Raw genomic sequence first — 213,022 nt, forward strand, 5'->3', positions numbered from 1 at the left:
GCATCCTGTATCCATTCCCATGTCATCAAGTCCTCCCCATCCTTCCTCCCAATGCCCGTCCTCCCTAAGTGCACCAGAAACCTCTGCCCAAGGCTCGGATTCCAAGGGACCTGCTGAAGTCCGAAGCCTTAGGAATAGCAGGACCCAGCTTCTAAGCAATTCCAAGCAAAGCAGGAACGGGCTGATCATCCACAACCCCAGGAGCTAGCAACTCCTTCAAAGGGGTGAGGCGGAGATAGTTATTTTCTGCATGTCCAGCACTGGGCTGAGTGCCTCCACCCTTGTGATCTCATGGAATGGGGACAATCATCTGTTATCCTGAGGCCCAAGAGGTTGATGACTCGCCCAGGGTCACACAGCTTGTGAGTGGGGAGCTGGGGCCTGGACCTGCTTTCTGGGGCTCTCAGAAGGGCCGGATCCCAGGGCAGGGGAAGGAGGCAGAAGGAAGAGGAGCCAAGTGTGGAACAGACCGGGGGGTCGGGGGGACACAGGGGCCAAGGCAGTCAGAATTGGGGAGGAAGAGAAAGGCAAAAACATAGGAGAAAGAGTCACAGAAGGCGGTAGAGCGGAGTGAGGCGAGAAAGAGCGGGGAGGCTTTGGGGGGACACAGAGGAGGGCGACAGGGGACAGCGCCGTGGGTTCTGGAAGGCTGCAGGCCCTGAGGAGCCCGCCTCCGTCTTCCTCAGCAGAGGAAAAGGGACCAGAGAGAGTCCACAGTTTGCTGGAGGTCACCAGGAGCGTCTTGTTGACCCCACAGCTCGAGTTTTTGTGGGCAAGAAATCGGTTTGAGATTAAAAAAACAAAACAAAACACTTAGGTGCTCCAGGGAGTGAGAGGCGAAACTGTTTTTTATTTTTATCTTTTTATTTGTTATTTATTTTTGGCTGTGCTGGGTCTCTGCTGAGGCATGTGGACTCTCTAATTGTGCTGTATGGGCTCAGAGGCCCCACGGCATCATGCAGGATCTCAGCTCCCCAACCGGGGATTGACCTCGTGTCCCCTGCATTGGAAGGCAGACTTTTAACCACTGGACCACCAGGGAAATCCCTGAAACAGTTTTTTAAATTACGTTAATGTTTGAATAGGTAAAGATACACATGGTATGAAATTCAAAAGATAACAAAAGGGGAAATGGTTCTGTTCCCTGTTACCTGATTCTTGGATATTTTTTCTGGAGGAAGTCTAGCAGACAGAAGCACAGGGGCAGATAAACTCTTTTTTTAATTTCACACAGCAAGTAGCACACCAAACACACCATACTTTGGTTGTTTTTCCCCACTAAATCCATGCCCATGCCCATGCATATAGAGCCGTCTTGTTCTTTTTAATGACTGTGTAGTATTCTACTGCTTGGGTAAACTGTGGTAGCTTCACATCCTGAGAGACCTCATTCATTCAAAAAACTGCAGGAAACATTTACGTACAATTTAAAAGATAATTATAAAGCGCACACGTATGTAACCACCATCCAGGTCAAGAAATAAAACACTGTCAGCACTCCAGAAGCTTCCCCCAAATGTCCTGCCTCTCTCTAGAAGGAAGACTATCCTAACTTTTCCAGTAATGATTTCCCTGTTTTCTTTACAGCTTTCCCACTTAAGTAAACATCTCTAACAATATAGTTTTTACCTTAACAGGTTTTAATCTTTATATGAAGAGAATCATGGTGTAAACATTATTGTTGCACGTAGCTGTTGTCCATTTTCATTGCGTATAGCCTTCCATTGTTGCAAAAAGCTATTTAACCAGTCTCTTACTGATGGATATTCAGGTCATTTCCAGTCTTCTGCTATTACAAATAATACTGCAATAGGCAAAATTTGCTCATTTACGCACACGCAAGTATACGTCTAGGATAAATGCCCCAAAGTTGAAATACTGGGTCAAAGAGTAGTGCTTTTTTTTTTTTTTTTTGCAGGAAAGCTAGAGAGGAGTGTCTCCTGGAATAGTTGGGGGACGATGTGAGTGAAAGTTCATTTCCAGGACTGGCGGGATTGCAGTGCTGGCTCCAGGCAGCAGTCCTCACGCCTTTGCCTCTGCTTGTTTCTAAAAAACATCCTTCATCTGTAAAGAACAAAACCCATGTTTCTGCCTTACACGAAAACCATGTAGGAGAAAGGCCTGCTTCTGCAGAAGCAAATGCTCAAAGGGAGAGACACTACAATGTTACAAAGTCTTTCTCTGTATTTAATTTTCCAAGTCTAATCTTGACAGTTAAGAGACTTGACAGTGCCAAGAAAATCACCACAACCAAGTACAGGCTTGAGTCAAAAATCTTTGTGCACCTCCCTGCAGACACTAATAAATAGTATCAGGAATTACCTAAAATAGAAACAAAAAGTCCTTCAATTGTAAGTAATATTGAAAACGCCACAGCTTTCCATCTTAACTCATTGGAAAAGAGACCAGAGAGTTATTTAGATGCTATCAATGCAGGTGCCCAGATAGTTCTTTAATTTTTAAATTTTCATTTTTATTTTTTTTATTGAAGTACACAGAAATTTTTGACTTACCTCTTTTGAAGTCAAAAGAGACATTTTTTTTCAGTTGATATATAAGTGATGTATATAACATTTTATTAGTTTTAGCCTGTGTGCTGCATGCATTTTTAACTCTTAAGTAAATAGGTAGATAAACATGGGCTTCCCAGGTGGCTTAGCAGTAAAGAATCTGCCTGCCAATGCAGGAGACACAGGTTTGATCCCTGAGTTGGGAAGATCCCCGGGAGGAGGAAGGGGCAACCCACTCCAGTATTCTTGCCTGGGAAATCCCATGGACAGAGGAGCCTGGCAGGCTACAGTCCACGGGGTTCTCAAAAGAGCCGGACACGACTGAGCGATTAAACAACGAGACGCATGTAGAGATACTGTCGCATTGTCTCAAGTGAAGGTTCCCCCCACTTATCCTCCCACCAGCAGCCAGTGAGATTGCTGTTCCCACCCTCGCTGGACAAGCGGGCGGCCACGCAGGGCTGGGCCCTGCAGAGAGGGCCAGGCGGTCAGGCAGGCCTGGGTGGTGGGGCGCTGGGTGGCCTTTGCCTGCACTGGGCTGGGCGACTGCTGGGGTAGGCTGGGTGCTATTGCAATCACAAGGCAGGCAGGCAACAGGAAACACGGGGCCCACGTCCTCGACGCTGAGCGCACATGGGGGAGCGTCGTGGCCCCTTCTCTCGCAGGCCCCTCAACCTCAGCCCCAAAGAGCTCCAGACGCCCTCCACCCTTGCGAGCGACTGGTCCCGACGGGACGCGACGGGGCGCATGGGAGGACTCAGGCCTCGCACAGCGAGCTGGGAAAGGTGACCAGAAAGAGCTGAGCCCGTGTACAGAAATGGCCGTCTTGCAACTTCCTCTCATGGTTGAGACACTGGGAGGGCTCCCTGGGCCCCTCCAAGCTCTGAGCTCCGGTCCGAGCGCCGGGCTGGCTCTGGAGTGTGTTAGGACATCTTACAAATATTTGCTCAGGGCCTCCAAGGGTCAGGCGACCAGACAGGCAAAGGCCCCTGTCCTCCGGGGGCTGATTCTGGAGCAGGCGGGGTTGGTGGGGGGGGCAGGGGACACACGGAGCAGGGAGGAGGAGGCAAGCGCAATAGGAAAGGGGATTGCCCAGTTTAGGGCTGCAGCAGTGCGAGGGAGGGGGGCGCATTTGCAGTGTGAAGGGGAGCAGGGCAGGCCTCGTGGAGAAATGGAGCATGGGGTCACTGAACCACCCCTGGGAACAAATGGACGAACCAGCCAAGCAGACACCTGGGAGAAGAGCTCCAGGCGGGCGGACCAGCAAGGGGCCAGTGTGAGCAGAGCCAGGGTGGGAGGGGGAGGAGGTGAGAGGCCTGGGGAGCGGGTGGCGGACGCTGAGGAACATTGAGCATCGTGTGGAATACGGTCCTGACTCCGGGAGAATAGGAGCACCACCGCAAAGTTCATTTTCTCTTTCAGATCTGAAGTTGGGGCTCTTATCATCCCCCCGGGACAGTGGAGGAAACTGAGGCTCAGAAGGGGGTCCATGACTCAGCCAATCGAGAGACAGGCGAGGCTTAAACCAGGTCTACTGGAGACCCGGGTGGTGCCCAGGGCAGGTGCCCATGAAGTGCCAGGGGCCGGGACCAAGGAGACCAGCACCGCTGGCTGAGGCCCTCATCGCCCGGCACTAACTCGCCCCACCTCCCATGACCCTGTGAATCTAGTACCAGTACCGTTTTCAGACAAGGGTCACGGGGTGCAGCTGGCAAGGGGGCTGCCCAAGGACACACAGCTGGCCCAGGGGGTGTGTGCGGGTGGCCCTGGGGCATGTGCTTCCGCGGCTGCCTCCATCTCGAGTTTCTCCTGTGGGTGCTTTCCTACCTAAAAGTGCTCCTTAGCTCTGGCCTGTTCACAGGCTGAAGTCCAAAGCTCTGAGTTCTGTGCCGGAGTCCACCGCCCCCCTCCAACACCCTGGCCAGCCTTTCCCACCCTCCCCCACCCCAAGTGGACCAGCCCTGCCCCCACCTCCAGCCCAAAGACACTACTCAACATTCCCAGAACCTCTTTCTCAATCTCCCACGGCCTTTGCTCACAGTCCCACCCCCTTTTACACTCAAAGGCCTCCTCCATCTTTTTTTTTTTCTCCTCCATCTTTTGACGGCTCCCCTTCTCCAGGCTAAGACGCTCCCTTCCCAGGTCACACCTCCATCTCCCCCCCAACCTCCACCGCCCTGCTGAGTCTCTCCTGGCACTCTGCACCAGCTCCTGCCCACCTCCCCACTCCCTCCCACACTCCCACCGGCTCCCTGGCCCCAGGGGCTAAGCAGCAGAGATCTTCAGAGTGGCCCGATCTCCCATGCCCTGAATCTCAGCTCTCCCCCCACAACCCCCCTCCACACCCTTGTCTCCTGTTGACCAGGCCTTTCAGACGGGGAGCTCACCTCCTGGCCACATCACTCAGCCTCCGGCACCTCAAACCCACCGCCACCCACAGCGACTTCCTCCTGCTCACCACGGGCAGCACCCGCCCTGCTCGCTCAGTGAGGACAGGAGCCACTCTCCCCCACTCTGCAAGGCCCCCCCCTCTTCTGTGGAGCCCCCGACACCATCCTCTCCTATCTAGGCACCCCTGGATCCTTCCCTACCACTGGCTGTGTAGCCCCTTCCCCTCCCCGAAGCTCAGAGGCCTCGATTCTGTAGAGGTGCCAACAAGACTCAGCTGCAGCATGGTCCAGAGGGCAGAAAGAGACAATCTGTGTGAGCCTCTCCCTTGTATACAGTAGGCTTTCAATTAGTGCGCGTTTCCCTCACTGGCCTCCACAATGCTGAGTGACCCTCGTGGAGGTTAGAGTATGGCTCTAGAGACCTTGATTTCAAATCCTATCCCTGCCCTGTGTTTGCCGTGTGGCTGGGGACAAGTCACTTCTCAGAGCCTCGGTATTGTCATCTATAAAGTGGGGGCAACAGCAGGATACACCCCAGGAGGCTAAGAGAATTAGAGACCACACTGGATATGTTTCTATCTGATGCGCACACCCAGCCTCCCTCTGGAGGAGGAAGGCTCGGCCCTGTCTCCAAGGGCTCAGGATCTCTGCGGCCCTCAGTTCCTTGGAAGCTCCCGCCCCCTGGCCTTCCAAAGACTCCTTGGAAAAGCTGAGCAATGTGAGGAGCCAAGAAGCTGTCGGACGAGAGCCTTAAGAGAGCAGCCTCTCGCCCTCCTTTGCCCTGCCTGCCCTTCTCTGCTCCTCCCTGCCTGAGCAACCAGCTCTCAGGAGAAGACTGAGGAGCCCCAGGTCTGGAGTAGGGATGCTGTGGTAGGAAGAGGCTAATCAATACCAAGCTCCTGTCATGGGCCAGTGCGCTAGACGTTAACAACAAAGCGCCGGCACAGGGATCGATTTTAATAGATGAGAAATGGGCCTCAGAGCCAACCCTTATACCGCTTCAGGACGGAAAGCAGAAAGAGCCAGAATCAGGGTCGGACCAGGCTTATCTTACTCCACAGTCTGTGCTCTCAGCCCAAAGCTGCCCCAGCGTGTGTGCTGGGAGCCAGCAGGACAGGGGCCTCTGTGCCCGGTGCGTGAGTGGGACGGTGCTGAGGGGGCCGGTGAGTGAGGCGCTGACTTGATTTCCAGGCTGTGGGATTCCAGGCTAGTCTGAAGCTAGGGGTCCCTGGGCAAGCGCGAGGGGCAAGGAGTAGACAGGCCTGGACCCGGAAGGAGTTAAATGCATAAGGGGCCTGGGTGAATCAGAGGCTCCGCAGGCTGAGATGGAAATTCCCTGTGCATGGCGTGTGGTCACCCAGAAAAGGGAAACGGTGCTTTTCGGAGCAGAGGATGGCGGGGGCTCCAACCCGGGAGCAGATGCCTGCCTGGGTGGGGCTGGCGAGGGCGTCGTGACCAAGGAGGCCTGGCTTCCGGGTGGGAAGAAGGAGGCAAGGAGCCATGAAGCCAGGCCAGGCCTGGTCATTCTGTGGTGTGTCCATGGGCCTTGACAGATGAATAGGAGTTCACCGGGCCCAGAGGAAGAAAGGGCACTTGACTTGAACTGTGGGAAGCACTAGAGCCCAGGCCCAGGGGTGGGACTCAGCATGGAGAGCCCGTCTCCCCGGGCTTTTGTTGGGGACCTCTTTCCCATCCCACCCGAGGGACCCCTCCTTGCCCGGGAACCACCCATCGCCCTCTCCTGGGTCTCCCAGACTCAGTCTCCCTTCCAGAGTCCTCGCATCTTGTCACCCATCTGCCTCCCGCACAGGACTGTGGGCAGGCACCATGTCCTGGCTCCAGAGACAGCTTCTGCCTGCTGTGTTTGAGCACTGACAATCCACGGAAGAGGATTCTGACGTTCAGAGAAGTTAGGCGAAATGCAGCCCGCTGGCTGGGGCTGAGGGGGATGCGGGAGCCAGGGCTCTGCTTCAGCTGGGACTTGGTGGGAGGCATGGAGTGGGGCAGGCAGAGCCTTCTCCTGGGGCCGTGGAGGGGGACCTGGGCCGCTGATGACCAGGTCTGGCAGCTCCAAGGTCCAAGGCCTGCGTCTCCCTCAAGCTTCGGGACAGCCTGGCTTCCTGCCTTGTCCCCGGGGCTGGGAAACTTGTGTCCTCCCTGGGAAGGAGATGGGCGGATGAGATGGAGCCAGGGCCAGTCAGATGGACAGACAAGGGGACTGGGTGTCGGGAAACCCTGACTCCCGGTCCAGACACTTGCCCACTGCGTAGCCTGGGACGCGCGCCTTGCCCTCTGCGTCCCAGCATCCATTTCTGATGGAGACGGTGGGACAGGCTCTATCTGGGGATGAAAAGAACCGACCCGCTCTGCGCCATCATGAGAGAGCTTGTTCATGATTTGAAACAAGTGTTCCTTGTGCTGTCTTCTGCCTCTTCCTAGAACAATCCCCCGCTGCAGCGTGAGCCGTGGTCTCAGGCCCAGCATCCATCTGTCCCAGCTCAACTCTGCCCCGCAAGAGGGCCTGTGACCCACACCAGCCGGATGAGGGGGCTGAAGCCCATCTCACAGACAGTAGATGGCTGGGGCTTCCCACCCAGAAACAAGCCCCCTGGAAGGCCCCGGGTGCCCCCAGGCCCACTGCAGTGCCCCAGATTCCTTGCCCCCACCATCCCCCCCAGAAAAGGTCAAGGAGCTGCTGGAGCGGCTACCCTCGGGCAGGGCCGAGCAGCGTCATGGCGGCCATCAGGGCTGGAGCTTTTCCAGTCACGAAGGGGAACTGAGAACTGTGGGAATGTGCTTTGGGCAGGCCAGAGTGGGCCGGGCCCTGGTGGGAGGGGGCTGCTCCAAGAAGCCCAGGCTCATGGGGTCCTGGGTGGGGGTGAGGAGTTGAAGGGGACCCCCCCACCTCCAACCAAGAGGCTGAAGGGCCGGGGACGGGGTGTGTGGGGGTCACTGTGAGGTCCTGGCAGGTTGTCCAGAGAGAGCTGGCCGGGGCAGTGGGAGGTTGGGGAGCTGTGTGGGGAAGGAAAGAGGAAGCCGTGTGGAGCGGGGGAGGGGGCCGCGGGGGATGGAGTGGGGGCCGGGGGGCCTGGAGCCACTCTGGCCGCAGCCACTTCGCTTCTCCCGGTTTCGGTTTGTAAATAGCTGCTGGCTCCGTGCGGGCGGGATGGGTCCTGCCCCTTCTGTGGCCCGTGTCCAGGCAGGTCCAGGTCTGAGCTGCACAGGCTCCCGCCCTGGGTTTGAGGACCCTCCACCATGGGCATCGAGGCTGGCCCGGCCTTTGGCCTTGATGGGCAGGTTCTGGCGGGCCCAGTTCTGGGCAGCCCCAACCTGTGGTCACTGAGGTAATACAGCTGGGATAGAACTTGATGACTTGGCCAACACTGGGCTTATTTATAACTGGGCCTCCGTGGGCAGAAGAGCAGCTGCGGAGCCGCCAACTCAGCACTTGGGCTGACCCCAGGCACCAAGGCAGGGGACACGATGGCAGCGGCCAGGCCAGCCTCCCAGCCCCTCAGGCTGAGCACCAGGGTCTTGGGATCCTGGAGGCCTCTCTGGCTGGAACCAGTCCTTGGCCGTCCGCGATGGACAGGCCTTGAGACTGAGGAGAAGCCACTCAGGAAGTGGGCCCCTCAGAACCTCCTGGGCCGAGTGGGGTGGCTGAACTCAGTCAGTGGACCGGTCAATTCCCCCAGGGGCACCCAGGCCTCGGCCTTCCTGCAAAGAAATTCTTCCTCCAGACGTCAGATGCTGTCAGCAATCTCCACAAGCAGCCAAGTCATCTGCCCTCCCCTTCTTGCAAGAGCAGCTTGAAAACAAAACAAAACACATTCGGGGAAAAGGCAATGCCAAGTTCCCGACGCCTGGCCCTGGTGGTGGAACCTCCAGGCACCTGATGCCTGGAGAAGGCTCTGGGCCCTCCCGAGGCCCACGTGTCACGCCACACAGGCACCCACCTCCTTGCCAGACAGAGGAGAAGGGCTGGCCCTGCCCCTAGCCCTACTCGTCTTTCTCCTGAGAAAGAATGTGAGGGCGTACCAGACCCTTTCCTAACATTTGTAGGAATACAGAGGATCCGGAGATCTTTCTCCCGCTCGGAATCCTTCCGAGTCAACCTTGTCTGCCACCATTCTAGGTCTGTCCCATCCGCAGCCTGTCTCCCTAACCTGGTGCTGGCCTTTCCCGGCCTCCACACCTCAATTGGAAGTCTGGTTCCCCCAGCAGCTGTGCTCTCCCCTGCCCCTGTCTCTCCAAATCCCTCTCTGTCCAGGCCTACGCCAAGCCCCACCTTGGAGGGTCCCAGTCTCAGGGCCCATCTTGTCCTCAAAGCTGAGGCTCTTGGGATGGAAAATATCAAGGAACGTCAGAATTGGGCCTGAAATGCGTGAGGGATTTTAGACTCTGAGTACCATGATCACCTCACGTGAAAGAGGAAACCAAGGCCTGGGGTGGGTCAGGGATGGCCAGAGGCACTCAGAGAACAAAGGACAGAGCTGGGACCAGAGCTCCCGTCCCTGGACCTCGGACCCTCTGGACCACCTGCTCGGCCTCGGGCAGCCCTGCCTGGCCCCTTCCTCTTGGCAGAAGCTGTTGGGGATGGGAGGCATGGGGGCCCTGGGGTTGGGGGGTAACTCGGGCCATCTACTGCCCGGGTCGGGGCCTGGGGTGCGGGCCCACTCAGGCCCCTCTGGGCAGGGTCGGCGCGCCGCCCTGCCTGGAGCCACCCCGGCTGCAGCTGCCCCTGTTTCCACATCGGCAGCAGCAAGTCCGGCGCCTGAGAAAACAGGAAGCGCCCAGTCACCACAGGAAGCGTGTGTGCGCAGCCTCCCCGCCCCCGGGCCATTGCAAAATGCCAACAGCCCGGTTACCACAGGCACCACACCGCGGCAGCCGGGACGCTCCGCCGCCAGGTCCGCCCCGGGGGCCGGGCCGTCGGACTTCAGCCCTCACCTGCCTGGCCCCGGCCTCGGCCGATGTCCAACGAGGGCAGGGGGGCGGCCTCGAGGAGCCGGAGGCCTGGGCTTCGGGCCTCCCGCCTTCCTCTGGGTGCTCAGCCCCATCCCCCAGAGGCGGCTGAACCAGGCCCCCTCTGGCCATCGAGAAATCAGAATATGGGGTCAGGGGTCACAGAGAAGCCGCCTCTCCGGCCTAAGGGTTAGCGCGGGAGGACTATTTGATGGCCTTCGACCTGACCGGGCTCCATCCGCCAGCCTCCCGAGGCCGCGGCCTCAGAGCCCGCCACCCCCACAGCCCCTGGGAGCTGTCTGCCGTCAACCCCACACCTGCCACACCCTCTCGGCCCGGCCCCAGCCCTTCCCGACCGAGACTGAGCCCGCCCCTGGGGTCCTGCCCCCGGGCCAGCCTTGGGGGGGCCGGGAGCGGGGGTGGGAGACTCTCCTCGTCCACCCTACCTGCGCCGACTCACCTCTCCTTTACGGCTCCCGGCGCCGGGGCTCACCCTTTGGAAGGAGATGGGAGTCCCGCAGGGCCTGCACTGCTCCAGCCCCGCGGACAGCAAGGAAAAGAGAAGAGAGCAGAGCATTTCATGGCTATAATAAATCAAAGGGGGAAGTCGGAGCAGGAGAAATAAGAAACTTCCCTACCCTGGGCACAGGGACCTGCCAGGCGGCAGCCCCCGGCACCCCACGGCTTTCCCTCCTCCTCCCTGCATCCCTGGCGGGGGGGTGGGGGGCCGGATAGGGTGTCTTTTCCCCTAGGCCGAGGTACCCCACCTGCCCGGAGGTCCCCTGGGAACCCTGAAGGCCCAGGCTCAGCACTGGGCCTCAGTTTCCTCCAAATGGGCACGGGGAGATTCAACAAGGCTGTTCCTCTGAGGAGGCAAGGGCTTAGACTGCCCTACATAGACAGCTGAAGATGGGTAGGGACCCTCTGGACAAGGACCCTCAGGGCGTGAAGGGGTGGGGGGCGGGGGGGGGGTGAAGCATCTGAGAAGTCCCAGTGGGACGGCTAGGCTGGGCTGGACAAACGTCTGTGAAAGGAGACGGGAGAGTCAAAGCAAGAGGCCAAGAGGCAGGAGCACGGAGTGGAGGTGGGGAGAGCCCTAGACTGTGACAACAGGCAGGACTGTGACCTCAACTCTGTCCCTGCACTTTCTCAAACCAGACCAGGGGCCCAGGGCCTGGGGTCCACAGGGCAGGCCCCAGATACACGCAGTCACTCAAGACATCACGTCTTCTGGAGTGTCCACGCAGGTAGAAAATGAGAGTAGAAACTGATCTTTTTAAAATTGTGCGTGGGGTGGGGGAGCCCACCTTTTTAACAGGATACAAATCTGTATGAATTTTTAAGACAAGAAGAAGGAATTTCAGAAATACGTTGGCTAGTTTTGGCCCTGTTGTGAGCGACGCCTCCAGCTTCCCCTGCTGTTGGGGTATCTTTACTGGAACCCTCCTGAGAAGGCAGGCTCACTCCCCTTTACTCCAGGGGTCTCTGCTCTCACTCAGAGCAAATGCTTTGGGCCCCACCTGGGCTCCCAGCCCCCAGGGTCTCCCCGCAATATCTCCTGAACAGCTGGCAGCCTAGAGCTCAGAGTCCTAGGAGACAGCAGCAGGGCCCAGGATCCCTCTGCGCCTCTGAGATCACGCTGCTTCACTCACAACCTCGTCGGGCAGATAAGATAAGAAAGTGGCTGTGACTGTTGGAGAGTCCGGGCTGCAGAGCCAGACAGATTGGGGAGCCTGCAGTGTGTGACCCTAGGCAAGTGATCTCGCCTCTTGGAGCCTTGGTTTCCCCACTGGGGAAAGGCCTCACTTGAAAGCTGGTAATGTAGGACAAAGGAGATCATGGTCTGGGGCCTCACGGTGACCGTGTGGCCAGCAGCACACAGCGACCGCCTCCTCCCAGAAGCCCCCACTTCCTCCCTCCTTTCCCTTTCACCTGCCTGAGAACCTCTGCTCCCTGCTCTTCTCTGCACGCCCAGGGCCCCTGACCTCCCTCTGACCTGTCCTGATCTGGGAGAGTACCGGAGCTGGGGTTCCCAGCCCTACCCCAAGGCACTACATCTGTGAGGCGAGGTCCTTGGACGCTCAACTCTTGCCCTGGCAGGACTCCCCACGTCTACTCACACACTTCCTGCCCTCCCAAGATACCACCTTTCATCCCCAGACAGCCACACGGTTTGAACAACGGGTAGTGTTCACCAGGCACTCTGTGCACACCACATCTTGTAATCCTTGCAGTTGAAAGTATTCTTATCCCCATTTCACAGATGAGGAAACTGAGGCTCAGAGAGGAAGAAGGATTGGTGTGAGGTCAGCTGGCTAGAGAAGGGCAGCTCTGAGCTGAGAACTCAGTTCTCTCATCAATTAACCCAGGAGAAATCCTAAGCAAACCGTGAGGTGAAGCAGCACCTCTTTGTTTGGAAGACTTTGAGTCCTTTGGGACGTCACTGTTGCCCAGGCTCATGTGTGCGCCCATGCGAAGTAGCTTCAGTTCAGTTCAGTTGTTCAGTCGTGTCCGACTCTTTGCCACCCCATGAACTATAGCACACCAGGCTCCTCTGTCCATGGGATTCTCCAGGCAAGAGTACTGGAGTGGGTTGCCATGCCTTTCTCCAGGAGATTTTCCAGACCCAAGGAAAGAACCCATGTCTTTCACATCTGCTGCACTGGCAGGCAGGTTCTTGGTTCAGTCATGGCCTATTCCCAGTTCCCCGGCTCTGTCTCCATCCCCAGAGTCTCCTGCTTCTCCTGGTTCAGGCTGCAGTATGCCAGAGTTAGAAAAATTCCAGCCTCAGGTGACCATAAGATCAGAGATTATAAAATCCAGAAAGGTGAGCAGCCTCCTGAATCAAATGCTCCCCTGGCTCCCTGCCCTATGCATGTGCGCCTCGTAGTGGATGGAGCAGGCCCAAGGGGGCAGTGTTCCCCAGTGGTTAGAACCAGGGCCTTGCTGCCACACATTCATGGGGTCTAAATCTCAATTTTACAACCAGAGACACACCACTCCACCCCCCACTGCATAAGTTACAACCCTAATATGGAGAGAAAGATGCCTCTCCTGACCTGGAGATTTCACAGAAGGGAAATTTGCTTCTAAAGGCCAAAGGCTCAGCCCTTCTTCATGCATGGCCTCATTTAAGCCTTGTTACAGCTCTGACGAGTAGGTACTATTATTACTCCCATTTTACAGATGAAGAAACCAAGGCAAAGGAGTCTTCCCAAGGTCACATGGTCCTGCAGAGACTTGAACCTCAGGCCCATGTGACTCCAAGTCAGATGCACTTACCCTGCCCTAGACAGGTCCCCCTTCCTTTTTTTCCTAGGAATTTTCCCTACCACTGCCAGCCCACAAGTCAGAGGCCCTGAGTGGCAAAGTAAACCTCGACTGGCTGGGACTGAAGGGCTGGGCCCTGCCCAGCTGTGGTGCAGTCCCCAAATGCCTGACTGCTCTCACTCTTGGGCTGGGCTGGGCTGGTGGAGGGCCGCCTAAGCATGCAAGGGGTGCGCCCAGCTGCAGCGGGGACTCCTCTAGGCTCCAGCTGTCCTTCCTTGGGCCAACCCTGCAACTATATTGGTGTCCGACCTGCTCCTATAGGAGGGGTGTAAAGTCCTTCCCCGGGGGGTCTGCAGGGTGGGGCCAGGAAACCAAGAAGCTGGACTTGTGCTTCTTGCTTGCTTGGACCCCTTTCAAGGCCGGGGGAGAGGCCTCAGCAAATTTGTATTTGTGATTTTGTAATCTTTTTCTTAAAGAGGGCCCCCAGAGTGTACAAGCATACCCAAACCTAGCTCTGTCCCCGGGGTTGGCGGCAATACAAAGAGCTCCATTCCGCTCCCCACTTGTTTCCTGACGGCCAGCTCTGTGACTTAAGGCAGGCCCCTCAAATCCTCATCTACACAGTGGGGATCAAGCCTGGAGAGTCAGCAAGAACAGGCAGGGCCATGCGAGGAACTCAGGGTACCCCTTCTTTACAAAAGGGCCCAGATCTACAAAGGGATTTCACCAGCCTGCGCCTGTCCCATCCCCAACGGCCCTGGGGTGGGTAACTGGAGTTCCTACCCCCATTTTCCAACGGAGATGACTGAAGTTTGGAACGGAACGTGCAGGCTGGAGCCCCATCCCCCACGGCTGCAGGGGGGGCTGACCATGGCTCCGGGGAGTTGGGACCGGAGGGTGCGGGGGCGGGCTGGGCGGAGGCTGGGGGGAGGAGGCGGCGTCCCGCACTGTCTCACCGCAGGACCGACCTCGGCCCTTATCTGCTCGGGCAGCTTCCGCCCCCCGCCCAGCCCCCGCCGCAGGCCTGGCCCGCGCCTCCGCCTCCCGAGGGCCCGGCCCGGGGCGCCCCTCCCCCGCGGCCGCCCGCCCCCAGGGAGTGCCCGGGCTGCTGCCCAGCGGAGCAGAGAGGGGCCCGGCCCCCAGGTGAGCAGCCGGAAGTGATAAACAACTCCTGGGAGGGGGCATCATCGCGAGGAGGCCCTCCCTGGGGCAGCACATCCACCCCCACCCCGACGGGGGCTCCCCATCCGGGCCCCCTCGACCAAATACGGGAGGGCTACCGAGGTCCCTTAACGCCCCAGGGAGCAGGAGAGGCAGTGGCGTTGGTCTGCAAGGTGTTCTGAGGGACAGGAGCCCACCACACACACACCACACACGCGCCCGCGTGCACACACGCACGCACGCACACTCGCATCCCTGGCACAGGTGTGGGAGGGAAGAGAGACGTGGAGACACCTTAGAGAAAGTGAAATGCAAGCCACAAACTGGAGGAGACGTCTGCCTGTCTGCCAGGTCCAACTCGTGAAGGATAAACATCAAAAATACATAAAGGACTGTTGCAAATCCATGGAGAAAAAAATAAAACAAACAACAAAAAACAACCCTCGTCATGCAACAGAAAAACAGATATAAGACATGAACTGGCCTTTTTATAAAAGAAACACTTTTGTCCAATCGACATCTAAGGGATGCTCAAGCTCATTGGCAATGAGAGAAATGCAAATAAAGACCACAATAAGATGCTATTTTACACCATGTGAAGGGCAAAAATGAACGAGACTGACAGCACCAAACGTTGGAGAAGAGGTGGGGCCACGGGATCTCCAGTGCATTAGTCAGAGTGCAACTCCAGACAACCTCTGGGGAAAACAATCTGGCCTTATCTTGTAAAGCCCAGCAGATCCCCCTCCAGGCTAAAATCAAGAGAAACTTTGGCATGTGCTCCAAGAGACAGGGAACATTCAAAGCCGCACTGTCCTGAATAGCAAAAATCTAGGAAATATGCCAAATGCCCATTGACAAAGAGAATGGGTACATTACAGAGGACTCATTCACACAGTGGCACATGGCTCAGCAGTGCAAGAAAACAAGCTTCTCCCAATATTGTGAATCAATCTTAGTACCCATGAAACTGTTAATTGCTCAGTCCTGTCCGACGCTTTGTGACCCCATAGCCTGCCAGGCTCCTCTGTCCGTGGAATTCTCCAGGCAAGAATACTAGGGTAGGTAGCCATTCCCTTCTCCAGGGGATCTTCCCAACCCAGGGACTGAAGCCGGGTCTCCTGCATTGCAGGCAGATTCTGTACTGTCTGAGCCACCCAGGAAGCCCCTCGTACCCATATGGTTGAGGGAAAAAGCCAGTTCCCAGATACTTCCTATGAAGTTCAAAACCAAGCCAAACCATGTCTCTACAGCAGATGATGTGGGTCCCTTCCTTCTGCTACTTTTATTATTAGGAAATGATGTGATTACCCACCCAAAAGACTCAAGAGTAATACTGAGAATTGACCAGAACCAGTAAGAAAATGTGGTTGGCTTACCAGTTATCAAAGGAGTGCATAAAAATCATTTGCCTTCCTGTGCACTACATTTAAAATGTAACATGAAATACATTCTTTTAACTACCTGCAAAATGTAAAGTATTTAAAAGTAAGCTTATCAAAGCAGGAGGAGAAGGGGATAACACAGGATGAGATGGTGGGATGGCATCACCAACTTGATGGACATGAGTTTGAGCAAGCTCCAGGAGATGGTGAAGGACAGCGTGCTGCAGTCCGTGGGGCTGCAAAGAGCTGGACACGACTGAGCAACTGAAATGAACTGAAGTTTATTAAGAGTTAGGCAGGACCTATATGAGAACAACTTTAAAAAAAAAAAAAAACAAAATTCTGAATAATGTAAAAGAAAACAGCTCTTTTTCTTATTAAAAAAAAAAAAAGAAGCAGATTGGACAGAATATTGTATTGCCTGTCATGTTTATTTATTTTTTCTTTTTTTTCATGTTTATTAAAAATAAGGAAAGAATTGTTAAAACTCAGGTTCCCCCAAGAAGGAAGCAGAGATATGGGATTTGAACGGGGTAACACGCAAGGAAATCTATGAATAAACGTGAATTAAATGGGGTGATTCAGGAGACTCCGCCTCCCAATGCTGGGACTGTGGGTTCAATCCCTGGTCGGGAAACTGAGATCCTCTACGCCTGAACTAAGGTCCTACTTGCCACAACTAAGACCTGGCACCGCCAAATAAATAAATATATATATATATTTAAAAATACATAAATAAAAGAGAGCCCTGCAAAGTCTCAGAACACAGTGTGTAGCGCACAGGAATTTTATCCCATTCTGTGCTCCTGAGGCAGGAGAGGGGGAAAGGGAGACATTAAATTGATTTGGACAGACTTCTCCTCAGGGTTATTGGCAAGAGCTTGTATTTCTTTCCAGAAGCCCACAGTGGGGCGAGGCTGAGGAGGGTGGTGGGTGGAGAAGCCCTGTGTATTCAGGGGACAGGTCTCCGGGCTCCAAAGACACGACCACTGACGGCCTGGACAGACCCAGAAGGCTTCAGAGAGGCGGCGGCCTTGTAAACAGGCTGGATTCCAATCGACAGAGACCAGAGACAGTGGAAGGGGCTGGAAGGGGCTGGAAGGGGAAGGCCAAGCCAGGCCTGCCGGGGTGGGATATAGGCACACGGGGGCAGTAAAGGCAGGGAGGCCACACCGAAAGGAGTGAGGCAGGGCTGCACTCCGCCGGGGAGGGAGGGAGCCTACCCACAGGGAGCGCCATCAGTGGAGTCACTGGGGCACTGCCAGCCAGGCTTGGAGATTCAGAGGAGACAGCTCCCCAGAAACTCACGGGGAGCTAAGGCTGCCCTGGGAAGAGCAAGTTGAGACAGTTAGGGTCGCAGGTTCCAGAAGGGCACGTCCAGTGTGGAGAGGCAGAGCCGGAGGCCATGGTAAGAGCAGCGGGGCCCCAGGTGAGCCCTGGGCTCCACCTCACCCCACCCTGGGCCCTTCTCCAAGCGACTGCTGCCTCCCTGCAGGCCCCCACGGAAAGCCCAGAGAAGGCCGGCTCTCTCACAGAGGCCACGCTCTGGAAGCAGAAGGAAGGTGTCCGGCCTCGGGCCTCCAGCCTGGACTGCCAAAGGAGGAGAGGGTTGGCGGGGCCTGGGCAGTGCCGGCCATCGCCCGATGAGGAGCAGCCCCACCTTCCAGAAGTAAGGGGGCTGAGGCTGCTGAGAAAGGCCCCCCGGTAAAGGTAGCAGAGCCAGGAACAATGTGTTAGTCAGACCCTGGGCAACTCAGTGAAATCAGAGAAATTGGTCTGCGCCACCCCCACCCCTACCCCGAGTGCCAGATGTCTCCCAACCACAAAGAAAGCAGTGTCCAGGCTCACCTTGCCCTGCTGGAGTGTGCCGGCCCAGTGCCGTGACCCAGGCAGTCCCTGAAGCCTCCAAACCGATTGATAAATGTGTTGGAAGCCATTCATCTGTGCTCAGCAAGGAGAGGAGGGCATGGGCCCCACCCTGTGTCATCCTCTGTTCATTACTGTAATACCTTCTTTTTTATATATGTATGTTTTTAAAATTTTTCTCTTTTTAAAATTTAATTAATTTGGCTGTGCCTCGTCTTACTTGCAGCACACAGGATCTTTGATCTTCATTGTGGCCTGCAGGATTCTTTTTTTTAAAACACTTTTATTTATTTACTTATTGGCTGTCCTGGGTCTTCGTTCCTGCATGGGGGTTTTCTCTAGTTGAGGCCAGCGGGGGCTACTCTCTAGCTGCAGTTCATTGTCGTGGCGTCTCTTCTTGTGGAGCACAGGCTCAAGGCGCCCACGGGCTTCAGTATTTGTGGGGTGTGGGCTCGGTAGTTGTGGATCCCGGACTCCACAGCACAGGCACCGGGGCTTAGCTGCTCCACTGCATGTGGAATCTTTCTGGATCAGGGATCGAACCTGTGTCTCCTGCATTGACAGGTAGATTCTTTACCACTGAACCACCAGGGAAGCCCCAGCATGCAGATCTTTAGCTGTGGCATGCGAACTCTTAGCTACAGCCTGTGGGCTTAGTTCCCCGACCAGGGATCAAACCCATGCCCCCTGCATTGGAAGCGTGGGTCTCAACCCACTGCCTGGGAAGATGTGATTTTCTCTAGTTTTTATTTAGACTTCCCTGGTAGCTCAGACAGTAAAGCGTCTGTCTACAATGTGGGAGACCCGGGTTCAAGCCCTAGGTTGGGAAGATCCCCTGGAGAAGGAAATGGCAACCTACTCCAGGACTATTGCCTGGAAAATCCCATGGACAGAGGAGCCTCACAATTATACATGGGCTTATATATATATATATCTCAATACCTTTAATCATCCTCCTTGTCATGAGTTTAAACTAGTGGATATATTTAAAGATATTTCTACATTTCTCTTTTCTTACTCATCCACATCCAGAAACCCCTGGCAGATCTAACTCAACATTTTTAACAGCCACACTTTGGTTCCCCCACTGAACTCTACCTGGGCTCTTCTGGCTCATGACCATTTTCCAGTCTCATCCCAACCCCCAATACATTAGGGAGTCTAATGATGGAAATTCCGGCCCGAGTGAGAGAAAAGGGCAGAGAGAAGGCAGCATGTGGTGTTTCTAGCCGGGTCTTGCCCATCCCCTTACTGGCGGCCAGCAGTCCTCAGCTCCTAGTGGCGGGAATGCTGACTGTGTTATTGTGAAATCATTTGTATATTGTGAAGTGCTTTGCATGTGATGGAGTGATTTGCATAGGGCAATGGGGAGGGCATCTTAGAGATCCCAAAGCAGCATCCCTGAGTGTCCTCCTCCCTTTACAAAGTAAGTTGGGGCTTCCACTTCAGAACTCAGGAAGCGGAACAGGAGGGCGCCCCAGCAGAACTAAGGGCCTGGTGGATGAGGCAGACAGGACTTTCAGAGGAAAGCTGATCCGCTGTGTAGTTGGGGGTCTAGGAAGGGCGAACGTGGGCGAGTGCCGTAGAACAGGGCAACTGGTGTAGGTGTAGCACGTGACAGCCCTGTGCTGTCGGAGCCCTGGTAACAGAGTGACACATGACGGATGAGGACCCGCCGCAGGAGCAGATGAGGGTCAGAGGCTCGGAGACTCCCACCCCGGACACAGTCTCTACCCAAGGGGGCACCCAAGCGCCCCTTTCCTGGTATTATATGGTCCTGGCAGATTCCCCAAGAAGAATGCAAAAGTGGAAATGCCAAACCAGATTCCCATGATCCTGCAAGTGAGAGGTGCTCTCACATGCTCTGGGTCCAGGGACACCCAGGTTTGAATCGGGCTTCTGCCATCTGTGCCACCCTGCGCTAACAGTCCCCACCTTAACGGGACAGACCCGAGGATTCAGTGAAGACAGTACGAACAGAGTGAATGGCACGTCATCGACGTTCAGTTAAACTGCAATTATAATAATAATTATGCTAGTTTGCTGCCCTCGTCTAAAGTGACGGAAGCACAGAGTCTCTGCTCCCCAAGGTTTGAAGTTTACCGGGCAGCAACGTCGGGCCACCGTGCATTGGACTCCAAAGGGTTACAAGCCCTGGAGACAAAAGGCTTGAGGTTCCCAGTGAAAAACCAAAGCATAAAAATAATTCGATGAGTAAGAATAAAATTCCCTCTTCTGAGGTTCCCGGGGCTAGGCCCCTCCCTGTGGCAGGAACTTCCCCTTTCCCTGGCTCATGGAGGAGCCAGGCCCGGCTGACTCAGAGCAGGAGCGCGGCAGCCGTCCCCCGCCCTGCACACCCGGACCCCGGCCCGGGGCGGCGCCGTCCTGCGGCCGAGCGCGCCCCCGTGCGGCCGCGGCCAGCACCGCCGCCCGAGAGAGGAAGCGGCGGCCGGGCCCCGCAAGCCCAAGTGCCCCGGCCGCTCGCGGTCCCCGCGGGGGCCGCTGCCTCCTCTCTCGCGCAGCCAGGCCGAGCCGGGCGCCCACGGGGCTCCCACTTCCGCCCGACGCTCCCCGCCGCTGTCCCCGGTCCGGCCCGAGCGGAAGTGCGCCAGCCTCCTGGGTCCCCCATAGCCTCGAGGCGGAAGCGCGCCCCTTTACCGCCGCTCCCCCCGCGACCCCGCGGCGCGCGGCGCGCCGGGTTCCGGACAGGTCCCGTGTGACGTGGCCGCGCGCTGGGGGCGGCTCCGGGCCCGGGTGGAGGGGGGCGCCGGGCCGGGCGGGGCAGAGCCGGGGCGGGGCGCGGTGCCGCAGCTGGATGGCCGGGGCCGCCCGGAGCGCCGCCGCCGCCGCACGGTGAGTGACCGCCCGACGCCCGGGGCCCGAGTCCCGGACAGGGCGGACTCTGCCGATCCCCTTGTCCAGGTCAGACCTGGGCCTCTCGCCCGGGAGTTAAAACTTCCTTGGGCTCTTCTCCTCTGTCTCCCCACGCGTCGTCCCCATCTCTCCCCGCTCCGCATCCGTCTTTGGCTCTCCCCCTCTTCACTCTGCCGCTCTTGCTTCCCCCGTTCTCTCTTCTCTCTGACTCTCTTCGGTAGCCCTGTCTCCTGTTCCACACCTGGGGCCCCCTCACCTCTAACCGTGACCCGCCTCTGCCTCCCAAGCCCGGCCCAAGCCCGGCCTCCTGGCCGCAGTCCCGCCTTTGGTCCCCAGTGGAGCCCAGTGGGTTTCATCAGGGTCCCGTTAAGGCCTGGAGATCCCAGACCCTAGCGTCTCTTCCAGCTGCTTTCCCTTCCTCCCATCTCCATGAGGAGATGAGGAAACTGAGGCAAAGACATCACCGGCTCAAGGTCACAGACGGCCTGAGGCTGGGAAGACCACATTTAAACCTCACGCCCGAGTTTCCAGGTTGAACTTCCCTCTTGGTTGACTCACATCCAGATCCTGTGATCTGCTCGCTGGGTACACTCCGGCTGCCCCTTAACACGAGGAGGGCTCTCTGTATCTTCACCATGCCAGGCAGGCTCACCCAACGGGCAAATTCATCTCACCCTCACGACCAAGTGAGGGAGGCCATACTGATCTTCCTCGGAAGAGGAGGAGACTAAGGGCTCAGAGAAGGGCTTTAGGGACTTGTCCGCAGTCAGGCGAGGAGGGCACGGCAGCCCACTCCAGTATTCTTGCCTGGAGAATCCCCATGGACAGAGGAGCCTGGCAGGCTACAGTCCACGGGGCCGCAGAGAGTTGACAGGGCTGAGCGACTGAGCACACAGCACCGCAAGCCCAGCAGCTTTAAGCGTGGAGCACAAGGTTAAGGGTGGGTCTTGGATGCCCGTGCCCCGTGCATCTGGGAGGCCTCTCGTCACTGAAGGAGCCTCTCTCTTCGGTCTCACCTCACCTCCTGCCTGTCTCCGGGCCCCGGGGTATTAGACTCATTTCCTAGGAAGAAGCCCTGATGGTCTTGACCTAGCCCAGCTGCTTGGCTTCCGCCACCTGCGCTTCCTAAGCTCGTCCCGTCAAGCTAGACAATGCTGCCGCCGGCCACGCTTCTGGGGGTATCCTCACTAGGGCGCATCCTGGCAGTCAGGCTTTCTCCCTTGGCAGCCAGACACCCTGATGGGGCGGGCCTGCCGGTGGCTGAAGGGAACTCAGCCAGCGCCTCACCCTGTCATTAAGGAAAGTTTAGCCCTAGGCGGACAGGCTGACACAAAGTCTGGAACTGGCTCCCAAGGAAAAAAAAAAGTGTGGTCCTTGGAAGTGGGGTGTGGAGGAGCAGAGCCCCATTGCTCCGTGCACCCCTCACAGGGGTCCTTGGAGGCCCTGGGGGAGGCAGGCAGGAGGGCGGGTGCCGTGGCCGCAGGGAGCGCGGGGAGGGTCCAGGTGCCACGTTTTCTAAGCAGGTGCGCGGCCAAGGGTGGCCGCTCACGCAAGCGGCCTTTGTGTGTTTTTTCAGCACGTGGCATGCCTGGATGTCCCTGCCCCGGCATCGGCATGGCGGGACAGAGGCTCCTCTTCCTTGCGGCTCTTGCCCTGGAGCTCCTGGGAGGGGCTGGGGGCTCCCAGCAGGCCCTCCGGAGCCGGGGGGTGGCAGCGGCCTGTCGCCTGGACAGTAAGGAGAGCGAGTCCTGGGGGGCCCTGCTGAGTGGAGAGAGGCTGGAGACGTGGATCTGCTCCCTCCTGGGCTCACTCATGGTGGGGCTCAGTGGGGTCTTCCCACTGCTTGTCATTCCCTTGGAGATGGGGACCACGTTGCGCTCAGAAGGTAAATGATCACCTCTCCGGCACCCAGGGGGCAGCAGGTGACCCGGGGACGACAGGTGACCCAGGGGCGGCAGGTGACCGGGGAACCATGCCGCTGCCCTTCGTGGGAGAGCCGGGTCTCGTCCCAGGCGGCAGCATGTCTGAGGTAGAGGGCTGGACCGAGTACAGTTCTTCCCCGCGGTCCAGTGAGCCGGGGTGCGCCAGCTTATTTGTTCATCCATTTGTGCACCTGTTTATTCTGAAAGATGAACATCAGCGAACGTTCACTGCGAAGCAAGAGGCAAGGCTGGAAATAGGACGCCAGGCTGCCTGGGGTTCAAAGCCTGGCTGTGCCACTTGGGGTAGTATTGCGTGAGTTCCTTAACTTGGCTCTGCCTCAAGGTCCCAACCTTAAAAACGGGGATAATAACAGTATAAACTTCATAGATGTTTTTGTGACGATTAAATGAACTAATATCAGTAAAGCGATTGGAAGAGTGCCCAGCCACTGAAAAGCCTGGGGGATATCGTCCACCCTGGCTTCCAGACCTGGGAGGGGGGCGTTCTTGAACACAAGTGGACCTGCCTCCCCTGAGTGTCACCTTGTACCGTATTTAGCGAGTGAGGAGTGGGTTTGGGATCTTACTGAGACGTGAGGTGGTGGTACTGGTGGGGCAGGTGGGATGATGCAGGAGAAGACGGTTGCTATTCAGCCCGTCTTGATGTTATACCTCTGGGGTAATACATGAAATGCTGTATGCAGACCTGATGAGCAGTGGGACTAGGTGTCACCTCTGGCCAGAGTTTCCTTGCTGTCTCAACCATGCTTAGGCGTGGACTGTGCAGGCTTACGTCCTGGGCTCCAACCACAGCGAGGCTGGCTTCATGTGGCAGGTGGTGCCACGGTGACCCCTACAAGGGTAGGGGTGGTGGGCCCAACACACCACATAAATTAAGCAGTTAACTTGAAAAAAAAAGACTGTCCACCGCTGGGAAGGGGCTCCATGTTCACCAGCCAGTGCCCCGTAAAAAGCGCCACCTCTTGCTTCAGCCCCACTTCAGCGTGCAAAAGGGTACTCAGACCCAGAGCCCCCAGGGCGGCCTTCCCTGGAACATGGAGAGGCTGGCAGCCCGCCTCCTCTGGGGAGGGCACCCGGGAGGTGGGCGCAGGCATGGCAGAGGGCTTTCCTTGGCTTCCTCTTCCTGCCGTGTGCGTGTGTCCACAGTGACGTTCTGTGGTGAAAGAGAAACAGGACCAGATGGGGAGCCCTAAAGATGCAGGTGGCTGTCGCCCCCAGCCAGGACAACGCCATGGAAGTTCTGGACCAGCCCTGGGAATCTCTGAAGCGAGGGTCCCCCGGGGACTTGTGCTGCCTGCCAGGCTTAGGAACCATTCATTCAGCAGATGGACATGCACACAGCCGTGCCGGGCCCTGGGCTGAGGGCTGGCACCGCAGCTGTGAACACAGCCCTCTTCAGGCCCGGCGCTCCTGACCTTCTCATGGCATCCCTGCGGGGTCAGCCTAGGGAGGACTTGGATTGTTAGCTCCATTTTACAAATGGGGACGCACGGGCACAAAGGAGTTCTTCTAGGAGCCCAAGGTCGCACAGCATGGAAGCAGTAGCTACCCTGGGATCATACGCCCACCACCAAGCCACCTTTTCCCTCTGGGCCTCAGTTTGTCTACTGAACGAAGGGCCCCTTTAGGGCACTTCCAACTCTGGGTATTCTAAGTCTGCACAGGTTGTCAGATCTCTGCCACTTCGCTGAGAGTATCAGTGGCCGAGAAGAGAAAAACTCCTCTTTAATAAGCATTTCTTACACATGTTGTCATTTAATTTCATCAAGATCACTCACTGTCAGATAGATACAATTGTCCCCAGTTTACAGATGATGAGACTGAGCCCTGGAAGTAGTCTGCCCAGACTTACCAGCTGCTGGCTTTGGGGGCTGGGGCTTGTCCACTCTCTTAGCCCTGGAGCAGTAGTGGCTCCACGCGTGCCCTGCAGGACGTGGTGAATTCCTGCTGAACACCAGCCCCTGGAGGGGCTGGAGGCTGGGGGCCCGGGGAGGCCAGCAGCCCACGTCCAGCCGTCCAGAGACTTGCAGTCTGGTTGGGATCACACCAGGAGCCCAGTAAGCTGGGTGGGGAAGGGGTCAGGCCAGGGACTCTGGCCTCTGTTCCCAGGTCCCACATCTCTGCCTTGTAGCTGGGGCACGGCGCTTGAAACAGCTGCTCAGCTTTGCCTTGGGGGGACTTCTGGGCAACGTGTTTCTCCACCTGCTCCCCGAGGCGTGGGCCTACACGAACAGCGCCAGCTCTGGTGAGTGAGGCCACAGGCTGGGGGGGCCAGGAGGGTGGTGGGCAGTGGGTGGAGCTGGTGCCCAGGCCCAGGAATGACCTAGGCCGTGCCCACTCTGAAGAATGACTGGGAGAGGGGTTCCTGGACCTCTGTCACGGTCCCAGTGCCCCCGTTCCAATTGGGGGAGGGGGGCCCACCCCGGATCTGTGGCCCTGGCTTGTCAGTGCTGCCCCCTGCAGGTGGTGAGAGGCAGAGCCTGCAGCAGCAACAGCAGCTGGGACTGTGGGTCATTGCTGGCTTCCTGACCTTCCTGGTGTTGGAGAAGTTGTTCTTCGACAGCAAAGGGAAGGAGGAGACCAGCCAGGTGAGCCCCAAACTCCAGAGCCTACACAGGTCAGCCTTCATTCTGTGGTGGTACTAGGGCCTGGAGGCCCAGGTTTTGAGTCAGTTCAGTTCAGTTCAGTCCCTCAGTCGTGTCCAACTCTTCGCGACCCCATGGACTGCAGCATGCCAGGCCTCCCTGTCCATCACCAACTCCCGGAGTTTACTCAGACCCATGTCCATTGAGTTGGTGATGCCATCCAGCCATCTCATCTGTTGTCCCCTTCTCCTCCCGCCCTCAGTCTTTCCCAGTATCAGGGTCTTTTCCAGTGAGTCAGTTCTTCACATCAGGTGGCCAAAGTATTGGAGTTTCAGCATCAGCCCTTCCAGTGAATATTCAGGTTTTGAGTCAAGCCCTAAAAAGAGTCTCTCGGCCCTTTCCTGGGAGCTCTGGGAGGTTGGGCCAGCTTGTCTGGAAGGATCCGGGCCCAGCCCCTGCCATGACTTGTCTCCATGGATAATGGTGACAGCAGTGTGGAAAGCAGAGGGCTTGCTGGGTCTGGGGTCACCCGGCTGGTTGAGCAGCGAAGTCCAGCCGGATAAAAGCGGTGTCCCCTGTCTCCCTCCCTTTGTTTACCCTGGCCGAGTGGGGGGCATCTAATGTCACCTCTCCCCCCTTCTCCTGGCCCTAGGCCCCCAGCAAAGACCCCGCAGCTGCTGCCGCGCTCAATGGAGGCCACTATCTGGCCCAGCCGGCTGCAGAGCCCGGCCCGAGCGCCGTGGTCCGGAACATCAAAGTGAGTGGCCCGCTCGGGCCCTGCCCCCCACAGCCGCCCCACCCCGAGTAGCCGGCCTGGCTCAGGCCCACCTGCCTGGCTCAGCCCAACCCTGTCCCTCCTCACCCAGGTCAGTGGCTATCTCAACCTGCTGGCCAACACCATAGACAACTTCACCCACGGGCTGGCCGTGGCCGCCAGCTTCCTAGTGAGCAAGAAGGTGAGTGAGGCTGGGGTGGGGGCGGGGGCGCAGGCCATCGCGACAGGCATGCAGGGCCCACATTGACCAGGAGGCCCTGCCTCCAGTCACTTCCTCCACGCTCCCTGCACCCAGCACCTTACCCCAGCCTCCTTACTGCGAACACTCCTCGGGACCACGGGCCTCAGCCAAGCTGCTAGACTCAGCCCCTTCCTGCTTCTACGTGCCTCTCCCCACTCCTGCTCCCTCTGCCTCTGTGCTTGGGCCCCGAGGTCTGTCTGCCCTTGAACTGGCCCACCTTGTCCCCCTCTGGTGGCTTCCTCCTCCCTGCTGCCTCTGCTTGGAGTGTTCTTTCTACCACTCTCATCCTTCAGGCCTCCGTTCCAAAAGCACTTTCTCAAAGACGCCTCTGCTGACCCCTCATCTGTCAGGCCCCTCGTGTCCCATGGCCCCTGTCAAGGCGTGTGGTCACACGGCTCTTTCTGTGTTTACTCAGTCCTTGCCTCTCCCCCCCAGACTGGGAGCTTCTTGAGGGCGGATTCCTGGTCTGTTTTATTCGCTGCTGTATTTCTAGTAGCCAAACAGTGTCCAGCCAGGGCACCCAGAGCAGATACTGGTAGGATGAGCGGACAGCTGGGTACCCTCAACAAAGACCCCCACACACACTCCCCTCCCTGCAGATCGGGCTCCTGACCACCATGGCCATCCTCCTGCATGAGATCCCCCATGAGGTGAGTGCCACAGGGTCCCCATGATCAGCCATGTGGGTGTGCAGCTGGTGGGGGGTACTTTGGTTGGGACTGCCCAGCAATGGTTGGCTTGGGGGGCTGCACCAGAGACCTGGGGCTACTCAGCCTACTCAGACTACAGCCACCATTGCAGCCATGCTCCAGCCTCCTCAGGACTGGGGGCCCAGCAGAGGGGTTGTGGGCCGAGGGTCCCAGCGATGGGGCTGCTGCTGGGGGCTCGGTGCACCCATCCACACCTGAGATGCTCAGGGCGTCTGGCCCCACCGGGGCCCAGAGTGATCGTCTGGACCTCCCCTCAGGTGGGCGACTTTGCCATCTTGCTCCGGGCCGGCTTTGACCGATGGAGCGCAGCCAAGCTGCAGCTCTCGACGGCACTGGGGGGCCTGCTGGGCGCCTGCTTCGCCATCTGTGCGCAATCCCCCAAGGGAGTAGGTACGGGCGTGGGGGTGGTGGCGGTCCGCAGAGGGGCCCTGGCCGAAGGGCACGGCCGCCCTGACCCGGGTATCCGAGCCCGGCTCTGCTCGGGTCCACCCCGCGGGATGGGGGGTGGTCGGTACACGTGGCCGCCCAGCCCCCCCCAGCCAGTCAGGGCTCCTCCCCCTGCTACAGAGGAGACGGTGGCCTGGATCCTGCCCTTCACCTCCGGTGGCTTTCTCTACATCGCCCTGGTGAACGTGCTGCCCGATCTCTTGGAGGAAGACGACCCGTGGTGAGCTGCCCGCCGGCACTGCCATTGGCAGGCCCCTGCCCGCTGCCCGTCGGCCCATGCGGCCCCCTGAGCCCCGGCCCTCTCGCCCGCAGGCGCTCCCTGCAGCAGGTGCTTCTGCTTTGTGCGGGCATCGTGGTGATGGTGCTGTTCTCGGTCTTCGTGGAGTGACTGTCTCGGCGCCCCACTCCTGCACAGCAATAAGAGACTCGGATTCACTCTGTGACCATGTGTGTGTATGAGTGAATATGCGTGTGTCAGAGAGCGAGTGCACCTCCAACCCAACAAGAGGGTGGTGTGTGTGTGTGTGATGTGCACATGTGACCAGAGGTGTGTGCGAGGCCGACACTGTGATCCCTGACGCCCGGGCCCGCCCACTGGTCTTCTCCCCCTGCCACCCTGGGGGCTTGCACCACCGGAGTCAGCAGTAAGGCACGGGAGTGGCGGTCCCGAGCAGAGGCCTCTGTGCGTGATGCTGGGAAGAGTGAGCCGCCCAAGGAGCCAGGCCTGCAGCGAGCCCCAAAGCTGTCCCCGCCGAGGCCTCCGTGGCCCTGGGCCTTGGGGGTAAGCCCCTGGGGGCGTGCACCCGGCTCCGAGCAGCCAGGGACCAAGGCTGGGGCACCTTTTCTCGGCCGTGGCCTGGTCCTCCCTTCACCAGCTCTGAGGCCAAAGAGAGGAGAGGCGGGTGCTTCGCCCCCGGCTCCACTCAGCGCTGCCGGCCCTACTGCACCCAGCGCGGAGCTGGGAGATGCTTTCTAAGACCTTTTCCCCGTCAGCCCTGGGCCGGCTCCTGTCCCCCCCACCGCTGCGAATGCTCCCTGGCAGTGCCGGCAGCTCTTGCCACCTCCAGCTGCCAAACGGCAGCCAGCAGGGCAGCGAGCGGCCCTGGGCCAGTGTCCTCCCCGTCCGCTCGGGTGCTCCTGCCAGCCCGGGGTCCGGAAGACACTCTGGGGGCAGGAAGACAGGAAACGGTGGCCGCCTGCCCCCGACGCGGGCCCCCTTCCCCAGCCACCGCGGGTGGGGCTGGGCGGGGGCGGTGAGGGCTCCACGTTGTCAGCACTCAGGAATGTGCTCTGGGAGAATGCTGAAGCCATAATCCCCAGCTATTTCCCTTGGCCGACACCCAGGTACTCAGCTGGCCCGCTCCACAGCCAGGCTCCAGCCTCGTGGGGAGGAGTCGCCGTCAGGAGGGGCTGATCGATTTTATAGCAGTTTTGCTGTGGTTCCGTTTGTATCTGTAAATAACTTGTATAGATGAGATGCAAATAAATATACACGAACTGGCTGCCTCTGTTCTGCACACGAAAGCCGGGCACCCCGTGTCCCCGCCAGGTTGGCTGTTCTGCGCACCCCGGCTCTTGCAGGTTGCCCAGCCTGTCATCCCTGCCTTCTAGCCCTTCTGCTCCTCTGCACTCTTTTGAGCTGCTTCTCAGAACAGGGTATAAACATTCCACGTTTCCCTGGCTTGTTCTGCTGTTAGCTTTTTATGTCAATAAAACAAGCCTGGTTCTAGGCCATTATAGCCCACGTCACCCCCAAGGCTGGTGTCCTCGCAGACCTGCGAACCAAGGGCTTCTTCCCAGCCTGGCCTGAGTAACTTCACCACGGGAGGGAGCTCCACCCACAAAGTCGTCTCCAGGTTTGGCCTCCATGAAATTATTTTTTGTTAAAAAGGAAAAATGAAATCTTTATTCTAAACCACACCCTCGCCTCCAGTGAACAGGCTGAGTAAAGCCAGCATCAGGCATGGGAAGGAGCTGCTTCCTGGGAGAAGGGGGACAGGGAGCGGTGGGCCCAGGCCTGATGAACAGAGGAAGCCAGGGCTGTTCCCCAGCGCCCCCAGCCCTCAGCAGGCATAGGGCATAGATGCACTCAGCTCGCCGAGGGAGGCAGCCAGGTCCCATTTACAGATGGGGGCTCCGAGGTCAGGGATAAGAAGCCTGTGGCCTCACTCAGGTGGGGATGCCCAGGAGAGGGACAGAGCTCTATCAGAGGCTGTGCTGGGGCTCCTCTGGAATGCGGTGGGGGGGGGGGGGGGGCGGGCAGTGGAAGTCAGTGGGACTGATCACCAAGGAGTGTGCAGTGAGGGTACCCCCTGACCCAGGCTGGCGGCCTGGAGGCAGTGGGAGAGGGAGGGGCCTCCAGACTGGCCAGCAGTCAGTAGTTCTGGGATTGTGGGCACGGCCCCTCAGAGAGGATGGGAAGAGGGTAGGGGGCTCTTGCCAGGGGGCAAGTGAGAGCCGATGGGGGTTCTTGAAGGGTTGCTGTTTTAACAGGCCGTTTGTGGGGGTGGGGGGATGGCCAAACCTGCTGACGACAACACAGTAGGCTTTATGCTCACCCCTAGGTTTGAATCCTGGCTATGCCGTCTAAGAGTTGCATGGTCTTGGCCCAGCTGCTCAGATGCATCCATAAAACAGGGCTGCCCTACTGGTGGCTGAGATTAACTAGATACAATTAAGCATAAGATCCGCAAAACATGTGGTCCCCGCCGAGCCCTCAGCCAGCGGTGAACCACCCGGTCAGCTTTCAGGCAGCAGAGCTGAAAGGGTGGCAGGCAGATGACCAGCAGATGTGGGGCGTCACAGGGACGGGGCGGGGGGCTGGACCAGGGGTGGGAGAGGACACCGGGTGAGCAGGGTCAGGCCTAGAAGGGCTCTCACCGGATCTTGCTTGAAGCTCATTTTTCAGCGGGAGGAAATGGGCCAATAGCGAACCAGGACGTGGAAACAAATAGAAGGCTTGGCAGCCAGGAACCAGGGAGCCAAGGCCCAGAGCCTGGCTTTACCAGGAAGCAAGGTCGAGGGCCAGAGCACCAAGATTCAAAAGGAAGGGAAACACTGGTTTGGCTTCTGTGTAGGCCCCTCAGGCAAACTGCAGGTTAACAAGAATTTTCAGAAGCTCAGACTGAGAGGCGGGGTAGGGAGTGTGCAGTCAGAGGGGTCTGGAGGCCAGAAGACCCCAGGGAGCAGCTGGGGCGCACACCCATCCCTGCCAGGGGGCCCCGCCCTGACAACTGGTCTGAGGCCCATGGCTTGCTTGGGTTTCTAGCAGCAGCACCTAGGGAAGGGCCTCCGGCATACACCCCGACTCCTCTACCCAAGGCCCCAGGAAGGTGAGACAGACAGGCAGCAGGAATGGGAAGCATCCTTTATTGCGCGTGTCCGCCAGCAGGAGGCCCCTAGGCGTAGTACTGCAGGTTGGCCTTCTTCTTGGCCTGTACCTCCAGGATGCCCTCCATGTAGTCCTCGTGGGTGAGCTCCGTGGCGCCTCTGCGCAGTGCGATCATGCCCTGCGCCCAGACAGACGGACAGGCTCTGGGTTCCTCCTCACGCCCCAGCTCCCCAGACAGGCTCTGGGTCCCTCCCCACGCCCCAGCCCTCAGACAGAGACACAGGCTCTCAGGTCCCTCCCTACGCCCCAGCCCCCAGACAAGAGATACAGGCTCTTAGGTCCCTCCCCACGCCCCAGCCCCCAGACGGAGATACAGGCTCTCAGGTCCCTCCCCACACCCCAGGACAGGCTCTGGGTCCCTCCCCACGCCCCAGCCCCCAGACAGAGACACAGGCTCTGGGTCCCTCCCCACACCCCAGAACAGATAGGCTCTCTGGCCCCTCCCCACGCCCTGGTCCAGCTCCCGGAGGCCTCCACCTTCTCAGCCCCTCCCTCGGCCGCCTCCACCAGCCTGAGCAGGGAGGTGGTGTGAAGCGCCCACCCTCTGCAGCCCGCACTCACCGCCTCCACACACACTGCCTTGCACTGGGCCCCGTTGAAGTCATCCGTACAGCGGGCCAGTTCCTCGTAGTTCACGTCAGGACTGTGGGGAGGTAGGGCGAGACTCAGTGACTGAGGGGAGGGGCCAGGAAGAGCAGCTATCCCCCACACGCTCCCTCAGGCAGTGAGGTCGACTCGCCCGGATCACGGAAGAGTCCCTTCCCCACTGGGCCTCGTCCCTCCGTCCCTCTGCACAGGGCAGGGGGGAGGCAGGAGGCAGGGAGGTCAGAGTAGGTTAGACCAAGTCATTTCTAGTGTCTCCAGCCTTCGAGATGCACCTGGACCCCAGGATCCAGTCTGGGGGGAGCAGAAGGTTGTGCAGACAGAAGACAGCCGTCTGCCTGTCTCAGGCGGGCGGGCCCTGTACTGGCACAGTGCTGTGGCGACTCACCTCCTGCGCCAAGCATTGCACTGGACATTATCACAACCCCGGGAGGTTGCAGCCCTCACCCCCAAGTCCCAGGAAGAAAACCAAGGCTTATGCCACCTGCAGACGGGCACACAGATCTGAACCAGGTCTGCCTGGCCCCTGGCAGCATTCCCCTGGGCCAGGCTGGGCTGTGTTCACCTGCTAGGGCAGAGGAGGCCAGGAAACGGCCCGGGCTGGCACGCCTTCCGATCCCGGGGCAGGGGGTGTGTGTGCAGGTGAACGCTAAGGATCCTGGGCCCCAGTAAGGTTCTGTGTCAGGTCAGGCACCTGAGAGAAAGGGAGGCCGCTGCGGGGACAGTGCTGTGTGAATGGGAGGTGGAGGGAGAGGGGAAGCCCGGGCAGGCTCAGTACGAAGAGGACTGGGATGGCTCTGCTGCCCCTGAGGTCTCAGCGCCTCGCTCGTGACTTTACGCACCTGACGTTCATCTTCCGGGAGTGGATCTGCATGATTCTGGCCCGGGCCTCCTCGTTGGGCATGGGGAACTCGATCTTGCGGTCCAGGCGGCCTGAGCGGAGCAGGGCAGGATCCAGGATGTCTACTCTGTTGGTGGCTGCGATGACCTGAGAAGGAGACGCGGCCGCTTGAATGAGGAGGGAGCTTCAGAGACAGGTGACAGGCATGGCCACGACCGGCAAGGAGGCAGCCCGGGTCAGGTGAGACGGCACCGGATATTCAAAACCGCCTCTAATTCTAACTCGAGCTGCGCCAGTGAGACAACAGAAGACCCCTGACCTCTCAGCGCCCCTTCCTCCCCTGTGAAGACAACACCCACCTTCACTTGGGTGTTGGGCTGGAAGCCGTCCAGCTGGTTTAGCAGCTCCAGCATCGTCCTCTGCACCTCCCGGTCCCCGGCCTTCTCACTGTCGAAGCTGGGCCCCGAAGGAGACACTGGTGAGGCCACAGCTCGGGGGACGCCCTCCCCTGCTCCTCCAGAAGCCCAACCCAACCCATCCCGGGGCGGAGAGGAGTCCCGCTCAGCCTGGGGGCCCCCAGCCCAGGGACAGCACAGAAATGGTGTCAGATGTGAGAGCTCCTGGGCTCAGGTGCCGAACTGAGGACAGAACAGTGAGCAAAACCCGCTGCCTGGCCTGTGCCCCCGATGAAGGTGCCATCACAAACTGAACTAAAACTCAGAAGAAATAGAGAGATCTGGCCCAGACTTGGCATGGAACAGGGGGCCCAGGCAGCTGTCCCCGAGGAAATATCCCTCAGGCTGAGATCTGAGGGCTGAAAACACATCACTGGGCAACCGACCAGCAGAGATCAGGGGAAAAGGAAAAGCACATTCCAGAAAGAAAAGAGCAGGTAGCAAATCTCTGCCAACGAGCGGGCCTGCAAACCGAGGGGCCGCCTGGAGGAAGCCAGGGCGGGGGGGGGTGGGGTGGGGAGGTGAGGGCAGGGACAGGGTGAGGCTGGAGGGGAGCTGGGGCACCAACACAGGGCCCCACAGGCCGTGGCAAGCCCAGCATTTATGCCACGGAACAGTGGGGAGGCGCGGAAGGGGAAAGCAGGCTCTGTCTGCATGAGGAGCTGGCGGAGCCAGTCAGTGAAACTTTGAGAGGAACCTGCTGGCAACTGTGAGGAGAAAGGATGGTGGGGGAAAAGAAATGAAGCAGGGAGGCTAGTCAGAAGAGCACTAAGAAGTCCAAGCACATGGAGAGCGCCGCCAGCATCCCAGGGCGAGCAGGCAGCAGGGTGGAAGAGCAGGGTTCCAGACCCAACCTGGTGGGACCCCGCACCCCTCACCGCTTGGTGCCGATGGCGTCCAGCTCATCTATGAAGATGATGGACGGCGCTTTCTCCTTGGCCAGCGCAAAGGCGTCCCGGACTAGCTTGGCACCATCCCCAATGAACATCTGCACCAGCTGGGGGCCGGCCAGCTTCAGGAAGGTGGCCTGGGGTGGAGGGTGACAGAATCAGGCCAAAGGCGCAACAAGAGGCCCCTTCGATTCAAGCCCACCCAGCTGAGTCTCAGCTCCCACCCATCTCCCCCCATCCTTCCCAAGGCACTCACCTTGGTCTGCGCAGCACAGGCCCTGGCCAGCAGGGTCTTCCCTGTACCTGGAGGCCCGTACATCAGCACGCCCTTTGGGGGCTGGATCCCTAAGTTCTCAAACTTCTCCTTGTGGTTCATTGGCAGGACAATGGCCTCCACTAGCTGCCAGGAAGAAGACCTGGGTGAGGACAGTGAACCCTGTGGGCTCCCACAGCCTAACCCTCTCTGTAGCCCTCCCACTCAACTCGGGGCCACCGCCGTCTCCTTGCCCCACATCCAGAGGACACAGAACGCTCACTGCCACCAAGGCTGCCGGTGGACTCCCGGAACAGCAGGACAGAGCAGAAGGACGGGTTAAGAACAGGAGCCTGAGCTCCAGTCCTGGCTCTGGCCCTAACCATCTGAGATCCCAAGCAAGCCATTCAGACCCTCCAGAGCTCAGTCTTCTAAACTGTTTTATGGCCTCTTCCCTGCCTCCCTAGAGTGCTGCAAGGATAAGAGGCATGGGAGGAAAAGTGCTCTGGTCACTGAAGCAGAGAGACACAAAAGGCTGGTGAGGTGCCGGGCTTCCCTCACCTCCTGAATCTGCTTATCCAGGCCCCCGATGTCACTGTACTGCTCCGTGGGCCTCTCGTCCACCTCCATGGCCTTCACCCGCGAGTCGTACTCGGTGGGCAGGGTCTCCAGGATCAGATAGGAGTCTTTGTTCACACCCTGGGGACACAGCATGGAAACCTCAGCTCTGTCCCAGCTCAAGGTCTACCTAAGTGACTGGGGGACAGGTGTCCATAGGGTGAAAGGAGAGCCACAGGACCGGGCAACACAAGAATCAAAGGGCAGGCAGCTCCGCAAATGTTCAGGACCCACAGTGACCGGGCCGGGGCCAGGGGCTCGGCTCAGCAGTGGGAGAAACCTCGCTGGAAAAGGCCCGCCTGGGCTCAGGGACACCACTCACCACCAAGTCTCCCGGCTTCAGCTTTTCGGCATCCACCAAGCCAATCACAGGCAGGAAGTAGGTCTGCAGAAGGATTCCAGGTGCAGCCTCAGTCACTGCCCTCAGGTAGGCCCCCGAGTCCTGTCCCACATCCCCCTCTCATGCTCTGCAGCTCCTCCTGCTGTGCCAGCCTCACATCCCCCTCTCATGCTCTGCAGCTCCTCCTGCTGTGCCAGCCTCACCTGCCGCGTAGAGGTTTTGATCACTGCGCACTTGCCCTTCCTTTGGGAGTCTAGATCAATGTTTGCACCATCTTCCTCTTGGTCGTTAGGATCAACATCTAGAAGCTGGGAAAGAAAGAAGCTCAGATTTGCTCAGCCCCCCTGTACTCTGCAGAGCCCAGAACTTCTGGGGCCTAGACAACCTCAGCACTCCCAGGGCTCGCCATCCCTACCTCACTCCTCAGCCTAGCCCCAAGCCCAGCAAAGGTGCGGTTAATAAATCAGAAGATTTAGCGTGATCTCTGCTCAGAGCTCATCTACCCCCTGAGGAAAAATACCCAGTAGAAAAAGAAACACGAAGCTTCCGATGCCTTTTCAGGCCTGTATATTCCCCTAAAAACTTACAGCGGGGAGGAGAACCTAAGAGGTTTAGATCCTACATGCAATTTAGGCCTCAAAAGGCCCACCCACTCTTTCCCCAATGGCAGGCTGTCTCCAAGCCCCACTGACCCCTCTTCCCCTCCACATACACACACACCTCGATGACGTTGGAGACCAGATACGGCAGCGTCTTGTTCACTTTGATTTTCTCGCTGTTCTCTTTGATCTTGTCCTTCATGGCCTGGAGTTCGTGGGTGACTCGCAACACTTCGCTCTTCATGATCTGGGATGAGGGTGAATGGAAGGAAACATTCAGCCTTACCTTAGCTTATCTGAGGGCCACTTAATTGGAGCACCTTATCCAGGCAGCCGGAGGAACCCTCCTGCACCCCTTCACTCAGCTCGAAGCTCTCTGAATGCTCAGCCTAACTGTGTCCACAACCAGCAGGAAACCTCCTGTGGAAACAGGAGGCCTGTCGGGAGACCTCCAGGGGAAGCAGTTGTAGTCGAGGGAAAAGAGCCAGACTTTGAGTTGAGCAAATACGGGTTTCAGGTTCTGCCTTTCCTTACAGGCTCCATACCTCACCACAGTAAAACACAAAACAAAACAACAAAAACCCTCTTTTAGCCTCAGTTTGCTCATCTGTAAAATGGGGGTTTCTTAAAAGACAGACTCTCAAGAGGAATACTGAAAAGCCTGGGAACGGCAGTCAGACCATTCCTTCTCTCAAGCCTGGTCTCCCACCACCCTGGCCCTCTCCCCCTCCCTTTTAAAACTTCGTTTTCTTTTCTCTTTTTCTGGTCTGAGGAGGAAACCGCGGCCCCCACACCTCTCCGAGGGAGGCTGGGGACGACGTGAGAGCACCAGGGCCTGCCCTGTGTGTGGGGACGCGGGCAGGGAGAGGGGGCTTCACTGCCCACCTTGATTTCACTGTCCAGCAGCCGTGTGCGCTGGATGATCTCTTCTGTGGACATCTTGAGAACTTCCTCCCCGATTCCATCTTGCTGCGAAAAGAATAATTTTTTTTCCCTTAAATTCAAGGCAGTTAACTCAGCACTGTGAGTTAGCCAACTCTGCCTCAATTGACCCACTATGCGCCAAAAAACCCAGAATGCAGTCGCGACCGCATACCAAGCGGCCCCAATCCCGGGACCGGGCTCGACCTTGACCCCCGCAGCCACCGCCTCCCCTCCCGCCAGCGGGGTCTCCCCGTGGCCCGAGCTCCAGCACCGCCAGCGCGCACCTCCGCTTCGTCCCACACAGTCGCCATCTTCTCCTGCCGAGTCACCGGACTCTCGAGTTTCGGCAGCAGATTCACCATTCGGAGGAGCAGCCTGAAGATTACACCGGGCGGCAGCCGCAGGGAGAGATCAATATTACCTCTCTTTACGTCTGCTCTTGACTAGTGAGACTCCGTCAACAAGTCCTGACTCTTGAAAAAAATTAGCTTGGGCCGCGTTGCGGCGGCGAATCTGCTTCTCGGATTCAAAAGCTGAAGCGCAGGCCACAGGACCCGCCCCCGCGGCTGCTGAAAAGTTCCCGCCCTCGTCCTGTTAGTGCCACAGCGAGAGGAGGATGCGCCACTGGCTGGAACGCCCAGAGGGGCGGGACCTGGGGCGGAAAAGAAATAGAAAGCGGAGGGAGAAACGACCCAGGGTCCTTGGGAAATGTAGTCCTAATCAGGCTGCTCACAGGCTGCTCCTCCATCCTAAAGGAGGCAGGTCAGGTGGTCTGGTATTCCCATTTCTTTCAGAATTTTCCACAGTTTATTGTGATCCACACAGTCAAAGGCTTTGGCATAGTCAATAAAGCAGAAATAGATGTTTTTCTGGAACTCTCTTGCTTTTTCAATGATCCAGCCTAGACATTTTATTACAAAAACAGAGACATTACTTTGCCAACAAAGGTCCATCTAGTCAAAGCTATGGTTTTTCCAGTGGTCATGTATGGATGTGAGAGTTGGACTATAAAGAAAGCTGAGTGCTGAAGAATTGATGCTTTTGAACTGTGGTGTTGGAGGAGACTCTTGAGAGTCCCTTGGACTCCAAGGAGATCCACCCAGTCCATCCTAAAGGAAATCAGTTCTGAATACTCTTTGGAAGGACTGATACTGAAGCTGAAGCTCCAATACTTTGGCCACCTGATTCGAAGAGCTGACTCATTTGAAAAGACCCTGATGCTGGGAAAGATTGAAGGCAGGAGGAGAAGGGTGAGATGGTTGGATAGCATCACCTACTCAATGGACATGAGTTTGAATAAACTCCGGAAGTTGGTGATGGACAGGGAGACCTGGCGTGCCGCAGTCCATGGGGTTGCAAAGAGTCAGACACGACTGAGCGACTGAACTGAACTGAACAGGGTCTTGTGCCTGTTGGCTTTCAGACTACAATGTACACCGGCAGCTCCATGGGACCTCAGGCCTTCTGATGAAGACTGAAACTAAACCAGCAACATTCCTGGGTTTCCAGTTTGCCGGTTTACCCTACCCGCCATGGAGGTTACCCACCTCTGTAATTGTATGAGCCGATTTCCTCATAATAAATCTCTTTACATACATATATGTCTCCTATGGGATCTGTTCCCCTGGGGACCCCTACTAAAATACTTCTTAAAATCTGTTATTTTGAAAACTGCGAAATACATTAAAAAATTGCAAGAATGGACAATGAATACCTATGTATCTTTCACCTAGAGTCACGAATTGATTTGCATTTTCTTTTGCTGTCTGTTTTTCTGAACCATTTCAAAGTACATTGCAGACATCATGTTACTTCACCTCTAATATTTCAACTTGTGTCTCCTAAGAGTAAAGACATTCTAATAATGGAACTCCAATACATTATAGCATAGTATATTGTCATACCTATAGAATTTAATATTGAGGCAATAAAATCTAATATACAGTCCATATTAAAATTTCTTCAATTATCTCCATAGCATGCCTTAGAGCCTTAAAAAAAAAAATCCAACATCAAGTCAAAAATCACACATGGCAGTCAGTTGTCAGGTCTCTACAGTCTCCTTCAGTTTAGAACAGTCTCCCGATCTTTTTTGGTCTTTCATGACATAGACATTTTTGAAGCATCCTGGCCAGTTGTCTTGTGTACTCTGTTCTCAACACAGCAACCAAGGGAATTATTTTAAAGCCTCGTTAGATCATGTCACTCCTCTGCTCAAAACCCTGCAGCAGCTGTGAGACTTAGAGTAAAAGCCAAGGTCCCTGAAACAGCCTCCCAGGTCCTGCAGGGGATTTTGTGCTTACGTGCTAAGTCGCTTCAGTTGTGTCCAAACTCTGTGCAACCCTATGAACTGTGGCCCGCCAGGCCCCTCTGCCCACGGGATTCTCCAGGCAAGAATACTGGAGTGGGGCGCCATGTCCTCCTCCGGGGACCTTCCCAACCCAGGAATTGCACCCACATCTCTTACATCTCCTGCATCGGCAGGTGGGTCACAGCACCGCTTTTTTCCTCCCCGACAATTTTCTCCAGGACCTTGACTCCCACTCCTTTCCTCTCTGCTCACAGTTACACGGCTCCTTGTTGCTTGGAGATCAGGCCAGGCCAACTCCTACCTTGGACTCTGTTCTGCTGTCCTGAAATGTTCTTTCCAGGATATTTTCTTGCTTCACTCCCTTACCTTTGCTCCTTCAAGTCTTTGCTTAAATGCCTCCTTCTCATCCAGACCCACTGGCACAGCCTTTAATGTTTCAGCCTGCACCTCCTGGGCCTTTTCTGCTCCCACGCTCCTCAACCGCTTACCCTGTGCTATTCTTTTTTAAAAAAATTATATATTTTTATTTTTAAAATCTAAAACCTAAAGAAAAGTTGAAAATACAGTGTAAATAATTTTTTTCTTGCATCTTTTGAGAGAATATTATTGGTTAAATACCACATCACCTTATATACTTTGGTGGGAATTTCCTACAAACAAGGACATTTTCCTACTCAAGCACAATACAACTTCAGTACCAGTAGGTTAACCTTGATGTGTTTCTACCATCTAACCCTTAGCCTCCATTCAAATTTCATCACTTGTCCCAGTAATGTTCTTCACAGCGTTAAAGGACAGACTGCATTCAGACTTGGATTCAGTCCAGAATCAAGATCAGAATCAAGCATTGTATTTAGTTGTAGGGCTTTAGTTTCTTTCAGTCTGGGATTGTTTCTCAGTTTTTCCCTGGCTTCATGACCTTGACACTTTTGAAGATTACAGTTACTTTGTAGAATATTTCTTTCCAAAAATAAAAAAATCTGGCATTAACAGTCTGTTAAAAAATTAATCAATGTATGTATTCTTTAGGCGTGGCAGGTCTTCATTGTTACGGGCTTTCTCTAGTTTCAGTGAGCGGGGGCTGCTCTCTAGTTGCATGGGCTTCTCTTTGCAGTCTCCTGTTGCAGGGAACAGGCTCTAGGGCTCCCGGGCTTCAGTAGCTGCAGTAGGTGGGCTCAGCAGTCCTGGTGCGGGGGCTTTAGTTGCTTCCATGAGATGTGGAATCTTCCAGTGCAGGGATCGAGTCCGTGTCCCCTGCATTGGCAGGTGGGTTCTTATCCACTGGACGGCAAAGGAAGTCCTGCAGGGTATTTCTGTTTGTGTTTACCTGGCGTGTCTGCTTGATTACATTCACGTGACTCATCTTTGCAGGAGCCTCACAGAAGAGACGCTGAGTTTCTCACTCCGTTCATGCGGGTAGCAGCTGATTTCATTTTGTTTCATTACTGGAGATGTCGATCTCACTCAGTGATTAATCTGGTTCTACAAACCTTCTCCGTGGTGAGGGTTTCCCCTTGAAATTAACAAGTATTTTGTGAGGAAGTACTTTGAAACTATGCAAATATCCCATTCTTTTTTTATTAAGATTTTAATTTGTTCATTTATTAACATCAGTATGGATTTTTGTTTAATTAATCATTACTATGCACTGAATTTTGTATCCCTGCCTCCAAATTCATAACGTTGAAGCTCTAACCCTCAATGTGACGTATTTGGAGATGGGATGTTTGGTGGCTCAGACGGTAAAGCGTCTGTCTACAATGTGAGAGACCTGGGTTCGATCCCTGGGTTGGGAAGATTCCCTGGAGAAGGAAATGGCAACCCACTCCAGTACTCTTGCCTTGAAAATCCCACGGACGGAGGAGCTTGGTGCAGGCTACTATCCATGGGATCACAAAGAGTCGGGCACGACTGAGCGACTTCACTTCCTTTAGGGTTCGATTAGATCATGAGAGTGGGACCCTCATGATGGGATTAAAGAGAGGGAGATCTTGCTCTCTCCTCTCTACATATAAGCACAGAGAAAACGCCATGCAAGGACACTGAGAAAGGGCTGTCTGCAAGCCAGGAAGAGGGGCCTCACCAGGGACCAACCCTGCGGGCACCTTGATTTTGCACTTCCAATCTCCAAAACTGCGAGGAAATACATTTTGATTATTTTACCCACCTGGTGTGTGGTATTGTGTTATGGCAGCCTGAGCTGACTAGAACAGTCTTTTTTTTTTTAGAGAGGGGACGTATGTATACCTATGGCTGATTCATGTTGATGTATGGCAGAAACCAACACAATATTGTAAAGCAATTATCCTTCAATTAAAAATAAATAACATTTATTCTGTTTGTTTATTGGCTGCCCCGGGTCTTCATTGCTGTATGAGGGCTTTCTCTAGTTGCAGAGACTGGGGCTCCTCTCCTGTACTCTCTTGTAGAGCGCAGGCTCAGCAGTTTTGATGAAGCGACCTAGTCGCCCTGTGGCATGTGGCATGTGGAATCTCCCTGGACCAGGAATCGAACCCGTGTCCCCTGCATTGGCAGGCAGATTCTTATCCACTGGACCACCAGGGGAGTCCTCTGACAGACTTTCTATGTGGCTGGTGTGCTGTGTGTGCTCTGTACTGCATCCTCCTGCCCACCCCTACGTGTCAGCACTTAAAGGTGCTGCTCTCCAGCAGGATCTTGCCTCCAGCTCCCACTGCAGCCCGAGGAGCCAGGAGGGTGGTGGAGGCGCTCGTCCACGTGTGCAGAGAGACAGGGGTGTCTGAGGAAGCCGGCTGCTCTCCCCCACCCTTGGGCAGACCGTGGGCAGGGAAAGTCCGAATCACCAGGACGAGGTACAAACGGTTTTATTTTTCTAGAAAGAGCAAAGTCCAGAGAGGCAGGGGGGAGGGCAGCTGGGCCTGGCGGAGCCGCGGTGGGCAGGCCCTGGGCCCTGACTGAGGCCGCAGGAGGCCCCCCCCGCGCCGGCCCCTGCCCCAGGAGTAAACAGGCGTGGCGGGGGGCTCAGCTGGTCGGGGCCCTCCAGCGTGATGGCAGAGAAGGAGCAGGGGAGGTGAGGTGAAGTCCACGACCTGCTGGGTCACACGAAGCCAGGCTTCATGGACGAGCGGCGGCAGTTGGGGCAGCTTCGTGTCCCGTTGTTCTGCAGGCACCTTGCGGGGGGGTTGGTGCAAAGGGCACTGTCGGCTTGGCCGGCCTGGCTGCCCACCCTGGACCAGCTCCCTCTTCCCCTCCCCGCGGCAGGCAGCCCTGCAGGCCCTGTGCCTGGGGAGGCCTGCAGGCCAGAGCCTGGGCCAGGGGTCAGGCGTGGGTGGCGGAGGCACCTGTGGCCCTGGTCACCGCTCCCCCATAACCTTCGAGAGTTCTCTCTCTGTGGTCTCTTTGGGGAGAAAAACACGGCCGCCGGGAGGGTTTGATGAGTGATTAGACAGAAAACTCTTAGAACAGGCACCCAGGAGGCCCCAAAAGCACCGCCTAAGTGTGATTAGCCCCAGGGAGCCCCCAGGGCCCAACGGCAGGGCGCTCACCTGAGGTGGAAGATGTGGGAGCAGGGCAGGGCCTGCAGACGGCTGTTCTTCTCGCCGATGGACTCGCCGCACAGGCCGCAGTAGAGCTCGGCCTCCTCCACGCACTCGTGGAAGCGCACGACGTGGGCGCGCAGCTCCCGCTGCAGCCCTTTGCTGCGGTAGATGCCCTCGCTCAGGCAGTGCAGCTTCAGCTGGCCCAGCTGCAGCGGGGGCGGACGAGACCAGGTCAGTGCCGGTGAGCAGCGGCCCCCAGACGCCATCTGTCCGCCCGGGGCCACAGGCTGCTCAGTACACGGGGGCCCTGTCCTGCCGCGCTCCTGCCTTGCTGAGGGCCCTAGGAAAAACATCTGGCCCTCTCCGGGCCTTAGCTTCCCTTCATGCAGAATGAGGGGGTTGGCGAAATCAGTGATCCTTACTCCTAGAAGCGACTGGGGACCTCATGTTTTTGAAGGATTTTTATTGACCGGATCTGCTGCCTCGATGCCCTACTCGTTAATTTGCTTTCCTGTTTCTGTTCATTGCATACCCACAGCAGCTCATCGACATTTCTGATGATATTTGGGTAAGCCAGAGCAGCTGTTGTCCAGCCAAGGCAGGTGTATTTGGCATTTTGACAGGACTGTGCCCTGATCTCTGAGAAAGGCGCATCTTCTAGAAGACTCTGAGGCTATTTTCAAAAGGTTTGGATAGGATGATGAAATTTGAAGAGGCTGCATAGACTGTGGGAAGAACACAGGCTGTGGAGTTAACACAGGTCAGTTACCAGGTGTGGGACCTTGAACACCTCTCTGAGCCTCACTTTCCTCATCTGTAAAAGGCGGCTCGCTGTACCCACCTTGCAGGAAGCCAGTGAGTCCTGGAACCCACAGCTAGAAGAGCCCTGGGGTGCCCACCTCCCTCTCAGTGGCAGAGTCTTAATGACCATCAAGAAACCTCTGACGGGGGGCTTCCCTGATGGCGCAGTGGTGAAGAATTGGCTTGCCTATGCAGGGGGCGCAGGTTCGATCCCTGATCCAGGAACATCCCACGTGCCACGGAGCAACTAAGCCTGTGCGCCACTCGTACTGAGCACGTGCTCCAGAGCCCGGGAGGCCACAGCTTCTGAAGCCCAGGTGCCCTGGGGCCTGTGCTCCACAAGGGAAGCCACCTGGGCAGGGAGAGGCCTGTGCACCGCAACCAGAGAAAGCCCAAGCAGCAGTGGAGACCCAGCGCAGCCAGAAAGAAAGAAACTTTCCAAAAAGAGAGAAAGAAACCACTGAGGAATTCTGATGTCCCCTGAGCTACAGAACTCTCACCCTGCCCGCACCCCCCAAGTGCTCTCTGAGTGGAGGAGAAACAGCCAGGGTCAGGGAGTGACTAGGGGCATCTCCTGGAGATCAGGAAGGACTCAGGGCATGAGCAGGCTGGTGGGAGGGTCTCCCCATCCACCCTAGATCCCACCTTGGGCTCTTGACTCCAGACCCAGCAGACGGAATCAGGTCTGACCTTGTTCCCCACCTCCTCGGCCAGGTCCTGGGCTCTCTCAATGGCATCCAGGGCCTGGAAGGGGAGATAGGGCAGGGCTGCAGGCAGGGCTGTCGGACAGAGACCTTGCCTTGTAGGGAAGGAAGGGCAGGGAGGGACGGGGCTGGGGAGAGAAAGAGACTGGGGTACACTGGCCTGAGCTGCCTCAGTTTACTTGGATACAGAATGGGAAGAACACTCCTATCTCACAGGGGGTTATGAAATCGGGCTCTGTCGCTCAGTCGTGTCCGACCCTTTGCAACCCATTGTTGCCCGCCAGATTCCTCTGCCTGTGAAATTTTCCAGGCAAGAATACTGCCCTGGGTTTCCTACTCCATGTGAAATCATAGGAGGTAGTTCAAGCGTCTGAGTTCCAATGCCAGGTCTGGCCCTTTACGAGCTGGGTGATTGGCAAGTCACGCCCTGCTCTGAGCCTGGAAAGTGACCTGGGATGCCCTGGCCTCACAGATGTGGGGTGAGGCTGATACTGGACAAAGGGTCTGAAAGAGCCCAGTCGGGAAGCAGACCCACACACCCTTGGCTGACCTGTGGGAGCGCTGGGGAGAGCTGGCCGCAGGACAGGGATCCCCCTCACCTTGTCCAGCGCCTTCCTGGCCACCCAGCACTTGGCCACGCCCAGCAACACCTGCACCTGCCCCAGGCGGTTCCCGATCTCGGTCATGATGCTCATGGCGGAGTCGTACCTGGGGAAGGCTGTCTGCGCAGCCGGGTTGGGGGTTGGGATCAGGCCCGGCCTGGCCCGCACCGCCGCCCCCTGCGTCCCGGTGACCTCACCTGCAGGTCCCCACGGCTCCGGTGGATGTCAGCAAAGCAGAGCAGGCAGAGAGCCTGCAGCGGACGGTCCCCGTGCTGCAGCGCGATCTTCATAGACTCCTGTGACGGAGCCGGACCCTCAGGCCTGCGCGTCTGCCCCCCACCCTAGAGGCATCCTCACCCCGTGGGCCCCTCAGACACCCTCGGAGCCCGGTACCCCTTTCCTGGTGCTGAGTCCCCGTGTACCGAACCCCTGAGGATTGACAGCCCTGGAGACTGAGGCTCTGAGAGCGGAAGTGGCTTGACCGAGGTCACCAGGTTATTAAGTGGCAAAGCTGGGATTCCTACCTAGGTCGGTGGAACTCCAGACTGGCTCGCTTCCAACTTACAAATGTCCCACAGAGTGGGTATTGGGCCGGGGGACAAAGGAAAGCCCCCTCCGTTGAGAACAGACTATAAGGGAATGAGATTTGGGGCAGATGGGGTAAGGGGAGCAAGCACATCCTCCAGGGGCTCAGCCATAGAGAGGGGGGCAGGAGCCAGACTTGGGGGGCCTCAGCGGACTGGGTAGGCAGGAGGAAGCCCCGGGCCCGGGCCCCGCCCACACCGCCGTGCTCCGCCCACCCGCCGGCGCTGCGCCCACCTCACAGCACTCCATGGCGCTGCCCAGGTGGCCCAGCAGGCGGTACGCTACAGCCATGTGATACTGGCTCATCGCCCGGTACTTGAGGCTCCAGCCTTTGCCATAGTCGTTGACGAGCTCTGCAGCCTTGCAGGGGAAGAACAGGGCCTTCTCGTAGTCCTGCAGGGGACAAAGGGAGGGGCCGGGATGGGAGTGCGCATGCTGAGTGGCGGGAGCTGCCCCTAAGTGGAGCGCTCCACTGCATGCTCGTTCATTCATTCATTCACTTATTCTGGTGTCCAGGAAAACCGTGATTCACGCAGAGGGAACAGCCCTGCAAAGGGGTGGGCTCATGAACGTAAGGGTTTTCATCTGGTTTGCCGACGTTTGCCAAGAGCCTAGCACAGTTCCTGGCTCAGAAAGTATTTGCTGAATGAATGAATGAGAATCAGAAGCAAGAAAGGCAACTGGCTTCTCTCAGCCAGTCCCGGTTGGGCCCCTGGCCTTCAGAGATGCACAGAAGGGTGGTGGTGGGGCTGTCAGAGCCCACCCTGACCCCCCGCTGGAGTTTGCCTCCTGGCGGCCTGTCATCACTGAAGGCTGGATGACGGATTGCCAGCAGAGTCAGCTCCGAGAACATAGGACAGACTGACTGAGGCAAAGAAATCATCCTCTCCCCCTTCCCTTCTCCTCAGACTTCTAAATGTCTTCTCAACCTGCCAGTTATGAGCACATGACCTCACCATACACTCCGTTAGGAAACAGAAGGAAATCGGAGACGCGCTCCCTCTCTCGCCTTCTCGGTCAAACCCAGCGGCCCTGACTCCACACTGCCTCACTCCTGCTCCTCCCTGCTCCGTCAAATTAAATAAACCCCCTCCAGGCGGGCTCTGGAACCCCTCCCCAGTCTCTCTACTGAGTCATCCCATCACCATAAAAACACCATCTGGCATTTCTTACCTCACGTGAAAAGCAAAAATTAAAATCAAACAACCACCTTTGACTTCACGTCCCATTCAACTACAACCCCGATTCTCTCTTCTTTTTTGTAGAAAACCTACTTGAATTTTTATTTGATATCGAACAAGCTAATATGACCCAAAGAAAACTCTCGGTAACCCCAATATAAACCTGTTTCTAATAAACTTGGTATGTACTATGTACTTTTTAATTCGAAGCCATGTAAATGTTTTACAGACTTAAAAATAGGAAATTTAATTTAAAAAAACCTAAGATTGGAAAATGGAAACAAGGGACTTCCCTGCTGGTCCAGTGGTTAACTCAGCTCCCAATGCAGGGGGCCCAGGTTCGATCCCTGGTCAGGGAACTAGATCCCACGTGCTACAACTAAGACCTGGTGCAGCCAAATAAATGAATAAATATTTTTAAAAAATGGAAACAAATAACCTTAAGTGTATATTATTATAAAATTACAATTAATTTTAAGTATAATTAATATATAATTAATCATATAATAATTATAATATATTATTATATATTTAATTATATAATATATAATTATATATAATAGATAATGTATAATTTTAATTATAATATATAATTATATTATATTATAGTATTATATAATTATAATAATATAATATATTAATGTATTATATATAATTATATATTATATATTAACATATATTTATATAATGTATGTTTATTATATTAAATATATTATATTTATATAATGTATATTTACATAATTATATATATGTTAATATATAATATAATATATATTATATTTTATAGCATATATTATATCATATTATAATTATATTATATTGTATTGTATATATAATAATTATAATGTATATAATATAATTTAATATAATTATAACTATAGATATATTATAAATACAATGTAATATAGTTATATTATGTTATAATATAAATATAATTTAATTATAATATGATTGTAATTATAATATAACCATAATATATAATTAAATATGCCATGATTATAATATAAATATAATATTATATAACTATAATATAAATATAATATATTACTCTTATAATAATATAGTATGGATGTGAGAGTAGGACTGTGAAGAAAGCTGAGCACCGAAGAATTGATGTTTTTCAACTGTGGTGTTGGAGAACTCTTGAGAGTCCCTTGGACTGCAAGGAGATCCAACCAGTCCATTCTAAAGGAAATCAGTCCTACGTGTTCATTGGAAGGACTGATGCTAAAGCTGAAACTCCAATACTTTGGCCACCTCATGCGAAGAGTTGACTCATTGGAAAAAACTCTGATGCTGGGAGGGATTGGGGGGCAGGAGGGGAAGGGGATGACAGAGGATGAGATGGCTGGATGGCATCACCGACTCGATGGACATGAGTTTGAGTGAACTCCAGGAGTTGGTGATGGACAGGGAGGCCTGGCATGCTGCAATTCATCGGGTAGCAAAGAGTCAGACATGACTGAGCAACTAAACTGAACTGAATAATATAATTATCATAATATATAATATAATTATAATTATAATATAAATATAAGAATACAATATATGATTATATAAATATAATTATAAATAGAATATACAATATAATTATAATATAATATAAACATTATATATAATATTGTAATATAATTATAAATATAATATATAATTAAATATAAAATTATATGAATATAATTTTATACATTATAATTATAATATATAACATAATTATATATAATTTATAATATAATTATAATATAATATATAATTATAATTGTCATATATAATATAATCATATCATATATCATATATTATATTATAATAATTATATATTACATATTATATTATAATAATATATTATAAGAATTATAATATAATTATATTAAGTATTATATATTATATTATATATATGCTGCTGCTGCTGCTAAGTCGCTTCAGTTGTGTCCAACTCTGTGCGACCCCATAGATGGCAGCCCACCAGGCTCCCCTTGTCCCTGGGATTCTCCAGGCAAGAACACTGGAGTGGGTTGCCATTTCCTTCTCCAATGTGTAAAAGTGAAAAGTGAAAGGGAAGTCGCTCAGTCGTGTCTGACTCTTAGCGAGCCCATGGACTGCAGCCTACCAGGCTCTTCCGTCCATGGGATTTTCCAGGCAAGAGTACTCGAGTGGGGTGCCATTGCCTTCTCCGTATTATATATATATTATGTATTAATTGTATCATATATTATATATATCTGTATAATTATTTAGATTTATATATATATTTATATTATATATTATATATATTCTACACATTATTATATAATTATATTACAATATAATAATTATTAGATAATTATTACATATGATTTAAATATAATTTAAAATTATAATATAATTATAATTAATTAAAATATAATTAAGGTATATTATAATATATTATGATGGTTTCATAATTGCCATAATATATTATATAACCTCTTATTAATAGAACCATACAGAACAAGTGTTACTTCAAATGACCTTAACATACACTTGAACAGTTCAACCATAGTGGGATATATTATAAAGACAAAAGAACAGCAGAGAAGTCTTAAACTTCATTTGTCTTTTTTTTTTTCAGCAATAGTGGTATATTGTGTTTTGAAATTATTTTGTGTACTTTGTAAGATAAAGTAAATATTTAATTATGTTTTTAGAAACCAAGATTTTCAGCCTAAGAGAAAAAAAGAATCAAGTATGAAATAAAGAAAATCCTGAAACATTAAGCTTGAGTTGAAGATTTCAGTATGAAGTCCAGTTGTCCTCGAAACCGAGGAGATTTAGTAGCAATAACAAGCCAGTGGCAATGAGCATCCTGAGAGCCCACATCCGGGCTTTACCAGTCTGGAGCAGGAAATATAGTGGGCCCTCAGTACCCAAGGGTTCCACATCCAATCAAAGCTTGAAAATATTAGGGGAAAAAAATCCAGAAAGTTCCAAAAAAGCAAAGCTTGAAGTTGCCAGGCACCTGACTATGAACCTAGCACTTACAGTGTATTAGGTTTTAAAAATAATCTGGGCTTCCTCGGTGTCTCAGTCTAAAAGAATCCGCCTACCAATGATGCAGTTTCAGTCCCTGGGTGGCAAAGATCCCCTGGAGAAGGAAATGGCAATCCACTCCAGTCTTCTTGCCTGGAGAATCCCATGGACAGAGGAGCCTGGCAGGCTACAGTCCGTGGGCCTGTCGACTTAGCGACTAAAACAACAACAAGAGATGATTTAAAGAATATAGGAGGGGGGACTTCCCTGGTGGGCCAGTGGGTAAGATTCTAGACTCCCAACGCAGGGTGTCCGGGTCTGATCCCTAGGCAGGGAACTAGATCCCATGTGCCACAGCTAAGACCCACTGCAGCCATATATGTAGGTTCTATGAAAATACTACACCATATTATATAGAGGCTTGAGCATTCCTGGATTTTGGTGTCCTTGGGGATCCTGAAACAAATCCCCTGAGAATACCAAGGGCCGATTCTACACAATACCATGGGACAGGCTATTGTGCCAGAAAACAAGAATGCTTTCTTTCAAAGAACTAAAGGAAGTCTCGTCAAAAGGACATAGGGGTCATGCTGAAGAGAATTCCCCTGACTAAAATTAAGATAACGTGAGTATCAAAAGCAACAATGATTGCAAATGACTGAAGACTACTGAATATTTTTTTAACTCCAAGATTTCATGATGAAATACCAAAAAGAGGAAGCAAAACAAGTGTGATCGTTGGAGTCAACTATCACATCAGCTCGTTATCCTGAAACATGGCAATTAAAGGAGAGGGACAAAGGATTTATCTACCTTTCCTTTAGGAACTGCTTTTCAGAGCAATCAGCTAGCTTTAATTAATTTATAGGAAAATCCCAGCTAACAATTGCAGAAGGCATCATAGAACGTGGAAGTCACCGTTTCGTGAGAGTTGACAGAACTGATTCAGGCAACAGACGCCAAAAAATGCTCAAACCATTATGGAGAACACTGCTGCTGAGCTGAATATTCACCAAGTGTCACCCCACAAAGTAAGCTGCTGGTCCTGCAAGGAAGAAGGCAAAGCTGAAAGCAATGGGATCGGGCGGTTACTTGCTCGGACGTCAATATGGTGTCTCATGAAGCACGCAGACCTGCTTGTGCAGGTTCTCACCAGAAATGAACGACCTACGGGACTTCCCTGGTGATCCGGCGGTTAAGACTTCCCCTTCCGACGCAGGGGGTGCAGCTTCAACCCTTGGTCGGGCAGCTAAGATCCCATGTGCTTTGTGGCCGAAAAACCAAAACATAAACAATATTGTAACGAATTCAATAAAGGCTCCACATTAAAAAAAAAAAATTTAAAAATGCGTGACCTAGATCTTACCAAGTCATTTTTAAAATTCTCGTTCATAGAGAGTAATGGAGACAAAGAAACAGCTTATGTGACTCCTTGAGGAAGCAATGAGACAATGAGATGGAATATAAATTAATTTGGCTTCTTCAGTAAATCATGGAGAATAAAGAGTAGTGTATTAACTTTCTATTGAAAGTGACATAATAATCACTGCAGTGTGTGGTTCTTGCTTGTGTTCCAGTTCAAACAAGCTGAGCGTTAAGGCGTATTTTCAGGATAAACAGAGAAATTTAAGAGATCATTGTTCACCATGGTGTGTGTGAGAATAGTATTGTGATTATATAATAAAGTGTCCTTATATCAGAAAATAGTCTCCTTATTCTCAGAAATGCTTACTGAACTACTTTGTGGTAAAATTTCGTGACGTCTATAATTTTTTTAAAAAACTATTTATCTGGCTGCTCCAGGTCTTTACTTGCGGCATACGGGATCCAGTTCCCTGACCAGGGATTGAACCCCAGCTCCCTGCACTGGGAGCGTAGAGTCTTAGCCACTGAACCACCAAGGAAGTCCCATAATGTATGGGATATAATGTGATATAATTTTATATCATAAGACTTCAGTGAAAAATATGTTAAGTCAAACATGGCAAAATGTTAATAATTGTTAAATATAAGTAGCCAGTATATGGTGATTCATTATATCATCCTCTATGCATTCCTGTATGGTTAATTTTCTTCATAATAAAAAAAGGTTTTAAAACACCCCTATCTCTCTCCAATCCTATTTGATCTCACAGAATGGCTTCCCCAGATGTCTTATTGCTGCAAACAAAATCCTCAAATGAAGGATGATCCATCAATCCATGGATGACTCTCATTTCCTCACACCCAACTGCTTTCCCAGGTGGGGCTAGTGGTAAAGAACCCACCTACCCATGCAGAAAACTTAAGAGATGTGGGTTCGAACCCTGGGTTGGGAAGATCCCCTGGAGAAGAGAATGGCAACCCACTCCTGTATTCTTGCCTGGAGAATTCCATGGACAGAGGAACCTGGTGGGCTACAGTCCATGGGGTCTCAAAGAGTCAGACATGACTGAGCGACCCACACTTTCACACTTTGACTTTCGCAAGGTTTATTAGGCATTATTATGTGCCAGGGGCTGACATGCCCCGAGGGCCGAGCACAGCCTGGATGTCTGCAGGACGGAGAGCAAAGGCTCAGGGCCAGAAGCCTGAGGTCATTGGCTCCATCAGTTTCTTCTCCCTTCTATCTCCCTTTCCCCTAACCCCCCGGATCCCACCACCTCCTACCTCTCACATACCTGCAACAGCCACACTGGCCTCCACCCTTCCTGGAATACTCAAGGTAAGCTCCCCCAAAAGCAGAGCTGTGCTTCCACCATTCCCTTTTTCATTCTTTCGCCAGATTTCTGCATGGCTCACCCTCTCTTCTCCAAGTCATCAGACATCACCCCTACCACCCTGTTTGAACTTGCAACACCCCCTCCTCAGCCCTTCCAACCCCCTTTCCCTGCTCCCCTTTTTCCTAAGCACTTTCCACCATGCTGTATACTTGGCTTTGCTGATTATATTTATTCACCTTCCTCCCCCAGCTAGAAAGCAAGCTTCGTGAGCCCAGGCACTTGGCTGTTATTTTCACTGCTGTATCCTGACCAACAGTGCCTGGCATACAATAGATGCTCAGTACATGTTTGATGAATGAATCCTTACGACCGTGTTATAAGGCGGGTTCCATTCGCCCTCATTTCATAGGCTTGGAGAGAAGTGACTTGCCTAAGATCCCACAGCAAACACAGCAAAGTACAGGTTTAAGGCCTGTCCTCACACAGGAGCTTCCCACTCCCCCAGGAAGTCAGGCAGACTGAAGCTTGAATTTTGACTCTGCCATGCCTGGCCACATCTCTGCACGCTAGGCCACCTCACTTGCGTCTGACTCTGCGACCCAGTGGACTGTGGCTCATCAGCCTCCTCTGTCCATGGGATTCTCCAGGCAAGAAGACTGGAGTGGGTTGCCATTCCCTCCTCCAGGGGAATCTTCCTGACCCAGGGATCGAACCTGCATCTCTTATGTCTCCTGCATTGACAGGTGGGTCTTTACCACTAGTGCCATCTGGGAAGCCCGGCCATGTCTGTTCCTCCCGGCCAAGTCTTTCTCTTCTCAGACTCCCATCTGCCTCGTCCCTACTGATATGGGAGGACTGAACCCAGTGATGCAACAGGGAGCACGGCTCCTCGGAGGCTCTCCGGGAGCTGGGACCTCCACCACCCTCCCCCGGGGGCCCCGGGGCGCACCTTGACCTGAGCATAGAAGCTGCCCAGGCTGCAGCAGACGCGGCACTCGAGCATGGCGTCGTCGTTGTTGTGGGCATAGCGCAGGGCCTTCTCGAAGCTCTCCAGGGCCTTCTGGAAGAGACTGAGGCCCAGGAAGGCGTTGCCCATGCTCAGGCTGACCTGGCCTCCAAGCTGGGCGGCTGCCCTGGTGCCGGGCAGCCCAAGGCAGGTCTTGCAGTAGGAGATGGTCTTGTGGAACTCACACAGCTTCTCGTTGCTGCGCGCCAGGTTCAGGTAGCTCTCCAGGAGGAAGTTGGCGTCCTCCAGCTCCCGGGCGGTGTCGATCTGGACCACAGCGAACTGCCCAGCGTGGGGGTGGGCCGGGGCGCTCAGTCTCCGCCCTTCCAAGCCCCCCACCCCCCAGCCCAGAGCCTCAGACCCAGAGCGCCCACCCCTAGCCTCAGATATGCGCTGGGCTCCCCAGCCAGACTGGAAGCTGCAACCCGGGAGCCTTCACCTCCCAAATCCAGACCCCCCGCTTTCAACTTCATCCCGAAACTGGTCTGCAGTCTCCACCACCTGCCCAGGCCCCCAGCCTCGAACCTGGAGCCAGTGCCCCCCTCCCCAGGCTTAGACTCAGAACCCCACAGGAGAGGACTGGAACCTCGACTCTGAGACCTGGCCTTGAGTGCCTCACACTGCGAGGCTGAGAACCTCAGACACCAAAGTTCAAGGCCACGGGCCCAAATCCAAAGCCAAGACAGAGCATCCAAGAGCCAGGGCCTGAGATGCGGAGGATTCAGAGCCTCAGGCCCTGACCGCCAGCCTGGGGGATACGGGCGAGTCTGAGGAGGCGGAAGGGGGCCGGGAAGCCTGGGAGAACCCCGCTGGGCCCCACCTGCCCAGCCTGGCCGCGCTCCCACCTTGAGCATCTCCTTGTAGCGGCCCATCTCTGAGTGGGCCGTGACGAGGCAGCCGAGCACACGGAAGCGCCCCACGAGGTCTGAGCTCTTCTCCAGGACCTTCATCCACAACTGCAGCGCCTTCTCCGTCTGGTTAGACTGGTACAGCTGGAGCCCCTTCTCGATCTGCTGCTTTGTCTGGTCCTGCCCCATCCTCCCAGAGACCCCCGGTGGCCCCGCGCCTCTAGGCTCTCATGGGACCACCCCCCCACCCCTGGTGCCCGCTGCCCACCCAGCCCCGAGCAGGCGCAGGGCCCGAACAGAGAGCGGGCACCACCCCGGGAACAAAGCCGGTCCGGGTCCTGTGCGCAGCTGTCCCTGCCAGTTGAGGCCACGTGGCCGCCAAGGAATGTCAGCAACAAGGTCACGCGGGCCCCCGCCGCCCCCGCCCCCAAGCTGGGAGGAAGGTGCCCGCCCCCTCCTGCCCCGGGCACCCCCTCGGGCATCTCTTTAGCACCTCTGACCCTGGCGCCCCGAGCCCCCCTGGCAGGGCAGGCTCTCCCTGCAGCCTGAGAGTTGGAGTAAGCAGGGATAAAGCTGGGCACATGGGCGGCAGGAAGGCTGGAGTGGATGCCCAGCTCTGAGCCCTCCTCTGCCGCCACATCACCATCCCCAGAGCCACCCTCCCCGGCTCTGCTTCTGTGAGTGACTGGCCACTGAAGCCACATACCTGCGCACAGGCCCACCCCATCCCAATGAGTCCTAACCTACAGCTCAGCCCAGCCAACAAGTTGCTCACCTCTCTGGGCCTCAGTTCCCTCATCTGTAAAATGGAACTGTCATAAGCTAATAAACCCTCACCTATGATGGGTAACAGCGGGACCCTGGACCAGGCTGCCAACTTTCGAATGCTGCCTTTGCCGTTTATTAGTTCTACGGGCAGCATGCCTTTGGGCAGGAGAGCAATGGTTTCCACTTCACTGGACTGTTGGAACCATACGCTTTAGGAGCTGGCTGGGACTTGGAACAGTGCCTGACACACGGGAAACACCACGTGACCATAAGCAAGAGGTTATCTCAAGCAGCATTCGTCTGCTCCATGGCAAATTGTCCACAAGGAATAGAAATTGGTTTTTGAAGGTTTAAAAAAATATCCAGTTCCAGGGACGCACAGTTCTGAGCTTTAGTCCACTGTGGCTCTCTTTGCCTGGCAAAGCAATAAAGCTATTCTTTTCTACTTCACCTCAAAAAAACAAAAACAAACAAAAGATATACAATTCCAATCCCAGTTTGAAAGAGTCCCTTATAATGAGCTTGAATGCCAGACACCATGGAGAAGGGCAAGGTCTTACAGAGGGAGAGGGCAGACCCGTGAAGGCTCCTGGGGTTGCGAGAGGGCTCTGCCAAAATTACCAGCTCGTCTCACTGCATCTTTCTCTTCCCGATCTGCAAACCAGGCTCCTTCCCGCCCCAGGGCAAAGTTGTCCTTTCAGAGTGGACAGTGGCTTTTAGCATATGAGCATCCCTCATTTTATTGCAGTTCCCAGATGCTTGTCTTTGACAAACGGGAGGTTTGCGGCAACTCAGCATTGAGCAAGTCTATTGGCACCATTTTTCCAAGAGCATAAGCTCACTTCGTGTCTCTATGCTGCATTTGGCAGTTCGTCTAGTCAAGGCTATGGTTTTTCCTGTGGTCATGTATGCATGTGAGAGTTGGACTGTGAAGAAAGCTGAGCGCCAAAGAATTGATGCTTTTGAACTGTGGTGTTGGAGAAGACTCTTGAGAGTCCCTTGGACTGCAAGGAGATCCAACCAGTCCATTCTGAAGGAGATCAGCCCTGGGATTTCTTTGGAAGGAATGATGCTAAAGCTGGCCACCTCATGCGAAGAGTTGACTCATTGGAAAAGACTCTGATGCTGGGAGGGATTGGGGGCAGGAGGAGAAGGGGACGACAGAGGATGAGATGGCTGGATGGCATCACTGACTCGATGGACGTGAGTCTGAGTGAACTCCGGGAGTTGGTGACGCACAGGGAGGCCTGGTGTGCTGCAATTCATGGGGTCGCAAAGAGTCGGACACGACTGAGCGACTGATCTGATCTGATAGTATTTGGAGCTCTTTCATTATGTTTCTTATGGTGACATGTAATCAGTTTTCTTGGCTTAACATCTTTTTGTTTCATTTTGTTTTGTTAACCTTTTGGCCATATCGCGTGTGGGACACGTGGGATCTTAGTTCACCGACCGGAGACTGAAGCTGAGCCCACTGCGTTAGGAGCATGGAGTCTTAACCACTGGACCACCAGGGATGTCCTGTAATCAGCGATCTTTGATGTTGATGGTTAGCATTTTCAGCAATAAAGTATTTTTCAGTTTAGGACTGAATATTGTTTTTGTAGGCATAATGCTATTGCACACTTAATAGACTACAATATAGCATGGACATAACTTTTGTATGCAATGGGAAACCAAAGTACTCGTGTGACGTTTTATGGTGATGTTCGTTTTATTGTGGTGGTCTGGAACCAGACCCGCAGTATCTCTGAGGCACGCCTCTATGCACAAAGTCGAGCATTGATCTACCACTAACACCATAAGATTTTCATCACCCTGGAAAGAAGCCCTGTGCTCATTAGCAGTCACCCCTGCTCATATCGATATTGACTGCAGACCTCAGAATGTGACCTATTTGGAGACACCATCTCTTTTTGGCCATACTGCCTGGCTTGTGGGAGTTTCGTTCCCTGACTAGGGACTGATCCTGGGCCCTCAGGAGTGAGAGCTCAGAGTCCTAATCACGGGGCTGCCAGGAATTCACCTTTAAAGAGGTAAAACGAGGTCACTAGAGAGGGCCCTGATCCCATAAGACTAGCGTTGTAAGAAGAGATTAGGACATAGACACACAGAGGGGGAGAAAGAGGGCCATTGACAAGCCAAGGAGAGGGGCCTCAGAGTGAAACTAACTCTTTTGACACCTGCTCTCTGACTTCCGGCCTCCAGATGTGAGACAATACATTTCTGTTGTTTAAGCACCCCCCATCTGTGCCCAGCGTTAACGGCAGCCTGAGCAAACGGACACACCCTGCAAACACAACCTACTCTCTGTGGACCCGTCTGCTCTGGACATCTCATGTAAATGGACTCGCACAACATGCGGCCCCTCGTGACTGGCTTCTTTCAGCACAATGTTTTCAATATTGTAGCGTGAATCGTACTTCATTCCTTTTTTTGGCTGAATGGTACTCTAGGGCTTCCCTCGTGGCTCAGCTGGTCAAGAACCCGCCTGCAATGCGGGAGACCTGGGTTCGATCCCTGGGTTGGGAAGATCCCCTGGAGAAGGGAAAGGCTACCCACTCCAGTATTCTGGCCTGGAGAATCCCATGGACTGTACAGTCCCTGGGGTCGCAAAGAGTGGGACACGGCTGAGCGCCTTTCTCTTTCAGTATTCATTGTGCATTTATGCCATTTTGCTTATCCATTCCTTAGTTAATGGCCTTTGGGTCGTTTCCCTTTCCGATTATGAATAATGATGCTTTAAACATCCATGTACAAGTTTTCGTATCTCTTGAGTATATACCTAGGAGTGGAATCGCTGGGCCATAGGTAGCTCTGTGTTCACCTTGTGAGGAATCCGACTGCCTCAGGGCCTTTGCCCCTCACGGTCCCTTTTCTCCTCCCTACTTTGAAGTTCTGCCCAGTTAAGGCCCATTTGGGATGGACCAGCTTACGATACTCATGGAGAATTAAATTCCATTCTGATACAAGATGTATCTCTATAATTTTATATTCATTGATGAGGGTATTGGCTTAGTATCTGTTTGCCCCTCTCAAATGTGTGGGCAGGAACTTTATCTCATTTTTCACTGACCTGTCTCCAGAGCAAAACCTGGCATACAGTGGCCACTCAATAAATATGTTAAATGAATGAATGGGAGGAATGAAAGCTTAATTTTGAAATTTAAAGTAGCTGCTCCAGGCTTACAGCTAACCTGCCATGCCTCCTTAATCCTGGGGAAGCTGAGCAGAGGCAGAGATCACTGCCTCCTGTTTGCTGCAAGCAGAACAGGTCCAGAGTGGGACAGTCTGGGCATCGGGGGGGTGGGCGGCATGCCCCAGGGTCATACGTCGAGGGGACAGAGGAATAGGCCCTTGGGACTAGATAAAGACATTGGGCTGTTCCAGGGGAAGTGCTTTTTTTTTAATTTAAATTCAATTTTCCAATTTATTTAATTGGTCAGTCATGTCAGAATCCTTGTGACCCGGACTTTAGCCTGCCAGGCTGCTCTTTCCATGGGATTCTCCAAGCAAGAATACTGGAGTGGGGTAGCCATTGCCTTCTTGCGGGGATCTTCCCAACCCAGGGACCAAAGCTGGGTCTCCCACATAACAGGCAGATTCTTTACCGTCTGAGCCACCAAGGAAGTGCATTTAATGAATTAGTTGTTTATTTTGGGCCGTGCTGGGTCTTGGTTGCCGCGCTTGGGCTTTCTCTAGTGGCGCGGCGGGGGCTGCTCTTCACTGCGGTGGGCGGGCTTCTCCGTGCCGTGGCTTCTCTTGTTGAACAGCGCGGGCTCTAGGTGCACGGGCTTAGTTGCTCTGATGTCCCCTGCCCTGGTGGGAGGTTTCTTAGTCGCTGGACCACTGGAAGTCCTGGGGGACGTGCTCTCGAACCTGGTGCACAGGAAGCTGGGCAAAGGGGGAGAGCTGGGAGCCACTGGCACAGTACTGTCTTGGGACAGGTGGGTCCTGGGGACCCACAGCGGGGAAGGAAGCTGGACCCACAGGGAAAGTGCTGAAGAGCCAGCAGGTTCTCTGCCATTTGTGGTTGAGATACAGTCCAGCTCCGAGTCTGCCTTGAGTCTTTGGCAGGAAGTAGATGGGCACTCTGCCTCAGCATCCCAGAGGAATCTGGAACCATAGACTTCCAGGTACCTGGGAACTCAAATGATCTCAAAACCTGACCGAGTTTTCTCTGCCCCCGAGTGAGCCATTTGCTGACTTCTGAACATAGTTAGGTCAGGGTCATGCTCCTTTCGGAGAAAGCATGTATGAGGCACGCCTGTATGCACAAAGTTGAGCATTGATCTAGCACTAACACCAGAAGATTTTCATCACCCTGGAAAGAAGCCCTGTGCTCATTAGCAGTCACCCCTGCTCATATGCGATACTGACTGCAGACCTCAGAATGTGACCTATTTGGAGACACCATCTCTTTTTGGCCATACTGCCTGGCTTGTGGGAGTTTCGTTCCCTGACCAGGGACTAAGCCCACTCCAGTACTCTTGTCTGGAAAATCCCATGGACAGAGGAGCCTGGTAGGCTGCAGTCCGTGGGGTCGCTAAGAGTCGGACACGACTGAGCAACTTCACTTTCACTTTTCACTTTCATGCGTCGGAGAAGGAAATGGCAACCCACTCCAGTGTGCTTGCCTGGAGAATCCCAGGGACGGGGGAGCCTGGTGGGCTGCCGTCTATGGGGTCACAGAGTCGTACACGACTGAAGCGACTTAGCAGCAGCAGCATGCTCCTTTAGGGTAAGGGGGTGGTTTTTGTACTAGCATCCGCTCGGCCCCTGGCAAAGTGAGAGGAGACCAAAAGGAGGCTTACATTGCCCGAGCTGAGCACTTCTTCCAGCTTACAGATAACTGGGTGGCACCCAAGGGTGAAGTGACCTGCCCAAGGCCACACCTTGACCTCAAGACAGAGCAGGCAGTGGATCCCAAGCAGTGTGGCTCCAGGAGAGAGGGAGAAAAGTGAAGGCGATGTAGATAGCCATATTCAGGAAGCTTAGTGATTTTCGCAACACACCAAGCCCACTGGGAACCCTGTCCAGGCTCTGACCTGGTTGGGCAGGAGAAATGCACACAAAGAAGGCCAAGGAGGGACTTCCTGGTGGTCCAGGGTCTAAGACTCTGAGCTCGCAATGCAGGGGGACCGAGTTCAATCCCTGGTTGGGAATTAGATCCTACAGGTCGTAACTGAAGATCCCTCATGCCACAATGAATATCAAAGATCCTGCATTCAGCAACTAAGACCCAGAAGCCAAATAAATAAAAAGTAAGTATTTTTAAAAATTGCTCTTTAAAAAAAAAGGCTAAGGAGAGGGTGAACGGAATCAAGCCTTACTCACAAAGCCCAGCAACAAAGGCTGACCCAGGAGAGCAAGTCACAGAATGAGTCTTTTCCTGGGTCACTTACCCTCACAGGGTGATGGGACAGCAAGGGCCTGGGGGTTTGTTGTTCCAAGTGCCTGCTGTGTTGGGTACCAGCTACATGGCCTACATTTTAGTGCCCTGGTTGATAATCGAAAGTAGAAAATGAAATTTGGGCCTGAAGTGGGGCTCACAATCTGGCCTGCTGAAGATTCCCATATAAGGTGGCTACATTTGCTATCTGGGAGAGTTCATGTAAGAATCAGCACTTCCTGCTTCTCCTGAAGACAGGAAGCTCAAGTGATCCCTGGGCTTGTGAGTCCACAGTCAACGGGTCAAAGGGTCACTGTCTGGGCTCAAGGGGTTGGTGTCTGAAGGCAAGAAACCAACAATATCCCCCTTCACCCGCTGCCCCCACCTCCTGCCGTTCCTGCCTCGACACTGAAGCCAAGCGTCACTTACGATCTTCGATCGGCCTCCTCTTGCAAGCTTGAACCACCGGCTTGGCCCCTGCAGGCCCCTGACTTTAGAGCCCCTGCACAAGCGTAACTGGAGGTGACATCCCAGGCCCCTTCTGCCATGATTACTCGTATCCTTGAGATGTCTGTCCCTCTCAACAAACTTCGTTTTCCTATTTGTGAATGGGGATTTACCTTTCTGGGAAGGTTTCTGTGAAAACCAAACAAGATGATAAAGGAAGAATTTGGCTTTGAAAACAAGACGTGGCACAAACAGCCCTCTAAAGGACCCCCTGAACTTCGCTTGAATTGGCTCTTCAGTTAACAATAGTGAACAATTTAGAGATAACCTGCATTCAATAGGAAAGTCATTGAGAAACCATGAAATGCTATGAAGCCTCTAAAAGTGAAAATCGTAGATGCCAGATGGAAGGGTGCCCGTGAAACAGTAACTGAAAAAAAATGCAGACAGCAGAACATTCTGTACATTAAGGCATGAGCTCATTTTTATTAACAAAAATTACATATGCACACATCTTTGTATAGAGAGAAATTCTGGAAGCGTACTTCCCCCATCTGTTTGACAGTCATCAATGAGCTATGGGACAGCGATGTGCGCATGCTCAGTCGCGTCCGACTCTTTGCAACCCCATGGACTGTAGCCCTTCAGGCTCCTCTGTCCATGGGATTCTCCAGACGAGAATACTGGAGTGGGTTGCCATTTCCTTCTCCAGGGCATCTCCCCCACCCAGGGATCGAACTCACGTGTCTGAAGTCTCCTGCATTGGCAGACAGGTTCTTTACCACTGGAGCCACCTGGGACTTGGGTCTCATTTGGTGGAAGAGGCTCCTAAACACACATAAGCTTTTCCCACCACACACTAAACCTTCTTCTATATACAATTTGCATTTAAAACAATAACCAAAAAACCCTCAACCATTATAACCTTTAAAAAGGCCACTGTGTCATGTTCGCCCCAGGCTCAGGGCACTCTTTCCACTGCAGGGATGACTAGGTTGGTGACACTCTCCAGGCTGGTGGGCCACACACAGGTTCCCCTCTGCCAAGGGCCTTCCTTGGCTGCCAAAGGGGCTCTCCAGCAGCAGAGGGGCCCAGGGAACAGGCGGCACACCAATCTCCTCAAGGAGCAGGAAGCTGTATTAGCAGCACTCCTGCCAAGGGTCTCTAAGGGACCTAGTTGTCATTCATTTCACGGCCACTGGGGGCCTGCAGAGAACTCGGGTACTGGCTGGAAGCTAGTGGCTTATAAGCGGGTGTGAAATGTTCCTCCCTTTTTTCTGGAGTGGATGGATTTCTAAATAAAAATCTAACGTAACACAATCTTGGGGAAAAAGCACATCCGGAAGCTCTTGACAGAAGCAACTGTCACCTTTGCATATTTGTTTGTTCATGTTGGATATTTACTTGTTCATTAAATGTCTCCTGGACGCTTATTATCTACCAGACCCTAGGGCCCCAGTGAGACTTCCCATGTGGCTCAGTGGTAAAGAGTCTGCCTGCAATGCAGGAGGCCCGGGTTTGGTCCCTGGGTCAAGAAGGTGCCCTGGAGAAGGAAATGGCAACCCACTCCAGTATTCTTGCCTTGGAAACCCCACGGACAGAGGAGCCCGGCGGGCTACAGTCCAAGGGGTTCCAAGTCGGACCCGACTGAGCGACCAACGGTGGAACAGGGCTCCAGTGAAGAACGCCACTTCACACTGTCCCTGCCTTCATGAAGCTCCATTCTAAAGGTGGGATTTATTTATTTTTAAAAAGATACGTCTTTACCTGGCTGTGCCACGCCTTAGTCGCAGCGTGTGGACTCTTCTGTTGTGGAGTGAGAACTCCTGGTTGCGGCATGGGGGATCTAGAACCCTGACCAGGAAGCAAACCTGGGCCCCCTGCATTGGGAGCAGGGAGTCTTCACCAGGGAAGTCCAGAAAGGAAGTCTTCATTCTTAATTAATAGCTCTATTGGCTAACAGGTAATCATAGTGGACGATGCAGGCAGGGCAGGTCTAAAAGACTCCGGGTCAGGCAGGTCACTCAGCAGGTAGCAGGAGGAGCTGGGAGAAGTGGAAGGGACTGGGCACTGCAGAAACAGCAGGAGACGAGCTCAGAAGGGCAGGAGCAGGCGGTCCCAGGCTAGTGTGGAAAGGAAAAGATGCCTCAGAAATTAGGCTAAGTGAAGGCCAAACACGAAAGGGATGTGCCGCATGACTGCATTTATGACAAATCCAGGAGATCCAATCAGTCCATCCAAAAGGAAATCAGTCCTGAATATTCATTGGAAGGAGTGATGCTGAAGCTCAAACTCCCAATACTTTGGCCAGCTGATGAGAACTGACTCATTGGAAAAGAGCCTGATGCTGGGAAAGATTGAAGGCAGGAAGAGAAGGGGACAACAGAGGATGAGATGGTTGGATGGCATCACCGACTCAATGGACATGAGCTGGAGTGGACTCCAGGAGTTAGTGATGGACAGGGAGGCCTGGCGTGCTGCAGTCCACGGGGTCGCAGAGTCAGACACGACTGAGCGACTGAACAGAACAGAACAGAACTGAACTGAGGGGCTGGAAATGGGAATGGGGGGCGGTGGGGGGGGGGGCGGAAGGCGAGTGATGGCTAAGGAGTACAGGCTTTCTTTCTATGGTGATGAAAATGTTCTAAAATTAGGTTATGGTGATGGCGCAGAATGCTCAAAATCAGACCTGGCTGCTTTAGTGGGCAGACTCTACAGCGTGTGAATTCCATCTCAGTAAGGCAGTTCAAACACACTCAAAACCACAGGCGGCTTCAGGTCACTGGAGCCTTCATGGGGGCGTGGGGATGGAAGTGGGGGCTGAGGTCCTATGGATTTGGCTGGAGTGTCAGGCGAGGGCTTCCTGGCCAAAACGTATTCATTTTCCCATCCCCAGATCTGACTGTGATTTAGAAGAACAAGAGCCCTTTCTATAGCTGGAGCCTGTGCCAGTAAAGAGAAAGTCAACGTATGCAAAAGAAATCGAACGCCAGATGGTGGTGGTGGTGGGCTGGAAAGGGCTCCTGAGGAAGAGCTTGAAAAACGCAGAAGGTGCAAGAGAAAGCCGCGTTACGGTCCCTCATGGAAGGGCAATGTCATCACACATTAGTTTGACATTCCCAGAGGTGAAGGGACAAACCTGCGTTTTCATTTCCTTCCTGATGGCTCATCTTCATCCGGGACTGAGATGCTCAGGTGAGCACAGTATGTGATGTTCCTGGGAGATTTAGGGAGGTCGTGTGCTGACCGAGAAAGCCAGTAAGCTGGGAACTAGGAGTGTGGCAAAAATTAGGTGCCTGAGGAATCTATTAAAAAAAATAATAAAAATAACTGAATGGGAGTTTTAAAAAAAATATTAACAGTTTAAGTAAGATACAGATATATGATTATAGAGATGCACAAGCCTAAAATTTTTTGAGGTTAAAAACAGTACACCTTTGACATAATCCCTTTCTGGTAAATTTTAAAAAGAAACAACAGCCTTTATGTATGATGTTAAACTGGAAGATGTTCCAGTTGTACATTTTATTTTTATGTCAAGTTGTCTCAGGAATACAGGAATCCAAACGCAAAGACTTAAAAAGAGATCTACCACCTCATTCTTTACCGTGAGTCACAGAGCATCTGGGTCAGGCGGGAGACAGCTTCAGGTTCAACCAAGTGCCTTCTAATTTCAGAGGCAACAGGCCCCAGAGAGTCCATGGGCAAGCCTGACTCTTCACCCTGGTCCAAATTCCGGAAGTGTGAAACACAGATCCTTTGAGAAGGTGCCGTGTGGCCGTTTTCTGTGTCCGATGATCATGTAGCCTCAGGTGTTTTTTATTTTGGCTGAGCAGCATGTGGGGTGTTAGTTCCCTGACCAGGGATCGAACCTGTGCCGCCCGTCTTAACCACGGGACTGCCAGGTAAATCCCCTGGTGTGTTATTTTAAAACATACAACTAGGGCATCGAACTTGTGACTTCACAAATACCAATGGCCCAAAGGAAGGTGAAGTTACAAAAGGTGCGTTTCGAGCCGACTTAAAACATTAAGTGGCGATGGTCGCACCACACTGTGAATGTCCTCAATGTCACTGAACTGTTTACCCAAAAATGGTTAGAATAGAATTATTTAACTTTTACCACAATGCAAAAAAAAAAATTTAAACATGAGGTCAAGATGAGGTTAAGTAACAGTCCATCCTAAAGGAGATCCGTCCTGGGTGTTCACTGAAGGACTGATGTTGAAGCTGAAACTCCCAATCCTTCGGCCATCTGATGCGAAGAGCTGACTCATTGGAAAAGACCCTGATGCTGGGAAAGATTGAGGGCAGGAGGAGGAGGGGACGACAGAGGATGAGATGGTTGGATGGCATCACTGACTCAATGGACATGGTTTTGGGTGGACTCCGGCAGTTGGTGATAGACAGGGAGGCCTGGCGTGCTGCGGTTCATGGGGTGGCAAAGAGTCGGATGCAACTGAACTGAACTGATCTAAAGAAAGAACTGTGTGGTAGCAATGACATTTAGGAAGCACCCCAGTATTCACGGGAAGTGGCGCCTTGCAGGAGCATGCTGGCCAACAATTTGGAGACCGAGTTACTAGTGAATCCCTTAAAGTGACTGAGAGTCACTTTGAGGACAAAGCTGAGATAAATGCACCACTGAGGGAGTCAGAGGGATATAGGGGCCGTCCCCTTGAGCCTAGAGGTCAGCAGGCCGATCACACGTGAGGAGTCTGCACAGGTAAGCACAACACACTCAGTCGCTTTTACGGCGTTACTTCTCCTCAGGGGTGAGGGCCTGCAAGTCAGGCAGACCTGGTTTGACTCCGGTGCACACCACTTCCCAGAAACAACTCGGCGTCTCCTTTTTTTTTAGTATGATCCCAGTTCTATTTCTAAAATGTGCATATGGACAAAAAGACTCAATGAAATACGGCAGTACTTTGGACACGGGGGAACGGGGTCGTTGGGAAAGGCGGTCTTGCTGTGCGGCCGCCGTCACTTCCACCTTCAGTCTCCGAGACCTTCGCAGAGACTCAACAGCGCTGCTACGTCGGGAGAGAGCGTCCGGAGGGTCCTAACCTCTGCGGCCCATGGGAAGATTTTCCCACTTTCGGGGGAAAACAAGTGGAGGTTGCTAGCTATGAACTTTGTACGCTGGATCTGGATTTGCTGCGCCTTTATAGTAAGACACTCACGACCTAAAATATAATCTGAGAGGGAACTCCCTGTGGCCCAGTGGTTAGGACTCTGGGCTTTCACCACCGAGGGCCTGGGGTTCAACTTCTGGTTGCGGAAGTCAAACTCCAAAAGCTGTGCAGTGTGGCTGGGGCCGGGTGGGGAATTCAGGAGACAGATACGAAGGGGAGCATTTTAAGAGGTGCAATCTCTTTGAAAAAAGAATCAAACTCTTGAACTCAACATACTAGATGTCTGTAAATAAACTTTAGTTATCTTTTTTGCAGAGGGCAAGATTAACGCTCCCCTGCCCTGGACACAATTTCTTTTTCTTCAGTTAAGTATTTTTCTTACTTTTATTTATTTTGGGGGCTATGCTATGTGGCACGCAGGATCAAACCCATGCCCCCTGCAGTGGAAGCATGGAGTCTTAACCAGTGGACCACCAGAGAAGCCCACAACCCAATTTCTTTTAACCTCAGTTTGCTCATCCGCTAAGTGGGGATGGAAACAGTAGGTCCCCCAGGGGCTATGACGACGAGCGCATTCAGTGTGTCGTGTTCCCTGCAGCACTAGGATGGCGGTCAGTGAACACGAGCTGGGTCAATGACTGCATAAACACTTCGTGGGCTAGCACCCAGTACAACCCACTCTGGAAAACGCTACTCCAGGCCCACCCCACACAGAGCCCATCTGATGAGAAGGCTGAGGCCTGGCCCGCCTACCGGCCACAGCTGCTCGTGGGCCCCTGCACAGGCGCCAGCCTCTCGAGGACGGGCCTCCCAGGGGCGTGAGGCTGAAAGCGGTAGGAAGGGGCAGACAGACTCATGCCTCAGCCAGGGGGCCTGAGCTTCCCAGCCGAGGGGCTGACTGCATCTGCAGTTCACAGAGGTAGGAGGGGAAGCCTCGGTATGGGCCTCACTCGGAAAGTGATCTAGAATTACTGAGTAGTGAACCCAAGAAACCCTAGAAATGTGACCTCGTCCTAAGGTCAGAAAGAGGGGAAAAGGAGCCCATGCACTTTGGTCCGGAGTGAGGAAGCCCCAACGCGCGGCACCTCGGTGCTCGCTGGCTGCCTCCCTGGGGACAGGAACCCCGCAGCCAAGGAAGGGACTTGCACTCACAGGTCTGGGCCAGTCCTGCAGGGTGGCGGCCACTACTGGCGATGGAAGAAGCACAGAAATGAAGGCTGCCAAAAAGTTGTGTAAGTGCCTCCTGGTTAGTGGGTCCGTTGAGAAGAACGCAGGATCCATACAGAAGGCACTTTTCTGGAAGAAATCCTGTTCTTTCAGGAGTCTGGGGTGGTCCCACTGGATACTAACAGGTACATCAACGTGAAACCATACTAGAGTGCCCACCCCTTCCCTCAGGAAGGCCAATCCCTCTGCTCCAAAGGCCACCCCCGCCCCAACAATCAGTAACACAGAAGACAACGGCAGTTCTTCTCAAACAGTTTAATAGCAAATAAACAAAGGAAGGTACCACACTTGGCAGATACAAAATGACTTTTTGTCCGTGTGTCTGTGCAATTAAAACAGATTTAGGTTCCCCATTGGGACAAAAGGAAAAACACACAGAAAAGGAAGATTTCCTTTTAAACACATACTCCCTTGCTCCAAACTTGTAACAATTTTTTTTTTTCTTTTTTAATCCACTACACAAACTCTGTGATCAGGTCAGAAAAGCGACAGGGGCTCTTCTTGCCTTTTTTTTTTTTTTAAACCATTAAAGTAAAATCCATAATTTTCTACATAGTACAACACAAGTTCACACAAAAAAGACATTTTCTTTTGCAAATCAAAACAGGAAAGAAAGGAAAAGCTCAAACAAGGTAAAGAAAAAGCATTTCTACGGCTGAATCACGACTTTGAGTTGATTGAATCCCGTTGTTGCTGCAGAACAGACTGTGCGTTTGGTCATAGTGGCAATTTTTTCTCTTCACATTGTGAAATCACTTTACATTGTTTTCTAGTAGAAAAGGCAAAAAACTGTACAAAACCCCTAGTGTTAAATACAACGTTTGTACCAATAAAAAACTCACACAGGTTTGTCTCCAAAATGTAAAGTTTCTTTTTTTTTTTCTTTTTAAATTATTCACAAAAAGCAGCTGGAAATCAGAAAGGCAGCTGCCGCTCCAGGGTCTCAAATCCATTAAAACCACCACAAAACAATTAAAACAATCAGAGAGAGAAAAAGGAAAAGGAAACAGCGTCCAACATTTGGCATTTGGTTTTATCCACAGGTTTTCCCAGAGCTCCTCTTGGAATTGAAAGCAAAATATATTGGCAAACATGGGTTCTGAATACACAGGAAGGGGAGCCTTGGCGCCTTCTGCCCACAGAGGCCGCTCTGTGCAGTCAGACTGTGGGGTGCGCGGCGGTCTCGCTCAGGCTGGGGGTTCCTGGCCTCCTTCCATCCACTCACCCCTCTGAAGAAATGAAGCAGCCTACCATCCACTGGGCCTCCACCTGGCCACCCTCTCCTCTGGGTAAGGGGCGCCCCGAGCTAACACTAGGCTGCCTGCCCGGTCCCGGGGCAGAGACGCTGCCGAGACCCTTCCTCATCACCTGCAGCGAGGATGATGCGGACAGTGCTTCGACCTGCCCCGCCCCGCCCTGCCCCCGGCTCCCCTCTCCACCCGTCCCTGGACAGCCCTACTTCCCAGCTCGCTCGCCCACCAGCCGCTCAGGCCTGGGTGGAAGCTATCCCAAACACCGCCCCCTGCAACCTCTGACCTCCACAGACCCACCCCGCGACCTCACGTCTCCTCTGGCCTCGCCCTTCACCATGCACCTTCTCACTCAAATCCCTGCAGACCCTGAGGCTGGATGGTGCCCCAAGAGAGGAGGGCAGGCTCCCCTCAGGGAACCAAGGACCGGGGCTTGCCTGGCACCCGGGGACAGTAGCTATTTGGCTCTTCACCCAATTTAAAAAAATAAACACAAAAAACCGCCCCAACCCCAACCCCAGCAGCTAAGCAAGAGCAGAGCTGCAGTGAAGAGCCAGAGTGGGGCGGCGGGGCCCGGGGCTGCACAGCAGCGCGGGCAGGGGCATGCCGCCCAGCGCAGGCACGGCCGCCGGAGTGGCTCAGGGCACTCTCCGCCTCTGGGGCCGAGGAATGCCTGGGGCCCCTAGCGCACTCAGCCTCCTGCTGCCCACAGCCACCCTTGGGGTGCTCTCTCTGCTCCTGTGCCTCTCTGGACCCCCTTCCCACCCGTCTCTGAGCAGAGCAGCCGGCCCCCGGAGGCCCCCCAAGGCCTGGAGGCCGTGTGAGGAGACAGTCTAAATGCACAGGCAAACGCTCTAAGGGCAAGAGAGGAGAAAGTTGCCACTTCAAAACAAAACAATACAACCTTGGGAAAAAAAAAAAAATCAACCCCACAACAATTTAAAACAGCTTCTTTGAAACCCTTTTAAATCGGTCAGTTTTTGCACAAACTATAGGAAACAGAGAGGTGAAGGTGATATATACGGAGGTGTGAAGAAACAGCAGGAAACATGCAAACTCGGTTTTTCTGGGCATAATCTTAGTAGGAAAGGAAAAAATTCAAAACAAAAACACAAAAACAATACAAAAACAGAAAAAAAAAATTTGAAGCATCACATTTTGCTGTGGAGACTGCAGGAACAGGCCTGGGGGCGGGCACGGCGGGGCTGGGGGCGGGGGCCCCGCAGACTCCCCGCAAGGGGACTCCAGGGCAGAGCCACAGGTGGCGGGGGCTGCCTGGGGCCCAAGCTGCAGCTGGTGGTCAAAAAGGAAAAAGGGCTCAGGGGTTTTCTGCAGTTGAGAACTCAGAAAAAAGAAAAATAGGAACACATGCGGTCTCCTCAAGCCCTACAAACTGTATCAGCAAAATGTGCTCAGGAGCCTCAAAGGTTTTAGTGACATCTTTTATTTCATTGTTTACTCCAAAGTTGTCTTTAAAACTAAACACACCGAGAAACAAAGCCTAGAAGCGGACTGGCTGTGTTCACAGAAATACAAACACCACGCGGTATGTGCTAGTAGGGCTGCTCTGAAGACAATTACAAAGAATTGGAATCACAAAATCAAGTGGTTATCTTATGAAGTTCTAGAAAAATAGATTTTTTTATATTCAAATGCAAGTTTAAATATTTCCCCTTCAGCAGTCGTTCTAGCAAAACCAATTTGGCAGCACAAAAGAAAAAAAAAAGGAAAGAAAAAAGAAAAAACAAAGAAAGAAACAAACATAATAAAAATACACATCAGCATCAAAGGTCAACACAAGGTCAAAGGTGAGAGTTCAAGCATCAGAGAAGCTGAAGAGACAGGGATTTGGACGATGTACTTGACGCCACATCGACATGCTTTAGGCACAACGATGAACAAACGGCAGGAATCTAGAAAAAAAACAAACCAGAAAGAGGGAGACCCACTGAGTTACACAGAGCAATACATCCAAACAGAGAGAGAGAGAACAGGACACTCACTGTGTGCAGCCCTGAAATGAGGCGGCGGGCAGGGAGGCTGGGCGGTGACGGGACTCTCGCACATGCTAACAACGGACACGGGGAAGTCAAAAAGGACACGGAGGACACCGAGAAAACATCCAACTGCCAGAGACACAGGGGACCTAAGGCTTGGATTTCCCCAGAAGCGCCCAAATGCATCGGAAAAAGCAGCTCTCGGGCGGGGCAGAGCCTCAGCCTCCCGAGTGTCACGAGTGTCACTCCTGGTCGAGTGGTCGAGACTCAGGGAGACAGCTGGAGCTGCTGGCTTGGGGGCGAGGGGACCAGAATTCTTTGGGGGAGAGGGCCAGAATTTCTCCCCCTTCCTATGGGGATGGCCCTCTGTTGCCAGAAATCCAAGCTCTTAGCTTCCACGAGGGCCCTGGCCACCCCTGTGGGACCCAGGAGACAGTGTCTGGCTGCATTCAAGGCAAATCAATTTCATGATGAAACCCAAGGAAGAAACGAAACTACAGCAGAAAACACACTTATGTAAGTGAGAACCCCACACAACAGAAAAGGATCGCTTAAGACTTGACTGCGAGTTTCCCCTCTCCGAGCTGAACCCTTTACACCGTGAGACTTGTAGGGGAGCAGCTTCTCCACAACACCGTCTCTGGCCGGGGGAGAGCTGTGCTCGAGGGCAGCACTGCTGTGGGGTGCGCGGGGCTGGGGACAAGACCAACAGAGAGGCGCCCGTGCGCAGCCGAGGAAAGCACGGCAGGTACGAAACCTCGGGGTCTGGTATCAGAGGCAGGCTGACTACACCTTTAACTCTCATGCCAATAGCGAAGGGATCCCAGAGCCCAGGACAAATAGGTATGCGAATAACAGTGAAATGGGGGAGGAGGGAGAGAAAGGGACAAAGGTGGGCGCAGAGCAGAGTTCCGGGCTTTGGAAAACCCCACGCGGGCCAAGGAGGAAGACAGAACAGAAGGTGAGACCGGCAGCAACCTGGGGAGCACAGCTCTCTCCTCCGCCAATTCACAGCGTTAACGCCTCCCCCTCGGCAGATTAGCTGGGCTGCAGACGGCCACAAAGTCAGTAGTTTCAATCATACACAGCACCCTGTGTGTACAACAATCACATTCTGGATTCTACAAAATCCTGGCCTTTTCCAGAGATATAATTTAGGTAATAAATATTCTCCACCCCGGAGCTGTATAAAACTTCTATAAAAATAGAAACGACATTCTTGGTTCCAGCCGGTTGGGATTCAGAACAGCGCCTCCCCAACCTAGCATTTTTTTCTTTTTTTTTTGTTTTCTTTTTTCTTTTTTATTTTTATTTTTTGCATTTATTTAAAAAATCCCATCATGACCCTGGAAGCCTTTGGAACAGTTTTATCCTTGAAACACAGGACACATTTCTCCCAGTGCGCGGAATTCAAGTTTACGTGGTTCAGCTTAAGAAGTATGTTTCATGTTTCTTAGAGGACAACAGACCCAAGTTATCACTATGAGAAGGGAACAGCTGTCCCAGCTTCAGTGGGGTAATCCACCACCACCAACTACCCGCACAACAGCAAGATGGTCAACGCTCGTCTGAGGCCCGAGGACAGCATGACAAGGAGAGCGTCCCCGTCGGACTGACAGCAAAGCAACCCCTGTGATCTCGCCTCTGCCGCTAGGGGGCAGGGCTGACGTCTGTGAGGCTGAGGAGCCCAGGGACTTGGTCCCTGGCCTTGGCTACGGGTCACATCCTAACAGGGCCACATTCCCCACTACCAGCGCTTCTTGGAGCAGCGGCAGAGCCCGGAGGCTGTGTGGGTCACAGGCAAGAGTGAGACCTGTGGGAGGCAGCAGGGAGCTGACTGTAAGCACGAGGACAGAAGTGAACGCGGTGACACTGAGGTAAATGAACACTAACCCACACGGAGGCTGTAAACGTCCTGCCGCCTCCTCTGTCACCAGGAGCAGAGCACGGGGCTGCAGGGGTCAGAAGAGGGGCCTGCCTCCATCCAGACGCCACGCCTGGGCCTCCTCAACCAAGGAGGCAACCGCGGATTGCTTAATCCTTTTAAGTACTGGGTGCTGGCCACCGGGAAATGCAGGACCAGCTTGAAGGGACCCTAGGATTCGGGTACACTGAGAAGCAGGCTCCTCCTCCCCCAGCGCGACAGCTTTTGATCGCTCTGCTCAGGAGAGGTGCTCCCTTCTGCCAGATACCATAAGCCCTTCTTGGATCTACCCTCAAGAGAAAACTGTGGCTAGGGATGGAAGTGACATTCCTTGCTGTGGTCAATTACCAAAAAGGAAACCCGATGGTATCTTCCGGAGAGGTCTTCTTTAAAGGGACCTGGTAGACATGGGCCACGGTCTAACAGTCTGGTGTTAAAATAAACCAAACAGGACCTCTGCCTGGCTTCTTCCTCCTAAGAGCCACCAGCCAGGAAGGAAGGGCCAATCCAACACCAATGGCTGGCTGGGTAACGGATGACAAATCCCTACTTTTTGCATGTTAGGCTAATTTAATAGGTACATTATTTCCAGAGACTTGTTACCCCCTTCTTAGGTAAGAGGGGCAGAAATCCTAGATGAGAATCTAAAAAAATAGCTGGCAAGAACGCAGATTTTCCAGTGAAGGCGGCTATGGAGGAGTTTCAGCCTCCAGCTCCCAGGGCTGCCGGGTTTCAAGTCACTCTCCCTCTCCAAAGCCAACCCCACCTGCTCCGCCCCCCAAAAGCTCTTGGGTATCAGTTCTCACGTCACCCACTCTCGTGCTCAGGAACATTCTGGGGGTCCACTTTTGTCTAACTTCGTCCTCTTTCTTGGGATAGTTTGGGGCAAATTCTGATCCTCTTTCTTAATGTTTCCCCATTTCCCCTCCTCCCCCAGGGCAGTTTGATGTTGGTCCTTCTCAACACACACTGGTTACAAACACAGCAAACTTTTAAATAAAGGAGAAAAAAAAAAAAAAAAACAACTCAGGATATGGCACCTAAACTCCAAAGTAAAACACTGGAAACCAAAGCACAAACTTGTCCTCTGTACGAAGCGAAATTCCCACAGAAGGCAGTAGCTGAGTCTTCAGGGCAAGCTGTGCCTGCGAGAGTGGCAGGGATCAGGGTCCAGGGCTGTCAGCACACAGCCTTAGGGCTTCGAATCATTAAGGGTGCTCCTCCCCCACTTACCAGAAGACCCTCTCACTCCAGTCTCAGAGGGGAGCACGCTCAGTAGGGTTTGCTGTCGTTCTTCGAACGTTTGAGCTGCACTTTAAGCCGCTTCATGCCGATCTGAAAGCCGTTCATGGACTGGATGGCAGCTTGAGCCGAGACAGGATTGTCATAACTTACAAAACCTGTGGGTCCAAGCAGAAACCCAGTGAGGGGCGTGAAGAGGCAAGGACAGCCTTAGTCCTCCTTATGCAACAGAATCCTTACATGAGCTGAGTCTCAATTTTTCTCAGCAGGAAGAAGACTTCTTGAAATTACATCACATGAAACAAATCAGGTTCCTAACAGTATCAGCTGACATCTACACAGTATCCTAAAGTATTTTTTGGCCAAGCCATTTTCCATACATTATTTTTACCTCTGGAGCGACAGTGTGGGTACAAATCACCATTCCCACCAGAGAAATGAAAAAATAAACTGAGGCTCAAAACGAGGTAATGTAATCTACTCAAAGCAAAGTTCAACTACAGCTACGCAAAGTCAAACTCAGCTCTTCCTGCTATCAATCAGCCCCTCTCTTTCTCGCTCACTGGTAAAACACTGAACCCTCCCCACACCAGAAAAAACACCAACGTACCGAAACACTTGCTCAGGTTTGTCTGCTTGTCTATAAAAACCTTGGCAGACACGACATTCCCAAAGGGCATGAACATCTGCAGCAGGTCCTGGTCTCCGAACTCCTGGGGCAGGTGGTAGATGAACAGGTTGGCTCCTTCTGGACCTGCAAAATTCCCACTGACTGAAACGGCATCAGGGTCAAGCACGCCGTCCCCCGCACCAACGAGTCCCATTTCCACCCATGTTGAAACTCTCAGCATCCCCAAAACACAGAAACGTGTCTGGGGAACTAAAAAGATTCACCAAACACAAAGCAGGGAGCTGAAGGGCAATCACTGAAACAGGTTCCTGCCCTCTTTCCTGTTCTACCGACAGAGGGCAGAATTTGACCCTGTGGAAGGGTGGCATGCTGGGACAGTAGCAGGCAGATTTGCATTTGGAGCAAAAAAAAACAGTAGAAAGAGATTTTAAGTAAAATGGGTTTCAAAAGAGTGCCTAGAAACTAGAGGGCCAGCAAAGAGGTCAATAGTTGCCAGAGGCAGGTGGGGCAGGGACTGACTAGAGAGAGACATGAGGGAATTTCTAGGGGTCGTGGAGATATTCTGCATCTGTGGTGGCAGGAACGTGACTACATGTGCTCATCAGAGCTCAAAGAGCGATATTCACCAAAGGGTGAATTTTACCATAAGTAAATTGTGCCTCAGTAAAAATGTATTTTTTAAAATACATGCCTATGATAAATAACCGGGCTTCCCTGATAGCTCAGTTGGTAAAGAATCCACCTGCAATGCAGGAGACCCCGATATGATTCCTGGGTTGGAAGATCTGCTGGAGAAGGGATAGGCTACCCACTCCAGTATTCTCGGGCTTCCCTTGTGACTCAGCTGGTAAAAAATCTGCCTGCAATGTGGGAGACCTGGGTTCGATCCTTGGATTGGGAAGATCCCCTAGAGAAGGGAAAGACTACCCACTCCAGTATTCTGGCCTGGAGAATTCCATGGACTGTATCGTCCATGGAGTCACAAAGAGCTGGACACGACTGAGTGACTTTCACTATATATGATAAATAACCAAAGCTCAAAAACAGAATATGTTTTCCTCTTCAACTCAAGGACTTCCCAACCAAAGAAAAGCTTTAAAAAGTATTTTTACTTGAGTATAATTGATATACAATGTGGTGTTAGTTTCTGCTGTGCAGCTAAGTGAATCAGTTACATATATACACACATATATCCACTCTTTTTTTAGATTCTTTTCCCATACAGGTCATCAGAGCACTGAGCAGAGCTCCCTGTGCTACACAATGGTCCTTACTAATCTGTTTATGTATCTCAGTGTGTGTATGTCAATCCCAATCTCACTATTTACCCCTCCCTCACCATTTCTCCCCCTTGTAAACATAAGTTTGTTTTCTACATCTGTGACTCCTCCTGTTTTGTAAATAAGTTCACCTGTAGCATTTTTTAAAGACTCTACATGTAAACAACGTCATGTTTCTCTCTCTGTCTCACTTCACTTGGCACGATGTCTCTAGGGTCCATCCCTGCTGCCGCAAAGGGCACCACTTCTTTCTCTTTAACGTCTGGGCAACAGCCGTTATATATACGCACCACACATTCAAACAAGTTTTACTACCACGGCAGTCCAGGCAGCCTCCAGCCGCCCTGGCCTCCCTGCTGTCGTCAGATACGACGGCACACGCTGCCTCATGGTCTCTGCGCTTGCTGCCCCTCCGCCCCATTCCTTTTCTTCCTTGAGATACACACACTGCTCGCTTCTTCCTTCCCTAAGGTCTGCGCTTAAACGTCAGTTTGGAGAAACCTCTCTCTATGTAAAACGCTATCTTCCTGGCACTCTCTACTCCGCTTTCCTGTGCGTCATTCTTCAGAGCACCAGGGGAACACCTCACGCTTCTGCTCACCGTCTGTCTCCAGGGCTCCAAGAGCTCCCTGTCAACACAGCCCAGGGCAGGTAGTAAATGTCCAGCTCAGAGTAGGGGAGGGCGCGCTGCACCGGGGCTCCTTGGGGCTAAAGCCAGAGAGGATGCCTGGCTTTTCCTACATAAACGCTTAGATTTCGCCAGCTCCTGGCTATGAAAACTCGTCAAATAAGAGCACAGAGATGTCGGCAGGATTTTCTACTCAAACAAACCACTTTTAGGCCTATTTCTGCTCACAAAGCCTCTCCTGAATTTAATACCGTTTGTGTCAAAGCACACCCTGCCGCCCGCATCGGCCCACAGGCTGTACTGTCTCAACGTCCCTCAGTTTTTCCTTAATAAGGAAAAGCACAGATGAGACCGTGAGGAAACGGCCAAGTGACAGTCAAAGGGGACACCCAGACAGAAGACATCCCCTAGCAGACTTCTAAGAAGGAAGACTTCCTCTCAAAAACAGACTGCCAAATGGTTTCAGACACAGGGAGGCCAGTATGCTTCCTCACCCGAAAGCTGCAGCCCCACTCGAGGAGGGCGTACAGAGGTTCTGAGACGAGCCACAGCCAGAACACATTCCAGTGCAGACCAGTTTCTCAGTCTACCCTTGACAACGCCAAAGAGCAGGGCTGGCCTCACCACCTGAACGGCTCTCCCGGGCTTTGCCTGCCTTTCAGCGCTGGCGCAGAGGGCGTGCCCACTCTGCCCTGACTCCAGTCTCCCCGCACTCACCTTCCTTCTGGCTCCCAGCAGCACCGATACTCTGCTGTGCCAGCAGGTTCTGGTTGTACAGGGTGGGGAGCGCCGCGGCGGCGTACTGCTGGATCCCCGAGTAGGCCTGAGTGAGGGCCTCCATGGTGCTCCCGGTGCCGTTGGAAAGGCCGCTGCTGCCCAGGCCGCCGTTTAACGCGGCCATCCCTGGTGGGGGTGGGTGGGGGAAGAGGAGCGACAAATTGGGAAGACTCAACCGATGTGAAAACAAAACCCAAAGTAACCCTGTCATCTCCTCCTCAGCTTCTCCCTGAGAAGGAACAGCCATCTGATGGGTCAGGTTTTAGGACAGTCACCAGGGCCCATGGCTAACGGGGACGTTTTAAACAGCCACACCCAGAGGCAGCTCATCCTCCAACCTGCGCAAGAAGCACCACCACTGACACGTGACCTGCCCCACCTTTCTCTTAAGAACTGGAATGCGGCAGAACAACAGTCCCAGGACTGGGGACTAAAACGAGTGCACACACCGTATGACAGGTGTGGGCAAATCCTATCGTCAAGATAGCCGCTAACGCTTACTGAGCGTGTGCTACGTGTCAGATGCCATACCAAGTGATGTGCTCAGCACTTCACTGTATTCTCATTTAACTTGACAATCCTCAGAGAACTCTAGTCCCACTTCACAGATGAGAAAATGCCCTTAGAAAAGTGGTCTTAAGGTACAGTTAACGGACAGGGTCAGGTCTGACTCAAAATCCCACGGTCATTTCTAACTTCACTGAGCCACTCCCATCATTCTCTCTACGTGTCCCTACCAGAGTAGTTTAAAATGTGCTACCTGCACAGAGTGACTGGAGGACTTCCAGGGACTGGCCCTCACCTGCCAAAGAGCTGACGTTGAGGCCTGCTGTTGCTCCAGCTAATGTCTGCAGGGCTCCAAGGGAGGCGATGGGGTTGACGGAGCTGCTGCTGCTGGAGCTCGGTGAGGACCCTGCTGTCAGACACCCACCAGTTAAACTCAAACCAAAACTTGCCTTCCCGTGTCAACAGGAGCCAAAGCACAAGCTGTGTCACCCAACTCTTCATTCTCTTTATAGGGAGGCTTTCGGTTACCAAGTCCCCCACCCTCCGCTCGCCCCAGTGAATGATTCTGGTAACAACATGTTCTTGCAGGACACACAAGTGATGATTACAACAAACTGAAGACTATGAGAGCTCTCTTAATTCAGAAGACATTTGAGACTTTCCTGTTCATGATCTGACCCCTTTGGAAATGGGCGTTAACTATTCTCCAGAATGACAGAATCCTCACGTGGGATTCTGCCCAAGGCCCACAGGGGCCCCCAGCCCCATCACACGCTTACCTGAACTGGTGAGCACGCTGAGGGGACTGCTGGACGTGGTGAGAGCACTGGTGCCACTTGGGGTGCTCTGAGCTGCACTAGCCGCAGCAGCCAGTGCAGCCAGGTTCTGTAACTGCACTGCATTTAACCCTGCAACATCCAAAGCAAGCCATCAGCCAGCAGATAAGAGTGCCCTACATCCACTCTGGCAATGACCGTGCAGACTGGCAGGAGGCTCATCCCAAAGTGGAAATGTTCTAGGTATAAGCCTTGCAGGCAATACTACAGAGCTCCAAAAAGACTCAGATACCATTCAACTCATTAAGAAACTTGACACTTCCTCAGATAAGACATGTCTAATACAATAGCAGGCCAGCCCAAGTGAGTGAGCATTAATAAATGGATGGGCAATTAGGAAATCAGAAAAAAAGGGGTGGATTCTGTGGTCTACCATGGAGACAGGCAGACTGAAGAGAACAATGGCAAAGCCCGAGGCAGAGGATCAATCTGTATCTGAGCCTTCACTGATGCTTTACAGGGGATCTGTTCTCTGCAATGGAGGAGAACCAAGTAGAAAATGTAGCAGAGACCCAGAAGACCATGGAGGGATGACACGTGAAAACTGCAACAGCAGAGAGAACAAAGAAAAAAACACCACCTAATCATCAGAAAAACAAGAGAAAACAAACTCTGAGAAGACCTCCAAGTGGAACCTAGCAACACTGGCAAAAGGAGAGCAAAAAATCTGAGCTGCACCAACAACGTGTGGCAAGCGATTTACTAGACAATGGAAAGGCAGATGGGTAGAGTGGAGAATTAACGAGACTACAGAGGCTACAGCACAGATTTACAATCTGGCAACTTTCTGAAAACACAGCAACCTTTGAGTCCCTGGGACAAAAAATGAATCCATCAGACTTCCCCAGTGGCACGCTGCACCTCGCCTAGGGTGGAGCCCTTCCTCAGATGCACCTGCCTAGCCGTACCCCACTGCCGGAGGGGCGGGGCTGGGCGGCTCTGGAGCGGCCCTGTCCCTGCCTCAGGTTTGTCTGTGGAGCAGTCTTTGTTAACAACTCGGCCATCTGTCAGTTAAGTTTCTGGTGTGTGTTAACACCAAAAACAGTAATTACCTGAGGAAACAACATGTATCAGACACTAACTTCCGAGGTTCTAGCAGCTGCAGGGCAAGCCACACACACAGAAGCCATCTTAGACTTTTCTTCTGAGAATCACTGGAAAAGTCACTTTATTGTGGAAATAATTCCTGCAATTTTCTCCTTATCAAAGTGGCTGCAGACAGTCTGCAGGTACTAACAGCTCTTCTTACTAGAGACTTAAAGGGGTGGGGAGCAGACAACTACAGAGCAATATGACATCAGTAACTAAACGAGCCGCCTTTGAGAGAGGAGGTATGAATCCCAGGATGTTCATCTTATGTCAGGTTTATGTAATGAGTGGTAATTTTTTTTTTTCCTGCACAAACAGTAGAAAACTCTCAAGACTACCGTTAGCTGCGTCTGTTGGCTTGGCTGCTGCCGCTCCTCCGCACCAGTGAAACACTTACCTCCCATCGGGTGGAGGCTGCTCAGGGTGTTGAGGTTCCCAGAGGAGGCAGTCTGCTGAAGGAGCTGCAAATAAAGCTAGACATTACACCAAAAAACAGAACAAGAGTGAGAGTGAGGGCTGGTTCTGCATCTGGGATAACTCTACAGCACAGCAAAGCGAGAGTGCAGAGGCCCCCAGAGAGAAGAAAGTCGAAGACGAGAACCCAAGCCAACACAACAGAAACACGAGGCTTATGACAGCACAGGACAGCACAACACAGCTAAAGCCCTGGCCCAGAGGACAGCTGTGTAAGCCGAGTCCTAAGCCAGGCCCGAGTCCCTGGCAACACAGCACAGCAGCAGAGGACAGCGGGGAGGGGAGAACTGAGCTCAGCTCAGGCAGCCATGCAGCCCACTTCAGGAGTGTCTGCAGACGAGTGACTGCCGTGTCTAATTTCTCTCCCAAATCCTCCTTGGTCAGGTCCACACACCTTATTTTATAGGCTGTTCCCATCTGGAGACCTAATTTCTACTTTAGCCGACTACTTAAAATACCAAACGGGACCATTTCAGGCTCTTTCTTGGAGTATCCTTTACCACCCATGATGAACTTGTGACTGGATCAACCTTGTCGTGATTAGAATACTACGCATTCATCTAGCCCCATTCATCTCACCGTTGCAGATGACCAAATGATGGCTCAGTCTGCATTCATCCACAGAACATTCTCTTTCAGTGAGTGTTGCATAACAAATAAAACGAAAGGACCTATCCATAAGCTATGAATCTCCACAGCCTTACCCTGTACCTAGCAAGCTGCAACCTTGATCTAAGCAACCTGCTGAAACCTTTTGTTCCATTCCAGCCCAATCATTGAATGGCTGGTATTCTTGTTTCTGGATCCTTTGTTCAGTCTGTTATCCATTCCTAGAAACATCTGACCTGGCTCCTCTGTCATCATGAATGTCTCTAGTCTACAGGCATTTCACGGAAGTTCACAAACTTCCAGAAGTAGAATGAAAAAATGTACACACGTGGAGTTTTATCAGCTTCTCAAAGGGCTCCACAGCCTGGAAGATTAAGAACTACTGCTCTAGTTTCAAGGCGACACATTCTAGTGCACCCTAATCAATGACGGCGTGCTATCACTTACGCAGCCCATCAGCTCTCACACGTCTTTACTTCTGTCTCCTTAAATATCCTGGCCAATGAGCTCAGGCCCAACTAGGGACTGTACATACTACTTGGCACTTTACTTCCTCCCTAAATGAGACCAGCTCTGAGAGCGGGGATCATGTTTAACTGAAACAAGGAGGCCATAGCGCTCAACATATACCGTCATGTGCCTGCTAGATATGGCAATACAACAAAAAGGTGAGTCTTCCCTAAAAGAAGGCTCCAAACGCTCTAAGAAAAGCAAGCACCCATCATGGAGATAATTTTCAAAGCATTACCATTCTGGCAGAAGACTAGAATCTCTGAATTTTCTCAACTTAAAAGCAATGTCCTAGCACCAAGGAACAATTTAATCTGCAGAAATAGAACCACCACCTAGGCTTTCTGATTTCAGAGAAATACCAGCAAGGATAAACTTGGATTTCTTCTAATATTTTAGAAACATGGAAACCAGAGGGCATCAAATTAGCCAAAACCTGGCACCGAGGGCAGAAACCACTGCCTTTCTTCCGTTTCACATAGAACAATACTTAGGGGAGGAGGACGGGACGACTGCACCTCTGTGTGTGTCCTTAGACCGTCCATGCTCATCTAGTGCTTTCCCCATTTGTTTTCCTTCTTTGGTAGCTTCACAGACGACTTGTTCTTTCTGACTCAAAGATGAGACAGTTTTAAGTGTCTTGTGCCATCTGTGATTCTTTTGAGGGTTAAAGCAGTGATAATCCCCTGTAATATACACTGCAGACCTAATAAATCTAACAAATTAGAGCCTGCTTTTGGATTATATGACTCAAACTCGACAAGAGAGAATTCAAATGAAAGGAAATCTATTTACCAGTGAACTCAAATAGACACCTGTAATACTCATTTAATAATGTCCATGTTAATCTCTTGACCTCCCGCCAATGGGAAAATCCACTGTCATACTCTTCATGGGAGGCTCAGGAAGGCTTTTATTGATGGTCTCTACATCTACTAGAGAAAGAGATGGAGAAAGATACTTGGTAGCTAAGAATTCTGCAGGAGTTTTTTTTCTCGGGGGCAGGGACACATGTTTCTAAATCTTTGTTTTAGGAAATTAGTATATTAGTATCTTGAGCAGAAGCTCAAGATATTACCAATGATGTGTGACGACAGCGAGCGAGCCAGTGCACACGCAAGGCTAACGTGACAAAGAATATCGTGTTGCCTGAATTTTTATGTAAAACTTGGATATGCTAAAAGTTCTGAGTGCTACTATATATGTTAGCTAGGGACAGCAGAAGAACAGCTGGGAGCTTGCACAGCCTGCAGAAAGCACACCACAAAGACTCACTGCTAAATACTGGGGTCCGAGAGTATTTAGACCAGCAAGGTTTCCCCACACAGAGGCTGCGCTGATTTGCTGCATCTGCTGCTGGAGCTGCTGGGCCATTCTCTTCTGTTCTTTGTCCTTCTGTGTATCAGCAAATTTTACCACCATGGGGGAGGAGCAACCCTACGAAAACACCAAAATCAAAGGGTCAAATTCCTCATTCTGGTGCAGGGAAACCCTCCTTTCCAGTGCCGTACAGGCTGCATTCTCATTTTATTCAGTGCCAAATGATTCTCCTCTTTGATAGACAAACAAGTGGCAAAAGGTAATTTAAAAGGGTTAACTAGTTGCAAAATGCTAATTTTAAAGAAAGCACCAGTGTTTCAGATGTTTGGCTTGCTTAACTTTTAGGGCTTCCCAGGTGGCAATTAGTGGTAAAGAAGCCACCTGCCAATGCAGGAGAACTGAGACACCCGGGTTCGATCCCTGGGTCGGGAAGATCCCCTGGAGGAAGAAACAGCACCCCACTCCAGTATTCTTGGCTGGAGAATCCCATGGACTTAGAGAAGCCTGGTGGGACAGTCCATGGGGTTGCAAAGTGTCAGACATGACGAAAGTGACTTAGCACACAGCAACTTTCAGGGCAATCAGCGCTCTGCACGCTACCGGGCTTTGGTGCTCAACGGTCCTAGCACTCTCATGCTAAGAACCGCCCCTTTCGTCCATCTGCCCCCTACCTCCATGGTCTGTGCTTGGTGCATTGCCTTGATAGCTGTCTGTGCCATGGCTCTTGTTGTAAAAGTCACAAACGCACAACCTGGTGAGAGAAGAGTCAATAGCTCATCCATTCGTTTAATGATTTATCTGACCGACACTTACTGAGCACCTTCTATGCGCCCAAGTGGCATGCTAACAATACAGACGTGATTCTGCCTTTAGGAGTTCATGATCTAGTGGGGAAGATGATGTATTACAACAAGGCGATACACGCGTCAGGGAGAAATCAGGGAAGCACAAATAGGAGAGAAAGTGTTTGAGAGATAAAGGAGGAGTCACATTCTCTAGTTTCTCTCGTGAAAGGCGTGTTTCCACTTTGGCATAGAATCTCTCCAAGGACAGAAACAGAGACTTTTAATGCACGACCTTAAGTGCAGAATGCACATTCCTTGGGGGAATTGGGATCAACTGACAGGAATCATGGCGGGACCTAGAAATACAACACCATACTCAACCCTCTCCATCTTGGCAGTATCATTCATGGTGGCTGGAGATCACTGGTTTCCACTGATCCAATTAAAAAGAACTCCAAATTTAAGATGAGTACTTTTAAAGGTGCTAAAGGTACTTTTAAAAGTTAAAAGTATACCCACCTCGGCTCAACCCATCAGGTCCCCTCAGTATCCGGCATTCTTCAATCTGTCCAAACGAAGAGAACATGACTCGGATGTCATTTTCAGTGCACTTCTTGGATATCATACCGATAAACAGCTTCCTGTCTTCCACTGCTGAGAGAGTAAACACAAATGCTTCGCTGTTACTGCAAGAGGGGGCACAGCAGAGCACTGTGCCTTCCAGCCTATTGCACTGACTTTAAGATGCATTTTGTTTCATAATTTAGCACCTACTCTTATAAATCATAATTGGAAGCACTTAGATGAAATATAGTAGCTTCAGGATCTTATGAAAGTTACTTAACCATTCTGTGCCTGTTTCCTCGTGTGATTAATAGAGAAAACTTAGTTTACCTCAGAGGCTGCTGTAGGTATTAAACACCAAGTGCTCAGCATCCTGCCTCGCACTTGGCCAAGTCTGCTCTCACTAGCAATGCTGCTGGACCGAAGGAGGAGTTCTCTCACTTAACTGATATGACAAAAGCAGCAGAACACACATTCAGTGAATGGAACTGTCCACCTTCACATTTTGGTTATTTTCTTGAGGACTAAGCTTTTCTTCCTAATTTTTTAGGGAGGGAATTCCTTCAGTTCCCCTCCTTCCTCTGGTTGATAAGAAACTATGAAGATCAAAGGCATTCCAGTTCACTCTCAGATGTTCTTGTAATGTTTCCCTGTCAACTCTATCTCATCTATTTACCGTGCTTATTTTAAAGAACAAGTCAGATGACAGATTACTTACAGCACTGAATCACTATCTTCCACCAGACACAAAACTTAACTAAAAATGCATTAATTCTGAGTAAGTAATAGATCAACTGAAACCATGAAACTCCTAGGTGAGTTGGGCTTGGTAAACTCCTTTACATGAGTCTTGGCAATGTTTTTTTTTGGATTTGACACCAAAAGCAAAGCAACAAAAGCAAAAACAAAAAAGAAAAAAAGCAAGTGGTGTTACATCAAATGAAAAACCTTTTGCATAGCAAAAAACAAACAAAAAGCCATCAAGAAGCAACCTACTGAACAGGAGAAAGTATTTGCAAATCATGTATCTGATAAGGAGTTAATATGTAAAATGTATAAAGAACTTAAAGAACTCAATAGTAAAAGAAAAACAACTTGATTTAAAAACGGGCAGCTTCCCTGGTGGTCCAGTGGTTAAGATTCCATACTTCCAGTGCATGGCCAACAGAGACGTACAAGATGCTCAGTATCACTAATCATCAGGGAAAGGGAAATCAAAGCCACAACGAGGTATTATCTCATATGTTAGAACAGTTATTATCAAAAAGACAAAAAAGAACAAGTGTTGGTGAGGATGTGGAGAAAAGGGAACCCTCGTGCACTGCTGGCAGGATCTATATGGTACAGCCACTGCGCAAAACAGTACGCAATTCTTCAGAAAATTAAAATTCGTGCTACATATCACCCAGCGACTCCACTCCTGGGTATTTACCTGATGAACACGGAAACACTTACTTGAAAAGATCTATGTACACCCATGCTTATCCAGCAAAGGTATAGAAGCAACCTAAGTATCCATCAACAGATGAAGGGATACAGAAAAAGGGGTATTTTACGCACACATGATTGTTCTTCAGCCATGAAACATGAAATCTGGACATATGTGACAACATGAATGGACTGTGAGGGCATTCTGTTAAGTGAATTAAGTCACAGAAAGATAAATACTGTATTGCTCTCATTTAAATATGAGTATTTCAAACAAAAAAACAACTGAGCTCATGGAGAACAGACTGGTGCTTGTCAGGGGCAAGGGAAAGGAGGAGGCAAAACGGGGAAAGGAGGCCGAGAAGTATTGATAAGCTTATTACACATAAACTTCCAGTTTTAAAATAAGTCACGAGGATGTATGGTGACTACAGTTTACTGCACTGCACGTCTCAATGTTGTCCAGAAAGTAGATCTTTAAAGTTCTCATCACAAGAAGGATAATTTTGGTAACTATGTATGGTGACAGATAACTAGACTTACTGCAGTGTCATTTCACAATACATACAAACACTGAATCATCATGCTGTACAACTGAAACTAACACAATACATGCCAATTATACCTCAACAGAAGAGTAATTAGTGCACAATACAATCAAATGCCATGAGAACAGCAACTACACCAGCGGAAACCGTGGAAGGGGAGGGCCGCTCACGTGCTTGCTTACCGTTGTTCTTCTCGCTGTCGGCAGGCTTCATCTGTATAGGATGATGCATCTACAAGGGAAGACACGTGCCTGTTACGATCGCACACTGAAGGCACTCAGAAACATAAACGAGGACTCCAAAGGAGACACCACAACTGAGCTTTAAGAGGTGGCTCTGGGGACCACCCTGGTGATCCAGCGGCTAAGAATCCACCTTGCAATGCAGGGGACGTGGGTTCGACTGCTGATCAGGGAACTAAGATCCCACATGCCTTGGAGCAACTAACCCCATGCGCCACAACCAGAGTCCATACGCTGCAGTGACGCAACCAACCGAGACCCAGCGCGCCAAGGAAAGGAAGGACTGTCTCTGAACTCACGCCTGCCTCATTATCTCTCCTCAACAGAATCTCAAAATAGAATGTGAGTCAACAAGTCAAAATTCTTTTGGCTGAGAATTACTTTCACTCTATCTTCTTTGAAACATTCCCTTTATTCCTCCTTTGCATCAGTTCCTGTGGCAGTCACCCCTTTCCCCCCACAGGTGTGTTCCAGGCGCCAAAGCCACCACGGTTCCACTTACTAGTAGGAATTCCTTACCCCTGGGAGGACCTTCATGTTGTGAAGAGCGTTCTGAGCTTCTAATGCAGCTTTTCGGGTGTAAAATGTAACAAAACAGCACCCTGCAATAAACAATACTCAATGAAACCAAACCAGCCCTTTGAAAGCAGATGATTTCTGAGAGCACTCCCTCCTCCAGGGATACATTGAAAGTCAAAAACCAGGGCTGGGTTTATTCAAATGGGTGGGTGGGTGGGGAGAGGGGAGGGAGGGAGATGGAGAAAATCTAACAAGGAAGGGGAAAAAAAAAAAAAAGATTTTCTACCATTTTCTTTACTGCTATCGTCACCTGGTTTTATTCTTTAGCTGCTCCTATAACTTCTCTGGAAAGAAGGCTGTCCTTACAAAGGTCACAGAATCACGGCATTCAACCCGCCCTCCACGCAGCACCAGGCGGTGCGCTGGGCAGGAAGACTCAGCCGTGCCCTCTTACAGCTTGTGGTCTACAACTCTTGCTTTCTCAGACCAAGCCTTACACTGCAGCCAATTTCTACCATATGCCTTAAACATAATCATCATTTATTAAATTATAAAATGACTTAAGAGCAAGGATCTCTTAGTATCTATTTCTTAGACTCTTGGTTCTCATCAAACATAATTATGTGTCCAACAGCACTTGACTGAGGAGACCTTGAGACTCTCTGCTCTGTATCTTTACTGGGGATTGGAGGGCATAAGTATGTTTTGTAAATCTTAGGCCCGCAGTCCCATAAGATATGATATAGATTTCTTTTAAAATCACCCTGCAATTAAGATTTTAAATTACTGTATATTACATTGACAGTCATTTTCAGAAACTATAATACCTTTTACTTTGGTTAACTATGTCACAAACAGAAAATACTTCCTCGGCTCTAGACCCTTTGCTATTAAGCTGGTGTCAAGCATGACAATCACGCGTGCTTACATCTGTACTACAGAACAGCTTCCATAGAAAATTACTCTGAAATGGGTTATCTGGGAAAACAAGTGTGTATCTGCATGTGTCTAGGGCCAAAGCTAACACCTCGTCTACTATCGTCCTATAAACCCTCTCCTCTGCCGGGTTTTCTGGAGGCAGCTTGCCTTCCTTCCCCTGTTCATTTTGTAGGCCATAACAAACAGGTGATCTATAAACAAGCCCCTCCTAGTTGCTAAGCCATCCCAGAAGGCCTGTGTAACACCAACAAAAACCCACGAGTACCTGGACAGTCTTTCTCTTTTCACTTACCCTAGCTAAAATACTAAAAAACCACCTACGTGGTTGGTTTACTTCAACTTTATTTCTGTCATTCCACTACCAAGATCAAATGAGACACTCACATGAGTCTGTTACAGATCTTGAAAATGACAGCCCAAGATCCAACTTGCAAATTATCCTCATGATGTCACTCATGAGGATTTTATTTTATTTTTAAGCCATTAAACATGTTTGGACTGGGAGATATAGCTGCAACAAAAAGACAGTCACATCCCTGCCCCCAATACCCCGGCCATGACCACAAGAGCATTCTGGCAATGAGAGAGAGCATGCGCCTGACTGCAAATACACATAAATTCAAAGCCCTTCCTTACCTTTGCTCTGTGGAGGGTTTTGGCTCCTATCCCTTAGGACATTGATTTCATAGACAGCACCATACTGTTCAAACAGTTCCCTCAAGTCCTTCTCAGACCAGGTCCTTGGAACCTGGCCCACAAACATCTTGATAGCATCAAGATCCGGTTGATCTGGGTGGTCCAGGGTGCCGTTCATTTTCTTTGAGCTGCGTAAAATAAAACTTCTATTATGTATTCATGTTGTTTCTAAGAGAAACTTCTTTTCTTTAAAAGTCTCAACTACTTCCTTAAGAAGTAAGGAGAAAAAAACCTACTTCTTTTCACTACTTACATTCAATTTACCAGAGTTCCCCAGCCATCCCTCACTATGCCTGCCACCCCTCACTATGCCTGCCACCCCTTCCATCTGATCCCAAACTAAAGGCACCAATCTGAGTAGGACACCCCGGGCTTTAACTACGGAAATGAATGTCGGTCATTCCTTGTCTAGCTAGAGAAGTCTCAGAAGAACTTAAGAGGTAAAGTTCTTAAAGAAAGCTTTAATCATTTTTAAGTAGAAACTTTATAAAACTTCATAAAATGTCCACGAAATCAGGATTCTCAATCTACACAATGATGGGTGAAAAGTCTTCTCTCAGTAGATGTCAGAACAGAAGCACAGACTTCCAAGGCCTAAGAACTGACTGGAACATTAATCTTTGGTTGTTGCTGTCTCATGCATAATCCTGGTACTCTTGAGTGAGGCCCTCCAATCAAAACAAAATAAAACCTCTTAAACTTTCACAAATGATTGTTATATAAACAATGATGTCATCATTCTGGGGTCTTTTGTTTCTAAGTAATCCAATTTGCTGCTATTTCTCCAAGATTTTACCAGTTAATTCCCTTACCAACTCTGTTATAATGTCCACATATTCCTCCAATCTGATCACACCAGATCTGTAACACTCCTATTTAAATGCCTTCATTCCTACCCCTGCCACTGTCAAGAACCATGGGGGAAACTCTTACACTATTAAATATTTCCACTCAGAATGAATCAAAGTCCTTCTCCTACCTCCTTTTCACAATCTTATTCTGAGCATTTACCCAAACTAGTAACAACTGAAATTCTAAATAGCACGTTTAACTTTTGTTAGTGTTTGCTAAATCCAGAAATTACATCATCATGTTCAAATGTGTCTTTCTTTCATGTATTCTTCCTAATGTTCAACCTCAAATAAAACGCCACTTTTCTTTAAAAGAAAAACAGTAAGTTTTGTCACCCAGAGAAGGCAATGGCACCCCACTCCAGTAGTCTTGCCTGGAGAATCCCATGGATGGAGGAGCCTGGTGGGCTGCACTCCATGGGGTTGCTAGGAGTCGGACACAACGGAGCAACTTCACTTTCACGCATTAGAGAAGACAATGGCAACCCACTCCAGTGTTCTCGCCTGGAGAATCCCAGGGACGGGGGGAGCCTGGTAGGCTGCCATCTACGGGGTCGCACAGAGTCGGACACGACTTCAGCGACTTAGCAGCAGAATGTTTTGACCATAAAGAAGCAGACAGCTATTTCTGAAAAGAGGCAGGAGCTCATTAGTTTGTATTACATCGGAGGCTCTCAGTTTGTCCCTTCCTTCCCTATTTGTGTACCACTTCTAAATTTTCTACATTGCTTTTTAGTGCAAAAGCATAAATGTAGTCAATCTATATGCTTTGTGATTTATCCAAAAGTTCAGTGGAGATTCAGCATTCCAGACAAGTGCCTTTCCTTTTTCTCTTTTCTCTCCAAATCCCGCTCATTTCTTTATGTCCACCTACTGCCTGAATCACCCTTTCCCTGAGTATACCTATTCAAGAACCAGAAGACTCCCCCAAGAACTTTGGGCAATCTTTAAACTTAACCATCAGAAACTTTTACAGGAATCACACTCCATAATTTTACATATGGTTAACTGAATATTAAAAAGATATGCAAAATGTAAGCCTTTACCTCATTATTTTGTTTTTCTATGAAATTATCTTATTGTATCTTACAAGCTGGGTGGAGGGAGGGATGGGACATGGTCCTTCACCAGTTTGAGAAGCACTTCTAGAGCACAGCAAATGATCAGGCTGCGCTCAAGATGCAGTGGACATCATTCAACTGGAGTTATGCACTGACTGATTTCTGCCTCCAATTACTACTGAGCTCTTCTTTATACAGCACAAGCACAGTGTTAGACGTGGTGTGGTAGTGGTGCTTTAGTCGCTAAGTCGTGTCTGACTTTTGCAACCCCATGGACTGGGAACCTACCAGACTCCTCTGTCCATGGGATTCTCCAGGCAAGAACACTGGGGTGGGTTGCCATTTCCTTCTCCAGGGGATCTTTTCAACCCAGGGATCAAACCCAGGTCTCCTGCATTGCTGGCAGATTCTTTACCGACTAAGCGAGCTACAAGGGAAGCTCAAGATGTGGTATTCATCAGTGAAAAAGGAAAACATGGGGTATTTCTTTGGAGCACATGAAGACACAATTAGAAAGTTAAGTGCCAGTATCAGCTAGAGATAAAAAAGAGAAAAGCAACCACATATGTCTGTAGTAAGCAGTCAAACTTCATCATCAACTGTTATTGTGTCTCAAGAGATGATCAACAATGCTCTTCCATTCTCAACGTTCCACACATACTTCTAGTCCTTAGAAGTAACCACTACATAAAAAAGTCACCTGGGGACAAGACTCCCAGTGTGACATGCCAAGGATCCCACAATATCCAGGTATGGCATTTACTTTGCACATCACCTAATACATTCTCAAATTTGTGTCTCACCTGCCCATTGATGGAGAGCTCCTCAGAGTCAGTAATCATAAATTAAACATATTACATTCATTCAAGAATCAATGAATTCAACAAACCCCCTGGAGAAGTATCTATAACGTCCCTGTCATTCCTAAGAGGCAGGTCAGTGGAAATTCCTTCTTATCTTCTGTGGAAGTACTGCCAGTCAGTGAAGTATTGACGGGAGTGGGGTGGAAGAGAGGAAAAGCAGGCCTGCGGCAGCAGAAGAAGGGAAACAAGAAGGCAGCCAGTATTTCAGGAAAGAGGCATGGTATCCGCTTCTTTTTATGTTTCTGGCTGTGGCAGCAACTGGCAACTCATTAAGATGAGAAACTAGGAGGCATCAGGACAAGAGGCTGTCTGGTCTACCTGATTCCCGATGGAACCCGGCACAGGAAAGGGAAACAACCAATCTGGAAGAGACGGGTGGGGAACTGAAGAGCTGCATCGCCAAAGTACACTTCCATTCAAAACTCTTGACCCCCGTCTTCACCTTTTCCTATCAAAACTTCCCAGCTCAGAGGGCAGAGTTAATGTTCTATTCCACTTTTTTTTTTCCATCCCTTGGCCCCCGATGACTAGACCAGGAGGTGGATCTTAACCCAACAAGACTGATTTACTGGCTGGCTAGAAACCTATGACTGTGACCTACGCTTAAAACAGAAACATAGGCCCGGCTAATCAAGACCCTCTATAGCTACCCCGAGCAAGACAACAGCCACTAGCCACATGTGCCCACTTAATTTTAAAAATCCAGTTTCTCAATTGGCACTAGCCACATGTGACTCGTGTTGACTACACAGGATATCAGAGACAGAGATTTTTTTTGGGGGGGAGGGGGGACATGCCACGTGGCTTGCAGGATCTTAGTTCCCTGACCAGGGATTGAACCCAGGGTCTCAGGAGTCAAAGCCTGGAGTCCTAAGTACTGGACAAGCAGGGACTACTCAGAAGAACATTTCTAACATCACAGGAAGTTCTGCTGCCCAGGACTGCTCTACAGAACCTAGAACCCACTGACAAAGACAGGCAGTCAGTGATGAAGTTGCAAGAGGAAAAGCTGCAACTCAGGATAGCTTGAGCTAAGCTAAGATGAAAGGGCAGCGGCAAGAGAGAGCAGCAGTCATGCTGCAATACAGCTGAAGCTTGAAAACATTAAGGTAAGTAAAAGAAGCCAATCACAAAAAGTGACATATTGTGTGATTCTACATCTGTGAAATGAATAGGCAAACCTATGGAGACAGAAAGTAAGTTAGTGGTTGCCTGGGAATGGGAATTAGAGGTGGGGAGAAAGGGAGGGAATGCTCACTAAAGGGTACAGGATTTCTTTTGGGAGTGATGAAAATGTTGTTATTAGACAGTGATAATAACCACAGAACTTTATGGATATAGTGAAAAATAAATAAAAAGATCAGTGATACTGTGCACTTTAAAAGGGTAAACTTTGTGTTAGTTGTATTTACACGGGTGGGGGACGGGTGGTGTCAAGACATCCTGGGAGGGCAATGGCAAAGCCAAGCCACGATGCAGCCAAAGCCATCCAGGAGATGAGCAGCAGGAGCGCAGGCAGACAGCCGGGCGTGTGCCCGGGTCAAAAAGCTGGTGTTTGCGAGTCTTTGAGGAAAAAGACTGAAATACTAGCTTGAGTGGAATCTGTTCCTTGTAGCCAAATAAGCTGGCAAATACTACCTTCACAGCTGTTCAAAAATAATTTCCAAAATCTTTAATTACCCAGTTTTCCCCCCTCTCCCCTTCTTATTACCTGTTGACCTACATTTGTTCATTATACAAGCAGAATAATTTCACATACTTACTAATCCCTCTACCTCCCCAGCAGGCATAAACACTTGCTGCATCCCAATCTCCAGACACCACCGACCCCGAACTGGTCCTCAGGCTCACGATGAGCACAGAGAACATCAAGATGAAGAGGACCCAGAAACACCGGCCTAAATTACTTACCAGCTGTTCTCTAGGGGAACGAGACTAGGTACACAGAACTCAAGGGACATCCAGGGACAGGCATAAAGATCTGAGAATCAGAGAAGCATACCAGTGCCCCCTTAACCAACAGGGAAGCTGAGAGGTCAGGGCTGAGAGATGACCCCAGCCTAGAGAACACCTCTGTCCCAGGGCGCAAGCCAAGCGCTCCTCAGCTTCCCCTGTTCCTCTGTTATACAGAGTAAGTATCGGCAACACCTCTTACCATAAACAAGAAAGGGAGCTAGGGAGTGGGTCCCCTCAGCCTTTCCACAGCTCCTCCAGCAATTTTTGTCTGCTGTAATTTGAAATAGTGGAACAGATAGATTGCGAGGTCATATTCCCAGGCAGTATCACTTCAGAGAGAACACTAGTGGTATCGAGCCTACTGCTAAAGCAGTATGAGTGAAAAGAAGAGCTGAGAAGCCAAGAGGTGACAAGCACCCGCCATTCTCCAGAACTTTCCTCTTTCTACTCTGTGGCTTGGGTGTGTGGTGCCCCTGGGAGTGGGCCAGAGGACTTGCAGTCATGAGAAGAGTTGATGATAACTGCTTAATGACACCTGAGGAAGCCAAGTCCAGCAGGCAAAAAATAAAGTGGCTACCATCAAACTTGCACTTTAGGCCCAAGGTTGATACCAACTGTCCTCAGTTAAGTCAGTCATAGCCTCTCTCAGCTGGGTTTCTCATCTGTAAAAGAGGGGCAATAGCCTATGCCCAATTAACCTCACGAAGTTTTTGTGAAGATGGATGATTAAACAAAAGCAAAAGCCCTTGGAAAAAAATAATAATGTTAGCAGAGTACTCCCTGATTACTCCTACTCAGAATGAGCACTGTACTAAGTCCATTAGTTTTCACACTTCAGCGTACATAAAAACCACATGGGACACTATTAAAACAGATTCTTGGTGTGCCCATTCTAGCATGAGAATTATCTGCGCATGGGTCCAGAACCTGCATTTTTAATTCCAGGTGACTTTTACAGAGTGGTCCATGATCCAGATTTCATGGGATACTGAATTAGGCCGACCTAGTAAAAGATGAGAAAACAGGCTGAGGAAAAATACTGTATCGAAGGACTGAACACTAGGCAATGGTAATGCACAGACAATGAAAGACAATTTGGGCCACAAAGTCCTAATTCTAGGGATCATCTATCTGGTATGTGGTAATATTTTTATTATATATTAAGTTTTTATGATGGCATTCACTGTGATTTCACCTGTAATCTATTGCTAAACTTTTAACAGTAAAGAGAACTCTCATAAAAAGACACTACTAAATTATCATTATTTTGGAGACTACAGAGAAGGCACAGGATCCATTTCAAGTGAGCAAGCCAACTCTGTTTGAGGCCCCCAAAACTATCCCACAAAGAACTGTTGAGAATCTGCTATCACCACACTTGTTACACCAAATCCCAAGGCAGATCTGCACATGGAGGCCTAATGTCAAAGACTTGCACTACCCCCGGGATCTAGGGAGTATTCTACCATTTAATGTTCTTGGCTTTGAATGACTTAAGTCTCTTTCAATTAGGTTCCAAGGTACTCTGAAGCCTGGTGAAAGTAACTGAAACCAAGGGTTAGAAGTGTGTTCTTTAACACAGAGCCCTGGACTCAGGCCCCCAAGGTACAACTCAGAGCCAGGGGGCCTTTCAGTTGCATACAGCGGTGAACAATGACGCAAAAGGATCAGGCTTCTCACTTTTTACGTTCAAAATTTATTTAGGCAATTTGCCAATCAAGATTGTTTGTTTGCCCCCTTGGGGTGGGGCACATCTGATGTCCCCAAAATCACAAAGTGTGCGGCATGTTCAATCAGTTGGGAGGAGGGAGGGTCAAGATTCAGGGTTAGTTTACACAGCAATACAATATTCTGTATACACTACTAAATACACCCTAGCTACCAGTCTGTGATATCAGTCTAAAAATTTGATCATTAGAAATAAAACATACAAATAAATAAATAGCTTCCCAAAAGATTATCTGAAATTGTATACCCAACCCAAAGCAATAAATCTAAGGTTTAAAAAAATACCTTAGAATCTATCAGATGGGAAAACTACATTAATGGAATTAAGAGCCCAGCACACATGAGCTGATGTTGCTGGTCATATATCAAATGCATCCTTATGTACAAAACTTAGTTACAACTACAGGAAGTCAGCAGTAATGAGAGAATCAGACTACAATAGAAAATAACAATAGTGTGGACTTTGGCTTCCTCACCCAATTTTTTTCTTTCCTCTTTTATCAAGTAACAAAGAAAACAGCCCAAGTCCTCTACTTATGATAAATATTAGACAACAAAAATACTTACACGGGACTGGAATTCAAAGAGCAATGATCCACCATCATTTCTGGAAGGAAATCCAACTTAAACGCAGCCATCACCTCACTCTCCCCTTCAGAAGCCAATGATATTAACTTGCTGCACTTGTCTGATCCACAAATATACACAGCTTTAGCTTCCTGGGCCCCACAAAAAACACAAAGTGGAAACAGGAGCTCAGGGACGCCAGCAGTGAGTGCCACAGAAGCAGGCAGGACTGGGGAAGGGGCAGGGAGCAGGGGATTAAACGGGGGATGTGAGCATGTGGAGGGAGGCTCAGCCCCGCACACAATGGAAGTGCTGATGCGCCGGGCGGGTTTTGTGCGATTTTCCCTGGCGAAGCAGTACTAAGTGCACTGTCAGATAAATAGTGTCAGACCCATGAGGAGAGCAGCGGCTAACAGAGCAGAAGAAACACAAACTTGCTTCACATCTTCCAAACTCCTCCCTGCCGAGCCGTTTCTGAGGACCCCCCCAAGCTTGAAACTACCTGAGTACAAGGAAGGGGGGCGCGGTTCTCGTCATGTAGTCTGAAAACGTTTTAGAAACAAATGGGTGGTTAGCTTTGGTCTGAACTTATTTTCCATGCACCAAAGACAGCAATGAACGCACTGTCTGGGTGCCAAACTAACCTCAGAAGAGTCAATTTAAGGAGGAATGGTTCAGACCACCCATCAGAAGCAGGCCAGAGGCGAGCTGGCTGAAGAACTGGCCACCAGAAACATACTGCTCTTATATTAATTAATATTACCACCTGCGCTGGACCAACTTTGTTTTCTTGATGATCTTTATCGTAGTGAAGGGCTGTAAAAATTGCTGTTCCACTGGCATTCATTTAGGGAGCATAAGGCAAAACTTCTTTAGGAACTCTGAATCTTAATTTGTCACAAAATTTAAAAAACAAAAAATAAAAATAGTATATTCTGCCTCTTGACAGAGTACTAAGAAACACTGTTTATTCAGTATTTTGACCTTTCTAGAGAAACAAAAAACAAAAGAAAAACAAACAAAAGCCACCACAGTGATAATCATGAAGAAGACCTGGGGCCTACCAGGGACAAAGGCTCAAATACTTAGAGGAGGAGAGAGGAGTGCAGACCCCGTCTATTCACTGTCTGCCCTCTTTTAAACTGCTCCTAAAACCAAGATTAATGAATGTGCACATAAAAATTCTATTATGGGTGAGCAGCAGAGATGGATACACTCAGCAGTCAAGGCAGATGTGGCACTCTCATTCTCAGTTTAGCTCCACATCCCTCCAAGCAACAAACGGTGGCATTTCAGTGTTTAGGCAGTGACTCTAAAACTATCTCTGAAGGCTCCAAATTTCACAGGGCTTCTTTCCGTTTTTACCACTAGGGCTGCCTTACCTCAAAGGTTTCACTTCACTCAAGCTCAGATCACAATACAGGGAACTTTGAAAAAAAGAAGTTACGTAAAGAGGTAAACAAATGAACTAAAGATACAGACTGACGTTAAAACAAAACTAATGAAAGGCAGTTATGTCACAGCACAGGTCTGTCTAACAAAGGCTGGCACCTGTCTACATCTAACTGAGAAAGGTAGAAACTGTGTCTCCAGACATAACCACCCAAAATTTAGAACTAAAATAGCAGGTAGCTGCTCTTTCCGTTCTGTCAGAGACCCTGGCCCATCCGATCCCCTACAGAGACAGAAGTGACAGGAGCTCTCTGCCACCCTATTAACAGAGGAAGCAGAAGCAGGCTGCCAGTGAGGAGACTGCAACCGGCACCCAGGGTACAGAGCTCACCCCAGCTGGGGCTGGCTGAGCGACCGGCCTGTCGGGTCCCCGTTTCTAAGAGCACTGGAGCTGGTCACACGCCTCTTCCTACAGAGAAGCACCTGACTAAGGAGTGACTGTGTGAGGTCGGTTAATCAATTAGATTTTCTAGTTCCAGGACTCCTTTAAAAATGAATCAAGTTTTCAGGAAGTCCACTGGTTGCTATGCTTTTATTATTCACCAAAAATGCATGACTCCTAACTACATCTCTATTTTAATCAGAATCACAACTGTAACAAGAGTAACTGCCCAGTGTATGAAAGGATGTGTACTCCTCAGAGTAATTTTTACCGAGTCAAAGGCTGTAATATTTTAAAATTCATTTTATGATGGATAAGGCTGCAATGTTTTAAAAACCTACAAGGTGGAAATTTTATTACATGGGGGGAGGGGGAATTCTCTTTAAGCAGGTCACAAGAATTATCTCGGTATAATTAAATTCAACATGCTTGTAGGAAAAGAAAGAACAGAAATTAATCACAAGTCACTCCATTTTAGAAAAGGGTTACAAAGTGACAATAAAAACAATTATGGAAATACAAAAATGCAGCTGTTAGAGGGAAATTAAAAAGGAGAATTAAAAGTTATTCATAGCAAACTATCCGTAAGCAGTTGTTTAAAAGTTCTTAATCAGAAACACAGTCTAGGCCTAAAACCCAGGGTCCGCTGCAACAGAAGGCCCTAACCTTCCCTCAGTCTCTCTAACCACATCTGTGAATTTACACTCATGGTTTCCTCTTCTTCCCTGGTTGGCTGTCTCAGTTTTCTTTGCCTTGAATATTCTCTTTTTTCCTAAGGGCAATAATTCAAGGCTTGATTATGTGAGGGTAGGAACAATCGGTCTGTTATCTGTTATAACAAAAGAACCCAAATCATTAAAAATGATCAGAGGATAAGATATTCGGGTTTTCCCAGGTGGCTCGGTGGTAAAGAATCCACTTGCAAATGCAGGAGACGCAGGCAGAAGACATGGGTTCGATCCCTGGGTCGGGAAGGTCCCCTGGAGAAGGGAATGGCAACCCACCCCACTATTCCTGCCTGGAGAATCCCATAGACAGAGGAGCCTGGCGAGCTGCAGTCCATGGGGTCGTAAAGAGTCGGACACAGCACGCACACACGCGGGCACACACACACACACACACACACCATCTCTCCTAGGAAGCCTTCCTGAATCCCTTAGGTGCCCTGCCCTGTGTTCCTATAGGACCCTGTGGATGCTACCAGAGGATCTGGGACACCCTCGAAAGAGCAGCGCACCCTGCATTTAGAGCATCAGAAGGGAATAAACAGCTTAAAAACCAGATTAGAAGACAGAAATGCTAGAATCACAGCATTTGGTTTGTCAAAAGAAAGAGCAAAGTATAGTTAAGCAAAAAAGCCCACGTGGAACGTGCAAATGTCAGGCTGTCGATCTTGACTGATGTAACCAGGGAGTTCAATGACAGGTGAAGGGATTTTATACTTCCATCTCAATAATCTAAATGTGTTTTAAAAGGCAAAAATGTGAAGTCTGGTTATATGAGCATAGAGAAAATGAGAGCCTACTACTAAATTATAAAAGAGAGCCTATGTCTATCATTAGTCTATTTAAGGAAAAGTGCAAAAATCCAGGGAAAAGTCATAACCTAACAGTGAAGTGGACTGGATATCCCCTCAGAAGCAACGAACTGATACTACTTGAAAATAACCAACCAGAACAACTTAAAATTTAGCCTAAAATCTTTCTGGACTTGAATTTCATTTCTAAAGTTTAGTACCTCTAATATAATTAGTGGGGCTCCTAAAACTCCCCAGCTAGTACTTTGCATATGCAAAAATACACTGACCTGAATTGCTAATTATCTCTGTGACATCTCACTTTGTGGGAGACTTTCTGCAAACATGTGAGAGTTGAGCATATCTTAAAACAGAAAACCTTTGTTGAGTTTCCATGAGACGATGAAAAAATTCTGAAGAGGGGGATGGGGGGTTAAAGAAGGAATAGAAGTATTGTTTAAAAAAAAAAAAAAAGTTCTATTCCAAATCTAAAATCACAGTAAGACCAAAAGCACTAAGTTTAGTAACTGTTATGTCTAAGACTGTTTGCCTGTAAAATTATTATATATGGTACACTAAAAAGATAGGACAAGACTGAAGGGAGGAAGATTTACTTTTGAAATCTGAAAGTGTTCCATCTCCTCTCCCTGTCTTTAATCACCTATCTCCTCCCCAGTCAGCGTCAAAGTCCGAGCAGAAAGACATTCTTCTGTGCTCAGTTCTTTCAGCAAAAGTGTCAGCTCAGAGACATCCACGGAGTTTCTGGGACACACCTGACCAAATAAATCATCCTGTCAAACTGTGACCACCCTTTAAATCAGGTCATATTTTCAGGTCCCCAACTAGTTCTGGAATTTAAGTATAATTGTTAGTTGATAACAATATACTGTAGGTTGAAGCTTTATTTAGGTTCCAATGCTGATTTAAATATCAGTATGTTGAACAAATTCCAGTTCCAAGAGGGTTGTATCATCTTTGTGAAATTCACTGAGTTTTATCTTCATCTTTGCTCTAGTTTACTTAGGGTCTTCCAATAAGCCACCATGGCTCAGGCGGTAAAGCGTCTGCCTGCAACGCAGAAGACCCAGGTTCGACCCCTCAGTCGAGAAGACTTCACTTCACTGAGCGACTTTACTTTTTCACCTTTAGGGTCTTCCAACTATGAAGTGGCTCAGATGGTAAGGAATCGGCCTGCAATGCAGGAGATCCAGGTTCAATCTCTGGGTCAAGAAGATCCCCTGGAGATGGGAATGGCAATCCACTCCAGTATTCTTGCTGGAGAATTCCATGGACAGGGACAGAGGAGCCTGGCAGGTTACAGATGGTGGGGTTGCAAAGAATCGGACAGCATTGAGCAACGAATCCTTTTCCAACTATGAGGCAGAAAGGGGAAAGGAAGCCAGCCAGGCAGCTGCTGTGTGCAGATACACACACACACATACGTGCCCTCCCTCTCTCCCTGTGCCTTCTCCACCCCCCGCCCAGCTCCAACTATTTGAACTACGCAGCAGCTAGTTCAAATGGGAGATAAGCCTGCATTGGTAAACAGCTAAGGAGAAAGTTGGGAAGGAGAAAAAAAAAAAATCTAGCTTCCCAGGAATAGGAAATTTAATCTCAAAATGTAGGAAAAAGCCATCACCTTTCTGGAGGCAATTTTTTCACATCTGCAAAACAGGCCTCATGCAAGAAGGAAGGTTAAAAAGATAACCAGAGCACAACCATCCAGCAGTTAGCCCATACCTGTAGCTTTCCACCTCCCTCTCTGGACTAGTGTCTTCACTCTAAAAAACCAAGGAAAGAAAAATAAGTGGACCATGCCTATATTTCTCATAATTCCAGATACACAGCTTCTTTTCAAACAAAAGCCCCTTTGTCACCGAGACTGAAGATAAACAAACTCTCCCTCTCCCAATTTTAAAGTACACAATACACAATTACATTAACACCTCAAAGCTAATTTAAGAACACCATCAAGTTAAAAAACAGAGAACTAAACTATTAAAAGGTTTATTAAAAAGATGCTTACCCCAAAATGTCACCACAAATAGCAAATCAATGTCTAGAATTTATGAGATTGAACTACAGCACATCTAGGTCACCAAAACAATCCTTTTTAGCATCTGCTCTTGGGTGGGAAACTACCACAAAGCTAAAGGCTGTGTAATCCTTTTAGCAGTTAAGAGTGAGTCGCTGAGTCGAGTCAGACTCTTTGCGACCCCATGGGTATACAGTCCATGGAATTCTCCAGGCCAGAATACTGGAGTGGGAAGCCTTTCCCTCCTCCAGGGGATCTGCCCAACCCAGGGATCGAACCCAGGTCTCTTGCATTGCAGGAGGATTCTTTCCCAGCTGAGCCACAAGGCAAGCCCTGAGCAGTTAAAGAGCGTATTATTGATGTGAAGAAGCCATGCTATTTCCCCAAAGCGATCTGCCTGAGGGCTGGTGCTAGGCATAAAACTCTTCAAAAGTAACCCGAAGTTCCTGCCTTGTAAATGCATACTGAGGGCCCCAGGATGGTGGTAAACCACTGAAACCAAGAAAACCAATCGGAAGATGGGGAAGTTAACTGAAGGTAAAAGCAAACAGGAACCAAAACACCAATCTATTTCATTTCTAAACATATGGAACAATCTTTTAAGTAAAGACTGCTTCTATAAAAGTTGCCCAAATTCCTACAAAAGTCCATCTACAACTCCTGCCAGCTGAAGTTCTGTCTGGCCCCGGCTACAGAGAACTGCAGAAAGTCACCAAGTCTACACTGGAAAGTGTCAAGAATTCTGAAAGACAAAGCCAGAACCAGAACTCACCATGAGACACTGCACTCTACCTACCCTCTTTGAACTCAAAGACATTTCTTGCTGCTGCTGCTGCTAAGTCACTTCAGTCGTGTCCGACTCGGTGCGACCCCATAGACGGCAGCCCATCAGGCTCCCCCGTCCCTGGGATTCTCCAGGCAAGAACACTGGAGTGGGTTGCCATTTCCTTCTCCAATGCATGCAAGTGAAAAGTGAAAGGGAAGTCGCTCAGTCGTGTCCGACGCTCAGCGACCCCACAGACTGCAGCCTTCCAGGCTCCTCCGTCCATGGGATTTTCCAGGCAAGAGTACTGGAGTGGGCTGCCATTGCCTTCTCCGAGACATTTCTTGAGGCATAAAATGGGTGCATGAATACTTAACTGACGCTTCATACAGACCTAACCAGTCTCCAATTTTGCTAATGAAGTAATGATGCTTCCAACCATCTTAATGCCAAGTTTACACTAAGACACACACAAAAAACCTAAAAGCACTCTCCTGGACCTGCCTATATCATCAAAAGTTATTAAGAGGAAAGGAACTTACTATTTCTAAGTTCATAACACCTCATTCAATCCTGTATCATTATGGCCATTCCAAGATGGGGACTACTCTCGGAATTCAGAAGCTAAAGTAATCTACTAAATCCATGAGCAATTCTAATTTCAGAGCCCACAGTCTCTCTCTCTCAGAAATAGAGAAACCATCCAGGCCACACAAACTTGTATAGGGACAGTGTGTCTGTCTTGAGCTTGCTCTGGAGTGCCTGTTAAGACAGTAGAGAACAAGTTAGATGTCTGCTTGTCAGTTTTATTCTGGAAGAAATAAAGACCAAGGAGTCATGTCTCCTGATATATTGCATGGAAGAGCTGAGAAACACTAGTGCTGTGTGACCCTGTGAGACCAGACTCATACTGCATGCTGGCTGGGGAGCCTCCAGGACACAAAGAGCTAAATGCAGGCTGGGGTTGTTAAGGAGGAGCAACTACGTTAAAGTAGGAAGGACACACGTCAAGGCCCCAGCGAACATGGCAGCCCTGCGGGGACTAAGAACACCCTGAGTGCACAGCCAAGAGAAAAGGAAAATGGAATTATTTATTTAAAACACACATAAGTAGGAGATTAATCATCCTACTAAGTCACCCAAAGACTTTTTAAAGAAAACTTAAGCGCACAAAAAAAGGACACACTGCCTTCCTTCACACAGGCCCCCGGCACTTGGAGGAGGACGGTGGGCAGACTGACACACAAGGAGGCGTCCTTAGAAGCTGTCATCCAGCTTTACTTTTCTTACATTCTGTTGCCTTGTCCGTAAAAAACAAACGCTTTGGGGAGCGAGGAGAGCTATGTGGAAATTAAAAGCTTTAGGCGTGAGGGATTTTTTTTAACTGATATTCTTTTTCTTTCTTTCTTTCTTTTAGGATTTATGCGCTTATCTGGCTGTGCCGGGTCTTAGTTGTGGCACGCGAACTCCTAGTGGAATCTAGTTTCCCTACCAGGGATCGAACTCGGGCCCTTGCACTGGAGCACGGAGTCCCGGCCATTTGACCACCAGAAAAGCCCCTACGTTTGGATTTTCTACATCTTTCATTTATGTAGGGAACCAAACAAAATGCACTGCAAGCTGTGAGGAAGCCTGAACTGCCTTTGCTCTATGCTTCCCTGAGGCTCCACCAAGTCTGTTTCCATTAACATTATCTTCATATTCTCAATCACCATGTGCAGAGGCACAGAAGTAGTCTCAAAGAGTGGTAAAATAGAAGAGTCAAGGCAGAAAAGGAGCACCAAAAAGGTAGGTGGGGTTGGGGTGAGGGGGCAACAGACAAGGATGGGGGCAAGACGGCACTGAGGGAAATGAGCAGGACTGTCTGCTTGCGATACTCACATGTTCAAAGCACGACCTGCTTGAAGAATTAAAATTATACTTTGCAGGTCGATGGTACAGAGGACTCTGAAAGGCAAAGTACTTATCCCACAACACACAATCTGGAAAGCATTTATATTTGGTTTTGGAATAGATCTTGGAACATTTTTATATGATCTTGACATGTTTCAAGGATGCAAGAGTGAATGAACAGTATCTCCTCTCACAAGAATATCTGATAAGAAAGGTCTCAGATCTCCTACACACCTCCCATAGTGTAGGCAAGGTAATGAATCAGAGTTTTCTGCTGGCCTGTATGTTGAAGACCAAAACACAGTCCTTCAAAGGAAGACAGAAAGTCAACTGACTGAATCTCCATCAACAGCTCTTACACCGTGTGCACTGAGGCAGACTCCAGATACAGAGGCTGGTACCAGGCTCAGTGATGCTCAGACCTGCAAGAGGCCTAAACCCATGACTCCAGCCTCGCGAGCAAGTCCTCTTAACAATACCTGGACATGATTAATATGTTAATAATACAGCAGGGAGCTAAAGAAGAACGGAACAATGATCCAGATGAGCGGTTTTTGAAATGTTTTTAAATGAAGTGTTTTTCCCATAAACATAAAGGTGAAGCTGTTCAGGCGGAAGACAGACAGAGGCAAGGCAGACCCTACCTGTTTGCCTATTCTGGCCTCAGGGTAACCCGAGGTCTCCTGGGAAATTTGACAACAGGCCTGGATAATTCAAAACAATAGATAATTCACCAATTTTATGTCCAGCTTTGAGATGAATAGTTTCTTGAACAGATTTTTCTCTTTGAATCTAACAGGTTATCACAAATCAAGGAATTTAAGATGCCATCAATGGCAGTAAGTGTGTGCATCCTCAAACCGATGGGATTTGTATTTAAAATCTGTACACCAGAAAGTAGGGAGAAATCTCCAGTAATGTACAAGAGGCTACAATGACAAAAGTTAACACCTTCTGAGTATTTACTGTACACCATGTGCTGCTTTTTGGTCCTTTATATACTTAATCCTCCTGCCTATTCTATCTCTATTTACAGACAAGACGAGGCACAAAGGAACGAAGTAACTCAAGACCACATGAACCCAGGCAATGACGGAGCTGGATGGAATATAAAGAGCAGTAGTTGGACCCTTGAGTGAAAGAAAGCCTGACAGATACACTGAAGCACATGGTAAATTTTCTCCTCCAAGTCCCATCTTTTCCAGAGCCTCTCCTTCACTCTAGCTGTCTATAAGGAAGATCCTGTGCAGAAACCACAGAAAAGACTGCTTAAACGCTGAGCTCCCAAAAGCCAAATCTGACCATTTTTCTAAGGCAAATCTTGTAAGTAGGTAAATGTCCGAAGTCTCAACAGTCCTGACAGATTTGGCTGGGGTTAGTGAAAACTTCCTGTTACTCAGGAGACATGTGACTCTGATCAAGTTCATTAACATCTCTTAAGGGTCGGTCTCACCGGTAAAAGAGAACTGAACTTTACCCCCCCCCCCAAAAAGGAACCAAATGGATGCCCAGAATACAACCAAGTCACTATACAAATCTCTAACTGGAAGAGAAACAAATAATAGGAATGACTTACGAAAATTGTGCTCCTTTAAAAAATGTCTGTTACTTTTTAGATTGCATGCAATGCCCTCATGTCTGTCTTTCTCCTCCTGTTATGTGGCTGGTTCAATAAGAACGTTGGGCTTACTGCTTTGGAAAACTGCATGTTCTTCCACTCCCATACCCTAAAAAGCCAAATAGCCAGATAAAAGGATCAACTCTGGAAGCTGTCCTACCTAACCAAGCTCTTCCTGATGCAAAAGTCCACCAGGGATTACTGCTAAATCCAGCGGGGTTTGCCTGGATTGGCCGCTCTGTTTTCCTCAGGAACCTGTAGCAGGGGAATGGCAGTTGCCACCAGATCCTAATCCAGGATCTTAGGCACACATACCACAAGTAATAGTGAGTAGAATCTAATTCAATGATCTGAGCATTCAATGAAATAAAATGTGTAAAAGAACTCAGCAACAAATAGGTGGACGCAAGACTGAGAAACTAACCACTGTTTCGCTCATCTGTAAAATAGAGGCGATTAGGTAAATTAAACAGATGCACTTGAAACACCAGATAAATCCCCTCTGTCACTCTCCTCATTCCCAGAGCATCTCCTTCCGCAAAGTAAACGGTTTCATGTTAAACAGCTTGGGTCCTGCACTATATCAGACCTAGATCCTACTTGTCTTGGTCCGCAGGGGTAAACTCGACACTTTCTCTGTGGGGTGCATAAAAACCATTTACCCGCCTTATGACACTTGCTCTGTGGCTACTATTTCCATGATTCAGACTCAAGTTTGGGGTTTCTGATTCTTTACTGACTGAGTCATCTGTGTGTGTCCTCTCCTTGACCCTAGGAGAGAAGTTTATAAACAGATCTCAACCTCATCTCCTTCACCACTGGCCAGTATGCTCATCTCTTCTTTAGAGGCAACAACTTTTCTCCAGCTTAAAAAAAAAAAAATATGGTAAAAAACACATACACAGGGACTTTACAATGCAGAGGGGCGTGGGCTCAACCCCTGGTCAGGAAACAAAGATCCCACATGCCGCAAGGTACAGCAGGGTCAAACAAAACAAACAATTTACCATCTAACCATTTTTGAGTACACAGTTCAGTAGTGTTAACACTATTATGCAATATAGCAACACTTTTTATTTAAAAAAACATGATAGTTATAAACATTTTCTTGTGAGCAGCGCATATTTAAGAATTAAGAGTCAGAGCTGGTATAAAGCCTGACTTTGCCAACATCATCTGTATGTAGAAATCAATAAATATAACACCTATTTGACAAAGCCAACATAATGATTAAATCTTCTGAAACTGTTACAAAAAGTGGTCCACAAAATAGAACGGTGCAAAAAAAAAAAAAGTTAAATGGTGGCGAGCTGGGCTATTCTTCCTTTCCCTGATCTGCCGTCTCATCTCCTGTTGGGTCGCATGATCTTTTCACATGATTACATACACATGGAAACAAGAGTTCACCTCCATTCCATTTTGGAGGTGCTCTGGTGAGGCAGACAGGAAATGCAAAATACGTTAAAAAAAAAAACACCTCTTCATACTTCCTCCCCAAATACCTCTGCTGCTGCTGCTGCTGCTGCTAAGTCGCTTCAGTCGTGTCCGACTCTGTGTGACCCCATAGACGGCAGCCCACCAGGCTCCCCTGTCCCTGGGATTCTCCAGGCAAGAACACTGGAGTGGGCTGCCATTTCCTTCTCCCCAAATACCTCTCTCTCTAAGTAATTCTCAAATCCCCATTAAGTACTCCGCTCTCCTCCCCACCCAGCTCTCTCTCTGGTGGGGGCTGGGGGGGGGTGGGGGGCAGTGAATAAGAACCTCATTCTGCCTTCAGCTCCTCAGTTTCCCTGGCAGCACTGTCAGTCCCGGCCAACAAAACTGCCTGGTGGTGCAGCAGCATTTACATATGGTGGCGAAGCTTACGTGTAGCTTCCTCTGGGCAGAACTGCTACCTCTTCTATGCGTCTTTCTAGTTTGAACCCAGTGTTCCAGTGAACAATGTTAAATATTTGCCTAGTGGCTTCTTCACCATCTGAGCCACCAGGGAAGCCTCCAAAGACACAGCAGTCCGAGGCAGCGCAGGGTCCCCACTGTGTGGAAGTGGGGGCACTAGGGAGAGAGGGCCTCGGGGACTGAGCCACTGCCGGAGCACCTAATCGCGGGGCTCAGCCATTCTCCTGTCCCGGAACCCTCACGTATCCTCTGCTGAAATCTGGCATGTTCGGAGACCGTCAGTTCCGCCTTGGTTTCCCTGCCCTGCCATAAGGCCAAATCTGCCTCATCTAGTGAGTCATTACTGCTCCGCTCTCCAACTGCATTCTGACTTCAGCCCACTCGTGCAGCTCAGGAGGGCTGTGCCATATGTTAGTGCCATGTAGACAGAATGTGACTGGGTTTTTTTCCCTAAAACACTGTCAGAGTTACTTTTTAAATTACCTTATAATCTTGATATCTCTGAAGAGTCATTTCTGTAATACACAACCTTCTGGAGATGACTTTATAATTATTCTTCTGAGTGCTCAAAAGAGATTCTTCAGCATTTTTAGTCCCATATTCCAGATGAGGGAACTAAAGTGAAGATACCAGATTGAGTGACGCAGGTTCCACAGCCAGCCAGTAAAATTTGTACTTTCTGGAGTCACGGGGCTTTATTTGGTAAAATACACCCGTTTGTAAAATGCGCTTTTTTTGCGGGGGGAGGGGGCACAATCAAAATATTAGTTTGCTTTTATTTTCTGAGGTGATTATTAAACTTTAGGTACAGCAACTACTTGGAATTTTTTTTTTTTTTTTAAACTACTTGGAATTTATTGGCTGATTCTTGTGACTGGTCTCATGACATCCACCTGAGTAGGTGAAAGAGAAAAGGACTGAATGAGAGATGGACCACAAATGTTCTTCTAAGGCAGAGATCACAAATGGGTGAAACTAACATTTTGAGAGTAAAAGAAATATATCTGGCTTACAGATTTAGCTACCATCACCACGTTCCCTAGAAATTTTTAAAAAGGAGGGGCTAAAAATAAATAAATAAAATAAAAAATAAAAAGGAGGGGTTACTCCTGCCTACTCTAGGCAACATGGCTCTTCTCCAGCAATAATGGTTGCTGGTTTTGATAGTTCAGCTTATCTCAGGACGGTCTCTTTAAATCTTCCCTTTCAGGTCATATGCTCTTCATTCCAGTAATTGTTTGGGCTAGTGGTTTGACTGCCACTGCATTAAGATCTTTCTACTCTGATAAGCAACAAGGTCCTACTGTATACAGCACAGGGAAGCTATAATCAATACCCTGTGATAAACCATACAGAAAAAAAATGAAGAATATATATATATATATATATATATATATATATCACTTTGCTGCACAGCAGAAATCAGCACAACACTGTAAATCAAATATACTTTAATAAAAATTCTTAAAAATCTTTCTAGTCTTCAATAGACATCACTTGCAAAATATAAAAAATGATCTTAAGTATGTGTATCAATATTGACAACTATATATGCACTTTGAATCCAGCAACTCCAGTTCCAGAAACACAGCCTCCAAATAAACTCATACTTGACATACACAAAAGGCCATTCGTAAGGACACTGTTTATAACAGCAAAAAAGAGAGACACATACGCCTATCAGCTGGATCCTGGTGAAATAAACTCGAGTATAGACACAACACCTCTGTAGCTATTGAAGAGAAGAAGGTAGCTCCAGCGTAGCACTAAGTACTGACCAGGAGGGTGTGTTTGGACAGGAAGGGCCTGGGAACTCCTCCGTGTCCACTGGCACTTTCACCGCCAGGACCCGGGTTCAATCCCTGGAACTAAGAACCCACAAGCAGCACAGTTTGACGAAAAAAAAAAATAAATAAATAGAATAGAGTATCTCTGGAAAGATAAAGAAAAAATTACTAACAAGGTTGCAGAAATAGAATACTGACTGAATTGCTCACATGTGGATACGTTTTATCTATTTTACAGAAATTTTTTTTTTTTTAAAGAAAACTCTTGGAAGTTATGAAAGACAAAGTAAAGAAAAATCCTAACTCAATCTGTTACAAACCAAGCATTTTGTTTTTCTACTTTTTTTCCTGCATTCCAGACCTGTGTGGAAACAGCCAGGGTCCAGGTGAACCAGCAGTGTACCTACCACGTGTGAGCTGAGGGATTACACATGTGGAGTTATTCCAGCAACTTAACCGACTGCAAACCTTACAGCCGGCCTATTTACAGAGTCTGGAGCTATCTTCAATCACTCAGCTGTATATATATGTGTACATTTCTTCAATCAATCCTTCCTGCCAGGCAGAGTGCAACATTAGCTGGATTCCAGTAAGGAAGGCTAGGGACAGGGTGAGATAATATGTCAAAACAAGTTCTATAAATACAGCTTTTGGCCTAGTATCTCAAAAAGGAATCAAAACAGCTTCAAGCTTAAATAGAAAAATCCTACAGTCCTGCAGGAGGAGAAGACGGGAGGAGAAGGGGATGAGATGGTTGGATGGCATCACCAACTTGATGGACATGAGTTCGAGCAAGCTCCAGAAGTTGGAGGACAGGGAAGCCTAGCATGCTGCAGTCCATGGGGTCACAGAGAGTCGGACACGACTGAGGGGCTGAACTGAACAGTCCTGCCGTACCTTACCTTAAGTCTCTAGAGAACAAGCGAGGCCAGGGATCTGGAATCCTGCTTCTCACACTGTATCTTGTCTCCCTCTTCCTAATCTCAGGAGGTTAAGATCAAATTTGAGGTATCACTGAAGTCAGCGTCTTCCTATCTCTTCCCTTATCTTACCCCCACGCTACCAAATACATCAACAGTCTCTCACTGAGCTCACTTCAACTCTTAGGCAAACACGGCCAATATGCATCACATTCAACGGTCCTTCCACAGTACCTAGCGTCTAACTTCTGCCATCTCCAAAATCCCTGACCAAGCAGCCAGGAACCCTGCCTGCACCATCTGCCCCAACCTCAACCTCAGCACATGGCGCTCACGCAGGACTCCTCCATATGGCCTTGTCTCAGGAGGCGTGTCCTCTTCTGCTGGAAAGCAGGAAACTCTACTCAACCTCTTTCTGTTAAGGTCATAATTCTACAAAACCAGAAACCACTTCATTCCGTGCAGATGCTCCCTGAAATACAAAAATTATACCTTTGCTTCAGCCAATCAGGGCATGTGTTTAGCATGGCTTGACTCATCCCAAAGGATGTGCAGCCCCAGGGCAAATTCTAAATATCTTTAATACTGTCACTTTTTTAAAAAGTGACTTCAATTTTCATGCTTTCATCACTCTCGAACTGCGCTCCTAACAATTATCATGCTTTCATCACTCTCAAACTGTGCTCCTAAAAGTGCTTCTCACATTTAAACACCCATTTATATGATCTCTGTCACCTCCTTCAAATCACTTCTAAAAAAATCCCACTGTTCCACAAAATTAAACTTGTCAGTGCTTTGATTTCATTTTTACAAAAACAAGCTCCTTATAAAATGGGAGAGCTATCCATCAAAAAATGCACATAGAGAACATCTAACTCTCGAAGCAGAGGGGGTACAAAAAAGGCCCAATCCTTGTCCTTGTTCAGAAGACAAGATTACACAAACAACAGACTCCGGACAGCATATACATAAGGGAAAAGCATATATGGTCAGGAGAAATCTGTCATCCATTCAAGAGAGACAAGCACCACAGGAGAGCGGGAGAGCGGGTTCTTCCGCTGCTGTCTAAACCAAACTTCTGTGCTAGTTAATCCCACTGTCTAAGATTAGAATAACATTTTTGCTACCCTCTGCCGAAATTACTCTGCCTACCAATAATTCTACCATCATCATTTCTTTTGAATGTATATTAACCTGTTACCATCACATAGATTACAGCTAATGGAGCAGGCAAAATTTGCCAGGCTTCGCTCCCCAACGAAGGCATCTCTTAAAGACGGGTAGTGTAGGGCCCCAGAGTTAAAGCAGCTAAAATTAACTCTGCTTTCAGTATCTTCAACACACAGTCTGGCACTAGCAGAGATAAATTACTAATCTGGGGTATGCTTTGCAGGCTCACCACTTTACTTGCCTTCCAGCTTTTTATCATCAATAAATGAATTAGTTGACAGTGACCTGCAAAACCAAAGTCATATATTATAGTCATTTTTAGAAGGAAATTTTAAAATGAAACGGGTTAGATGATTCATGATTCAAAAATCTCCAAATAAAATTCAGAATGTTTATAAAATTAATAGTCAAATGTTGACTACAAGCCAGTAACACACCCGACCCTCAGACTCTGGAGTCCCACCACTGTTTCTAGTCCCAGTGTGGACCTTACTAGCCATGTTTAGCTTTGGGTAAATTGCTTAACTTTTTTATACCTGTTACCTCATCTGGCAAATGGTCACAGCAACTGTATCTACTTTAGAAGATGTTTGTTTGAATTTAAAAATCCATGTATATAAAGCATTTAGACCCGTGCCTGGCACACACAGGGTACTCCTGCTATCAGGATCACCCCAGGCACTGAGCTGGCACCTATGCAGGACAGGATTGCTTCTCTTCAAAATTGAGTACCTGAGATATTTTTCTATTATTTTTCAAATTCCTTTTCTACTGAGTTTATTACAGACTATTGAACAGAGTTCCCTGTGCTATACAGTAGATCCCTGTGGTTATCTGCTTTAGATACAGCAGTGTGCGGATGTCAACCCCAGCAAAATGGAGTACCTAAGATTATACAGAAACACCTATTAGAGAGAGGGAGGGATGGAGATACGAAGGCAGTGACTGGCAGACAAATCTTCAACTGTGTCTGTTAAGAGTCCAGTGTAAGTGTAACTTTCATTACAAAAGACTGAACCACTTGTTCTAAGAGCACTTATTTATTTATAAACATTTATTTATTACCCGCATTATACCAAAAAGGGTTTATGGAAGCATACAATGAAAAAATACCAACTAATAAAACGAGACCAGGGAAATTATAAAAGTTTTTAAAAGATCAAGAACAAAGGAAAAGCTGAAATAAGAGATGTGCTAAATCACGGTGTCCTTTACTGAGATTAAGCTCTAAAATCTGAGAGCTGCCACTGATTTAATCTCCAGGGACAGCCCCTACAGAGACTATACAGTGACTCACGGTATAAATGAGAAAACATTAGTAGAAAGATGACATGAGACAGGGACTAAGAGTTGCCAAGGAGAAGGTGAAGTCAACTTAATGACACACGCAACAGAATTTTAGAAAGTCATTAAGTAATGAGACCCATGAGAGACTTAGTACCAGGTCCTGGCCCTACACCAATACACACCCCTGCAGCCAACAACGGACAAGTCACAGGCAAACAAGTCACCAGACGACAGACTCAGGGACAGACTCCTGAGTGATCGAAAGGCAGACTGCATCAGTAAATAGTCACACGGAGCTCTGCAACCATACTACACAGCCACAGGAGAAGCTGCCTCAGTGAATGCATTTCTCCAGCATTTAAAGGCCTTTACCTTCCTCACCAGCCAGTTACAAATATGTGCAGCGAAGTGTCTCATCCCTACTCAGCTGACAAGTTCTATTCCCAACCTTGCATGCTTATGACTCACGGCGGGTTGGGGGAGGGGAGTAAAAGGCAAGTGTAAAACAAAGAAACCAACTTGAATTTAGACTTGAGTTGATCAAGAATGAGGCATGTATTTCTGTCTAATTAGAATACCTTACAACAAAGCAAGAGAGTACTCCTTAAATATATAACAAACCCAAAACTCTTTGAAATAATCTGAACTCTTGTCTACATGTCATGTCCTTAAATAGACATGACACCAAAAAAACATCATGAGCCTTCTGTAAGGCCAAACCAGACAAAGCCTTCTGAAACGGTGCGAACAGCATCGTCACTGTGAAGCCCAGAGAAGCGGGGCATTTCCCAGTTCCTTTTCCAGGAAAAGGTCAAAGGAAGAGGCTTAGCCCCTACTTATAAAAGTGCAAGTGTTACTCGCTCAGTTGTGTCCAACTCTTTGTGACCCCATGGACTGCTGCCCCACAGGCTCCTCTGACCATGGGATTCTTCAGGCAAGAATACTGGAGTGGGTAGGCATTCCCTTCTCCAGGGGATCTTCTGGACCCAGGGATCGAACCCGGGTCTCCCGCACTGCAGGCAGATTCTTTACAGTCTGAGACACAGGGGAGCCCCTCTTACAAAAAGATGTGTATGAGATCATTTCATAAGGAGGTAGATGTCTCAGCCTTTTTTACTCAATTCTTCTATCAGGAAATTCACGTGCCAGGAAAGGAAATTCACTTTCACCCCAAAGAACTGGGCTTTGTGACTAGTGAAAAACAACAGGGAAAAAACGCTACAACTTTAATGAGAAAAGTTTCTAAGAGAACAAAGTCACCTCTGACACTATGTTCATCAGTCTGGCATCCTCTCCCTAATATATTCTGTTAAATAATACAAATCTTTCCTCCTCACCCCACCCCCAAGATTCTGAAACATTCTTTACCATGTATAACTGACAAAACAAGGCAAACAGGTCACCTCTTTAATCTGAAACCTCAGTCCCCGACAGAAATGCACACAGACAGACGCATGCAGGTAAGAGACAAACTGCGAGCCGGGGCCGGGCCCTGAGCCGGCCCAAGCCAGGATGGGCTGCCCCTGTGCTGCGGTACAAATATAGAAAGCTGAAAAGTGGAGCAGCAGCTACAGCAGAACAGATCCTGCGCCGTGCTCAGGGAGGGAGGAGCAGGGACCTGAACAGCTTTATCCATACATGGTTGCTGAAAGGGGGCCACCAGTGAAAGCCCAATTATCTCACACACATGCATTGTGTTCACATGCTCCAGACAAAAAACAGAGGCAACACAGGCTGCTACTTGAAGAAAGGTTTGAGATTCTATTTCAGCCAAGGAACCTCCCAATAATTTCAGTCACTTATACATCAAGAATCCCTCTGCCACGGGAGACAGAAAAGACACTGTGAGCACTTTAGTTGGTCAACGTCTTACCAGGTCGACAGCAGCCACCACAAGGTTTAATTCATCATTTAAATTCTGGAATTTAACATGCAAAAAAGGTTATTCTGCATCTGTGTGAAGGCCCCTTGGCTGGTGTCTTCAGAATGAAAGTCTCATTCCAACTCTCAAACTAGTTTTGGGTCTCTTGTTCTCTTCTGATTTACAAGTTAAAATAAATCCTGATATAACTTTTACAATGTATAACTTTTAAAATGTATTTCCCAGGATGCTGGCTTATATAATCAGACGTCAAATGTTTATGTTCTAAAAATTATTCTGCTTGGAACAACTCATTCACATTCATCTCAATGTAAAGTATATATGAAAAGCTTCATTTGTGGCCAGAGTGAACGCTCCACAGATAAGAAATGCATGGTTTGAAGAAAAAAAGGGCGGGGGGTTGGGGGGCAGAAAAGGAAAGAAATGCATTGTTCATGGCCTCAAAAGATTCTGTACTTTAGCTGTCAATGAATCAACCAATATTTAGTGTGCATTTTAATATCTTTGATGACAAAACACTTGCTAAGTCACCCAGTCATGAAGGGGAGCTCTGGAGAAGACAGCATTGCCTAGCTCCTCTCTGTCACTGAAATACCTGCTTTATGCGTGCGCACAATCCTCCAGCTTATGGGACATAAGAACTCAAACATACTGGGTAGCACCCCAGCAAACTGCTTTCCCTAAAACTAAAAAAATGAAAACCCTTAAAATTAATTGGTCCACTGTAATTATTTACTTTACTGTATTTCATAAGCAAACTAACCATTTGAAATCTTCTCTGTAAAAAAAAAAAAAAAAAGGAAATCTTCTCTGTGCCTTTTGTACATAATTCAGTACTGACGAGCAAAAGGCCCAATCACAGATAAACCGATCTCTCAATCCCACCTCCTAGATCTCCTAGTGCAAGGCAGAGCCTTGTCCATACCGTTTGATGTGCTTGAAAAAGAGCACAGCAGGATTCCAGTAGTAGAGGCATTCCAGGCATGTCCCACAAAACACAGATGTGCAAGTGTTCAACATTTTATTAAAAATCTCTGAGCTGTGTCGGTGGCTTATACATTTAATTTATTCTGACCGGGCCTGTTACAGCAACTTTGATTTCCCAAAGCAACTTTGATTTCCCAAAACGTAGCATACTATGGACTGATACACTACTTTCTGGATGACATCATAGCTTTAATTATCCATTAAGATTACTTATGTAAAAATAAACACAATGCAAAACATCACAACTATATATACCAAAGGTGATTAAAGTATAACCACAAAATCAACATGGCTATACACACCTATAGTTTGGCCTTTGCCAAGTCATTTCTTTCCTGATACCCACATCCTCAGGTGAAAAATGGCACTGGGCCAGATCAGCAGTCCGTGTTTAGGGTCCACAGACCTACAGAATTCCCGGGTATTTCACAGATTCCATAAACTTCACCATACTATGCACAAAATTTTACATATATATGCAAAAAAATTTATGTACTTAAATTGTATTTGTAGGGAAATAGTTCCATAGCTTTTTACCAGATTATCAAAGGGGGTCTATGATGCAAAACAGGTTTAAGAATCAAAGAGCAAACAATATATAGTTTGTTACATCTAACATCCTGTCATCTCCTCTTCTACTTCCTAGTCCAAAAAGGAGAGAATCTTCATGACTAAACCTAGTCAAGAATAAACAAGTCACCCTGGCCAAGAAATTATTCAAAATAATATATTCCAATTCAAGCGGAATCTGAACTGTATGACAGACTAACATCATACTTCTTTTTTAAAAATTCTCAAGCTACTGTAAATCAGCCGTACCTCAATTACTAAAAAAAAAGAAGTCTAGTACAACAATTGGTTCAGGAAAAAAAATTTTTTTTTCCCCCTAAGAAAATTTTACCACCACAGCTTATCACAGGAGGCTTACACGAGAGTGGAATTCGGTAGATGTGCTTAGGGTTGTCCCACCAGACAGGTCCTCTCTTACCACGTATACTGTTTTTTCTAAGAAGGCAAGGCTTCCAGTTTCCTACTGCTAATTCTATCCTGTAGCAAAGTAACAGGAGACAGTCAGAGAAAAAACTAGAGCATGGAAGATTGGAATAAAGGAGACTGATAATAGAGAAACAAAGAAGCTACCCATCCTGTCAGCAAGAGGTGATACCTGAGAATAGACACTGACTAATATCTCAATTTGTAAAAAGTGTATTAGATCAAAGAAAAAGCTAGCCTACCTCTAAGACAATAAAAGAAAAAAAATGTGTCTGTTACTGAACCATTTAAGCCTGAGATTTTTAGGTTCTCATGGCAACCAAAGTCATCACACTGCACATACTGTATATAAAGAACATATTTAGAGGCTTAACTAGTAAACTCAAAATGTGACATATGTGCAATGTGGGCGACAACATTATTCTGGGAACTTTAACTTTAAAATCTTCCAACTTTTATTTTGCAGGCTCAAAGATGATATAATAGAGTCAACTATGTAGAAGGTGCAAGCTCAAGAAAGAGGTACAAAGAACATAAATAGAAGCAGAGAGATGAAAGACAAGAGAAACCAGGCTATCACAAAGTTCCTGAACATGGCTCCTCCCCCACTGTGAATCAACCTGTACACGGAGGCTTAAAAAACAAGACTGCTAGCAAGGACATATATATCAAGATAGCATTGGGGATAGGCTTTAACATGGGCCCAGTCAAAAGAGGACACGGCCACAGAGCAGACCACTTGGTGAAGCGGCACTGACTGCGAGGCAGCCAGGAGAGACTGGCCACCTCTCTCTCTCTCTAGGAGCTCGTGGAATACGGCTGTTTAGAATTAAGTAACGTCAGAGCCAGGAGGATGGCCGTGGGCAATGGGAGCAGAGATCAGGGCCAGACCTTAGGAAGAAGGGAGCAAGGGAGACAGCAGCCTCTCATGTCACACCATTTCTCACTAAGGAACCAAGTAAAGATGCAACATCTAGTTTTCTCATCTAGTAGATGACCCGTGGGAGGGACACCCTCATCTGTTTGCCCACAGGAATGCCATACATTTCTCTGCAAAGACCTGAAGGTGCTATGAATGCTACCTACCTTAAAACCATTACTTCCATGCCACTTCTGTTAGGGTTAAATTACTCCTACTTTTTAACAAGAAAACAGATAAAAACAGCTTAGGTAAGGTACACAAACAATATCTTGTCAGAGCAGTTCACAGATAAGCCCATTTTCCCCCTTAACCCAAGGTAAGAACTTCTAAAATGAGACACTGAACTTACATGACTGATTAACAATTAAAAATTTACTACCACATGAAAAGGAGTGGTTATAAAAATAAATTATTTCATTCTTTTTATGAGTCTGAGCCTCTAAAAGCAACAAAAGCAAAGGAAAACGGCACGGAATTCGGGGCGTGATTCAAAGTCCCGCCCTGACCTACTACTTGATAGCTGGATGCCCCAAATACGCTACCCTCCTCCCTGAGGTTCCCAAGGCGAGCTCTCGTCTACAACATGGCACAGGTGCAGCCATCTCCCCCACCCCTCCAATCCTTCTCTTCCTCTCCTCCCTCCTCTCATTCCCCACCTCCCACCCAAACACGAGGTCCAACAGCTAGTCTGTACCACGACACTGTAGTCCAGCATACTTTCTTATCAAGAAAAACTGTATGATGAACTTTTACGTAAAAACTCACAGGTTGAATTAAGAACCAGAACCAACAAAAATAATATGTTTTGGAGTAAATGAGGGAAAAGGGCACTGGGTTGAAGCTGGGACTAGATACGTCTCTCAGAGCCAGGTCGCACCTACTAATGACTAAAGTATTTGATTACCTTAATTATCTTGGCTGCATAACCAAGAGGTGCTGGTGGTCATGAAATTCCAGAATATTAAAAACTCAGCCACATTTTCATTATAGCACTCTCTACTGTGTTGAAGTCAAGACAGCAAAAGACTGCCAACAGCATTTTCACTTTAATTTTCTGGTAAGACAAAAAGAAAAATTAACACTGGAGCCAAATTCTCCATTTTTAGACATGCTAAATTCTTCGAGGAAAAAATATCCATGGTTATAAGAAACTGAAATCATTTTTGTGTACTTTATTAGAAAATATGCATTTATGCTTTGCTTAAAAGGTATTTAAAAAAACAAAACCTCAGGCTAATAATCTTAAATGTTTACCTGTTACTACCCTTCCAGTAGTTAGGAAAGAAGAAAAGTGAAATAAAAGCTGAAGCACTTACTGATGGGACATTAAATGACTGGCATATTGAGCAACAATGATCCAGAAAACAGACCTAAAAAAATCCTTTTTTGGTACATGCAATTAATAATTACCAAAATAATGTTGGTTTTGAGTCCAAAACTCACTTCTGTGTAAATGAATCTACTCCAAACAATGACAGTAATGGTCACAAATGTACCACAAAAAAAACCCCACAAAACACCTTGCCTATTTAGCTCTTGATTTTGCTTTTAAAATACTTTGAGGCCTCTTTTGAGGCCTTCTGAGAACAGCAGAACTCTTCAGCTCACCATCATTTCATCTTATTAATAAGCACATTATAAAATACTTTAAGCTGAATATAGCATTTATCATCTCTTCCCTCCCAGCTGTTAAAGGACTAGCTTGTTCCAAATATGGCATTAGTCTTTTCCAAGTTCTACGATTTAGGCACGACATAATTCTTCAACAAATTATTCTGTCTTGTCATGACTGACAAGATGACTTAAGTGGAGATAAACAGGCTAATGAAAACCATTCAGGTCTGATTTTCAATTGCTATTTTGTAAGGGAGAAAAACAAAGCTTATAGCTTTAAAATGGGAAAGCCATGTAAAACTATCTTCTCTTCAAAGTCAGGAAGTGGGGCTTTCGCTGACTGGACAGGTAAACCCCAGCTGAGGAAAGAGGCAGAGGCCACCTGCTCAGGATGCTGTAGGAGGGATTCCTCTACTGGGTGGAAGACTTCCCTGCATGCCCTCTAAGGTCTTTTCCTAACCTCAGAAACTGAGACTTGGTTTTTGAAAAGTAGAAGCAAAGCAAATGTGATGTGTAGGCAGAGACAGCAGAACAGCGCTGGAAAATTAGAAGCCATGGGTTGGAACCCTGCTTCCACTTCTATGTGAACTTAAATAAGGCATTTCACTTTCCTCTTTGCAAAATGAGAGGCTGAGAGAAGAAAATGAAGATCCTAACATTCTGAGCCTACGGCTTCCTCCTATGCCTGCCTCGGCCACCCACCACCTTCCCACTACTGCACCTTACCATAATTAGGCAGCTTTTTAAAGCATCTAATTAATGGAACACAGAAATTAAAACCTTTAACTTTCTATTTCTGGCTTGTTGCAAATGTGCAACAGCATTTTACCAAGGAGTAGTTAATGCCACACAGTTCTTGATATACTGGCTTTTCTTGAACTCCAGTGACAGTTACAGTGACAAGTTGTAAGCAAGGAGGTTGTTACCATGGGGACCCATTAGGATTTCCGGGGGTGGATCCGGCAGGCTTTTCCCCCTTTTGGTCAGAGCATTTTTTGATGGTCTGGATCTAGCAATTTAGAAAGCCTCATCTAATTTTTCTTCGGCAAGGTGCCTTTAAGAAATATAGCAGGTCTAAAAGGGTTATTTTTAAGTAGTTTGCCAATCCCATCACCACAATCTGTAATCCAGATTAATTCAGTAGTTTGCAAGCTTTAAAAAGAAACCAGTGGCGGGGGGGGGGGGGGGGGGGTCCTTCCCTGATGGCTCAGTGGTAAAGAATCAGCCTATCAGTGCAGGAGACACAGGTTCAATCCCTGATCTGGGAAGATCCCACATGCCACGAGGCGTCTAAGTCCACGCACCACAACCACCAAGCATGTGCTCCAGAGCCCAGGAGCCCAAGAGCTTTGAGTCTAGAGCCCCAGCTCTAGATGGGAGATGCCACCAGTGAGAAGCCCATGCACTGCAACGAAGACAGAGCACAGCCAAAAATGAACACACATTTTTTAAAAAAAGACTTGTAAATGTATCCAGAGGCTATTAAAAAAGGCATGATATAAACAATAACGATAAAATAAACACTGGTGTCTTTCTGTGATCATTTCCCATGTAGTATACAATTCTGACAAAATGTTAACTGTTTTAATGACACTCTTATGAGTTACATATATTCAAGTTTTAATCTCTCTATTCATACGAGCAAATAAACACAAGCCCACTGAAGTCTCAATGACCTGTGTATGCTGTCATTTCTTTCCAGATCACCACACCACATGAACTGTATTTAGTATTTCCCCATCAAGACTTCAAAGTTCTCCAAATCAAGATTGTTCTCAAGAAATCTCAGCTTCCCTACACGATTATGTCAGAAATACATCACACAAAATAATTATAAAAATAAAACTTATTATAAAATAAATCACACTGATCAGACCAGAACAGAGTTTAAATTGCAGGTCTGCCTCCAAAACTGCTGTGTATGGACAAAGGGAGATGAACTGTCACTCCCAGCTAAACGTGTGTTGGGGCTCAGGTTCCCCCGAGACCCATTCTATTAGAAGATACCTTAAGAAAGAAGATCATTTACAAGGGTAATCTGTGGATCTGGTTTGATCAGAGAAGTGGAGCCATCAGAATTCAGAATAAAACATTTCTCTATGTCTTACTGAGCCCAAAGCAAAGTTACACCAGACAAATTAACATTAATAAAAAGGAGCACTTGATTTCACAGTAATAGTCTGAAACTTCACCTGCCCGAGGCCCGAGGCACAGTTATCCCGAGAGCCACAAGGCACTTGGAACAAAACTGAAGACGTGTCTCTGTACTCACAAAAATCTTTCCTTGATCTCACACTAATAATTACTGAAAAACCTAAATATAAACACCACTAAGATAAAATGTGTTGAAACAGAATTCATAACCTAAAAAACAAATTACAAATTTACAAGTCTAAAGAGAAAAAAAAAAGACCTAAGCAGACAGGCTACACTGTCAACCAAGAGTAAACAACAGGCATGAAGACATCCCATAGGAACGATCCATCTGGTTTTCATACATTTACTCACCTAAGCTTTCCTGTGGCAGGTCCAAAAGGGTTATTTTTAAGCAGTTTCCCAACCCTATCTCCACAATCTATAACCCAAATTATTTCAGTAAAGAAGTTTGCAAGCAAAAAAAAAAAAAAAAAAAAAGACTTGTATCAGGCTATTCAAGAAACATGGCATACGATACAAACAATAAGGCAACAGGAAACATGGTGTCTTTCCATGATCATGTCCCATAAACTTTAAATAGGAAGAGCGAAGGACAAGCCCAAAGCATAGTCCTGACACATTAGTTTACTATCAGACATCCAGAAACAAAAAGAGACTCAGGTCACAGGACTTGAGAAGAGGCAAACTCTTGGGTGCTTTATTTGTTTTTACTACTGGTTTACAATTTCCCTGATTTTATTTTTAAATGCATGTCTTGGCCCAGAAAAGCAAGAGAGCATAGACTGCCAACAGTATCAGATTCTCCTTTTCTTATTTTCTGGAGCTACAGAAAACAGAGCCAGAATCCGGGTTGTCAAGGAGCCTTCTGATTCTGTCCAGGCAGTATACGGTGTGAGGTGTTAAGATACACAAAGGCTTCTATAGTATAAATCTCAGCCAACTTAATGTTCTTTCAATGCAAAGTGGCTTATATTTTTCCCCCCAGAAAACTCTCTGGAGCTTTAAGGTACTGACAATTTTCAAAAGACAATGATTTAAAGAAATGGATCACAGAATTTCAGTCTTAAAAGTTTTCTTCCTATTTCTAATCCTTAGTACTGAACTGTGTCAAACATTAAATTGTCATTCGATATACAGTATTTCAGCATTTATCGATTACCTACTTTGTGCAAGGGCCCCTATACCAGTAAGCACTCTGGACTGTAAAAATGTAAGCGTCTTCTATGAACAGCACTTGGTTCAATACTATACACATGCTACAGCACAATACGAAGGCATAGCATTATTTAGGTTGTATTCTCGACAATTTGGGCTTCAAAGTAAAATAATGACTTTCAGCTTTTCCTACCCTGCACATCTATATACCTTCCTGGCTGTATACAAATCCACATTTCTTTTTAACTCCTGTTTTAATAGTATAGAGGACTGTTACATTTCTCTGGTGTAAAGTCTTTCAACTTAACAGAAACCAAATGATCGCAGAAGAAAAAGAAATCAAATTAGAAGCATTAAACTGTCTTTCTCAGAGCTTCCCTCTCCCCCTCATTAACATTGCTCAAACAGAAGAACGCCACTGTGATGCTCCCATTACAGACCATTCATGAAGTTCCCAACTGAGCTGAGACCGGCAGACTCCATCAACTGGGCACACAGCCACTCACCATTCCCCTTTGTTTAGAGTCTCAACTGCCGTTCAACCCACGTTATTGTGTTCCACTCAAGTCCATCAACTTTCTTAAAAGAGAAAACAATCAGGAAACAAGCAAATGTATTATTTAACCAGAAAATGAAGAAAGGATCTAATTCATATGCCTCACAAAAAACTCTTTAAAAATGATGGCTCACTTTATATTTCCTATCTTAAATAGCAGTATTACTTTATTACCAGTCTTACATGCCTAAAAAGACCCAGTTGTAAACAAATAATCATTAGAAACTTGTTTTTAAAGAAAGCCCAAGCCCTCAATCTTGAGCTGGCAAAGCACCAGAGAGAAGCACTCTGCGCCAGAAGGGACAACACAAGTGCATGTCCACACTACACAGGTGGAGAAGAAAAAACCCCAAGCAGCCTGGGGGGGCGGGGGGCGGGGCTTGGAGGGGAAAGGGCAATATTCCAAAGAGCATGATCCTAGGTTTGACTATCCTAAAATTCAAATGACTTTAAGAAATATTAGGCAGAGCTCTGTGGTAAGCATCTTAGTCAAAGCTCTTTTGGTTGTAATTAAGGAGAATTTCCTCCAAACTAGCTTAAGCAAAAAAGGCACTAACTGAAAAGACAGGACCCAAAGGCAGGAAGTGTAACAGGGCCATACCTGGAGCCTTTACACACCCAGGCTCCTGTTCCGCAGTCTGTCTCCTGTCTCCAGTCTGTCTCTCCAGGGCTGTACCTCTCCTCAGTGCTTCCTTCTGGATAAATCTACTTACTTCTCCCTCCCTGTACTGGCCTTCGCTGCTTCCACAGATATACGCCTGTCTCTCTCCAGGGCCATCTCTCTCATCAGTGCTTCCTTCTGCATAAATCTTAGCCCCACCCCCGACCCCCCCACCCCGCCCCGTACTGGCCTCCCTGCTTTCACAGATACAAGCCTGAATTTGGCAGTACCCTGGCATCTGCTTATCTGTTTCAAGTTCTCTGAATTCAGGTGGACCTGTTTGTTCCCTGAAGGCATGAGTCTCAGTTCCAGTCTCAAATTCCTAGGAGAAACTGATTTGCCCAGCTTAGGTAAGTGCCTGCCTGCGGTCCAGTGAACTGTTAAAAGAAGAGCTGGGTCACAGAGTGTAGCCAGGGTAGGGACTGCATGCCTGACTCCTCAGAAGGTGTGTAATACACTAAACAAGCAATAAGGCAGTCTGCATCCTCAAAAAAAAAAAACAAACAAACTTATAATCTCACTGAAAAAATATATGAATACTAAATAATATCCTATGACACACTCTAGAATGAACGGACAGGAACAGCTCCATGACAAGGAACAAGGATCAGCTGTGCACTAAACGAAAGACGGAAATAGAACCAAGTTCAGGGAAGGGCTGAGGAGCACCAAACGCAGCGCCTGCTCCTCTCACTCTGGCCATATAGCTAAGAATTAGGAACCTAAGGAATAGTCTTTTACCACATAAATATCTTCTGTGAAATATCCTAGTTGAAAGCGTGCTGTAAGGTTTAACAAAACAGTGCTGTTTCAAAGTGCAGTAGTAACCCGCTAGCTGACGAATGTGGGTTATACATTTCCAAGGTGCCTGTCACCACCCTGACTTCCTTTCACTCCCTGGACCCCCTAAGATTCTTGCCCAGGCAGCCAACAGGACAGCACAGGTGTCTCAATAGTAATATCCCACCCAACCCAGCATGGTTAACACACAGACAACTCAGGCTAAGCTGGGTGCTAGTAGTGTGGGGGGAGGGGACTGGAACAGAAAAGAATGTTTCCCACATACAAAAGCTATAAGCACAAAAAAACTGAAAAAAGCCTAAATTATTTGTACAAAACAGAAACTAGCAAAAACTTAACAGATGTCCAAAAAATACTGGGTTAAAAAAGACAGTCTACTCACAGTAGACTATTAGTTACCCTACAGTATCACCAAAATATCACACATTCCCACATGCCAGAGCTTGCTTCAATCTCACAAGAAACAAAAAGGTACAAAGAACAATGAGAAAGTGGTGACAGTTTCTAATTTACTGATTCCTTTGCTGAAGAGTAACAATGCTATGTAAATGAAAACCACAGACCTATCAAAATTAAACGTCTAACACTAAAATCCAACAGCTTTAGAACCAAAAAACTTCATTTTGTATAATCCCCAAACTAAAGACATTTCCCAATCTGGGAATAAAATTTCAATGGAGTTTCAATGTGGGGGGGGAAGTGATATTTAACTCCATTTTTTCAAAGCTGAACACAGCCATGGAGATCAGAAAAAGCTAGCGAACAATTCTTTCTAAAGCCACACTTCTAACCTACAAACACATCCCAAAAGAGGCATGTTAAAATCAATTAATTGAGATCCACTAGATCTCACTGCCGCCTCCAAACCAGAACTCACCATCCCTCTTCATATTTTCTGCCACATTTTCTAAGTGAAGTAAAAGAAAAATCAAAATGTTACAACTCAAATGCTGTTCTAAAAGTGAGTCCATTTCTTGTAAAGTGGGGGAAAGGTCAGCTGATTGAGGGTTACATCAGAACTTCACAAAGTTCTAAGAATTAAAATGCTTTAAAATTATTTAACGTAAGATACTTTATACTCAGTCTCCCCAAACTAGACTTTCTCATCTCTTGAGCATACAGTCTAATTTTAATGTAACTTTTATGAAATCCATGTTCTCTGCATGAAAATTTAAAAACAATGGCAAGTATGAAGAAAAGAAAAACTGCTCATGTCCCAATGCCCAGAAAAAACTTTGGTATTTATCCTTCTAGCCTGTGAGGTAACATTTTTGAAGAATTAAAGATTTCCTTAGCAGAAAGAATGTGTTAAGTTAATGTGGAGTTCATGGATATAAAACATTCTTGAAAAGCTTTACAGGTCTGGAACTCAAAGAAGTTAAAAATAAATTTATGCTCACGGCTTCCACAGTGTAGCAAGTTAAACAGTAACTACAGAGCACGGGAATTCCCTGGCGGGCCAGCGGGCCAGCGTTTAAGGCTCAGTGTTTCCACTTCAGTGGGCCCAGGTTCGATCCCCGGTTGGGCAACTGCAACTAAAATCCCACAAGCTGCAAGATGCAACCCCCAGGAAACCCAAACAAACTACACAACAGCTCTGTTGATTAACTGTTAGGAAACCAGTACTTTAAGGAGACTCCAACTGCCGATGTCAAGGCAAGGACAAGTTACAATTACAAAGATCTCATCAAGAAAACCTTCTTCAGTAAATTACAAAGCTCAGATAAGGATTCTTGATACAATAGTTTACTAAGCAAATAGCTACAACCAATTAACTCTATCATCTCTTCCTTCAGTCGCTCAGTTGTGTCTGACTCCTTGTGACCCCATGGTGTTCAACACACCAGGCTTCTGTTCTTCACCATCTCCCAGAGCTTGCGCAAACTCGTCCATCGAGTCGGTGATGCCATCCAACCATCTCACCCTCTGTCATTACAACTCTAAATATTAGCGTCCACCCTCTCTACAAGCCTAAAACTACTTATCTATAACCAGGTGTCCCTAGGGCAAACCCAGTAATACACTCATTTGTATTTTTCAGTTTTCTATGAACACAGCAGACTCCCTATTAGCAAACTCCATGTGAAGTACACAAAGGAAAGATGACAGGAGACCACCCTACCCAAGCATTCCACAGGGAACCACGAGCTGAAAGCTTCTACAGGAGAGGACACTCTTCCTAGCCAAACAATCTTATCCCTAAGCCACAATGAACAAAGCAAAGTGCACAACAGAACATACCTAAGCGGGGAGAGGAAAGGAACACTGGCAGTGGCTGCTGTCTATGCACCGCACACCGAGTCATCCTCTCTGTGTCTTTTATTTGGCTTAACTGCATTACTGACCAATGCATAAGCAGTAGGCCCATTTTTACAGATGAAAAAAGGAAACAGCATTATCAGCACTGTACCAGGCACTACTCAGCGCCTTGCTTCAGTTATCTCAATCAATCCTCACATTACACTCCAGGTGATGTCCATTTTAAAGATGGCGGGGGGGGGGGGGGGGGGGGGGGGGCCGCGGAGCCCAGAAATGTTACAGTCACACAGTGATATTACCAATTTAAGGCCCAGAGCTGGAGGTGTCAAACCTACCCCTGCCAGGCTCTGCTCATAAACCCTATTCAAGTCACATCATTCTTTCCAACCACAGATTTCAAACCAATTTTAAAAACTCAAAAATCCTAGAATCAACTCTCAATTATGAGATTAATTCTCTACGTTTTGTTAAAAAATTTCTTGTTTTGGAATACAGTCAATATTTGCTAACTATAAATGGGGTAAAACCTTTAAAAATTGTGAATCACTATGTCGTACATCTGAAACATATAATACTGTAAATCAACCATACCTCAATTAAAAAATTAGTATAAAAATTTTGTTTGTATTTTATTTGCTCTTTGAACATTTCAGCAGGCCATGGCACCTCTAGGAAGAGGTGTGCAGGTAAATACAAGATTGTATTAATAGCAATCAATTAGCAGAATTTGTAAGTTCTGCTAAGAAGGCCTACATATAAAGTTAATTCTTATTTCAAACATATAGTGAAATACTTGAACTTCCATGATACAGTCTACTTTTAACTATTACCAAAAATAATCAAGAATCAAAGAATAGTTCTGAACAAAAAAATGGTTCATATTGTTTGAAAGAGAGGAATATAAGGGGCTTTCCTGGTGGTTAAGTCATTAAGAATCCGCTTTGCAATGAATGGGATACCCATTTGATCCCTCGACCAGGAAGATCCCACATGCTTCAGAGCAACTAAGCCCAGGCACCACAATTAGTGGGTGCTCTGGAGCCCAAGAGCCAAAACTGTTAAAACCTGTGTGCCCAAGAGACCATGCTCGGCCACTGGGAAAGCCACCGCAACAAGATGCCCACACACCAGAATTAGAGAGTAGCCCTTGCTCTCTCCAACTAGACAGCTTGAGCACAGCAACTATGACCCTAAATAAATCATTAAAAAAAAAAAAGAGGTATATAAATTCCTCGCTAACACTACAATAAAATCCCATCCATCAAGTACTGGGAAGCCCGTAATACCTCTTTAGGACAACAGAGTTGACCAAATAAAACTTCCAGTTCATCTCATGTCCCAAGAATTAATATTAATCATGCTCCTTTTGTTAGTGGAGAGGAAGAAAAATGAAGTTGGAGGCTACATCCAAAAAGCAAAGAGGAAAAGTAGACAGTCAAGCAGCTCAAAATCAGTTATGAACCTCCAAATAAATAAGGAAAAGCTCACCTTAAGAAGAAAGTGAGAATACTCTGAACATACAGAAACAGACTCGGAGGCTTATGATAACCTTCAGAAGGCTCTTATCCTTAAAGTATTCATTATTAATTCTAAGTAGGCCATTAAATGCCAGGTTTATAGACTTTACCTCTACACAATATGGAATATCTGGATATCAGTCCACTCCTGTAACAAAGAGCACTCATATAACAGTTTCACAGCAATAGCAGAAATTTGCCGTTTCTTTCTCTTCATGCGATACTTTTTCTGTACATATAAATCACAAATTAGAAATGATGCTGATAACTGTGATCTGGGTTACTGTTACATACTTTTAAGCACACTGATATGTTTCAATTTTTTCAAAGATCTGAGGGAATCTGTGGACATCCCCCTGTAATTGGCAATTCCCATGAAGAGAAAGCATTCTAACCAAATCAAGAGCCTTTATGCAGCACTAAGAGAGGGCAAGATACCAAGATGAAGGAGACGTCCCTGACTTCAATCAGCAGAGGACTTCAACCACAGAAAGTCCTAATACCTGCTACACATGGACGAACCTTGAAAACTGTGCTACATGAAATAAGCCAGACACAAAAGGGTAAGTATTGCACGATTCCAATTACATGAAGTATCCAGAACAGGTAAATTCACAGGGACAGACAGTAGACCAGAGGTTACCAGGAGCTAGGAGGAGGGAGCAATGGATGGTTATTACTTAATGGTTACAGATTTTCTGCTTGGGTTGAAGAAAACACTGGAAACAGGCAGAGACGACGACTGCACAACTCCGTGAATGTACTTAAGGCCACTGCACTGCACTCTTGAAACGGGGAGAGCTCCCGAGTGGCCCAGTGGCGAGCATTTCGGGCTTTCACTGTTGTGGTCCCTGTTCAACTGCTCTTCAGGGAACTGAGATCCTGCAAGCCAAGTGGCACGGAGCAGCCAAAAAAAAAAGGTTAAAATGACCTCAACCTAAACCTATAAAACTCGTAGAAGAAAACAGGGGATAAGCTTCAGGGCACTGGACTGGGCAGTGGTTTCTTGGATGAGACACCAAAAGCACAGGCTACAAGAGCAAAAACAAATGAGACTCCATCAAAGGACACAAGAGGATGAAAAGGCAAGGGGGAAAGTGTGTGTGAATCGTACACGTCTCTTAAGGGCTGATATTCAGAGTGAATGAAGAACTGCACCTCAACACCACCAAATGTTTTTAGTTTTTTAAATGGCGTTTCTGCAAAGTTGATACAGAAATGGTCAACAAGCATATGAAAAGATGTTGATCGTTAGTCAGAAATGCAAATCAAAACCACAGGGAGTCCTCACACCCGTCAGGATGACTACGGCCAGAGAAGAACCCTGGCAGTCCAGTGGTGAGGACTCTGTGCTTCAGCAGGGGGGCAGGGTTCAGGCTCCGGGGGAGGACTAGGATCCTGCATGCCCCATGGTGTGGCCAAAGAAGAAGAAAACAAATGCTAGGGAGCATAGGGAGATATACGGACTCTTGTGCACTGTTTGTGGGATGGTGAAACGGTGCAATAATTGTGGAAAACGGTATGGAGGCTCCTCAAAAAACTAAACACAGAACCACTGTATGATTCAGCCAATTCACTTCTGAGTATTATCCGGAAGAACTGAAAGAAGGATCTCAAAGAGATATCTGCACATCCATATTCACAGCAGCACTAATCATAATGGCCCAAAGATGGAAACAACTTGTCTTCATTGACAAATAAATGGACAAAATGTGGCATATTCATATAACAGGTTATTCAGCCTTTAAAAGGGAAGAAATCCTGCCATGTGCTACAACACGGATAAGCCTTAAAGATACTCTAGTAAGTGAAAGAACCCAGTCACAAATAGCCAAATACTATATGATTCTACTTATAAATCGAAAAGTCGTCAAATTCATAGAAGTAGTAAGCAGAATGGCAGTTATGAAAGGCTGGGGTGAGGAGAAGAGGAAGAAAATGGGAGTTGTTTAACGGATATATAGTTTCAGATTTAGAACATGAAAAAGTTCTGGAGATCTATTTTCCATTAATATGAATGTACTTAATGCTAGGGGCTTCCCTGATGGCTCAGTGGTAAACAACTCTCCTCTCTGCAGAAGACATGGGTTCGATCCCTGGGTTGGGAAGATCCCCTAGAGGAGGAATTGGCAACAACCCACCCCAGTTCTCGTGCCTGGGAAATCTCACGGACAGAGGAGCCTGACGGGCTATAGTCCATCTGGTTGCAAAGAGTCAGACACCACTTGGCAATAACAAGTTAATGCTACAAAACTGTACATTCAAAAATAATGAGGACGGTAACTTTCAGGTTATGTGCTTTATGCCACATTAAAAAAAATGATTAAAATGGCAAAACTGTATTATATTTTATCACAATTTCTTTAAATAATGTAATATACTAAAACTACGAAATTGTATAGTATGTGAGTATCTCAATAAAGCTGTTAAAAAAAAAAAAAAGCAGAGGAAACAGAGTTTAACCAAATTCTATCATTTGCTGGTTTAAGAAAAGAGAGCAATTTGTTGGAAGTATCCAGATCCTGGAGCTCAGAGAGGATCCTATGCTTCCGCTTCCTCCAACTTCTTCACCCCAGCCTCCATATGACAGCCCTTTTCTTGCCCCCTCCAAGGCACATCACCACCACCTTCTAACCTCCCAGTTCCTTATTATGTATTATGTCTGACCTCACAGGAAAGTTAAGTTAAAGAAGCTACAGTGGCAGTCATAGGAAAGGGCACAGAATTCAAGACTCAGATTCTACGTTCAGCAGCAGAGCCAAAATATTAAAAAAAAAAAAAAATCACACAGTAGACATACAATAAATGTCAGGTCTCTGCCCTTCCTCTCCTCTCCTTCCAGCCCAGCATGTCTAAAAGAGCAAATGCTCAGCTCCCGTGCTCGGATAGCCTCTGGCCTAACTCACATGTGCTGGAGCTATAAAACACAGAATCATTTAATACGTAGTTGTTAATGCCTATCACCTATTATTAAATCCTGAAAACACATCACAAAACTATTAACTAGGATAAGCCTATTTTGATAAAATAATAAACTTTTCTACTGCATATAAAAAAAGATGGTAAGATGAAGACTAAGTATTACCAACCACCTCCGAGCGGTGGAACTAAGGGTGAAGCGCTCCCTTTCTGGCACATCTGCGTTTTTAATGATGCATCTGGAACTTCTGCAATAAGAAATGTAACTCTCAGAAGAAGAAATCATTCTGGCTTAAAATTTCACTGTCTGCCTCCGATACCATATTACTGCGCTGAAGCTGAACTGGTACCATGTGAAACAGTCATGATTCCCTACATTTTACAGATGAGAATGAACTGAGGCTCAAAGCAGAGACGTGGTCAAGGCTGTAAGGCTAGTAACAGAGCGGGGATGCCAATTAAGGCCTTCCAACTTCAAGCCTTTCCGGTCCACCACATCTCAAAGAGCACTCTGCATTACTGCTCATTATATATATATATATATGAAAATGTATATATTTAATCTATGTTTAAATAGCACCTAAGAGCAGGTGCTACAGAATCTTGGGCAAGTAACCTGGAAGCTGAGCCTCAGTTTCCTCATCTGAAAAGTGAAGTGGTTGGAAAAGCTATTCTATCTCACCAGCTCATCTAGCCTCACCAGTGAATGGATTTTAAGTCTAGATACCAACTGAGGAGAAGAAAACCCCGTGGGCAAAAATGAATGAATAGTTGGAAAGAAGCTGAGGCCTGTGCTCTGGGTCAAGGGCCATTTTTCAATGGAAAGAGGCTGTGGACAGTCAAGAGCAAAGAGCCCGCTGGGGAAACTCAACTTCCTGGCTGAAGCAACAGCTGAAAGCTCCGGCTTTGCTTCCCTACCAGCAATGCTTCAATCTTAGCTAACTTAAGAGGAGAAACCGCAGATTTATAAGTAAAGTTAGAAGAATGTAACAACACAGCTGTAGGGGAGGGACCTGGAGCAATAGTTTATGCACGCTATGGCAACTGGATTATTTTCCAAGTGGACTCGTGAATATTAAAGTGGAAGAATCTTTGGTGGTTCTCAGAGACGACCCTTCCTCAGCGAGAATTTCAGGAGAAACTGAAACTTGGCAATACCCATCGGAGAGATGTCACACTTGTGGAAAAGGTGAGAGAATCCAACTAAAGCCTCTTCAACCTACAGAGCATCAAAGAAAGCGAAAAGACCTTTATTAAGGGTGAAGTTCTTGCAAAGGATTCATCGGGTGTCTGTAACCTCTTATACTGCAAGCTAATTTATAAAGCACTCAAAGCTGTCTGACACTACTGGGCAGCATTCTCACTCGAAGGTAATAAAAGTACAGCATTAACTTTGCTCGCCAGAAAAAGAAAAAAAAAGATTCCATTTTGCTAAAGCAGCCTCCTCCGACCAAAACCCTACCACCTGCCCCTCCACTACGGGGATGAGCCTAAACCAAGGAGAAGCTGCTTCGAGCCTGGACAACCGGCCTCGAGAATTAAAACAACATCCTGCCCCGAGAACCGCAACCGAAGACGCCAGAAGCTTCAATTCCAAAAGCAGGTCCTTTAGAGAAGGAAGAAAGCTCCCGGCCGTGCTCTCGGCGCTCCCGGGTGCGAGAATTCAGCCCAGCTACTAGGCCATGACTGGGTGAGCACCTGACGTGGGGGGAGGGTGAGCCAAGGCCCTAGCGGATCTGGGGCGAGGAAGTGGGGGCTCCCGAAGCTTCAGAGAAGAAGCGCGGCCCTCCAGAGGCGGGGGTCCTGGGGACACCCCACCCCTACCCCAAGGATAAGGACCGAGAAGAACACGTGGGGCGACAGGAGCAGGGAAGGGGTGTCCCGAGCAAGCAGCCTGGGTCTTGCACGGCGGCCGGAAAAAAGGAGGACGGAGCTACCCCCGGGGCAGGGAACCGAGCCCTCGGAGCCCCGAGGGAGAAGGCAAAGGGCGCGGGCAGAGGGGCAAGGCCACGAGGAGGGCGGGTCTCCCAGGGCGCCGGGGCACGCGCCGGGACCCGGGCAGCGGAGGACCCCGACACCCGGGAAGACACCGCGGACCTGCCTCCGGGGGCCGCGGGGAAGCCGGAGCGGCCGCGCCCGGAGGGGCCCTGGTGACCCCGCGGGGCCGCCCGGACCGGACCCGCCCCGCGGCGCCTCCCTCCTGCCCCTTCCCTCCCACCCGCGCGGCCCGTTATCCCACGGCCGCCGCACTCACCAGCGGCTGCACCTCAGCCTGCCGCCGCCTCAGCTGCTGCCTGCGCCTCCGCAGCCGCCGCCGCCTCGCTGCTGAGGCCGAGTCCCGGGGGAGCCGCCGCGTCCCGCCGCCGCCGCCGCTGCCGCCAGAGCAGAACACCCCAAAATGGCGGCACTTCCGGCGCCTACCACCGGCGGGGAGGGCCGACGCGGAGGGGGAGGGCGGCTCGGGGGAACGTACCACCGCGGTGCCGCCCGCAGCGCTGAGCCGAGCGGGGCTCGGCGCAGGGGCGGGCCGAGCGCCCGGCGCTGCAGCGCCCCCTCGGGCTGGGGAGTGGAGAAGCAGCCGCGCGGGGGCCCTGGGGGCCTCGGGTAGAACCCTCGACCCGGGGAGCGGCGAGGGCAAGTCTCTTTGTCTCGTTACTCCGCTGGAGGGAAGACGCGGGGAAGACACCCGGCCTGAAAACTTGGAAGTTCTCGGCTCTGCGCCCCTCACCCACAAGAGTTCTGGACGAACTGGCGGGCGCCAACCTCTGCTTGGCGCTGAATATGCGCATAATAAAATACTTGATGAATGAATGGGTGAGTGAATGGGATGGTGCTTGGCCAGCGCTGGGCACCCGACACACCCTCCTTTCTAACCCAGCCGATAAGCAACGGGATCCGGCCCTTCCTTGTCTGCTGAGACGTGGACTGTAAGTGTATTGCAAGCTTTCAGAGTTAAACGAAAGCCCTCTGGCGGGATGAGCAGCTGGGTGAACTCACAACCTTGCAAAAATCCTTGGAGCGCCAGGAAGCTCATAAAAGTTCTACTAAAAGACTGATTTTTCCAGCCCTAACCTGCTTCTCCCAGTGAAAAAAAAAATTTTTTTTTCCGTAACAAAGGCTAGGTTCTTGAAGACCTCCTTCAGACTGACCCAGAAATCCCAAGATCTAGGTAGAATGCAAATAGTTCGTTTGTTTGTTTAAAAGGTCAACGTCATTTATTCCCACAAGTTCTACATCTTGTGGGACAGTAAAATGCAGAGAAAGAAAGAAAACTTAGTTCTGAGACCTTTTGGCCCCAACAACATGCAAATAACTCATGGGTTTGCAAATGATTTCTCTGTAACATCTGGCTTCTCAGAGCAATAACTCTTCTACCCACAAATACTGATTATACCCTACCTTACCACAAAAAAAATAAGTGGACTCCCAAGCAGAGGCCTCAAGGGTTTTCCCATGTGTTGGAAGCACCTCTTTCCTCTCTTAGGAAGGAAAAAAAATAGTCACAGTGTTTCTAGTACCATATAGATCTAAACAATTAACCCTTAAATTGTACACTATCAGATTTCCTAGTTGTGTAGTTTATCATTTTATATACATTTATAATGCTGATATTCAAACCAGTCGATCCCTGAATAGTCATTGAAAGGACCGATGCTGAAGCCGAAACTCCAGTACTTTGGCCACCGGATGCGAAGAGCTGACTTATTGGAAAAGACTGATGCTGGGAAAGACTGAAGGCAGGAGAAAGCATAACAGAGGATGAGATGGTTGGGTGGCATCACCAACTCAACAGACGTGAGTTTGAGCAAACTCAGGGAGATAGTGAGGGACAGGGAAGCCTGGCGTGCTGCAGTCCATGGGGTTGCAAAGAGTCGGACAGGACTTAGTGAACAACAAATAATGTTGATATATGATCTTGTTCTTGTTAATAGTTTTGTGTGTAATTTACTGAAAACATCTTCCATTTATAGACCATTACAGCTTATAGAAGGTTGTCATATATTGTTGTTCTTCAGTCAGTCATATGCTGCTAAGTCATTTCAGTGGTGTCCAACTCTGTGCGACCCCATAGACGGCAGCCCACCAGGCTCCGCTGTCCCTGGGATTCTCCAGGCAAGAACACTGGAGTGGGTTGCCATTTCCTTCTCCAATGCATGAAAGTGAAAAGAGAAAGTGAAGTCTCAGTCATGTCCGACTCTTCACGATCCCATGAACTGCAGCCTACCAGGCTCCTCCGTCCATGGGATTTTCCAGGCAAGAGTACTGGAGTGGGGTGCCATTGCCTTCTCCCTCCATGGACTGAAGCACGCCAGGCCTTCCTGTCCATCACCAACTCCCAGAGTTTGCCCAAACTTAATGCTGGCAAAGAAGGAGGGCAGGAGGAGAAAGGGAGGACAGAGGATGAGATGGCTGGATGGCATCACCGACTCAATGGACATGAGTTTGGGTAAACTCTATGAGTTGGTGATGGACAGGGAGGCCTGGTGTGCTGTGATTCATGGGGTCACAAAGAGTCGGACACGACTAGGCGACTGAACTGAACTGAATGTCCATTGAGTCGGTGACGCCATCCAACCATCTCATCCTCTGTCGTCCCCTTCTCCTCCCGCCTTCAATCTTTCCCACCATCAGGGTCTATTCAAATGAGTCAGCTCTTTGCATCAGGTGGCCAAAGTATTGGAATTTCAGCTTCAATATCAGTCCTTCCAATGAACACTCAGGACTGATCTCCTTTTGGATGGACTGGTTGGAGCTCCTTGCAGTCCAGGGGACTCTCAAGAGTCTTCTCCAAAACCACACTTCAAAAGCATCAATTCTTCAGTGATCAGCTTTCTTTATATTCCAACTGTCACATCCATACATGATTACTGGAAAAACCATAATCTTAACTAGACGGACCTTTGTTGGCAAAGTAATGTCTCTGCTTTTTAATACGCTGTCTAGGTTGGGCATAACTTTTCTTCCAAGGAGTAAGCGTCTTTTAATTTCATGGCTGCAATCACCATCTGCAGTGATTTTGGAGCCCCCCAAAATAAAATCTGCCACTGTTTCCACTGTTTCTCCATCTATTTGCCATGAAGTGATGGGACCGGATGCCATGATCTTTGTTTTCTGAATGTTGAGCTTTAAGCCTACTTTTTCACTCTCCTCTTTCACTTTCATCAAGAGGCTCTTTAGTTCTTCACTTTCTGCCATAAGGGTGGTGTCATCTGCATATCTGAGGTTATTGATATTTCTCCCGGCAATCTTGATTCCAGCTTGTGCTTCTTCCAGCCCAGCGTTTCTCATGATGTACTCTGCATATAAGTTAAATAGGCAGGGTGACAATATGCAGCCTTGATGTATTCCTTTTCCTATTTGGAACCAGTCTGTTGTTCCATGTCCAGTTCTAACTGTTGCTTCCTGACCTGCATACAGATTTCTCAGGAGGCACGTCAGATGGTCTGGTATTCCTATCTCTTTCAGAATTTTCCACAGTTTATTGTGATCCACACAGTCAAAGGCTTTGGCATAGTCAATAAAGCAAAAATAGATGTTTGTCTGGAACTCTCTCGCTTTTTCGATGATCCAATGGATGTTGGCAATTTGATCTCTGGTTCCTCTGCCTTTTCTAAAACCAGCTTGAACATCTGGAAGTTCATGGTTCATGTATTATTGAAGCCTGGCTTGGAGAATTTTGAGCATTACTTTACTGGCGTGTGAGATGAGTGCAACTGTGTGGTAGTTTGAGCATTCTTTGGCATTGCCTTTCTTTGGGATTGGAATGAAAACTGACCTTTTCCAGTCCTGTGGCCACTGCTGAGTTTTCCAAATTTGCTGACATATTGAGTGCAGCACTTTCACAGCATCATCTTTTAGGACTTGAAATAGCTCAACTGGAATTCCATCACCTCCACTAGCTTTGTTTGTAGTGATGCTTCCTAAAGCCCACTTGATCACATTCCAGGATGTCTGGCTCTAGGTCAGTGATCACACCATCGTGATTATCTGGGTCGTGAAGATCATTTTTGTACAGCTCTTCTGTGTATTCTTGCCACTTCTTCTTAATATCTTCTGCTTCTGTTTGGTCCATACCATTTCTGTCCTTTATTGAACCCATCATTGCATGAAATATTCCCTTGATATCTCTAATTTTCTTCAAGAGATCTCTAGTCTTTCCCATTCTATTGTTTTCCTCTATTTCTTTGCACTAATTACTAAGGAAGGCTTTCTTATCTCTCCTTGCTATTCTTTGGAACTCTGCATTCAAATGGGTATATCTTTCCTTTTCTCCTTTGCCTTTCACTTCTCTTCTTTTCACAGCTATTTGTAAGGCCTCCTCAGACAGCCATTTTGCTTTTTTGCATTTCTTTTCCATGGAGATGTCTTGCTCCCTGTCTCCTATACAATGTCATGAACCTCTGCCCATAGTTCATCAGGCACTCTGTCTATCAGATCTAGTCCCTTAAATCTATTTCTCACTTACACTGTATAATCATAAGGGATTTGATTTAGGTCATACCTGAATGGTCTAGTGGTTTTCCCTACTTTCTTCAATTTAAGTCTGAATTTTGCAATAAGGAGTTCATGATCTGAGCCACAGTCAGCTCCCAGTCTTGTTTTGCTGACTGTATAGAGCTTCTCCATCTTTAGCTGCAAAGAATATAATCAATCTGATTTTGGTGTTGGCCATCTGGTGATGTCCATGTGTAGAGTCCTCTCTTGTGTTGTTGGAAGCGGGTGTTTGCTATGGCCAGTGTGTTCTCTTGGCAAAACTCTATTAGCCTTTGTCCTGCTTCATTCTGTACTCCAAGGCCAAATTTGCCTGTTACTCCAGGTGTTTCTTGACTTCCTACTTTTTCATTCCAGTGCCCTATAATGAAAAGGACATCTTTTTTGGGTGTTAATTCTAGAAGGTCTTGTAGGTCTTCAACTTCAGTTTCTTCAGCATTACTGGTCAGGGCATAGACTTGGATTACCGTGATATTGAATGGTTTGCGTTGGAAACAAACAGAGATCATTCTGTCGTTTTTGAGATTGCATCCAAGTACTGCATTTTGAACTCTTGTTGACTATGATGGCTACTCCATTTCTTCTAAGGGATTCCTGCCCACAGTAGTAGATATAATCGTCATCTGAGTTAAATTCACCCATTCCAGTCCATTTTAGTTCGCTGATTCCTAGAATGTTGATGTTGACTCTTGCCATCTCCTGTTTGACCATTTCCAATTTGCCTCAATTCATGGACCTAACACTACAGGTTCCTATGCAATGTTGCTCTTTAAAGCATCGGACCTTGCTTCTATCACCAGTCACATCCATAGCTGGGTATTGTTTTTGCTTTGGCTCCATCCCTTCATTCTTTCTGGAGTTATTTCTCCACTGATCTCCAGCAGCATACTGGGCACCCACCGACCTGGGGAGTTCCTCTTTCAGGGTCCTATCTTCTTGCCTTTTCACACTATTCATGGGGTTCTCAAGGCGAGAGTACTGAAGTGGTTTGCCATTCCCTTCTCCAGTGGACCACATTTTGTCAGAACTCTCCACCACGGGTGGCCCCACAGGGCATGGCTCATAGTTTCATTGAGTTAGACAAGGCTGTGGTCCATGTGATTAGATTGGTTAGTTTTCTGTGACTGTGGTTTTCAGTCTGTCTGCCTTCTGATGGAAGAGGATAAGAGGCTTATGGAAGCTTCCTGATGGGAAAGACTGACTGAGGGAGAAACTGGATCTTATTCTGATGGGCGGGGCCATGCTCAGTAAATCTTTAATCCAATTTTCTGTTGATGGGTGTAGCTGTGGTGTTCCCTCTCTGCTATTTATCTGGAGCCGGGAGCTGGCTAAGCATGTCCGAGGGCACTAAGGCTGTCACCAAGTATACCAGCTCCAAGTAAATATAATATGCCTAGCCGCTGTTAACGGAGAAGGCAATGGCACCCCACTCCAGTACTCCTGCCTGGAAAATCCCATGGATGGAGGGCCTGGTGGGCTGTAGTCCATGGGGTCGCTAAGGGTCGGACACAACTGAGCGACTTCACTTTCACCAAACTATGGTGGAGGTAAAGAAGATAATGGCGACCTCCTTCAAAAGATCCTATGCATGCACTGCTACACTCAGTGCCCCCAACCCTGCAGCAGGCCACCGCCAGAGACTCCCGGACACCCACAGGCAAGTCCGGGTCAGTCTCCTGTGGCGTCGCTGCTCTTTCTCCTGGGTCCTGGTGCACAAGGTTCTGTTGTGCCCTCCAAGAGTCTATTTCCCAGTCCTGTGTAAGTTCTGGCAGCTCTATGGTGGGGTTAATGGCGACCTCCTCTAAGAGGGCTTTTTCCCATACACAAGTGTGCTGCACCCAAAGCCCCTGTCCCTGCGGCAGTCCACCGCCAGCCCGCACCTCCGCAGGAGATGCTCAAACACAGTTCTGTGCCAGCCTCTGTGTGCATAGGGTTTGTTTGAGCTCTCTGAGCATCTCTGGTGGTGTCTGAGGTGGCGCTGCTCCACCATAGTTTGGCTCCAGGAAAATAGCAGGGAGGGAACACAGCTCCACCCCTCAACAGAAAATTGGATTGAGGATTTACTGAGCATGGCCCCGCCCATCAGAACAAGACCCAGTTTCCCCTCAGTCAGCCCTGCACCCTATCCTGAGCTAAATGGGAGCGGCGGCCACACCTGTCCTGCTAACCTCTTCTCTCTCTGGTTCTCAAAGTGTCCAGCTGGATAGATAGTTCTGGACGGGCAACCAGAAACTTTCCCCTTCTATCTGCCTCCGGACGTACGGCCAGTCCTTGCCAGACGCTAGTGCCACTCTTGAATCTAATTACCACTAAGCCCAGAGTTGGGCGGAAGAACAGTTACATGAGGACTACAGATTCAGCTTCAAAGGGCTTCACAATGAATACAAAAACACTCAGTAGTCCAAATGCAAAAAAAAGCCTGCTGTGAGGTAAACAAGGATGAAAATTGCCATTTAATTTTTTGCCTTCCAAATGGATGAAGATTTGTTTTTAAAAATGTTAATGAGGGTTCGGGGAAGCAAGCCTTTTTCCACGTGCTGGTGGGAGTAAAATTCAGATAGTCTGGAGGAATCTGAAGGTTTACATATCTTTCTAGGAGCATTTCTTGAGAAAATAATCAGGATAAGAGCAGAGATGGATCATAACATTGTTGGAATTGCATAAAATTTGACACAAAAACAGAGTGATAAAGTATGATATATCCATAGCCTAGAATATTATATATATATATATATATGCTTTTTCAAATAATTGTGAGCAAATGTTCATGACACATAGTGAATGAAACAGGTGATAGGACTTCCCTGGTAGTCCAGTGGTTAAGAACCTGCCTTGCAATGCAGGGGACTTGGGTTCAATCCCTAGTCAGGGAACTAGGAATCCCACCTGCTGCGGAGCAACTAAGCCTGAGTGTGTATCACAACTAGCGATGCCACGACTAGGGAGTCCATTCACGGCAATGAAAATTCTGGCAGGATGCAACGAAATCTTGGGTTCCACAACTAAGATCCAACACAATCAAACAAATAAATAAAACAGGTGACAAATTAATAGGTACAGTAAGATCCCATTTTTGTTAAACAGCATGCTTGTTGAGAGAAAGAGATAAAACCCAGAAAGAGGGCTTCTCTGGTGGTCTAATTATTAAGAAAGTGAAAGTGAAGTCGCTCAGTTGTGCTGACTCTTTGTGACCCCATGGACTGTAGCCTACCAGGCTCCTCTGTCCATGGGATTTTCCAGGCAAGAATACTGGAGTGGGGTGCCATTTCCTTCTCCAGGGGATCTTCTCAACCCAGGGACTGAACCCGGGCCTCCCTCATTATAGACAGACACTTTACCATCTGAGCTATCAGGGAAGTTATTAAGAACCACCTGCCAATGCAGGGAACATGGGTTCGATCCCGGGAAGATCCCACATGCCTTGGAGCAGTTAAGCCTGTGAGCTGAACCTACTGAGCCTAAGTGTTCCAACTACTGACTTGAAGCCAAAAATAAATTTTTTTAAAAAAAGGATGATCATACAAGTGAGGAATAGGAGGCTTGGTTAAATATTTTAATAAATATTTTTTCTGTTTTTTTTTTAATTAAGATTTATTTATTTTTTTTATTGTCCTGGGTCTTTCTTGTTGGCGAATGGGCTTTCTCTAGTTTCCTCGAGGGAGGGCTACTCATTGCAGTGGCTTCTCTTCTTGTGCAGCTTGGGCTCACCAGCACTCCATATCAGTTGCCCAGAGGCATGTGGAATCTTCCCAGACCAGGGATCAAACCAGCGTCCCCTCCATTGGCATGTGGATTTTTCAACCACTCTGCTACCAGGGAAGCCCCTTTCAAGTCCTTTAATTTAGTGGAGTGATATTTTATTGTGGTTTAATTTTTTTTTCCCCTAATGGCTACTTTACATACATAATTCTTATTGACCATTTGGATATTTGTGTGTGTGTGAATCGCCTATTCAATCTTTTTTCTCTCTTTTCTCTCTTTTTTTTTTTCTTGTTTTGGTTTGGAGGCGTTCTTTACATATTTTGAATACAAGTTTCTTGTCAAATATATGGGCTTCCCAGGTGGCTCAGTGGCAAACAATCGGCCTGTGATGTAGATGCAGGAGACCTGGGTTTGATCCCTGGGTTGGGAAGATCCCCTGGAGAAGGGAGAGGCTACCCAATCCAGTATTCTGGCCTGGAGAATTCCATGGACTGTATGGTCCATGGGGTCGCAAAGAGTCGGACAGGACTGAGCGACTTTCACTTTCACTAAACTCAAGGAACAAAGGTTTGTCTAGTCAAGGCTATGGTTTTTCCTGTCGTCATGTATGGATGTGAGAGTTGGACTGTGAAGAAGGATGAGCACCGAAGAATTGATGCTTTTGAACTGTGGTGTTGGAGAAGACTCCTGAGAGTCCCTTGGACTGCAAGGAGATCCAACCAGTCCATTCTGAAGGAGATCAGCCCTGGGATTTCTTTGGAAGGAATGATGCTAAAGCTGGAAACTCCAGTACTTTGGCCACCTCATGCGAAGAGTTGACTCGTTGGAAAAGACTCTGATGCTGGGAGGGATTGGGGGCAGGAGGAGAAGGGGACGACAGAGGATGAGATGGCTGGATGGCATCACTGACTCGATGGATGTGAGTCTGAGTGAACTCTGGGAGTTGGTGATGGACAGGGAGGCCTGGCGTGCAGCGATTCATGGGGTCACAAAGAGTCGGACAGGACTGAGCAACTGATCTGATCTGAAACTCAAGGAGTTAAATGACCTTGTACCCCATGACATGGGCAGTTTTACTCCCAGTACAAGTGAATACTTATTCCCACCCCCCCCCAAAAAATGGTTTGTAGTACCTTTATTAATAATAGCCCAAACTGGAAATGATAGATAAATAAATTATGGAATATACTTACAACAGGCTATTTATATAGCAATGAAAAGCAACAAACTACAACTGTATATAACAATATGGATGAACTGCACAGACATAAAATGGAGCAAAACAAGTCATAAGAAAAGAGCATATGTTGTATGAGTTTATTCAACTGAAATTTGAATATGGGCGAAAAAAAGAAAAAAAGTCAGAATAGAGATTATCTTTGCTAGGGAAAGAGCATTGGCTATTGATTGGAGGGAGCTCCAGGGAGTTTTCTGGAGTATTGGAATGTTTTATGTCTTATTCTGGGTGGAGTTTACATGGGTGTGTAGATATGTAAAATTTATCAAGCCATACACTTAGAATCTGTACAGGTTCTGTGGCCAGGGAGAGTAACAACAAACAACCCTTTAGCCAGACCTGCAAAAGAAAGAAACATGCAGTGCATAGGAAGCATAGAATAGTGACAAAGGTAAGATGTTCAAACTTAACTCGTGAATAATTAAGGGATTCTCATTAAAACAGTGTGTACTTTTTTTTACTGTCAGAATGGGAAACTAATTTTTTTAGAAAACTTCTTGGCCACACCGCAGGGCATGTAGGAATCTTAAGTTTCCAAACAAGGACCAAACCCAAATCCCCTGCCATAGAAACTCAGAGTCTTGACCACTGGACTGCCAGGGAAGTCCTCTAAATTAAATAATTAAATTTAGAAGGTTGTTAAAATTGTGAAAAAACATACAACAGGTACTCAATGTATACAGATATAGTGATGTTAGAAGAAAATTTAACAGTAGTTATTACAATTAAAAATAGTCTCTCAGGCTTCCCTGGTGGCTCAGTGGTAAAGAATTCCCCTGCAGGGAAAACAGATTCAGTCCTTGATCCAGGAAGATCCCACATGCCTCGGGACAAGTAAGTCCAGGCTTCCACTACTGAGCCAGAGTTCTAGAGCCTGTGAGCAGCAAGAGAAAGCACTGCAATGAGAAGCCTGAGCACCGCAAGGAGAGAATAGCCCCACTTGCTTCAACTGGAGACGGCTTGTGCACTGCAATGAGGACCCATCGGTTCAGTTCAGTCGCTCAATCATGTCCGACTCTTTGCCATTGCCAACTTCCAGAGCTTACTCAAACTCATGTCCACTGAGTCACTGATGCCATCCACCCATCTCATCTTCTGTCGTCCGCTTCTCCTCCTGCCTTCAATCTTTCCCAGCATCAGGGTCTTTTCCAATGAGTCAGTTCTTCGCATCAGGTGGCCAAAGTATTGGTGTTTCAGCTTCAGAATCAGTCCTTCCAATGAATATTCAGGACTGATTTCCTTTGGGATGGAATGGTTGGACCTCCTTGCAGTCCAAGGGACTCTCAAGAGTGTTCTCCAACACCACAGCCATAAATATTGAAAAAGAAAAAGAAAATTTCAATATAGCTTTTTGCCCAAGCTAATTAAGGGCTGGGATTCACAACCCAAGGGATGAATGGATAAACAAAATGTGACCAGGCTTCTCTGTCCATGGGATTCTCCGGGCAAGAATACTGGAGTGGGTTGCTGTGCCCTCCTCCAGGGGAACTTCCCGACCCAGGGATCAAACCCGAACCTGTATTTCTTAAGTCTCCTGCATTGGCAGGCAGGCTCTTTACCACAAGTGCCACCTGGGAAGCCTATATATATGTATATATATGTATGTGTATATATATGTATGAGTACTATTCAGCATTGAAAAGGAAGGAAATTTTGACACCTGCTGCAGCATAGATGAAACTTGAGGGAAATAAGCCTGTCACAAAAGGACAAATGCTATATGATTCTACTTATATGAGGTACCTAGAGTACTCAGGGTCATACATAGAGACAGAAGCTACAGCGGTGTTTACCAAGAGCTGAGGGGAGGGAGACATGGCGAGTTTGTTCAATGGGTATGGAGTTTCAGTTTGGGAAGATGAGAAAAGTTCTGGAAATGGATGGTGGTGATGGCTTAACAACAATGTGAAAATACTTAATGAACTGTACACTTAAAAATGGTTTAAATGGCGTATTTTATAGTATGTATATTTGGTATAGTAAAAAGAAAAAAAAAGTTGGACTTCACATTGCAACCGAGTAATGCGTTCTTGCCTGGATAGTCCCAGGGACAGGGCAGCCTGGTGGGCTTCCGTCTATGGGGTCGCACAGAGATGGGCACGGCTGAAGTGACTTAGCAGCAGCAGCAATGCACATACATTAGGATAGGTTAAGCTGTTGCAACAATTAGACCTAAAATAAATAGCTGAAACAAATTAGAAATTTATTTCTCTCTCCCTTAACAGATGAGAGCAGATATTCCCAGTTAGTGGGAGGATGAAGATAGGTGGTTTCTACTCTAAGTAGTTCTTAGTGACCCAGATTAATGAGGACTCTGCCACCTGTAACTGGTTCCTGGCATGGTGATTCTAGCCATCACCATTGCTATTTCATCTCACAAGAAGAGAGAGAGGGTATGGGAGAGGTTTGTGGAGGATTTATGGACCAGATCCGCTGGTCCTCGTCCTTGCGTACATTACTGGTGCTCACATCCCATTGGAGATAGAACTGAGTCCTATATCACTTCCCATTCTAAGGGACATTGGGCATATGACTGCTCAGACATTGTAAAAAAAAGTGAATAAAGTATTTTGGGGACTTCCCTGGAGGTACAGTGGTTAAGAGTCTGGGTTCCCAATGTAGTGGGCATGGGTTAATCCCTAGCCAGGTGAGATCTCAAATGCTACATCGCTCAGCCAAAAAAAAAAAAAGAATTTTGGTGGACAGTTCCTAAAAAGGAAAAAAAAAACAATCACTGGGGGATATGCATATAAGAGTGGTTTTCTCTGGAGCTGAGATTGCAACAGACATTTACTTTTTATACTATGTAATTTTGAAGTGCTTGCATTTTTTATAATAAGCATGTATTACTATTATAATCAGAAAATAAAAAGCAAATCCAGGGTGGAGAGAATAACAACAAAAAAAATATTTGACTACGTAAAAGGTGAAACTACTTACTGATACATTCTTCATTAATAAAAATGGAAACCAATCTAAATTTCCATCACAGGAGAATGGGGAGGTAAATGATGGTATAATCATATAATGGATTATTAGAGAGCAGGAAAATTTAATGAATAGCACCTACACACAACAATGCAGTTGAATCTTTAATGAAAAAGTCATACAAGATTATCTGCTGTACCTATCATTTTCATTAAGCCACATTGATGTGCTAAAAACCCTATTTAAAATTTTTAGTTTGAAAATACTTTTTAAAAAATTAGGCAGGAGGGCATCATGAACCCCCAAAGAACATCATTCTGGGGCTTCCCTGGCGGCTCAGTGGTAAAGAATCCGCCTGCTGATGCAGGAGACATGTGTTCGATCCCTGGTCCGGAAGGATCCCACGTGCCTAGAAGCAAGTAGGCCCGTGTGTCACAACCACTGAGAGTGTGCTCTAGAGCTAGGCAGCCGCAGCTGCTGAAGCCCCTAGAGCCCACGCTCTGCAACAGGAGAAGCCTGCACACCACAGCTGGAGAGTAACCCCCACCGACCACAACCAGAGAAAAGCCCGGGCAGCAGAGAAGACCCAGAACAGCCCAAAATAAACATAAACTAATAAAATTGTAAAGAATGTTACTCTGACTCAACAATGGTTCATATTTTGCCATATTTGTCTAATCCGTCTTTTTTCCTTGGTGCAGTCTTTTGAGGCAAGTCCCACACGTGTCATCTATTTCTACTCACTTCCGTAAGCATGTAGTCAATATATTTAGAGACCATTTTCTTACATTGTAACAATGCCATGATGACATTAACAAGTTAGCAGTCATTTCTTTGGTATTATTTCAGTCCATAATCAATTGTCTCGTCATTTCGAAAAATGACTTTTAATAGCTGATTCATTTGAATTAGGATCTAAATGGCTTAAGTGTTTACTTCTGGTTGTCTTGCCTCTAGGACTCCTAATCTGAGGTAGCTGCTCTCTCATTCTTTTTTTTTTTTTAATTTTCATTGGAGTATAGTTGATTTACAAACATATTATTTTCAGGTATACAGCAAAGTGAATCCGTTATACTCCCCTCTCCCCCTTTTTTTCAAGTTTTTGACTTGTTGAAGAAACTGCGTCAGCTGTTCCTGCCAAGTGTCCCAAATTCTGGATTTGTCTGTTGCTCCCCTATGATTACATCACTTACCCTTCTACCACCTAGGGCTTCCCTGATAGCTCAGTTGGTCAAGAATCTGCCTGCAATGCAGGAGACCCTGGTTCGATTCCTGGGTAGGGAAGATCTGCTGGAGAAGGGATAGGCTACCCACTCCAGTGCTTCACTTGTGGCTCAGCTGGTAAAGAATCTGCCTGCAATTCGGGAGACCTGGGTTAGATCCCTGAGTTGGGAAGATTCCGCTGGAGAAGGGAAAGGCTACTTAGTCCAGTATTCTGGCCTGGAGAAGTCCATGGACTGTAGAGACCATGGCGTCAGAGTCAGACAGGACTGAGCAACTTTCACTTTCACTTTTCTATCACCTGTGTGTGTGTGTGTGTGTGTGTGTGCGCGCGCGCGCGCGCGCGTGCGCTCTCAGTCATGTCTGACTCTTTGTGATCCCATGGACTATGGCCCACCAGGCTCCTCTGTCCATGGAATTTTCCAGGCAAGAACACTGGAGTCGAGGGGATCTTTCTGATCCTGGGATCAAAGGAGCGTCTTTTGGGTCTCCTGCATTGTGGGCAGATTCTTCACCACTGTGCAACCTGGGAAGGCCTTATCACCTACATCTCCTATAAATGAACTTTAGCCCTAGAGGCCTGGTAAAAGTCAGGCTTGACTTTTTTGAGGTTGGTGGTGTGAGCATCACACTGCATTACATCTGGAAATGTGATGTTCAGGTAGGTTGTCCTGATTTCAGCAATGCAGAGATGTATCTGTGGTTCAGGTAAATCAGCCTGATCCGTCCATGGTAAAGTTTCGTATCATCACCTTATCTCATGCTTTTATACATTGGTGACCATTGACAGTATCAATTATTTCACTAGAAATTGCAAAATGCTGTCTTTCTAATCCTGTCTTTCCTTCCACATTTATTGGCTAAAATGCACAATCCTGAGTTTCTAATTTCATTATTCCTTCCATATGCATTTACAGGAAGTCTGCTGTAAATAACTTTCCCTCACCAACTGGAGGTATTTGGTTACCCCAAAATATAGTTCATACAGGAAAGGCAAGAGAGAACAGAAATCTTCACTGATATTGTCCACTGACATATCCTAAGTATTGGAATATTGTTTGGAATATATAGGACACTCAATAAATATTTTTTAATTGAATGGGAATCCATATATTGGAATATGATGTACATCTGAAAAGAATGAAGAAAATGTACATCTATCTCTATTGACATAATACTTACAAATAATGTTGAGTGTAAAAAGCGGGAAATAGAACAATAGGTATAGGATGAGTCAATTTTTATAAAATATATATAGTCTCAATGTAGCAAAAAGGATTAGTGGATGAATGTGATAAAACAAACAATAAAATGCTAATTGTTGAGTTTGGATAGTGATTATATGAATTTTCCCTGTTGAATCTATTTAATTTTTTATTATGAAAAGGTTCATCACAAAATGTTAGAAAAAGATATGCATGTAAAAATCTGTATTTCTGAAGAGTGGGTTTGGGGGTAAGGATGAAACTTTTCAGGTTATATACTTTATATAGAGCAAAACTTGTAAACTATCTTTTGACACAGTAATTCCACTTTTAGGAACCTATCCTAATATAGTAATTCTAAATATAAAAAAAAGTAGAAAAAAATTTCATGTTGAAAATGTTTTATAATACAAATGTGGAATTATTCTGAATATCTAAGAATAGAATGATCACATTATGGTATAGTAATTAGGTTCGTTATAAATGATAAAAATAATGTAGTAATATTGAAAGTGCTTATGCGGACTTCCCTGGTGGCTCAGTGCTTGACTCTGGGCTTCCACTGCAGTGAGGCGTGGGCTCCATCTCTGGTCAAGGAAATAAGACCCCACACACCCCATGGCAGCAGCCAAAACGAACGAACGAACGAACAAACACAGTGACACAAAGTTTCACCAAAATGACACCGCTGATTTTTTAAATGGTGTACGTAAATCACATAGCACTATTATATGACTCCAAAATTCCGTGCTTGGATAGAAAAACGTGTATACAGAAACAGAAAGTAAACGAATGAGTACCAAGGCCTGGTGTGTTGAGGGAAAACACGGAGTGAAGATTCTAATGGGCATAGGGTTTCTTTGGGAGATGATGAAAGTATTCTACAATTGATTGTGGTGATGGTTGTACAACTGCAAATATACTAAAAGCCATTGAACTGTACACTTTAAATGCATAAATTGTATGGTATGTGAATTATATCTCAATAAAACTGTTATAAAAAATTTAATGATAACACATGAAAAGAAAGTTGGAAGAAAAAAATGTGTTTGAGGTGGTAGGATTACGGGTGATTAAATTCTGCTTTCCTGTATGTTCCAGTTGTTTTATTCATATGTGTCATTTGTAGTAGGAGATAAGCTGTTTTAAAAAGCACAAGATGTGGAGAAGGAAATGCCGACCCACTCCAGTATTCTTGCCTGGAGAATGCCATGGACGGAGAAGCCTGGTGGGCTACAGTCCACAGGTCGCAAAGAGTGGGACACGACTGAGCGAGGAAAAAAAGCACAAGATGTACTTTTCAGAGTGCTATTTAACTATAAATAATCAGTGTGACAACTATTCCTCTTGCTTACTTGTAGGTTGTAGGTTTTATGTTTATCATAATATATATATTTTTTAAACCTCTATTTATTTAATTTTTGGTCTAGCCTATGCAAGGCTGTGGGATCTTATTTCCCTGACAGGGATGGAACTGGCGCTCCTTGCCCTGGGAGCACAGAGTCTTAACCACTAGATCGCCAGAAAAGTACCTACGATAATATTTTTAATATTAATATATTTTCATAAATAGAGCAGATATCACTTATATCTATTTTTCATTTGAAAAGACCCTGATGCTGGGAATGATTGAAGGCGGGAGGAGAAGGGGACGACAGAGGATGAGATGGTTGGATGGCATCACCGACTCAATGGACATGAGTTTGAGTAAATTCCGGGAGTTGGGGATGGACAGGGAGGCCTGGCGGCCTGCAGTCCATGGGGTCGCAAAGAGTCGAACACGACTGAGCGACTGAACTCAACTGATATCTATTTTTCACTATGTACATATACACACACACACACATACTTACTGCAGTTTAGTTAGGAGGCGGGAGCCAGGACTTCAGGCAGATGTGGGGATGTGGTGGGAAGGGCCGGACGAACCCAGGTCCCCTATTTGATCAGGCCCCTCTCCTTACTATCCCTTCGGCTCTGAGCTCTGGACTCCCTGGCAGAGAGCCTCTTCCCGGTCCTGTCCCGCCCTTCGGTGGGGTCACCGTCCCCTCGGTCTGGCCGGTGGTTGGCGAAGGTGCCCCAGGCTCACTGGCCGGGGTCACAGTTCCACCCGCAGGGGTCAGGGCCCCCCACCCCCCGCTGGAGTCACAGCCCCTCCCTCGGGAGGCGGGGGCTCACTAGCCACAGGCCGGGCTCACAGTTCCCCACACGCGGTAGACTCACAACCTCGGGTCCACGGGACGGGCCCTCCCTCGGCCCGGGGCCCCCTTTCCCGCCCGGGAAGCCCGGGTCCCTCCCCCTGGCGGCCGGCGGCCCCTCCTCCCGAGCCATGGTGTGGGTCCCGGGGGCCCCCGGCGGTCCCGGCGACTCCCCGGGGGCCGGGCCCGAGGTCGCGACGCTCGAGAGGCCCGCGCCGGCCGGGTCGTCCTCACTGGGGGCCGCGGCCGCCTCGCCGCCCCCCTGGCCCGGCCCGCGGTCGCCCGCTTCCTGCCCGGCGGTGGGCGGGTCGCCGCTGCGCCGCGCCGGCTGGGCAGGGATGGCGGCCGGCACGTTGCTGGAGGCCGGTCTGGCCCGGGTGCTCTACTACCCGACGCTGCTCTACACTGTGTTCCGCGGGAAGATGCCCGGCCGGGCGCACCGCGACTGGTACCACCGCATCGATTCCACCGTGCTGCTGGGCGCGCTGCCGCTGCGGAGCATGACGCGCCGGGTGAGCCGGGCCGGGCCGGGCCGCGGCAGGGCCTGCGAGCCCGGCGAGCGCCGCCCGGGCCTCGGCCGCCCGCCCCTTTCTGAGCCCCCTCTTTGCCTCGGCAGCTGGTCCAGGACGAGAACGTGCGCGGGGTGATCACCATGAACGAGGAGTATGAGACGAGGTTCCTGTGCAACTCCTCCAAGGTGAGGCTCCGGGGCCCGGCGCCCCACCCGCCACCCCTCTACCACTCCGGGGTCTGGGCGAGCCCGGAGGAGGTTGTGGGGAGGCTGTGCTGTAGGTGACCTTGCCCCAGACACGGGCGTCCCAGGCTTTTTTTTTTTTTTTTTTTGCCTCTGAGGAGCTGGTCTTGCGGCTGAATGGGGGTAGAATCTAATTTGTGAATTAGAAATTGATGTGAAAGGTATTTCACAGTAGAGTTGCCCAACTTTGATTACTCCTTTCTGCACACGTATATTCTCGGTTTGGTAACTCACATCAGTAACCAAACTTGAAAGGCAACGTTTCTTTTTTGGCTACGCCTTGCGGCCTGTGGGATATTAGTTCCCCAATCAGGGATCAAACCTGCGACCCCTGCAGCTGGAAGAGCAGAGTCCTAACCATTGGACCACGAGGGAAGTCCTGAAAGGCAACTTTTCTCTGCCTTGCTTTCATTCGTTCAACACTTAATGAGCACTAAGTATGGATCCGTCACTGTTAGATATTCAAGACGAAGGCCCTATAAACTGTAAAAAGGAAAGCTACCCCCAATCTCTGATAACTGTATCATAAAACTCTTTGTAAAAACTGCATAGAATTCATTTGGTTTTTATTCGAGGGAATTTCATTTATATGTTAGAGATGATAGTGGAACTCCAAAGCATGGTCATAAATGAAGTTCAAGCCTAAAACCTAGTTTTCATTAGATGTGAGTGGTTTTTTAGTGGAACTCTTCATGATGGTTATTAGGTGTTGCCCTGTCTTTCTAGTGTTTGACTTCTATTAGCACTGCACAATTATCTTCCCTGTTTACGGTACTGATAGAGCCTAATGAACACGCAGTTATTTCAAACCATAGATCTTTTTTGAAATCTAAAAAAATAATTGTGACTCACATTTAAAATCTATTGATCAGTGATGGCATACATTTTTAAAGAACAGATAGCAATTCCTTGGATTTCCCACAGAACTTTGCCACAGAATCTCAGAAGTTAGTAGCCAAAATGTGTTATTAGCCTCAGTGTGGTCGGTCCTGTGGAGCAAGCCACAGAAAGTGCTTGGTCTCTGGGTGTGAGGCATCAAGATCTGCTATCTTCTCTCACTAGCCTAGAGAAAATAAATCTCCAAGGCAATGGTTCTGATGTTTTAATATGGCTAAGCATTATCTAGTGGTAGTGGTGTTAGTCACTCAGTCATGCCCAACTCTTTGCAATCTCGTGGACTATAGCCCACCGGGCTCCTCTGTCCATGGAATTCTCCAGGCAAGAAGACTGGAGTTGTTTGCTGTTTCCTTCAGGGGATTTTCCTGACGGGGGATTGAACCCGGGTCTCCTGCATTGCCACCTGATGCGAAGAACTGACTCATTGGAAAAGACCTGATGCTGGGAAAGACTAAAGGCAAGAGGAGGAGGGGATGACAGAGGATGAGATGGTTGGATGGCATCACTGACTAGATGGACATAAGTTTGAGCAAGCTCCGGGAGTTGGTGATGGACAGGGAAGCCTGGTGTTCTGCAGTCCATGGGGTCACAAAGAGACACGACTGAGCGACTGAACTGAACTGACTGACTCCTGTATTGCAGCAGATTCATTACCCTCTGAGCCCCAGGGAAGCATTATCCGGCTGTCTGTTAAGACAGCACATTCCTAGGTACAACCCCTAAGAGCTTCTGACTCAGGAACTTTAAATCACGGCCTAAGAACGTGACTATCTGATCTGATCTGATCTGATCTGATGTAGCAGGCTCCCCAAGTGTTTGATGTAATTGATGTGTAAACACACACTGCCAGATTTAGCTGTTTTTGGTTAATTTCGTTAGCTGTATAATATGTTGACCTTCATTCAGAGTCATGTGTCTGATTTGCTAAAGAGATTAATAACAAAAAGTCTACCTCAAGTCTTAAGGCAAAAAATAAAAAAGTTACCCAGTTTGCCAGAGGCCTTATTTCTTCTGTTGATTCTTTTCTTCCTTCTAAGCAAAAACAAAAGTAGGTACGTTATTTTAATTTTAAAATAACTTATTTTCTACCACGTACCCCTCTCCAAAAAAGTGGTAAAAAAGAGAATACTCACGGGCAGAGAAATAGAAGGCCTTGCAAAACGTAGTAGTCGAACCCTGCAGCTGGGTCACTGCACAAACACCAAGGCCATGCAAAACCTGTTCACGCAGCTTTCGTCGAAGAAGTTTATACAGTTTGTGTTTTGTCGCTAAAGATTCAAATACTAAGAACGCTGTAAATCTTGGACATAATTCTAACTCAGAAGCATTGCTGTTGTTTGATGAAAGACCATGTAAGTCAGTCATCTTAAAGACATTTCTGAAAGAAGTTTCTTTTTAGGCCAACAGTATACCGCGTATATTACCATACACCGTGAACCTTCCTTGTTGCTTTGCTGCCTCACGGGACTCCCTCTTCCTGCCACTCACATCAGGCGTTTTTCATTTTCTTTTCTGTGCTGGCGGACCTGGCCCCAGGAGTGGGAGAAAGCAGGAGTGGAGCAGTTGCGGCTCAGCACGGTAGACATGACTGGGGTCCCAACCCTGGCTAACCTCCAGAAGGGAGTCCAGTTTACCATCAGGCACCAGTCGCTAGGCCATTCTGTCTATGTGCACTGTAAGGCCGGGCGCTCCAGGAGCGCCACTATGGTGGCCGCGTATCTCATTCAGGTAGGTGCCCTCTTCTCCCCCATTGTTTCTAAAAGCAATCTGATTTTTATTTTATTATTTTTAAATTTTTATCTTTTGGTTGCACTGGGCCCTCACTGCCGACTGCAGGCTTTCTCCAGTTGCTGTGAGCGGGGGCTACTCTTCCATGGAGGTGCACATGTTTCTCACTGTGGCGGCTTCTTTTTTATTGCCGAGTACAGGCACTGGACGCTGTACACTGTACTTGGGTTTCACAGGTGGCACTAGTGGTAAAGAACCCACCTGCCAGTGCAGGAGACATTAAGAGACCTGGGTTCGATCCCTGGGTCGGGAAGATCCCGTGGAGAAGGGCATGGCAACCCACTCCAGTATTCTTGCCTGGAGAATCCCATGGTCAGAGGAGCGTGGCAGGCTACAGTCCATGGGGTCGCAAAGAGTCGGACACGACTGAAGCGACTTAGTCCGCAGGCACAGGCACTAGGGTCCAGGGGCTTCGGTAGTTGTAGCTCCCGGGCTCTAGAGCGCAGGCTCGATAGCTGTGGCTCTTGGGCTTAGTTGCTCTGCATCACGTGGAATCTTCCCGAACTAGGGATCAAACCCATGTCCCCAGCATTGTCAGGTGGATTCTAAACCACTGTACCCCCAAGGAAGTCTCTCTTTATTTTGGCTGTGCTGGGTCTACATTGTAGTTCACGAGCTTCTCTTGTTGCAGGGTGGGCTTAGCTGCCCTGCAGCATGTGGGATCTTAGTTCCCCAACTGGGAGCGCATCCACATTGCCTACATTGGAAGGTGGATTCTTTACCACTGGGCCACCAGGGAATGGACTGGTCCCCTGTACAGCAGCTCTCCAATCTACTGGCGGACCTTGCTGGAAGGAGTCGCGTTCCCAATCTTAGGCCATTGGGAGGTGGAAAACATCTGAAATTTGCAGACAGGCTGCAACTTGCCACCTGTGTGACCTTAGGCAAAAGTGGGTGACCCTCTCCAATGCTCAATTTCTCAAACTAAATGTGTTACAAAACTCAAATAAGAACTATGTCAAACACTGACCTGGAGCAGGCAAAGAATGGAATTGCAAAGGATGTTAATACAAGCGAAAGGCTAGAAACATTTGTTATAAACGGTCCGTCAGGAAATACAGTGCTGTAGAGAACAGTGCTGATCATGGCTCTAGAGGACTCACATCTTGTTAAGTATTTCAGAGCACAGTCCTGGTTATTAGTTTCTAGAAACAGTGGCTCCAGCAGAATTTTGCCTATCAGTTTGATGATTGACAGCGGAGATGCTTTTAAAAACATTTAGAAGCCAGCACTCTCTAGTCCATCATTTCCTGTTACACACCCCAGCTCATTTTTCTTACCTGTGAGGCCCCTGAAGAGCCCTGACTAATTTAGATAGTTTAAGGTAAAAGGAAATGTAAAGATAAACGGCCTGGCCTTGTGGTACTGTGGCCTGGTGAATATATGATTTAACGGCCTGGCCTTGTGTTACTGTGGCCTGGTGAATATATGATTTAACGGCCTGGCCTTGTGGTACTGTGGCCTGGTGAATATATGATTTAACGGCCTGGCCTTGTGGTACTGTGGCCTGGTGAATATATGATTTAACAATACTAAAGCTTTGGTCATTAGGAGTCTGTTTTGCTGGAAACTGGCTGTCAGGAGATATTTTGGGCCAAGTGAGAATTGAACCAGCAGACTAAAAATCTACTTTCTTGGTTCTGTTGCGTTCTGAACAAATAAGTATCTTGAGGACATGAAGATAGCCCTCCTCGAAAAATTTTAAAAGTACTCTTCTAGCCACAGTGACAAGTTATGACATCAATTGTGTACTCTTTCCAGGAAACTCTTGTAACCAACAGCCTAGCTCAGAGAGGGTATTTAGTAGGCCTAGGCCCGCGTGAATTTAGGACCTCAGCTTCATGTGTTCAACCTCCTAATTTTCCAGGGTTTGGCAGAACAAGAATTAGGTAGAAAGACTGACTTGTGTCTCCTCAACCCACCAGCCTGCTGCACAGAATTGTGGGACTGGCTGGCTGAGGGGCTAAAGTGTTCTCCCACTTGTAATATGTGGCTCATGGTTTCTGTTTCTGTTTTTAAAGAAATACTGAGAGCCCTTGAGCACCGGTTATCAGGTCAAGGACCCCTTAACACCTGCTCCTTCCTTTGTCTGACTTCCCAACCCTGCACTTCAGGTGTACCACTGGACTCCAGAGGAGGCCATAAGAGCCATCACCAAGATCCGGTCCCACATCTACATCAGACCTGGCCAGCTAGAAGTTCTCAAAGAGTTCCACAAGGTGACCACTGCAGGGGCGGCCAAGACGGAGATTCATCACACACCCCTGACATGACACAGGTGGATCAGGAAGAATGCAACACAGCACTGCTTCCTACAGAATGAAAGTGCTTAACAGGACCAAGGGGGCTTAAGCCCAGACTTGACATAAGGAAATGTGCTAAGTGGGGGTTAATTTTGCTCCCTTTGTCTTGTTTCATTTTCCTGAAATAACGCTGTTGTGTGGCTAGATTTCGTGTGGCTTCTGTTCACGGGGCATGGGGAAATGGGACCAGGCTGAGGGTTTATAAGATCAAAGAAGCCTGTCGTGCACCTGATGTTGTGCCTAATACTTAGCCCCGTAACTCAAAGACGTTTAACACTAGGAGAAGGGCAGAGAAATATGCAGCCCCGGCTCTTTCCCACCGTCGGAACGCTAACCCACTGGCCTTCCGTGGCTGTCCTCGGGTTGGCGCAGTCCTGTGTGTAGCAAAGGAAGCGCGGGATTCGGTCAGTGTTGCGACTTAGAAGTGTGTGGGGATGTAGTCAGTTCCCCTCAGGAAGTCACCCCTTGAGAATTCAAAACACACACATATCCCTTCAAAAACTTTTATTTGTGTGAACAGTTCCTAGCTCTTGATTTATCTTAGAGCTTTTAAAAGAGTAGTGACCTTATATATTTGAGTTTGAAAAAAGTTTCTGCTATTAACCAGAAATAATCCTTTCTACTTCTTTCTGGCTTACTCCTTGGAATAAGCCAAAAATAAAACCAAAGTGTACATATTCTGACGGAGAGATGAAAAACAATGGACGGCACATCCTGAATTCTAGGGTAGACTCTTGCTGGTGAAGGACACCTTCGGTTTAGTCCATTTTTTCCAAGCAACACCTGAAGGAGAACTCTAACACCTAATTCTTTGTGGGAAAATGACCAACGAGCCACTTTGCAGGCTACAAAAAAAAAAAAAAAAAAAAACGGAGACTGGGCATCTTTCCTTCTGTCCCAGGATCAGGGGTGCTTCTATTTAACATTGATCAGGTAGAGAGGGGAGGCTGTGCCTAGGGGTGGAGAAGAGGCTGGCTCTAAGCCATCTGTAGTGAGTGAGGCTCAAGATTACAAGGGGGTGGCGAACAGGCTGGCCTACTCTCAGTTCTAGCAGCCGGTGAGCAGCAGCAGTCTAAAAAGCCCCAGACAGAACTCTCTTTTAGGAGTTCAGGGAAGGGCTGTGGCGCTGCTTTTCTAACATGTATCAGAAAGTAACATAATACCCCAGTTGGGGGGCCTCGGGGGACTTTTGAGTTTGGATGGGGAGGTGCTGGAAGGAGGGAGGGCAAACGCCAGCCGCTCCTGCCCTCAACAGCCTTAGGCCAACACGAACTGCAAATTGGTCAGCAGCACCTTAATGCCTCTGGTGACAGTTACAGCTGAAGTGGCAGGGTCAAGCTTGTAGGTGTTGGCATCCCCTTTTTTATATGGGTCCCGGAAAACATAGATGCTCCCGTTACAGCTGGCGATCTTCCAGAGCGACGGGGCAGAGCTCCAGGCCTCGGAAGGCAAAGCCGGGTGAAGCTGTCTAGCAGGGGGTTGTAGCACACCAGGGAGTCCCCCTCGGCCACGATGAACACCAGGTCCTTATGCACAGCCGCGTGCATGCGGCCCGCGAAGGGCAGCACGTAGGGCTTCACGTGGCACTTGTCTGTCTCTGTGTCAAAGCACTGGATGAGTCGGGACGGTTTGGTAAAGAAGTCCAGGTCATTCTCCTCCCCCCCCAGTAAGTAGATGATCCCGTTGAGGTTGGCACCAGCGGCCCCTGACACAGCCACCTCCAGCTGGGTGGTCTCAGTCCAGACATTATCACCCACCCGATAATAGATGACTGCGTTGGAGAGGGTGTCCTGCAGCGTCTTGCCACCCAGGGAATATATGGCGTCCTTCCCTGGCACAGACACCAGGGTGTGCTGGAGTCGGTCTCGGGGCAAAGGTGCACACCACTCCCAGTCCACGGTGGCGTTGTTGCACTTCCACATGCGCCGCGGGATGGACCCTCCCACCACGTACAAGTCTCCGCCATGCTTGCAGGCTGCTGTGATCTGGTGGCACAGGCTGTTTTGGCCACTTACACTGATGGAGTCATCTTCCGCACAGTGTAAGGACACAGCCAACGAGTGGGTACGAGAGGACTCTTTCCCGATCAGGTAAATGTGTACATTCTCCCCAATTTCCTATTGGCGAAATTAAAGTTATAAATGGTGTCTATCAGCTCGAGGCTAAAGGCGCAGCTGAGACGCACACCCTTGCGTCCTGGGCCACACCCTGGATCCTGCTCTGACCCACCCCTTCTAGCTACCGTGTGTCACCCTGACTCTCCTCTGACCACTGTCTTTCAGACACCTTATGTTGGGAGAGAAAACCTGTTACACTCATCCTCCCAGCTTTCTTTGTAACTATGACGAGTTGGTGCTTTGGTCATTAATGCAATGATGAAAGTAGTTCTCTCAAGGAGCTTTGGAGCCCAGAGGCTGCTGGCTTCTAGGCTCATATACATATCCTCCACCCCAGCTCTTATCAGCTTTAAGCCAGAGACTTACTTGCCAGCCATCAAAGAGGCCAAGCTGATAGATGGCTGGAATGCATGGATAGTATGGTGTCCCAACCCTAAAGAAATCTGCCTTACCTTCAAGCTAGTCCTGAGTGACTCTGAAAAAGCCTCTCTTTCTTCTTTATTAAAATTGATCCAGGCTTCTATTGCCTCTGTTGGGTTCTGGGAACATGGAACTCCATCTGCAAGAGTCAGAGGAAAGGTATGGTCAATGGCAGTCTGAGGATCAACAAGGGAAATTTAGAGTCAGTGGCTTCAAAAATGTGAATCTCTTTGTTAGACTACCACCATGTATATATATGTATGTGTGTGTATGAAAAATTAACCTAAAATTACCCTGTTTTTTTCCTTAATCAAAATGGATGACTTGATATTCTCCTATTTGCCATGGAAGCAATCTACTAGGCTACAAAGCTCACACTTGAAGTACAGTTATACCTCACTTGCAGGGTTAGCACTGTTTCCTAAAAGTTGGCCAGTCACTTGAGAAGCTTCTTATTTAGGTGTCTGACTCTTTGCAACCCTATGGACTGTAGTCCGCCAGGCTCCTCTGTCCACGGGATTTTCCAGGCAAGAATACTGGAGTGGGTTGCCATTTCCTACTCCAGGGGATATTCCCAGCTCAGGGATCAAATCCACGTCTCTTGCGTCTCCTGCATTGGTAGGTGGATTTTTTTTTTTTTTTAACCACTGTGCCACCTGGGAAGCCCCTAACTATCTTGACTCACTGTCAGTTTACTCAGGTAACCAGTCCCACAAACACGTGCCAAGTATAGAAGAGAACACTGATGCACAAGAAAGGTTAGAATATAAATGCAGGTAGCTCCTCACTACCTTTCGTGGCTAAGTGCAGCTTTTTTTTTAATTCGATATTTGCATATAATGTGGAACGCTGCTTTGGTTTCCTAAGCTCTTCCTCTGGAAGGGCCTGTCTCTGACATTAACTACTAAATGTCAACTCAAGCTCTCTCTCAGAAGATATCTAAGTAAACTCTTATCAAGAATAATAATGTAAACTAGCACCAGGAGTCTGAGGGTACCCTTGTCCTAAAGGAGAACTTTCAGCGGACGTCACACACCCATGCAGCTAGGCATGACGTTCCCTCTCCCTCTGCTTACCCGAGATGATATCGGTGAGTAGATGGTGGGGCAAGTGAAGAAATTCCTCTGTGCTCTGCAGCTGGGCCAGGTGGGCCTTGGCACAGTGCTTGGCAGCGGTGTAGAGCTCAGGATCACTGTGTCGATCTGCCAGCCACATCACCTGCAGGCAGTTGCCCACCTGCACTGTGCGGGCCAGAAACCGAGAACATTCCTCAAAGAGAGACGTCAGCTGATACATGTCTGACACCTCATAAATCTCCTGCAGCTCCTCCGCTCGGAGTTTCACGGTCCCGTGGTAGATATAATCAACCAGGAGCTGGAAGACAGACTCGCTGACATCCTGCAGTACAATCACCCGGTTGTGGGCCTCCTTCAGGTTGGAAGTGAACATGGACCGGAAGAAGCAGCTCTGAGCCGAGAGGACCAATCGGTGGAGCTGAAACTCCCGCCCTTCCACGGAGATGGTGACATCAGCAAAGAGCTCTTCCTCCAAACACAGTTTCATGATGCCCTGGGCCACACGGCCTGAGTGTGACCTATCTTTGAAAGTGTAGTTCACAAAGTAGTTCTCATCCATGGATGCTCCAGGTTCCTCTGGTGATTCCATGGTGGTAGCCAACTTCTCTCTCTGCCAGCTGTCTGTAAAACAACACCACCTTGAGTAACTGAAGAAAGCCACAGTCTATGAATCTAACTGTCCAATTCAGGGAGAGAGAAGGGAAAAGGGAGGAGGGCACCGTCAACCCAGATTAGCCTTAGTCCTGGCCCTGCTAATGACAACTCTGATGATCCCCCTGAACCAAAGCTGGGCTCACTCTCTCACAGTGACATCACATACCTAATAAAATCAAGATTTCCTACGCGAGGTATTTCCCTGAGAAAACACAGAGAACCCCTTTTCCATGATGTAACAAGAGGCTTGGTATTCAGGTCAACATATGAGAGCAAGGGACTGGAGGAAGCCTGTCATTTTAAAAAGTCCAACCAAATAAGCCCTGGACGTAAAACGTGTGGAGGCTCCAGGCAGCAGAACCCGACAAGAAGACCCCTACGTCCTTGCAGCCAGGCTCCTCTTCCCTGGCGCAGGGAATCCAGACCTTACAATATGAGATTCAGCCTGGGACATCTCTCAGCTCCCCATCTGCTCTTTTCTGAGCCTCTCCCTGGCACTTCCCTGCTCGCCCTAATGACTCCCCAAGGCTTCGTCCAGAACGCGAGACGGAGCTCGATCCTTCTCCGGCAAGGGGCCAGAGGCGGCCCATCGCCACGTGCAGTGTCCCCGCTCCACCTGGAGTCGCCCGGGAAACGGTCGCCAGGGAAACCGTTCTTCTCTTCCCCTCCCCCTAGCCTGGCCCGCCGGCCCTCAGCAAAAGCTTAGCTCAGGGAGCGGGGGAGGGGTGTGGAATGTGGAACCCAGACCTCTCGTCCCTTCTTCTCCTCTCATCCGACTGGTTCTTTAGGATCCTTGCCTTCTCTCCAGCCTCTGTCACACCAAGCTAGGGCGGCATTCGCCTCACGGTCTCCCCACCTGCGGGCTTTGCTTTCTCACCTGCCTTCCCTCCTTTCATTCCGAAGCCCGGAACCTGGAACCTCTGCTTCTGGCCCCGCGTCCGCCCGGAAGAACGTCTGATGCACACTTCCGCTTCCGGTCCGTGCCCTTGGGGGGTCCGTGTCCTACGGGCCTGGCCTCGGAGGGGGGGGGGGGGCCTGGTGTACATCCGGGAAACATGGCGGCGGCGGTGGCGGCGGCGGCTCGGGGTTGTTGGCAGAGGCTCGTGGGGTCCGCGGCGCCGGCCAGAGGTGACCAGTGGGCAGCCGGCTGAGGCCCGGGGCAGGAGCGGCGACGCGCCCAGCGGAGGGAGTCCCTCAGGCCTCATCCTGCGCCTCAGTGTCTCTGTCTTCCCATGCAGTGGCCGGGAGACCCTCGGTGCTGTTGCTGCCCGTGAGGCGGGAAAGCTCTGCGGCCGACACGCGCCGTGAGTATGTGCGAGACCGGGCCCTTCTCGGGACTGCAGGCGGGGCCGCGTTCATTCCCTTTGTCAGATGCTTGCTTTGCCCTTGTCCTGGCCCGTCCTTCTCTGCGTCCTCCCGGCAAGCCTTTGCTTGTCCTTGGAGAGCTGACTGCACGCGTCCTTCTTGTGTCCTTGGGCCTGTTACGGCCCTGTTGCCGCTTGTCCATTTCTGTCTCTCTGTCTTGATTAAACTGTAAGCTCTTTAAAATGAGGAGCATAAACTCTGGGCCTCTGAGCCCTGTTATAATAGTAGCTCATGTGAATTGAGTGCTTATTGTATGCCAGGCACCTTGCTAAGCGATTAATGAATGATCATAGTTCCCACAACAATCTTACGAGGTAGATAGTATTATGCTCTTATACGGTAGAGTAGGAAACAGTTCAGAGAGGTTGACCAGGATCACAGCACTAGTAAGTGATAAAGCAGACCTGCCTGCTGCCAAAGGCGCAGAAAACAATTACTCTGCAGCCTATGATTTGTAGTCGCTCCAGTGATTTAGTGTGGCACGAATGAGCGTATGGAGATAAGTTCCAGTCAACATAAGCCGCCTGAGAATCAGGAGACCTGATATTTCCCCCTTTCTGGGCCTCAGTTTCCTGGTCTGTGCCAAAAAAAAAAAAGGTTTCAACTACATAATCTGTGAGGACTTTTCAGCCCTGAAGTTCTTAGTTTGAGAACCTACTATGAGCCAGATGTTAAGGAGATACAGAGAATCATAAAAGCTCTAGTTCTCACACTGAAAGAGCTCCTAGTGTGGTAAGAGAACTGAGACCCATGCTGCTTTAGCAGAATTGCAGGCATTGAAAAGGAAGAACTGTGGAGTAGTTTTAAGAAGAAGCAAACACCCCAGCTGTAATAATAGGTGAGTCTTTATGGATCGTGCAGGTAGCATTTCCCCAGCGTTTTCATCACTTCCTGTTCCGTGGAAGAGGAACTTTCTATCTTCACCTTTCTCAGAGTTCTACAGGGAGTCCTGACTGGGGAACAGCGTGCCTCACAAGCTCAAGAGACTAAGCAGGGCTCACTCTGCAGGGCTGCCTGCTGCCTTCTACTTTCCTTTTCAAAATACGCCTTCTCGTTCCAGCCACTGTCAGACCACGGAATGCTGTGGCCCACAAGCAGCTCTCAGCTTTTGGAGAGTATGTGGCTGAAATCCTGCCCAAATATGTCCAGCAAGTTCAGGTAATATTCACTACCGGTGTTTGGATTTGGATCAAGAAAGAGCCATGTTCTCAGGGCATGTGGGAGTGGGCAGCCTGGAATCAAAAGTACAGACTCCTGCATCCCAACTTGGTCTTCTCTCTCTGCCTTAAACCAGGAGATTCCAACTGAAGTTGTCTGCTCCGTCTGTAGCTTTGTTCCCTCTCCTCTCCTGTTCTGTGTCGTCAGGTGTCTTGCTTCAATGAGTTAGAGATCTGTATCCATCCTGATGGGGTCATCCCAGTGCTGACTTTCCTCAGGGATCACAGCAATGCACAATTCAAATCCTTGGCTGACTTGACGGCGGTGGACATCCCCACCCGGCAGAACCGTTTTGAGGTCAGTCAGGAGATTTGAGGTTTGGAGCATGAAGGAGGGAAGGGGACAGAACAGTTTCAGGGTGACAGTTGCCTGTGGGAACCGTAGCCGCCTTAGTTTCAGTTCAGGTCAAACAAATACAACACGGCAGTTAACGGGGGGTCTCTGAATCAGGGAGACCTTCAGTTTTAGTTGTAGCTTTGCCATTAATAAGCCGTGTGACTTCAAACATTTTGTTTGGTCTCTCTGAACTTTAGTTTTTCTTATGTGCGAAATAAGTATTTTTAAAAAGTGTGAAACCACCCTACCTCACAGGGTGGTTGTGAGTATTCACTGAGATAGTTCAGGTAGGTTGCTGGCACACAGTACATTCTCAGTACATTTAGCTGTTGTTGTTTACTCGTCACCTACTCTTTTTGCCAGATCCTGGGATCGAAAGAGAAGTAACACCCAATACCTGCTGCCCTCCAGAAGTCCCCCACACTCTAGTGAGGGAGAAGGACACGGAGAACAGTGTACTGTTGGGGGAGGGAATAGCAGCCCGCTCCAGTGCTCTTGCCTGGGAAACCCCACAGACAGAGGAGCCTGGGGAGCTGCAGTCTCACGGGGCCGCAAGGGTCAGACATGACCGAGCAACTAAACCACCGCCATAAAGTAGATAGAGTGACCGTTACTTACACTCCAGAAAAGCCTATGAAAACAAAACAGATTCAACATATTGATATGTATTTTTTTACAGTTTACTGTAATCACATAATTCATGGGATGTTGTAAGGACACAGGAGGAGCACTTAGCCCACTCTAGAAGGCTTTTATGAAGGGAGAGAGAGAGTTTGTGCTGACTCTTGATGATAATTTGGAGAGCAGGTATTAGTCCCACGGAGGGTGGGGTGGCGGGGAGGAGTTGGGAGACGTCCAGTAGTGTGAGCAGAGATAAGCATGCTGACAGGCTGAGCTAGTGGTGCTTAGGCGTCTGTAAGGAGTTGTGAGTCTTGGAGCATCTTGGGGTTTTGAGCTTCAGGACAGAAGGCAGGTTCACAAGGTGGAACTTTATCCCCTCATTATGGTCCCACTCAAGGACTTCTGTCCCAGACCCCTCAGCCTGTGGTCATCTTGGTCCTCCGGCTCCCTCCATTCTCCCTAGATCGTTTACAACCTGCTCTCTCTGCGCTTCAACTCGCGGATCCGTGTGAAGACCTATACGGACGAGCTAACGCCCATTGAGTCTTCTGTGCCTGTGTACAAGGCCGCCAACTGGTATGAGAGGGAGGTGAGTTTCCGCACGTGGTGGCCCCGCACCTGGCCCAGGTGCGAAACGGACCGGGTTCAGTGGATGCAGTGCAGCCCTCGCCTCTGTGACGGCCAGTCGCCTCTTTCTTCTAGATCTGGGACATGTTCGGAGTCTTCTTTGCTAACCACCCTGATCTAAGAAGAATCCTAACAGACTATGGCTTTGAGGGACATCCTTTCCGGAAAGACTTCCCCCTGTCTGGCTATGTTGAGGTAGGAGCCTTGGAAGTATGAGAGGGAGGGACTGGTAGGGATGCTGGGCAGGAATTATGGCCAGTGGATCGTGGTAGGTTAAGAGCATCAATGCTGCACTCTATCGGAGCTCCACTCTTGACAGTTTTCTTATATGCAAAATGGGAACAAGAGTAGCACCTAACAATAGTAGATTTGTAGTAAACTAATTGATGTGTTTAAAACCGGTGTATTGTAAATGCCCAACTGTTGTCACCCGTTGTTTTAATGGCTTTAATGGTCATTTTAATGACCAAGGCAGATTTTAGGACACAGTTTGTCACCAGGGTCTGAAAGTGGAGTGTCTCTTTACCCTGCCTGGATCTCTTGAGAAGGCAAGACACTAAATCTTCAGCCCTTGAATTCAGTGCTTTACTCGCCACTGCAGCGTGTTGCAGCTCATTAGCAGGAAGGTGGTTTATTGTATATAGACATACATGGTTTCGTAGCAAAGTAACTTTAGAAATGTTGAGGTAGTGGCAATCCAGCCCTTTCTCTTCAGTACCCAGATGCTTCTGTTTTCTTAATGTTTAGCATGGTCCCATTTGCAGCAGCTGATTGTCCTCGCCTTATCCGACTGTTGATTTTCCAGTAACAGAAAAAGTCGTGCCAAGTTTACTACCTTGCATCTTGGCAGTGATAATGCCAAGGCCACCAGGCCTGAACTTAAGTGCTTGTCAGCTTAGGTTTATTCTTTTCAGCCACTGACTTGCTCCCTCATCCTGGGCAAATGCTTACCATCAACTTATAGGGTGTGTGGAGGGAATTCCCTGGCGGTCCAGTGGTTAGGCTTCCATGCTTTCACTGCCATGGGCCCGGGTTTGATCCCTGGTCAGAGAACGAAGGTCTCACCAAAAGGAGTATGTGGATAGGTGGGCAAGGTTCGTTCTGGTGGAAGAAGAGCTCAGAGCACAGGATGTAGGGTAACGGGCTGGGAAGCCTGCCTGGGTGATGGCAGAGCTTGAGGTAGAGGCCGTTTTAGATGGTGGTTGGATTGTGACCTAATGGGTAACACAGAGGAGGATGGAGACTTAAAAGAGGCTGGGACAGGAGTCCAGGGCAGAGGAGTAAGGGGGCTGAGGAAAGCTTTGGGAAAGTGGGCCTTTAGTGGCTGTCACAGGCTTTCCTCAATGCTCAAGCCTGCCTTTTTCTTCTCCAGTTACGCTATGACGATGAGGTGAAGCGGGTGGTGGCCGAGCCGGTGGAGTTGGCTCAAGAGTTCCGCAAGTTTGATCTGAACAGCCCGTGGGAGGCTTTCCCTGCCTATCGCCAGCCCCCCGAGAGTCTCAAGCTTGAAGCCGGAGACACGAAACCTGAAGCCAAGTAGTTTCAGGGAAGGCATGTGGATCCTAGAAAGCACCTTACCTATAATTGAGTGTCCTGTAAATAAAATCCTACTAGACTCACCACTTTCTGCGTGCTTACCATAAGTAGAAGTGAAGCTTGGACTCAGGAGAGGAGAGAGGTGCAGGCTGGGGTTTTGCTGACTCCCTTAAAGAGACTTCCAAACCGGGAATCTATTTCGATGGGGCTAAATACTGCAGTTGCGGACAGGCTTAACTTGCACGCCTAGATATACTTCTGAGAGATCCTGGAACTGAAATGGAAAGTTCTCACAGTTCACAGGGCTTAGGACGGGTGTGGGGTGGAGTCTCGGCCACTGCTGGAGAAAGCCCTTTATCTCGTGGCAGCTGATGGGTCCAGAGAGCCTGTGAAAATAGGGCAACCCTCACCCACCCTCATCCTGTTTAAGCCACAAGGTTCCCAGAACCAGGACGAGCTGCAGCCCATTCTGAACCTTGTGTCCTGCACCCTGACAGCGCATCAGGCCTGGGCTAAGGGAATCTTCCTGGAGTCTGGTCTGAGCTGAGAATGTTGTAAACAAGCAAAGGAGGGTCCCAGTCAGGCCAAAGACAATCAGGAGCTGCTGATCTGTCTCCAGGAAACAAGTACTCCCCATTCCAGCCAGTCTGGGGTCTGTTCAGCCAGTGGCTGAGTGCCTGAGGGGGAAGAGTTCTCTGCCTGTCCAGGGGCCACTCAGCCAGCCCACCAGGCAGCTGGAAGATCAGGCTTTGTGGCTGTTCTTGGCTACTGAGGGGCTTCCTGGAGGCTGGGCCAGGCTGTACTGGGCCAGACTGAGTGTCAGTCTAGAGCCAGTTGCAGTGTTTTGGGGGTGAGGACAGATAGTAAGGCAGTCTTACTGCCTGGGGTCTCGCCTACCTCTTTGGGAGGGCCAAGCCTGAGCTGTTTGCTACCAAATGCCTTTTTCTATTAACTAAGCATCCCGCCCATCTGGGCAGGAATAGGCTTAGGGCCTGACAAACTGGGAGCCAGGCTCCTACTGCCAACAACCAGATTCCACATTTCTCTGGGATGGAAAGAGCCCCTAGGAAGCCAGAGCCAGCCCCTCCCTGTTGAGCTCTGAAGACCGACACGCAACGCAGGGAGCAGCTGGAGCAGCCTAGTGGAAAGTTGGAGCCCCAGTGTGTGCCAGGCAGATGGAGGTGCAGAGAGACGCCGTGAAGAGTAAGACTCAGAGGGCCTGGTGGGGCATGGCCGGGACAATGCAGTTCCTGGCTTGGCTGACAGTAGCCATTTGCCTCCTCCCCGGGGTGACTACAACCTACCACCATGCAGGTACCCGGGCCTTAGGGTGGGGTGGAGGGAGCTAAGGAAGGCTGCTGGCTGACAGCAGTCACACTTGGTCCTATCTGAGTCCAGCAGGGCTTAGGAACTGTGGGTGTGATAGCTGCTAGGCTGCCCTGTGCTGCAGAGTGGGGGACGGAATGATGTGGGCCTCACTCAGAACCAGAAAGGTCCAGGTGAAGTGAGGGTGGTTCGCCCTCGGTGCTCTCAACGAGCCTTGGGCTTCTTCTGGCTGATGTGCAAAGCAGGACCTCCTGAACTGCCCTGGGCTTAGGGCAGACATTCCAAGGGTTAGGCAGCACCGCAGAGAGATGCGGAAGCTGCGGCAGGCATCCTGCTTTGCCTGGCCTCCTGTCTTGTAGTCACTTACTGAGGAGCGGGAAAGGACTAGGTCCTTCTCAAAGGGGTCTTCACCTTTGGGGAGGGTCACTGGCACTGTTTCAGGTCACGCTGTCCCCAGATGATGATAGGGAGGGGTAATGGGAAGGGAAGTGTCTTGTGACTCGTTGGGCTGGAGCTCTTGGCCAGGGGAACTGTAGAAGTTCGAGGAGGAGTCATGGACATTTGCCGAGATGGTATCTGGGTTTGGGATGACGCCTGGGAGAGTGAATGTCTATGTGCATGTGTGTAGGGGGAGGTGGACATGGGGTGGCATTCCTCTTCTTTTGTAGATAGAAGAACTTCTGGGCACCCCTACCAGGCAGCTCAGGGGCAGTCTGGGGATGCTGGGTGTTCCGGGTGGAGCTTGGCAGGGCCCTGACTCCTCTCTGCTGCCCCAGGGCAGCCCATGGACAGCACCAGCGTGGGAGGTGGCCCGAAGGAGCCAGAGGCCCCGGAAGTGATGTTCGAGGTCTTTCCTCCAGCCTGGGAATGTGGGGGTGGGAGTACCAGTGGTCCCCGAGCTCAGGGTCGGGAAGGGGGATGCCTCAAGCTGGGGCTGCTGGGGGAGGGGGCAGCCCAGCATGGGTCCTACTGCCTGCTTGTGGCCCCCGGCACACTACTGCTCGCTGACCTGCTCCCTAGGCCCCAGCCTGCCCCTTACGTGGCTCCCCTTGCAGCTGCTGTGGGCGGGGCTGGAGCTGGATATCGTGGGGCAGCTGCACCTCCAGGACGAGGAACTGGCATCCACACGTCCAGGCCGCCGGCTCAGGCTCCTCCTGCAGCACCAGGTGCCCAGGGACTTGGAGGGCGCTGAGCAGCGGCTGCAGCAGCTCCAGGACCTGCGGAAGGGACCTCCTCTTAGCCCTTGGGACTTTGAACATCTGCTCCTCACAGGCGTGTCCTGTGTCTACCGGCTCCATGTGGCTAGCGAGGCCGAGGAGAGAGGCCGCTGGGCCCAGGTCTTCACCCTCCTGGCACAGGAAACACTCTGGGACCTGTGCAAGGGCTTCTGCCCCCAGGGCCAGCCCCCTTCTCTAGGGCTCTGGGCCTCCATCGTTGACTCCTTCCCCTAACCCTCCCCTTTTGCTTGCCATCCCTCTTTCCTCCTCTCCCCCCATCCCCAACCTGAGCCAGACCCACCTTTGGCAGGGGCTTCCATCTGGCACCGGGTTCTTCCCACTGTGTTCGGGTCTCTGGGCTTGCCTTGTATAACTGGACCCCAGTCTACCCCTCCCCCATCTTCTTCCTCGGGCCCAGGTTCTGGGTTCCAGACGGGCAGGCACAGACCTAAGGGCAGGACTTGCAGGCAGTGTGTGTGTGTGTTTGAAAAGTGTGTTTAAGAGATGCTGAAAAGGAAGCTCCCAAGTAAGGCCAGGTCAGACCCTCCAACTCCTACCCCGGCAGCCCAGGTAACTTCTAAGTGCCCAGTCTTATGTAGATACCTCTTTTAAACCCAACCGAGGCTCTGGGGGTCCCTAAGTTGCCCAAGTATCCTATCTGGGCTAGGAGAATAGACTGGACATTTTTAGTTCAGTCTGTTGGAAGAATGAGGGGAAGCAGGTGGAGGAACATTATCTTTTGGGGGCAGGGAAGTGAGAAATCTTTTTGGTCCATCTCAGCAAGGCTCAGAGAAGGGGATGAGGTTGGGAGGAGATTGAGGCTGGCTGGAGTGTTTCTGATCCTGTGTAGCTCATCCCATAAAATGTTCTGTTCTGGCCTCCTGGAGCCCTGTGTCGTTCTGTGTCAGATAACAAACCCCCCTCCCCATCCTGGGAAGGCAGGAATCAGGGCAACCAGATACCAGCTGCCTTTCCCATTCACCACCGCCCATACCGGGAGCCAGAATGTACCGTTTCCTTGAATCCCATACACCCAGTGAGGCCGCGGGGTGTTGTCCCTTGCCACAAAAAAGGAACTAGATGGGCCCTAAAAATCACATCGGAGTTCAACGGGGAAGAGCTACAGGGACCGACTAAAGACGGACATGGAGGGGAGACCCACGCGGAGTTAGACAAGAAGGGTCCAATCAAATTCTCACCTCCTCGCTCGCCCAGGGAGAATCCTGCCCTCGGCCTGCCGACCCGCACCGGGGTGGTCCCTCTTCTCCCGCCCCGCCCCAAGACAACAGCGTCGCAGTAAGGACAAAGCGCAGGACCCTGGCAGACAGGAGCCGGCGCAGGCCCACTTTATTGGCAGAGTTCGCCACGCGCGGCGGGCCGTCATGCTCGCGCCGGCGGGGCGTTCGGGCCGCGGGTCCGGCCTCGGCATGCACGCCCCCGACCCCACCCCACCCCACCCCACCCCACCCCACCCCGAGCGGCTCTCCGGGTTGGGGTTCAGAGCTCGGGCGGCCCGAGGCCCGGCGGGCCGGCGGGCGGGAGGTCGGGGTACACCAGGAAGCCGGAGAAGGTGATGTACTTGCCGTGGTTGCTGTAGGCGCCGTAGCCGTCGCGGTCGTGGCTGAGCAGCCAGACGGCGTCGCCACGCCGCAGCGCCAGCATCACGCTCTGGCTCTGCATCTCGCGGCGCCGCGACGCGCCGTCGTCGTAGATCATGGCCTGCACCTCGTCGCGGTTCTTCATCAGCTTCACCGACAGCGTCTTGCGCGGCAGCTTGCCCAGCGTGAAGGAGAAGAAGTAGGCGCCGGGCAGGCGGCAGCGGAACACGCCGGCCGCCGCGTCGAAGTCGCCGCCGATGTTGACCAGCTCGGTGTCGAAGGCCAGCGGCCGGTGGCGCGGCCCGGGGCCCGCGTCCGAGCCCACCAGGCTGCGCGTGCGCGCCGCCGAGAAGGCCGAGCGCGGCTCCGCGGGCGCGGGCGGCCCCCCGCGCGCGGGCGCGTCGGCGTCGGCGTACACCAGGTAGCCGCTGAAGGTGGCGCCCGGCGCGCCCAGCGCGTAGCGCGGGGCGCCGTGTAGCCGCAGCCACACCGAGTCGCCGTAGTCGAGCTGCAGCATGGCGCTCTGGCTGGCGGCGCGGCGCGTGCCCGGCCGCCGCTGCTCGTCGAAGGCCAGCGCCTGCACCTCGTCGCGGTTGCGCACCAGCATCACGGACAGGCTCTTGTGCGGCGCCTTGCCCGCCGTGAAGGAGAAGAAGTAGGCGCCCGGCACGCGGCAGCGGAACTGGCCGGTGGCCGGGTCGAAGTCGCCCCCGACGTTCACGTACACCTTGTCGAAGGTCACCGCCATCTCCGACGTGCCCTCCAGCGGGGTGGTGCGCGCCGCCGAGAAGGCCGAGCGCAGCTCCGCGGACCCCGGGGCCGGTCCCGGAGCCCCGTAGGCCGCCGGGCTCAGCAGGCCCAGCAGCAGTAGCAGCATGGCGCCTGGGACGGGAGGCACGAGAGGGAGGGAGATGAGGGTTTTGGCGGGGCGGCCGGGGGCCGGGTCCCCCTGCACAGCCCCGCCTTGGCCCACAAATCGGACTTCTGGTTTTCTACACACCGAGACTGGCTCAGAGGTTCTCAAAAGTTAAGTGGGCCTCGGTGTCACCTGGAGGGCCTGTTAAAACACATTGTTGGCATGCACCCCTGCCTCGCCTGGGATGTGCTGTGCTTAGTCACTCAGTCGTGTCCGTCTCTTTGTGACCCCATGAACAGTAGCCCACCAGGCTCTTCTGTTCATTGGATTCTCCAGGCAAGAATACTGGAGTGGGTTGCCATTTCCTTCTCCACTTGTCTAGGATGAGGCCTGAGAATTTCCATTGCTCACAGGTTCCCAGGTAATGCAGAGATGCTGCTCGTCCAGGGACCACAGTTTGTGAACAATCAGATCAGTGACTTTTTTTTTCGTTTTTTTGTAACCAAACCCCTTTGTGTGAAATTTCGCAGACAGATACCAGTGGAAAAGCTCAGGTTCAAGGGTCCTAATGCCCTGTCTGCTGCGCTTGCCACGTGCCCTCCTCCTTGACACCCAGGAGCCCTGGAAACACAGAAGGTGGTCAGGACGCCGTGGGGTTATCTTCAGCTTCCAGTTGGCTACATTTTCCTGGTCTGTTCCATGGCCCTTAGCATGCCCCTCACTCAGGCACTGGCTGTCTGTACTGGCATCCTCCTTGATGGCTGCTGTTTAAACCTCCATCTTGGCAGGAAATAGCTGCTCCCTGACCTGACTCATTGAAAAGACCCTGATGCTGGGAAAGATTGAAGGCAGGAGGAGAAGGGGACGACAGAGGATGAGATGGGTGGATGGCATCACCGACTCAAAGTATATGAGTTTGAGTAAGCTCCGGGAGTTGGTGATGGACAAGGAGGCCTGGCATGCTGCAGTCCATGGGGTCGCAAAGAGTTGGACAAGACTGAGCGACTGAGCTGAACTGACCCCTTTCCTGGCCTCTGACCCAGTCAAGGGTCAGCTCCCACACTGGACCTCCAGAATCACCAGGGGCCCTTCTTGGGCTGAAGAGGTCAGAACAGTTGGGTTTTGAGGTAGTTCCCTCCCTCCACAAAATCAGAGTAAGAAGAAAGAGGGACTCTTTCCTCTGGGCTTGGGGGTTGGTCCCTGAGGGGAAAGAGAGAGCCAGGGGCTGCTAGGGATACAGTGGGAGAGCGGTTCCAGCAGGCTTCGCCAGGTCTGTGAGGTCAGCAGCTCGGTTCCTCGGTAGGAGCAGCGGGGTGTACAAGACTGGCAGCTAAACCTGGGCTCAGGTCCTGGCGCTGCTCCTCTACATGCTGTGAAACCTTAGGCAAGTTCCTGAATGTCTCCAGGCATGGCCCCTTCTGTTTAAACTGGGGGAGGATATCCGCCTAACTAGCTTACTGAGGATGATCTGAGATAGCAGGTGTGAGTACCTCTGTTGGATGGCAGTGCAGTCGATTTTGGGAGAAAACTGATCTGATCAAGTGTTTTTGTTTTTTTTTAACCTAATTTTTAAAAATTATATTGGAGTATAGTTGATGATCAGGTTCTTGACATAAGGGGTTAGAGTTCAGTAACCCTTACCCCTGGAAGCTTGGTGAAGGCACTACTTGACTCAGGATTACCTCCTGGAAGATAGGGAGATGCTTCCTCCATAATGCTTCCTAGTAGGGCACTGGCTTTGGGGACTGAATTCCCTGAAGCCCTGAAGTGGAGGCAAAGTGGGAAAGAAAATGAGCTGGCAACAGCCTAGGATGTGGGCTTCACAGGAAATGCCCGGGGAGCGTGTGTGCCTTTGTGTCGCTTAGAGATGCTGGGGGCCTGCCAAGAAGGAGTGCCAGGAGCAGGCGTACAGATGCGCTGCACTCAACAAGGACGTTCACCTGAAGGCAGGTGGGCGCTGGAGTGCGGCCCGCATCCTATTTGCCCAACTGTGTGGAACTGCTGCAGCTGGGCAAAGTGCGCCTTTTTCTGCTTCTCATAAGAAAGACCCCCAAGTCCCTAGCCCAGCTGAACACTCTCCTTCCAGAGACAGTACCTTTTCTCATTCTTACGAAGGTGCCCCTTGGGCTAGCCAGTCGCTTGTTGAGGGCAGCGGTGGGGGGAGTGGGGGGGTCCCTGCAGCAGTGAAGATTGCATCTCACAGTACTCATCACAATCCCTTTCCCAGGGCACTTCTTTCACCCATCTGGGTGTCACAGCTAACCTGCAAGACGGGTGGGCCCTCTCCCATTTTACAGGGGAGAAAGCTGAGGTCCAACCAGGGGAAGCGTTTTGGCCCAAGGTCACCCATGGAGCCCTGAGGCAAGCCTTGAATGGACGTCTTTTGGCTCCAAATTCAGTGTGCTTTCCTCTCCACCACCTTTCCTTTCTAAACGTAGACATGTCCAGCCAACCTGTTAGCTGCCTCAGTTTCCCTTTTTGCAAAAATAGGAGGGGAGAGAAGTGGACTGAGTCTTGGGATCTAGGGCGAAGGGGGAAGAAAGCAAAACCAACCCCAAAAACTAACGTTTTTGTCTCCTGGGAATATGGGAGCATCGCAACTCTTCCTGACCGTGCGGCTCTCCTAGCAGGTCTTGCCCCGGGAGCATCTGCCCACTGGACCGTTGGTAATCTCCCTTCTGCGCCTGGTGCACCCTGCCAGTGCCAGAGGGTCCTCCTGTGTGTTTGGTACCCGGCACTGCCCATTTCTCAGATCCCTAGGTCCCCATCCTTCCCTAAGCCCCCTTCCTGGAGCAGGTCAGAGGTGAGAGGGTGTCAGGTGGGCGTCACAGCTCCAGGGAAGGAAATGGCTGTTCCTGGCTTCGTGCAGGTGAGGCTCAAAACAATCATCTTCAAAGAGAAAAAAAATCTAGGACACGGTGCGCTGGACAGAGCCCCGGAACCGACCGTGGAGATGCAGCCATGCCAGGCTAAGGGGATTCCAGAGACCCTCCCAGCGAACCCCACTCCCCAGTCACCCCCTCCCTCAAGCTCTGCCCAAAGCGCCCTCTCCACCTACCTTGAAAGCCCCTCGGGCTCCCAAGAAGATGAGTCCCCCTTTCACGGAAGAAGCCAATTAATCCTTTCTCATTAAAAAAAGGGAAAAAAATCCCTCAGAAAATGGTACCTTAGACCCTCTCTCCCCCAGACCCTCCTTCATCCATCCTTTAGGATGAAAAGCCCTTGAGCCTCTTTCATGGAAGAAGCTCCCAGATCCTCCTTTCAGGGGAAAAAAAAAAAAGGATTCAATTCCCGGCCCCCGCTTCCCGTCAAGGAGAAAGCCTGGCTCCCCGCGCCCCAGAGCAGCCCTCACCTGGCTGGGGGCGGCGGTCGGTCGGGTTCGCTCCGCGCCCGCGATCCGGCTCCGGGCTGCGGGCGGGCGCCGGGCTGCGCACTGGCCGCCCGCGCTGCGGCGGGGCCGGGCCTGGCGCGGGCGGCGGCGCCGGGGGCGGGCGGGGCGCGGGGACCCCGGGGTGGGTGGGCGCGGGGCGGCGAGGGAAAGAGGACTGCTGAAGCGCGAGCCGCCGGGCCCGCGCGGGGAGAGGCGGGCAGGGGGAGAGAGGGAGGGGCGCGCCGAGCGCCGGGGCCCAGGGGCACCGCACAGAGGCCCCCCGCGCGGGCCGCGCGAGCGCCGGCCTCGTCCTCCTCCGTGACCTCCCTCGGGCTTCAGCCTCTGGGTGTGCAGAGCAGGCATCAGGAATCCAAGTTAGCAGATGGGGAAACTGAGGCAGAGGCCGATCCCCCACCCCCACCCCCGCCCCCAGTCCCGGGGTGGCTCGGGGCTGTCTAGAGACCCAGCCTCCTCCCTGGTTGGAGGAGAGGGGGCTGGAGCGGGGCGCGGAGACTGGACTAGCCTCGGGGCTGCAAGGGCAGCGGGAGGGGAGAGCGAGTTCGGTGGGGACAGATGTCCAGGCTCAAGGGAGGGGAGAGGGTCTTCGAGAAGAGGAGGATAAATGGGTCAGTGCTGCCAGGAAAGGAGGGGCTTACAGTGACCGCGTTTTCTTCCTCCCCTCCAAATCGGAAAAGGCCATGGTTGGTTAGGAAGGAAGGAGGAAGACCAAACTCCCAGGCATCAGAGGGTCAGCCTGGGGGGCGTCCCCGGGGAGGGGGGGTGACGCAGGAGGGGTGTCCTTGCAGAATTGCCTTGTGGCGGGAAGGCTGCGTTCACAGCATCTGCAAGGAGGGAAGGGGTTGAGAAAGGCGATGGGAGGCCTCAAGGGGCCTGTGTGCAGAGGGACACTGACACCCGGCCTAGCTGGGCCCGGTGGGCAGGACCCAGCAGGACCCCCGGGCTGGGATCAACTGCCGTCCCACCGCGGCATTCACCGGGGCCCTTCCACAGCTTCCACCCTGGACTCTGACCCCACCTCCGGGAGGCTGCAGTCCTCTCCTGAAGGCTGTGCTGGGCACGCACTGGCTGAATGGATGGTCGTGAAGAGCCCCACTCCCAGCTGCCAGAAGCAGGAGCCCTCGGACTCAGGAGGCCCAAGTTCTAGTCCTGGCTCTGCCCCAGCCCCTCTGTGACCCCCTGCGCTCTGGAGCTCTCCTGCAACTCTCAGAACCTACACAACCCAGTTAATCTAACATGGGTTAGTCCTCATGAAGGTGTTGACAGTGATGAACTCATTAAATATTCTTCAGGTGTTGAGGGAAAGATGAAGTGAATGGATATGTACCTGAACAGAAAGGAATGGATGGAGGCATATCTGGCTGGGCATGGGGTATTCGGGGGAACACAGGATGAAGCCCCTGTCTAGCCCTTCCGGACCATCCTTTGTCTCCTCACCAGCCTGTAAAGGTCGAGGAGGGGTGTGGGAAGAGGCTTAGGCGGGCTGGGGAAGACCGGAAGCCGATCTGGGGCAGCCACAACCCTTCTTAGGGCATCAGTGCCTCTTTTGAACCAGGAGGTTGAGGTTGCCATCATGAAGGTGCGCTTTGAAGGTGATTCCGATAGAGGACTGGGAAGAAGGCAGGACTCTAGAGGCAGAACAGTTAAGCCCAGTGGGGCTCTGTCTCAGGCTGAAAGCCATTTGACACTCCCTGGGTCCCCCAAAACGTTCAACCAGAGCAGTTAGGGTGCGGGGTGGAGACAGGCGGCTGAGGCAGATGGCAGCAGGGCTTGCGTCAAGGGATGGGATCGGGCCACTGGCAAGGAGATACTGAGGAGGAGGGTGCCATGTGCTAGCGGGCTTCTGGGGGTGGGGGCGCCCCGGAGGGGGCAGCAGGGTTCAGAGCAAACAGCTCCAGGGCTCAGTTGTAGTTCCTGCCTGCTCCAGCTCTGTCCTGGAACAAGTTGGAGCAACAGTATTAATTTTTATAGCAAGCTCCTTTCACTGTGTGTTGCACATGCTACCGGCGCCCCCTCTCAAGCCCCCAGGTCTACGTGGAGGTCATCTGCCGGCAGCTCCTGAGCTTGCTGTGTCTCTCCTGAGGCATTCCCAGCTATGGAGGCAAGGGTGGGGCAGGCTGCAAGTGGAAAATTAACACCTCCAGGGTAACCCTCAACAAGGAGGGTCCAGAGTTAGTGAATAAATCCTCTAGCTTTCAGTCCCCCTGAAAGCAGGACAATCCTCAGTTCCCAGGCGTGTTCGTCTCAGACTCCAGCAGAATGGACCAAAACCATGGGGAAAACCTGCTTACCCCTGTGGGCTTGGCTTGCTTTCCTCTCTTGCCTCACTTTCCCACTTGCGCACCCTGCTGTGGGATCACCTCGTAAATAAACTGCTGCTGCTAAGTCGCTTCAGTCGTGTCCGACTCTGTGCAACCCCATAGACAGCAGCCCACCAGGCTCCCCCGTCCCTGGGATTCTCCAGGCAAGAACACTGGAGTGGGTTGCCATTTCCTTCTCCAATGCATGCAAGTGAAAACTGAATGTGAAGTCGCTCAGTCGTGTCTGACTCCTAGCGACCCCATGGACTGCAGCCTACCAGGCTCCTCCATCTATGGGATTTTCCAGGCAAGAGTACTGGAGTGGGGTGCCATTGCCTTCTCCCCTAAATAAACTACTTGTATCCAAATCTCTCAGGGTCAACTTTTGGGGGATCTCAAATAGACAATGAACCATAACTGTGTTACGTGCTTTTTCATTTCACCCATTGTCTTATTTAATTCCTATTTATTTATGGCTGTGCTGTGAGGGATGTGGGATCTTAGTTCCCCAACCAGGAATGAAACCCATCCCCTGCAATGGAAGCACAGAGTCTTAACCACTGGATTGCCGGCGAAGTGCCCTTATTTAATTTCTTAACATCCTCTGAAGTAGATGTCACGAACCCAATTTTACAAAGGAAGAGTAAAAAAGTTAATGCACAGAGAGGATTCAAACTCAGGTCGATCTAGCTCCAAAACCCAGTCATTGACCACTATCCTCTGTAGCCTAATTCTTTGATCCTCTCTGGGCCTTACTTTTTCATCTGTACAATGAGGAATGAGCCCTCGAGTTTGAAGGGAGGCAACGTACCCAGTGGCTCCTGCAGCTAGGCCTTGTCAGTGAGATGTAAGCAGAAATTATCAGGAAGGGCTTCCCTGGTGGTCCAGTGGTTAAGACTGTGAGCTTCCATTGCAAGGGGGTGTGGATTCGATACCCAGTGGGGGAACGAAGATCCCCCATGCCTTATGGCTTGGCCAAAACAACAACAACAAAAATTATTAGGAGACAAAGTGGTTTAAAGGGACTGACTAGGCCCACTCTTTTTGCCCTCCCTCTTCCCTTTTCCTGGAACGTATGCATGAAGGCTGGAGCTCCAGTTGCCACGCTGGGCCAGGAGACAACAATGAAATTTTCTGAAACAGTGTCAAATAGGGTACTCAGGAGGAAGCTGAGATGAATAGGATGTAGAGATTCTGCTCTCAAGGAGCTGATCATTTAGGGAGAGCGGCAGGATTTGGGTGTAAAGAACCACAATAGGTAAAAAGAGATCAGCACCAGGAGAGAGGTGCAGAAATTCCTCCTGGGGGAATCAGGGCGGTGTCACAGAAGTTATTTCTAAATGATGGTGAGGATTTTACATAGCGCTGATAGAGGAGTAAGGGAGTGGGATCCAGTTTAAGTTAAAAGTTTGAGCAAAGGCATGGAGGTAGCATACATGCGCCAGTGTGTGGCTAGTTGAAGGGGGAAGGGTTCGTGAAGGAGACGAGGCAGATAAGGTGTATGGGGCTTAAATGCTGAGCTAAGGAGCTCGGTTCAACCTGCAGCAGGAGGGAAGAGTGCCCAGAGCAGTATTTTAAGATTATTCCAGCCACAGAGTGAAAGGCAGGAGACAGAAGAGGCAGGGAGATCTATAAGAATCTAATAAAAGTGTCCAATCTGAACTATACAGGGTTAGTAAGAAAAGAAAAGAAAGGGAATAAACAGATGGAAGAGAGACTGAGAAGAGTTGCAGAGACAGAGGGCACACAGGCACACAAGCTCAGAATTTAATTAGCTTCTTGGTTTGCCGATGGATTACAGGGGAATTAGCAGAGCTCAGAGTCGAGGGACCTTGCTGGGAGTTGAGGGGAAGCTAATGAGAAAGGCAACAACAAGCCCCAGGGAGAAACGAAAGGGGAGGGATCATTAGCCAAGCAGAGAAGCTGGCAGGAGAAACAGATGTCAGGGCGCTGAGTCCCTGCCTCCCTGGGAGATTTCAGCCTTCCGGGGGGAGCAGACGTTCAGAGCGCCTGGGCTGGGCTCCTGGCCCCATGGCGCCTGGTTCCAATCCCTCTGAGCACTTGGTAAACAGCCGGGAATGGGGGAAGTTGGGAGTGGCTGTGAGGAGCAAGTTCCTAACTCTCCGTTGGCCCTTTTCCCAGAAGCAGATCCCTAGGTCCTTCTGCAGATGGGGAGGTCGAGGCCTGCTCCTGACTAGACATGGCAAATTGCATTTTCCAAAGACAGCTGTGACTCCCACCCTGCCCTTCTTGCACTGGACCACGCCACTACCCTCCAAGAGGAGGACTTGGGCTCACCTGTGAAAGGTGATGCTGCTTCTCTCTGGTGCTCGCTCTCTTGAAATTCACACTTGGAATCCAGCCATCATGATGTGAGAAAGCCCAGGCTGCATGGAAAGGCTGTGTGTAGATGTGGTGGCCAACAGCCCGAGGCAGGACCAGTTATCTAATTTGCAGGGTCCAGGGCAAAATGGAAAGACAGGGCTTTTTGTTCAAAAATTAAGAATTGAGGAGGTGAGAACCGCCTTACACCAAGCATAGAGGCCACATGTGGGACTCTGTGCAGTGGTATAAGGCACCCTGTGAAGCTGGGCCTGACCCCAGCTGAGGTTCCAGCATCCGCTGTTTGCGGTACGACTCCGGAAGCCTCCAAGATGACTCGGGGCGCAGGTACTGTCTGATGGCAACTGCGAAAGAACTCCAAGCGGGACCCACCCGGCTGACCCAGTGCACTTCCAGATCCACTAGGGTTCTGTTTTAAAGAACTGACTGTTTTAAACCAGAAACTTTTGAGTTACTGCACAGCCTTAGATAGTTGGAAGGCTGGGGGAACTAGAACGTGTCACAGTTGGACTGAAGAGGCAGTACAGTGACTGAGTCTCCCCGCGAACCCAGACTCGTCATCTGAGCTGCTGTTTCAGGTCCTTCTTGGCCCACGCTGGCAGAGGGGATTGGAGGCACAGGTCACTCCACACCCTCCCGAGGGCCCTCTCACTGTGGAAGACGTTGGAGCCATTTTGAGTAGAGTTCTCTGTTTCTTGAGGTTAAAAACACTCCAACTTTTACAAGTTATTTCCTCTCCCCGGGTCTTGGTTTCTGTGGATGAACACTGAGCAGACTTCATAATTTAGGGCTTGTGAGTCTCTGGAGGGAAAACACGGAGGACCTGGTGACTAGAAGGTGAGGGACAAGTAGAGAAACTGGAAGAGTCAAAAGCGTTTACTCCGCCTCTTTCGCTGGCATCTGGGAGGACAAGAAGGGAAGAGTTCAGCCTGGGTCAGACGATGACTGGTTCCACTTTGGGCACTGAGATCACACTACCTTTGGGGGCTGGAAAATTGGGGGGGTGGGTACTTACATAGTGTCATCAATTAGGTAGAGAATATAACTATGCAGCAATTGACTGGATGAACACCAAAACAGTTAGTTATTTATGGTGGGTTCAGGGACATTTTACTCTGTAAAATGTTTTCTATCTCCCAAATTTTCTACAATGAATATTTAGTCCTTTCATTTGAAAAGTAATTTAAAATATCAAGAAAAACTTTAATTTCTTTCAAATTTTCCAAATAAATATTGGAATACATATTATAAATACATACTTACATTATATATTATATATATTATACATATATATTATAAATACATATGTATATGTACTGGAAGACAAATACATATTATACAAGTGGGAGTTTAGAGAAAACACGTGATTTAATAAACTGTAGGGCAATGACTAGGTAGCCACCTAGAAAGCTCTAAGTTGGATCCATACATCATATATACATACATGTGTGCATGCTCAGTCAAGTTTGAAGTATGACATAAAATCCACAATTCATTAAAAAAAATTTAAGCTTTTTACTACAGCTTAAAAGGAAAAACATATTAACATAGCAAACTGCCAGAAGCAAAGTCAAGACAAACTATAAACTGGAAAATATATTTGTAATTCATAGCACAAAGAGCAAATTTCTTTAATATATAAGAGCTCTAAGAAAAGACGACTCAGTAGGAAAGTGGGTAAAGGGTATAAACAGTTAATAAAAAAGAAAATACAAGTAACTCAGAATAAGATGCCATCCTTTTTTTACCTCTCACGTTATCTAAGATCAATAGGTTCATAACATATTCTGTTGGTGAGGAGGTAGAGAAACATTCATACCCTTTTAGTGGGATGGTCAACCAGTACCGCTGGATAACTGGACATTATCTACCAAAGTTTAAAATATGCATGCCCTTCAACTCTTTGATTCTACTTCCTGAAAAGCTGTTACTCTGATATATACCCACATCTGAAATGACATGTTATTCACTGCAGCATTGTTTGCAATAACAATAGAGGACCCATCCAATAAATTCTGAGACACAGAATACTAATAACTCTGTTTATAGAAGAATGAGGACTCATTTTGCATACTGATATGAAATAATCTCTAAGATTTACTGGTAAGTGGAAAAAACAAGGTATACGTTTGTTTTGAGGCAAACGGTATGTAGCTGAAATGAAGTTTGGCCAAGCTGTGGTCATCTGGTCTTTAAAGATGCTTTGTGCATCGCCTCCACAAGTCATGGATTATAGCAGCTGCGTTCTGCATGTGCCGTTTCTCTCCCTCACATTCGCTCCCCTGTCTAAAACATTATTGTTCAACTCTTGGCTGGCTTTTTGTTTTTGGCTTTCTACATGAGTCTTGCATCTCCTTTATGTCTTAGCTTGAATATCACCAAATGAGACAATATTTCCTAACAACTGTCTATAACCCAGTCCTAATCGCATCAACCCTAAAAAAAATAAAATAAAATAAAGCAAACAACTTGCTATTTTCTGTTTATTTGTGGCATTTATCATTTCTAACATATCTTTCATCTATACACTCTAGAATATGACTTCCATATTAAATATTTGTTGAATGAATGCTGGTTAAGTCTTTTGCTCCAAAATCCTCATGTGTATTGTTTGAAAATTTTATTTTGTTGCTGTCGTGTAAAATCTGAACTCCAGTACAGGCTAGACTACTCATCAGGCTTCTTTTTCCATAAGTCTGCTCCGGCTGTACTTGGCCCTCAAAGTCATACCTTGTTATAAATGGAGAGGACAGTTTCATGGAAGGAAATAATTGTACCTCCTTTGCTTTCCCAATAAGATGACCTCTTTTCTCCTGTGACTCAAATTTCCTAAAACTTTATTTTTTTTAATCCAGAATTCCATTTTTCCACTGATGCTTTCCTGAAAGAGTTCCCCTGAGTTTCCACTTAAACAAGAAGAAGAGTTTAGGACCAACCCATTGCAATATATTGGAAAAATCTGTTAAATCCTATGCATTTTGTATTCAAGACTTAGTTGAGAATTGCTTTAAGTTCAGGTCTCCATGCTGCAAGTGTTATAGCTATACTGTTAGTTATTATAATAACTTTTTTGGTAATTCTAATGTATAAAGTAATAGTTTATTAGGTGAGAGAGATCTTTATGACCATTTCTGAGTATACATTGGGTCTGTATCTTTGAGTAATGAATCAAACAGGTTAATGAATTATGAAATAAATATTGTTTTAAGGAAATAAAGAGTGTACAGTATACTACCATTTCCTTTTTTTTTTAAGTATGCATTTGCTTTTTTTGTGCATAAAATACCTCTGAGAGAATCTTCTAGAAACCATTAATAGCAGTTGCCTCCAGGCAAGAGGAATGGTTATGGGAGAAAGACATACTTTTCACTGTTCCACCCTTTTGTACCTAAAATTTAAAAAGGCAGGGAGAATCAGTATCTTTTTAAGCAGCTGCTGGGTTCCTGCTGGCTCCTATTCAACCTGAGTCAGCTGAAAGCCCTCAGCCTTTTTCATATGTACCATCAAGCCAAACTGCCTTCATCCTTAGCTAGCGCAGCTGAGTTTTTAAAAATACATAAAAACGCAGGTCTTTCCACTTCTTTCAGATTCACCCGGTTAGTTTCAGCCCACTGTTTTAAGATATTTTAGGGTCTTGATTCTGACATCCAAGTATTAGCTTTTCCTCCCCATAGTGGTGCCATCTGCATTTCCAGTGTGACAGACACGATTAACCACTGAGCTGACCAAATGCAGAATCCAGAAGCATGAACTTTAAGGCTTCTCCTCGGATTTGCATCCCTTGAATAAGCAACCTGAGGGGAGCAGCACAGGGGTTAGATGGGCTAGAAGCCCACCAGATGGGCGATCTAGGAGTAGCCACTGTTTTCCTGGTTGTCTCGACTGAAAGACGTTTGATGTCTAACTGGAAACAGCGTACAGTATGTCCAAGGAAATATCCCTAGTGGCTTTCCAAATAAATAACAACACACTGGATTTCTGTTGGTAATATCTTGTTTTTAGTGAAGGTACCAATTCTTTTCATTTCTTGTCGTTCAGTCACTAAGTCGTGTCCGACTCTTTAGGACCCCATGGACTATAGCAAGTCAGGCTTTTTTGTCCTCCACTATCTCCCAGAGATTGCTCAAACTCATGTCCATTGAGTCAGTGATGCCATCTAACCAGGTCATCCTCTGCTACCCTCTTCTCCTTTTGCCTTCAGTCTTTCCCAGCATTAGGGTCTTTTCCAATGAGTCAGCTCTTCACATCAGGAGGCCAAAGTATTGGAGCTTCAACTTCAGCATCAAGCCTTCCAATGAACATTCAGGGTTGATTTCCTTTAGGACTGACTGGTTTGATCTCCTTGCAGTCCAAGGGACTCTCGAGAGTCTTCTCCAGAACCACAACCCACAATTCAATTCTCTGGTGCTCAGTCTTCTTCATGGTCCAACTCTCACATCCATACATGACTACTGGAAAAACCATAGCTTTGACTCTAAGGACCTTTGTCAGCAAAGTGATGTCTCTGCTTTTTAATATATGTCTAGGTTTGTCATAGGTTTTCTTCCAAGGAGCGTCTTTTAATTTCATGGCTGCAGTCACCAGTCTGCAGTGATTTTGGACCCCAAGGAAATAGTCTGTCACTGTTTCCATTTTTTCCCCATTTATTTGTCATGAAGTGATGGGTCTGGATGCCATGATCTTAGTTTTTTGAATGTTGAGTTTTAAGCCAGCTTTTTCACTCTTTTTCATCTTCATCAAGAGGCTCTTTAGTTCCTCTTCACTTTCTGCCACTTTCTTTTTCTAGGTGTTCTCAAACCCAATTTAATTATATAAACCCAGTTCATTATATTCTAGAATAAGTTTGGGGATTCACCTGAAGCGTACCCACCTAGAGTTTCCAGAATCTACCTTTTCCTCTTTTGTAACACCAGGACATTCACAGCCATCAGGCACTGGGGGCCCTTTCCTTTCTGCACGGCTTTCTCACGCACACTGGCAAGGACTCCAGGATCTTCTCTGCAAAGTTTAACACCTTGGGATTTGCAACTCATTTTATTATTTTTTATTTTTGGCTGCACCGTGCAGTATGTGGGATCTTAGTTCCCCGAACAGGGAATTGAACCTGTGCCCCCCGCATTGGGAGTGCGAAGTCCAAGCCACTGGACCACCAGGAACGTCTTGCAACTTATTTAAATGGGTGCCTGGGTTTACTTACTGTCTTTTCTCTGGAGTTTCAGTTTCCTCTATCCCACATTTTCTTGCCTCACTCCAGTTTAGAAATGCTCTTCTTCTATGAAGAGTGAAGAAAATCGGGGTTGAGTATCCTACTTTCCAACAACTGCTAACCTGACATGTCATCCACACCTTCTCCGAATGTAACCAAGAACATCTTTTACTATCTGAACTCTTTCAAGTCTCAGCTTATCCAGGACTTCAACCTTCCTCCTCTTACATCTGCCTTTGGATTTGTGAGCCTGTCAGGGAGCTCTCTGCACAGCTCTGCTGGTTTCTTTGGGTTTCCCCCTTTTCCTGTCCGAGGATTTTCTGCAGATCAAAGTGTTAGTCATTCAGTTGTGTCCGACTCTTTTCAACTCCACGGACTGGAGCCTGCCAAGCTCCTCTGTCCATGGGATTCTCCAGGCAAGAATACTGGAGTGGGTGGCCATGCCCTCCTCCAGGGGATCTTCCCCACCCCAGGGACTGAACCTGGATCTCCTGCATTGCCGGCAGATTCTTTATCACCTGAGCCATCAGAGAAGATAGGCTGTCCTCATTTTCTGTTTCAGAGCCTCCTCTCTCTCTGGTGCCACATTCCCATTTAAATCTCTGAACGTGAGATAGTAAGTTTTCTCTCATTTATTTTCCTAGGACTCTATTATTCATTGTCTCGCCCAGTCATCCCACAGCCAACACGCCTCTCCTTCTTCCTTCACCTGTCTGTGGACCCCGTGTCACCGACAGCACCAGGCGGTTCTCTCCCACAGTCAGAGATCAGGCTGGCAGAGCCGCTCCCTGGTAGGAGCGTCCTCCCACTGGGAGAGGCACTGGTTGCTGATGCTCGTCAAGGGCGGCTCAGCAGGGAGCTGTGCGGGACTGTGGCTGCCAGCCCCCATCCTGGGGCTGGGCAGGCGAAAGTGGACTCCTGAGGGCTGGTAGTTCCAAGCGCTCACCTGTCAGTCTCACCTAGAGGCTTCTCCGGGGCTGGCATTCTGCATGGAAAACACGCAGGATTCGGAGTCAAGCTTATCCAGATCTGAATTCTAGCTCTGTCCCTTCCCAGCAAATTGTATCTCTGAGTTTCCATTTTTTCTCACTTGAAAAATGGGGATATTACGGAGTTGATGGGGTGACTGAGTAACTATACACTCACACACACACACACACATACCCCTGTGCATAAGTTTTCGGTATCCATCAACCCCTGTGCTGACCTCAGGCTCCTGGTTTTCACAGCGTACATTCTTGGTGGACTGTGCTGCTGCCTTCCCCTTTCTGGCCGAGCTGGGTCTTCCGGACACCCTGCAGTGTATGTCTGTGCCTGGTGAACCTTCCTGTGATGAGCCAGGCCCCTGTGACCCTTAGACCCTTGAATCTGCAGATACGCAGGGCCAACTCCTTATGCATTCAGTGAGGCTGACTCAGCTCTGGCCAGTAGAGTACTCCATCCCTGAGACATACTGAATGGAACGGTTTACAGATGGAACTTCCCTAAGAGATTTTTATTCTGAAATTACAAGCTCTATGAGCACGTGAGTGAAGCTGCTATTTATCATCTAGTTGCCTAGTGGAGTCAGGGAAACCAGGCTGAGGTGGGCTGGAGGGATGTGGCCTGTGGGAGTCCTGAGGCCTTTGTTTGCATCAACAGGTTAACCTGGCCATTTTTGTTGCTTGAGCCAATAAATTTCTTTCCTTTTTTTTGGCTGCACTGTGAGCTGTGTGGGATCTTAGTTCCCTGACCAAAGACTGAAACTGCACTCCTTGCATTGGACTCAAGGCATCTTAACCACTGGACTGCCGGGGAAGTATCTAAATCCCATCTCTTAATTAAGCCAGTTTGTTGGGCTTGAGTATGCAACCATGATATACAATGATATATATATATATATATATATATATATATATCTACATGGTTATAAAATCACAAGTTCTCTCTCATCATTTCATTTTTACCTCCTTGTTTAAATCGGTTTCCTTATTTTTATGTAGAAAAATAGAACTCAGTATATGTGCATGACATATTAGAAATTCTCCAGGTTCGCAGGCCCAGATCTGGATCCTGGTTTTGTCATTCATCAGTCTTGGGCAAATCGGTTAAACCTGAACTTCACTTTTCTATCAATAAAATGGGATTGTTTTTTGTTTATATGGCTGTTTTATGGGTTGAAGCTAATGGATACATCAGCAGATGATGTAGTAGGCCACCAATTAATGCTCTACTATTAGGTGGTAAATAGGGCTTCCCTGATGGCTTCCCTCAGTGGTAAAGAACCTACCTGCCAATACAGGAGACACAGGTTCAAACCCTATGTTGGGAAGATCCCCTGGAGTAGGAAATGGCAACCCACTCCAGTATTCTTGCCTGGAGAATTCCACGGACAGAGGAGCCTGGTGGGCTACAATCCATGGATTCACAGAAGAGTCGAACCCAACTTAGTGACTAAACCACCTCCACCACCTTATACTATCTTGACAGCTTTTACTCTGTATGGTTGTCTATAGGAGCACCTCTTTCCAGGCGACACCTCTTAACCACCATGGTTTCCAAGTTGATCATGGCCTTGACCAAGGACAGTGCAGAAAGTTTTGGGAAAAGATGAAAGATGAGGAGGTGGACAGGAATTTGAAAGCTCAAATGGTGGAGGAGATGGAATTAGCCTTTTTAAAAAACATTTGCCACCGCAGAATTCTACACCCACTTTCTATTTATAAATATCCTTGTCTCCCGGCTTTGCTCCTCCTGCGGAAGACTCCAGCGGAAGAGAACAGATACAAAGAGCAGCTGGGAGCAGGTACAGACGCGCAGAGCAGAGGAGGCTGGAGAATCGCCTGCCTGACGTGGGTCAGGTGCATGAATTTACGGATTCTGGGGCAGGACGTCTCAGGAAACTTACATCAGAAGGTGATTTGTCCCTTGCCAAAAGCCTGCGCTGGCAGAGGAAAGGGGCAGCCATCCTCCGTAACTGGATCCCGCCACAGAGCCCCTGCTTTACTGCCCCCTGTCCTGCGCTGGTGGCGGGAAGACAAGATCGAAGGCCACCACGACAGCTGAGCAGAGATGACGCACCAAGGCGGTGGGGACAAAGGGAGGACGACAAACTCAAGAGGCACCTGAGAGTCCAGCCCCGACTTCTGAGAAGAGGGAGGGGTAGACAGGACTCGGGGTCATCTCTGGGCTTTCAGCCTGGGAAACAGGGTGATCCGCAAGTGCGGAATAAAGTGTGAGAACGCGAGCAGCAGCGCAGGCTCGGGGAGGTGGGCTGAGATGTCACCGAATCTGAAGATCCTGAGTAAGCATTTATTGAGGACTGTGTGTTAGGGACTGTCCTGGGTGCTTGCAATAGCGCAGAAAAACAGCGCTGAAGAAATGTGAGGACTGTCAGTGGAGATGCAATTCCACTTTCCCTCAGCCTGCCACCTTCACTAGTGCTGTGACTTTGCCCGCGTCATCTGCACTGGTACAGTGTCACCTTACCTTCTAGTTCTTAAATAACCACGACAGCGACCACATTCCAGTTACTGTGACACTGGACTCAAGTTTATGCTCCAGTAAGAGGAGTATTCGGAGAAGGCAATGGCACCCCACTCCAGTACTCTTGCCTGGAAAATCCCATGGACGGAGGAGCCTGGTGGGCTGCAGTCCATGGGGTCGCTAAGAGTCGGACACGACTGAGCGACTTCACTTTCACTTTTCACTTTCATGCATTGGAGATGGAAATGGCAACCCACTCCAGTATTCTTGCCTGGAGAATCCCAGGGACGGGGGAGCCTGGTGGGCTGCCGTCTACAGGGTCACACAGAGTTGGACACGACTGAAGCGACTTAGCAGCAAGAGGAGTATTACCCTCATTTTAGAGATGAAGAGCCTGAACCTTAATACAATTAAATAACTAGTCCCAGGTCACAGGGCTGCTAAGTGACAGAGGTGGGAATTGCTCCCCTCCTGCCGACCTGCCCTTAGAGAACTAGCTCAAAGTCCATTCCTCCATGAAGTCTTCCCGGAGTCCCCCCAACTGTATGTGAGCTTTTCCTCTTGTGGATCCCAGGGAGCTTGGTTTCAACTGGCACATTCTGCCTGTCCAACAGGCATCACTGCAAGTATACCAGGGTTTGCTTTTTTTTCTTTGGCCTCAAAGAAAAAAAATGCAGGGTGGGGCCTTAGTTCCCCAACCAGGGATCAAACCCATGTTCCCTGCACTGGAAGCGTGGAGTTTTAACCACTGGACTGGCAGGGCACTCCCAGGCCTTGGTTTTTCACACATGGTTCTATTTAATCCTCCCCACTTCCTTAGTTCTGATGCTCTCGTCAGACTCCGTCCTTTCCTCAGTGCACAGGCAGGCCCAGGGGCCATGGAGATGCAGTACCTCCCCACTGCCCCCGTGGCAGGGCTTCTCGCGCTGAGTGGCTGAGGGTTGTGTATAAACTCTAAGTGCGGTCCCCTCGGGAGCAAGGGTCTGAGATGCTGGACTGCAGGAGGTGGGGAGCTGTCTGACGTGAGGCGCGGCTGTCGTTGCATTTTCACCTCCTTTTTCGCTTCCAGCCAGAGGACACTCACCAGTCTTTGGGGTGCCAGCAAGGCAGGGCTGCAGACAGGATGGAAAGTCAGTAGGCACACTTCTGCTTCTTGTCCTTATCTCACCTCTAGCTCTTCGTACTACTCAGTTTGGAAATAAAAACTGCAAAGCCTAATAGATTTTTCCGTGGAAATGTGGCATTACCAGGGAACAGTCCATTCTTCTGGCTGCCCGAGGGAGGCAAAAATTAGTGCTAGAAAAGGTTCTCTCACCCCAGGCAGCTTCTTGGATTTTGCATGGGGCGGGTTTATTTCCTTACTTACTCTCCCTCGGGTAGTTGGTGCGTCTTCAAAAACTCTTCCAGGTCACATTTTTCTTTCTCCCCCTTTTCCAAAGCACTGTCTTCAGCCATTTTTGGTGTGTGGTACTAATCTGAATCTACTTGGAAACATGCTTTTTTGGGGTGGTAGTAAGTTGGTTCCAGAACAACTGTGGTTTTTAATACAAGATTTGACTAATTGATCCCAGACAGGAGACTGGGGCCCCGGCTGCAGAGGAATCCACTTATGAGACCGAGGCAAAAGGGCTTTTCAACATTTCCTCTCATGACAATGTGTTTGGAAGACCTGCCTTCCCAAGACAGCGTGGGAAGGCAGTGAACAGAGGAGGAAGCTGACTCATATGGACAAAGTTGGTTGGAAGGGAAACAGTTGCTTTAGAAAACTAATTGCTGCTACTAGCCAAGATATTCTTCTGCAAAGATTTCTTTTTTTTTGGGCTGGGGGGGCACTGGTGGCAAAAGGATCTTTCATTTGAAACTTTCTCTCTAGGACAAAAATCAGAGTTCAAGACTCTAATTCTCTCAAGTCTGATGAGACAATAAAATGAGGGATCAAGAGAGGGAGAAAAAATGAGATGTCACATATGACATCCTTAACCCTAAAAAAAAAAAAAATCTCTCTAGAGGAGTGAGACACCCATCTTTGTCTACTTTCAAAAACAAACTCCAGAGCAATTCTCTAGCAGCCCAGTGATCAGAACTCTGTGCTCTCACTGCCAAGGGCGCAGGTTTGATCCTTGGTTGGGGAACTAAGATCCCAGAGCTGCATGGCTCCACTGAAACTAAAAAGAAAACAAAACAAAACAAAACCACCCAAAAGTCCAAAGATACAAATTACTATGGCACCTAGGGAGGCAGCACGAATGAACCCATCCAATAGGCAAGTATGTTTCAGAAGAATCCACTGAGGGAATTCCTTGGTGGTCTGGTGGTTATGAGTCCATGCTTTCACTGCTGAGAGTCCAGGTTTCATTTCTAGTTACAGAACTAAGATCCCATGAGCCAAGGCAAAAAAAAAAAAAAAAAAGAATCCAGTGAGGAGCTGACATGTAAATAAATCACTTTCAAAAACTGTTAGCCTTCAAATGGGGAGTAGATGTACTGGACTGATGTGCTCATAGGAATAAAGCCTTCCCATACAGTAAGTGTCCCATCTGTATAAATCCCAATAGCCTAGAAAAGTAACGGTGATCATTTCTATCTTCAGTTGCTTCACCTATTTATCATTCTGCAGAGGCAAAAGACCAGGTCTCTTCTAATCGAAGACCGTTTTACACTATCCTGCAGAAGGCTCTTTTCTTTGGTCCACTGATTTGACTACAAGGGAGGGCACCTGTCCTCAGATGGATGGACCCCTTACCATTCGGTTGACTGGCTACTTTCTCTCAGCATTTCATTGCTCCTAGGAAGCAGCAAACATGCCTTGGAATGTGACTCGGGTTTGAACTTGGCTCTGAAACATACTAGCTATATAATTCTGAATGAGTTACTTGAGTCTCATTTTCTTTATTTCTAAAGTGGAGACACCTACTGTACCAAAGATTATGAGAAGTCAAGCTTCCATGGCAGGCGGTACAGTCACTACCATTGTTCTCCTCGCTTGCCACGTGTCTGCCACGCACGGCACCTTAAACTGACCAACTTCACGCACTCTCACTTCACCAGCTACACTTTTCCCATAAAGCCCAGGGAGGCTGTTTCAGTGGGCCTGTTTTAAAGGGATCAATATAATTTTTTCCCACAGATTTTCAGATCAGAGAGAAGCGATGCTGCTGCTGTGTAAGCCCTGAACTCAGTGTGTGGTGTAGTTTCTCTTCTGTCTGTTTAGTTGGCAATATCATTACAAGCCTTGGGGGAGGAAGAGTTTGAAGGCAAAGATCTTGTCCAGCTGAGAGGACTTAAGAGAGACTTCACAAAGAGATGACCCTAGAACTGAATTTTACCATATAGGGAACACTTCAAGGGGGAGAGGGAAGGAGGACATTTCTAGAGGAGGAAATCACAGCAAAACTACAGTATGTTTAGGTAACATGAGAAGCTGGGATCCAGGACTAGGTTTAAAGTTTCTTTCATCCTAAAGTTGTCTGTATAGCCTGGTACTTTTACAAGCACCCAAGTCCCAGGAAACTCCACATTCTCTCCTTCAGTCAAGCTTCAGTGACCAGCACACTCCCCAGAGGGAATACTTCCTGGCAACTTAGCTCAGCCCTGCCAAGCCAAACCACCTGTACCAGTTTCACAAGTACAGCCCACAAGATAACGCTTATCTGGGTTTACATGATTTACATTATGAGTCACTTCATTTTTTGTGTGTCTCTTAAAAGTACCTACATACCTGCATTTACCAGCCCCAGAATAAACTTCTGAGTATGTTAATGGCTTATAAAATTTCATGGAGGACCACAAATGTAGTCCTCTTGCCTGAAAAATCCCATGGACAGAGGAGCCTGGAGGGGCTACAGTCCACAGGGGTCACAGAGAGTTGGACGCAACCGAACAATAAGCACAGGTGTAGTACCCTTATGGGACCGACAGCCTGGATGCAGTGAGCTGGATCGGCCAGTGTGCTGACTAATCCCAGGCCTTGGTGAAATTTTTCCACAGCCCAACTTTCAAAGGCAAAACCGGAGCCTTGGCGCCCTCTGGTGGCAGACTGGTTCTCATAGTCAGACAGGCTCCCCAACTAGGCAGGCGTGTGTGAAGACAGAAGCCACAGGTCATAAACATGGCAGTTTCCTAGATCATCTTTACTTGAAGATTTTTTTTGGGGAAAAAAAAAGTAGGTAATGCAAAACATTTTTATATTAAAACAAATGCAGATAATATTGAATATAAAATTTACATTGCTTTTTGAGACAAAGAGACATCAAAGACATTTCAAGGTAAGCTACTCACGAGCTTCAGGCTATATACTCTTAAACTCGGCGTGTGGGGGCGAGGAGAGGAGACCCTGCATGCTCAGTCTAACACTGTGGGTGCTGCTGCTTTGACGGGAAGTAGCAAATTCTTCTGAGAAACAGCAAATGACGCGTTTACTCATTTGGCAACAACCCAGTGGATTATAAGTAAAACCAAATGCTTTCTCATTTTAAGAGCATTTTAACCTGCTTGGAAAAGGCCTGAGTAAAATAAGAGCTTTATGTTTGAGTGGATATTTATTTCCTTCTAAAATGATTTTTCCCCTACTATGAATGTTAACATGCCTAACTGAGGGTATGACATGCGAGCTGGTCAGTAGTCTAAGAACCCTATGGATGTAAGTCTGCACCATCAGACGTGAGGTTACAAGTATACCTTCCAAGGGTGTCATGAGGAATGGAAAACAAACTGCTCACCTTCTGCAAGGACAAAATGCGAACAAAACAAAAACCGAAGAACAAGAGATTACATGCAGTTAGAACTGTATAATGATGTAATTTAGGGACTGGCAAGGCTAATGCTACAGTATTTGCTTTTCATACTTCATATGACAATAAGAACCTCTGTGAGGGGTGAAAAAGGAGACATTACACTTCCTTTCCAAATCCTGCTTTTTCTCTGTAACTGTCCTTTTTTCTTGTTGTTGGCAACACAATTTCTTGCTTTGCAATAACAGCGTGCAGATTTTCTAGGGTAGGTTAGGCGTGTATTGTCCTTTCTGTGAGGTATGAGAGCCAGGGTTAGTTGAATGTGCTAAGAAGAATATGCTGGGAGGCAGGTTCCAGTGGATGCCGCTGAGTTTTAAGGTCTACCGAAGAAAAGGTAGTTTATGACTTCCCGTATCATTTGCCTTATTCATTTTCTTAACTTTTGCATTTTCTTTCTTCATGGGACTGTACTCTCTTCATTTTACAAAACCTTAAATTGAGACTCAAATTGCATGACAACTTGCCGGTACCTTTAGGTAAATGCAACTTCTGAAGTAAAATAACCTGGGGTTAAAATGTCCCATTTCAGGGGGGAGTATCAGTGGTAAATCATGTGCTGGGAAAAAGAACAAAAAAGGCAGACACCAAACACCTCCATTTTCCCAAGATTAAATGATTATTAAAAAAAGCGCGCCACACTGTATAGAAATCAACATTCTCTCCCATAATTCTGTGCGTCTGGGACTATAGAAATGTCACTGTCCCTGCCCCACATCTTCAAATCAACATTCTCAGGTCACAACAGTAGGTCTTCCCAAAGGGGACCTTCCGGAAAAACAAGCTATTTCCTCGGCTCATATTTCCCTGAAAGAAAAATAAAATAAATACAAATAAAGTCTAGTGTGAAAATGAGGTCAGCTAGTCCAAAGCAGCAAAGACATCCAACTGGACGTATTTCTGAGAAACGAAATGATGAAAATGACCAGACTGTCTATCACCATCACAGTGCAGATGTCGCTGCGCTATGGGGCAGCGACGTGTCATCTCCGACGCAAGCTGAGCCTCTGTGGAACTACCTACCATTTGACACGTGGATAAAGGCAAGTATTTTATTTAGACAGATGTTCCCAGTCCAGATTCTGGCTCTGCTATGTGCTAGTTAGCTGGGCTATCAAGTGTGTTAACTCATACCAAGTGTCGTGAACAGTCCTAACACGTAGCAAGCGCCAGCTTTTATTTGTATTTTGTTTTTTGGCTGCACGCATGTGGAATCTTAGTTCCCTGATCAGGGTTGGAGCTCGTGCCCCTTGCAGTAAAAGTGCGGAGTCAACCTCTGGACCACTGAGGAAGTCCCCATGTCAGCTTTTATTTGTTTTGAACCGAACGGTCAGATCTCTAGGGAGTACTTATAAAATCTTATAATTAAAGTAGTCATGTTGTGAGTTTAATTGAGCAGACTTAAGTGAGACAGCCTGTTCGTAGATCCTGCTCTCCCAAATACAAGCTGTGTGATTGTGGGTTATGCAATTGGCATTATTTAACTGTTCAAAGTCCCAGTTTCTTCATATGTGAGGCGGAACAGTAAAGTACAGTATCTCTCCTCACAAGGTTACTTTGAGGGTTGCATGAGCTGAAACATGGAGAACTCTTAGCATGATGCCTCGTATACAGTGAATGATCAATTAACATTTGCTGTTGTCTTAAGCACTTAAAGGTTCAACTGTAAAGTGTCTGATACCCTAATAATTTTCTGTTTGGTTTCTTTCTATAGCAGAGTTGAATGTTCACATTAGGTCTGTCTGGCAACCATCCAAGTGTCCTGGCCTGGGTTCACAGAGGGGCTTGTTGGGTCCACTGAGCAAAAGCCCCCCAGCTTAGGCCTCTGCATTCCGAGTTCAGGCTGGGAAGCCTGAGCCCCGTGAACAAAGGCCTTTCTCATCGGTGTCTCCAGCGCTCTAATAGCGTGCAACAAAGAGCTTCCTCATAGGCCTTCCTCCACAGTCCTCTACAAAGTGTTTCCCACTCAAAAACAGCTTTCAACTGATGGCCACTCTAAGCGATTCCATGTTAAATTTAGCGCTCAGCCACTCATTATTTTGGTTCCTATTAAAGCTCTGCCTAGACTGATCAAGAATTTTTGGTTGGAGATGACCTACCCCATAGCAAAAGCAAACAATACACCGGAATCTGGACACCGCATGGACTAACGTGACTGCAGAAGAGAGCAGTTCTGCTGACACCACTGTGACAATGTTGTAAACAAACAACTATTGCTCAGCTTCTCTAAATATATTAGAAAATACATTTCAGAATATATTCTGACAAGTTACAAGAAGATGAGGTTGGAAAAAGTAATCTGAAATCCAGGGTATCATTTTAATAACCAGAATAACTGACTGCCCAGACCTTATTTGTAATTTGAATGTAACCACTCAAACGGGTTCCAGATCACATCCAGGAATTCTTCCTTCTTTACCTCTCCTGATGATTTCTAAGCAGCATATTTTACAGCTATGCCAGAGCGACATATGGACCACTGAAAAGGATACATTTAACTGGTAACTAAAGGATAACCTATAAGAATTAACCTGGGATCCCAGAAACTTTTAAGAAAACAAGCAAAAAAACCCCACAAAATACGAAGAGGGGAGAAGGAGAGAGGGAGGGAGGAAGAGAGAGAGAATGAGAGAGAAGTACCTCTTTCTGTAGCATGCACCAGCAATCTATCCAAGAAGAATATATTGGGGCATAGGGAGGGCATCCACCAGCAAGCCTGAAATAGAAAAAGGGATTAGTTACCGAAGTCAATATTTATAAAACATTCTCTCAAGAGCTCAATAGATCTTGGTCAAAATATTCTGCCTGGAAGGTTCCCTGAGAAGCAATTTTAGCGGTTCTATAGAAACAAATTCTGTTGGCACAGGGGAAAGACTGAGCATCCAAAACAGACCCCACTTTCTTACATTTAGGTTTTGAATCAACACATAAAGAGAAACTTTAGTTATGTATTTTCTAAAACATCTAGGTTTTAATTAGTGGACAAATGAAATTCTAGAACATAGTAATTATATGACTAAAGAGCTGAGAAAGGGAATTTAAAACTATGTGGTGTTCAAAAGACTCCAAATATAACAATGGATAGCGGTGTGAAACTGTGGTGACTACACGCTCTTACTCAGGCATAACTCCCGCCCACGTCTTCTCTGAAAGTGAAAGTTAGGCACTTAGTGGTGTCTGACTCTTTGTGACCCCATGGACTACAGTCCACCAGGCTCCTCTATCCATGGAATTCTCCAGGTAAGAATACTGGAATGGGTTCCATTTCCTTCTCTAGGGGATCTTCTCGACCCAGGGATCAAACCCAGGTCTCCAGCATTATGGGCAGATGCTTTACCGACTGAGCCATCAGGGAAGCCACTCACTTCTCTAAAAAAACTGCAAATAACAACAACACACTTAACTCATCCTTCAAGCCTGCTCTGGGCTACAATGCAGCAGCCGATCCGCAAATCACAGAACAAACACAATATGGTAACTGCTCACAACTCTCCATAGCTATCACCTGGATACCTTGTCTGAAAACAGTGACATGTCTAATGGTGTGCTGTGACGGGTACCCTAGTGGAACAGAATTAAATCACGAGGTTAAAACTTCTGTCCAACCTGGCAGTCACCTGGCATCTGGAAATCAATGGTGTCCATCCCCACCCTCGGCCCTCCTTCCCAATCAATACATGAAAGGTCAAGAAACTTTTCATTTTCAACCAAATTTTCTACTTTTCTAACTTCAAAACACTTTTTCCATGAAGCCCTGATGCAAAACAGGTACAGGTTGTCATTCAATCCCTAACATACCTTTCATAATGTTCGTAAGAGAGGATAAGGATTAATATAAAGCAAAGATGTGAGAGTGATCATTATTCCACTATTTTCAGAAAAGAACCTAGACTACTGACAAGTACATACTATTTATAAGTACTTAAGGAATATTATTTGTGCCCTTCTCTATTTCAAAACAGGCTATGAAGAGACTGCTTATAATACAAACTGATGGCACTGCTGGCGCATGGGGCAGACGGGAAAAATCAGGAAATCTACTCATAGCATCACCTGTGCTCATCCTCGCCAAATTCTACCAGGACTGCTCTGCCTGTCAGGCATACAGGCAGCCAATTACTAGGATAAGAAATGCAAGGCACTTACCCACAGTTGTTGACAGCCATAAGATTAGAGACAAGCACAAAGGGATAGGTCAACATACTGGCAAAAAACTGTAAGGAGGAAAAAGCAGCTCAGTTATTAAGTCATGCCTGGCCTCTCTCATGTCCCTCCTTCTCAGCCTTAGCCCTAGTGCCGCTATGCTCAAATGTGCCATACTGCTTTTGCCTTCTCTGTATCCCCGGTCAAGACTAAAGTACACATTCTGGAGTCTGGAGATGTTTCTCCCCTTACCCTGCAACCTTTTCACCAAAGGTCAGAAGACTTCTCTTATTCTGTGACTGAGCCTCATTCACATACAACTGAACTTCAACATTTAAAACTAAGTACAATAAGCATTTCAAAACAGCCCTGAAAAAACAAGAGAACACAAACATCTTTCCAAAGACAATGGAAGCTACTCCAAAAGTCAGCCACTGCAAGACTCCACGTAAGTAAAGAGACTGAAGCCTTCAGTATTCGTCCAGCAGGACACAGGAGGGGGCAGGGGCAGATGTGTGTTGGCAAACGCCCGCTGACCCCTCTGGAAGTTGACCAGCACCAAACCACGGGAGTTTGTTACTTCTGCCACTGTGATGCAGGGACTCTGGGTTGTTCCTACCTCTGACCAAAAAACAATAATGACACATTCCAAATTTCAAAGAAAACAAAACTACTCCTCAAAGGTTAAGAGGATGTTTATTTATTTATTTTAAATTTTATTTATTTATTTGGCTGCTCTGGGTCTTAGTTGTAGCATGTGGGATCTAGCTCCCCGACCAGGGATCGAACCTGGGCCCCCTGCACTGGGAGCTCAGAGTCTTAGCCACTGGACCACCAGGGAAGTCCCAAGAGGATGTTTAAAAACTTACTCCTGTGACAGCTTGGGAATAGCTCTTCATTTCATTCATGGTGGAAACCTATAACAGGAAGAAAGCCTTTATTAGAACGAGTGAGAAAATTAAGCTGGTATTAATAGCTAATTGTCCTCCCCGTATCAAAACAGTCTATTTTTGAATTCAAGTTCTTTGACAACCTGAAAATTAATTTACAGGATGAAAACATAAAAGACTGGCTAGGAGCATAAAAAGGCAGTGGTCAAAATGATCACCTTGACTCAACATTAACAGGCAAGTTCATATAAGACTAGGATGGCTTCCAGGAACTAATATAATGGCCTCAGGATTTCAAAAGCACCAGGAAGCGAGACTGGAAATCTTTGCCCGGGTCCTAGAAATACAACCCCCGGAAACCACGTTGATGGTACTCTTAGGGCCAAGTCACTCCTTCTGTATACACCCAGCTGTATCCCAGATGCTGTGGGGAAGATCAGTCTCTACTCAAGTAACCAAGCACATGGATTTCTGGTCCTACCTCTGGCCTGGGTGTGTTCTCGTTTCCACCATGCTATGGAACTCTCTTGGGTTCAAAGAGGTCTACAGCTGCTGAGGCTGCAGAAACATGACTTTTAGGGAAAGCTGATTCTCAAACCCCCGGCCCAGGCTGAAGTTTCCAGAAAGCCCAATGTAAGAGTCCCCTGAGCACTTCCAATTAGATGAAACCCCTGAATATACGATAGAACTGTCCTGCTTCATGGTGTCCTCTAACATTAGGCATCAACAAAGAAGCAATCTCCTTGCAGACGCTTAGGCTCACCCTGCCAAACCCTTTCCAGGTGCCTCTCTCTGAGGTAAGCAGCGTAGATCATTCCATTACCCTCTGAAAATCTGACCGTTAATATTTAGCTATATAATGGTGAGTCTCATATCACCAACTGCCATCTTACTGTAAAGCTAACCTAGCTGCCAGGCGGGGACCGTGCAGTCAGCACCAGCACATCTCATCAGGAGCCCAACCTACCCCACTATCCAGAGCGTAGGTATTGACGAGGTAGGCCAGCGAGTTACAAAGCCACAAGGAGATGATGTCACCGAGCAGGCGAGGGATAAGGCCCCTGCGTGAGGAAGCAACAAAGACAAGAGCCAAGAGGTGTGATCATTTGGAAAGTAATTCACTCATTTATATTTACTTATATAAGTCATACAAGAATTCATTTATCCTTCAATTAAAAAATAAACAAATAAAGATTTTAAAACATTCTAGAGAACTGAAAGGAACCGAATACCAGAACGTAACCAGTTCATTCTAATTAACACAATTGTTCTTGAAGCTAATCTCTAATGACTTGTATTCTCATTTTTAAAGTGAGAATTTTAAAGGCTACATCCCTCTGAGCTATGGCCAATGGCTCAACTTATTATTAATAACTATAATCAGGGAGGCAAATAATTTGCCTACTTCAGAGAAGAGACTTAACTATGATTATTGTTAGACTACTTGATATACAAATTTGGCCATGCAAAAGATGAGAAAATGACAAAGTGAAAACGGCCCAAACGTGGACACAGGTGAGAGGCATCAGAAGACACATTTCCAGGGCCTAGGTACGCTAGGTGAGGCCGTGTGGAGCACCGGGACAAAGGTTACCTCAGACTGAAGACCAAGGATTAAATGCCATTCTACCACTTATCAGCAAATGAACTTCCCAGAGCATCAGTTTTGTTTTTGTTAATCTCTAAAATGAGAATAATAGCTATCTTGTCTATTTCCCAGAATATTTATGATACTCAAACAAAAATCAACGATGTGGAAACACTGAAAATCAAAAAGGACCATTTAGCTAATAATGCAGTTTTTGTCATTAACAGAACTAAGGTAGTAGCCTAAGTTCTTCTAAAGTAAATTCAAGGGAATGAACACAGTGCACATACTCTGAGGATAAGAAAGACACCCATTAGATACCTCTCCATTTTTCCAAAATGAACTTTCCTCATTTCATCAACTATATAGCAACTGAGAACTTATTATGACAGTAGAGACTTGGAATGAATTTATTACTTAAAAAAACCCTCTCCTTTCAACCATTTCAGATGTGCAGAGCAAAAGTTTGGGATCTCTTACAAGAGCATTTAAGTCAGAGGGGCCAAAACAGAGTTTAACATGAAATAAACCAAAAGAGTACATTTTCCCTGAGGCTGAAACAAGGAGTCATGTCCTCATTCTCATTAAAGTGTCCTTCTCACACAAAAATCACATCCACAAATCAGTAATTTACTCACGCAAAAAATCCTAGGATGCCCTCTTCCCGATAGATTGTTGCTATGGAGTCACAAAGTCCACTAGGTTTAGAAGGAGGAAAGGTAAAGTACATTCAGATTACAAGGTTCAACCGCCACTTTGGACAAGGTTATACCCCCACCCACCTCCCCTTTCTACCTCCCGCATTCCGCAAAGACAGATGAATTCAGAAACAGAAGGGGAGATACTGCTTATGGCAGAAAGTGAAAGATACCCTTATGGCAGAAAGTGAAGAGGAACTAAAAAGCCTCTTGATGAAAGTGAAAGAGGAGAGTGAAAAAGTTGGCTTAAAGCTCAACATTCAGAAAACGAAGATCATGGCATCTGGTCCCATCACTTCATGGAAATAGATGGGGAAACAGTGGAAACAGTGTCAGACTTTATTTTTGGGGCTCCAAAATCACTGCAAATGGTAATTGCAGCCATGAAATTAAAAGACGCTTACTCCTTGGAAGGAAAGTTATGACCAACCTAGATAGCATATTCAAAAGCAGAGACATTACTTTGCCAACAAAGGTCCGTCTAGTCAAGGCTATGGTTTTTCCTGTGGTCATGTATGGATGTGAGAGTTGGACTGTGAAGAAGGCCGAACACCGAAGAATTGATGCTTTTGAACTGTAGTGTTGAAGAGGACTCTTGAGGGTCCCTTGGACTGCAAGGAGATCCAACCAGTCCATTCTAAAGGAGATCAGTCCTAAGTGTTCTTTGGAAGGAATGATGCTGAAGCTGAAACTCCAGTACTTTGGCCACCTCATGCGAAGAGTTGACTCACTGGAAAAGACTCTGATGCTGGGAGGGATTGGAGGCAGGAGGAGAAGGGGACGACAGAGGATGAGATGGCTGGATGGCATCACTGACTCGATGGACGTGAGTCTCAGTGAATTCCAGGAGTTGGTGATGGACAGGGAGGCCTGGCGTGCTGCGATTCATGGGGTCGCAAAGAGTCGGACACGACTGAGCGACTGAATTGAACTGAACTGAAGGGTATAGTCACATGGGTATAGTCACATTCAGGATGAATTCTGGCTTCAGTGGTTGTGTGTGTCTGTGTAGGTCAAATGATATAAGATATATGCATTTGCTTTGCAAGCTCTAAGGCATCACAGACATGTAAAGTATTTGGCATTAACAGATCTCCTTGAAGACTTGAAAAGAGAAACACTTACCAGTACTTGGATTCTCTGCCAATGAATTGTACCATAGATCTCAGAGTGATCACTAAAGAATACAGAGGAAAGATTTTTAACCTACCTCCAGGTAAATTTTAATAGCCCTGAAAAAAAGTTTTGCCCACCTAAAGACACTTTTGGTATCTGGATAAATTGGATAAAAACCAAAACAAGCAAACCAAAAACACACAGGCAAGGCACTTTAGTGAACTCTCATGTCAACCTATGGAAGTAGACAGGAGAGATCATGATACAGAGAGAGATAAAGAGTCGAATTTCAGTTGTTCACTGCAGACCTACCGTGGAAGGGATGTGTGATGAGGGTAGCAGCAGAACGAGCCATCATCTCCCGAGTTGTCTAGAAACAATCAGCACACACACTTGTGAAATCTGAATAAATGACATTTAAATTCCTGCACGAAGTCACTTTCTTACTGAAGAGTAAGAAAGTGGGTGACATAGCACTCCTGAGTCAGGATGAGCAGCCCGAATAGGATGCAATATGATACAATATCATTCTGGCACAGCTTTCACTCAGGGATTTCAACGTTATGTCTCAAAACTTCTCTGTAAAGCAGATTTCTATTATCATCTCAAAGAAAAACAAAAGCAAAGAAACAGGTAAAGGGACTTTCCTGGCGGTCTGTGCTTGAAATGCAGGAGGTGTGGTAGCCTAGCTGGGATAAAACTATGAGGACTGTATTTAGATTATTAACTGGATCTCTCATTGTGAGTGATTTCAGAGACTCTGATATCTGCACTAGGCAAATGTCAGGCTCTATTTAATCTACACCAACAGCTTGAGGACAGCAGAACAACTTTGGTTTGGTTTTTTAACCACAACCCTATAACTAACTGTGCAGTATCCTGGAGCTCCTATATTTATCCCAGTTTATCTTTCTTATCCAGGATTCTGTAAAGAGGTTAGTAAAAAAAATTCAACCATAACACCTGGAGGTAGGCTGTAAATACAGAAGGTCTGTCGTTCATTTTTGCACTTAGTTAAGAGATCCCTCACCTCCACTCTATTGGTAGTTCTAAGAGCCACAGGATGAACTCAAGGAAGTTCAGAAAATATAAGACACATATTAATTAATACACGTATCTCTGTGTTCCTTGCTCAGTCACTACTCAGTTGTGTTTGACTCTTTGTGACCCCAAGGACTGTAGCCCAGCAGGCTCCTCTGTCCATGGGATTTCCCAGGCAAGAATACTGGAGTGGGTTGCCATTTCCTTCTCCAGAGGATCTTTCCGACCCAGGGATCGAACCCAAATCTCTTGAGACTCCAGCACTGGCAGATGGATTCTCTACCACTGTGCCATCCAGAAAGCCACAATATTATGTTTTTGAAGGCAGCTTTTACTGAAAATCATGACCTTACTATAGACAATTAGATAATATCAAGACTAAGAAATAAAAAAGAGTATTATTAAGTTAGGCGTGCAACCAACTCCAATGGCAGAAGACAGGGGTGGGAAATGAATGATGAGGGCATTTCAAAGTCAGAATAATGTTGTAAAAGCATTTCTAGATATATAACGTCCAACACATGCAGGGCCTCGGCTACTATATGTTAATACTGTTGGGCCAGAGATTTTCAACTCTAAGAAGTTTCAATAGAAACCTCTTCAACATTAAAGAGGAAATGAGTGGGAAAAATATGTTTCCTTGAAATGCATCAATTCCAAACAGCAAGCAATGCATTCTTCTTTCTATTCTGCATGCAGTAAAGCCCGTATTAAATCGAAGGTTTAATTTCCCTTGGAACACTGAACATACAGGCCTGATGATCCTGATTCCATAACTGCCACTCCACTCTGATTTAGAGAGATCATAATCATCTCACCTCTTTGATAACCCGGTCAAAGGAAGATGAGACTTCTTTCTGTACATTTCCAGATCCTGACTCCTGGAAATCAAAATAAAAGATCGCTATTGTGATGGTTTTCAACAGAACTGGTCAAACCGGTGGCCACCCTGTATAAAAACATTGTCCACGATGAAAGGAAAGCTGACTGCTTGTCCCTCTTCCTAAAGAGGACAACGAGCAGCAGCGGCTTGCGGGGAAAACGGGCTCAAGCGTACACACTGGCTTCAACATACCTCAGCCTTGTCACACTCCTGGTAATGCTACAAAGGAAGAGAAAGGAAGAGGATGATTAGGTCTATCATAGTGTCACTGAGACAGGACATAAAAGGAAAACCCTATTGATTGGCAGAAATTAAAATGGTTGCTTTTTGGGGGGTGGGTGGGGCTATAAATTTCCCATTAACTTCTATTTCTAATTAACACTTGGAAATATTAACATTAACAAGTGTCTTTAAGATGATCCTGTTGCTAAGTTTAACATACTGATTGGGCAACTCACAAAAACTCATATCTAGAAAGAAAAAGGAGGGACTTCCCAGGTGGTCCAGTTGTTAAGACCTGGGTCCTGATCAGGTCTTAGATCCTCCCGCTCCAACTAAGAGCTCGCACGCTGCAAGTAAAAGATCTCACAGGCCGCAACTAAGACCAGGTGCAGCCAAATAAATTAAATATTAAAAAAGAAGAAAAAGGAAAACAAAACAAAACTCCAAGAGCGTTATTTACTAAACACACACTAACAAAATAAACCGGTAAAAACAATGCTTCCCAGGTGGCGCTGGTAGTAAGGAACCTGCCTGTCAGTTCAGGACACGTAAGAGACACAGTTTGCTCCCTGAGTCAGGAAGATCCACTGGAGGAGGGCACGGCAACCCACCCCCAATGTTCTTATCTGGAGAATCCCAGGGACAGGGGTGTCTGACAGGCTACAGTCCATGTGGTCGCAAAGAATCAGACACAAGTGAAATAACTTCGTACATACTCAGAGGACTAAGGCCACAGAAAAAGCCTCAGGACTTTTTCACGGGAAAACTCAGGTCCACTACCAAATTAGGGCAAGATGCTTTCCTTCCCTACAAAGAACAGAGAATTGGTACTAAGCCTGAATAGCTAAACCTGCCTCTCTTTTCCTTTTGAATTTGACTGTTTCTGAGCCAAACAAGAAAGAAGATGCTTTCTTAATTCTGGCAAAGATACATGAAACTGCCAGAGCTTAGGCTGCATTGGAAGAGAAAATATTATTTGTGGGATATTTCAGAAATAGAAGATGGGCTAGGTGAAATATAAGAACCAGACAACTGACTTCCCAGACATAGTGAGGTTTAAAAAATAGACAACACTTGTCTTTTGCAAAAAGAACTGCGTTTCTTAAAAAGAAAATCAGAGGGAAGAGGACAAACATCACAAAGTGAAATGATGGTTTTTGGCCAAATTCCAGATCTTTGGCCAGAAATTAATTCTAACAGTTTCAGGCATCTTTAAAAATTCTCACTAATTTCTAGGCTTTGGTTTTCACTGATAATAAAATTTTCAACAGTCTCTTCTACATTATCCTGAACAGATTTCAATTTAATTCTTGTTCAGATATACAGAACTCAAGTTCCAAAGAATAGCAAGAAAAGATAAGAAAGCCTTCCACAGCGATCAATGCAAATAAATAGAGGAAAACAACACAATGGGAAAGACCAGACATCTCTTCAAGAAAATTAGAGATACCAAGGGAACATTTCATGCAAAGATGGGCTCGATAAAGGACAGAAATGGTATGGACCTAACAGAAGCAGAAGATATTAAGAAGAGGTGGCAAGAATACACAGAAGAACTGTACAAAAAAGATCTTCATGACCCAGATAATCACAATGGTATGATCACTCACCTAGAGCCAGACATCCTGGAATGCAAAGTCAAGAGAGACTTAGGAAGCATCACTACAAACAAAGCTAGTGGAGGTGGATGGAATTACAGCTGAGCTATTTCAATTCCTAAAAGATAATGCTGTGAAAGGGCTGCACTCAATATGCCAGCAAATTTGGAAAACTCAGCAGTGGCCACAGGACTGGAAAAGGTCAGTTTCCATTCCAATCCCAAAGAAAGGCAATGCCAAAGAATGCTCAAACTACCACACAATTGCACTCATCTCACATGCTAGTAAAGTAATGCTCAAAATTCTCCAAGCCAGGCTTCAGCAATATGTGAACCATGAACTTCCAGATGTTCAAGCTGGATTTAGAAAAGGCAGAGGAACCAGAGATCAAATTGCCAACATCCACTGGATCATCGAAAAAGCAAGAGAGTACCAGAAAAACATCTATTTCTGCTTGATTGACTATGCCAAAGCCTTTGACTGTGTGGATCACAATAAACTGTGGAGAATTCTTCAAGAGATGGGAATACCAGACCACCTGACCTGCCTCTTGAGAAACCTATATGCAGGTCAGGAAGCAACAGTTAGAACTGGACATGGAACAACAGACTGGTTCCAAATAGGAAAAGAAGTATGTCAAGGCTGTATATTGTCACCCTGCTTATTTAACTTAAATGCAGAGTACATCATGAGAAACGCTGAGCTGGAAGAAGCACAAGCTGGAATCAAGATTGCCGGGAGAAATATTAATAACCTCAGATATGCAGATACCACCACCCTTATGGCAGAAAGTGAAGAGGAACTAAAATTTCTCTCAATGAAAGTGAAAGCGGAGACTGAAAAAGTTGGCCTAAAGCTCAACATTCAGAAAACGAAGATCATGGCATCTGGTCCCATCACTTCATGGGAAATAGATGGGGAAACAGTGTCAGGCTTTATTTTTTTGGACTCCAAAATCACTGCAGATGGTGACTGCAGCCATGAAATTAAAAGACGCTTACTCCTTAGAAGGAAAGTTATGACCAATCTAGATAGCATATTCAAAAGCAGAGACATTACTTTGCCAACAAAGGTCTGTCTAGTCAAGGCTATAGTTTCTCCAGTGGTCATGTATGGATGTGAGAGTTGGACTCTGAAGTAAGCTGAGTGCCAAAAAATTGATGCTTTTGAACTGTGGTGTTGGAGAAGACTCTTGAGAGTCCCTTGGACTGCAAGGAGATCCAACCAGTTCATCGTGAAGATCAGCGCTGGGATTTCTATGGAGGGAATGATGCTGAAGCTGAAACTCCAGTACTTTGGCCACCTCATGTGAACAGTTGACTCACTGGAAAAGACTCTGATGCTGGGAGGGATTGGGGGCAGGAGGAGAAGGGGACAATAGAGGATGAGATGGCTGGATGGCATCACTGACTCAATGGACGCGAGTCTGAGTGAACTCCGGGAGTTGGTGATGGACAGGGAGGCCTGGCATGCTGCGATTCATGGGGTCGCAAGGAGTTGGACACGACTGAGTGACTGAACTGAACTGAACAAAGTCTAAAACAGTCTTGTCAATCCTAAATTGGTCTTTCTTCTTGACTGTGTAAACTGCTTTTGATTCTAAGTGTAGTACCAAGACCCTGTTCTATTTCACTTGGCTACATGTGAACACATATTCCAGGTACCTGGCTACCTCAAGTTTGTCTTACTTTTCCTTTACATAAAGGAACTTGAGTAATTCAAGAGTAATTACAAGAGTAATTTCACTCTTGCTCTAAAACTACACATTAACCTCTTTGAACTAGATGACAACTGTTTTCCTACATGAAAACTTCCCTGGAGGTCCAGTGGTGACGACTCTGAGCTTCCACTGCAAGAGGCATGCATTTTTCCTGGTTGGAGAACTATGATTCCACATGGTGTCTGCAGCATAGATTGAAAAAAAATCTAAACCTCACTTGGTGTGGCTGGAAAATAGAGTAGTAATCCAGGCCCCAAAATATCAGCCCATTAACACTCCATCATTCTGACCCACGTCAAAGTCACTCAGCTGTGTCCAACTCTTTGCGACCCCATGGACTATGCAGTGCATGGAATTCTCCAGGCCAGAATAATGGAATACCATTTTGGGTGACCCTGACCCAAGGGCCACCCAAAATAGTGGCTCATCAGTCCACAGGCATGATGACAAGAGTAAGTATAATGAATAACAAAACAGCTTCCACAAGAGGAACTGACTGGAAAACCTCTGCAAATCAACTCAACAAAGTCTGAAGAGGATTTAAAACCTAAGCTAATCAGATCATGAAACTGCAACCAAATCATGATGTGCTCATCAAATGATAACACATTTTTACCCAGTAGAACTGGGGCACTGTAAAAGCTACTTTAAAAAGTGCCTGGAGGACTGCACCGAGTAGTGCTTGAAATAAACGGTTTGCAAACATTGGGAATGTAACACATTGGATATATAGATTGAAAATACTACATAGATTGGGTTAGCAAATACTGCTACACTTTTAAGAACTAGAGCACAGAAGGTAATATAGCTTTGGCGCCAGTGGGAGACGGAATAATGAACAAGAAAACCTATAAGTTTTATATTCTCAACCCTACTCATACTGAACAACCTTCCCACGAACTGTTCTAAATGGTACAGAATTTGTACATGTAACACCTCCACAAATATACCAAGAGGCAATTCTGCTGACCTACACTGTAGCTGGCGCAACTGAGAGACAAGTACAGTCAAAGTATCTAAAGTTAAAAGAAGACAGCAAAGCAGAAGGATAACCATGAAAAAGATGTAACTGTGATGTTTTTAAAAACACTTTATGAGACAACTCAAACACAGAATAATTAAGGAAACGACTCATTACCTCTGTATCACCTACCAAGCTTAAACAGATGTTAACATTTTGACCTTTCTGCTTAAAATTTCTTGCCTTTGTAAAATAAACCAGCACAGATACAGCTGAAGTTCCACGCTTCATTTCCTTCCCTCTTCTCAAAAGTACCCATCAGCCCGTATAGTCAATGCACACACGTGGGTGAGGTTTTCTTAAAAAACAAACATTCAGATTTACGCAGTATAACACAAAAAGAAAGAGTGCACAGAATACAAACGCACAGTGCAACAAAGAATTAAATGGCAAATATCCACACAGCCATGATCCAGATCAGGGAAGATCATTTCCATTACCCTCGCATCCCATGCCTGGTCTCCCTTCCTCTTCCCATAAATAAACACTATCCTGACTTTAACGTTTATCTTAAGTTAAAAAAAAAAAAAAAAGTTTGTCACAGAAAATATTTTACTAGGAGTAACACTAGGAATAAGAGGAAAATAAAATCAGAAATGTATGTTTTAACCAGCTTCCTTCGTCTTTTGAAGAAATAAGATGAGTTATGCATGAATGCTTAGTCTTTAAGTCAAGTTCGACTGCAACCCCTTGGACTGTAGCCTGCCAGACTTCTCTGTCAATGGGATTTTCCAGGCAAGAATACTGGAGCAGGTTGCCATTTCCTTCTCCAGAGGATCTTCCCAACACAGGGATTGAACCTGAGGCTCCTGTCCCATCTCCCCCATTGCAGGCGTATTCTTTACTAGTGAAGGAAGCCCCAAGTAAGCTATTGAGGAGCTCAAATAAGTGCACTTAATTTCTGCTCAGAACACCTGGTCCAGAGGAAGCTTGTGTAGATCCAAATCAATTACTTCATCTTAGACAAATTCTCTTTGCTTCCCAGGAAAGAATTAACAACGAGTATTTCAAGTGCATATTTTTCAAGAGGAAGAAAAGCCATGGATATAAATATATCTTCGCGATTGCTCTTAATCAGTAGGACAAACTGTTGTTAAAAGGTAATCTAAATCTATGGAAAGATGGATTTTCTTATTACCTGTAGAACTTTACCATGGACCACAGTTCCAAGGACGCCTGAACACAGTCTTGGAGTTAAGCCTGTGAACAATCCACGCTTCCCATCAATGCTCGCGATGTGCTGAGCTAAGAACACAAACCAGAGATTCACATCCTAGCTGAAAGAAATGGTCACACAGAAATTTCAAGAAAACATGCTTTCTATATATTTTTTTCAGTGACTCCTGCCTATCACATTTGCCAATGTCATCCAATTCTAAATAAATCAAAAGACACTCACCATAACAAAAGAGACCAGGAAGTTGACAGACTTGCCGCCCAAAAATATTTCGTCCTACTGTTGGAGCAAGAGGCTCATATCCCACCTTTGAAAATAAGAGGATATATCAATACTAGGCAACATTCCCAGGAATCCCTGGGTTGCAAGGTCTTGAATAAAGAACAAATTTAGAGTTATAATTTTTAACACAAGTTAAAATGCCGTGTGTTTTCCAAGACAGGAACGAAGTTATCACCCCTGTCCATTTTTTTTTTGGGGGGGGGTCTTGTTTTATCTTAAATTCTGGCACGCGGTTAAGACTGGTTTCAATGAACTCCAAGTTTTCTTTCGGTTCACATTCTACAAAAAAAAAAAAAAAAACATGTAGCTGAGATAGACTAGTATTAAACTGAAAACAGAATTAGGGAATTTTTGTGTTAAGAAAGCTACAGTTTACTGAGGATGCTCAAAAGTATTTTCTAAAGAAAATCTATGGAGAAGGAAATGGCAACCCACTCCAGTACTCTTGCCTGGAGAATCCCATGGAGGGAGGAGCCTGGTAGGCTACAGTCCATGGGGTCGCAAAGAGTCGGACACGACTGAGCGACTTCACTCACTCACAGCCAAATACATGAAGTAAATAAATAAGTATTTAAAAAAATAAAGAAAATCTAGCATTTTTTTTTAAATATTTGGACAAAGTGAGATGACTAAGCCAGTGTCAACTTCATATTTGGCTAACAAGACAAACCATTCACAGGCAAACGCAGATACAGCTTGATAATTCATTTGGGAAACAATTATAAGCTAAATGTATTAAAGGAGCAGACAGTCATGAAAAATCTAATGAAGGCCATTTTAGAGTTAATTTCATCATTTTATCTCTGCAATATATTCAGAGTCTTTAGTGCCAAAGAGATCCTTGAGTGAATGAATGCTGTTGGACATGGTCTTGACTCTCTATTGCTGTGATTCTCAACCTATTCAACTCAAGAACTCCGGAAAGGCTCACAGTGCAACTATTTTTAAAACTGAGTATTTGGGAATTTCACCAAAACCCCTGAGACACTTGGCAACACAAGGATGTTGTGCAATCAGGATTAAGGAGTTTCTGAGGCAACAGTTCTGATTGTCACTAGAAAACCTTGCCTCCTGGATAATGACTAGGTAATGGGCTTATACCAGATTTATGGCAAAATGCTTCCATCTCAGATATTATCCAGCTAAAAACATGCCAATTCTGTTTTAGAGATATCAGAGTACATTTCAAAGATTTGTTCTTTTTGTATTTTTTGGCCACGTTATGCAGCTTAGTTCCCTGATCAGGGGCTGAACCTCGGCCCTTGGTAGTGAAAGCGTGGACCTCCAGAGAATTCCCTTTGTTCTTAATTTAAAAAAATATTTATTTACTTGGCTGTGCCAGGTCTTAGTAGTAGCACTCGGCAATCTTTGTTGTGGCATGCGGGATCTAGCTCCCTGATCAAGGATTCCCCCAAGGGGGGATGGGTGGGGGTCTCCAAGACTTAGCCACTGGACACCAGGGAAGTCCCCCCACTGTTCTTAAATAACTCATTTTACAATAGTTTTTTATTTATAGGTTCTGAATCCACATGGGTCAACTCAGCAACATGTTGTATGAATGAGTATCATAAACTCAAAAGTAAGAAATGGGGCCTTCCCTAATGTCATGCCTATTTTTGACAGAAAGGTGGATGGTGGGGACAGGGCTTCTATCCTTGATACCATGCATGATGTAATGACCTCAACACTCAACAAAAGTTTCAAAAATTAAAGACCTGTCCAGGGAAATTTAGAAAGGCAATTGAAAACACTCCTCAGTTAAAACCTGGCATACCTGCCTATGAATAGAAAATACCCCTTAAGAATTATTTCACAGAAGATTAGAAACTAATCCATATACTTAAAACTCTCTAACAAAACTTGGGCTGAACTGATGTCTAGCTCTGACAGGTGGGATTTTCACTGTCATGAGCCACATGGGCTGCTGCTGGAGAGCCTCAGTGCGTCCTTCCGAAATTTGACTCAGCAATCACTTCTGAATGAGCTCCTTGTGTTTCTCTGGGTATCTGGTGCTAAAATCTCGAAACAGAAAAGCAGCAATAACAGCAGCCAAAAAAAAAAAAGAAGAAGAAAAAGAGGAAACAAAAGCTAATAAAACGTGGGCTCCCCTTAAATCTCAAATTTGTCTTTAACAGATTTCACATCTTGCGTTTGGGGCGGGGGACAAGAGAAGAACGCTCATTTCAGAGGAGCGGAGAGGGGAAAGGTTGGGAAGTCCTTGGCGGCGCCCAGCCAGGATCGACCTCGTGGAAGAGAAAACAAAGTTCAGGGGAGCCACCGGGCAGAGCAGGGCAGGGCAGGGCGGCAGTTGGGCTACCGGGAAAGGAGCGGGCCTCACGGCTCGGCTGAAGGCGAGACCTCGGGAAGGCCCACGGGCAGTGGGAGGTCCGCGGACGACGGGAGTAGTCCCTGCAGGGAAGGAAGGGGCGAGCAGCAAAGAAGGAGCAGCAGCATCCCAGGAGACTGAAGGCCCGGAAGGCTGGAGCCGGTCCTCAGGCGCCCTGGGCAGCGGCCACCGAACAGGGTGCCGAACGGGGGAGGGAATGGCGACGACTCGTACCTGGATGAGCACCTTCACGTACATGAGCGGCTGGGACAGGATGGTGAGACCGGAGCCCAGGAGCACCTGACTGGCCGCGTCCGCCATGATGGCACCCGCGGACGGACAGACAGACCGAGCCACCAAGCGACCGAGCCGGTCCCGGGTCACGTGCCAGGGCCGCCGGCTTCACTGGCCCGCCCGCGGCGCGCGCGCACGCACGCTCCGGAGCGCGCCTCCCGGCTCAGTCCCCGACTACCGCCCCGCCCTCAGAAACGGCAGGCGCTCGCGAGCCGGCGCAGACGTCGGGGCGGGGCTTACGGGCCCGGGCGCACGCGTCAGGTGCTGGGATTCCCCCGCCCTCCGCTAGGAACGGGCCACTTCTCCTGCGCTTGCGCAGGCAGAGAGCTTCCGGGTGGGGAAGAATGGGCGTGGCAATAGGGCCTGACACTTGTCAGCCAAGGCAAGGTCAGAGGAATAAAAGGAATTGTAACAGGATTCTTTGATGTTCTTGCCTCTGAACTTGAGCTTTTGGGATCACCAATGTAAGGTCCAAAGAATATTCAGCGTCAGAATCATAAATAATCTCAGTTCAGTTCAGTCGCTCAGTCGCGTCCGACTCTTTGCGACCCCATGGACTGCAGCACGCCAGGCCTCCCTGTCCATCACCAACTCCCAGAGTTTACGCAAACTCATGTCCATCGCGTCGGTGATGCCATCCAACCATCTCATCCTCTGTCGTCCCCTTCTCCTCCTGCCTTTAATCTTTCCCAGCATCAGGGTCTTTTCCAATGAGTCAGTTCTTTGCATCAGGTGGCCAAAGTATTGGAGTTTCAGTTTCCGCATCAATCCTTCCAATCAATATTCAGGACTGGTTTCCTTTAGGATGGACTGGTTGGATCTCCTTGCTTCAGTCCAAGGGACTCTCAAGAGTCTTTTTCAACATCACAGTTCAAAAGCATCAATTCTTCGGAGCTCAGCTTTCTTTATAGTCCAACTATAAATAAACAATCTAATGACCGGCAAAACCTAGATGAGTTTGAATATTGAACCCATCAGGGGGTTGTTATTCATGCACTCATTCATTCTCCTCGGAAACACCTTCTCTGACCTCTATTTAAATTTACCCCCCCCCCTTTATTCCTACCACAGCGTCTTGTAATACTTATAATTATCTGGAATTTATCTTTTAATCTCCTCCACCAGAATATAGACCCCCAGTGAGTTCAGGAGCCAGGACAGTTTTTGATCCTTGTCTAGTCAGTGAAGGACACATATGAGATGCTCAATAAATACTTATTGGATAAATGAACAGTTACTAAAGTGACTACCAGGCCACAGGTTGTTAGGGGCAAAAAAAAAAAAAAAGCATTGTCCTCGACCTTTCAGTCCCAGCTCATACTTTCTAAATCAAACACCACTTAGAACCTGGCACAGAGAAAGAAGAGGAGACTTTCATTTCAGTCCTGGCTCTCCTTTGTATCAAAATGATTTGTAAATGACATGGAACAACAGACTGGTTCCGAATAGGAAAAGGAGTTCGTCAAGGCTGTATATTGTCACCCTGTTTATTTAACTTATATGCAGAGTACATCATGAGAAATGCTGGGCTGGAAGAAACACAAGCTGGAATCAAGATTGCCGGGAGAAATATCAATAACCTCAGATATGCAGATGACACCACCCTTGTGGCAGAAACTGAAGAGGAACTAAAAAGCCTCTTGATGAAAGTGGAAGTGGAGAGTGAAAAAGTTGGCTTAAAGCTCAACATTCAAAAACGAAGATCATGGCATCTGGTCCCACCACTTCATTGGAAATAGATGGGGAAACAGTGGAAACAGTGTCAGACTTTATTTTTCTGGGCTCCAAAATCACTACAGATGGTGACTGCAGCCATGAAATTAAAAGATGCTTACTCCTTGGAAGGAAAGTTGTGACCAACCTAGATAGCATATTCAAAAGCAGAGACATTACTTTGCCAACAAAGGTCCATCTAGTCAAGGCTATGGTTTTTCCAGTGGTCATGTATGGATGTGAGAGTTGGACTGTGAAGAAGGCTGAGCGCCGAAGAATTGATGCTTTTGAACTGTGGTGTTGGAGAAGACTCTTGAGAGTGGTGTTGGAGAAGACTCTTAAGAGTCCCTTGGACTGCAAGGAGATCCAACCAGTCCATTCTGAAGGAGATCAGCCCTGGGATTTCTTTGGAAGGAATGATGCTAAAGCTGAAACTCCAGTACTTTGGCCACTTCATGTGAAGAGTTGACTCATTGGAAAAGACTCTGATACTGGGAGGGATTGGGGGCAGGAGGAGAAGGGGACGACAGAGGATGAGATGGCTGGATGGCATCACCGACTCGATGGACGTGAGTTTGAGTGAACTCCGAGAGTTGGTGATAGACAGGGAGGCCTGGCGTGCTGCGATTCATGGGGTCGCAAAGAGTCGGACACGACTGAGCGACTGATCTGATCTGATCTGATTTTTAATTTTTGTATCTAAATCTAAAACTACTACCTGCCTCTCAGGATTATTATGGAGCCTTAAATGAAATTGTGCATAGGATAAGATTTTTAAAAACTGTATGTTGAAATCCAAATGTTAGTTTTAATTAATATTGTTCTGTACTCAGCATGGTGCTAGGGAGGCAGTTTACAGAGTGGGAGGGAGAATGGACTTGGAAATCTATGGTCCAAATTTCACCTCTACCAATTATTAACTCTGTGACCTTAGGCTGATCACAAGATGTCTTTGAACCTTAGAAAAATGAGTATAGTACTGTCTACTTCATTCCGTTGCTGTGAGAATTGAATGAAATGATATGCCTACACAACTTGGCACATGAAAATATAATATCAAATTGTAACTTTTTGAGTTATAACGCACAAGTTGATTCTAATTAAATCCAGAAACTGTTTCAACATCAAAACGATTGATGTTTAACACTGTCTAACCAGAGGATGTTTGATGTCTAACCATAGAGACCATTTAGCAAGAGGACTTTTTTTTTCTGATTTATTTGAAGTATAGTACAATATTATATGTTACAAATGTACAACATAGTGATTCACAACTTTTAAAGGTTGTACTTTCTGGTTTCCCTGGTAGCTCAGCTGGTAAAGAATCTGCCTGCAATGTGGGAGACATGGGTTCGATCCCTGGCTTGGGAAGATCCCCTGGAGAAGGGAATGGCAACCCACTCCAGTGTTCTTGCCTGGAGAATTCCATGGACAGAGGAGCCTGGACCATGGGGTCGAGAAGAGTTGGACATGACTGAGCAACTGTCACTTTTCACTTTCATACTTTATTTGTATGAATAGTTATTGGGCTGGCCAAGCTTTTTGGCCAGCCCAATATTATAAAATATTGGCTATATTCCCTGAGTTGTACAATATATCCTTATAGTTTACTTTTTTATACGTAAAAGTTTGTACCTCTTAGTCCCCTACCCCTGCTTTGCCCCTCCCCCATCGAGTGGCGTCTTCATTCATGGATTTGTGCATTAGTGGTGCTAAGAATGCACGTTTGCCTTAATGATGTCTGTGGGCACTAGGACGTACAGAGCCTCTTGCAAGAGCGTGTGGTTGAGTGGGGGTGTTGCAGGCTGCTGCACCATGTTCTCCAACGGTGTAGGGTAGAACCCAACCATGAAATTTTGGGAAGAACCTGTAGAGAGGGAACTAAAGTCAGTGGCATAAATAAGAGAAGTGCAAAAGTATAGGG

General features: G+C 48.3%; 11 protein-coding genes across 42 annotated transcripts; 4 read left to right on the top strand and 7 right to left on the bottom strand.

Moving 5' to 3' along the window:
- Nucleotides 1–5,797: 5,797 nt before the first annotated feature.
- LOC132342368 (uncharacterized) lies at nucleotides 5,798–14,070 on the bottom strand. Its single transcript, XM_059875170.1, has 3 exons — nucleotides 13,919–14,070; nucleotides 10,326–10,449; nucleotides 5,798–7,057 (listed from the first exon to the last, which is right to left on the bottom strand). The coding sequence occupies exons 1-3, from the start codon at nucleotides 14,005–14,007 to the stop codon at nucleotides 6,542–6,544; spliced, it is 729 nt and encodes a 242-aa protein (XP_059731153.1). The 5' UTR covers nucleotides 14,008–14,070; the 3' UTR covers nucleotides 5,798–6,541.
- Nucleotides 14,071–20,330: 6,260 nt separating this feature from the next.
- On the top strand, nucleotides 20,331–28,624 carry SLC39A13 (solute carrier family 39 member 13). Of its 3 annotated transcripts, none has more exons than XM_005216506.5 (10): nucleotides 20,331–20,400; nucleotides 21,998–22,306; nucleotides 24,496–24,609; nucleotides 24,828–24,952; nucleotides 25,602–25,706; nucleotides 25,816–25,905; nucleotides 26,565–26,615; nucleotides 26,933–27,065; nucleotides 27,243–27,342; nucleotides 27,435–28,624. In XM_005216506.5, exons 2-10 carry the CDS (start codon nucleotides 22,006–22,008, stop codon nucleotides 27,508–27,510), a joined length of 1,095 nt encoding a protein of 364 aa, XP_005216563.1. In that variant the 5' UTR covers nucleotides 20,331–20,400; nucleotides 21,998–22,005; the 3' UTR covers nucleotides 27,511–28,624. The 3 variants fall into 3 exon arrangements, with proteins under 3 accessions (XP_005216563.1, XP_005216565.1, NP_001091601.1); XM_005216508.5 differs by having other exon boundaries at nucleotides 26,933–27,061; NM_001098132.1 differs by having other exon boundaries at nucleotides 20,354–20,400; nucleotides 26,933–27,342.
- Nucleotides 28,625–30,470: 1,846 nt separating this feature from the next.
- PSMC3 (proteasome 26S subunit, ATPase 3) lies at nucleotides 30,471–36,583 on the bottom strand. Its single transcript, NM_001192184.2, has 12 exons — nucleotides 36,321–36,583; nucleotides 35,998–36,081; nucleotides 35,234–35,359; nucleotides 34,717–34,821; nucleotides 34,496–34,558; nucleotides 34,117–34,254; nucleotides 33,559–33,702; nucleotides 33,291–33,439; nucleotides 32,317–32,413; nucleotides 31,959–32,104; nucleotides 31,075–31,156; nucleotides 30,471–30,631 (listed from the first exon to the last, which is right to left on the bottom strand). The coding sequence occupies exons 1-12, from the start codon at nucleotides 36,396–36,398 to the stop codon at nucleotides 30,521–30,523; spliced, it is 1,323 nt and encodes a 440-aa protein (NP_001179113.2). The 5' UTR covers nucleotides 36,399–36,583; the 3' UTR covers nucleotides 30,471–30,520.
- Nucleotides 36,584–41,172: 4,589 nt separating this feature from the next.
- On the bottom strand, nucleotides 41,173–53,598 carry RAPSN (receptor associated protein of the synapse). 2 transcript variants are annotated; one of them, NM_001191421.1, is given in 8 exon segments: nucleotides 41,173–41,496; nucleotides 41,872–42,071; nucleotides 43,357–43,410; nucleotides 43,970–44,092; nucleotides 44,170–44,268; nucleotides 44,792–44,950; nucleotides 52,372–52,710; nucleotides 53,274–53,465. In NM_001191421.1, coding segments are annotated over 8 exon segments (1,239 nt in total). In that variant the 3' UTR covers nucleotides 41,173–41,423.
- A 6,789-nt stretch (nucleotides 53,599–60,387) lies between these two features.
- CELF1 (CUGBP Elav-like family member 1) lies at nucleotides 60,388–148,098 on the bottom strand. Of its 24 annotated transcripts, none has more exons than XM_024975477.2 (17): nucleotides 131,463–131,611; nucleotides 116,474–116,623; nucleotides 99,157–99,197; nucleotides 94,067–94,218; nucleotides 86,981–87,168; nucleotides 85,406–85,488; nucleotides 84,827–84,875; nucleotides 82,624–82,758; nucleotides 81,991–82,070; nucleotides 81,275–81,436; nucleotides 78,804–78,879; nucleotides 77,261–77,389; nucleotides 76,777–76,890; nucleotides 75,915–76,100; nucleotides 73,269–73,412; nucleotides 72,650–72,816; nucleotides 66,486–72,561 (listed from the first exon to the last, which is right to left on the bottom strand). In XM_024975477.2, the coding sequence occupies exons 4-16, from the start codon at nucleotides 94,135–94,137 to the stop codon at nucleotides 72,689–72,691; spliced, it is 1,545 nt and encodes a 514-aa protein (XP_024831245.1). In that variant the 5' UTR covers nucleotides 94,138–94,218; nucleotides 99,157–99,197; nucleotides 116,474–116,623; nucleotides 131,463–131,611; the 3' UTR covers nucleotides 66,486–72,561; nucleotides 72,650–72,688. The 24 variants fall into 24 exon arrangements, with proteins under 24 accessions (XP_059730903.1, XP_024831245.1, XP_059730914.1 ...); XM_059874931.1 differs by lacking the exon at nucleotides 116,474–116,623 and adding an exon at nucleotides 130,367–130,427; XM_059874930.1 differs by lacking the exon at nucleotides 116,474–116,623.
- A 216-nt stretch (nucleotides 148,099–148,314) lies between these two features.
- Nucleotides 148,315–154,074, top strand: PTPMT1 (protein tyrosine phosphatase mitochondrial 1). Its single transcript, NM_001076353.1, has 4 exons — nucleotides 148,315–148,700; nucleotides 148,805–148,885; nucleotides 151,376–151,567; nucleotides 153,742–154,074. Exons 1-4 carry the CDS (start codon nucleotides 148,320–148,322, stop codon nucleotides 153,898–153,900), a joined length of 813 nt encoding a protein of 270 aa, NP_001069821.1. The 5' UTR covers nucleotides 148,315–148,319; the 3' UTR covers nucleotides 153,901–154,074.
- Nucleotides 154,075–154,419: 345 nt separating this feature from the next.
- Nucleotides 154,420–159,108, bottom strand: KBTBD4 (kelch repeat and BTB domain containing 4). Its single transcript, NM_001076463.2, is given in 5 exon segments — nucleotides 154,420–155,373; nucleotides 155,376–156,047; nucleotides 156,500–156,606; nucleotides 157,544–158,164; nucleotides 159,075–159,108. Coding segments are annotated over 5 exon segments (1,605 nt in total). The 5' UTR covers nucleotides 159,094–159,108; the 3' UTR covers nucleotides 154,420–155,187.
- Nucleotides 158,889–163,986, top strand: NDUFS3 (NADH:ubiquinone oxidoreductase core subunit S3). 2 transcript variants are annotated; one of them, XM_059874579.1, is made up of 7 exons: nucleotides 158,889–159,173; nucleotides 159,436–159,501; nucleotides 160,623–160,720; nucleotides 160,928–161,077; nucleotides 162,201–162,326; nucleotides 162,440–162,559; nucleotides 163,737–163,986. In XM_059874579.1, the coding sequence occupies exons 1-7, from the start codon at nucleotides 159,155–159,157 to the stop codon at nucleotides 163,902–163,904; spliced, it is 747 nt and encodes a 248-aa protein (XP_059730562.1). In that variant the 5' UTR covers nucleotides 158,889–159,154; the 3' UTR covers nucleotides 163,905–163,986.
- Nucleotides 163,987–164,086: 100 nt separating this feature from the next.
- FAM180B (family with sequence similarity 180 member B) lies at nucleotides 164,087–167,321 on the top strand. Of its 2 annotated transcripts, NM_001302936.2 has the most exons (3): nucleotides 165,061–165,214; nucleotides 166,003–166,073; nucleotides 166,282–167,321. In NM_001302936.2, the coding sequence occupies exons 1-3, from the start codon at nucleotides 165,076–165,078 to the stop codon at nucleotides 166,675–166,677; spliced, it is 606 nt and encodes a 201-aa protein (NP_001289865.2). In that variant the 5' UTR covers nucleotides 165,061–165,075; the 3' UTR covers nucleotides 166,678–167,321. The 2 variants fall into 2 exon arrangements, with proteins under 2 accessions (XP_059730506.1, NP_001289865.2); XM_059874523.1 differs by lacking the exon at nucleotides 166,003–166,073 and having other exon boundaries at nucleotides 164,087–165,214.
- Nucleotides 167,322–167,766: 445 nt separating this feature from the next.
- Nucleotides 167,767–172,354, bottom strand: C1QTNF4 (C1q and TNF related 4). Of its 3 annotated transcripts, none has more exons than XM_024975914.2 (3): nucleotides 172,250–172,354; nucleotides 171,956–172,022; nucleotides 167,767–168,923 (listed from the first exon to the last, which is right to left on the bottom strand). In XM_024975914.2, the coding sequence occupies exon 3, from the start codon at nucleotides 168,916–168,918 to the stop codon at nucleotides 167,941–167,943; it is 978 nt and encodes a 325-aa protein (XP_024831682.1). In that variant the 5' UTR covers nucleotides 168,919–168,923; nucleotides 171,956–172,022; nucleotides 172,250–172,354; the 3' UTR covers nucleotides 167,767–167,940. The 3 variants fall into 3 exon arrangements, with proteins under 3 accessions (XP_024831682.1, XP_024831680.1, XP_024831681.1); XM_024975912.1 differs by having other exon boundaries at nucleotides 171,956–172,018; nucleotides 172,250–172,331; XM_024975913.1 differs by lacking the exon at nucleotides 171,956–172,022 and having other exon boundaries at nucleotides 172,250–172,310.
- Nucleotides 172,355–189,708: 17,354 nt separating this feature from the next.
- Nucleotides 189,709–209,556, bottom strand: MTCH2 (mitochondrial carrier 2). 2 transcript variants are annotated; one of them, NM_176634.4, is made up of 13 exons: nucleotides 209,326–209,556; nucleotides 206,706–206,790; nucleotides 206,445–206,551; nucleotides 200,938–200,964; nucleotides 200,681–200,743; nucleotides 199,134–199,191; nucleotides 198,831–198,882; nucleotides 197,646–197,705; nucleotides 196,387–196,480; nucleotides 195,399–195,446; nucleotides 194,533–194,600; nucleotides 193,027–193,102; nucleotides 189,709–191,193 (listed from the first exon to the last, which is right to left on the bottom strand). In NM_176634.4, the coding sequence occupies exons 1-13, from the start codon at nucleotides 209,410–209,412 to the stop codon at nucleotides 191,107–191,109; spliced, it is 912 nt and encodes a 303-aa protein (NP_788807.3). In that variant the 5' UTR covers nucleotides 209,413–209,556; the 3' UTR covers nucleotides 189,709–191,106. Both variants share the same exon structure in this region, with proteins under 2 accessions (NP_788807.3, NP_001304265.2).
- Nucleotides 209,557–213,022: the final 3,466 nt, after the last annotated feature.

Source organism: Bos taurus, chromosome 15, assembly GCF_002263795.3.
Source record: "Bos taurus isolate L1 Dominette 01449 registration number 42190680 breed Hereford chromosome 15, ARS-UCD2.0, whole genome shotgun sequence".
In the NCBI taxonomy this organism is placed as follows: Eukaryota; Metazoa; Chordata; class Mammalia; order Artiodactyla; family Bovidae; genus Bos; species Bos taurus.

What these genes read in the sequence shown, in the direction of transcription:
- LOC132342368 (XM_059875170.1), bottom strand. Translation starts at nt 14,007, where the DNA reads ATGGTCAGCCCCCCCTGCAGCCGTGGGGGATGGGGCTCCAGCCTGCAC. An exon ending in ATCTCCGTTGGAAAATGGGG is followed by an intron (nt 10,450 to 13,918) that starts GTAGGAACTCCA and finishes GATTTATTATAG; the next exon opens with CCATGAAATGCTCTGCTCTC. An exon ending in CCGGGAGCCGTAAAGGAGAG is followed by an intron (nt 7,058 to 10,325) that starts GTGAGTCGGCGC and finishes TCTCCTTCCCAG; the next exon opens with GGAGGACACAAGTTTCCCAG.
- SLC39A13 (NM_001098132.1), top strand. Translation starts at nt 22,006, where the DNA reads ATGCCTGGATGTCCCTGCCCCGGCATCGGCATGGCGGGACAGAGGCTC. An exon ending in GCTTCCTAGTGAGCAAGAAG is followed by an intron (nt 25,906 to 26,564) that starts GTGAGTGAGGCT and finishes CCCTCCCTGCAG; the next exon opens with ATCGGGCTCCTGACCACCAT. An exon ending in TGCATGAGATCCCCCATGAG is followed by an intron (nt 26,616 to 26,932) that starts GTGAGTGCCACA and finishes ACCTCCCCTCAG; the next exon opens with GTGGGCGACTTTGCCATCTT.
- PSMC3 (NM_001192184.2), bottom strand. Translation starts at nt 36,398, where the DNA reads ATGGTGAATCTGCTGCCGAAACTCGAGAGTCCGGTGACTCGGCAGGAG. An exon ending in CTGTGTGGGACGAAGCGGAG is followed by an intron (nt 36,082 to 36,320) that starts GTGCGCGCTGGC and finishes TTCTTTTCGCAG; the next exon opens with CAAGATGGAATCGGGGAGGA. An exon ending in TGAAGCCGGGAGACTTGGTG is followed by an intron (nt 34,255 to 34,495) that starts GTGAGTGGTGTC and finishes CTGTGTCCCCAG; the next exon opens with GGTGTGAACAAAGACTCCTA.
- RAPSN (XM_010812856.3), bottom strand. Translation starts at nt 53,465, where the DNA reads ATGGGGCAGGACCAGACAAAGCAGCAGATCGAGAAGGGGCTCCAGCTG. An exon ending in GCTACAAGGAGATGCTCAAG is followed by an intron (nt 52,711 to 53,273) that starts GTGGGAGCGCGG and finishes CACGCTGGGCAG; the next exon opens with TTCGCTGTGGTCCAGATCGA. An exon ending in CCAGGAAGGCGCTGGACAAG is followed by an intron (nt 43,411 to 43,969) that starts GTGAGGGGGATC and finishes CTCCCCTTCCAG; the next exon opens with GCCCTGGATGCCATTGAGAG.
- CELF1 (XM_059874920.1), bottom strand. Translation starts at nt 94,137, where the DNA reads ATGGCTGCGTTTAAGTTGGATTTCCTTCCAGAAATGATGGTGGATCAT. An exon ending in ACCTGATGGGTTGAGCCGAG is followed by an intron (nt 82,071 to 82,623) that starts GTGGGTATACTT and finishes TTCTCTCACCAG; the next exon opens with GTTGTGCGTTTGTGACTTTT. An exon ending in ACCAAGCACAGACCATGGAG is followed by an intron (nt 81,437 to 81,990) that starts GTAGGGGGCAGA and finishes GTGTTTTCGTAG; the next exon opens with GGTTGCTCCTCCCCCATGGT.
- PTPMT1 (NM_001076353.1), top strand. Translation starts at nt 148,320, where the DNA reads ATGGTGTGGGTCCCGGGGGCCCCCGGCGGTCCCGGCGACTCCCCGGGG. An exon ending in TCCTGTGCAACTCCTCCAAG is followed by an intron (nt 148,886 to 151,375) that starts GTGAGGCTCCGG and finishes ACCTGGCCCCAG; the next exon opens with GAGTGGGAGAAAGCAGGAGT. An exon ending in TGGCCGCGTATCTCATTCAG is followed by an intron (nt 151,568 to 153,741) that starts GTAGGTGCCCTC and finishes CCTGCACTTCAG; the next exon opens with GTGTACCACTGGACTCCAGA.
- NDUFS3 (XM_059874579.1), top strand. An exon ending in CTCTGCGGCCGACACGCGCC is followed by an intron (nt 159,502 to 160,622) that starts GTGAGTATGTGC and finishes TTCTCGTTCCAG; the next exon opens with CCACTGTCAGACCACGGAAT. An exon ending in CCAACTGGTATGAGAGGGAG is followed by an intron (nt 162,327 to 162,439) that starts GTGAGTTTCCGC and finishes TCTTTCTTCTAG; the next exon opens with ATCTGGGACATGTTCGGAGT.
- FAM180B (NM_001302936.2), top strand. Translation starts at nt 165,076, where the DNA reads ATGGAGGTGCAGAGAGACGCCGTGAAGAGTAAGACTCAGAGGGCCTGG. An exon ending in TACAACCTACCACCATGCAG is followed by an intron (nt 165,215 to 166,002) that starts GTACCCGGGCCT and finishes CTGCTGCCCCAG; the next exon opens with GGCAGCCCATGGACAGCACC. An exon ending in CCCCGGAAGTGATGTTCGAG is followed by an intron (nt 166,074 to 166,281) that starts GTCTTTCCTCCA and finishes CTCCCCTTGCAG; the next exon opens with CTGCTGTGGGCGGGGCTGGA.
- C1QTNF4 (XM_024975914.2), bottom strand. Translation starts at nt 168,918, where the DNA reads ATGCTGCTACTGCTGCTGGGCCTGCTGAGCCCGGCGGCCTACGGGGCT.
- MTCH2 (NM_176634.4), bottom strand. Translation starts at nt 209,412, where the DNA reads ATGGCGGACGCGGCCAGTCAGGTGCTCCTGGGCTCCGGTCTCACCATC. An exon ending in ACGTGAAGGTGCTCATCCAG is followed by an intron (nt 206,791 to 209,325) that starts GTACGAGTCGTC and finishes TTATTTTCAAAG; the next exon opens with GTGGGATATGAGCCTCTTGC. An exon ending in ATTCCCAAGCTGTCACAGGA is followed by an intron (nt 194,601 to 195,398) that starts GTAAGTTTTTAA and finishes TCCTCCTTACAG; the next exon opens with TTTTTTGCCAGTATGTTGAC.